Source organism: Nipponia nippon, unplaced genomic scaffold (assembly GCF_047370975.1).
Source record: "Nipponia nippon isolate SJK-2023a ecotype South Korea unplaced genomic scaffold, ASM4737097v1 scaffold_4, whole genome shotgun sequence".
Taxonomy (NCBI): domain Eukaryota; kingdom Metazoa; phylum Chordata; class Aves; order Pelecaniformes; family Threskiornithidae; genus Nipponia; species Nipponia nippon.
In genome coordinates, this window is record NW_028262358.1 from 27010910 (window position 1) to 27299267 (window position 288358).

General features: G+C 40.2%; 1 protein-coding gene across 6 annotated transcripts; it reads left to right on the plus strand.

Annotated features, from left to right (window-relative positions):
- Window positions 1–43483: 43483 nt before the first annotated feature.
- Window positions 43484–211178, plus strand: EML4 (EMAP like 4). 6 transcript variants are annotated; one of them, XM_087774918.1, is made up of 24 exons: window positions 43484–43774; window positions 136933–137115; window positions 148696–148825; window positions 154367–154540; window positions 156649–156777; window positions 159309–159334; window positions 159784–159816; window positions 171302–171425; window positions 176578–176727; window positions 178216–178285; window positions 179664–179774; window positions 182155–182250; window positions 184408–184542; window positions 184771–184906; window positions 186741–186892; window positions 188474–188599; window positions 188737–188868; window positions 189491–189558; window positions 195827–195915; window positions 197104–197201; window positions 201822–201909; window positions 203196–203294; window positions 207706–207836; window positions 208347–211178. In XM_087774918.1, exons 1-24 carry the CDS (start codon window positions 43750–43752, stop codon window positions 208809–208811), a joined length of 2970 nt encoding a protein of 989 aa, XP_087631044.1. In that variant the 5' UTR covers window positions 43484–43749; the 3' UTR covers window positions 208812–211178. The 6 variants fall into 6 exon arrangements, with proteins under 6 accessions (XP_087631044.1, XP_087631045.1, XP_087631046.1 ...); XM_087774919.1 differs by lacking the exon at window positions 43484–43774 and adding an exon at window positions 63357–63387; XM_087774915.1 differs by lacking the exon at window positions 43484–43774 and adding an exon at window positions 116088–116368.
- The last annotated feature ends 77180 nt before the right edge of the window (window positions 211179–288358 follow it).

Below are 288358 nucleotides of genomic sequence, written 5' to 3' on the forward strand. Positions count from 1 at the left end.
AATGGTTAGAAAACAGCAGGAAAATGGGGGTGGGAGGGAAGCAGGAGAAAAAGAGAATATTTACATGCTGCTTTAAATATTTTCCAGATTTGAGGTTTTAGGGCGGGGGGAGGGAAAGGAGGGGCCTGTTTTTCTAAAAAGCATGGGAATCTAAAAGTCGAAATCTTTAAATTTCCAAATGCCAAAATTCAATGGCATTAAGTCAAAACAGATGTTTCATTTTGGTTTTGCATTTTAAAAATGGATGTAGGTTTGAATGTTGTCATTTCATAACAAAACATTCTGTTTTTAAAAGTGCTATAAAGAACTCCATTTTCCTTTTACTTGACTTTTTTTGGAAGAGGTTTCCCCAGGGAAGTTTCAACAGGAAAAAAGAAGGGGCGTTCTGACCTCCTCTACTTCCAAGCTTGACTTTAATCTGCAATGAAAACAGCTCGCCTCATGGTCTTTATTACGCTGTGCTTAGAAAAAGATGACCAAAGAAGGTGTTAGAAAATTCCCTCTTGGACATTATATGATGATATAATGAATTATGGGCATTGCAGACACTACCTTTTACCACTTATAATTTATGGGGGAACAGTAGGATATAAAACTGAAAAAGAGGAGAGTACATTTTTCATTTTGCAATGTAGAAATGGTGTATTTCTTATAATTTTATAGCTCTGAGCTGTTTTTATTTTGTATTATTTTTCCTCACACGTTTGTTATAAAGTTTAATATACTTTTTATGATCAATACTTGACATCTTGCACTTTATTTGCAATTTTTTAAATCATGGTATTAAACTCACTTGTAAGAACCTTTGAGCAGTCCATGCAAATATACATATTTAGTATATGCAGATGTACATACCTCTATATTTTCATTTTTAATCTATTTTAATATAGCCTGCCTTCAATACAAAGGGTGAAAAAGAATTCTAAAGACTGATTTTCCTTGGCTTAACTGTTTGCTGTATTGAAAATGCTGCTTTGTGAATGATATAGTTGACATATTTGCAAGAAAATGCAAAATCTTTTATAAATTTGGAAACTAATCACCTGGCCTCTGCAATCCAATTCCCTTGTAGAGATTCCTGCACCACCGCAGTAACATTTATGCAAATATGCCCACTGAGATGAGACTGAAAGACTGGATAGCGGTTAAAGGGATTTTTTGGTACAACAGATAAGAATAATCTGAGAGGGAGAAAAATGCAGTTGCAAAACACAGAGTTAACGGTGTGGATCCTTTGCGGGGGGGAAGGAGCGGGGAAGGAGAGAAGGGAACGTGTGCCTGAAGATTCAAGCTAAGAAATACTAGAATTACTCTGCAAAAGGCAGAAATAACTCTTGTGTGCTATTTCTGTCTTTTGCAAAGCAAGTCTAAATAGCACACTACAGCCCAGGGTCAGATTTTTTAAAACACAAAGGATGTAGATAAAACACTTAGAGTGCAGAGAAAAAAAGTGTGTTATCTGGCATCTAACTCCCACTGCAAATGAGGAAGCAAGCAACCCATTTTAACTTTAAAAAGTCAGCCCCCACCTCCACATGCAGACAAACTGTGTATGAGCAAGTAGCATTTTCTCATTAAAATGTTTTTCCATAACCCTTCAAACAGTGATAGTGTGCGAGAGCTCTTTGGCAGAGAGCAGAGCACAGCCGGAGCACCGCAGTACAGCAGGATGACACTTCTTTTCACTATTAAATCTGCACCCTCAGCTCTCCCTTTATAATACAGTGCAAGAAAATACATCCCTTACATTGGGTTCCTTCATAGCTGGGCTGAGCCTGTGGTTTCACGGGAAAGCAAGAAAGCCCGTAGCTTTCTGAAAGAGTGATTTTTGCTCCCTTTGTCTGGACCTCAGCCACACACCGTCTGCAGACCTGGGGCAACCTTTTATTCTTCCGTGAATTACCAAGAATCAGACTTCAAAGTCTGGTGGGGTTCATTTACCCAGAACAGCATTTCCTGGGGGTGATGAGGTGGCTCTGGGAGCAGGTGAGCTGTAAAACCCAGCTCCTCCGCAGAGCCCACGCTTGCTCTTCGGTCCCAGAGAAGCAGCAATGTGTCACCCGTGGCGGAGAGGGGGATGCAGCATGTGTGGGAGCTCCCCACGCTCCAGGTCGGCTCCATCCCAGGCTGTCAGCATGGAGGCTCGTTGCAGAATGACGTTATGTTTACAATTAAATGTATTAGCATCGCTCTCCCTGTGCTGGCTCCTGATTTGGCTTGCTGCCTAGAGGACGAGTAAATCCTGTTTTATGATGGGAGTGTGCAGCTAATGTGTGCAAGGTTGCTTTTGGTCTGAGATGGGGCAAAGTACTTCTGTGCTTGGAAAAGAGTCAAAGCAGAACAGCAGCTGTGGCCCAAAAAGCTCTCTCCTTTTGTTTCCATTGGGATATTTTCTGTTATTATGCAACTTTAAGAGTAATCAAAACCAAATGATTCCAAGCAGCAGCTAAATAAAGTTAAGGAAGAGGTTAATAGAAACTACACAGAAAGATACAGATCACACAGAAGAGTTTTCAGTGTAAGCAGACAAGAAGGGTGAGACAGTGAGACATAAGGAGAGCACGTATCTCACTCAGCATCGCACAGGGAGCTGGTGAGAGCGGTACAGCTTTCTGAAGTCAAAGTTGAATCTCACTCCATTTCTCTGGCTATAAAACCATGTGTCACAGTCCCCTGCGCTGCTCTTCAGTGGCTCAGGAGTGAGTCTTGAGTTTGCAAATAGCAATTCTCCAACTTAGTTTTTACTGTTTGGGTCAAACTTCCCCCTCCATAAGTGTGTGGTAAGATAGGTATTTCTGATTCATTAAACACAATATGTTCATATGACTCCGTGTGTTTCAGCACCAGAGTCTCATTTCAGTGCTTACTAATATTTACAGAACACTATTTATGCTTCTTTTAACAATCACAAAATCATTTTTACTCAAAATGGTTGCTTTTCCCCTTAGATTCGGCACTTCAAGCTCTTTGTTTCCTTTCTCCTCGGCCTGTTCGCATTCCCTTTACTTTCCAAACCCATCCTATTTTCTCTTGGGCAATTTACAAAGAAAGTCACTGACCTACCACAGCTCAACTCTTGTACAAACTGGATTGACAGATTCATGGGGTTTAAGAACGGGGGTAGGTAGAGGAGTCTGACTGCTCGCCTGACGGTGCAGCTTTCCCAGAGCTTTGGCTCAGGGCATGCACTGTTCGCAGAGCTGGATGACATCATAACACACCATTAGCTGCCCAAGAATTAAGCATTAAGTTATATCACTACGTTCTCAAGAAATTATTACTTCTTGACAGCCCCTTTGTTTTGATGTTAGCCTCTATTTTACTGTAACTGGGTGATTGAAGTGTTTCTTGTAGCATTTCATCGTTACTTAGAGCTGAACAAGTGCAGCCAGTGATTAATAGCACATTCATTGTGGGTGTTGGATACCTGGTGATCTGCATCATGGTGCTCAGTCCCCAACATCTGCTACATTCAGAAAACATTGTGAAGAATGGGGCCTTTGTAATGTTTCTCTGAAGATTTTTAAGCATGTTTGCTTGCAGTGTGTTTACAGTAATCATGTCTATTGTTCCTGTGCTGGTGGAGCTTGTGAGCCCTGAGCTATGTCTTGGCACCTGCACGCAGACATTGTATAAATATATACGTAGCAGATTTTTAGGCTGCTCAGGACTGGAATAGCTATTGCTTCCTGGCAGTATCTTAGCAAGCAAGGTTATTGGCACAAATACTCATCAGTTAAAACAAGTCTGAAGTAGCTCTTATAGAAGTCTATTTTGAATTGGTATCGTGCAAAATCTCAGTAGGAGCCCAGTTCCCTGAGGTATGGACATCTGATCAAGGAATGTGCTGGAACACTCGCATCCAGCAAACACATGCTCAGCTTCATGCTTTTGTATGATATTAAATACTTGCAAGAACTGATATTTTGTAACGCCACTCCCCGTCCTAAAATTCCTTGTGCTCCCACTTCAACACTCTCCCTAGTGGCCTTTCCATCAGCCAAGTCCGCAACAGGAGAAAACCTCCCCCCTGAAACATCTCACAAGGAGAAGGGGTGCTGGTGTCTCTGCTGCTGGGGATGTCCAGGGTGGTCCTGATGGATCGTGGCCCCAATGAGCAGCTTCTCTCTGTCCCTGCTGGGGGAGCAGACAGGCTCAGCCGCAGTCTGCTCCACATCTGGTTGGCTGCTCTGGCTTTTGGCACTGCATCTGCATGGATATTTGCAGTCTGTCGAGTGGTTTGATGAACATGTCAGTATGATGGTCAAGCACGTCAGTTTTCATTTCACATAGCATTGCCAAAGTATGCTTTTATTTAAAGTAAGGCTATTTTGAAACTCCCTTTCATTCTTCCGTGATGTCTCACAGATTACTGAAACTCATTTTTGGAAGGCTAAAGTGGCCTTTAACACTTAATTTCTGTGCTTCCCGGGCTGCTCAGGGAATCCTCACACTTTCCCCCACCCTGAACTCTGCCACAAGCAGGTAGAATAGCTTTCAACATTTCACTTTGTGCGTACAAAAAAATCCCAGTAATGTTCACATTTTGCAATGTTTATACGTCACTGCGGAATGGGCTTTCTTCCTGCTGGAAGGGGCTAGGCAGGATCTGAACAGTGTAAGAGCTGTCCCACAACGGGGGAGTCTTCAAGTGAAGATAGTACACAACAAGGAAGGAAAAAATAAATGTTTGAATGAGCCTTTCTGTATACAAGGGTTAAAATCTGCTCCCTTTCTTCCTTGCTCCTGTCAAATTCCCCCCTGAAGCATGCTTCTGCAGCAGATCCTTCCCTAGGAATAACTCCTGTTCACTTTCTACTCCTGCACCATTACAATTGGCCTTATTTCCCCCCTATCAGTGGTTAGAACAAGGATTATCTGAAAGGACAAAAACCCTATGTATTACAGGAAGGCTAAAAAGCTTTCCAAAGGGGGGCTTCTAAAAAAAAGGAGGGAAACAGCTAAGCCATGGTACTGGGGGAAGGCTCTTCATAAAAAGGTAAAAGAGCTGTACACAGGGCCATCTCCTCATCCACTTCTTCATCTGTAAGGTCTCGAGGAGGAGATGCCCGCTCTGCCCTCCTTCTTTGAGGCAGCTGGTGAGGGTGCCCGGAGGGGCACTGCACTGACCGGCATCGTCTGCCAGCCGGTACGCTCTGCACTCCGATTAAACCTGGGTCAAACCTCTCCCTTCCTCCCTCTTTCTACAGTAGTCTTATTGAGGGGGAAAAAATATCACCAGCTTCAGAGAGAAGCAGAATATCAGCCCAATTAGCCCAACAGTCACTACAAGCGAAATGTCCCAACATTATTTAAGTTCAGGCTAACCTCTGAGAGGGCTGTGTGCTTCTACAAATGAGGACACCCAGGAAAGTTAATCCTTTTTAGTCTTTAAAATTGATTGGTTAGACTAAATTAAACTCCCATATAGATGCTTTTACTCTTCCAAAGGGAATACGCACTGGCAGCCACAGTGGTGTGCTTAACAGGGCAGTTTAATTCAATTTTATTAATTCATTTTGGAATTCACTCCTTTAATTAAATTCAAGTTCACTTTCTAAATATATGATTTGTTGACAAGCCCTAAATGAATAGCCCTTCAAACAAGGTTGTCTTTTTTGCTAACCAAAAAATGGGAGAAATAATTCTAGGACACTAATGTTGCTAAAGGGGAAGGAGAGCTGGTAGAAGAGAGTGCTTGGCTTTGTTTTAAGTTACAAGCCTTTCTATGACATTTTGTACCACTTTTCTATTCCTGCTTCATGTTTCTAAGGAAGAGTTCAAGATGCAATTAAATGATAAGAATGTCTCCTGGTTCAGTAAGGAATCATCCGGTTTCTGTAGATCAGTAATGACTTGAAACTTATCAAAAGCAAGACCAAGCACATTCCCTTAGAGAAACGTGTTACAAATGGAGCCTGCTCTTCCCGAGGCTCCATCCCAGATACCAAGAATGGATAGAAAGCTGCATTCATTTTTACACAAAGAAACACCAGCACTTCTGGTTTGGTGAGCTGTAAACTCGGAGAGATCCAAGACCTGTTCACTTTTGCAAGATGCTCCTTTTCCTGTAGGTGACTTGTCTGTGCATAACTGTCATGGTACTACCTCTGCTGCCCCACTGGACAACTACAGCTTTTAGAAAAAAGAAAAATAAACTGATAACAAAGAGTGACTAATGACTAGTGCATTTATGGTACGGTTGTCTATGGTCTGATCCCCCAGCCTGTGGTGTTTTCAGGATGCATGAATACATTGGTGCATAGCAACCTTCCAAAGTCTTGTTAAAAGGCAGATGCTGAGTGGAATTCCTCACTTTCTTGAATTGCTGTTTATTATCTGAGAAACTTTGGGCAGCGAAGGTATGATTCTCCAAGGGGTTATTAGGCATTATCTTAATCCAACGAAGCACTTAAGCACCAAGCTCAAGAGCTCTGCTGGATCTTTAAGGAGAGGGCTGTGCAGCACCTTGGTTATCAACTCCCATGTGAAAGCTATGCGGGGAGGAACAGGAAAATAAAGTGCTTCCAGCCCACTAACAGTTAAAAACGCAGCTGCAGCATTCCAGTAATAACATCCGGGAAACATCAGCTCCCATAAGATCACACTGACCACAAAAATCTCTCAAGCTTAAACACTCAGAAAATTGATTACTGCTACTTTTTAAAAAAAACCTGTCTAGTGACAGCAGGTTTATGAAGTAGATTTGTAGCCACAGTTATGGCCAGTATCAAGCGGATTTCCTCTCTGGAAAGAGAGAAGGATAGCAGCACACACTGTCCTCCAAAGGTCTAAGAAAATAAAACCTTGAGGGACTGTTCAAAGACTTTTCTCTCGAGTCCTCGGGAAGAGGGAAGGTGGGCATTAGCAGTCATCACCCTCCACAGTTATGCAAGCTCCAGTTCACAACCACCCCCCCCAACATTAAGCCAATTTTCAGACTGGTGTACCAACCTAGCAGCACTGTAACTATGTCTCATTCAACAGCCAAGTGTTTCATTCAGTCAGACAGCTGGGTCACCAGTTTCACTTAGTAGTTATACAGCACGGATGTGTACGTTTGCTGGAAACATAAGTACAGATCCATCGTGGTGCCAGATACATGAAGTACATGTGGGTAATCTGGAAATTATCCATAAAGAGGCTGCTCGGTTTTGGTGTACACACCCATGGTCATATGGGTGCAACTGATTTTTGCTAAAGGTATGGCTGCTGCCTCAGGTTTCCCCCGCTGAAAATATATCCCCTGGGGCTGATTTGTCCTGAATTTCCCTTTCAAAGAAAGGAAGAGTCTGAGCACACAACTTAGGCCAAATGTTTTGTTTTATCTACAGATTTTCTGTGGGTTGCCCTCATGGTCTTCAGGGGCTCCACAGAGGACCTTCCTACCTAGAGGGTGATAAAGTGCTGACTCTTATGAGGAGAGTTTTCCCTCATTGGTCGGGGTCTCTCCATGACTCTTTCACATCAGGACTTTCACATCTGGCTCCATATAGTCAGCTGTGTAATTTACCCCTTCACCGCTTCATGGGAAACAGCTTATGAGCCAACACCACCTCCTCCTCCTCCAGTTTCTACCTCAAGGAGTACATTGATCAAAACATTGTATGGCTGATCATTTCCCTGCCCAAACTCTTGAATACACCACTTCATCTTTTTTGCAGGCCTTTGTTTCAGCCATCTTACAGTTTTCCGTAGCTTCTTTTATTAAAAAATCTTTTTTAGAGGTTGTGTTCCTTGGTCGCTTTCTGCCACCACTGCCCCTCTGCAGTCCTGCCCAAGGCACTAGAGAGCTATTGCCCAGCTGCTGACCTCTCCAGAAACCTCCCCCCATGCTGCAGCACCAGTCAGTCTCTGGGTTCCCATCACAGCCCTTTTCCCTGGGGATTTTCTCCCCAGTGAAGCCCAGCATACGCTGGCCTCATCCCACCACTGTGCTCTGCATCCAGCCTACAAGCCTGAGCAAGGTGGAATGCCCCCTGCAGCCCAAGTTTGCATGAAACCTGCTTCTGATCCAGGTTAATAATGAAACATAAATGGGTAGATCTGAGCCCAACTTACTTTTAATCATCAGACCACCAAAACCCACGATCTTAGACAATGCTGTAGCACTTGTAGACTAATAAGAAATTAATTTTTCTCCGCCAGGACTATTACTTGGGTTGATTGTCCTCAGCAGGAGGTGACTTGTGCATCCATGCAGAGATGTGCAGGGTGGAGAACTCGCCGTGCCTCAGTAGATATCTGTAAGATGGGAAACTCTGTCTCTTCCTGGGTGGTATTGATTTCAGCATCTTGCCTTCCATGGCACCTTGACAAAATTCAGATTTATCTGCACGTCTGGCATTAAGTACTTCAGAAACACATGCATGTGCCAAGACTAGCCTGAAAAAAACTGTGTGTGATTTGACAACTGTATGTATTTTTCCTACTTTTGAGATAGCTTAGCTCCATTTTTAATGATTACAGCCTCAAATGGCCATGACGTTAACAGAGCACAGAATGTGGTATTTAGAGAGCAGCAATTATGCAGCAGTTGAAGCAAGGTCTGTAAGCAGAAGCAATATATTTTATTTGACTTGGTGCTGTTACAGGATGAAATAAATAAACTCTGGCCTTATGTGCACTGAATGTCTTCTGAATATCTTTACTTTTCCGTCTCTACAAACCATGTCTTTCTTACATCTTATGTAATAAAGGAAGGTTAAAGAAACAATAGGTATAAATAAGAAGACAAAGTTGGTTCCATCAGAAATAAAAAATTATATATACCATTTTTCAAATGTTAAGATGTTAAGTAAAATCCTGGGTTCAAGCAGTCAGTTTACTCCACTTCAGGTCTTACCATTTGAAATATGGCCCAGCCCTTATTTCTAATTTATTGCCATCATTTTTATCAAAATGAAGTAGCTCAGAAGCTTCTTGCCAAACTGTGTATTTGTGCTGCACATGCACAAAGCAGATCCTTTTTTGTTTGTTCTATTTTTTTCCAAGCACATCTGATGTCATAGTTTAAACCTTGGTAAAGATCTATTCTCCGAAGTATTATAACTGCAGAACATCAAAATTGCAATCACAAATGTGAAATATTTAGATTCTTGCTTGGGATCAATCTGCAAGTCTAGATGATTTCTCTAATTCTATTTCTGAAACATATGCAAGCACAGATGTAAAAGGCGAGGAATTATTTCAAGATACCAAAACTCAGTGGTAACTGAATCTCACATGATTTCTTTCAACTTTGGCCAAAACCTTTGCCTTTGCTAATACCAAAGAAACTTGAAGGATGCAGCAAAATAATAGACGGAAATTCTTGCCTGGCAATTGTTTATTTAAAAGCCAGTTCAGAACTGCATAATAATAATAATCTGGGGTAGGTGAAGAAAGCACAGCCTTACTCTCTTGAAAAGGCAGTTGAAGGCAGTACAGACAAATACAGTGATCACTGAACTGTAATTTACAGCTTGATCTAAAATGTTCCACAAACAAAACCACAGTGGGTGAATCAGAGCTTTCGCCAGGGTACCAGCATTGCCATCACTGCTCATGCAGGAAAATGTCTTAATCTGGCAGCGGGCCAGAGCCTCACCCCCTCGCTGGCACCACGGACGCGACGCAGACACGGAGAAGGGGGCCCACCAGCATCGGCGGTGACTCAGGTCCTGGTCCCCATGGTCAGAGGTGATCAGGCTTTGGGTCAGCACTGGTTGAGAGATGGGGCTCTCAGCAATCCCTCCAAACTTTCTGGAAGTGTGATTGAGGGCTGACTCAGAGGAAAACATGCCACCTACTGACTCTTGCAGCACCCGGGATTTTCCCTGAAAACTCCTATTCAAAAATTCACACGGGTAGTTCTTAATGGGTAAGGGATCAAGCAAGACAAGAGTCATCACACAGAACACAAATTGGATCTGCTTACTGGACTTTCTCTCTTTGCTTTGTACAGTTTAGACTTCAGTTTTTACTCAGCTAAGCTCCTGTAGATGTCAGAGAAAAAGTTGCCTGAGAGGAACTTGTATGGTGCTGCTTTGCAGTACTGTGCAAAACAAACTGTGATTTTCCAGTGAAATAATATTAGTTGCAAGTTTATGGGATCATTCTGCTAATGGCCATTCCCACAAATAGAGCCTCAGTGATTTGCGTACATTAGCCCTAGTGGACTTCTTCCCCAGATATGTAGTTGTCTAGAGTCAGCTTCCTTCTGTACTTTTTGTAGAAGTTTTACATCACTAAATAGCCCTTAATGATGAATAGTGAAAGAGTTCTAAAAACTGGGGTTTTTTTTATGATGCTGTTCTTTTACCTCTTTGTCTGCAGAGGGAAATTACTGTATGTCTTTTTTTTGTGCCAGATTCTGCTCTTGTTTACATTAGCGTTAATTTTTAACAACTGTTTATTTTGTTTATCTGTATTATTGTTTATATTGCTTACAGCAGAAGCTGTAAGCCTTTTTTGACAGCTGGGGAGCCAAATTGTACTTTGTTACATGACCATGCACCTAAAAGAAACCCTTTTCAAAATCCATTGCATTTAGCGGAGGTAGCATTCTCTCCCACAGTTTTCTTTAGTGATTCCAAAGTCTTATTTTCCTTTGCATGAGACAACCAATCTCATTTAGATCAACTTGAAAGAGTCTTTCCTTGAGAAGACAAAGTGTCAGAGCCATTGTACCCATTTACAAGGTAATTAAACTGCACAGCAGCACTACGCTTGCTGTTTATGCAGCTGTGTGAAAAAAAAGGTTCTTTTTTTGCTGAGTGTGGTCCCAAATATTTTCAGGATGCTTTTGTGGCTGTTTCATTACAAATTCAAATTTTATATTTCAGAGGATTTACACAAATAGATAGCTGGGTAAAAAGCTGTGCATATGTTGCCTGGCCTGGCCTGGCTTTCTGACAGGATACCGCCTATTTTTTTCCACGAACAGGCAGAAACACCCAGAAAAGAGCTCTGTGCAATCCCCTGCTGTGGAGAAGGTGAGTACACTGGATTTAGATTTAATCACATTCTGGTGCATGCTCACTCATGTAGCAATTTGTCTTTTTGCATCAGGAATAAAATATACAAGCTGTCAGTTTAAAACATGCGTTTTCCTTTCTGCTTCTGTTATTCTTTCAGTGGCAGGCCCCAAAGTCCATATTCTGAAATGAATTTCCAGAGTCAGGTATGTTTTCTTTTGGCAGATCAGATTTCAAGGCTTTTCTCCTACATGTGTGAGATCTGAGGTTAGCTGAGCCTCGTTGCCTTAAAAATGGAGCTACAAAGGGGGCATAAGAAAAAACAGAGTAGTCTGCTAGAAGAAAGGGGTCAAGTACCCAGAAAGAGCATGGTATCTATTAAAAAGAATTTTCGTGCTATCACATATTCAGAGCCTATTTTTAGTTACAAAAATGATCAGTGGTGAGAAGATTTTTTGTTGTCGCAAGCAAAATATCTTTCAACTTCCTTTCACTTTCAGGTATCTCTGACTATCTTCTGCCAAAACCAAGTGAAGTCAAGTGGCCAGAAAAATCGCTTGCTACTGATGTAGGGCTTGGTGGTGCCAGGTCCTTGGTATCAGTGGCAGGGTTCATGGCTACCCCTCCTCTGGAAGGGATGAGAGGACCAAAGGACAGGACAGCACAGAGGAACCACTGGCAGCTTGTCTTTCCCCAGCATCTGGGCAGATGTGCTCCTTCCTCAGCCTACTCGCTGCCCCTTCATTAGGCACGAAAAGGCTGAAAGTTTGTGAAGCTGAATTTAGAGAAATGTCAAACAGACAGAGGAGATAAGATGGAGGAGGAGAAGACCACCCTCTGAGTAATTCATTCACTCAGTCTCCTGATAACACCCAGTATCTTCCTTATGCAATGCAATCTCTCACCCTCTAATTCTTCATTTCTGCTCTTTGTGCTGTCTCCCATGAATGCTACATGCTCCTGCTCCAGTAATTTGGAGTCGCCTTACCCCACAGCCTGTTGAACAACTATGGCTCCCCTTTTAGAAAAATTAACACCACTTCTAGCTGCACTGAAAGCTGCTAAATGAATTCTTCAAGCGTCTGCCAGCGCATAGGGTTACTTCCCATTTTTGTCAGCATTCAGCCTTCTGGCCATATTCTCAGCCGCTCAGTCTCTATCCTTCTGCTCTCCAGCCTGCTTTTGATTTCCTGCCACTCAAATCCAGTCACCCCAGCCCCCTTACTGAGAAGCAAAAAGAGAAAATAAAACTACCCTAATATCCTTTCAGAAATTCACAAACAATAAACTTGTCTGCCAAATGTCACGCACCAAAACTACCCACATTTTTATTTGCACACCGAGCAGCAATGTGTCTTATCTCAGAGAAATTCAGAAAGAAGGGAGCTTTTTGCAACATCTGCATTTCCTGCTGTATATTCATCCTTTTTTTTTTCTGCAGAGAAATTTAGTGCAATCAATACATAAACCAGCATCATTCTTATTTGATCTACAACCATACACATATTTTAGGAAAAAAAAAAAAAAAAAACAAAACAAAACCAGAAGACAATTTCCTAATAGCCACAGGGAAAGAAAAAAAAAAAAGATTGCCTATTAAATAGCACCAGTGTTGATGAAAACATATTCCGGTGACTTGACATTCACACTGTCTGTTGCTCATTACAGCAGCACAGAGTTGTATCGATTACAGTTGAGACTGTCAAGATTTCCATCCTGCACCACTTGACCAGACGTATTTGCTCTGAGCTGAAATGTAGCATGCTGGACATGGGGCATCTTTTACCAAGCAAACAACAATTGAAATGGTAGCAAGGCCTTATCCAGCGTTGAGTTTCCCATGCAAACCCATGAGCCCATGCAAACTACTACTAAAAGTGAGAGAGAATTCTCCTGCAGCAACAAAGCACTCTTAGAGCAGACGCTCTCAAATAATACCACATTATTCATCACAATAGTATCTCTCAATAGCAGATGGCTATCGCTAGGGCTATAAGCAAGGCAAGGCAAGACTTCTAGGGAAAGACAATTTCTTTTATTAGATTACTTGGCATATTTGGAAGACACGAACAAGCTTTGAGGAACGCGATCTCTTCTTCAAAGCACCATCTGAAACCATTTTCAGCCTGTTCCCCAGCCACTCCTCAGTCCTCAGAGAGGATTTTTTGTTGTTCAGGAAAGTTTAGAAGACCATTGAACAAGTTACCCTCTCACTGAATTTTGTTCCAGCAGATTGAGTTTACGCCACAAACGTTATTTGTGTCATGTAGCCATGATGTCTGCCAGTGCAGGAATCGGAGGAAATTTATAAGAAGGCGTAAGTCCAGAGGAAACCAATGGTGAAAGTTTTGGTATAAAAAGACATCAACTTCCTAGTTTTAGTGATTTTTTAAAGATTATTATTGTATTAGCTATGCACATCAGGATGAACACTGTAGGTGAGATGATCAGCAGCTGGGAGGGAGGTCTCCAGCCCAGCCTCCTGCTCAGGGCAGGGTCCCAGCTGGGGGATTGCCACACACGTGTCCCCAGCCATGGGCTGCTGGGACCGTGGCCTTGCCATGGCAGTGAGCACCCCGGAGGCTGCAGCAGGAGGAGGGCACCCATGGGGACAGGAGACGGGTGATGCTGGCATGACAAGGGGGTCCTCTGGCCCAGGAGCCCACGGGAAAGCCACGTCCTGCGGCTTTCCCCTGCTGTTACCCCCAGGTCTTCCTCTGGGGCTCCTGGGGGACTGTCATCCACAGTGGTCCAGCACAGGTAAAAAGCGGCAGGGGCTTTGCTGGGGCACACATAATTCTCCTGAGGTTCAACTCCTTCAGGGCCCTGCAGGCAGCACTTCAAGTCCCCGTCACACATCTGAAGCAGGGAATTTTGCTAGACGGCTGTGGGGGGATCATGTATCGCAGGAAGGCCAGGTAGGCCGTGCTGGCTTACTGCTGTCAGCTCCATGACGGGAAAGAGTGCTTCCTTAAGGATAAAAAACCCAACCATTTGTAGCAGTGGAAGAGCTCCCATCATTGCAGCAATGCACATGCCTCGTTTTTGATGAGAGGAGTGGAGGACGCGTGTGACAACAGCAGTGGGTGACGGCGTGGGGCAGATGCCACAGTGCCAGAAGGACCCAGCCTCCCTCCCAGCCCGGCTCCCCAGTGAGGGGCACAGCTCATGGCGAACAAAGCCACTGCTTACCCAGCACGCCGGGGAAGAGGTCACTCCGGCAAGCTGTCACACCACAGCCTGCACGCGTTTTTCTCATTTGGGAGCTGGCAGCTGCCTCCAGCAGACTGTGCACCGCTCTACCTGTGCCTTTAACAGTCCTCACCTTCTTGGTTTAAATGCCAGGTTTGTGTCGCAACCACCTCCCAAAGCCTTTCAGGTGCTCTTTTTCCTGAGTGCTGAATCTTCACAAATTAAGCCTGTCACAGCTTGCATGTATCTTTCTCACTGTACTTCCCATCCCGAGGCCTGACCATACAGACAGATTAGCTTGCATAATGTTATCAGAAGCTCATGCAATTTGTAATTTTCCCAAGATCCCAGCTCTTGGCACACAGCAAGGTTTTGGCTTTCTGTTTTATTAAGTACAGTTCTAGCCGTTACGGAAGTAGGAGGTTTTGAAAATGAAATGCTGTCAGTCCAGAAAATAAAGGGCAACCAAAACCAGAACCCATAGTTATTATTTAAAAAAATATATGATGTCAGGCTGTCTCAAGATTTCTGAAGGCTTGAGGTTGGCAATACAAAACCTGCCTCTAATTCCTTGAGTCTGGAGAGAGATGTATCTGTATTGCAAAAGCACAGCAATAGAGATTTCATTCTCATCCTGTTATCATCCATCATCACTCTGCCAGGCACAGACACACACACACACCCCAATTCAAGCAGTCTGGGCCACATCCTTATTTAGAGAATAGTCTCAGCTTCCTTGTACTTTTGCTCGGTACCCGCTCATGCCATGCAGCACATTAGCATAACAGCTGACAGAATTAATCAGCAGTAATAAAAGCACTTGCATGACTTGACCCGTATAATCTATTTGAGGACATCTCTCTCCTGCCTGCTCTTTCACTCACCCCCTGCTTTTATGTCTAGCTCGCTTATTTTTACCCATCATCTGCAGAGCGATTTAAACACGCTCCAGCACTAGTGTGATTACTGAGCTACACAGCAGAAGTTACTTTTGGCAGTGGTTATTGTACAAAGCGGGTCAAATATAGCTGCAAAGAAGTTCTTGCGCAGACGCCTTTTTTTTTTTCTCTCTAAATGAAGATCTGTATTGGAGAAATGTCATTTGGTGTGAGACAAAAAACTGCCCAAGAAATAAATCCAATTAACTTTTGAAGAAATATTAAGAAGAGGCAAAGCAAAAAGTAAAAAAAAAAGGAAATAAAGGGAAGGAAAACCTATTTCTTGGAAATGACCGCAAGAGTTATTATGCATGACAGGAGATGTCGCTCTTTTGTCCTGCTGTGTTATTGTTCTTAATGAAGTATATTTAATCTAATCAAAGGACACAAAAGAGTAATGTTCAGACTAGGGCAATGAAATTTTTTACAGACCTGTGGGCCTTCCTTATGAAAAGAGATGAAAATGCCTGATTTTATTTCATGTGCAAAGAAATAAATGATGAGGACATGAGTAATTAAACAAAGCCAATAGAAGGACCATTCAAGAAGAAATAAGGGAGCAATTACAATTTCAGCTCTAATCCAGGTAGAAAGACGGCTTTCTGCCTGGACTGATGGTGGAGATGAGGCAAGTCAAGCAACAGCAAATTCCTTCTCATGAAGCTACACTTTTGCATGTTTTTCCCTGGGAATACTGGTTGGTGTTACTTCTCCTGGCTTATCCCAGGAGATTTGTATTGGTGGGATCATCTGAAGAGTGAGACTGCAGACTGACCACCCTGCATGGCATCTCAGCTGACAAGCTGTGAGAGCAAGTCTCCAGCACTGGGCTGGCTCTTTCTGCTCCCATGGCTGCGGTGACATCCAGAATGTGTTAGGAGAGTCTGATGTTGTGACTGACATGGAAAAGGATGCCTTTCTGCTCCTACCTTCTCATGCACAGGGTGCCACTGTCTAACCTTTATCGAGAAAGTTAAAGTACAGGCAGAAGCAATTCCCTATGCTACTTTTAAATTTGAAAGTATGCAATTACACATGCAAGCAAGGCATGGCCCAGGAGACCTGGTCTGCTGCCAGGGTACAGCTGCAGATTTGAGGGGGTTCCTCGATTAGGCAATTGCATGACTACTCCCCTGAAACAGGCAAATGATTATAAGGTACATTCTCCGTCTGATTCAGAAATGCATTTCCCTTCCTTCATTCCACACTGTTGTGATAGTCCCCACTTGCACAATTTTTGCCTATAAAGGTATCTCAGGGAGACAGGTGAAGATGAATAAATTAAATTGTACCTCATTAAATAGACTTTCTACTTGTTTAGCCTATACACTATCCATTTCCAGATGTCAGTTTTTCCAACTGTGTTTTATTGATAAATTTACTCAGTATCTCTCTGATTTCATATGTGGTGCAACGCCTGTGAAGCTGCCCGGATAGAGTTGTGTGAGGCAGCGCAGAAGGCATCATTTCTGTTTGCTGGCTCTAGGAGATGGTTAAGCTTCACAAGAAGATGAGCATGATTAGGTCAGGTTCTAGAAACAGGTTCATTTCTTTGAAATGTGCAAATCTTAGCACTGGCAAATCTTCACTGTTAGCATGTTGCAAAATGCAAGTCTGGAAACAGAATTTCTTGGTTGTTTATTTACTGAGCCCAAATGAAGGGAAAGGACTTTTGGTACAGATAAACAAATCTGGAGTGGATGGGAGAGGGTTGGTTTTGCTTTTGAATTTTTCCTGTGTACCTCCTCCTGACAGTCCTTAATGACAACTCTTCCCTGAGACTTACAGCTATTGATCCCAGTTAGATATGTTAGAAATATCAGCTATTTTGGACAGGCACTCTGGTGTCTCATTTAATGTTTGAACCAAACCATTCACCAACTGAAGAGGTTCTGCCGTAGCTGAGGCTCTGGACTATACTGCCCTGCACACCATGCAGATGTTTCCAACAACTCCTCTTCTTTTTCCATGCCTTGTCAAGGCATGAAATGCCATCCCAAGAAGGGTTCTTCAGCTCTTTGTAAAATATCATCAATTAATTAGCAAATGTTCGAGGCTTCAGGCATCTATATTTGCATGTGCTTCTCACTGGTTTAACTTGCAGATCCCTACACTCGAGATGACAGTGTTTCTCTATTTGTCTGTCTGCATTTTAGTGAAACAATAGAGCTCAGGAGGGAAGCCTCACATAAAACTAAATTGACTGGCAAAGTTTCATCCCTTCTCTATGTAAGTCTGGTTGAGCTATGGAACTCTTTGTCACAGGGCGCTGCGGTTCCTGAAGGATGACATGATTTCATAAAGTGGGTGGAGTAAGATATGTAAGTAAACATTTGGGGCTGTAAAAACCAAACCCATTACCTCTAGGACAGGAAGACTGCAAGCCAAACTTTTATGGAGTTGGAGGAGATACTCTATGGAAGTCCTTAAGCTTCTCCCCAGGATCTGCTATTGGCCACTGGCTGTGGGAGGACAGAGTGAGGCTATACAATTTTTGATTATCCCTTTTCTTATCAACAGACGCAACAAATAATACAATTCTACAGGTATTTTAATTCACTCTAAATTTCCCAAGTGGCCTCTCTAGGCAGTCATACAACGGCCAGTAACAGTGCTTTTGGCCTGTCACATTTTCTTCCCTGAAACCAGTTCCTGGCTGTTCTGCTGAGTCTGCCAAGCCTGGATCCACACAAAGCTCCAACACTACCTGAGACCAACGGAGAAATTGAGGGGGTCTTGAGCAAACGTTCAGAAAGCAACACTTGCTTCAGTTCAGTGTAGAAAGAACTGGCCAACAAGAAATCAGCTGGGAGGGTTGACCATTTACATCTAGGACATGGAAGAGGATGAGCCTACTCTTCATAGGGTGGAAGGCAGAAAATGGCCAGTGAGCCATGACCATGAAAGGGAAAAGAACTGGGTAAAATTCTGCATAGCTGGAAGACTCTAGCAGCATCAGTAGCACAGGGACTGTAGGAAGCAGCCTTGAAATTTTAAAAATAGCAAGTGGAAGAAAAAAGGAAGTTTATGATAAAAATACACATTGGAAATGCCTTTCACAAAGCATTGTAAAAACTTGAAAAGGGAAGCAAAAAAATTAAGGCCAGCACAGTTGAGAACTGTAAGAAGAGATCTTTAAAAGATTAGGAGTGAAAGGACTAAGTCATTCAGTGTATGTATTGGAACAAATGGTCAACTTTGAGAAAATGGCCAAATTTTCAACAGTAATAAACAAGCAAGAATGTCTGATATTAGTGGGAAGGCTTGGACAATTTCTATTGAAGAATTTTACAAGAACTGGCTGAGGACTTTTCTGAACTCCCTCCCTGAGTCATTTTTGGTTGTGGGTTTTTGTTTTTCTTCAGTGGCTGTTGGAATGTAGGGGAAAACCTGGGAAGAGAGATGAAAATCATTTAGGATTGTGCCAATATTTAAAACTTGTAGGTAAGATGAAAACTATTACATGGGTGCTTGTCTCTGAGTCTTGAAGGATATATCCATATATCTCTCATTAGTCTTAAAGAGTATATCTATATTGCGCAGTGCAGCTCTTTGCTCAGATAATATCTTGGTTTCAGGACAATATAGCTGTATCAGTGCAGCCTCTGCCCTATTTTAATTAGCCTGGGCATACCACTGTGCTGATGCAGCTAAACTGTTCCCAGTTCTGGAGCTGGTTCAGTTGGAGTTATGTCAGGTATTGTAGCATATTTTGGTATTGCACCATAAAGACAGAAGGGCTAGACTCCATATGTCTGGCCATGTAGTATACTGCTCAACGGAGGGGTCATACTTATACCAGTAAAGAGAACTTCCTATTGGAAGAACAGGCAACAATACAACATAAATCTCACCAGCTATCCTTCCAGCAGGGTAATTTGTACTTGTCTCCAGCAATCGTGCACTTGCAGTGTTACAAACAATGATATATGAGCATTCATGTAAAATATGGTTCAGATGTTGCCACCATATCATGAACTACTTTGCACGAGACTTCTTAGTGCAGATGAGGTCAACAAGAAGGTGCCAGCCATGATGATTTATGCACACAGAACCAAAAGGGAAAAAAAAACAGTTGAGAGAAAACTCTCGATTAGAAGGGGAAAGAAAAATACTGAAGACTTAAAAAATCATCACATATTCTAGAGCATGGTTTGTTGAAGAATACAAAATGGGATCTCTCATCTGTGTATCATTTTGTTTTTCTTTTCTGTAGTTGGATTTTTTTTTTTAATGATTTCTCTTGGAGTATTATGGGATTTCTTCCACAGTAACTGCCCTGGAAGCTATTATCCTAACTGCACAGATAATTTGTGCAACCCACAGGCTAGTACTTGGACTTGGCTTTCCCTGCTGCCAACTTTTCTTTTTCCCCATCAGATTTTCTTCCTTGTTTAGTGCCACACTCCTCATCTTTCTCTTTTCCTCCCTGCTGTGAAAATATGTTTCTTTTCTTCTCTCTCTCGCCTGAGGAGGAGGTCTGGGATCCTGTGGAGCCAGCCACAGGCTGCTCGTAAATGGGAAAAGAGGCGGCGGCAGCAGCCCTTTGCAGGGTCTGCCGGCTGCCCAGGGCAGTACCCTCCCAAGGTACCCAAGTCACCGCCAGCAAAGCTCTGCTAGCTGAGAAGCATCACCAGTTATTCCTGGAGGAGTGAATACATGGTTATCCTGCTCCTTGAAGCCAGCATTTCGTGCTCCCGCATACACTTACGATACCTGGTGAGCGATGCTTGGTGCCATCAGCTCGCTGTGGTGTGGCTCAGGCTCTGGCGTAGCTGGCGCAGGTACGGCTGGGCCCTGCAGAGGTGTCTGTTGGCACAGGGGAAACCCCCAGCTATATATATGTGTATAGTCCCTTTGCTTTGAAGAACATCAGCGCCCCAATTTGAACGTATTTAATTGCTTTCATCATTAAAATGACAAGCAGATAGGATTCATGGGAGCATGGACTACAGGTAAGCCCTGGGCACAACAACTGGCCCTCCCTCCTATCCTCCAAAACATAACAGAGATTACAGACTCCCACCAATATCTGCCCTGCTGTTGCTTGGCCTCTGTCCTCAACATTCATGAGTTTTCACCCCTAGTTACAAAACATACCTTCAACATCCCTGAATGTGCATGTAAAATCTTAAGAACAAAGCCGTAAGAAGAAAGAACGAGAAAGAAAAAATGTCTGTATCTATGACTCCTTCAATGAAAGGGGAAGAGTAGGGTAAAGGGAAGCCCAAGGCTATTTCATGGTGGCAGTCAGACTTTCCTTCCCAAGCTAACACCCAATCTGCTTCACCGTGAGATTAGGGAAGAAAGAAATACAGTCTTCATGATTAGTTCCAGAATTTGCAGAGAGATGCTTAGCTCTCCTCTCGTAGAAGGACTTTTGTGTGTATGAGTATGCTTTTTAAAGTCTTTGGCAACCTCCCATCACTACAATAGATTAACTGCAAACATATGCATTGTATTAGTAAGTTATATTGTCCTTTACCTTCCCTCATCATGTCAGCAGTGTCAAGTTCTGGAATTAATTTGATGTCCTCTTTCTTCATTCTAATTGTAATAAACCAGTCCTTCCCAGCTACTCATGTAATACTTTGAGTATAATATTTCTCTTACCATTTGAAGGTTTGTTGTTTTGTTTTTTTTTTAACTCTGGTTTCTAGAGTCCTGTAGGTTTCATTGAAAAATTAATTTGCCCCCAGGATTGCAGAGAAAAGTTGAAACGAAATTGAAAACTTCTAACTATCCAAAGCAAATTAAAAGAATTGCACAGCTAGCATTTTTCTATCATCTCATTTTTAGACCATTAGTGATTTTTGTGATCTGTCTTTTGACTTTTGAATGCACAGGGTTGGTGCATCTGCTTCAGTCCCTGTTGTGCTAAGGGGGCATGCTGTTCACATGCTGAAATTCTGGCACTTCTTAGGGAAGAAACCTTTTCTTGGGAAGTAACTCTGCCATGTAGTTCAGGATGCTGCCCGTGTCCCATAAAGAAAGGATCAAATACTGGGCCACAGCAGCTCCAGCTGAAGGAAGGGAGATGTTCTCTTTTCCATCAGTAATTAAAGGTGGATATTTGTTTATTAATTTTCTGCTGGTGCTTCTTGTGCTCACTCAAGCATTACCTCCCAGCAGAAACCCCACATGCCGAGGAGTACTGCCTTTGCTCTGCGAAAAGCTTGCACAGAGCAGATGGGAGTTTTCACCTATCAGACAAGGCTAGCCCATTTCTTCAATTTAGATCTTAACCTCACTGGATCAAAAAAAACATTACTCCTGATTTACATCTTTACAAAGTAGGAAAGAATCAGGCTTATGACATCCTATGTTTCTCCTGTTTTTTTTTTGATGTGAGGTCTTGTTACAATTCTGTAGGCGCAGACCAGGGTCTGTCAGCACAAACTGCTCATTTATCTGTCCTGTGGACACCCGCGTACTGCCAAGTCTCAGCTCTAAGCCAGTTCCCAATACACACGCTGTACTATGCAGCCCAGTACATATGCATACTTGAAGTAAAATAAGTCTTTTCCTGCATTCTCTGCACGTATTGTGTATCTCTAAGTTTCGTACAGCTACGGTAGAAGCTATTCCAAAAATGAAGGTGCTAAAAATATCTAGGCTTCAGAACTGAAATAGCATCCACATACTGCAGCTTTTTTTTCCTCTAGGTATATGTCCTTCTTATCAAGAAATGTTAATAAGACTCCTATACACAACCACATTACAAATGAAACAGAACCACACATCTTTTTTATAATATTATATTTTTTAACAGCATATACACAGACATCTGGCTAATAATCATTGGAAGACATGGCACAATACTACCCCAGTTCTTGCATTTATACAAAACGCTGAACCAAAAGGAATCTAGAAGACTCTTCCTCTCTTCTTTACTTTCATAAATTAAATACACAACGTGCCCCTTCTGGAAAATGCACACCACATTTCCAACGTTTAGTCATAATGAAAACCAGAAGGCCACAGTCTGTCTGCTCTGAAGCATGTGCGCGCTGCGGAGAGAAGGAATAAGGACCACTTCCTCTGTTCGCATGTCTCTTGTGAGGGAGCTGAAGTCTCTGAGAAATGGTGAGGCCGAGAGGCTGCAGGCTCCATGTCCTGAAGGTCCAGCCATGAGAGCCCTGTGACTGCGCTGGGTCTCAGCTGATGTTTCAGCCCTGACAGACATCAGGGGCAGGGGGAAGAAAAAACAGGGCAAAAACCAGCTTTGGAATATGAGCAAAATCTGATTATAAAAGCTTTGGGTTGGAGGGGTGGGAAGTGTCCTTCTCATCCCAGCTGCTTGTTGACACCAGGATCTTCAGGCACACATTTTGGCCCCAGAGCCTGAGGGCTCCAGTAGTGATGGGCATGATGGAGGAGGCACCAGTGGAGACCTGGGACAGCCTTGCCATAGCCCACTGGTTCCCTGAGGATGAGCAACGTGAGGGCACCTGGGGAAGCACGGGAGAGCCCCTGGCTCTCTGGGCCCTCCAGCAGAGGGGAGCCCTGGGGCTCCATGGGGCCCCCCACTGCCACCACCACCTCTGCCTCTGCAGGCAGCGATGGGAGGGAGCACCTCCTGCCTGCGGCACAACTCAGCCACCTGTGAAATGGTGAGGAAGTGGCAGCTATGGTCCACTGAGGGCCTTTGAAATAATTTTTTAAAATTGTATACGAATATACCATACTCAGCTAATATACCTAAGAGTCAGCTGAAGGCACTGGAGAGAGCCAAATCCTTTTCTCCCTCTGTAAATACATATGATTTCCCTCTGTCTGTGCACGGCACTGCTGGATAAGAACAGCCACAAACTGTACCGAAATGTACTTTCCAAACAGTAATCAAATTTACTTAATTTATATTCACATCCTTTTTGGATCCTCTTTCTGAAAACATCCTGCTAAAAACGTCTCTTTTCGAGACTGCTCGTCTTGAAAGAACAAATTTTGTGGAAATTAATAAAGAGACTATGTGGTCATTTGGAATCACGGATTTGCAGAGACTAGAGGGTAGGCTGAGACAAAACGGTGTCCTGGGTCAGGAGCCTGGTGTCGGGCTGGCAGTGCTGAAAAGGTACAACCAGGAGCCAGTACTCGGGTGTCCCTCTTTCACTGGGGGTCTGCCTGTGCAGAAGTCCACCTCCTGCACCTGCAGTGAACTGAAAACACGGGATGACTGCATGGAAAAGGAAGAGAGTCTGAGCCGAACATAAATAACTCTGTTGCCTCTCAGGGAGACTAACAGCCCTTTCAGGCTACAAGTAACACCATAAAGACCGTGACTGGCAAGAAAGGTATTCCGTGGTGAGGGAAGGATCTGTTACCTCCTCCACATAACAAGTGGAAAACTATAAAGAGGGGAGAGCACTAAATTATGTATGCAATCTGCTTGAGGAACAGTTTGGAGACATGGAAAGTCAAAGGTAATGTACTGTTGACAAGCAGAGCACAGGAAAAGGAAAACACTCTGTCGTGCTAAAGACATTACGCTGTTCTCCAAGGGCTTGCAGGAGAGAACACTGAATTCTCCAAAGGATGCCAGCATGGAAGCAAGCAGGACTGAAGTTTATTTTCTAGGAAGTTCACCACATCCAAACGTTAGACTTTAAAACTATAATAAAGGGACAATTTAAAAGACCATTGAAATAAAAAATAATTCCAAGAATTGTACCTAATGAATCATGAAACAGAAATCAATGGTGTGACTGGTGCATCCAGATGAAAACTCCAGATCACGTTGCTTAAATAATAACTGCAGTTATTTTGCTAGCTTAGAAATAGTTCTTGCAAAATATCTTCTTCAGAGATAATTAGAACAAACCGTACATTCACAGTCTATGGGGAAAATAAGAACTACATTGCAAGTACAAATAAACACATAGCTTTGGTTTGACACTATGTGCTGCTGAAATATGCCTAGATTTGCATGCACCAGAGGTGGATCCAGGTTCCAGTGATTTTTAATGCTACTTGATGTTAACTGGCGCAGCAGATCTGACAGTGTTCCCATCTATTTGCCCGTTCAGAGCAAGCCCAAGGAATCTATTGTTCAGCCACACTTTCTGCAGTGGATTAGGAATAAAGATCAGGTTGCTGTCAGGGTGGCTGTTGCAGGGAATCCATTGATGTGGTTAAGGCGTTACAATGGCAAAAGAGGAAGAGCGATTTTTATCTAACCGTTATCTTCCCAGCTTTTTCTGCCAGGTAACATTTTTATATGCCAGGTAACATTATCTGTTTGTCTCTCTGTAACTGTATAGCACTTTTTTCGTCATAGATATAGACCTGCCTTAATATGAGATTAAGGATAACAGTTATATTTAGGAGGATTTGGAAGACATCTATATTTAAAAGGAAATCTTGGGAATGGGAGCTTTAGGGAAATGTTAAATACATAAGATATGGCCAAGCAAAAAGCTCTTATATCTAGAAAGGGGATTTTGTCATGAAAAATGCTTATGGGGATTTCATAGTTACGGCTTCACTACAAAGGGAGGATATGGTGCAGTAACGGAGTGTGTGAATTTATAGAGCACCAATTATCCAGCACTAGCTTCCTGCCCAGACAACCCTTATGCATAATGGATGTGAGGTAACTTATTCCGTTTTTTAAAGTAAAAGTGGTAACTTTTCTATGAATACATAAATCCAAGACTTTGTCTTCCATGACAGAGTGATGGGCTGGGGGGGGAAGAGGCTACTTGCAGAGAAATGCCTGTTAATAAACTGTTCTCTCACCCTATGTCCTAGATGAGAACAAGGCATCTGGAGTGCTCACAACAGGTACTGAGGAGGGTTCAGTATGATACCATGTACCTGTGCTTACATTGTCCAGCAGCAGATGTAACAGTGCTGTAACTCCATTTTATTTTCAAAATGAGACATCTAATGTGCAATAAAAGAGACGAATGCTTCATCTCTAGTGTTAGAAAGGCATATTTTTACAGTGTGCTTGATTTCCCTTGCATAACATTTGTGGGGGCAAAGCACTGAAGATATACTGGAAGGTTGAGAGAGATAAGGTTAACCATTAGTAGATATTCTGCTGGCCTGTTCTTGTCTTAAAAAAAAAAGACAACAAAACCAATCAGTGCCTTTTCTTCACTAATATTTTACGGTGTTATAACAACCCCACACTATAGAAACCATCCTTGGGGCAGTGAAAAGAAAGGACCAGGTAATGTGAACTAGTAGGAACATAAAGCTCTAGAATATGAAACGGGACAGAGTTTTTCCAGAGAGTAGTAAAACTTCAAAACTTCTTAATTCAATGCAGAATTAGTCCAGCAGTAGCTTTCAGCAGAGTCATACATGTCTTCTTTATGCAACTTCTTGCCCTAGTTCAACACTATTCACGATAAAAAATTATCCCATTAAAACAAAACTCTATGGGGTTTAAAAATATATCATAGATTTTGACTGATAGTGCTTGGTGAGGAATAAATTACTCTTTTGAAAGAAGACAGGAAAAATTGATTTGACAGCCAACACAGAAAGAGGAGCACTCTTCCTCCCAAAATAATAGCACTAAAAGGACTGCAAGAATTACTGTGGATATTAATAAAAACAAACAGGCACTGGAAATTTATAACTGGTATTTATTTGTGAGTTCAGTCATGACCCCTTAAAAGGAAGGAAGGAAGAATAAGAAATGTTAAGGTTCCCATGGTATTGTTTCATCCCTGTACTACATATCCCTCCAACTACAGGTGGAGCTGTAATGGGAAACAGGAGTTTGGAAGTTTGAAGGCAGTGAAGGTATGTCTTCTACCAAGTCATTATGCAAACAGTGAAAGGGCATAGGCTAACTCATGGTGATTTTCCAGTACAGGTAAACACCTAGAGAAATAAATTAAGCTAACACAGATTAGGAGGTGGATGTTAGAATCTTTTCCTGGTTTTTTTGGGGTTTTTTGGGGGGGGTTTTTTACATATTCACAACACTCTGCCTGAAATGTGAAACTCCATCTGTGTTTACCAGCCTTAGATTCAGATCATCTTGACAACTGATGGCCATCTCAGCATTACCCTGGCAGATTCAGGAAGAAAAAAAAAAATGGCAGAAAAAAAGCTGGAGCTGATTTTAAACAGTGAAAGTAAAAAATACTTTCATTAAGACATACAGTGCTCTAGCAAGTTTTTCTTAAGTATTTCTGTCTTCTATAGGCAAGCAAATATGGCTGTACAGAGTTTGAAATCTCTTTTAAACAATAATGGGAAAACATTATTCATTACATACACAAGAATATAATTACATAAATTTAATTGAATTCCTGGTGAAAGGTTATCTTTGGAATTACCAGCATTAATGCTTAAATAAAATTGAAGTTTTGTCATTGACTTCAAAGAAACAGGGATTTCATCCTTAATTATATTTTTCAAGTGAAATTACAGGGCAAAACTTTCTGAAGGTAACAACAAAAGACTGCACTTGATGTCAGTGGATTTAGTGGAAGTAGGTGATAAATTAACAATGTATAAAGGAGCCACTGAAAATATGCAACAATATTTCCCAAATCTTCAAGAATGCCTGTTTCAAATTCTGTTATTCAGACATATATCAGTAAGTGTGGGTGAAACGAGTGTTGTATGTTTGAGCCTACCACTGTTGGATTCAATGAAGGTTTGTCTCTCATTTTTATTGGAAGCAGTCCTAGTCCTTTCCAGAGCAGCAAAGCAGAGCAGATCATGAAGTGAATCGGCAACACAGTACTGCTGAGGCAGGTCTTTTTAATGAAAATTATTCTTGTGTGCCTTAGTGTCTGCTAGACACAGCCCTTGCTTCTTTTTTATGCAGTTTATCGCAGAATCTCCTTATGTCTGAAATGGTTATTGATAAATAATATTAAGCCACATTTCATTAATTACTCAACTGTTAGTTTTAATTGGTCCAAGAAAGGTTGGAAAAGCACATTCACGAGTGGAGGGTGTTGTACCAGATTTGGTATCTTTTCTTTTCTTGCTTGTACTATGCAAATTTGTCCTTTTCAAAGAGATGATGAAGAGCCACACGTATTTATTCCAAATAAGATCCCAACTCAGCAGCCAGCCTGTAGTCCTTTCTCACACTGGATGTCCCTGACTTCCCTAGGAGTCCGTCAGGCAAGGCCATGCGCTGGGGATGGTGTCCGTATCAATCATGGCCGATTCTTCCTCATATGGCAATGCTGGTGTGGTGCAACTGATAAATAACAGGTGGCTAGTGCAAAGGAATGCAGGCACGTAACAAAGGCTGTGTAGGGTTAAAACATTGGGATTTTGCCTGCAGCTGTCCACAATAAATATGCATAAGTTCATTTTTTGCTTAGTTATGGATTCATCCACCTGTTTTCCTGAGAGTGCCAGACATTTTGCACTCTAATTATTACCAGGTCCTATCCAAAGTCCATTTAAGTTAACACAAAAGAAGTTGTCAGTGATCTCAGGGAACTGGGATCAAGTCATGGAGCAGTTTCACTAGCGTTTTTCTATTACAGGTTCTCAGTTTTGACCTTACAAGAGCAGGACCTAGATTAAAAACACATTCATTCTTTGTGCAAGGCACTTACAGATATTGTGCTGTTCTTATTTCCAGGTAGTTTTTAAAAATAAACCTGTGTTCCTGTTAAATTATTCCGATAGATATCTCTGCAAAACTGCAAAGTCAACAGAAGATTCAGAGCTGCAGCCCTGGTCAGCAGAGATTGATGCTGCTCAGCTGATGGCTTCCACCTCACTTCAGACTTCAGACCTTCCCAGGTCAGCTTTCACACTCTCTCCAGATACTGCCCATACAGCAGATGAAGCGTTGCTGCCACAGAAATGAGCACTCCTCCTTCAGACCACCACTTTGACACTTCTTCTCATGCTTGTTGCTTTCTACCTGCTTTTCTTTGACTCTCATCTTACCAGCTTACGTCTGATGATTTTATCTCTTAACGCCTTTGTACCCAAGTAAGGCCATAGGTTACTGGGTTACTACAGGCATAGTTAATCAGTAAATCCACAGGCAGGATAACAGGCCCTCAGAAATATAAACTTATCAGGAAAATACCTATAATCTGTGAAAGCTCCAGAAAACTTCACATACAGGGGTCGAGATTTGCAAAAGAAAAAAGGAATACCTAGAGGTAAGTTCCCATGGGCATCATTCAACAACTCTATAGATAACCAGATGTACAAAGTATCAAGCATTACCAGTTTCCAGTGAGTTTCAGGATCCATTTTATAAATCTGGAACTGCATCACACAATATACTATATATCACTTAATAATACATTTAATGATGCAAGCCATCATATCATGAAACTTGGCCATCTCTATACTTCATTTTCCCTCTTAGTGAAACAATCAGTGAAGCAATTTTTTGAACTTGACATTGCATGGCTACCCAAAATCGTTAAATCTCATGCCTTATTTTATAACAAAACCTCTAGTTAATCAACATCAGACTTATCTCTTTTTATTACTGTCTGGTATTTACATTGAAGATGTTGGCTAGTCTTGAAACTGAGGCAGTAGAAATGTGGTTTGCATTTAAAAAAAGAACCCATGTTCACTGACACCTCTCTGCACAATTATTTTCTGGTGTGAGTCCCTTGCGATGGAGACTGTTGTCAGCCAGGTTTTGGGAGGCTGATGGATATGATTAGGTGACAGTTTCCCAAGTGGCTAGTGTGCACAAAACAACATGAAATCAGTCTTCCCATCCTGGCAAGTAAATGGAAGAAGAGCTGACCTAGACTTTTTTCTTTAATATGTCTTCACTTGTTGTTTAATTTTTTCATTCCTACTTTATACTTACATTAGCAGACTAAGCTAACATTTTACAGGTAGTTTTCCTCTTTGTAATATTGTAATTTGCAGCAGCTGTTAGTGTAGACCTACTTATGTGACCCATCAGTAGCAATCAATGGTTTGGAGTTGGAAAAAAAAATAATCAGGAAGATTATTTCCCCAAATCTGTTTGCTTTTTAAAGGCTGGAACAGAAAGTTTGAAATATCTTCTCTGAATATCACATTGGTGAATCAAGCTGCATTTGCTTGCTGCTGACTACTTTTCACGCAGTACTCTCATGACTATTTGAGTAAGAGCAACAGAGCCCCTTTGATGCCACACGAGATGGGAATCCCTCCGTCGGATTCGGATGCGGAGAAGCAGAGCTGCTTGCACAGGGTCCCCCAGGAGAGGCTGAGGAGAACTTCGCTCTTCACAGTCCAGGTTAGTGCCTACCCAATTGATCCATGCCCTGTCTTGCTAAGTGCTATGCAAGCAAATCTAAGATCAGATCTATTCCCTTGCTAGATGTATTTTTTGAAAATATTAGGGCTGCACCGTCCCAACAATAGTAATTGTGCTATGATTATTTCAGCACAGAAACACTGTACGGCATTTTCTGCTTCTGAAAATTGTTGCAGCTCTGTGGATGTCTAATGATTTACTCACCATTTTTTTGAGACAGACATCAACATTTCATAAAAGACTACAAAGTCTAATTATAGCTTTTTATTGCAATATATTCTATTAAAATACAATATATATCATAGAATATATATGGCATTAAAATACAATAGACAACACATTATTATATATGTAACAACATTATTCTTGTCATAAACTTTTAATATTGTAAAATTGATGATGAAATTAGTCTTTTCTGAAGTCCTGAAAATATGAAATCAGATTACAAGTGAATTTCAGGTACCAGTTAAAAGCAATTTCCATATCCCCTGGTGTGAATAAAGTTCAAAAACCTAAGCTGACTGCAAACTGAACAGACCAAAAGAGAAGAAAAATACCCATATTTGTTAAAGCCTTCCATAAGCTGATTTCATTCTGCAAGTAGAAGCCTGGTAAAAGTTGATTAGACACCCGATCAAAACCAGTAAAAACTGCTAGCAAGCAAAACCTGAAATAATTCTTTGCACAAGTATCCAGGCTGTTAGTGAACTCGGGGCCTGAATGCTTTCCAGGCTTCTCTGGTATGGCTGAGAAATTTTAAGAGCCACATTTTCCTTTTAAACTAATATTCTAAAGAAAAAATAAAATAGGACTTCCAGAAGATAATCTCCTGGGAGCTGAATAATGCTTTTCACTGGTGTTTGCTGCAGCAAGTCAGTTTGCGCTCACTACTGCTGGGAATTAGAGGTAATTAGCAAAAAACCAGAGAGAGATGCCTAACCGGGTGAACCCATACAGATCCAATGCAATCCACAAAGACTGCCAAGACAAGATGAAGACAGAGTTAAGACTTTGCTTCGTATTTTCTTTTGATATACAAATACACCCACACAAGATCAAAGCTACATTTTTAGTAAAATCACATAGCTATAATACCTGATGCAAAATAGCACTCAGCTTTAGGGGCCTGGCCCACATCATAAACCTTATGTATGAGAAGTTAATAATTGATTTGGCTCTGTATTCAAGACAAAGCCTTATTTCTCAGAAGCATCAGCATATGCTGTAAAGGGACTTCAAGTTTATGGGAAAAACATGCATCGCAGAAGCATGCTGATTTTACCATAAGTGATCTGCTTCAGGAAAGAAGTTCTGCAAAGAAATATCCCCGGAACTTAATAAAAATATAAAGTGCTTATTCCTGGTAAGCTTGAACTTTTTCTGGTGAGATTATCCCATGCAATAAATTTGGCAAGAATCACCCCTTAAAAAATTAACTGGTCTTACTAAGCATCACTAGTAACGTATTTTAAATCTAAGACATATATGCAAAGAGAGATTAACTTAGCAAAAGAATTCTGAATTTTGCAGCAGGTGAGCATACGGAATCATTTCAGTATAAGTGGACATCAATAACAGAAGACTTTATGGATACTATGCGAGAATTTATCATTGGTTTTCATAATACATTATGGGTAATGAACCTAAGAACCTAGAATAGAATAAACTACATAATATTAATGCTAGGAAAACTAGTTCTGTTTTATCTAATTAATGGTAATAACATTGCTGCAAGTGTGGATGCTGATATTTTAAATATTAATAATAAGAAAAAGTATATTTGGAACACTTTTATAATTTAAGTGTTCTTTTATTAGTGACATTAAAGAGCTTTAAATGAATTTAATCAATTGTGGTAAATCTAGTTTAGCAGTGAAAATCTAGATGGTCTGTTTTAATACTGTTTGATACTCCTGTGTGTCCTGAGACATCATGAAAAGATTTTGATACTCTGAATCTGAAGAAGTAAATAATTAAGGACACTTCTGCTAGCAGATCAATCCACAATTCACTGGTGCTGACTGTTCATCATTTTGCATCTGTTCTAGTCATTTAGAGATGTGCAGAGTCAGTGCAAAACATTACAAAATTAGAATCACATTGTTCCAAATCCCTTTATGAAGGTGCACAAAATGCAAGGCAGGAAACTGGAAAGTCACTCCCCGTGTCTTGTGGATCTCCTACTGATACTGGGCTGGATTCTAGTTTTATTCAAGAAGATTCTTCAGATCTGATCCTTTTTACCCTTAATTCACAGTCAAAGATGAGATTTATGGACCTGAACTCATGAGTGCTCTCACGTACAGTGTGGTTTCTTCGAAGAAAATGTAACCAGCAGTAAACAGGGGCAGACTCTCAGTTAGTCTCTGTGGGGGTTTTTTAAGCATTTGCTAGAATTCATACAGCAAGAGTCTGCTCTGTGCATTTTGCTGGACAGAATATACACAAAAATATTTTCAAACTAAATGCAGCTGGTTCTAATCCTCTGATAATTCAATCTACATGCATCCCTAGCTTTAACATGAACCAAACCATCTGTAAAATGTTAGTTACATTAGAAGACACAAATCTAGTTTTTGACCAGACTCGAGCCAATCAATATGACTTTCTTTCTTTGATCTTTGTATTTTCTGGAATAATGGCAAGAAACCAAACAAAAGTGACCACAAAATCAATCCAAGCCATAATGCAGTCTTAAAACTACTAGGCGCTCTTTTTGATGAGGGGCTTCATTGCTGATAGAGTTTCTCTGCTCGCCACATGCATTCCAGTGGTGATTCGAATTCTTCTGCTGAAATGAACTTAGAGGATAAACTGTACTTGCAATCATATAGCAAGCAGTAGGAATACTGAAAAGGAAACATGAATTTTCTCTTAAAAGGCATATATGGCCCTCCTTGCCTTTTTCAGATGAAATCCAGACCAAATTGGTTTAAGTAACCAATATTGACAACACAGGAACTGAACACAGGAAGAATGCTGAGAAAAAATAAAATGCAGCCAATTCCAAGTACACCAAATGCATTTTATTCATATTGTACATTTACGTTACATTCAAACTGTGCTTATTGCATACTCTCACATTCCAGCTATGATGTGGTATCAGTAACATTTACAGATAACAGTTTGTATTTTTTAAAAAAGTTGCTTTATTGAAAGAAATTAGTTCTGATGAGAAATGACAGTTTTTAGCAAAAGTCCCTTTATGCATCACGTAGTTTTCCTCCATTTGTGAGACACAGATTCTTGAGTCAGGATTCTCACTAGCCTACATTTATTTGAGAGCTAGTTGAGTAGGAATGGGCATAAAGCACTGCTGCTGGAGTAGGGTAGTGTTTTGATTTTGCTTGGTGCAATTGCCCATGCAATGGACAGATGAGCAGAGTAAGAAACTGGTACCTGCCCACCAACTCCTCTCTGGACTTTGGGGAAAGACAGTAGCCCTTCAAATGCTCTTGAGTCATTGTTTTGGCTACATACAAGGGTGATTTAAATGTAGCCTTTCACTTGCTGCCTGTAGTACACAGCATGGTTTCAGCAGTATTCCTCCTATGAACCTAAACCCATAAGGCACAGAAAACAAGAAAAAGATGACTGACTTGACTCCAGGTCTGTTAAAGAAAGGCTGCTCCTTTCCTCCCATTATCGGGCATAATTAATAAGTTCCCTCCATGCTGCAGTCTTGTATTTTTCTTGCCATTTTGTTCATGTTTATTAGCTTTAATCCACATTTTTTGCAGTCCTCAAGATCAGGCACTCTTTTCTACTGATGTGGAACCAGCTAAAGTAATTTAAAAGCCCTTCCAAACGCCTGTCATTACAATCAAACTTTTACTTTTTCATTTACGTGAAACCCTTATAGTTTAAGTAGTGATACTTTCATTTGGACTACTAACTAAAGTCTACTAGTGCCTGATGGTGCTTTTTGTCTTTTCCTTAAAGGTTAAGCTGTTATTCTTACAGTCTCCTCATAAACCAGAGGACTGTTTGCTCATCCCCTTCGTCCATGTTGGTAAAAGATTTGGGCAGACTCCATCCTTTCATCTACTCTACTGGTGTGGTGTGCCACGGCAGAATGGGTGGAAATGGTCTTGTCCGGGTATATGGCCAGTACAGGTAACCCCTCTGGTACTCCCAGCTCTGAAGGATGCTGGAAGGCTGACATAGGCAGGGAGGGACGTGACAAGAAAACATTAAGTGCAGATCTCTTGGGCTTCAGGACATTACCTTAAGCACAAAATATAGCAGCAATCATACTGAAGTAAGAAAAATAAGAGAAATATATCAATTCCCCCTTTCCTATGCTGCCACCTGTCCTCTCCCAGCAAGATTCTGGTTTGACAGTCTGCAGAAAGAACATTTAAATCAGATTTTGATCTCCATAAATTGTAACAGCTGGAACAGCAAAATATAAAACAGCTCACAGTGGTTTTCCATATGAAGAAATGCTGGAGACATCTCTAAATCCTTTGATTTGGCAGAGAAAAATAGTATGTATAGCCAATATAGTCTGTCTGGTGCATCTTTTATTCGGAAAGAAAATGTCATTCATTTTCATGCATACTTCAACCAAAGCATGCAGAGATATAGAAAGAGAAGGAAACCTTTAAAAGGCTTACATAGGAACAGGAAGAGCACTGTAACTTTGAAGTCAGTAGGAGACCACAAGAAATTTTCTTGTTTAAATCTGAAACAAAGAACCTTCAGAAAATAACTATCAGTTGTGAACTGGGACTGGAACAAGCAGTCAACCTGGCAGGGCTGTCTGATCCAAAAAACCCTCTTATATCCCACAGTAGAAAAAAACATGGTGAAAGAATTATCAGAGTAAAGAGAAAAAACATTTAGAAATATATGGCTCTGAAGAGGACTGGGTTGCCTGATCCGAAATGTGGTAAAGGAACCTACAGAGCATGAGACATCTGTGTAGCAAGCATATAATGTGCAGGAAGAGTAAGACAAAACTTCACGTAACAATGTCTGTCAAAACAATGGAATTGGGAAAGTTGCTCAAAAAAAAAAAGAGAGAGAATATTCATAATGTCACAGGAATGGTTAATTTGAGACATTTTCACTAAATTTAACTCTGTAGTGTCCCAATGCACTTGCTTTCCTCAGCTATGAAGCCCTAAAGGAAACTTACGCTTCTCGGAGTTCAAGCTTTATTTCCTTAAAACATATTATACCTCTGCAGAGATGGAGCTGTGGAGATGATCTAATGTCGATGCCCTGCACTGCCTGTGGAAATTTCACCTCCACTGGCTGCTGTTTGAAGGATGAATTCATGAGTACCTGGATATTAAATGAAACTTTTGGCTTTAAGGTCTGTCTCACACCTTCAGCAATATTAGGTTTTGAATGACATTTTTCTTTCTCTTTTGAAAAGCATTGCCTCTGATTCCATTTAGTTATCACATGATGCTCAGGCAGAAATTTTCTCCTATCTTGTCTCCAGTCTAATACATTCTCTGCATCCAGCGGTAAACCCTGAGACTTGTGGCCCTGACACATGAAGGATTTTGTCCGAGAAGTATGTTTTAGAAGGAGAAATGTTCCTGTTCACCAATATTATATTTAAAACAAAAGAAAAAGATTGAGTTGCTCTGGGCACTCACCTTTGTCTTCAGCATGATTTCTCAACCACATAAAAGGACAAAGGATACTTCAGTGCCAGGCCAGAGAGACTCGAGCCAAGAACCACCTTCCCAGGATGAAGGTCACAGATATTGAGCTCACATGCCTAAAAGAAATGGGAATTTTCAGCCTTCTTGTATATTCATGACCAACTAGAAGAGATGTTAGCCAAGAAATGATTCAAAGCCTACCCACCAAAGTGAGGTAGGCAAACCCCAGGTTTGGATGCACACCGTCTCTCTTGCTGCCATCTGCTGTTTTCATGTGGAAGCATGGAAAATTTCAACTACTACACCATGATTTTTCCCTCTACCTACCGCACGAACCCTACCTACAATTTGGCAAAATTTCATGGACCACGTGGGGAGGTGAAAACAGCAAGCACAACTCTTTCATTTGCAGAGTTACTGACAGTAGCTGCTGTTATTGAAGATGCTGGACTCAGATCGGCTTTGCTCGTAAGCACTGGCAAGTAAACCAACCCGAGGAAAGGCTAATGCTAGCTGCACACCTGAACCACTCTGTTGCAAGTGATTTTTTATGTGTCTTTGTTTGGAAAGTGCCTGGTAAATTTTGCCCATTATCTTTAAAAGGAAAACCTGAAGTAGTTCATGATGCTATTATTGAATTACTTGCTTTCTCTGAGATGTGGGCCATCCTGTGAGAGAGGCAGCTAAAACCTGTGACATTTTTCTCTTGACATGAGGGGGAATTGGTATTTTGTGGGGTCAGACCTAAAAATTTTCAATTTTTAAATGCAAACATATAAGCAAAATTAAAGGGAGAACTTTCATTTTCCCAATTCTTTATTTAAGAACTATAATTTACTAATTTGATCTGGAAAATTTCCCTTTACTTTTGCTGCCTATTTCAGGTTTTTTTTTTTTTTACATGAATTCCCATTTGGGGCAAAGGGAAAGATTGGTCACTTCTGCTGAAAAGCAAAGAAAGCAGACTAATAGGGGAAATAATGTATTCATTCTGGTGTATTATATAATTTCTATGAGTAAATTTTAATTGGACGACTTGCATAAATGGAATGTAAATGTGTCTACTGCACAGCATGGGTCTGGTGCTTTAAAAGCCAAAGTTCAACTCCTGATGTCATTAATCAGGAACTATAATTTGTAAATGTAGGGTAGGTAATGGAAATTAAAACAAAAGTGCTTTATTAACTAATTCTTCAGGCACAGGTAAATCTATTTGAAAATGAGTTCATTCACCCCGGCTACACACTGCATGCCTAAGACAGCCTTATTATGAATAAGTCAATAATCTACTGCCTTTGGCTACAGAAAATCCAACTCCTCTGGCTACATCTGTGAGGGACCCATGGTCCCTAGGACTCATGGTGCAAGGCAGGTTTGAAGCTTCATCTTTGAGTCTTTACAGATTTGGTCCAAAGAAAGATCAACAATCACCCCCATCACACTATCTGTCTAAATGAATTTGAAGGCCCTCTGAAAGTGGGAGGTACTAAGCTGAGACATATGTTTTGATGAGCATTAAGAAATGAAGATTAGAGTTTTTATCTTCTTGATTGATAGTGATGGTCTTGATATTATTCATTCAGCAAAGATGCAATCAGGTATCTCATTAGACTTTGCAAGTGATACACCGTTTCTGTATGGCCCATCCTGCAAATGCAGTAACAGTGTAAGTGTGCCCGAGCCTGGCAGAAGCCTCCTTCCTAGATGTACATTTTCTCATGGAGTAGCAAAGTAAATGTCTGATACTGCAGACATGGAAGATACCAATGCCTAAAATCTCAGTTGTGCACTGCTGGTAGACAGAGAGCAGGCTTGCCCTTAATCCAAGTTATCTATATCTAGGTATTATTGCAGGATTAATATTTTTTAATGGGAATAGAGTTTCTTTCCACTTTATTTCAGTTTAGCCTATGCTGACCTGTTTTTGGACTTCATTCTCCAGCCTATGGTCTTACGTTAACATCCTTGTTGGTGTTCTCAGTCTGTAAAACGGAGGACGATCACTGTGCTGCTCACTGAATTTGGGTGCTAACATTGTCCTTTCTAAAAGAAAACATCGCACACCTGCCCTGCTAGCTAATAACCAGGCAATAGGATGGTTGTCACAGCTTAAAAATGTAGAAATGGAAATGGGAAAGAATCCCAAACTCCCAGAGGGGAAAAGGCCAAACATAAGAGAGAAATTTATTGCCGAGTATGGCATAGCTGAAAGACAATAAAAGATTCCTTAAACTGGGCATAACAACAGGACAAAAGGAAAACAAAACCTCCTAAACCATGTCTGTTCATTTTTATTATGGGGTCGGCTGCAGACTGCCAGCCTGTTTTAAAATCAACACTTCACAGCAAGAAAATATACAGTAATGTATCACTTCTCTGCAGGCACTTCCTTCCCGTGACAAATGGTTCAAGCGGAGTAATAGCTTAAACAGAATTGCACAGAGGGGTGAACGGCACTGATGAAGAAGGATCTATATGAGTGTATTTATTTACAGATACATACACATGCACACAGGCTATTGTGGGGATCAGCTTCTTATTGTGGATAATGATCTGTATAAAATGCAAAGCTGCAGGAGATGTTTTAACAGTCAGGGGAAAAAAATATAAATTCCACATGTAACGCTAATTTATTCTGTCCCCAAGGGGGATCTCCATAAGCTCGTCAGTCTAAAAATCAGCTCCTTCTCCACCAGTTTTAACACTTACTAGTTAGCACCCCTAGTTAACATTGCTAACCTGGACACTTTACCTTTTCCTAATTTTTCTAAGTAGGGAGAACAGAAAAGGGATCGCTCCAAAGCTCATCATAGTGCTCCCCAGTACAAGCTGAAGCACATTTTTTCCTGAGGCAGAGAATAAACTGCACCCTAATGTAAATGGCTTATACAAAGCCAATGCACCAATTTATGCTTCAGCTAAATCCTTAACTTAGCACTTATGTAAGACATTAGGCTTTTATAGGGCTTGGACCAAGGTATGAATTTCATGAGGAGTTCACTAATTTGAGAAAACAACTGAGTGTGCTCTTTGGTATGACAAACCAGACCACTTATCCATTGGGGAGAGATGAAGGAAGATAAGGTTCTATTTTTCCAGCTTTGTGAAATGTTTTTCAGATTTCCTCATTTAATATAAGCTCAATACCAACAAAGTTTCAGTATAAAATTTTTAACCTGCTCTCTAGTTAAAATGCTAAGCCTTTCCCCTCATGAGAAAAAAAAATATTGTGCACACAGAGTTTCAACTATCTCTGCTCGAATTCTGCCAATTTTCAAATGCTTAGAATCACACTGAATCTGCTCATTCCCCACCAGGGCTGGTGAATGAATTAGCACTAGAGCTCTGCTATTTTTCTCTTACTCGGTAGTCACATTTCTAGGAGACTGCCATTTTCTAAATACATTCATTCAGTGATGTGAAATTTCGCTTAAGCTAACAAGGTTTTGTAGGTTCTGTGCTTGAACCAAAATGTGCATTTAATGAGGACGCCAGGAAATTGTGCAATTCTTGCCAAAGTTTCATTAATGGCTTGGAATTGCAATTTTGGGATAATCAATAAAAAGCAGAAAACGTAAGCTTGATTTTTCAGGAACTGGGTGCTCAGCACATCCTCAAAATAAAACCATCTCTATTGAGTCTCCATCATGGAGCCCCTTGCGAATCATCAGTATCGTTAAAAAATATGCTCTTTTTTTCTGACTGCCAGTAACTTATATGTATCATATTAAATGAAGACATTTCTGAACATTTAGGAATGACTTTGCAAACTATGATCAAAATCTATTTGCAATAAACTGGAAAACTAAACATGCAGAAGTTCATTAAAGATCAGCTGTATATAGCTGCAAAAGTCAACCCTGACTCTTTATGAGATGTTTTCATGCTAATCAACAGTGAAGTAGTAGCATTATAGAAATAAGACTATGATCCATCCTACTACAAAAAAGTCCACCTAACCAGAGTTTAGCCACTTGAAGCCTTCCAGCAAACTTCGATATTTTTGTTTTGGAAGACAATTTCTGTTCCTGCTTTATAGGACAATGGAGGAAGACCAGGAGACGCCTAGGTATGCCTTAACCTCAGACCTCTAGCAATTATGTACAACAACGGAGCAAAGCAGGCACACAGCAACGTCAAGAAGACTGGCTTCTAACATGTATTATACAGTAGCAGCTAAGCATCTTTATCAAAATTAATGAGGATAGAGACAGCAGTTAAGAAATTCAGCCCCATTTTGAAAACCCTATGTCATATTTTAGTTAAACACATAATTAAAAGCTTTAATCGAAGCTATCTAGCTCTCCTCAAGTTCCTGGCACGACTCCTAGTGCCTTCCAGCCCATTCAGCATGACAGGTGCTGATTCATGCCCTTGGGTAATTTAGAGAGACTGAACCTTCGGCTGCTTCCGTGGGGAGGCAAAACCCCAGCCCAGAAAGAAAAACTTGGGAGACTCTGTGTTGGAGGCAAGAGGAGTACACTCTATAAATCAGGAAGGAGTAATTTAATCTACCTCTAGCTCAGGCATCAAATTTTTTCCCTTACATCAGTGACCCCTGGGAACTTCTTATAACTCGAGCCTCACTTGGGAGAATTAGCAACATCCCATGCCTTATGGCAAACCAATAAAGTTGTTCCTCTTCAAAACAAGGCACCATAAAGAACCCCACATATCTGCAAGGGGACAACATCTCAGACAAGCACCGCCACAGCACAGGGAGTGACCCTACACTGATTACACCACCAGCTGTGGGGCACAGCTGGTTACAAATAGCAGCACCTCTTCCCCCTGCTCCCAGGTCTGCAGGTGGGAGCAGACCTGCAGGGCTGGGGCTCCCTGGCTGCTCCTTGCCATGCATCCAGGCTCTTGCCACTGGCCCTGAAGAGGTGCACCAGAGAAACTGCAGGAGGGAGAAGATGTCCTTCAGATGTTTCCACTTTGGTCCAGGAAACTAGACACCAGGAGATGAGTACTGTGGGAAGCAGAATCCTCTTTCTACCGGGTAAGATGAAGTGACTCAAAGGTTTAGACTCCCAGCTTCACATACAAGAATCTCAGCAATTTCATTTTCAGTTGTTAATCATTTTTATGTTTCCTCAGTGGAAAAATGCTTAAATGTAATTTACATTCAAGCCACCAAAAAGTTATAAACAATTCCTAGGCTGAATGTTGCCAAACTATGTCCATTAAAAAAACCCAAACAAAACAAACAAAGGTATTCTTACAAGAAGTTACTGTTCAACAACCTGTAGTCCAAGGAAAATGTGCCAGAGAAACGAAACAATGGGGCAAAAATAGCCTATTTCCTTCAAGGGCTGTGTAAAAATCTCTGGCATGTGTGTAGCCTCTACTGTGTATTTCAGGGTGACCTCTTTCTGTGGTTCATATTTTCCATAACTTCCCTCTAGTAAGAGGGAGACTCCACATGTATGTCCAGGTCCTCAGCTGGGGTATGTCAGCCTTGTCCGGTGAAGTCAGCAACACCAAACTGATTTACAGGCTCACACTTGCACTGCAGGAGGAGGGAAGGCTGCAGACAAGAATTTGTATTTCCTAAACTGTGAATCTGTCAAACTGATGTAAAATTCCCGCCCTGGGGTATCGCAGTTGTCTTTCTCTATTTACCATCTATATGTGCAATAAAGCACTGGATGTTTAGCTGATTTGAAAGTTGAGGTGAGAGATTCTAAGTTTACTCCAACCCTGAATAATGTAATCTTTCCTTAGCATCAAAACATAAACTGAAAGGAGACAATCACTGAGCTTGTTAAAACTTTGTAACAGCTCTTTGGTTCATGTTTTTGAATCATTGTCAACTAAGAAACAGAAGTTAAAGCACTAGACAACTCCTCCCGCCTCCAACTTAAGTGCTAGGTACTATACCAGAGGTACGAAATCACCCTGTCCTTAGCGTTTGCACCTGGAACAATCATACTGTTTATCAGTCTACAGGCTATATTGAGTAATTTGCCAGTACCTGTCTGAAAGCTACATTAAAAAAAAAGTTATTTTTGCTTTAATTGTAAGTTCTTCTGCTCAACAGCCAAGTAAAATTGTTAAAGATGACAAACACACGCCCATATATGTATTTACTGCAGATTTTTTTTTACGAAAACTCGGACTGTGTATTGTCTATATCACAGGTGCATGTTGCCTACACCATAAACACAACTAATAAATAAACACCCCAAACAAACCCCACCTAAATTCAGGTAGCATTCAGAACTTGGCTTAGACTGAAGAAGGTAACATAATTTAACAGCTGGAGTTTGCCGTATTTTGTTAACTCCTCCATAGCATTTGCTCTTCAGAAATTCCTACTTAACAAGTCACACAGAGGTAAACTTCCTTGCTTTTTAATTTCCTTAGGTTTGTTTGGTTCCTTAACTCTGCAGCGATAGAACTTTATTTTTAAAACGTTAGTACCAAAGTTTGGGTTTTCAACAGTACTTCAGTAACAAACTCATCTTGGGTTTAAGCTAAGATGATGGAGAACTAGCTTTCTTTGCAGCTTTTAAACTTTTTATGTACTTTTCAGGACCCAGAAAATCAAACGTATTCATTCATGCCCTTAACCAATTTCAGTAGGAATTAAACAGCTAGATAAGGATCCATGCTGTCGTCTTCACCTCTGTGCTTCAGTTTCCAGTCTATAAAATACAGGCAATGCTTCTTTACTTACAAACCTAAGGGTGTTTGCAATAAGTCAGTGGTGTGTCTGAAGGATGGTCCTGCTGACAGCTCAAGAAGGCAGCTGGGCATGCTTTTTGGTTGGGTGGTTTGTTTTGTTTGTTTAACAAAACAGAAGCACACAAGTCCTGCCTGAAGGATTTACATAAGGCTCAGTCTCAGGGGGAAGCAGCCCTTTTCTGAAGGAAACTGGCCACAGGCTCTGAATTCCCAGAGCACTCTTCCTAGCTAGAGGAGACTTCTCTCTCTGTACTGCCAATGCTTTAAGCATCTTGAAAATCTGGCCCGAGGCAAGTAATAAATGGGGTGTGGGGAGATGGGACTGGAGCTGTAGCGCCTTGTTCTTGCTTTTGTTTGAAAAATGAAGCATTCAAAGGGAATTTTTACTGGACTGGACTGACTGCAGCACTCTTTTGCCATAGCTAAAGGACCATGGAAGAAATCTATATAGAGCCCTTCTGCAGCAACAGACCCCACGAGGAGGTAGGAAGTCTAACACCTGCTAGTAATTAAGGCCAGAACTTAGTGGCTAATGATGTCCCATTTATAGCAGATCAACTGAAAGACGTTTCTTTTGACAACACTACAGGTTGTATGAAGACGAATTATTTATGTAGTTTGCAGGCAGTCGCACTCAAATTCATTGCTTTGGCAGCTGTTCAGTAAAATTTGCTGGAAAATCTGGTGGAGATTAGGTTTTGATGAAAAATGTCAAGGTGTTTTCCTCTAATGTGAGCAAGCATAAGCCTCTCGGGTTTGTTTTATATTGCAGATCAGCAAGATAATGATGCTTTTGCCTGAGTGGATGGCAGGTGCTGGGGAAACGGGTGTTGCTACCATCAGGTCTGCGCTGCTCTCCAGCACCACAGTTCTCCCCCGTCCTGTTCAACAACATCCACAGGCTGCCGTTAGAGGACATGGCTGCAAACGCCAGGGGCGTGCTCACGAGGCAATTCTCCATTTCTCTGTCCGACCGCAGCACTAGCACTTGAGTGCATGACAGGAAAATACTTAGAGCAAAACAGCATGTTGCAATGGGTGGGTATGTAGCTTTTCCTGACCAAGGAGAAAGCAGTGCATCACACAACTTGATGACGTTGCTTAACATACGAAACACTCTTGCCTAAGAGATGAGATGGTACAGAGCATGGCTGACTTGAATTTCTGGTTCTACTTTCTATTTTCCCTTGTCATCAAGCACATGGCTGGAAGTTCCAGGAGGCAGCCGCGAGTGGGGGTGGCTGGAAGTGAGGGAGCGATTGCCTATACACAGATATAAGAAATGTAAGGTTACAGAAGTGACAGTTCCTCTGGCTTAATACCCAGCAAGGCAGAACTTCCCCAAACTGATTTGAACGAAAGTTTTTAGGTTAATCTAAGAAAATCTCTGTTTTGATTGCTGGGATCATTATAGTAAATCGTCCAATTAACCCTCCCACAAACTGCCCTATAGTAAGTATAAACTTCTGAACGTAAATCCAGATGTCACTCCTCGGTGGCTTATCCCGGAGGAGGTGCGCTGGCGAAGCCCGGGGCCTGGCACCGGCACCCCCCGCTGCCCCCGGCCGAAAGCTGCGGTCAGCAGCCCATCGCCCCCCGCTCCTGCTGGCAGCCCCCTCACAAGCCGCGCCGCCGCGCCAGCAGCAGCGGGCGGGACGGGCCGCGGGAGCCGCAGCCGGCGGCGGGTCGGGGCTGCCCGCCGGCGGGGGCCGGGGCCGGGGCCGGGGCCGGGGCCGTCCCGCCCGCAGGGGAAGCGGCGGCTGCCAGGGCGGGCGGAGTCGGAAGCACGACAGCACGGGGCGCTGGGGCGGTGCTGCCGGCGGCGGCGGGAGGAGCTCGGCACAAGGGGCCGTGCTGGGGTCGCGGCGCAGGGACGGAGCCGGGCAGCGCCGCCGCCGCCGGCCCCGCAGCAGCAGCAGCAGGAGGAGGAGGAGGAGCCGCCGGAGCCGCCTCCCGCCGCCGCCGAGCGCGGGGAGCCGCGGGAGCCGCTGCCCCAGGCGGCTCATGAGCGCCGGGCTGCGGCGCCGCCGCCGCCTGCCGCCGCTCCGCGGGTGAATGAACCTGTCCCGGCCGGCGACAGCGGCTTCGCCTCGGGCTGCGGCACCGGCCTCCCCCCGCGCAAAATGGACGGTTTCGCCGGGAGTTTGGGTGAGCGGCGGGAAGCGTGAGGGAGGGAGAGGGCGGGACGGGACGGGGCAAGCGTGCCGGCAGCCGCCCGCCCTGCCGCGGCGGCGCGGGGCCGGGGGTGCGCTCCTGCGGCCGGCGGGGGGGCGGCCCCGCCGCCTGGGGCCGGGGCCGGGCTGCGCGGGGCCGGGCGGGCGGCGAGGACCGGCCCGGCGGTGGGGGGTGCGGGGGCTGCCCTGCGCGGCGGCGGCCGGGGGCGCCGCGGTGCCGGGCGGGCCGGGCCGTGCCGTGCCGCGCCGCGGCGGGCGGGGAGGGAGGGGAGGGGAGGGGATGCCAGCGCGAAATCTGGTCAGCTTCAAACCATCTGTTGCGAGAGCTCCGGCTGCACTTGCCTCCTTTGTTCTTTCCTCGCCGCGGGCTTGCGCTTCCCCAGAGTTAGTTGCGTGGGTTTGGGCTGGTTTTTGGTGTTTGTTTGTTTTTTGCGTTTTTTTTTTTTTTAATATTTTGTTTTTCGTCCCTCCCTTTTGCTCCGGGGGTGGGAGGGACCCCGGCCGGCCGGGCGCAGCGGGCCCGGGTGTCGCGGCGGGAGCCCCGGGAGCGCCTCTGCCGCCGGGCGCCCCGCTGCCCCGGGGAGGCGGGGGCCAAGCGCCCCCCGGGGCCCGGCCGCGGTGCGGGCTCGCGCGCCTCGGGAGCTGGGAGCGGTGGCAGCCGCCGCGGGGACGTCGCAGGTGGCGGCGGCGGAGTCGGTGCCTTCCCGGTGGCCGCGCATCCCTCCCTGTGCCCGAGGAGTCCTGGCTCCCTCAGCGTCAGGTTCCTCTGCCCGCAGCTGTGCTGGGCTCGAAAATATTTACCGCTTGTTTATCCAGATATTCCCAGAAAACTGACAGGCTGCGTTCTCTCCAGTGTTGATAAGGCTGTGGCAAGTTGTCATCTCTTTCTTTAAGAAAAAATACTTCACCAGCCCACTTTCTGCATGATTTGGGGGACAGAGTGCATGTAGTATGAAGTCGTCCTGATTAAAAGTGTGGACTGAAAATGTATCCAAACGTAAGCATTATAAAGCGCGTATGTTCCTATGTATTTTCTGCAAATTATAAGGGTAAGGTAGGTCTGACGATTCACTTCGCGGTGAAATTACGTGTGGTGCCTACCTGCCGCTCTCTTCGTACGCCTCCTGTTCGCTTTCAGCGCTGCTGCATTTATTGCAGGCATTTCGAGATCGACCTCGCTCCATCTTTGGCAGAAGAATAAATCTGTGCCTCTAAAAATTAGATTAATTTATTTTTACAGCACTCCTGTGAAATCTGTAATAATAGTGAATAGTTCTCAATTTTCTGGAAAAATTGACTCATTTAAATACTTCTGAGTGTGATCCTAACCCTTCAGGTTTTTGAAATGTCAACTCCAGCATTTTGGGCACCCGTCCAAACCAAACTGGTGCACCATAATTAACAGTACACTTTGGTAGTTTGGCGCTCTGCCTGATGTACTCTCCTTGCTCAAGTAACTTCCGTGGTCATTTTATATCTGACAATCAAAAAGCGACACACGGAGGAATTGTACGGGTTCTGTTCCCAGTTTTCAGAGGGAAGATTGTGCCTGTGGGTGACATATGCAGATGTGTCGCGGTTAATATTTATGAACCTCTTTACCCAGTAGTGGAACTGATCACCATCTCAAAGGGCACCGATATTGCTTTTAACTCATGGAATACTGGCCCCGCTGAGGTGGATATTTAGAAATAACTGTTTTGTGGTGTAAGTGGAAAAAACCCAATTATTTTGAAATAATTTCCTGTGCGGAGGTTGCTCATGGAGCAATGGCACGGGCTGGTTGGGTGGCCCAGCACCTTGCGCTGGAGCAGGGGTCGGCTGCTCAGCGCATCCCGCTTGTCTTATTAAGGGAGGCTCCATCTGGACCTTTAATTTGTTTCACTGTTTGGTCAGGAAGGCACTGTGATTTTATTAGAATTTAATGAGGATTAAGCTCAGCTCAAGCTTTTAAACTGTATATTGTGATATTCACTGTTAGTTGGCCTTTGATTTTGCTTTTATGGCAAGCACTGATGCACAGTGGATTTCTGGACTTGGGCTGAGGAGAGGGCATTCCCAGAATCTCTAGCTTTGAAGCATGAAACTTCATGCGACTTTCTTGTTTTCTGGTTTAAATCATGCTTAGTCCTCTTCTGTATTTATAATCACTTGTTGGTTGCTCTAGCTGCTAATGAGCATGTAGTGTTCACAAAGATGTGTGAATTGTTCTGAGAGTTGTTTTTTTTAAAAACATCTCTAATGAAAATCTCATGGCTTGAATTTAATTACTTGTCTGCTAAACGTCTTTTAGGAAGGCCATAAATTAATGTAATTTAGAATAAAATGTAAAAATTAATTAAAATTATTGTTGGCGAAACTGCGCTATCTTTGTATGTGCGTGCTCAACCAGTCGAGCGAGCTTATTAGAGAGCAAGTTGTCCTTTTAATGTCTCCTGTCATTATCTGGAAGGCAAAATGTTATTACAGATTGTGCCCTCCAGCACAGGCAGAAATACCATCTTACATGTCTCTTGCAGTTGAAAATACTTTACGCAGCTGTTTTCTTTTGGCTTCCACATTGCAATTTTTATGAGAATAAACAGATGAAAGAAACCATTTTATATGTAATTTAGAAAATTGTTTTGGTTATTGGTTTAGTAAATGCTTGTGTAGCACTCTACTTAAGAGTATACAATTACTGTATAAAGTAAAAAAAAAAATCTATTATGAGTTAACTTGCACAGCTGAAATAGGTATTCATTTACTCTTTTGATAAAGCACTGAGTTATTTCACATTTACTGGGACTTCAGTACCTTTTGAATTTCACCAGTGGCAAAGTGGTTACTGAATCCCATTTATTTTCTCAAGTAGAGCGGTCACACCTTACCCTTCAGCATTTCCACCACGACGGTCCTCAGAGGGCTCAATGGATTTTGGCTATCTGCTTTTTTCAGATGCATCCCTTGAAGTGAAAGAATGTGCTTCTGAACGGGAACAAGAAGTCCGGGAGCTTGGACCGAGCGCCTGGGCTCCTGCCTTGCGCCCTTGCCGAGACGGGAGCACGGCATGGGTGTCTGGCTCTGGCTCTGGCAAGTTCTCTCGCATCTTAGGGTCCTGATCAAAACAACCCGAAGATGGCATCTTCTGGGAAAAGAAAGCGCTATTGATTCCACCAAAAGCATCGAGAGAGAAAATTCTGCCAAAAAAAAAAAAAAAAGCTCTTTGTGCTGCAGGCTACTGCCTTGCGTCTCATCCACCCTCGCACCGGTGCCTGTGAGCCCGTGGTGAACTGGTTCAGAGATGCCCATCAGAGGGCTGTAGGACTGTAGAAGGCCGACAGTTTAATTGACAATAATTTTGATTTTTACATGTCATCATGGATTATATTCATTTGCAGCCTTCCTGCTCGCCCCAGGAGTTTTGGTGGGTTTCTCCCTAAACTGGCTTGTGAGAGGAGGTGGGAGGGGAGCGGTAGGAGCCCTCAGCCGGGGGTGGGGGGACGTGGTGGCACTGTGTAGCTGACAGCTCTGAGGTTGGCTCTGCCGCATTGTGAACCTGCGGCAGCCTGGAGGGTGATGCCTTTTTTGGGCCTAAACCTTAACTTTCTGGAGCTGGTGTTTTCTCTGGTGCAGCTAATGCCCTCCTTCAGTGTCTCAGTGCTGTCTTAGTATGAAGCATTTGTCACTCTCGCTTCTCTGTGGCACCTCTTAAGCTGTTCATGTATCTTACTTTCTGTAGGGTTAACTGGCTAAGGTATGAGATCTACTACATTTAGGCTTATGAAGAGTAAGCCATGACCGGCTGCCTGGGGCTGGTGGGAGTTGTTCTTTGGTGGACAGTTTTCCATGGCTTTTAGCTGTTGCATTGTTTTCCCTTCTAAGAAAGCTTCTGCTGATTGAGCTCTGTAACAATAACTCATTGTACACAAAGATATGGAAGCATTCATCAGATTACGTTATAAAAAATGACTACAGCCGTTTCCATGTTTGTCACCAGCCTATTATAACATGGTATAAAGTATTTCAACAGGACTCTCTCCAGCGATGAGGTCTGTGGCAGAATAGTAACTCATAACAATAAATTAAGAAGTCTCAACTTCTGAATTCAAACCGTGGTTTTTGTGCAGCTGTGCAGGATGCCCTGAAGCTTAGAAGTAGTCTTTACTGAAAAATTCTCTATGATTGAAAATATTTTCACAGAGAAATTAAAATCGGTCTTCTCTTGAAGTCTCAGGCAAGCAGCATAATTTAGGATTTCTTTAAAAAAAAAAAAAAAGGAGTTGTTGAGCTTATGTGTTTTTTTTTTTTTTCAGAGAAATAGAAGGCAAAGGAGAGCTGTAATGACTAAGTAGAGACCAATGTTTTGCTCTGCTGTTGATGTTATTGGAGGGAGAGCTGGAGAAACAATATGAAAGATTCACTTTTTCATTTTATGTGGGATCTCCATATTTTTCTGTCACTGTGTATGTACTGCTACTAACTGCAGTATATGTACTAACTCCTTACTGGAGGGGTGGCATGTAGGTCAGTCCTAATTTTTTTCCCCCCATTTCTTAAACTGGGTATTGTATAGAAGTTGTTGGAAAGCGTTCCTGTTTCGTGGGTATGACGGGTCTGCATCGGGTAGCTACTGAGGCAGTGTTATGAGTATGTGCTGCTCCTCTGCATTTGAAGAGCCAACAGTGTCTGTTGAACCCGTGGCTTTGCTAAAACCCGGTACGTTGTCTTCTCTGAAGCCCCCCGTGATGCAGGTATGCTAGAGGGGTCGGCAGAGCTCGAGCAGAGAGGATCTTGTGGTCGCCGGTGCTCTGAGCCTGGGGAGCATGTGTGCATCGTGATTCATCTCTGGCTGGGTTCAGTACCGAGAAAAATGAGCGTGTGGAATGACTACAGCAAGCTGGGGTATTTGTCATTTATTTGGGCTAGAATGTGAAGTTTTACGGTTGCCTGTCTAGACTGCAAAAGTGGCTGTGGTGCTGCAACGCAATTGCTCACAGCGAGAGCGAGCTCAGCTTCACTCACGGGGCTCTCTCCGTGGGATTGCTGTGCGCTATTGTCAGCGTGCTAGTCGTCTTAAAAATAAAAACTTTGGCAGGACGTCAGTCTATCCTGCCTGAGAAGGATGGCCTTGGTTGTGCCAGGGGTGATTAAACTAAAGCAGCAAGGAAGACGGGCTGTTTGCTTTAGAAACTCAGCGGTGGCCCACCTTTTACTAAAAGGGGCTTTAGTTAATGGGCAGCGAGGAGGAACCCTTTGCTCTGTAGCCAGCTGAGAAGCAAAGGATCTTGTGTTTAAAAAACAATCCCTTTTTTGCACAGAGCAATTGGCAATATTTGGCCTGGTTGTGAGTAACACTCTCGCTTTTAAAAACAAAAAAAGAAACAGAATCCCAAACACAGGAGTCTCTATTGGAAAGACTCTCTTCTCTCTCCTTTAGAAAGGCTTTTAATGCCTGGGATGTGGAGAAGAATTTTTGGCCTCACAGTGTGTTTTCATACTCTTTAACTGAATATTTTTGGTATGGGAAGTACAGTTATCTGACAGTTTTCTCTTGTCTGAAGAGCCGACTCTGAAAGGATTTTTTTTTTTTTTTTTCCTGTGCTTTATATCATGAGGTATGTAAGAGGGGGAAAAAATGATCAAGAACAGTGCTCTTACAAGTCCTCTGAAGCATCAGTTTGTTTTGTAAGCAGCATTCTGTTGCTGATTGTGCTGTTAGTAATGTACAGGGAGATCTGTATGCCGCTCCTTTCTTCTCAGAGTAGCTCCTTCCCTTCTTGGTGTGGTTTCTATCAATTATTGAGGATTGTTTTTCCCTTCTCTCTTGAGGTCCTTGTTAAATCTAATTCTTAATGAATGCGATTTTAAGGCCAAGAATGTTGTTCGTGTTTTACCCACACATAATGTAATAGGAAGAGTGTTAGAGGGTAATTAATTTTATAGCACGTGGCATGTACGATGACAGTGCAAGTCTCTCTGCTCTTGCTGGTGTTGAGCGTTTCTAGTAGGGACGTTCTGTTCAGGAGATGAGAATCACCTAATAAACAACTTTTTGCAAGCTTCACTAACTTCCTTTTCAAGAAATCTTTCTACTCCTACTTGGGAGCTCAGGTGGAGCCACTGCTTGCCTCGTTTTTCCCCTCTGTAAATGAGTACAGGCACCAACAGTTTAAAGAGGAATTGTTAGCCTTTCTTCTTTCATCTGCTTGTTGAAATGGATGCAGAATTTTGGTTTTCTAGGGTTTTCTTTCATCGGGTGCTGAAGGATGGATACCTGGAGACACTACGCGGTGATGTGCAAGCTCTTCTGAGAGTTTTGAGTCATCTTTAGGAAACGCACGTCCGTGCACTCAGATTTGAAAAGGCTGTGTTCACGGGCAAGCTCGCAGTCTGAGCTGGTAACGCAGACAGCCAGTGGCAGTAAATGGGTGGTGCTGCTGGAGGGGTGGGCTGTGAAGCGAGACCCCAGAGACGGTAAAGGCCTGAGCTTATTGCTAAATCTTGGAACATATGAAATGTTTTTCTCTTCTGGTTTTGCTCTTTTTTTTTCTTAATGATTTTTGTTTTTCTTTTCTTCCTCCTTCCTGCTCCCCTTTACTTCTTACTTTTATTTAATATGTTTTTCTTTTTGCTCCGTGTTTTAAGTATTCATGCTACATACCATCAGTGAATATTACAATGTTATTCCTAAGCTTTCTGCCCTAAGACTTCTTACTGGGTTGGATGAACTAGTTGGTTTTTTTTTTTAATTAGTTTTTTTGATTGCTTTGCCTCTCAGTGGGTTGCCTCTTTTTCTCATCCTCAATAGTTTCAGCCTAACTTGTTTACTAAATATAGCTGTGTCTTGATGTTCTTTAACTGCTGGTTCCCCAACTACTCTGCTGACTTTTAAAAAGTGTCTGTACTGCTGTTCATTGTGAAGGACAATTTTTTTTTTTTTTTAGCAAGTGTTGGAGAATCCAGTTTCTTTGGTGATGGTCTACACTGCCTTTTTGCCCTGTCTAATGATGTGGATTGCATGGTCTTGCAGCTTTTAGGCAGGATACTCTCGAGTGCAAATCTGTCTTATTGTAGAAGTAGACTTACTCTTTGTTTTTATGTACATATTCATTAGCTTTCTGGAGCTGCTTGTACATGTGTATTGCTCTTACACATCATAAAAGTGCAATGCAAGGGGCGACAGAGGAAGCAACATGGATACGCTCTGTAAACAGTTAAGGTATATTTTGGAGAGGTACAACTACCATGGATTTCAGATACTGTATTAAATTAAAGAAAAAACAGTCACTGTTGTCTCTCGCCTGATTCTTTCTTGTTTCACTGAAATTCATCTTGTAGCTGTGAATGCAGTGCTCCAACCTGGAGCTGGTTCCCACTTCTCCTGCCAGTTTCTTTGGGCTTAAAAAAAGAAAAAGGGGAGGGGGAAGCTGAAACCAAACTGCTTTATGGTTGAATGTATTTTGGATTTGTGTAAACAGTTTTAATGCATCAAGCTAAATTGGCAGGCTTTTGTAATCCTCTGGGAAAATTGAGAGTTTGAAACCCAGTGGACAAATTAAAGTCACAAATGCTTCTAAGCCCCAGATTTGGCTCCCGAAAGGGACACTGTAAATTAGTTAGGCCTAGAAATGTGGTTTAGTTAAATTAAATGAAAATGCTTTTTCATGAGAACTTCATAATTTTGAAGACAAAAGAGTTGGATTTCTTTATTCTGAGTTGAGGACACAAAAGCAGGAAAATGACTATTAACAAGATAAATTTATATTTGCTGTCCAAACACAAGAGGTAATGATTTCACCACTTTTTATGGGTTTTAATGAAATTATGACGTAGAAATTGTTTTAAAATGTGTAATTTCAGTCAGCTGCTGAGGTAAGCAAGCACTCACAAGCGAACTGAATTAACAATCCCAAATATGCATAAAATGAATGGCAGAACTATTAGTTTGCTTACGGTTTACTGTATGGAACGTCTTTTTTCCTCTTTTGAGAACAAAAGATGAGCGTCGCTTTTATATCGGGGTTCTGACGAGCTTTGCGCCCGTCGCTGTACAAAACAGCAGCAGTAGGTGGGCTGTGGTTTGTTTCCTACTCCCTTATTCACGGTCACAAGCAGACCATGCCATTTTCTTAAGAGCTTTCCTGTTGCGTGCGTTATATGGATCTTTAGTTAATTAGACCACTAGATGTCATTGGCAAGTTCTGCTTAAGAATGGCAGAATGAAGGTGAAGGTTTTTCTTGCAGGTTCAGTTTTTGAGGATGGACGTTACCTCACCATGTTTTTTAAACTGTTATTATACATCTTGCAGTACCTCTGGCTTTTATAACTAATAGCCAAATTTTAGAGTGGCTTGGAATTGTAGACCTAATTGTTTAGGTAGGGCATGGTTGACCTAAGACCTTTCCAGGAGCAGTAGATGTTGGAAACCTGACCATGTGGAATGGAAGGAAAAGTGTTGCTGTTAAAGATTTTCTCACACATCTCTGGTTTGATGTAGCTGTGGTGAAATCATGCATTGAGTCGGAGCAGTTCCGAGATGACTGCTACACACGTACGTCTGGGCTTCTCTGGGAGAAAGGTCCGCTTCAGATGTGTTAACACGCATTACTACTGTTATGGTTTGGTGGGTTTTTTTTGGATGCAATTTGGTTGAATGGAATTTTGGGAGAGCATTCCTAAAAATGTGCTTCCCAGTGTTTTCGGAGAGAGGTGTGGAAAGGAGGAACCTTCAGCGGTAGGAACCATAAATTAAACTCTTTCAGCTGCAAGGTTCAGAGACATGGCAATACTCACATCTGCATAGTATCACTTAGCTTTTTTAAACAAGAACTATAACAAGGAGAAAATGACGACTTTGGCTATGAAATTCTGCATTGAGCTGCTATCGCCTCCTCTCCCAACATGTACTGTGCAAATGCCATCAGAAAGATCTAGCAGAAAATCAGTGGTTTGTGTGGCTGTAATGCTTGCTTTCTGGACTCTAAATGTGTCCGTTAAAGTCATGAGGCAAGGGGGACAACAATAACAAGCAGTCCAAACTTTTTGCCTTTTTGCATAGGATAAGCATAAAAGAAATTTGAGTCCCCATTGACAGGTTTGCAATAGCTGTAATAAGCACTGCTTTGAGATCCCTCTTGTTTTTACTCATGTGCGTTGGAATTGGGGTGATTGGGGGGGGGATTTCTGCATGTCTGTTCTCGAAACGCCTAACGTGGGCTGGCATTTTTCTGTGAGAATGAAATGACTTGTTGGCAGTGCTGTTCTCCAAATTTGGACTTTGTGTTGTATTTTCAATGATCTATGACCATAGTATTTTTTGAAAGGTGCTTAGAGGGGTGAAGGGTTGGTTAGCATGGAAAAGGTAGCAGTGCTTGGACTGAATCCTTGTTAGAGGAGTGAATGTATAATTAGTGTGAATATATAAGTTACTTTTGGAGGTAGATAAGGTGAAGTGCTTAGGAGCTTGATTCATTTGAGTTTATTCTTTGCACTGAAGAACCAGAGTAACAAGGCCGTTTATTTAGCCAGTGTGATATTCCTGATGGAAATGTGATTTTTTTTCTTTTTAATTTTATTTTTGAATGAAAAATGTGTTAGTCGGGGGAGATGCTGTTTCTGTCTGTTAACATTTTTATTTTAAATTGTTTTCTTTTAAATTGGCTTGATGTGCAGAAACTACTGTAACTTGGGCAAGTATTTAGCGTAAAGCTAAGAAATACCTGAAATCTTGTTCTGAGTTCGGTATGTGTATTTGTCTTCCAGGAAAAGCTTCCTGGAGGATATATGCCTTTTCTGCAGCATCCTCCCCCAGGTTGTTTTCCTTTTGTTTCTTGCCTTATACCAGAAATCTGTTGTAGCTGACGTGGCTGAGGACCCAATTCATGGCAGACTGGGTTACAGGGAATAGGAGCTGCCCAAAGATACCATGTTGTTGCAGGATTATGGTGAAATGTGGTAGGCTGAAGGTGCAGTGTGCCCAGTGGTGAATGAGGACAAATCCTGTAGGGCAGGCTAATATAGGTATTATAGGATTCCTCGTGACTTCAGGTTCTGGATAACAGCATAGTATTCTTTAGTACTACAATCAAACCTGTGTTTTCTGACTTTGGGAATCCAATGGAGCTGGGTTCTCCTGTGGGGTTTTTTTGTTGTGGTTTTTTTTTTTTTTTTTCCTCCCATAGAGAAGTATTTAGCCTTGATTTATACTTCTTGTTTCAGTTCTGTTTGATTCTAAAATGGGGAAAAAAACCCACCCAACCCTATGAACATGCATGTGTTATTGGTATTGTGAAGTTAATGGAAGCTATAGCTACGAAGTGTTTAGTGGCTCCAGAGAGAAAGAGGTGGGTGATTTGAGGGGAAAAAATACTTTAATTAAATATTTTTAGAATGGCTTTTTAAAAGTTGTTTGTTTTCCCGTTAAACATAGAGAAACTTAGAATTCAGCATAGTAATAGAAAACCGTGAACTATTCTGATTCTTGGAAAAAACTTCTTTTTTTTCTGAGCACTTGATCTGGCTTACTAGTGTTTCATTAGAAATGATGCTCCAGTATGGCGCTATTCCTGTGCTGTCTGCTGATACAGCTAACCCGAATGGTCAGGGGCAAGCATTAAATGGCTGTGTATCCATATCCACTACTGCTTGAGTGCCAGCGAGGGCACTGGAGGTCCCCTCTTCAGTTCTGGAGGTGAACATGCTCACCAAGTGGTACGGGTATGGCGGGGTGACTGGGATGCTCTGTGGATCGTAAGCCAGGGAGTGTCAGCGATGTGCCTTCTTCAGAGGCTACAGTGTCATGCAGGAACACAGGTGCAGAAATGAATCATCTCGGATGTCTTGTATGCATGGGCCAAGAGAGCTGGGAGCTGCTGTGTCAGGAGCAGTGTCCTCGTGCCGTGGTGGGTTTGGGAGGGCGCGATTGCTGACCCCCAAGTGCAGTAGGGCCTCAGGTGGTGCATCTCTGACGTCTACCCAGTGCATTAGTCAGTAATTGCATTACAAATTGATATACATTTTTATGATTTGATTTGAAAACTTTCAAAGTGCGGGGAATACAATTAATTTCTGTGCGAGATTAACATCTGGCCTCAAGCTTTTCCGTGCTAGCTCATTTAGAGGCAAAGAAAATAGATCTAAGTTTGCAATCTGCAAATTTATAATCTCTGATGTTTAGAACAACCGCAGCCAAGAACTGAAAAATAATCTAACCTTATTCATGATGTGGAAAAATATATACTAGAAGTTAGTGTTTAATGACAAATTTAATTCTAAAATAGACTTCCATTTTTCACTTTTAGATGCCAAACCTGTAGATGTTAATAGTTGTTAGTTATTTAAATTCTGTTGCAGGTGCAAGCTTTTGTTTTAAGATGCACTGTATGGAAAGTACCTATTTGCAGTTGATTAACAGTGCAAATATACCCAAGGAGTTGCTTAAAGATTTCAGTGTGATAAAAGTCTTGTTGATTATATGTGCTAGCATTGGAGAGAGGAGGTGGGAAAGATACTGATGCAGGTTAAGGGAGCTAAATAATCTGCATCAATTACTTCTTTAGAACTGTTAGGTACATACAGTGTACAGCACAGAAGGGAAAAACCCCTCCCGTCCTGGTCTTTTGAGCGTGACAATTTAATATGTTTAGGCTTAATATTTGCAGGAATCCTACCTGTAAGAGAAGGTAGCTCTTGTTATGCTGTCGCATGCCCTTCTGGGCTTGTAGGCCAAACAGCTTTGTCACTGTGGGTCTTGCGATTATTTGGGGTGTGTTGTGGACAATTAGTCTTGGAGATAACTTGACGTATGGTTCTCCTTTTCACTCTGTTGCTGTTGAAGTAGAGAAATAGGATCCTGTGCTTTGCTGCGTCAGTAAACATCCTACTAAAAGTTTTATTTTAAAAATATTTCCAACCTAAATCCTAACCTGTTTGGCTTTTTTGTTTCTTTTTCTGTGCCAGGCCAGCAATGCTTTCTATGATATCAACATGCTAGTTGTTGCTTACCTCATTTTGTGCGCCCTTTCGCAGTAAAACTGCTGACCCTTTCCTAAAATGAGAGCTCAGAGCTGTGGTCCAGGTGGCTGTGTGCCTTGGTGGGAACCTGAATTCCAGCCCTGAGAGAGGCAGGGCGCAGGCTGGCTCAAATTCGTAGAGGCTGCTGCGATCCCTCTTCTGCGCTGGAACCCACGAAAGGCACTTTGCGAACTTTTAAGGAGTGTTTTAATGCTGGCTGGAAGAATGAAAGGTACATGCAGGGTCTGTTCTGCGTAGATGTATTACCAAAGTAACTTTGGTGCAAAGGTATTCAAGCTGTGGGCATCAGGTTGGCAGTTGTCATCAATCTCTGATCTCGGTGTACTGCAGAATGGTTTCTTTTGGGTTAAATGTCCTGGTGTGCATTAGCAAACAGAAAATATGGTTCGCTTGGGGGAACCTTATGTTGCTTTTTCATTGGGATAATTTGTCAGTGAGTTTTATGGTATTGGGCGGGACTTAATCTGGCATCCTATTTTCTGAACCGGTATGAGACATGGTTTTTTTTTTTTTTTTTTATATCAAGTCATCTGAGTTCTGAACAGATTTTTCGATCATTCATTTTGTATGTGTGTGCAAAGCTTACGGTCCTGCTAACATAAAAGTGTTTGTATGTGTGTATTGTGCTCTGCTCTTAGAGGAATATGGGGTTGGGAGAGTATTTAGTTTGAATTTTAGTAGTCAAATGTTGAAGTGGTCACCCGTCTCAACAATGAAGAGTGTAAGCTGTTTACTACTGTGCTAAGGTATTTCAAAACACATGCATGTAAAGCTTGCCAGCTGTGCAAGCAGCGTCTCTTTCTCTGTACCTGCACAAAGCCTTGCAGCTTAATATGTGACTTGTTCCTGAAGATGGCTGGAGCTGTGGGAGGGCAGGGAGGCCCTGAGCTGCTGGGTGCGCGCTGCCGTGCCTGTGTGCTCTGAAACTGGGACCAGCCAGGAGTGGTTTTGTGAGAGCGAGCAAGTTGCTTAGTGCATGGAGCAAGAGAGCATCTCCAGATGAAGTGCAAAAGGGCAGCTTCCCCCCACACAGGGATTGCTCAGCATTTTTTCCTATTGCTTTTACAGGGGGGCTTGGACCTTTGATGCCCCTGTATTCGTTCCGTTTCCTCCCATTTATTTGTCAGGTCTTCCTGTTTTAAGTGGTACTGAAAGTGTGGGCCATCAATGAGTTAAACATCTCTCCTTTAGCTCAGATATTTATGGGTTGTAAGCTATGCATTTGAAATTCTGGCTATAATAATAACAAAATTCTGGCTATAATAATGATAAAAAAAGTCCTGTTGGTGTTGACAGAGCAGAGATTTTACCTTTTGTTTCCCTCCCCTGAAGGAGACCCCGTTCCTGTTCTTGTCCTGCTCTCCTTCTCTGACTTTTCTCATCTTGGTGCAGGGAGTCCCTGTTGCCCCCGTGCCGACAGAGCTGGACACAGCTCCCTCCCCCTGAGCCTTACAAATTCGGGGTAAGGGCTGGGGAAAGGTAAAGAAGGGAGGTGATGTCTGTACAGGTGAGATTTGAACCCCAGGTGGGACTTGACTTATTTGATCATCCTCCCCCTCTTCCCTCCTCAGCATATCTAAACATGGTGATTTGAAACCTTCAGAAATATAAAAATGAGACCTACTGTTTGTGCGCTGTCTGGATATCGGTTCAGTTCTTGCCTAGCTAAATAATACAGGTATGTGTGTAGGGGTTCTTGCTAACATGCTTTTAATTATCTGCATTTATGTAATTATTATTTGCAGTAGAAATTTCAGTTTCCTCTTCTATAGCTATAGCTATAGCAGCTTTACCAGCAAAAGGACTCTAACTTGGCCACTGTTTTTGTGAATTAATGGCAACGTTTGCTGTTTGCTTTTTATAGACGACAAAGGTACTTTTTTCAAAGCTATAGATAAAATGACAAAGGAAATTGTGAGAAAGCAAAAGGGAATTGACAAGAAAGCATGAGTAGAGTATTTGCAGCGTATAGCATGTATTTGTATTTATTGGTATGTGTGGATTTGTGTTTGATAGGGTCACTTACATCTGCCTTTCAGCCTTCAGTTGGAGTTAATTCAAACAGATAAAATTTGAATAGTCCTTATTTTTGTTTCCAGAACTAATTGGGGAGTTTCCATATTCTGGTGTGTGTGTATACTAACCACCACCACCTCCCGCCCAGGTTTTATTTAACGGGACTGAAGTCTGGCCTTTTTTGGTTTATAACTGAACATTTCAAAGAATGCCATTACAGTTTGTTCTGGACCTGGTAATATCTTACATTTTCAGCATCATCAACAACAGGTCTTTTTGTCTTCTACAAAACCAGCGTAAAATCATTACATAGTGCTCCTATAATATAATTAAAGTATATATGCATTCTTCAGTTGAAATATTTCTATTATATTACAATATATAATAGATATATATTATCAATATAATATAGACATATATATCTATTACAGATATATTATTTTCAGGTACTTTTTGTATGGATGATTAATACATATTTTAGTTTCTTTTCAATATTATTGGGCCTTGATTATCTTCTGCATTGCAGTATGTAGTTTGGTTTTGCGAAAGTCTAAGATAACTTTGAAGTAGCTTTTTTCCTCTTTGCCATATTGCTCTTTACAAGTCTTTTGCAACAATGTACAGATTAAAACTCAAATACCTTCAAAGTTAAACTAATTGACAGGTAAAAGAAGATAGAAATCTTTACTAGAAAGAAGTGACTTGCCTAAGATGAACAAGAAGCGACATTTTGGCAAACAACTCTTCTGTACTGTCATATGATCTTTGTGTATGTAATTTTAGAAGAAAAATGGGTAGGGTTGATGTCATCTAAGAGTTGCCTGTTCACTCTTAACTCTTCTTCATCAGCTTAATTACCCTGGGGTGTTACGAACCCTTGAGTTGCAGTACTGGCTGAACAGCCTTGGGTACCAGCTTCTGCTTTTGATCTGCATCATTCTCTATTGTGGAATAGGGGTGCAGAAATAACCATTTCATAGGGATTTTCATCATCTGTTTCATCGGCTTTGATGTGTATGTGTTAATGTCCCCTCTTCTGTGCAGTGCATAGTACATGTTGTATCCAATGTTCTCCTCTAAGCTCCATGAGGAATGGCTGGTCAGTGGCCTTAAGCCACGTGCTACCCATGGGCACTGTCGTGCTGGGAAGCAGAGCTGGGTCCCTACTGGGGTTGGGGTAACCCATCTCGGGGAAGACCCTCAAGGTGTTGCTCAAGATGAAAACCATCCTTATGGCTGTTTGCTAATCCCACCGCACATGTGGTCCTAAGTGGTGTCTAGGGAAGCTGGAGATGGGTCGTGCGACAGCAGACACTTCTGTGTGCTTGAATCAAATAGGGGTAATGTTAATCACCAGATACTAAATGCAGTTTTGGCTTGCTGTGAACAAGCAGTGTTGTAGTAGGGAAGGAAAGGGCAGACGTCTGCCCCTGGAAGAAAGGGCTCTAATCAGAGGCTGTGGGAGCCACCCTCGGCTACTCTCTGGGAAGTGTCTCTGGGATGCTGACAAGCTGCAGCTGGCTGGAGTGGTGCTCTGCAGAGCAACTCCTCTTTCTTCCTGTTCTGTTAGGCCGCCATAACATCTGCTCCTCACTATAAATACCTAGGTTTGTTTGTTTGTTTGTTTTTTAAATACCAACACTATAGAATTTTGTAGAACTTCCTCCTCCCCACCCCCCATAGTATCTGTGAAGATGTTCTGTTGTGCGGTGGAGACTTTTAAACTTTTGTTCCTTGGGGAATATTATTTTCTGTTTTTCACTGACTGCCATTTAACTTCAAGTTCTTGCTGAAAAATTCTTGAGGTGGGTCCTGACTATTCTTGCTGTTAGCTGCAAGGCTACACTCTGATCCTTGAAGAGGAGGCAGGGAAAGGTGATGATCATCCTGCCAGCATACTTGACAGCGGAGAAAGATGGTACTGCAGTCTTCCTTCACAGTGCTGCTGCACTAGGGAGAACGAAGGGAACTGGAGGTGACATGCACTTTATGTTTCTTTTTATACATTAAAAATAAATAAATTGTGAAATGGGGAGGCCCATGGATTCCTTAGCCTCAGCTGCTGGCTGCCCTCCTGTCGCTGCCCTGGCTTGGGCTCCCCGACAGCGTGTCCCCAGCCTTGTGGTGGTGACAGAATCAAGTCATCCCTCAAATCTGGGGGCCACTGTGGCATGCGCGCAGCAGCTAGCACAGTCCTGCTCTGCAAATGTTTCTGTTTGTCCAAATCTGGTAGTGCACAATGTGCCCCCCATGTTCTCCTGCTGCGCTCTTGATTGTCATCAGCTATTTTATGCCACGTCACTCTTTTTCTAACCTGTGCCCTGCTCGGATGCTGACTTTGAATGGTTTCAGCCTTATAGAAGCAATTTTCTGTCTCCTGGAAGCAGCTGTTAGAATAGGCTTTAGGATTTTAATTTTTGTGCTACGTTAATCATCAATATTCTCGAAACGGAAAACTAAATCATGTTGATGCTTGGAGAACTTGACGTGTTGCTGGGCCGTTTCCAGGGAGCTTAGAGCAGGCGGGTGCTGCTGCTGCTGCAGTCCTGCTGCTGCTGGCTGTTCAGTCCAACAAGGATCTTCTCTTCAGTTCTCCTCTAACAGGAACCATCCTTCTTTTTTAATAAGATGATGGCTGCCATATGGCTTTCTTCTTTCCCTTCTTCCCTTCTTTTAATTTTGCATGTGCGTTTATGTAATAAAAGCATCAGGAAAACCATTTTCTGCACTATTATAACACTCTTATAGGTAAGTTTCTACGTGTTTTTGGGACAGTTTACTCACAGTTTAATGAATTAAGAAAATACTTTGTTGATATATGTAAGCTATACTCCTAGAGTTTCTGAAAGTTATTGTATTTGTGGGGTTGTTTTGATGTTTAGATTTTTTTCTTTTTTTTTTTCTTTTTGCAGAATGGTTAATGCATTTTAAGATGACTTTTAACTATGGAAATATGACACAACTTGGTTTTGCAAAATAGCACTATGCTTTTTTAACATATGACATATAATCTTATTTTAAAAGAATTTATACTGGAGAAGCATTTTTTTATATTGTAAGGTAGGTTCCACTTCTTTGTTAATCATTATGGTTTGATTATTTTGTTTGACGTGACTCATTTTTCCAAGGACTTTTATTGCAGCAATTACACACATACAACAGGAAGTCTAGAAGGAAGTGCAACATCAGATCGCTGAAGATTCTCTGCTGCTTTTACATCTGATTTTTATGTTTTGTGGTGTTAAAGTTAATGATTTCTTGCTGTGCCTGTTCTGTTTCGCATGCATAGTGTATATTGTGTCTGCTTTATCTCTGAGAATATTTTTCTGAACCCGCATGTGTCAACATAATTAGCAGGAAGCTTATCTTTGGTTTCGTAATTGAACACATGGTTGTACTTAAGTGCTTTCTAGTGCTGCTTCTTTTGTTGATCTAGGAAGTGACCTGTAGTAGCCATATAGAATAGTTATAATTATCAAGAGGTAGTGCAGCTCTTCTGCTACGTATTGTGACCATTTTATTGCCCAGTTGATTGGAGGTTAGCAAATGTGATGGCCATCTACAAGAAGGGCTAGAAGGATGACCTGGGGAACTACAGGCTTATCACCCTGACCTTGGTGCTGGGGAAGGTTATGGAGCAGATCATCCCAAGTGCCATCACATGGCACGTATGGGACAACCAGGGAATCAGGCCCAGTGAGCATGGGTTTATGAAAGGCAGGTCCTGCTTGACCAACCTGATCTCCTTCTATGACAAGGTGACCCGCTTAGTGGATGAGGGGAAGGCTGTGGATGTTGTCTACCTGGACTTTAATAAGACCTTTGATAGCTTTTCCCACAGCATTCTGGAGAAACTGGCTGCTCGTGGCTTGGATGGGCATACTCTTCGCTGGGTAAAAAACTGTCTGGATGGCTGGGCCCAAAGAGTTGTGATGAATGGAGTTAAATCCAGTTGGTGGGTGGTCGTGAGTGGTATTCCCCAGGGCTCAGTATTGGGGCCAGTTCTGTTTAATGTCTTTATCAATCATCTGGATGAGGGGATCGAGTGCACCCTCAGTAAGTTTGCAGATAACACAGAGTTGGGTGGCAGTGTTGACCTGCTGCAGGGTAGGAAGGCTCTACAGAAGGGTCTGGACAGGCTGGATCGATGGGCCGAGGCCAGCTGTATGAGGTTCAACAAGGCAAAGTGCTGGGTCTAGCACTTGGGTCACAACAACCCTATGCAACACTACAAGCTTGGGGAGGAGTGGCTGGAGAGCTGCCTGGCAGAAAAGGACCTGGGGGTGCTGGTTGACAGCCACCTGAACGTGAGCCAGCAGTGTGCCCAGGTGGCCAAGAAGGCCAATAGCATCTTGGCTTGCACCAGGAATAGTGTGGCCAGCGGGACCAGGGAAGTGATCGTCCCCCTGTACTCAGCACTGGTGAGGCTGCACCTCAAGTACTGTGTTCAGTTTTGGGCCCCTCACTACAAGAAGGACATCGAGGTGCTGGAGTGTGTCCAAAGAAGGGCAACGAGGCTGATGAAGGGTCTAGAGCACAAGTCTTACGAGGAGCGGCTAAGGAAGCTGAGGTTGTTTAGTTTGGAGAAGAGGAGGCTGAGGGGAGACTTTGTTGCTCTCTACAGCTACCTGAAAGGAGGTTGCAGCGAGATGGGGGTCAGTATCTTCTCCCAAGTAACAAGTGATAGGACAAGAGGAAATGGCCTCAAGTTGTGCCAGGGCAGGTTTAGATTGGATATTAGGAAAAACTTCTTTGCTGAAAGGGTGGTCAGGCATTGGAACAGGCTGCCCAGGGAAGTGGTTGAGTCTCCATCCCTGGAGGTATTCAAAAGACGGGTAGATGTGGTGCTTAGGGATATGGTTTAGTGGTGGACTTGGCAGTGCTAGGTTAATGGTTGGACTTGATGATCTTAAGGGTCTTTTCCAACCTTAACGATTCTATGATTCTATACGTGTTCTTCTGCAGTCATTTTGCATTTCTCTTTCTGTTCCTTTTTGAGTAAGCCTTAGAGAGGAGCTGCGTGTTGAGCAGTTCAGCTACTTTCTACCTACCAGAAAAAGCTCAGTTTTAGTTTTGAGTCAGTATTTATAGTCCTTCAGTAGGTCGTCATTCCTGTTTGTATGAAAACATTACTAAGACTGTGGGCGAGGGCAAACCAGATAGACTTGAGTTCTGGTTGCGTTCTCACTACATTGCCTCCTTGGACCATGGATGATATGCTGCTGCCTTCAGGACCTTGCCTTGCTCTGTGTGTGTAAGCTGATCTGCATGGTACCGTGCCATGCTGGACGCAGTCTGGAGGTGTTCTCCAAAACTCGTGGCTCAGACCGTGTGGCATGTGAGGCTGTGTTGGAGGACCTTAGAGGGCTGGCGAGAGGCAGCTCTGGCAGCAGAGGACAATGGGCTGCCCAGTGCTGTTCAAGGAGAGGGCTCCTGAGCGTGGCTCTTCTGCCTTGGAAAACGAAGCAGTTTTTTTTTAACTAGTCAGCTCTTATAAACCCTCTTCAGATGAATACTGATCAATGACTGCATTTGAGGGATGAGAAAAACAAAAGGTGAGTGCTTGAAGCCCAAATGATATCTTGTATAAAATGTTTAGGATTAGCTGTGTGCCTGTCAGATTGATAATGGATACATTTCTGCAGAAAATTGGCTAATTAATGATTTGGCTTGCCAGGCTAGATGGTTTACCTTGTGGTAACTGCTTTCTTGCATGTCCAGGAGCAGCAGTGGTAACTCTTCTTCCCTTTCAGTCATGGTGGAGAAGCCCTCCAGCCTTTCTGAGGCATTTTGAGATTCTGAGCCTTGTAGGCTCAGCTTTACTCTCCACGAGGGGCCCAGGTGCAGGAGGGCAGCACTGGTGTTGTGTCAGCACTGCCTTTGACTTTGGTGGATCACTGTTAGTGGCTGCATAGGAGGTTACTGGGAGGGTAAATTTGTCATCTTATCTCTGGAGGACAGAAGATGTGGGTCTTGGAAGTGGGCGGGCAGATGGTGGTCTGAAACCTTGGTTTGGAAAGCATAGAGATAATGTTGTGCTGCTGCCCTTTTGAAGAGCTCTTGGGGGGAGATTAGAAGAAGGCACTGAGCTGTTGTGTGCTGCCCGGTATGGCCAGCCTGTGGTCTGGTCCCCCTTTGCAAAAACCCGTCTCTCGGTTGTGGAGCTCCTGTCTGCCAACGTGGTGAAGTAGGTTCACTTCTCACCTCAAAGGGGAAAATACCTCCTGGAGGCATGGCTGCAGGCCTGATGCTGTGAGGGAGGAAAAAGTACTTAGTACAGTAGCAGAGCAGTCTGGGAGCCAGTTGGGTGCTGTCGAATATCCCTGTTCCTCTCTCCAAAACCTAGCAGCTTGCCTCTCCCTCTCTTCCTTTTCCTCCACTTCTTCCCTTCCTCCTTCTTGTCACGCCATCCTCAAAAAAGGTGTGTGAAAAGAGAAACCAGGTGCTCCCATCTTGGGAATGGATTTTCCTTTCCAAAGCCTTCTGAAAAAGGTGGATATGTAGCATTAGGCTATGTCATTGTGTAATCTCAAAAATCATAAATAAACAAATCTATTACTATTTTTTGAACCAAACAAACCCCAACCTTGAATGCAGCTAATGAAATAATTATCCCACTTGATTATCATTATTTGTCTAGCTGTCCTTGTTAAGGCAGTTATGCATACGTTCCAGATGAGAAAATATGTGTTAATTTGGTTTTACCATTGCTGTGTGCTAAAAAAAAAAACCCAAACCAACCTAGTTCAGTCTCTTAGTGTGTGTACGTTTTATGGAAATAGCCTGAAAGTAAAGAATTAATAACTTTAACTTAATATTTCTTTTACAAGACCAGATTGCAAGCCCTGTATTCTAAAGCTGGTATGTTGTGGAGCAGCTAATCGTAAGAAAGGTGAATAAGTATCAGATTACAGAATTTTTCTACATTAAAAATAGGACCACGTGTGCCTTTTGAATAATTCCGGATGGAAGGCTGCTGGTTTATAAGTCGTTGTTTTGGATTTAATTTCTTCAGAATTCTTTATTTTTTTTGTAAACAAGCCAAATCCATAGGTGTATTACAAGCAGAAGAAAATAATGTATTCGATTTGCTAGGTGTATAAATCTAAACTTTTCACCCATTTATTCTCCTCTCCTGCTCCCCAACATTTTGGTTGCATAGCTGAGCTATCAGGGATGTGTCAGGTTTAGATTGGTTGTATAGACCTTTATGTATATATCATTATGTAGTCCCTAAGTGATCACGTTTTACAGTATGATTATTTTTTAATATGGATTTTCAAGAAGCATATTGAGATGCTTATCGAGTGTGTTCCCAGAGTAAATATGAAAGGTAAATATTTAAGAAAGTTACAAACCTCTGAAAACAACACTATAATGGAAATTGTTCTGCAGCCTTGGCTCTGGCTGCCAACACTAGTGCACCCTGCACTTGCTTTTTGAAAGAAACATACTCTGAGAGCTTGACAGCTTATTCTCTCTGGTGATTCCCTTCCTAAAAAAAAAGATTACCTTGTATTTATCAGGTAATTTTAAAGACTCTTGTTACAAAAGAAACCTTAGAAATAGGCATAAGCTTGGTTCATGTTGTCAAAGGCAGTGGTTAGATATCCCATCTCAGTAATTGCAGCTGCACTTTCCTGGTAAGGTGAGAAAAATGCAGTTTTAGGTTATAGTTAATGAAGTCTTGATTGTTCCTGTATCTGAGGTCGCTTGGGTCTCCCTTGCTTCAGGAGTGGTTTGTAGTAATCCTCCAGTGCTCTTACCCTCCTGCCCTGGGCAACTTGATCATTCTTGATCCCTACGGGGGATGCCTGAATCATGTTTCAGGTCCTTATTAGTCCTTGTTTGCTTATTCTTTACGATAAGGCACTAGGATATCCCAAGGTCATTCAGGATGATCATTGCAGTTCTTACTATGAGTGTCTGTTTGTGTTTATCTTGTGTTTTTGTTTTTTTTTTTTAATATACTACTTCCTCACACAGTTTTAACAGTATTTTATAAGTCAGTATTGTAGGAAAGAATAACTGTACCCGTGTCAATAGATTCTTTATTTTTCATTTCACTCGGAGCATCACATGGGGTCCATGCGTGACCTATTAATAACATAGATGATGGGTTAGCATCAAAAGTGCCTGTTCTAAGTTGCTTTTTCATCGTCATCCTCCTTTATTTTATTTCTGCTGCCACAGTTAAATTTTTGGAGTTTAAGAAAGGCTATGTACTGTATTTACTTCATAGCAGAGGAAGGTATAGGATTTAGTCTTGGCCATGACAATTACCAACTCAGAATATCTGGAAAACTCATTTTCATGGCTGAGAACTTTATCCTTCTTTTACTCCTTCTTGGGGCTAAAAATATTGTTTATTGATTATTCAGGAGTTACGTGAAGTATAAAATAGGACTTTCATCACCTTGTGGCTTTTAAGCCTTTATAAACTTGCCTTGATGATTTTCAACTGGTTGTTCTTTGTATGCTTTGGTGAGGTATTAGCTGTTTGTGTCTGCAAAATGTGGGTTTTCTTTATGTAATATAAGAAAATAGAATTCTGTCATGTCCTTTTTACAATAAATATAAATGTGAATAAAATGTGAGCATTTTTTTAAAATCAGATCAATTTCAACCAATGTTACAAGTATGTGCGATAGAGAGGAAGCATCATATTTTATAACATCTTTGTGGAAAAAGTGCAACTTGAGTAAAATAGTTTCTGGAGTACAGAACCTACTGTACAGTGCTATTTCTGAAATACCTCTAGGAAGGAGGCCAGGATTAGAAGGAGAGCAAAATTTAGCAGTATGGAGGACTGGGATTGCTAACGGTAAGCATTTTCTCATGCTTGTGACTGTACCGTTTTTATGCAGCAGTCTTCTAAAACGTTCAGAAGAGGCATAATGTGATATGCCTTTTTAGGCCTAAGTACTTTTGTGGTCATCTTTATCTGTGGCTTAGACATTTTTTGGTTCAAATTCTATATTTTAAAGGTTTTTGTCACGTTTCTATGAAACTTTTGCCCTGGCCCTTCGACATCTCAGATGAAAACAGTTCTGTGCAGCTAGGTATTCCTGTTGACTGGCTTGTATCTCACTGGGTGTGTAAGTTTAAACATGTTCACAAGCCCTTGGGTATAAGGAGGAGGGTATTTCCATGCAGTTGTTTTGAGAAAGCAAGGAATAAATGAGCTTTTGCAATATTAGGCTTGTTTGCGAGGTCGCTGTTATAGGAACTCCCTCAGAAATGCTGCTTTGCAAATGAAATCCTACTTACTGTTCAATTCATTTTAAAATTAAAGATGACTTACTTTGTGAGCAGTTAACCTGGAAAACTTGCCATGACATGTAACGCTGTTTAACGCGTATGGTGCGGTGTTCTTTGCATGCGTTTTTTAATTTTTAAACAGCTGATGTAGCAGCAGTGAAACACCGTCTGGCCTTTTTTTAAGCTCTTGTGATCATTCCTCTGCATCAGGGTTTCAGGAAGACACTGTCACCACACCCACCAGCAGCTCCCTCTTCTCTGGGGACTCCTTTTCCTTGTATTTCCTGCGGTGTCTGAGTGATTCAACCGTTCAGAAGCATTTGTTTGACTCATTCTACAAGGCGACAGGATTTTGCTTGAGCATCGTAAGCCCTTGAGCAAAACCGTTGCAAGCTGACAAAACCTGCCGGAGTGTGCCCTTGCAAGCGATGGGAGGCTGGCAGGGTGGGTGTGTGTGCACCTAAGATCTTGGAGTAACTTATGATAGAAACTGTGTTTTGGAGCAGAAATGTGTGGATTGCTCAGTTATGTCAGCACCAATTTTCTGTGCAGAGCATAAGGAAGATGCTGTGGGGTAGGTGCATAGACGGCTGAAACAAAAAATGGCTGAACCAGTTACGTTCAGTCTTTCTACAGGAATTGCCTTTGGGTAGAAATCGGGCATGAAGAGCACAGGCCCATGTGGAAGTAATTTGTTGGAGCGATGAGAAATTAAAATTTGGACAAAGGAAAGCGGATGCTATGACGGGAGGTGCGATTGCCTCCCCCAGCATACCCTTCCACACAAACAAGCGGTGTTCCTTCAGGGAAAATGTGAGCTAGCAGAAGACAAAAGACAGCGTTATATCTCTAAGTAAACACTTAAACATTTAATTAATATACTACATTAATCTACATAAAACTGGAGATGTGTGGAGGAGAGGGTGCATGAGGAGCTATTACAAAGCATTGTCAATGCATTCCTAAAGGGAGATGGCAGAGGTGACTTATATTTACTTTAAGCAGTAAAGATTAATTGAAGAAATACCAAATACTATTACAAATATGAGATCCATGCTGTCCTCTCCTGCAGAGCAAAATTTGTTATGTAAGTGTGGATTTTTTTAATATGTAGTAATTTTTATGCTATGCAAATAGTGTGTAGTCTTACTTCTTTATAGTCTGGGTTGCCACAGGCGATTGCAATAACCAAAATGTGTTGGAAGATAAGGTGATGCATTGCATAAATATCTAGAGATTTGTTGAATGACAAAACTTTGTGATACAGTTAATTTCTTCATAGAGAAGTTCCTCTGGGTTACTCAAAAAACATGCTATGGCTTTTGACAGAGATATATTTATAAATAGGTAATATTTGGTCTGAAAAGCACCTTTTGATTACTTTGCTCTTTCTATATGGGTGTGTTTGAAATTTTTAGTTTGAGACCTCTGAAGAGGAAAATAGTAGGCATGTTCTTGATTCTGCAAAAAGTTGATGCACCCGAGTAAAATTGCTAACAGGAGTTGTTGTAACTGTTTAAAAATTACCTGTAGGCGGGTGTTCTCAGGTTAAAATCCTTAAATATATAGAAACATACTGTGAAATGTTTCAGGTTTTTGTTTCCCTAACTGGATTGGACAATGGTTTCTCCAACTTTTTTTGGTGGTCTAATCTGATTACTTTAATTGTCCAAATAAGAAATCTTGAGTGACATAAGGAGACCACTGGGGGACAAAGGAGTGCAACTGTACAATTAAGTATTCTTGATATTTTTAGTAGACACATGTAAACCTTTAATCTGTATAACCTTCCTAGTTTAATGAACCGCGATATCAATATTAGATGTGACTACATTGCTCTCTTCAAATGTCTAAGTGGTTATTCAGTTTTTCTGTTTTCTACATGGATTAACCAGATGTATCTATTTAAATCCTGAATTTCTGATGCCATGCTATCTTGAGTCATGAAATGTGTCTCGTTCACTCAGACTGCATTTTTGTAAATGACACTTGACAAGCCAGCAGACAGGAATTTAGAAACTGATAAGTGTTGGCATCTTCAGTTGCTGATCGAACTCTGCCAAACTTGCTCTCTTGAAGGGTTTTAGTGTTCTGAGTTGGTTTTTTTTTCCTCTCCCCTTACATCTGTTCGTATAGAGCTTATTCTTTGCTTGTTAGCTGATGTGCAGACATATGTTATTTGGGTTATTTTTGTGTTTAGTTCTTTGCAACCAGGGAGCTAGCAAAAACTGTTGGAATTAATGTGTATTTGCACATCGCTTACGTTATAGGTGTAGGTGGTTTTGCTTTGCATCAGTGTAATGCATGCTCGAAGTGTTAATTTGCAACTCGGCAAGACTGGTGAGGAGTTTAGCATTGAACATCTTTCCCATGTTTTTGACAGCATTCCTGCAGTACCTGTTCAACACACTCAAATGTACTTCTTTCATCAGATGTCTCAGAAGACTTAGCATTTTGGCCAGCAAAACAGGAAATCTTAATACTGAAAGAATTTTTCCCCTTTTCCCTTCTTTTTGTTTTGTTTTGGGTTTTTTTTTCCTTTTCCTTTTCTTACATGTATGCTCATATAAATTGAACCCAGCTCAGTAACTTTTTCTACAGCTCATGCAGAAACTCTTACAATAGAGGCTATGTTTTCCAAATGTAAGAATTGACATTCTTACTAATGGTTGAGTACCCTCTCTGCAACATGTCTCAACCTCCGTTTTTTTTTACTACAGACCTTTCACTGCATAAAGTCTCCAGTATTTTAACTTTTAAAGTTACTTTCATCCAAGTCTGGTCACCTCAGTCTCCTTGATTTGCTTGTGAGCTTCTTGTTTGCAAACGCCCACAACTTTAAGAAACGTGGAGTCAGTGAATATTTTTGTTGTAGTGCTGGACAGGCCTGTTTTCTTTTATCTCCCTCCCTTCTCCCCCCCCAGGCTGTCAGCATTTCCTATTCCAGAGAAAGGATAAGATTTAGACTCTGCAGTTAACAGAGCCCTATTAACCCCCTGAAATTCACAGTCCCCAAGTGAAAACAAAATTCTTCGAAATAGTTTTAAAATGAAAGTAGCATTTTCAATAGCGTAGATGCAGTGTGTCCTTGTAATTACAGGAAGTGGGACGATCAGTTTGTGTGTGTGTTTATACATATAAAAATACATAAAAGCTTCTTACTGGCTCTAATCTTGTCTTTAGGTTCTACTGATACCTAGATTTTTCACCAGTGTGGGTTCCTCTTACTTGTTTCACCTTGGTAGGAAGCCCAAATTACGGCCAGATTCCAGTCTTCGTAGTAGATTTCAGTTTGTCTCCTAAAGCTAACGTGGACTTCAGACACACAATATCTTAATAATATTTATTAGCAAAAACCAATAATTACTTCTATAGTCTATGTGTAGACTGGTTTCACATTCTTCAAAAAGGTGGTATACCTCCATCCCCTCCAAACTTAAACTATCAGACACTGAAACAATCAATCTCTTACCCTGTTCTCCTTAGCAGACTTTGTGTCCTGAGGACTGTCGACCAACATAAATCAAAGTTATCACAACAGACTTCACCGAAGTTTTTTCAACACACGCAACAAACGCACAGCAGGCCAGATCCACTCTCCTTGATGGGGTTTGTTGATTAACATCAGCTGGCCCAGCATGTCCAGTGCTCTCAATTCCCAAACGTAGCTGTACGGGCTCTGTGAGACACCAGGAGGACATTTATATTGGAGGAAAGTTTGTTTTATCAGCTGTGTTACAGAAAATCTATTTTCCCTGGGCTGTTTGTTACAGACTTTTTATTGTGACTTTGCCTAGCTATCAGATGCTTCTATTTAAACAAACAAGTTTTCTTCCCCAAGTTTTTCTCAAAAAGTGCCTCTGACTGAGACAAAATGTGTGATATGTAGGTATTTAGTAAGTGACATCAGGATTTGTTCAAACAGATTGATAAATCAGTCATTGAGTTGTGACTTTAAGAGTAGGATCTAGTGGGAGTGAAACAGCGGAGGGCATCTTAAAAAAGAAAATTTCCATTTTGTAACACTTATCTTTCATCCCAGCTGTTTGTTCCCCTTCAAGTCAAGTCCATAGTACCAGCAGCTGTGCTACCTGTGTCTGTTGCTCGAGGCTGAGCCACAAAAAGGTATGATCTGCTGTGTATAAGGTAGAAGTCTTTATGTACAGATACGTCAGAAAAACCTGTGTGCTTGCATTTCTGGATTTTTTTTTTTATTGCCCCTGCCCTTTCCCGTGAGTTTTGACCCAGCATTTTGGAGCATCTGCTGACAAGGGTATGTCAAAAGACTGTAGAGTAGATCTTCTATTCTTGCATTTTGGCTGGCAGCACAGTTTGGCTTGCTGGTATATTACATTTGTAATCTTATACCATGCATGCCCTCCTAGAATAGATCATAGAATCACTGAAAAATGTAGGTTGGAACCTCTGGAGGTCATCTGGTTCAACACCCCCCAGCCCCAGCAGCGCTGGTTTCAAAGACAGATCATGTTACTTGGAGTCTTGCTCCAGCTGAGTTTTGAATATCTCCAAGGATGGAAAGGCTACAACGCTGGGTACAAAGGAAAAAAAATGCTCATTGAGAGTGGTTAAGAGCTAAACCAGTTTGCTGAGTTGGAGTTTCCTGTGTTGCAACTTGTGATGGTTGCCTCCTGCATGCCTCTTCCCTGTGCGCCTCTGAAAACTGTTTGGCGTGCTCTTCTCTATAGCCCCTGCCCCCCAGGGTAGTGAAGAGTAGAGCTGGATCCCAGTTCACAGTCTCTCTGCTCATACATGATGTGCTGCAGCCTCTTTACCATCTTAACGGCCCCCCACTGGGCGCTCTCCAGCTGGTCAATCTCCACTATATTAGGGGACCCCAAACTGGACATGTGTCTAGCTGCCACCCAGAAGGGAATAATCATTTCTGCCAACCTGTTGGCTGTGCTTTTGCTCATACAGCCCAGTGTGTGGTCAGCCTTGGTTGCTGCAAGGGTACCCTGCTGACCCCTGTTCAGTTTGTCCACCTGGATCCTCAGCTCCTTTCTGCTGGTCACCCCAGCCCGCACTGCTGCGTGGGGTTATCCTGGCACTGCTGCAAGACTCTGTATTTGTCTTTGCTGAATATTGTGAGACTTCTGTCAATCCAGTCTTCCAATTTTCCCTGATGTTGGGGAGTGGCAGCCCTATGCCCCACCATTTTGGTCCTTCCCCAGTTTGGTGTCATCCACAAATAGGATGAGAGTGTGTCCATCCCATGGACCAGATGAAGCAGTATTGACCTTGGTACTGAACGTGAGGAACGCCACTTGAAATCAACTGCCAGTCGGACCATTAGACCAGGACCATTGACATTTGGACCAGAACCGTTAGACCACAATGACTGCATTTGAAGCTTGATGACTCAGCTAGTCTTTCACCCAACTTCTAAAAATGATCATGTATCCTCTTCTCTCACCCAATCCTTACATTTCAGAAATGCAAATTTAATAAACAGATTAGTGGAAAGCTGAACAGTGGAACAAGAATTGTTTGTATTGTAGACTTCTAAAAATGCATCATTGCTTTTAAGAAAGAATTGGGACTTGTTTGTGAAAAGGACAGAGTCCAGCAGATGAATGTTTGGTTTATTTATTTTTTTTTTTAACCAGTCTATATTCATGTTGAAAGTGGCACATTCAAAGTGATTTGAACTAGAAAGAAATTAAAGGGAGAATTGCAATTGTTTTGAGTTAATTTTTTTGGTACCAATTTACATTGTTTGAGCTTTATTGCACTGGTTGTGCGTGGAGGAAAAGCAATTGAGGAAGAGTGGTTTAACGGAAATACATGACAGTAAAACCACAAAGTATCAGGAGGGTTCAGCATACTGGAACTATTTTTAAATCATTTTTGCTTTAAAATTACTGAAGCTTTAAAGTTACCTTTATGTATGACTTTTTTCTTTTTTTTTTTTTTTTTTCTTTAAGATTTGGGACATTCTTTTCCAGAGGTGGTGGCAAATTATTGTTAGTCAGAATTTGTTTTGCAAATCATTCTTCACCTGAAAACGAGCTTGGGTTTGGTCTGGGTAACCCCAAGGTCTATGAGCGTGGCTGTCCTGAAACACTTGGGCTCACCCGCACGGTGAAATGCGGGGAGAAGCAGGGTTTGACTGAGGCATGGTGCGGGGGAATTGTTTTCCCGCACAGTGCGACAACCGTAGTGGGCGTTAGGAAGTCACAGCTGAACACCATGGAGCTGTGAACTTGATAGGGAGAAAACAGGCATGGGAGGACACGTTTCCAGCTCAGGAACAGCTGATGTCCGTGAGCTTCGTGGAGCATTTTCCCACCATAGGAATGTGAGGAGTGGAGTTGCAAATCGGGTAAAATGCTCTCTGGGCAGAGGCAGGGTTTCCAACGTTGCACAGCAGCTTAATGCTGGAAGACTTCAGTCCAACAGTCCTGTTTTAAGGGAAGACTTGTATGAAAGTCCTGTGTTGTGCTGATTGCAGGTATTTTATACATGCTCCGTTCCTGCTCTTCCTCCTTCACACCTCCCTCTGCATCCCTGTCCCCTCCTCGACAGGCTAACCCGTGCCCAACACATTGACAGGCACGTGTATTCAAACGAGTACCTTGCATTTCAAATATATACACATAGTTGTGCATAATTCAGGTAAATCTTGCCATCGTGCCTTAGTACATTCATTTTGTTAACCTTATGAGATCCATTATTACTTACACATTTTTTCCTTTTTTTTTTTGTTTGATTTGGACTTGGAAAAGCTTGCACAACAACAAAGGTGTATCTGAATGCCTTTTAACTAGGCCAAGCAGCTCTGATTGTCAAAAGATACACAAGTATGTTGACTTTGCAAGAGGACAAACATTTGGTAGATGAATTAGATGGATCTATGGAAAAATCTCTCCTCTGAGGCATCTGGATGAATGAACATTCATTTTCATTATGCCACAACTGACTTGTATTATCAAATTTAATGGTCAGAACATCATCAGCAAAAAAAAAAAAAAAAAAAAAAAAGGTGGCAGAGGTCAGAACTAGTGTTCTGGAAATGAGCAACATTGTATCAATACAATTTGTTTGCGGGTCATAATAAAACTGTGTACCACTTTCTCTCCAAATAGCTCAAATAGCTGCTTTTTTTTTTTTTTTTAAAAACAAACAAAAAAAACCCCTAAGAATTCTTGCAATGAATTTGGAAAAAAATCCAGGTATGAATTTATACAGCTGTGCATGGTAGTAGAGATATTGACTTGACAAATATAAAGGAGGCTGGAGATGCATTGACCTTTTCTTAAATACTCAAGTTTGCTGGAAGCACAGAATAAAATCATGATCTATCGCTTCAGGTGCCGGAGGTATAGATTGATGCCAGCAGGAGTACTTATAATAAAGAGAATGCCTTCAGTGTTGAATAAAAGCCTGTTCACTATACCTTGAGGAGCAGTCATTCTCCTAAAAATAATCCACTGTCAAATACAGGGAAAAAGTGAGAGCTATCAACTTGCAGCCTAATGGAAGATGTGTTGGTTTTGTTTTTTTGTTTTTTTTTTTTTTTTAAATTATTTCTTTTCATTGTTGACAGTGGAAAGTGAGTGGGTTTTTTGGTGGCTGTTGTTGGTGTGTGGGTGTGCCGTCCCCCCCCGCATGTTGCCTGAAGCTCATCTTGCTGTGGTTGAACGTGGAATTGGGCAGCAAGCTGTATCTGCTGGAAGGAGCTGCAAGTTCACCTTTAACTGCTGTTGCAGCAAGAGCGGACTTTGATGTTGGGGAAAATGGGGCAGAGTTTTGAGAGGGAAAAGCACATGTACAGTTGGGAATTTCCCTTATGATGCTGCAGGCAGGAATGGTTTATTCTCTTTTCACTATGTATAATCACTGGAGATCTTGGTCTTTGTAGTGACTTAGTCAAGATCATGTGCACTCTCCAAGCGTCTGACGCAAGCCAGTAACTGTAGTTTGGGGAAGACCACTAACTTTAAAGCGGTTCTGTTGATCATTGGGTACACGTGCACCTGGGTATAACCCTTGATTTGCAGTTAGAAAGGTGTTTAAAATATCTTGGTCTGTCAGTCTGACTGAAGTGTAAAAATCAAGTTAAGTTTGGAGAATATAATTGCTATTCTAATAATTACTAGTAATCTCGTAATTACTTTGCAGCTGCATCAGTTTGGGGAACACTCGTGTTGAGCTTTTGGTTCATTTTTCTTTTGTGCTAGTTTTTCTTTTGTGCTCTTAGAAATAAGCATAAAAAACACTTCTGATAAAAATCTAACCCTAATCTGTAAGTTTGTTGGATGGAGCTAGTGGGGTTGAGTACAGGCAGAGCAGTTTGACTGCGTGAAGCAACAGTGGCAATGGCAGCCAAAACTTGCAATTTTTCAGCATGCAGCTTTGTAAGAAATTCCAGAGGAAGAAACTTTATCAGGTTGCTCGTGGGGTTTTATACTTTTTTTTTTTTTAAGACAGAAATATAGTTAAGAGGGCACTGTTAGCTTGAGAGCATAGTTTTTTACTGACAGCATCACATTCATGCTAAATAGATGTCTTTAATCAAAACCCAATTTAGATGTGAAAATACACCTGTAGCTTGTGCATGTGATACTATGTAGAGCACGTTATCAGATAATGATGTTGAAGTTTTGCTCTTTCACTAATCTCTTTGATATTTTTTTTCCCCTGATGCAGTAACAACATGGTATAAATATTGTACTTCTTTTGTCAGTTCCATAGGTTTAAATCTTAGTAGCAGTTTTGAGAAAGATAATTGCTAGAAGCTATTTTTGTGGTCCTCCAAAAACACCCTAGTATCTCACAGGATACTGAGCCTTAAATGCATGGTTCTGATTACATATGACTTCATTTTTTTTGAGGCTACGATGTAGCTTTCTGTTTGTTTTTTAGTAGCTGGTGTTCTTGTAGATAAGTTGGTTTTTGTTTTTGTTTTTTTTTTAAATTCAAAGCTTTGCATAATTTCAGTGGATTCTGTGGTTTCAGCAGGTATAAGGCAGTGAATTCTAACTAAATCACTTGAGCTCTGAAAACATCAGACTATAATACCTTGTCAGGAAGAAAGCTGGTGATGAATTTAATATGACTTTTGAGCTTGTCTTTGTTATGAGTTGCTGAAACAGAAAGGGAAAGTTTGTGTGTTGCTTTGGAACCGAGATTTGCTACTTTCCTGTTATGCAGTGGTCTTATCTGAGATTGCCTAAAGCCAATTCTGTAACGCAGGAGCTCTTGGGGTTTTCTGTTGTATGGATGCAGCAGATCTGGAGCTGGCATTCAGTCCATAACTGCATTACATTTTACATTCAGTGAGCATCACGGTAGAACAGGAGGAAGTAATTTTGTTTCTGCAGTGGGCAGAAAGCCTATAGTGGAAAAATATTATTTTCTTTGTTTCTGTGGATTACATCAAGGGATGCCCAGAAGTTGTCAGAAGAAATGGGAGCATAGCTAGGGTTAAAATGAAAGAATAAATGGAATTAAAACCAAGGTTGAAGCTGAAATTGAAGGCAATTTAAGAAACCTGTTCACTGATTTCTGTATGATCGGTCCCCAAGATCCATCTAATTAGACAGTTCAGTCGCTTTCACCATGAAGCAAAAGAAAAATGCATAAGTTCCCACTGCTTTCCTGAATGTTTTTGTTTGCCCTTGCAGATTTGAAGCGCTGACTGAAGTCTGATCTGCTCTCTGTGTGTCTATATGTCTGTCTACATATGAATAAAATTCAGACTGCAAATAATGCTTTGTAGCATTGGAACTGAAGAACTGGAAATCTCCCTTGATGGGACACTGGCCTTTTCTGCCCCACCATCTCTTGCTGTACTCCATCCCTCTGCTCCCCTGGCTCGGCTGCTGCATTTTCTTATTTCCCCCAGGTGCAGGCAGGTGCTTAAAACAACTTGCTGGCAGGGGCCGACAGCTTTTTCCTCTGTTGGCGGGATTTGGTGAGATCACATGGGCACTTGCTCCAGGAGCTGGGAAATTGCATTGCAATCTGTTCCAGTTAGGTTTTTGTGAGTAATCGCAAGCTTCCCATGTCTGTATTGTCTTAAGGTTTTCTACTGTTAATTGCTTCAGTTGCATGAAGCTGTGACAGCTACGATAAGCCTTACCATTTTTACTTCCAGTTAAATATTTATAAAATGTGAATTTCACTGTGTGTGGCTTGAAAGTCAGATGGTGAGTCTCTGAATGTATTTGGTTAACCATCTGTAGCCAAGTACAATTAGCATGTACTGTAAGGGCAGTGGTAATTATCCTGTCTAGTAAGCATGCAGAATTCTTCCTTACTGGAAGATAATTTTAATATTCCCTTGGTGTAGCTTGGGGCAGCAGGGAGGTGGATCCCCATGCTAAAAATAATAAAGGAAGATGCGCGTTTGTGTGTTGCATTAGTTTGCAGCAAGCTTAAAAGAACATATTGTGCAAGAACGTGTCTCCTTCAGCCAATTCTCTAAAGACGATTGACAAGCTTAACTTCTTTGAACAATGCCCCCCCCCCCCATGTATGTACACAAAAATAGTTCGTGTGCAGAAGGCTGTGTTCACCATTCAGGTTATAAAATAACTCATCCGTTTTTATGTATTGTTCTAAATTCAGGAGGATCTACACTTCAGGCGCAGATTAAATTGCACTAAGGAAAGGAAAGAACCTGCAAATATTATCAAATGGTGCAAGTAAGGGGTGACTTTAAGTGTCTCAGGGAAAAACAAGTTTGTTTGCAAGTTCTCACTGAATGAAAAGGCTAGTGGTTTGTTTACATGGAAAAGAAGACGCAGTGTTAGCTATAACTAAAATATAGTATTTTGAATTTGATTGATTTGGCATGAGCCCTGGTCTAATAAAATAAGGGCTTGCTGAACAGGCTGTTAGGTGTCCATGTACTTTCTTCAGTTTCTTTGTTCCTCAGGGAAGAGAATTGGAGAAGGGATGTGTAGTGCAAAAAGGTTGGGGGGGGGGGGTTGGGGGGGTTTTTTGTTTGTTTTTTTTACAAGCGAAATCATGTATGGGTGTTTTGGCAGTTTTGGAGTTCTGGGAAGTCAAGGCTTATTGTATTGCTTACTTTGGAAATGATGCAGTCTTATTGCCTGTTTACAGGGCAGGACAAAGAAAGTTGAGGAACTGGGTACAGGATGGGGAGATCACTCTTGACACTAAAGTACTTCTTAACCCTCAGTTTGCTGTTTACGGAAGAGAGAACTTGTGAAAAAGGTGTTACTGTAACTTTTCCAAGTTGAACGGATTGTTGCACTTGTTTGAGTCAATACTGAAATACAGCTTTTAACATCTTTTTATATTGGCAGTGGAGCAAAATGAACCCATTTCATGGAAGGACTCACCGTGAACTTTTTTATTTTAACTTACTGTAATAGGACTGATCTGAAATCGTATGCCTCTCTAATTCGGTGTGCTAGAGCCAGTAGCTCTTGATTGCAACTCTTGGAGATTCAGCAATAAATGCATCCTTCCTCAAATACCAATTATGCATTACTGCATATACTTGCTCACAAGTTGACTAAAGGAACTGTCGTATGAAATATCTTGTACAGCTTCCACAGAGGTGCTTAAAAATAACTACACATTCCTTTTTTCTGTTTTACTTTAGTTGTAGAATAATATTTTTGTTCTCTGCTTTGGTGAGTTTTGTGTTTTCCTTCAATATAGTTGATACTTTAAAAAAGAGCATAAATGGTTGTTCCAGTAGGCTAAGTAGCTATTGACCTAAACATTTAAAGCTTAGCTCGGAGATGTGAGAGTAAAGTATAACTTCCATAAATGAACTGTCAGCTCTAATGTTTGAGACTTTTATTTATTTTCTGCTCTATTTCTCACTGTGATTTTTTTTTTTTTAGGTGTAAAGTAAAAATAATGGCATCATTAAGAAGAAAAAGCAATGAAAATGTAATTCATACCTGTTAAGATAGTCACTTACATGCACAAGTTCATGTAAGCTGTTTCCAAGCAGGTATTTTCTTTCCGAGTCCTCCATCCCCTCAGCTGGACCTTGCTTAGTGTGGTACATCACTGCTCGCTCTGGTGCTTCTCACGTTGCTTCTAAAACTGACGGCAGCTGGCTGTAAACCTTATCTTTAAACTCCGCAGGTCCTTTTGTCTGTCCAGTGCTTATTGCTCTGATCTTCATCTGGTGTTTCTTGGGCCGACAGCAGTGGAAATAACGATGCGTACAAATACCTAAACCCATCTGACTTGAGTGACTGGTCGTTTGGAAATACACTGCAAATACATGTTGCAGTATAAGAATTATATTTAAAAAGCGTCAGTGGATAGTAGTGATAGTCTGTACTGTACGTTACTTTGTTGGAGAGATACTGAATTGTATAATATGTGTGCTTGAAAAAGCAGGGTTACATTTAACTTGGAAGAGAAAAATGAAGAAGAGAAAAATGAAGAAGCTGAATAAAATGTTTTTAGACATACTAAATACTACAGAGGAGGCATGGTGCAGAAAATTGCACTTTTACCCAGGTAGTTTATTCATGGTCTCAGAACCAGGGAAAATAGGTAGGCATGAAACAGGAGGTCTTTACCCTCTAAAATGTTAAAAAGAAACTCATCCTGAATAAGGTGATTTTTTTAAAGAAGGTATGTGTATGCTTTCAAAACTTGCATGAAGAGCTGACACTTCTGTTTGTGCTTTTGTAAAACACTCCGGCACATATAACAAAGTGAATTGAGACAATAAATCAAGGCTATTTTATGATAATTATTTTCTCTGCTTAAATTGAAATTTCAACTTGAGTGTAGTTCACAGACTAGACTTGAAAGTGCAAAATTGATTTTTCTCTCTAAATAATTAAAGGTTTCCAGATATTACCACATATGGGAGCCTGAAGTTACAGTTAGTACTCTGTTAAACTGTATTAAAATACTGCTGTATTAAAAAAAAACAAAACCAACAAATCCATATAAATGCATGGAGTAGAAAGGATACTGTACCTAGTTGTCTATTGATACTCTGATGAACTTTACTAGTCTACAGTTAAAATTAAATAAATATAAATCAACATTTAATTTTTTTTGTGGCTTCAATTTTTACATCAAATTATACAAGCCCATTGCTCTTTACCTCTATTTTTTTATGTAGAGTGCAAGGTCTTTTAAAAATAAATGAATAACCTCTATCTACACAATGAATGTTCCCAGCCTTAACTAATTGCTGATACGAAAAGTATCAGAGGTACAATTAGAGTTGTGTACCTTAGTGGTTTGGGGTTTTTTTGTTTTTTGTTTTTTCCCCCTCATGGTAAAAGGAACATTTTCTCATACTTCATTCTGGTTAGCCATAGGATTTTAAATCTCTTACTTTTGCATGACACCTTTCCTTTTTGTGTTTTGCTACTCTTTCTTATCACTCTCACTATGAAGGAGGAGGATTTTTTTGCCAGTATAAGAACTATTTTATTTTGCATTAAAAGGTATTTACTGGATTTCAGTAGTACTTACTGATCTGGAAACATGAGCTAAGCTGCGCAGCGTGCTTTAACAGGTTCCTGCAGTTTTGAATGCCTGTCTTTTATATGCAGTAAGCACAGTGGCAGCTGATTGGGGTTGGCCAAGTTCTGCTACATCAGTTGTAATTATTTAAACTTAGACATGCCAGCTGTGATTTAAAAAAAAAAAAATCAATTAACATTTTAGAAAGATCTTCCTCTTCTCTCTTCCCCCCCTCCTTAACTTAAAGTGAAAGCAGATTAGCTCAGAGTCAAAAATGGTTTGAAAATCTTTGTGATAGACAAAGAAACTAAGCCATGGTATTTGTCTTTTTTACATATGAAAGGTTTTTCTAAATATTTTCCTAAATGTAATGTGCAAGAGTACTGCAGAAGTGGTAACCGTGAACTGGTAACTCATGCCACGCACAAACGATCCCAGTGAATCTGTGGAGGAAGGATTCAATTCCTGCCCTCCTACCCCTTCAGACAGAAGTGGGCCATCAATAATTTGACTCGGGAAGCAAAGAAACTTGAACAATCAAATTTAGGTCATAAAAGTTTAAGTCGCATCCGGTCTCAGAAAGGATACATATGTCTGGAGGGAAAAAGGAAAAAAAGACAAAAGGGACAGAGTGGTACACCAAGGTTCAGTCAACAGAGGCCTTCCAGAAAAGGGGAATTCAACCCTAGCGAAACCAATACAAAAAGCCGTAAAATCATCTGACAAACGTATGGGAAGGAAATCAGAAGGGTGATAAGTCTATGAAGCAGATGGTTTACTTTGTAATGTGTCACCTTACAACAATAGGAAGTAAGTGAAATAGTTCCTTCTCCGACAGATAGTTAAAGGAAAAAATCAGGTGAGACTGTGGTGGTACGTACTCTAGTTCTGTGGGGGTATTGGTTTTGGGTTTTTTTGTCTTGTTAATAAGAACGAATTACTGTCAGGCTTTAGGATGTTAAACAAAAAGATGCGCACGCTGGTGCATTGAAGCACAGCAAGCTGTCGTGACCAGTTGGATATGCCAAAGAGTTCTCATAGAATTTAAGGGTGACGGGGTTGCTGTGTTCCAAACATGTATGTTTTACTGGCACTGTGAGCAACATGGTGAAATGACAAAAATTGTATAAGAATAGTCAGTTATTTAATTTGGTCAAGACTAGGCAGCTTTATGAGAAAATACAGAGTAACCTGATGAAGGAGCATGAGTGAGCAACAAGGAGACAAGGACAGCACGTTGGACTAAGGATTTACAGAGGCTTAATTACTGTCTTAATTTGTGAAGGAAGGGGGCAGGACAAACATGAGTTTACAGATAAAAGAGGACCTTGATGTAGATTCTAAATCCAGAATCGGGCAACCAAATTTTAAGTACATGGAAGAAAATAAATTGCTTTATCTTAGTGCTCATCTCCAAGGGATCAAAAAAAAAAGGGGGGGGGTGGGGGAAGCATATGAGACAATGGAAAGGTAGAACATCTCCTGTGAACAATGAACACTCAGCGAAACTAAATCCAAGGAAAAGGAAATACTCCCACCCACTCTTTTTTTCCCTTATCCTTGTTCTCACAGAATTAGTGTTTACATTGAAAACCACATCTCCTTTGGAGGCTATTGAAGCTGAGAACTCCCCCGAGAATTGAGATGATTTAGACATTCGTATGAGCAGCAAGTAGGAGGTATTAACAGTAAATAATCTGTTTTTAGGAAACTGTAGAATTATCATGTTTTTGGGCATAAGCACATTTCAGAGGTGAGGGTTTGGTTTGGTTTGTTTTTTTTTTTAACCCTCCAGAAGAAAGTATCTCTGAATGTGTTATTAACATAAGTGAAGAAGCAAATACTGTTCATTTTTAGAAACATGGTGTAGGTTAGATTGACCAGTAGTCTCACCTGATTGAAATTTTTTTTTTCCTGAAGTACAACCCTACCGCATGGGCAGCTATGACCTCAGTGTGCATCAGGCCCTCCTGAGATGGGAGAAGCATTCGTTTACTTCCTTTTTTTAAAAAGCAAACCAAAACCAAAAATAAAATGCTTTGATTTGTATGTTGCTCAGCTTTTCCTTGGGAAAATCACCAGGAACAACTTGTCTTTTGAACATACAAGTATCTTTTTCTCTCCCACTTATAGGAAGTTGGTACAAGGCTGTAGCGTTGATGGAGATGTCATGGGCTCTTAGCTCTGTGATTATAAACAGATTTATACAGGAATTGCTCTGGCTGGAAACTGAACTATCTTAGCAGTTCAAGTGCTTCCAAGCAGTAGTGACTCCTAGTGCCACACTGCCTTCGTCTGCCCAGTTCCAGCTACTTTGCAGCCACTGCTGTCAGCAAGGAAAAGACTTGTTGAGGAATTGAGAGCTGCCCTGTAGCACATGAATTTCCATCACAGATATGCAAATAAAAATCAGAGGGCTTAGCGAAGACGGGTGCAATAGAATTAATCTTGAAGTCGTCAAATACAATTCTTGACTGTTCTTCTTAAATAGAAATTAGTTGATGTCGGGTTGGGCATGTTGGATCTTCTTGTCACTCCTTGAGATTTCTGAGATCTGTTGTGAAGTTTCAAAGCATGATGTAGAAATTTATAAGCTGAATTCGTAGGACGTGGGCTGGCAGTGCCCCCCTGTTGTGGTACAGGGAGCTCCATAGTTTGTGATTATGAAATAACCTTTTCTTTTGATGGTCGGGTTAAATTCTAACCAATTGCCATTAGAGAGCATCAAATGGAATGAAATATTTTTCAGAGGGGCTTTAAACTTTATAATGCACTTAACAAGTATTCTTTCAGTAGCTGTGTGTTACAGAGCACATCTGCAAAGCAGTTTACGCGCCTGTTGCATTTATACTGTATTTGTTATGATTTTTTACCCAGGTATGTGTGTCTAGATCCTTGAGGTGTGAATTGCTTCACGCGTTGAAACAGAAACCCCACACTTCAAAGTCTGTATGTTACGGATGTGAAGTACTTTCTTGGGCATGAGGAGGCCTCATGTCAAAGTGTTATCTCGATACATGTTTCTGAGGCTTGCGAAAGGAAGGTGCTTAACTTTTCTGCTTGGGGAGGGGGGGGAACTCTTTTATTACTGTTTGGATTGAATTACGGGAGTTAATCATTGCTTGTGTGTGTATGCGTGTTGAGAGAGAATGTGTTCGTTGAAAGCAGTAAATCTACCAGTTCAAGTTGTTTTCTTCAGCTTTGTGTGCTCAGTGAGATCTACCAGTACGATTTTCCTGTGTTGGGTGCTTTGAAAGCATTTTTAAATCCAGTAACCACTGGCAAACAGTGTCTTACCGAAAACGCTCTTGTAATGTTTGGGTAGTGTTGTATATCCTGAAGGACAGTAAAACTGAAGTGTAGTTGTGCATCCTGAAGTATAGTTAAATGTACTGAAGCAGTAGGCATGACAACTCATACGTTTGTCAAAGGCAAAAAAAAAAAATATACAGCGATTGTGTTGTTTTCTTTGTTATTACTCAGTATTCAGTTGGCAATATTCAGTTCACAGTAACTGAAGGAGGAATACAGAGGTGAATTAAAAGAAACTGCTGTTCTTAAAAATTGTGTAGGAAAGCCCATAGTGATATTCTCCACATACCTGATGACCTTCAGTATGAGAACATGCTGTGGTCTGTCTAGTCCGATGTCATTTATTTAACTTCAGGCATCATCAGCTGATTTCAAGAAAGGTGCAACACCTCCCTGCCAGACAAATGTGGGATGATCTTCCTCCTTATTCTTAGTAGAAGTTGTTTTAAATCCTTAAGAAGTGTTTTTATGCCTGTTTGTGTCAATAGTAATCTGAATGTATTCAGTGCAGTCATGAAGACAGTGGCATTTGTAGGAATGGTTGCAACTTTTGACTTTGCATTTGTTAAATGGAAGTGTTTTTATTAATATAAATACAACAATACTTGTAATTACAGTGATATTCTATTTTTAGGGAGAATATTGATATAGGTTATATAGCCCTTTATTAATAAAGAAGAAAATGCTTCTTTTCCAAATATACATTTACATTAGAGTTCCCAATATAAAGGAGAACAAAGTCCTCAGTAAATACTTTTTTCCTGTTCTTAAAATTGTTTTGAAGGCAATATTTTCTTCTATAAACATCATTAAAATGGGGCATTTAATTTTGTTTTACTTTGCCAAAGTAATACAAAAATGAATTTGGTTGTAAAGAATGTTAAAAATGAGGTGTAACAGAGAAGAATACGGACCTCTAAAATACTTACTGCTCTTCTTATGGATCTTTGTGTTCATATTTATTTGTGGTCAGTTGGAAGGAAGTAAGCACTTTGCATCCTGCTAAGTGTGGAAGCCTTTAAATATGTATTGCTTGGTGTTAACTTTTTTAAAACATTAATTATGACTGACACATCCTGGTGTAGTTTACTCTTCCCGCTAGCGACCTTGAAAGCACGTCTGTGCAATAATTGCTTATTGCTGGAACAAAAGATAGTTCTGTCTAATATTTGTTTGAATTCAGGAAGCCGTGTTTGCCAAAGTAAAATCTTGGTGACGCAACTATGTCAGGTTTCAGCAGCCACACCTCTGCTAAGCAGTTTCAAGTTTTCAGTTTTAACCTTTGTTCATAGCTATATTCCTTTTCCAGCAAAACATCTGAGGCGGTTTTCTTTCTTCCTTTTGCAATGGAGCTGTGCTAAAGAAATGCAGAGTTTCAGAAGAAAAAGCAGCAGCAAGTACTGTTGAGGTTTGCAGTAGTTTTTTGTTAAGGTATCTGGACGGCAGAAGGATAAATGGATTCTCTTCCCAATCACTGTGGTAAGGACAACGCTCAATATTCATAAGTGTTGAATGGTGTAGATGGTGTGGGTTTTGTAGAATAGGATTTCATAATGAGCTATGCTTGATATCTGAAAAATGACGCAGAATGCCATCACTGGGCTCCGATTGCATTCCATTGCACAGGGATACTGGATCAAATTAAGTAGGTACGTCTTCACTGCCGTAATACAGTTTTCACCATGGCCCCGGGGTATTGCGTGAACATTTGTCTTTAGTATTGGTGTTTAATGCAAGAATACCTTTCTAATGAGCCATGCTGCTGAAAGTGCTCCCTTTAGGACTGTGTGAGTATAGTTTTCACTGCTTTATGGTGAGGATTTGCTTTTCTGTAATTATGGATTTGTAAGAATCCCTTCAAAATTAATAGTTTTTGGACAGCAATTACAGTTCTGAAGCATATTTCACTATTAATGTGCTGAGCTGCTGAGTTGGTCTCTTTGCTTGTGCTGTACCTGCGTATCATTGACCTCTGTTCCCGTGCTGTATGTGCTCTGGTGAGTGCAGGACTGGGTCTCTGATTTAGCGTAACTTCTCACCATTATCAAACTGAAAGTGAGCATGTAATTACAAATTAGCTGTTCTAATTGCTTTGGGGGAAAACCAGAGTTTTGAAATCGAGTCCTGAAGAATCAGCATTTCAAAAGCAGATCCATCCATTTCTGCCTGAAGCCATCCATATTTATGCGTGTGCATACACATGCGGCTTTTAATTATCAAATACCGAAATTTTGTACTGAGACTTCTGAAGTTTTCCCCTCAGATGCAAGCGCTAATTTGTCAAGCCCGTAAGTGCTTTAAGCATCTTTTTTGAATATTTGCTGAACGCAGAGAGCTGAAATCAAGAGCCGTGGTCATGGAAAGCATTCAGTGCATCGTTAATACTCCTCTCCAGCCAGATGCAATGCCAGGGGTCAAACACTTGTTTACAGCAGAAGTAAATAAAGCAAGCAGTCTTTGTAAAAAGACTTGTGAAGAAGCGATAGTAGTAGTGTGCAGGGCCTCTATAGTTTGTCGCTGCGTTCATCTTCGTACTGCCCTGATTTGCTGCCAAATTATGGGACAGCTGCCAAAGACCCTCATCGAACGCAGTTTATAATCTTCTTCTGTGGTGAGCTACCTTTGTACTCATCATGGTGCACATATTTAATGTGACATTCATTAGCACAGTCCACTGTCACTGAGTTAAAATGGGCATGCAAAATTCGTCATTTACAAAAATAGACTTTTTTTTTTCTCTAACTTGCCAAGAATGCCAAGGAAACAAGCATATTCTGTACCTTGAGGGACTAAACTGTAGTTTCTGCTAGGCATCAAATAGGAAGAGGAACTTATAAACCCAGGGTTTTTACATGTGCAGCACTGTCTGACTAACTCAATGATCACCAGATTCAGAAAGGTTTTTTTTTTTCTTTTTTTGAAAGATTTTAACATGGTTACCAAAGTGTATAGTGCAGTTTTCCATTAGGAAAAAAAAAAATTGTTTCCTCATTGAATGCCTTCCCAGTCATTGGTACATGTTGACTTGCCTGCTGTAATGCAAATAGGGATCTACAGTGCTCACTGTGGTCAGAGCTTGCATCTGTCTAGGAGACAGTGGGTATCTGCAGAGAGAATAGCTTCAGCTTCACTTGAAGTAAATCTGTTATGTGATAGATACAAGATACCTGGAACGAGATCCAGATGCTCAAGAGTGGTGTCTCCCAAATAGTAAGCAAACGAAAACTTCGCGTGCCTCAGTAGTAGTTCGGGGAATGTACTTTGACCAGGAATCAGGATAGCTGCTCAAGCGTTTGATGTTTATTTGAAGTTTCCTTGAAAAAATTGATCCCCCCCCCCCCCCCCCCGTCTCTATAATAGTCAGAAATCACAGGCCTCAAATTAAAATGAAATAAAAAATGCTTGCTGGAAAAGGCAGTGAAAAAGAGGAGGCCTACAGCAGCTGTTATAGATGAAAAACCTTTTTTAGCTTCCGGGAGATTGACTGACTATTGCCTTCCCCTTGGGCCACAAAGTGGTGAATGCTAAGGTGATGTGAAAATGGGATGGTAAAAGACTTGTAAAAAGCATGAAATAATCTAATTTAAGAATGTTTTACTTGAGCATTGGTTTTCTGCCTGCGTTTAGATATAAATGATACCCATTTACTTGGTGTGTGACAACTTCTGAGGAGGGATAGGGTATACTATGGGGTTTTTTGCTTAGTTAGGAAATATGTAAAATTAAGAGCATTGATAATTGAGTACTTAAATTTATTCTATGCAGAGATGATCCTTTTACTTGAAAACAGATTTACGTGATATTCACAGCCCATACATCATTCTTGCATTGCCTCCCTGCAAGACTATTGGCAGTAGCGTACGTTACTCAAAATATGTCTGTTTTCAATTAGCTCAAGGAAAATTCTCTAGTCATGGAAAGAACATCCATCTCTATTACCTGCCCCGAGAATTAAGCACCCAAATACATATGCATGAAGAGTACCAAAGTTTACTCTGCATAGGTAGTGGCAAGTGCTGATTTTTAAATAGGAGAAGATAGGAAGATTTAACACAACTGCCTTTAAATATCTCTAACCCAGAGAGTCAGAGTTGTGATCAGTTGTGGGATAGTTCCTAAGAAACAGAGCAGTGCAGCAAAAAGCGTTTTCGGCTTGGAAAGTGGGGAAGATTTCAGAGAGCCATCTGTAGCAAGTGTGATGTATGCTGGAGCCGGTCGGTCGCTGCTGCGGGATGCCAGGGTGCGTCAGGCTTAATGGCAGGGCAAGGTGCTGCCTCGCTCGTCCTAACTCACTTTTCTCTTCTGGATGGGAGAGCAGTGCTGGTATTTGTTGCTTTTTTGCTTTAGCGGCAGTTTTCTGTACACTCTTTATACAGTCTTTTGCCTTTTTATCTCAGGGGTGGGGGAATTGAGAGCTTTTTAATTTTGTTTTGTCTTGTCTTTTCTGTACAACTCTTAGACACCCTTACATTTTATTTGTGGCTTTGCCCATTTCATTGTGCTTTGGTTAAAAAAGGTTGTTTGGTCCTTGCAATTAAAGGTTACAGCACAGATCGTTCTGTGCTCTCACGGTTTTCTTGCATGGCTAGTTCCACCTCTCCTGCATCGATGTTGTTCTCTTAATTGGACAAAAGGCAAGGGACATTGCCAACTTTCATAAAAAGCTTCTTTTCTTCCAAGGGGAATCGAAATAGTTTTCATCTGTGACTTTTTCTATTGAAAACCAAGCTTGTGTGAATTGGCATACTTAGAAATGAACAATGTCCCATTAACGTGGTCAATCCTAAATCCCCTTTTGAAGGCAGAATGGGTGATCTTGATTTGTGTGAGGTTGCCAAAGTAAATGTCAGTTGAAGTCTTGTGGCTTGCACTTAGCTGGAACAATATACCTGGCCTTTAAATAAAGTTTTTTTTTTCATTGCCTGATCCAGGATGAAGAGCTAATTTTATTCTGTTTTGCTGTTAGTGAACAGATTGCTAAGGGTACTGAATTAATGAGCACAACTGTTTTCTGTTTTTCCAATGAAAGAGGCGTTTACTTCAGCACGTACATTTTGATGTGCAAAACTCATGACAAAGATACAACTTTTTTAGGAGCATCTTGTCAGCCTGTTCTGGTGGGGAGTACAGGGTGCTTGAGAGCACTTGCCTGTGCGTACAAATTTGGAGGAGTCTATTTTGTGAACGTATGTCTGCTGCTTCTAGAAAGTGAAAATTTCCATAAAGTAATATTGCTACATGTATTTAGATTAAAACATGGTGGTGTTTGTTTGGGCTGCTAGGGAAATGCTAAGCATCTAATAATTGAAGTAGTTACCTTTTTATTGTGGTCAAAAGACGTGGGTCATTTTGCGATGTGTGTAAAACGGAGAGAAATATACCCTGTGGCAGGATACGTTGAGGCTTGTTGCTCAGGCATGCAAAAGACAATGCTAAAGAAATACTTTATATACATATATATACTCTATACTGGCAATTATTGACATTTTTGTTAATAACACAAGTCTGCATTTATGAGACTTCAAAAATACTTCAGAGATCTTCACTCAGGTTATGGCTGTTCAAGAACTTGAGTGTGTAGCTGTGTTAGTAGGGGTGTCAGTAGAAAACTGGCCTTTTATTAAAGTTTTAGTAGGCAGTTCTGAAGGGCTGTATTTATCATGGCCTGAAGTGCCCGACAGAAAGATCTGTTGTAGCAGATACCTGTTGAGGGACCTTTGATGGCATTATACTTCTCAAGATGCAAAATATTCTTTACTAAACTTAAAAACCTGGCTGTGGGTTGAATGTAATATTTGGATGAACAGAATCATATTTTTAGCTGGAAGGTGAGGATGAGAGGAGGAAGGCCCTGACCACAATAAGCTGACCCGTGAGTCAAGGGGTAGCAAGTGCCATTTTATATCTCAATGTTTGGTTTTGTTTGGTTTGAGTAACTCTCTCCTGCAGGGCTTCTAGAAAATGTCATTTGTCCTTTACTTGCACAACAACAACAAACTTGTAGAGCTAGGAACACATTATTTGTTACTTAACTATAGGTTCTGTGCTTTAATCACAATCGTATGCTTCCCTTTTACAAATGCTTTTACTATTGCATCCCATGTAAACACGTTGCACTTGAGGAAAACCTTGAACTTCCAAAATTTTGTGGCAGGAATAGGAAGGAGATATTTTAAAGTGAGCCATAGATATATTATATACACACATAAAAAATATGCATAGATTATATACTTATACATACACATATATAATATATATTATATATATAAACATATATATGTATAAACATAAATTTTTTTGCCAGCTGGCTTCAGTAGCAGTTAATAAGGTGGCTGGTTACTGGAGTTAAACCATTTTTGTAAAACCTGAAGAGAAGGAGCATTAGGGTTGCCTCTGTACCTTTGAGGAAGCAGCCATAGGGAGCGCAGGTGCTCTGGCTGAGCACTGCACAGGGAAGAGGAAAATACTGCCCTCAAACACATACAGCTAGAATTAGGCGCATCTTGGGTGTCTTAATGTTTTGTTGCTGTCAGAAGTATTTTCTAGAAGAACTTTTCTGAGGGATACTGTGTTATCACCACAGCCCTAAATGCAAACTGCTTGGGATGTGTGCTATACTGAAATGCTACACTGGGCCATGAAAGGTAGGCAAAGCTAGCACAATGCTTTAAGCTGCTTTTCAGGAACAGACAACACTCTTTAAAAACCTCCTTTTTCATGCCTTCCAGAGTGTGATTTTTGAATTTAAACATCCTGTCTCTTCAGGTTGTTTGGATAGAGCTCATACGAGCGCGAGGAGGAGAGAATAGATGCTTTATGCGTGAGGAAGCGCTCTGTTTAGCATAGTCAAAGGCTGATATGTGCCAAATACGTAACAGCAAGAAAACGGCTCTTCATTACTGAGGGGTTGTGTATTTAAAGTGGGGGGGGGGGGGGAGACAAAGAAAAAGTATGATGGGTTTCTTCCAGCCCCGACTGATAGGATCTCTGTTGCTTACATATTTTGTGTAAAGGAAGTAGTCCTAATGGTTTTTCATGGATCATTGGTTTATGGGCTTGGCTCCAGAAAACCTTCTTGCAGAGAATAATTTAGTTAAAACGGTGACACTAATCAAGTGAGACCGAGAGGCTAGATGCTCAGCAAGTTTAATAACAGGATGTTGATTCTTTTGTTGAGACTGTCTCCCAAGTCCAGTAACGGTGGGCTTCCTGGCGTTATTTGACTTTCCTAGGTGGCACATGAGAGCTCCATCTGAGGACTGCATTTTGGTTGGTTTTTGGGTGGTGGGGGTTTTTGTGTTTGGTTGGTTTTTGGTTGTTTTTCTTCGAGGGTGGGGTCGGGGGTGTGGGAGGTTCTGGTGTGGTTGCCTTTAGTGGCACAAGCCAAGGACCTGTGCATCCACCAGTGTCCAGGCTGGAAGGCTGACGATCCTCAGTGAAGCTTCTGGATTTGAGGTGGTGCTTTTTGAAACTCATTTTCCTTAACTATGTGTCTGAGCCACCTTCGGCTCCAGCAGAGACAGTGTTTTCTAGAGGACTGGCACCAGGTCCTGCTGGCTTCCCTGGAGCTAGGAGCAGCCGGCAGTGCCCAGATTCAGTAGAGGAGTCTTGGCTCCCAACCGTATATGTTAATGGATCTTTCCACCATCCTTGGTAGTCTTCCCCTAGCTTCCCTAGCATCTCCCTTTTACTGCCTGGGAATGAATACAGTTCAGAAGTGGATCAAGCCAAGAACACCTGTGAGTTGTGCCTCTGAACTGTGGGATATCTGAGGTTCCCAGAATGATGAAATTCTTGTTGCCTAGAAGATCCGTCCTCCCATCCGTCCCCCCCTGTTCCCCCCCCCAACAGTGTCATAGTTTTCCAAATGAGTTCCTTTCTACTGGTAACTCCAGTACACTTCCACAGGCAGGCTTATTTTCACCAAGTTGCTAGCTTGAGCTAGAAAAGGAGATTTTGTTCCTTTCCCATGATGTCAAGCTCCCTACCAGGTGTCTGGTGCAGAAGTAAGGGGGTACCACTAGCTGGTATGAACCTGTGCACAGGAGATGTTGGGGCTAGCAATGCAGTGGGGTGGCAGTAGCTGCTGGAGCTAATATTGCTGCTAATCACAGCATTATGTGGAAAAGCTATTGGCAATAGCTGTTTCATAAATGTTTTAAAAGCGTGCTGTGCATGAGTTTAACGTGAGCAGTTAAATACCAGTGCCAGTTTGAAACCTCCTCTGACCTGTGCATCAACGATTTCTTCCAGCGGTGTGATGGTGTAACAGCTGTGGGGGAGTTCCCGTAGGGATGATGACAACTTGGTGCTCCAGGCTGTTACTGACGCACACCGCCGTGCTTCCTTTTGGTTCTCCCTGTAACCCGCAGGTTGTCCTTCAGCCTATTTCCAAAAGTTAAACCCAGATCCATGTAAAGTGTGGCAATGAAATTCCACTCTACCATCTCTCTGAACAGTAGTTTCCTGTATTATTAAAAGGCTAAAGGATATAGGTGGTTTCTTCTGAATGAAATGTATCTGCCATTCATACAGGTGCCAGCTGGTATCAGTTGAAGGATGCTCCATTCATTATGTTGGTGGAAGAAATTATGGGAATGCTTGCTTAGAGCGAGTTTCAGATGGCACCGATATTTAACCACTGGTGGTAATAAACCCCATATTTAGCCCCTTGTATTTGAACAAAGCAATTTATCAAGTATAAGTATATCAAGGTATCAAGTGAGTTTTCCTTCTCTTGCTACTGCTATGTGAAACCAACAGCTTTGTTCAGGAAGAGTTTTTTGCTTTTTGGGGCGGGCGTGTGTGTGTGTAGTTGTCACGTTTTCTTTTGCCTGCATATAATTGCCAAACAAAATTAACTTGCTGTAGTATATTTTCAAAGTCGATTTCCACCAGACAGAACATGTTAACGTGTTGTCAGAAATAACCACATGTTCCTATGGAGGAGGGAGGGGAAGGAAAGGACAGAGTTCTTGTAAGTGGGACTATCTACATTCTTATAAGGCAGAGAAAGCTGGTGAGAGAGAAATATTAAATACTCTAAGCAGTCCTGAATATGTTATATACTGTCTTTATTGATGCTTTTCTTTAATTAAAACCAGCAAAATAGCCACTGCTGCTCTGTAAAGAATGTTTTGTGAAACATTTCTAATGCTTCTACTTAAAAACAAAGAAATAAGAAAAAGTAATTCCCCCGTAGTTGGAAAGTCTTGACTTTTTTTTTTAACCTACTACCCAACTGCTTTTCTTGTATCCTTGCTTACTTTATCAGGTTTTGAATAGTAGAAACGTGACATACAAGTTGATGACCTGCAAATGGCAACACTTGAACATAAACTGAAATAAAACAGGGTGTTAACTCTAGGACTGTAGTTTCAGGTCCTTATATGCATGTGATACCTTTTCTTACATACCAGTCTTGCCAGAGCTTTTCAGTGAGGTTTGGACCTCATCATGTATACACAGAAAAGAATGAGTAAATAAAAAAATGCTGAAGTAGGCTTAATACAACTTTTGCCCTTTATTCTTCCTTTCAGTTATCGTTTTTTTTTTCTTTTTTCTTTCATTGACTGTAAAGTCACCATTGAGGAGTGATAAAATCAGAATCAGTTACGCAAATTAAGTGCGCTTCCCTCCTTTCGTAGTTCATCTTACTGTTTTGGACTTGACAGTAGCCTGCTGCTTTTGGGCAACTACAGACCATTTTCTACAGCTTATCGTTACATAATTTATTAAAAAACAAACCAAACATCAGTCCTAGTCACTCCTATCCCCCCTTCCCCCCCCCCCCCCCCCCCCAACCCCAAACATTTGAAATACCTTAAGGATGGAGAACTGAAGTTCATTTTTAAATAGGGTGCGGACACGTTTGCAAGTTGGAAAAGGGAACTGGTTTCAAAGCTAACTACTCCAAAGTAATATAGGGTACGGCAAGGTGAACTCATCTTTTAAAAAAAAAAAAAAAAAAGTAAACCAAAAGTAGCAGAAGGGAGGGGAAGATGGCTAGTTCGCTAGAGGAATGCTGTCATGCTTTCAAGTAGAGGGTAAGACTAGAGGTATAGTACATGCAAAGTAATACATAAATTTGCTGAAAAAAAATCATTTTGGGGTATGCATATGATTTCTATTGAAGTATCATACAGATACCCTTTTTAGGCCTTATGCCTTACTTACCAAGAATATGAAATCAAGTAACATGTATGTATATGTCTACAGTTTAAAATGATCAAAAATTAATTTTAGATGCTACTGTATTTTGTATATTATACCCAGTGCAGGTAGTCCTGTTTGCTGGATGCCATGCAAACTTGGGAAGAGAACAAAAGTTACCATTAGGCATTTCTAACCTGTTTTCCTGGGAACAAAAATCTAGGAGGATCCAAACACAGACCCACCATCAGTGATGAAGGAGTTAGTGTGTGAATTATTACAGGAGCTTGACCCCTAGAAATTGATGGGCCCTGATGCCATCCACCCGAGGGTGTTGAGAGAGCTGATGTCATTGCGGGGCCACTCTCTATAGTCTTTGAGAAGTCGTGGAGATCGGGGGATGTCCCAGAGGACTGGAGGAAGGCAAATGTTACCCCTATCTACAAGAAGGGCTCAAGGAAGGATCCGGGTAATTATAGGCCCATCAGTCTTACTTCAATCCCCGGGAAAGTCATGGAACGGATCCTCCTGGGGGCCATCATGAGTCAAATGAAGCACGTGATTGGGAAAAGCCAACGTGGCTTCACAAAAGGCAGATCGTGCCTGACAAATCTGGTGGCCTTTTATGATGAAGTGACCTGCTCGGTTGACATGGGGTGAGCGGTCGATGTTGTCTACTTGGACTTCTCCAAGGCCTTCGATACAGTTCCCCACGGCCTCCTCCTGGAGAAACTGATGCGTTATGGCCTGGACAAGTGGTCTGTGCAGTGGGTGAGGAATTGGCTGATGGGCAGCACCCAAAGGGTGGTGGTAAATGGCTCTTTTTCAAACTGGCAACCCGTCACAAGTGGGGGCCCCCAGGAATCGATATTGGGCCCAACGCTATTCAATATCTTCATAAGCGATCTGGATAACAGGATCAAGTGTAGCCTGATAAAGTTCGCAGATGACACCAAATTGAGTGGGGAAGTAGACGCTCTGGAAGGGTGAGCCACCCTGCAGGAAGATCTGGATAGGCTGGAAGAGTAGGCTAACAAGAACCTTATGAAGTTTAACAAAGACAGAAAAGTGTAAGGTCTTGCACCTGGGAAAACAATCCAGGAGTGCAGCTCAGACTGGGATCCACCTGACTAGAGAGCAGCTCCATGGAAAGGGACCTGGGGGTCCTGGTGGACAGGAAGGTCAACATAAGTGAACAGTGTGCTGCTGCAGCCAAGAAGGCCACAAGGAGGCTGGGTTGCATCAACAAGGGCATCACCAGCAGAGATAAAGAAGTCATTATCCCACTCTACTCAGTGCTTGTCAGGCCACACCTGGAATACTGTGTACAGTTCAGGTCCCCGTTATACAGAAAAAGATGTGGACAGGCTGGAGGGGGTCCAGAGAAGGGCCACCAAGATGATCAAGGGTCTGGGAAGCCTGCTGTATGAGGATAGGCTGAGAGAGCTGGGTATGTTCAGCCTTGAGAAAAGGAGGCTTAGAGGTGATCTTGTCACCATGTGCCAGTACTTAAAGGGGAGCTACAAAGAAGATGGAGAGTCCCTTTTTACAAGGAGTCACATGGTGAGTACAAGGGATAAGGGGTACAAGTTACTCCCAGAGAGATTCCAATTGGACACAAGAGGTAAATTTTTCACAATGAGAACAGTCAGTCATTGGAATAATCTCCCCAGGGAAGTGGTTGACTCTGCTACGCTGAACATGTTTAAGACTCAGCTGGACATGGTGCTGGGCTATCTCGTCTAGATTGTGCTAGAAAGGTCGGACCAGATGATCCTTGAGGTCCCTTCCAACCTGGTATTCTATGACTCTATGAATTAGGCAGAAGTGTAGGTTTCGTTGGTGGTCCAGGACAGTTAAACAAACCAAAGGTGTTCCCAGTAAAATGGGATTCAAATTCACTTTGCAACATCTAGAGTTCGTGTGTGAGAGCTGCTAGGCTGTGTGAGCCTGCTTTGCAGCGGAGTAAGTTGGGGGGAATTCCAGTTTAATTTTGAAAACTTATTTCTGTTTGAAACCAAAACCTAAATAAATATTTCCTTTTTCCTTTAGCACTGAGATTTTTAGCAGGGGGGAACTTCTTGTCAAAGTGCTTAGTGCGTACCTTGTAATGGAAATAGTAAAAGAATATGAATAGAACAGAAATAGACCCAGCGTTTATCTGATAGTTCAACAAAAAGTAAATATTAAGATTTGTTTCTCCTCTTGTAATGGACTATTAAAGTACAGCTGGCTTGGGAATGGAGGGCTGAAGGGGACAATTTCCCCAAACAGTCATGTAAAAAAAAAAAGTTTAAATCTAGGTGGGCCTGTTGCGCTCTCTCCCCACGTCTTCTAACAGATTTAAAGCCCTAATAAAAAGACTGAAAGACTGAATAAACCATAGTGTGCCCTAGGGAGACAGCAAAAAAGATCAGAGACATTTTTCCTACGTCCTTGTTAATAGCAGGGAATGTACTAAATGTAAATGTCTAGATGAGTGGGGGAATAGACCATACCTAAACTATAGAAGTCTGACCCAGGAAAGATTCACTCAAGCAGTATTAAAAATATGAATGAGGTGCCATGCAGACCCCACTGAAGTTTGTTTTCACGTTGAAGTACAGCTTGCCCTTCATCTTTTCAGCTGGAGTAACACCTCTCGCTTTGAGGCAGTGGGAGCCTTTCTACTCCAGACAGTGGGTTCTTGGAGAATTTTTTTTTTTCCTATCTCAGATAATCAGCAGAAGCTATCAGTACAGAATTTAAATTACTATAATACAGAATGTGGTGAATTAACGAACCTTCCTGGAAGTTGGTCAGATTGAACATCTGAAGCCTCAAACCGGGAGCGCTTGGGTTGCCTTTGTCTCTCACATATTTGAGATTCTGTCTTGAAAGTTTTTGCTCCTTATCTGCCCCATCCAGTTCGACAGGCACTCCCACCCCCTGTGCTGGGACCAGCCTCTGCTTTTCCCCCGTAAACATGCCTTCCTTTTTCTGTGAGGTCTACCCTGCTTTACACAAGACATACCTACAGAGCTGTGTTGCTTTCAGCACTTAATTGCTAGGCTAGAGCATCCCAAGTGCTTTAGCTTCCCTTATAAAATAGATTTTCTCTATGCTGTATCTTCTGAGTAGTCTTCTCTGCACCTGTTTCAGTTAAATTGGTCTTGGGGGAAGGCATGTGGTTTTGTTTTGCTTTGGCCTAGGTAGCCACAATGAGATACATATATATATATATATATATATAAAATTACAAGTAGTGGTTTACCAACACTTTACATAATTGGTTTTCTACTAAAAATACCTTTGTGTATGTGTGTGTGTGTAGAACTACTGCAAAGCATTGATATCAAACAGCTGTTAAACGGGCTAATAGGATCCTGTGATCTCTTGGTGCTCGGACAGCTCCCTTCTCCCCTTCATCTCCTGTTAATGCGTCCCAGATCATAGCAGAAGTCGTTACTTGTAATTGTCTTTTACTTTATACGCTTAAATTTCATTGCATTTGTGTTGCTCCAGCTAGCCCAAAAGACTATCTAAGTTCTGTGAGATGCTTTCAGGAACAGTGAATTCTCCAAACTTTGGTCTCCCAGAAGTCATTAGTGGATACCTGCTTTTTTGTATGGTTACTATGTAACTTATTTAATAGCCCTGATATCACAAAACCTAACACCACAGTATCTTTTCTTTGTCTGGATAGCTTGTCTTTTTATTGTCTGTGTTTAAGCCAGTGCTTTGTTCATCTTTAAAATGTTAAAGGTCTATACCTTAAATATTATTCCATGACATATCACATCAGTTCTTGCTTTAACTCTGGATTAAGTTCGCTGTATTATCCTTTTTTGAGGAATAAATTAGCCAGTTAAAATCAAATTTGCCTTGTCTTCATTTCATTGTTCAATTACATTTCCTTGATTTCTTTTGCTCAGATCTTGTATTATCAAGGTCCTGCTTGTGTGCTTGTAGCGCCAAGATTGCTTTCCCTTCTCTCCCAAACTGCTTCCTTTCCCCCTCCCTCTTGTAAAGATTTTTTGGCATATCTGTCATTGCTGTGCGTGCCAATTATTTCAGTGTTGTGGGATGGAGGTTATCCAGATCTCCTTATTTCTTTATTGCAAATGGTCTAATTTTGTTTCTGCGCTGTATGTGGTAATAACCATTATCCTGTCCTCATTTTCGGTGTGTCATTTTATTATCTTTCTTGAAACAGAAGGCAAAGTATTTGCTTCAGTGTTTGTTCCTGCTTATTTTTTCCTAAACACCCTCTTAAACCTCAGTGGGTAGGTAGCTGCCTTTCTCTCCCTCTTTTGAAGCTGCGATGCGTAGTAACAGCGATGCCCCCGTTATTTCCTTTGCATGGTTCAGCTCAAGCAGGCTCCCAGTTGGTTTTACTCTTCTGTTTGTACCCCGTAGTCTCTGAAACATGCTTTTCTTTCTTAAGCTTTTTTCCACTTTTTTCCACTTTGTGGAAAAAAAGATTTCCTGCTTGTTTTTAGCATTACAGGTCAGGTTTTTATTCTTCTGGGTAGTCTGGAGTCCTCCTCACTGAATCTGTTGTTTAGCTTGGAAAACAAACCCAACAAGTGGAAATGGCTTTCAGTTGGAGTGCAAATACCCTCTGAAACCTGTCTGCTTCATCAGCCCCATTAACAAATTCTAGTCATTTCTTGAGCTTTGCCCTTCCCAAATTCCAGACTGTTTGAGATGTTCCTGGGAAGTGATCGGAAATGGTCAAAATGGCTTGTGACTGCTTGAGCTGTCTCTCCTGTCCAACAGTGTGAACTGACTCTGAGACAGCATCCGTGTTGACCTGTGACTGATGATGACTGTTGACCAAAGGAATCCTTCAGCTATCATGTCCATGCCATTGCTAACATTCATGTTTTAAAAAAAAAAAAAAAAAAAAAAGTTGGTTTCCCAGGAGTTCACACTTTTCATTGACAGTGTATGAGGGTTAATCTGTGGACCGCAGTCTGTGTTCAGGTGTAAATCTCTGTAGAATCCCAGTTGCTCTCCAAAGTGATAATTGCCAAAAGTCTGTTAGGTTTCAACCGTTCTTTATTTCTTAATCATTTCATTGGTATGCAGTGCTTCCCCATTCCTTTATTTTTTTTTTCCTTATCCAGCTTGAATATCTTGCAGCCCTCAGTGCTTGTGTTGAGATTGCCATTGGTGTGTACAGGATAGATGTTGCCTGTGTGCTACACAGCAGCTGGCTCTGCCTTCTGCAGTCAGTCCGATCCTCCTTGGCAGTGAAACATAGCAAGTCGAGCTCCTGAACTCGCTGATACGGTCAATTGCTCATCTTTCTACACTAGTCGGTTTTGATGGATGGATGAATCCACTGATGAAGACTTGTGTGTGTTAGTACTTCTCTTCCTTTATTTTTTTCTCCTCCCCCATCGACTATCCTACCTGGCAATTTTAGCCTTTGTATAAGTATTGGCTACCTCTCAAATGTTATGTTTCTCTTAATCTACTTCTTGTATTTCATAATGTGGCAACAGCTCGTCTTTTGCAAGACTCTAATGCTTTTTCTTTTGAATCTCTTAATTGCCCGCTGTGGCAGGACACTCCAGTGCTAACGTTGTCATCTTAATGTGGAAAACGATTCATCATGCAAGAGAAATATGTGGCTGAATTATTTTTTGTGTGTGTTTAAAAAAAACTTTTCTGCAGGAGACTGTTAGTTTAGGACCAAAGGCTGCGTGGGAGAGCTGAAATTGCTGGAAACACATTTGAAGGGGAAATTCTGGCAGATTTTTAACTGCCGTACAAGAAGTGTGGCTGTCTAAAAGCAAAAAGTTGCACGATTCTTTTTCCAGCCATGATCCTTTTACCTTTAATTGCTATTTTAGGTTATGAGAAGGTTTAGGAATGGAAAGACTCATATAAAATGTCTAATCACACCAATAATTGACTCTTTTCTAATTCCATGTGCCCAGTAATGCATCTGCTTGAAGGTACGCATACTGTCTATGCAGTTGTCAGTGGCTCCTCTCTCTAAAACTGGGGCGATAGATGTTAATCGTGCTGCAAAATCATGTAAGCTTTGAATGATTAAAATTTACCTGTACGTCTGGATCTGCTATATATGTTTGTATACCATTTCTGAATGCTCCCTTCATTGAGGAGTTGCCCAGACCCTCTCTTGTGCTTGCTGGGTGTTCTGGGGTTTGTTCTGTGTGTTTGTGCTTTCTGTTTTTTCTTTTCTCTTACCCCCGCCCCCCCCCCTTTTTTTTTTTTTACATTTTGGAGTGGTTTGTTTGTTTGTTTTTCTTAGCTTTACTTAAGCTCCAGAAGGGGAAGAGATCATCAGGTCTGTTTGTGGGTCTGTAAGTCTGGGTGTGTAGAGGGTGTGGGAGTTCTTTTATTTGTTTGTTTTATTTTTCTGTGTTAATGGTGAGGAGAGGTGGGCAGAGGGACAGCATTAGCAAGTCTTGATGTCTGGCAGGGTTTGATTACATTTGAAATAACTAGTTGTGATTTATGTTATTTAGTTTCTGATTAGGAGGAAGTGGGACACATCCTGCCTAACAATTTCTCGTAACGCTCTGTGATCTATCTTTGCACCACGTGCAGTAATATTGTTCAGATTATTTTCTATGTGAAAAATGTTCAGTATTGCCAACTGTTGAGACTTCTGCCTAATATTGTCTGTGCTGGGGGACAATTCCAGCCTTGATTCTTCTCTGTAGACCTTTGTAGCTAAGTAGCCCTGGGCATATTGTTCTTGCCGCTCTCCTAACAGGTGAGCGTGTTTTTATTGTTAACGCCATCAGACACAGGGAAGGATGCTGAGCAATTCAGAAGGGACAAGGTGAGACAAGGTCTCTTACTCTTTCTAGAGATCTGTAGAGATGTTAGTGTAATCTTGCCTTGACCAGTGACTCATACCAGAAAAAGGGTTTCAAAACCTTTGAACCCAGAAACGCCTCATTTATAAATATCATTTTGTCTTCTCACTTAACACAGTACTTCCTTCCTCTCCTTTATGGTCACTGAACAGATGCAGCACCTGTTAAAACTCAGGTGCATTTTACACTAGGCACTCTCTACCTTGGTGCTAGGTTTGTCCTTTATGAACCCTAAGCGAGCTGCTCTGACGGGCCAGGTAGGTACCTGATTTTGTAGGTCACAGATGCATGCATGCATCCATATATATGCAAATTGGACTTGCAAGCTGTTTTAAACTAAATTTGGGGTTAAGTTGCTTCAGAGCTGTGGTGGTTTAAGGTGCTACTGAGCAGGCACGGTACGTTGCTCAGTATTGGTGTTGGTCATTGTCCGTGCGGCTGGTTTGCCCCGGTGAGAGCTCCCCTCGTCCGCCGTAGCGCGAGGTTGGCGGTGCAGCCGAATCCTCCCCGAGGAGCGTGGACGTAACCGCCCTGGCACCCACGAGGGATTCCTCCGTAGGTGGCCACTGCGTGTGAGGGTGTCTGTGTCTCTAACTGCAGCTCTATGCAGGTGGGATCTTGTTTGTTCCTATTACTAAGGAACCTGTTTAACCCATAAGCAGGTTATTTTTAAAATAACTTCATGGAGATCTAGGAACTATTATAGCCAAGTCCCACTTTATCAAGAAAGGGAGCCTTTCGTCTTTATTTGGGGAAGTGCAAATGTTATTGAGTGTTGAGTTCTGTTTTTTGCCACTTGAAAAAAGAAGGGTTAGTGCCAGGTCTTTCAGCTCTCTGTGTTGGATGTAGGGAGAAGGGCAAAAACCAAGAAATAGGCGTTCAAAATAAATCTTGTTAATGTTTGCTAATCCAGGTGTAAGTTTCATTTTTGTCAAAGTCCTTTGGGGAGTGGAATGAAGTGTAAATGTTAAGTCTCTTTTCTCTGTCTGTCCTTTTGATGCTCAGAGGGAGCTGGAATTGCGTATGTTATGAGAAACTCTGGACTAAAGGTATATGTTTCTAAGCCAGAAATACTAAGAGAAATTCACTAGATTGAGAAGTAAAAAAATCCTTTCAAAATATGTATAAGCACCTCTGTTAGCATAATAGGAGTTTCAGAGCAGTTCCCATCATCAATAATTTATGCTTTAAGTAGGCAAGAAAAGCAAAAAAAATAGGCTAAAAGGAAATATTTAAAGGAAATAAAGGTATTTTGTTGGCCCTCTGTTCTCCCCTCATTGCCACTGTCCCCCAGATGTTATTTCCTGCTTGGTGCTTAATGTTGAACGTGCCCATTTTACACCTTCTCTGTTCCCGGAGCTGCGGAATTACAACCTTTGTGCATGTTGAAAAAGAGGAGCAAAGTTTTAGTGGCACTATTTAAAGGCAATCCCCGGAGGAATCTGGAAACAGAGACAGATCCTTCGTGTGAGCGCTGCTAGGAGTTTGTGGCGTCTCCTTCCGTGGTGCTCCCAGGAGATCTTCGTTGCTGTGGCGAGGCTGTAGGGCTGGTGTGTGTCACATCTGTCACAGAGCTGGAAGCGGCCCTCGTCTTGTATTCGCTAGAAAAGCATTGCAGCCAAGGATTCACCTTAGGAAGGGCCTTGTTCAGTGCAAGGTTTGGGAAACAAAATACTGGCTGAAGTAGAGAAATCCATCCTATCACTGGGAGAGTATAGGAGGGTTTGTGCATGTTCACGTGGCTTGTGTTTGGATTTTTACTTTGTGTATCTGGAATACTGTTGTATACCTCTGAATTGTTGGGCATGCTAATAAATTACTGCTTTGCTAGATTTTACAGTGGATTGGAAATGTGACTGTTTCCTTAATATGGAAAAAATCATGAGTTTGTTTTCATTGATATACTTTACTGCTTTGTTTTCACAATCTACAAAGGAATTATAAAATTGTAATGGGCACAGAATTTTGGCATGCATCTAGAAGAATGAATAGAAGCAAAAGATATACAGTCTTGTCTGGCTTAAACTGAAACTTCAGGAATTTTGCACTGATAATTCAGATGTGTGGATTTGCTGTTAATACACAGCCCCTCCTAACTGTGCTGGGAATAATACAGCAATGTCAGCAATGCCTAGAGCAGGGTATGTGGTTATTTTTTAGGAACCTGAAATTGTGTTAATCTCTGGGAAGGTTAGAAAGGCAAACTCATAATTCTTCTTTATCAGTTATGTGTTTTGAAATTACTTTGGAAATATACCTGCCCGTATATACGACTATGGGTTATTTTGCAGAATGGCACACGCTTTGGTCCTTACTGATACAGCCGCTTGCAATTCAGCTAGGTTAAATAGAGAAGAGTTTTAAAGGGTGTCTGCTTAATGCTCCAGTGCAATTAAATCCTGGCTTTGTTTGTAGAAGATACGATCAGCATGCATCGGAACAATTGATATGACCCTTAAAAATAAGAGGCTTTGTTCATTTTTGTTGTGAATGTTCAAGTAAGCCAAACTGAAGTGAGCTTTACCAAGAGCTGTGTATTCAGGGACAGAACTCCAGCAATCCTCCTGGTAGAGGAGGCCTTGTATAGCTCCTGATGTGTTTTTGGTTTGGTGGGTTTTTTGTTTGTTTGTTTTTTGGTTTTTGTTTTTGTTTTTTTTTCAACATCATCAGCTCTATTGCTAATGGGTATGACTTTGTTGTGAATGTTTCAAAAGTTTGATTTTCTTTAAAGCCACTCTTGATGAAGCTGTGAAGTACGAGGAAGAGGATTTCTGTGTTTGTTTAATAAAACTGGGAAGTTAGCAGCCCTCAAAGTTCCAAAAGGAAAAAGCATGAAAAGCAGGCATCTCAAGGATGCAGCGTTAAGGAAAAAAAAATCCTGAATTAACAAACACAAGATGACCAAAAAACATTGCCCCCCCTCCCAGTAATTCAGCATTCTGAGATTGGCCTTGTATTTAAGATCTGCTTCATAAATTATAAAAACTTGGATTTGGCAGATACCTGTGATATAACATATAGTTTAAAAAAACATATTTAATTTAAACTGACACTGGTTTTGTAGCTGTTGTGTTCAAGCTGCTATCTTACTGAATAGATCCTGCTATCTAGTGGCTATGGCCCGCAGACAACCTCGCTCACCTCTGCGGGGCTTCATTCTGGTCTGGCTACCCCATATATTGAAAAATGTGTTTGCAATTGTAGAAGAAACTCCCCCACCCCGAGGCTGATATTCCTTCCCTCCCCATTCTCTGGAAACATGGGGTCATTTCAAAAGCAAATCCAGAGTACTCCATGGATCAGTGGTTTATGTCAGCTGTGTTCAGGCGAACTTGAAACACTGATTCTCCTGTACCTCTTTAATGTTTTGTGAAGCCAGCAGAACACTTTGAGTAAGTTAATGCTTTGTGTAGGACGGTGCACTGTCTTGCTTATGCTGCTTAGGTTAGATTGTAAAGAAACCCAAAGCAATGGAACATTTGGAAAAAAAAAAAAAAAAAAAAGAAAAACGGAATGCCTTGCCTGGGGAGTTAGTTTATATTATTCCATAACATGAAGGGTGGTATCTACAACAGTACTAGGGCTGCAACCTATAGGGGGGAAAAGATGACTTTATTATGAACTAAAAAGATATTTATGTTTCAGACTTCAATTTTACCATCTTACTTTTTCTAATTAAGATAGAGCTAAAACATAAATGACAAATCAGTGATGTTTTCTCTCTAAGGAAAATGTCTCTGGTAGTAACTAGTGTTTCAGATTTTAATAATTAACTAACTGATGTGGACTAATTTTCAGGTTCACTGTCTCCTAGGAGGCAAAACTGTCCTTAACATATTACTATATAATACAAAATAATTTCAGCACCTAGACTCACGTAGCATTTTAATACACATTAGTGGAATTCATCTGGTGAAGAAGCAAGTCAGTAAAACCTGTGCTGGCACTACTTCATGGGGTACTCTAAAGCAGTTTTTTCTATGGAATTCTATTAAGTCAGTATATTTTTGGTTTTGTCATCTTTATGAATTTATTAAACGTTTTTCTTTTCTAGCAAACCAAGTGTGAGAAATCAAAGTACTTGAATAACTTGCAAAAGCAATTTTTTTTTAACTGATGGAGTAATAATATTAATAGCCATTCTTTTTAGAAAGTAGCTCTGATATTCAATCATTGGGAACATGATGCTATAAAAGAAGGAATGACAGTATCATATAATATTTACTATAGCCCAAGTTGTCCAAATGCTATTTTGGTATAGTTTTACTCATATTTTTTTTTTTTTCAAGACTTTTGTATCTATGAGATTGCCTTGTTTTAATAACTTGTTGGAATTGCCATGTTATGTTAAATTGTATCAGAGTAAAGGGTATAATAGTCTTGAGGTGAGTCCCGGTTTCCTTTTCAGTCAGCTGGAGTTTCTCACTGATTTTTAGCAAGGCAAACTCCTTCCTAAAAAATTGTGCAGCAGGATCTAAAAATTTCTTATCACATCTTCCAACAGTGAATCTGGTTGAAACAGCTAATTTGCTAATGATCTAAATCAACCTCCTGACTCAAGAGGTTTGTGCCAAGTACGGGTTATTTCCACTCTGATCCTTTTACTGAAGAGCAGTACCTTGAAAGCAGTTATCTGCAAGCATTTTCTGGCGTGTTTCCAGGGATGGCTGGATTCATTCCCACAGCTGGTACCTGGCTCCATCCTGTCTGTAGGAGAGTGGACCCGTGCTGGAAAGCCACCGTGCTCTCCCCACCTGCATCAAGATGCTGCACACCATGCGTACGTGTGCGTGATGCAGACAGCCCAGGGTGTTGCTTTGCGTTTGAAAATCAATAATGTGTTCTTGTAGAGTGGAGGACTTCACTAGTTCACGTTTAAAAATTACTGCCACTACAGATTGAGGCAGCTTTTATTTTTAAAGAAAATAAACGTCCAAGTTTTCTGTGGACCAAATGCTCATCCCATGTTGACGTTGACACGTGATGCCCGTGCTCAGTGGTCTGAGATGCAGTCTGCCTCCGGACCGTTTTGTATGGCTCTGGGGTGGGCAATTAGGATCAGATTGCAAATTCAGTTTACTCTTTTGCTAGTTTGTTTCTTCCAATGTATATCCTGCTTAAGGATAGCAATTGATTTTTAAATGAGAAAAGGAAGGAGACAACGCAAATAAGCTGTGTCCTCTCACGTCGGTTTTAATGCCATAGAACTGATTTCATCAGTGGAGACAGAAAACAGCAAGATGCTTCCTCCAAATTGTTGTTTAATTTAATCCTCTTCTCTCCACTTCTCCCCACCTCCCTCCAATGCTCATATCCTCCGTGGGTTTGGAGGATGCTGCAAGAACAAACTGATTTCCTGATTGCAGGTATGCTTTAAAGCCTGTAATTTGCCTTAATGGAAGGTAAGGCCGACCACTTGATAGCAATGAAGCAGATAAAATCGGTTGCCTGATTACCCATCAAATGAGTTAATCATTAAATCAAATACTCCTCCTTTGGTGAAATAAAATGAGCGATTTGAATTCTGTTAAGAGACTAGCAAAGAAAAATACTGAGGTATAAATCATCTGTTAAGAAGATCTTGAAAGGTGTGAAGTATAGTCATTTGCAATCCACAGCTGCTCTCTCTTGACCCCCTTTTAAAGGGGCTGGGGGGGAGCTCCCTCGTTGTGGGCCACCTTGCAGGGTGATGGACACTTTTCAACAAGGAGGTGTATAGTGGCAGGAAAAAAAAATGCAAAGCAGTTATTTAAAGGATTACTTTTGAGATACAAATGTGTTTATGTTAAAATGTAAATGTCCTAGCTATTCAAGTGTAGGAAAGCTGCACAAGTGACTTGCAACAATTCATTAATTCCTGTAGTATAATTTTACACTTTATTTTCCTATGGGGTGGCAGAATATTGAGCAATTTGACAGAAGAGTGAAAAGCCGTATTTTTGGTTGGATGATGCCTCTAAGGTTGCTTCAAATCTGTTACCTTGCAAACTGAATGCATCCTCAAATGATGCCTAAAGAAACGCAATGTTTAGTGACAACTTCAGAAAAAGGGACTGGAATTTTCTTTTCCTTGGTATTTTAGCCGGTCTTCTCATTGGTACCTAATACCATTCCTTTAGTTCTGGTGTCCTGTGATATAATTTGTTAGTGTATGCTTTCCTGTAGAAGGATTTTCATTTACGTTGAAAATAGAAAAAGCATATTCATGCTGCAAATACAGCCAGAGGAGAAACATAATAAAATGTCCAGCATTACAGGTTTGTTATTTTCAAATAGATGTTGCTGCAGGCTCTGTTATGTTAGTAAGTCTCTCGCACTTGGTTAAAGGAAATAGCTGAGTCTTCCTGTTTATAGAGATAGCAGGCAAAACATTTCTACTAAATAAAACTTGATGCTGAAAACCTAATTTTGTCAGTTCCTCAGTCCTGTAAGCTCCTGTGTTGATTACAAACTTATTGATAAATAAATCACTGTTACAGTTTGTCTTCTGAAGCTTTGTTTTGACAAAAACTTTTTAAAAAACAATGACATTCTTTTGGCTTGGGGAGAGAAAAAGGAATAATTGGGGGGGAGGTGTTTGGGGCTTGTATCTGGACTGAGTATTTCAGTGGCCAGATGTGATCTGTGGTATACATGACTTAAAAAAAACAATAATCTTGTTAACTAATTTAGAGCACTTTACTAAGGTTTGAATGTCTTTTATGTCTCAAGACTGTCTTGAGACCAAGTCTCACTTACTTTAAAAATTTGGAATATGAAAGAAAAACATAGACTGTAAATATAATGATGCTTTATTATGTCCATAATTTAAAAGCTGTGTAGCCATGTGCAGTTACAATGCTGTGATGCTTCACCTGGCTTTGTGGAGTGCTTTAAACATCGTTCAAGCTGTTAGGAGGAAAAAATGTTTACAGTTCATTTAATAGGGAATACATAATTCAAATCAAAGTTGTATGTACAAAGTTGTCTGTAGGTTAGAACTTTGTGTTAAAAAAGAAACATGCACAAAAAAAAAATCCCCGAAACTTGGATTAAAAAAAGCTATGTGTAAAGGTATTTGTCAGGTTTCTATCTAAAAATCCTGTGGTGGAATTGTGCTCATATCATGTAACTTGCACGTAAGCAGCTAGTTACCTGAAACCGCCTGGCTTCATGGATTGGGGATGCCCTCTTGTATTAAGAAAAATACAAATGCTGCCATAGTTTGTATTTCAAAAAAAGGGGTGTGTGTGGAATGGTTTTTATTCTTTTAGTTTACTTCCTATGCGAATATATATAGATTATTCTTTAACCTAAGCCCTCGGGAGCTTGGAGCAGTCGGCAGGAGGAGTACTGTTGTCTCTTCTGCTGGTGAAGAAGTTGCTTTTAATTGTAGTTCCATCACCCCTGGTATTTTATTCACTCAGATCATGGACTTTCATCTTTCTCAAAGAACAGATGGGTAAACTCTTCATTTGAGGCTTGATTGAATTACTGTTAAAGTCGTGACTTCAGTATGCTTTGGATTGTTCTCTTGTTTTCCAGCTCTTATTACTTGAAGATGACTAGGTAGATCTGGAGTACAGAAGCTTCTTGTGGTCAAGTAAGGACATAGTGAGCTTGATCATATACTGCCGTAACCATCCCCACCTCTTAGGGCCGGTGGTTTTGCAGTGTACGAAAATGCCTCTTACGTAATATGATAGCATCAAATTCCTGCTGCTTCTGACCTTTAGTAGGACTCTGAAGCTTTGGTAAGCTGGATTCTTAAAACTACAACTGCATTTCTTAAAGCCACCAAGGACCTTCTCCATTTTCCTTGTGTGGTGTTTTTCCCCCATAGCATGGTGTGTCCTTGTCTACACCACAGCTGTTTAATCTGTCAATTCAGTTAGACCTCTACCGCTGCACATCCAAGTTTCTCTTCCCTCTTTCTCCCTCTCTCTAATCAGCCTTTTTGTTCTTTGCTTTGACCTTTAGCTGTCATAACAGGATTGATGATCCAGAGGAAGAAATTATTTTTCCTGACCTATAGAATATTTTTTTCTGGCAATATCAACACACATTTCTGTAGTCAAAAGTTGACCTTGGTCTTGACCTGTGAAAGAGCTACCAATTAAAATGGTGGGTTGCTTGTTGTCTCCTGCTGTCCTTTGGTTTTTCTCCAGAGAGGCTGGCAAAGGTATCAGTTGTGTCAGTTTCTTGTAACATTACTATTACTACAGGAAGAATAAATTGGAAATCAATACCTAATTTTGTGTCAATAATGTTATTCAGACTTTCAAGTAAGAGTGACCTCTAGTCTGACATATTTCATTTGTTGACTTAGTTGAAAGGTCTCTCTTGACCTCTGTGTGTGAACCAAGCTGGTTCCTTCTAATGACAATTTTTTATGAAACAATTCATGGAAATAGTGTGGCTTGTTCTTCCCATTTTATATTCACCAAGTTGTGAAGTGAAGCTGAAATATAATACTGAGAACACTACTGAAAAGCAAGAGAAGTAAACAGGAGTTTCCATATTTGTCTCTTTTAAAAAAAAAACACAAACGTATGTATATTTTTTTATGTTCTTCCAACAGCATAGGTCATAAGCCCTGCCTGAGGATTTCTCAACAGTCCAATCCTATATTTGTAAACAAACCATGATGTTTATTACCATGACCCGTTTTACTGAGAGTACAAAATCTGCTGTCAACTAAATTTTAAGGAATGACACAGATATAAAACTGTCTCTACAGATTCCCTTTAAACCACTTTGATTAGTAGTCTGTGCCATCGGAAGGGTAATTAATTTATGGACTGTACAGCTGTTATATATAATGTCAAAACTGTGTGGCTGTAAAAGATCTTTTGATAAGGTCAAACTCTGAAGTGTTGTAACAGTGTAAGGTCTGACACCTACATCACATTTGCATGTACTAGATAATATTTAAATAGGAGATATACTGTGTTTATGCTGTGTGGTCACAAATGGAGATGATCACCCCACCCCTCAGGTGGAAGATTTGCGTTCTGTGGGCGTATGCACAAGTCTGGAAGCCGAAAGGTGTTCCTACCCATCTAGATTAAGCCCAACTAGTGTCTGTGGGTTTTTGTCCTCATTTATGTGCCGTACCAAGACGCGTGGTTACGTCTGAGCCACCTCTGGGATGTGTTTCCCATCCCTGTCTGCTGCCCACAGAGTAGCTTTCTGCGCACAACAAGGATTGCGTCATCCCCATGCGCTGCTGAGCCGGTCACCCGCTGTGCGAGCCCTCCATGCATCCACAAGTCTCATGCTGGACATCCTCAACAAGAATTAGTTTTGTGTGAAGGATTGCCCTTTTTGTTGGTGATGGATTTTTTACTTCCTCAGCATCTCAAAGTGGATAGTAAATGAGAAACTCTCTGGTCTCTGTCATAAATAGTGGACTCTTTCAAATTCCGATGGGTTTTTTACACTTAGCTTATTTTTTACTACTTTTAAAAGTAGTAAAAATAGTCAACATTATAGCAATACATTAGTGGAAACAGCCAACATTTGGAGATGTTTTGATATGAAAGAATGACATTTAATCTTTTTTTGAAAGAATATGCAACCCTTAAGCAGTGTAATATTTCTAGAAGTAGATACTTTAGTTTGAAAGTGCTTTGTTAGAAAACGCTTTTGCAGTTGGTCTCTCCCCTGCTGTTTCCCCTCTTCTGCATGGCAAAAGCAACATTTTTCTTTCTGTTGGCCTGAGCTAAGTGATTAGACAGCAGTTATTTAACCATAGCTAGTCCATAACTATAGCTTTGGTATGACTAAGACTACCAGTTAGTTGTCTTTATTAAGAACCAAACTTTTGCTGATCGCTTTCAGAAAATGGAAATGTTTCATGTTTAACAACCTCGTATGATTTACCTGTAGTTTTAAAAATATCACTTAGGCAAAACTGTTGTGTTTGAAGCTGCATAGGTTCTTGTAGGTTACATGGTCTGGGCTGTGGTCTGGAACATACGCCCAAAGTAAAATTTGCAGGAGAAACCTTTTTATGGCCGTGTTTTAGATTTAATACATTTTCATCTTGTTTGCTGGCTGTTTCCATATTGCATTTGATGGGTAGGCAGGAAAGCAGCTGCAAGCAGTCTGCTGTGCATGCTCCCAGCAGGCAGCGGAAGGCATGCTACAGCTGTGGTTTGATGTTATGCTCGGTGAAATACCAGCCTTAAACATTGCCACCCTTCCTACTCTCCGCATCAGCCTGCTGCCACCTCGGTTGTGTTGGTGCAGCTGCCTCTGCGAACTAGAGTAAGCAGCTGATGCAGCAGAAAACCCACCTGACAAAAACATACATTCAGGTGGTTATTCTCAAAACATGCATCTGCATTTGGAGGGCTTTGGATTGTTTGTGGGTTTTCTTTTTCGAGTTAGACAACGTGGTTTTGGGAAAAAAAAGAATTCCCCATTCAGATGCCTTTCTGAAGTGGTTGGCTGCATGGGCACAGGTATGGTTTAGTTCTGGAGGACAGCCTCAGGATAGCCTTTAAGATCTGATGTACACCTATTGTTTCTCATGTTTTCTGCGTGCTAGCTGTTTGAGAAAAATGCCCGTAGGACGAAGGAGCTCTGTTTAGAGTCTGGGAGGGGTGATCAGGGAATGGCATCTGGCACCACTGTGTGCTGTCTGCCATGTCCTGACCTGGTACTGCTCGCTCGAGGAGGACTTCGCTCTCATCTGTATCAGTTCTTGTTTCACTCAGTTTTCTGGCAATGAAAGGTGATTTACAAGTGTAGCTGTTTCACAATCACCTTAAGTCATCCGTGGGCAGAGCCGCCGTTGGCGGGCACGGTTCCCACCGCTCTTTCCAGTGGGTGCTGCCACCTCCCTGCTGCTGCAGCATGGTTCACTGTGCCATATGCCATACAACTGGCCTGGTGAGTTTCCCTGGTTTGGTGTTGATGGGTTCGTTTTCAGCCTGTGCAGTTTCCCCGGTGTGCTTCCCTGCGCAGCCCCGCGAGCGATTGTGCCGGTGGCAGGAGCAGGATGAGGATGGCAAGGATATAGGAGAAGGGCGGGGATGCTTATTTTAGCAGTAGCGCTGCAATATGCCAACCGTAAGTGACCTTAATTGTAGCCAAAGGTCCTGCCTTCTGTCACTCTTGGTATTAATGCTTCAGAGAATGGGACTTTAATAGGTTTTATTACAGTGCCAGCACCTGGAGTGAAGAGGAGGAGCGAGCAGAGGCTGCTGCGTCCCCCAGGTGTTAATGGGATCACTGGGTCCTGCGAGGCTGCCCTTGTTCTTCATAGCTTACTAACCTCTCTACACCTCACAAGTCCTGCTGGAAACAGGCCTGATGCGATGAGCATCCTTAACCAAAGTGTGTGTTCTAAAACTGTGCTTAATTATTTTTGTCTCATCTGATGAGATGGTTTTGATCTGTTGTGCTAGTTAGGTGATTGCAGATAAAACATGGTTTTAAAAACAGTTTGTTGATTTCAGAAAGGATTTTTTTTTTTTGCCCTAAGGAAAAAGGAATAAAAATTTCAAGTCTTTAGGAATTGGGTAGTTACTGAAGAAATAATTGTTACTCTCTCTTTTCCATGGCATAAAGGTAATAGTGGAAGAGAGATGCATTCAGCTGTTGAAAGGTGATAACTGTTTGGCCATGAGGTTAATTGCCAACATTGCTGCAGTTTCTTTTCAGAAAGAAGACAGCAAAGTAATTGAAGGATTGTTTGCCAGTGGAAACACAATTAGTTTTATACATATGAAGAAAGAGAATTAACTAGTGCTGCCCTCTTGCAGTTCAACAGCAAGAGAGTCATTAAACTAGTCTCAATACAGTTACCACTTTATATTGTTTAGGTACAGTTATGGCTACAGGTTTTCTGAAGGAAAGGTCGGTAGGGAGAGTTTCCAGTCATCCTTTGAAGGGAAGATAAGGTGATTGCTGTATGTAGCAGCTCTTGGATCTGCACTCTCCTAAATTTGAAGGAGATGAAGAGACCCTTCTGTGAAAATAGGCTTAGACTTTTTCCAAATTCCACGTCACTGCAGTGTGATAACACTGCATGTTATTTTCTTGGTAGCAGGATCACTTGCCAAGGAAGCTCAATAAATGATCTTCCTCTTTGGTTTTTAACTACTAAAGGCATCCTGGGGACAAGGTGTCTGTTCTGCAGTCTGTGCAGCGGCTTTGGCAGGGGCACCCCCAGTTTCCTTGGCTGGGGCTGGGTCAATCAAAGGCAATGGTTGGGGTATGGGGCAGGGGACCCACTTCTTTCTCCTCTTCACGTGGAAGTGATGACTCCAAAGAGTTCATGCTTTCCTATGGCTCTCTTCAAAAGCTGGAGGAACTGTTTGCTCCCATCTCTGAAGAAAATGTGGGTTGGAGTGCTTTTTGGTGCGTGAAAACCTAAAATGTCTAAAATTACTCCTTTCGTAGGTTCATAATCTCGCTGCTGCTGCTGTCATCTGCGAGACATCTGCTGTTCTTACTATGTCGAGTGTTCCTAAGTATCTGTATGTTGGGGACAAACAAAATATTCTGTGCTTGTATAACATGTGTGGCTCTATTCCTGATCTTTAACTTTCTTTATTATGTTAGATGGAAGAAGGTTGTTTGGTTTTGGTTTGGTGGGGGGTTTTTTGTGTTTTGGGGGTTTTTTTTCTTTCCCCCCCCCCCCCCCCCATGGTGTGACATTGTACTTTGCACCACTAATATTCTGAGAGGTCTTTTCCTATGCCTACATATGTGTTTTATTTTGGTCTGTGCCATATTTTAAGTACTTGTTTCATCGTTTGTGCTTACCTAAAATACTCAAGAGGAGTCCCTCCTCATCCCCCACCATTCATCTTAAATAACAGCAGAGAAGAGGAGCCCGAGACGGTGTTCAAGCCTGGAAAGGTTAGAGGTAGAGAGCTGTTGAAGATAGCAAGATTGCTTAGAAGGACAGGTATGGGCCAGAGTTAAGGAGTGAAAAATCCTAATGAGGAGTTCAGGCTCTCATGAGAGATTTAAAGGCAAATCAAGGAATTTTGATCCCCAGCAGGGAACAGGTGATGGGTGGATTGAAACTGCTTCTGCTGTTTTCAGGGTGAGCTGTATACAGTGGGCCATCTGAAATCTTATTTCAAACATTAGTGTTCAGAGGATCATTCTGAAGGTGCTCTAACGTTTGCTTTGGTCCCTTCTGACTCACCCTGCATGCTTTTTGTTCAGCAGGTATTAAGCTTTGTTTAAAACACTGCCCTAATGCAACTTCTTATTTTTTTCCTATGCTGAGGAAATCCATTCTTTTTAGAGCTAAAAATCAGGGTCATAGATATCTGGAAATAATCAGTATTTCATAGCCTTTTAGTACAGTAGGAGATCCTAACTTTTTTTTTTATACAAAATGGTTTACTTACTCTAAAAATGAGACATTCTAAAAAATCTTATTAGTTTGAACTACATTGGATGCTCCCTGCCAGTTGTATGTAATCTGTCATTGTTCGGAGCACTAATGGCCACTTAAAACGGCAAATGAAGCCTCTTTCTGTTCTCTGTGCCAGCCTTTACCAGCACATACAGTGTCTCTTTGGCCTCGTGCAGGATTTTTGCCCGCAGTTTCTTTCAAGGCTTCATAGTTGCATTAGGAAGGATGCGGAGTTTTAAGGGATACTAGAATGTATGTCTGTGCGCATTAAATAGTTCTGTGTCCAGCCCACCCAAGATAAGACTCAGTATTTGCAATTAAGATTGTTTAATCTAACAACATGATGCAACATAGTGGTTGGAACAAGTGGGAAGCGTGAGTTCTTGGTCAGTCCTGGTGCCGTGGCCGTGTGTTGAGGCCCTTGACTTTAGTTAGGGTCCTTTCCTTAGTTGTGCGCCCCTGCCTTTTACCCTCTATCATCTTCTACCATACAGTTTCTTAGTCCCTTCCTTTTATTAATCATGGTAGTTGGCTGGCTGGCTTCATACTGCAGAGCTGTGTTCAGCTGACTGCCTTTCTCTTTTTTTAAATCACTGCAGAGGTCAATTCCTCCAGTGTGTCAGGAGCTGCCGGAAAAGCAAGATGCTGCTGAAATTATGTGGACTGATAGTTCTGGGGAAAACATACGAAACCCTTTGTGTGCTGTCTTAACTTATGCGTTGTTACGAACCTTCTTATCAACCGTTAGTTTGTGAGGGTGGAAAGTGCTGCACCTCCTTGTTTTTTTGAATGGAGACATGGACTTCCCCCATATATGTATATATATATATATTTTTTTTTTCCCCCTGTTGTCTGGAAATCAAAACTTTAATCCAGAGTTATTTAATATACTTGCAAAGCTTGAAAATACTAAACTATTTGAAGTATGATAGAGAGATGAGGCAAAATATATGCAGTACATATTCACAAATAGTTTTGTTTTGACATTTATCTTGCTGTAGTTATTCTGCCAGTTGGCTTCAGGCACGGCTACCAAAAGAATGAACACATGTTGCATTCATTAGTTCTCATCTGGCTGTGCTTCATCTTGCAAGACAGACGAAATCACGATCATGCTAAATAGTTTGTAATGCATTTGTAATACGAGTTCCCTTCTGCTGAATACAACGGTAGGTTTGCAAAGCTGCTGCTTTTAAGCCACGATATTTTGCTTTATTTTAATGTAATGGATACGAGTATATTGCCAGTGATGTCATTGCTTTTTCATCTCGAAAGACGTCATACGAAAAATATTCAAATATAATACTAGACAAACAACCACCCCCTTCCTCCCCCCCCCCCCCCCGTGTGAACTTTTCATGTCACATTGTGCTTTGAGTGACATTCGATCTGTGGCGTTTCTGACACACGGGCAAACGCGCTTTGGAACAATAATGGCTTATCTGAATTGACCGGGTATAAAAATCCTTTTCCTTAGTCAGCGGTGGTTCTCCCTTATGCTCAGACCGAGGGCAAACTGATTGCCGTTGGCTTTTTGTCGTTAATGTCACGATTTCAAAAGGGGGCCGTTAAGTACCTGGCGGTGCAGCGCGATGGCGGAGGGGGGCGGCGGGCTGCCCGTGCGACAGCCCCGCTCCCGCGATGTCCGGTGGGGAGGGCGCACGGCCCTGCCGGCGGGCAGCCAGCAGCCGGTTCCCCGCGGGGAAGCCGAGGGGAAGGCGGCTGAGCCGCGGGGCCCCGGCGGTTGCGGGGCGGCCGCCTCCCGGCGCTGCCCGCGCCCCGTGGGTGCCGTGCGAGCGCGTGGCTGACGTCTGAGGGCGGGCCACTCCCTGCGGCGGCCGCCGAGTTTTGTCCCCGTCCCAGCCCCTCCAGCCTCTCGCTCTCGCCGGGGCTGCGGGGAGAGGCAGCGGGGACCGGCCGCCTCCGGCGGGGCTTCGCGGCGGGCCGGCGGGCCCGGCAGGGTCTCCTCAGAGCCCGCGGCATGCCGGCCGGGCCGGGGCGCGGGGGCTCGCTCTGAGCCTCGCCGGGAGGGCGGCGGGGGCCCTGGGGGGGCCGGCTCGGCGTCGCTGGCGGCGTCGGTGAGAGGGATGGAAGACAGCTTGCCCTGCCTGGCCGCAGCCTGCGACCCCTCGGCGCTCGTCAGCTTCTGCACGGGTAAAGTACCGCCGCCCGCCCCGCGCCCCCCCGGCCCGCCGCGCAGCGCGCCTGCCAGGGCTCTCCCAAAATGACCGCCAGCTCCTTTCGTCCCGCAGCTCCCTTCCCCGCAGCGGGGAGAAGGGAAAGCTGTAAAGTAAACACCGGGGTAAATACTCGTCTGTGTGATTGAGTTAGCTCTGCGCCCTCGTCAGCAGCCGGCAAGGTGCGCTTACTCACAGACTGAGGTGGCTCGCCGCCGTGCAGCATCCTAACCTTGAAAAATTAAAAAGATAAATAAAATTTCACGTATGTGGATAGCAGAGAAAAATGACAGGGAGATAACGACGAAGTTACGACTTGCTGGACAGAAGGCTCCTGGCGTGGCGGGTGCTCGGCAGCGGGGGTCCCACCGGCCGCCCCAGCCCGGCCTTGGGACTGGTAGCGGGAGGCGTTTTGTGCGAGGGACCCTTTGCGGCCCTCGGGAGAGCGCTGCCGCCGTGGGTCCGGCCTTGCCTTCCCACCCCTCGGGTTTACGCCTTCCACGGGAGGCGTAGGGGAAGGCTGCGCGCGGGCCTCTCGGGCAGGAGGCAGTAAAGGCTCGTTCAAAGGAGGTGCTTCGTAACTGCATCTGCCGCAGCTTGGCTGTGCGCTGCCGTACTCTTTGCGTGTGTAAAACATGTATTGGCCTTGAAGAACTGATTTCCCCTCCCCCCTCAACTTTATTTTTCCTAGTGTCGTAGTAAAAATGAAATATTTCAACGCGTATTTCCTTTCTTTAAACAGCCGCTATCAAACCAGCCTCTCTTGAGGTTTTTAAGTCTTTAAAAAAGTCTTTTTTAAGTCTTAAAAAGACCAACCGAAACCCCTACCAACAAATCGGATCAGAGATAAAATGTATTGCTCTTGTATACGGCGGGGCAGTGCGTTATTGCGAACGAAACCAATGTCACTGAGCAGCTCTTCTTTGTTTGCTGATTCATGCCGTGCGATTTTGATACGAATACAGCATCTTGCATAGAAAAACACTTCTGGCCTAAAATATGATGGTCAGCAGGAAAGCTTGTTTAAAAAAAAAAAAAATTTAATGCATAGATTTCTGTGTGTATTTAGTAGGAGAAAGGAATGACCTTGTTACAGTGTACTTTCTTGAAGTGAGCAATGCACTGTACTTTATCTGCTTCAGAATTCAAAGCATTCGGTTTAGAATTCAGGATGTTGCAAGGCTCGGGAAAGAGGGAGGGTGAGTTGGAAATTTTAAAATGACAAGTGCTTCACACAGTCTTTTGGAGGTTTGCAAGGATTTTCACGGTAGAAGAAAGCTAATACTTAACTGTTTATTTTCAGAACAAAATTCAAAGGAACAGCATTTTTATGGCTATAACTTGCAACTTTTGTTACTGATGAGTAGAGGTTTATGTTCAGACGTTTCCATTGACTTTAATGGCTTTTAGGAAGAGTTTCTGTGATCGTCTGTAAAAAAAACACAGCAGTGCCTCAGACTTGAGCTTGAGGCAGGTCTTGAATTTCAGAAGTGAGTGTGGCATGATGGACTTACCTTTGAGATTTGTCTAGAAATCCAGCAGAATAAGGTGCAAGAAATAGATCCTTTTCTCAATGCATATGTTCTACTTTAATTTTTTTTCTGCATCTTAGAAAATAATGTTGACTAAAATCTTGATACAAAACTGAGGATTTTGCTGAATAAGAGTTAAAGAGCATTTGTAATTAAAAGAAAATGCCACTTTGGATACTCTTAGCAGTGTAATATATTCTGCTGATTTTAAAACTCGATTCCTACTTATATCATTAAACCTAATGTACCTTTATGTAAAGTTTTCTGAGGAATGTGTGTTGGCTGGCAAGTAAACTTACAGCGATAAGAAACTGGTACGATGGAGAATCAACAAGTGCTTGGTTCATATGAAATTTCTAACCACATCCTCTAGAGCTCCTTGCCTTGAGGGCTTTTAGCAACTTTGCAGTGGTAACAAGTAGGAAAAAGCCTGAGATTAAGCTGTAGAAAGAATTTTTTTTTTTTTTTTTGGGCCATACATGCTCATTCTTGCTTTATTTGAAGGAGATTAAGGCTTTGTACTAGCAGTAGGGTATTTCAGGTGAGGTTTTGAGGGATAACTTTTTTTTTTTTACTAAGTATCCTATAGTGATATGCTTTTCTATAGGAACTTCTTTACCTTACCTTTAACTGTGGTTTGTTTTGTGTACAGGTATCATTGTACATATGTCCAATTACTCATTTCTTGCCAAAGCTAAAAATAAATTCCTAATTCAGCAGTGAAGAACTAGCACTCTCTTTTAACATAAGGGATATCAGTGCTGATGGGCAGCTTAATCAGATTTTTATAAAAGCTTGTTTGATGTCAGTAGGGACAACTTCTTTTTCCTACTTGTATTTAATTAGCCTTTTGTAACTAATGTTAAGGCAAGGGCTTACGGCATAACATGGTTCCTTCAGGAAAATCTTAGCTATCGAATTAGATCTGGGCTAGAATTTAGCTTAGGTGATACAGATCAGGATAGAAATTTTCAGTTTGACTAAGGAAAATATTTACCTGCAAACAAAACTTTAGTTTTAGTTCTAGTCATGCTGCTTGGTTAAATATTTGCCTCTAATGACACTTGGCATTGTAAACAATATTTATAAATGGAAGGGGAAAAAAAAACAAAAACAAAAAAACCACCAATGTCCCCAAATTTATAAACTTTATTGCTTTCAGACTCTTAAATTGATTTGAATACATTTATCTTTGATGTTAAGACTAGTAGAGAGTTTGCTTAGGTGTTGTTTCACAGTGGGGATTTGCCGGTTGCCGGAGGTGCTGATGGTAAAGGTGGCAGTGATGTGGTGGCTCTGCAGAGTTTCCGCAGGGGTGACACCGAGTTCTCCCTGGGCTTGGTGCTGCTCACCCCGGGGGTGTCACTGTGCCTTGGAGGGCACCTTGGCCGGCAGAGGCTTTGCCCTCCGCCTCGCTGGCAGGGGGTGATGGTGGCCAGAACGTGGTGCTGCTCCTGCTGCCTTGCTTCCCTGCCCGGCCGCTTGTGGAGAAGTAGCGCGCGCTTTGAATTAGTACCTAACGTGTGGAAGTTTGCTGTAAGTATTTTGATATTACAAGGGCTTTTTTCTTTCTAGTCCCTGTTATGTAGGTAAAAATAGACAAATTTGACATGGAAGTCCTACTCTCAGCTTGATATTTTACCTAAAATGGTTAGCTACTGGATGGGGACCAGTTAAACCAAGTATCAGCCTATTTCAGGGGATTACATCTCCCTAAATAATGTTTTTCTTGTAGTCTTGGATTGTCACAACTACAATGTTTGTGCTGATGCAGTGAAGCCTTTTTAAACGAGACAACTTTTGCTGTAATTGCATTGAAAACTTTTCAGCTAGCCTTACTCTAGGCGCTGCCAGTAATAATAATGATAAATGTAAAACTCCATATCACTATCTTAATACTTCAAAAAAAAAGAAACTTAAAAAAACAGTCTGAAAACATCTGTATCCTCTTAGTTGATTCAGTGTTTGATTAAAAATTTAAGTTGCTGTAGGTTTCAGTGTGTTTGACACACGATTTGACTACGTGAGAGTCAGTGCTGTCATGGGTAGTTTTAAAACTACTTTAAATTATTTGTTCTGAGTGTTAAGCAATCAGTCCACATTATCATTTCCATCTCCCAAAAGTATTAGAGCAAGTGCTCCTCCCTTCAGTTGATATATTTTTACGAAGGAGGGGAGAATTCCCACTAGCCTGCCTTATAAACCTACGCTGGCTCACCTAGTACAAGAGTCCCAACTGGCAAGAGGGGGGAAGGCTTTTGACGTACTCTAAGTGCTGCTGCGGGTCCGAATCCAGCGTTCCGTGAGCAGCCGTTTGTGCTGGGGGCCAAGGTCAGGCTTGCTGAATGGCCCAGGACTCATTTAAACATTTTTGCTACAGGAAGCTATATTAAAGAATTAAAAGCTATATAAGAATAGTATTGGCCACAGTGCTGGTCTAGAAATGTATTAATAGTTTCTCTGAACTTGCTTTCCTGTTTTTCAGGAAAAAAAACTATTTGATAGTAGCACGCTTAAAGAACCGCAGTGAGTTTCCTGGGTGAAGGAGGCAGAGAAAATATTTCTGTTTTCTAGAAATAGTGAAATGTAATCCAGCTATTCCACAAGAGCTGGGGCTCCTTCTCCCCATGGTTATGGTAGTCCAAATGCTTTAGGCTGTATTTTAGGAAAATTATCTGCTTCCTATTGATTCCCCTGCAGACAGGCAAACTGGTCCCTACCAGGAGGAACAGTAGTCACCAAGAAATGAATGCAAAGGGTTGCATTTTTGTAGACATGGCCATTCCTGCTTGTAATTGAAGGGCTTAAATGCCTGGAAATGGGGCTTTCCAAATGTAGGGACAGATGGGATATTACTTTCCTTTTGTATGCTTCTTTGCTTATTATACCATACTTTAAAGAAGGAAAAGATGACAGCTGCCACTCTTTACTGGGATAATTTTCCCCATCAGTTTGACATCTTCAGCTAGGATCCTTGGCTTATGCCTAGAGGTGAAATCCCATCTCATAGTTTGTGAAAATACCATTGCTGCCTATTATGCAGCCATAAGTCTACCAGATTTTGCAGAATAAATGTGTGCTTGTTTTTAAGTTCTACTTTCTTATCAGGTTAGTATCGTTTTACTTACCACCTTCTGCTAATTTGGCAGAGTTAAATGAAGCTTTTAATGAGTGATTATATTGAGTAGTTATAAGCACGGTTGGACTAAGCAGTATTTACTTGCTTCGTGAGTTAGCTGAGGCTATGCTTAATGAAGTGAGCTGTGAGCTAGATGGGCAAGCTGTTTCCAGGCTTCATTACAGTAAATTTATTGTCATAGTACCATTTCCTCTTCAGATACTACCCCCTTTCCAGGTAACTGAGAGAAGGGACGTGCCTGGTCTGACCTGGCTGTGCGCAGGACGGGTTGGTGCGGTGGCATCGCGCGGAGTTGTGGGCATCCCTCTGTCAGGTCAAACATGGTGTTTGGCTCTGCACGTCGCCAACTGCAGATGTGCTGTAAATGTTTGCATGTACGTAGCTCATTAAAAAATCTTCCAATGTATGTCTCGACTGAGAACAAAATAGTATATTTGGTCCATACTTTGGTAAATATCTGCATTATTAGACATGTGACTAAATATCTGCAATATTGCACTGTAACAGCAGTGCTATGTAGATACGACATAAAATTACAAATATCGTAGAGGTCCGTAGGGGTTTTCATCTCGCACTGTTTAGAAGGTTACTACTTAACCTGACTCAGTGGAAAAGTCTCATTTCTTTAACTTGATAGTTAACTTTCAAAAACGTGGTTACACTTTTTGGTAATGTTTCTTCTGCTTTGCCTGTTCAGGTGTCTGTCTCACTTCTAACAGTTCTAGGAATATGTATTAGTCATCAAAAGGGGGTTGAGAAGATAATGATGTCTTGTGCAGGGTAACAGTTAGCGTTTTCTTAGCAGTTGCAGAAAGTAATTGCAAGGTGAAGTAATTGCAAGCCACACTCAAAGTTGCTGAAGTACCAAAATTGGTGAAATATCAAAGGTGCAGTTGATGTAGCAAACTTGTCATTAAAGGTCAGATAAAAAGGTTCAGACTGCACATGCTTTCTCAGCACTTGAGTCTTTGCTTTCAAATTTTGAGTCATGCTCAGATTAAGAAACCTAAGAAAGTATCTTTATGAACCCTACATCACACCCCTGCTTCACACAGGTAAGTAAATTAATCAGGAAAGCAGCAGCATTGGAAACCTCACTCTTGCAGCATGCAAAACTAAAGTGCTTCTTCAACCTGCTCAATCTTCAGTGAGACAGAGCGGCTCTGAGAGCAGAACTTGCAAAGAAACAGAAAAACTGCTGGACATGCAGAACCCGCCCTGTGAATGGGGAAGGAATGACCAGATGTGACAGTTGTTAGTCACAGTTGTTAATTGTGTGATGAGAAGATGCTCTGATGTATCATGAAAACAGATGGAATTTAGGTGCTGTATCTTCTTCCTTTGCTCTTCTCTCACAGCACCTTTTTCATTCTTCATATGCTCTAAAAATGCATGCATTTGTTGGGTTTTGCCCTTGTTTGCTTGTGAAGCTCTTCAGAAGCATTTAAAACCATGAGAATACCCACAGTCAGATTTCTGATACCTATGAAATGCATAGAAGAGGGAGCATTCCCTTCCACAAGAAGCTGATTGAGTTGGTCCTTCAGGTTTTAATTCTTTCCTGCGGATGCTAAAAATAAAACAAAATTTGTAAAATTACGTTATTGGAAAGGTTGGAAGATGCTGAAAATGTATAAAACAATTTTGTTCTTATTTGTTCTGTTGTGGTGGGGGGGTCCTCGTCATGCATGAAGGATCCTGTTATTTTGGCTGGCAGTATTACGCAGAAATTGCGTGCTCCTGGAAGGTTCTTTTATATGTATAAATAGCTGAATTAGTATAGATAATGCTTAGTAAGTGTATGTGGAATTAATCTTACAACATAAGCATTAAAGGAATAAACTGGATAATTCTGTGATTTAAGATGATAGCTGCTTTCAGAATAACTATTATTTTTTGGCTTTAGATTGTTCCCCCCACAGATATCAAACAAAGTTATAGAAATTTCCAGGATTTTAAAAGGAGAACTGAATTGCAAACACTGTAGGCCTACAATATATAGCTTTTTTCAGTATATTTTTCGCTCAATTAGTTTGAAGTGCATTAGCACGAAACTGTAGACTTTCTTTCTGTGGGTTGCAAGCAGGGTGTACCTAGCATTGCTGTTCCTGATGTGGTATAGAAAGCTGGACGTGATGCCCCGTGTACTGAGGAGAAGAGCTCCGAGGTAGGTCTGCGAGGGAGCGATGGCCGACGTGGCGGTGGCAGGTTGAGCAGCGACGGAGAGGCTGTCCGCTGGCATCAGTGCTGGTGTATGTTTGCTGCAAAGTGTTCCTGCCTTTTTTTAACTTGCGTACTTTAGCACATAAGGATTCCCATTTCTGACGAGACTTTGGTTGGTGTTGCTTCTTGATTAATTAATCCCGTGGTTTTGGGGGAGAAGGAAGAAAATGGGCAAAAATGCAGCTTGTTCCTGGTTCATGACGTTGCTGTTACTTAGTCACAACCCGATTTAGTTCTTTTTTCCCCGATCAAGTATTTGTAGTACTTGATCATTTCTGATACCAGAAGCATCCACGATCAGTCCCATATCCCATGCTATTTGTAGGGATGTTTTCCTTACCTAAAAACTGTTACTTTGTAGCAAACAGTGGGAAAAGAAACCTGAAGACTTTTTCCACTTCAGAGGCTCCATCCATGGAGAGAACAGATTATAAGTGATCTGTTTGTTTATGACACAAAATGTGATGTATTTAAGCAACTTTGATAGAAATATGGTATCTTTTATGTTTTTTATGTTTACAAAATTGAGCAAACGTTCCACGTGAGAAATATGTGTGTTTTCGTAAAGGATCCTTTGAGAAGGAAGGAAAAGATATCCTCGTGAAGAGGCGATGTTTTTCCCATGCAGGCAAATTCCATGCACGCGTTTATGATGGTTTCGTATGATTTATCAATAGGGATTATGACACTTCAGTTTTGTGTAGGACGTCTACATAAAATATGTTCAAGGTGAAATTTTAGAAGGTCTTAGCCTGCCTACATCATCCAAAATGTTCTGTTCAGTGACAGATTTTTCTCTGAGAAGTTGTAGCATCACAAAACACTGTTTCCATGTGTTTGTGTTTGCTTGCAGGTGAATCGATTCTGAAACCTGCTTTGTGGCTTACCCTAAATAAAGATGAGACTTAAGTCCTCCCTTTCCAGTGGAGTTTTCAGTTTTAGGCGTAATAGGGCCAGGATTAGCAACTGAAATTATCGTTGAAGCTGGCTTCATTTTTATGTATTCATTTCTGTGGAAGCAGCCTAAAATATAGCTTTTTAAAATACATATCTAGTCACACATATAGAAGTCTGTCATGCTGTTCAAGAGTTTTTCCTCTTCATGAATTAAATCAGTTTAATTTCACAGTTACCTCATTTGTTTGTAGAGTGTTTCTGGAAACTTACTGTTGGTAGTGTCCTTACTAAGGAAAACATGGCAACACTTGACGGTAGATCTGCAGTTTGAATTGTTTAAGAGAGTATTTTTCTTTGTAAAATAATAAATGTTTAATAATAAATATTTCTACAGCTGTTCAGCTAGGGCATGTTGCAGAATGGCAGGATCGATGACCACGCCGTCAGTCTCCTGTCGGGCAGCAGCAGCCACAGCGGCAGGAAAGGTGTGAGCAATGCTTTCCACCCACACCTTGTTTATAGGTGTTAACTTCAAAGCTTTGCTGGGACTGTTTAATTGCTAACATAATAAACCAAAAGGAGCTTAACTAAAGAACCTAGTTATTTTTTTTAATTGTATTTATGCTCGGTTCCCCTTCTTGACCTTTTTGTTGACTTACACCTATATAGATATTTCTGCTTGCTGTCTGGTCTGAAATGTTTTCCGTGACACACAATGTGCAAATATTCCCTTTATTTCTCAATACTTGCTCCTCTGTAGTAACTGAAATGGAGATTGTGACTAATGTGCAACGAGTAGTTGCAGATATCACCTTACAGGTTGGCTGTGTGGGAGTCATGCAGCTTGTCCTTTATCCTTCAAACTAAGCAGAGAGCTTAGCAGCATCTATACTATGACTAGTCTGTACAGAGAAGTTTTAGTTCTTTTCTATGAAAAAAAATCCAAACCCACTGTTGGTTTGGTTCCACGTGGAGTAAGCATTAGCTGTTGTAGAGGTGTTCCTCTAGTACCAAAGCTGCAAGCAGTTGCAGAAGTTGGGGAAGCATCTTGCTGGAAGTAAACAAAAAGTGGGATTTTGACTGCTGCTGTTGGAAGTGTCGTATTGGATCTAGCTTGTGATTAGAGAGATTTAGTCTCACACTCCCAAGAAACAATGGACTTTTAAAAATACCAAAAGCAAACCTTATGTCGGTTTTTGCCTACAAGGTACAGGAGAGGTTTTATGACTGCGAGATGATATCCCCTGCTGCAGCAGCGGGTGTAACGTTTTTTCAATGCAGAGCTGGGGCAAGGGGTGCCTTCTGTAGGAGATGCTGCCCGCTGGGACGGAGCGTGACAGGCACGCAAGCACAACCACACGCCCTGGCCCCGCTGTGGCAGCGCCTCAGCCATGGTGGGTGGTCACGGCAGAAGGCAACTCTGGAATTAATACTCCCTCCAGAAGGCTTGTCTCTTAATAGAGCCTGTTTTTTACAAGGGAGGGAGCGTTTTGCCATCCTTAGGTTTTGGATAAGAAAATGCAAAGAAGGACAATAACTTTTCAAGGTCACTTCAGCTTGTCAGAGAGAAAGTTGGCATTTTACTGAATGGGCTCTGGTATTGAGAGGTAGTAAAGCAGTGGCTGCATAGGGCTGTGAATAAGTGGAAGGAATTCGTATACCTGAAATACCAGAAAACTAAGATAACGCGGTCAGTGGCTAAGTCTCTTTCCAAACAGATTTTACCTTTGCTGAAATCACTGTGTCCTGTGACTTGGAGAGATAAGAGCCATCAAATAACCCTCTGTGTGCACCAGCCCTGGTGTCTCTCCTCTGGTGTAAGCGTTTCTGCTGAGCACAAAAACCCGCCAGGTCCCGCTCTGCCCAGCAGAGCCAAAAGGGAAGGCTTCCCCCACAGGGTAGAGGAGTGTTTTGGGAGAGGGAGCTCCGAGTGCCTGGGGGATCCCAGCACCACGAAACCAAACTGGGAGGGGGCGCAGGGCTCTGTCCTGTGGGAAGGGTGTGGCATCCTACCCTGCTGTCCAGGCACCCACAAGAGGTTTGCTGTGAATTTGGGGGGGGTGCTGATGAACAGGGTTGTCTGCACTTTAAGAATGAATTTTGGGCCTGAAATGGTGCTGTAAAAGACAGGCTTGAGCAGTCTTCCCTTAAGCATGAAGGAAGATGAAGATGAGTGAGAACAGCAGGCACTGTGCTCTGTGTTTGATATCGATATTAAGAAGTGCATCTCTTTAATGTGGCAGTACACTGGTATTTTTATAGGTGTGCCCATCATTTCAATAGGAGACTATTCTTGTTGCATAAACATGATACCAAATCTATAAGATAACATCCTATTGCCTGTGAAACACAAGCAACCACTGACAGCTGCACAACCTGTATAACCCAGATTCGTAAGTGACAATATGGACAAAAACGTATTTCTTTGGGAAAGGAAATTAATAAAATAGGCCAGGACTCTATTTTTCCTGACTTGATGGAGTTTTGCATAGTGGCATTTATGATAGAGTGGCTTAGAATAGCACAGAATGAGATCAAAGAAACTCAGTTTGTACAGTGGTATTTTTGATGTTACAAATTAGAAAGTTATTTATGAGTCCTCGGGGAAGGAAAAAAGAGCAGCACAATGAAGCAGCCAGTACAACAAATTTCAGAAATGTTCCAACACTTTTATTTACAGAGATAATGCCTGACTCGATTGCTAGATAACAGAAGCTGGAGATTATTCATTTGTGTTTCAGGATTTGAGATTAGTAAAATTTTGCAAATAAACATTGCATGGTACAAAATAAATCGTATCCATAAAAGAAGAGGGTATGTTGCTTTGCCTGATGTTATCTCACTTAATGATTTCAGTGCTTTTTTTTTTTTGCTTCTGAAATTATGCCCTAGAATTGATGAGAATATAGCAGGCTTGAAGGGTAGCTTTCCTCTGGGGCAAAAATGTACTTGTTAAAAGCACACCACAAACAACAACTCAGATTAGTTTGTTGCCCAAATAAGCAATAAATATTTAAGATGTTGGAAGGTTTCCGTAAGTTTCAGAATAAAAGTATGCTTGTGCTACTGAATTAAAATGTTTTGCAGCAGAGGAGATGCACTGTAGTGATGGGGAATGTTGGACTTTTCCTACGTTGTTGCAATCTAAAGACTGAATGTTTTGCAAACTTGGTTTTTATTTGTAAGTTACTGGAAAAAATATATTGGAAATATATTTTAGAAATATAGCTTGGAAAATCAGAAGTAACCTGTATGAATTCGGGCTTCAATTCTGAAAAAAAATACCCTAAATATACAAACGCTTCTCTGAGCAGAAATGAGCATCATCACTCTGACAAGAGCAGTTAAAAAAAAAAAAAGTGGCCCCGGGGGGGAGGGAGAGGTGGGGAATCTGAGATTACTGTGAGTTCTCTTTCTCTTTTCTTTCTTTCTTCCCTCCCCTCCTCTCCTTCTTTAGCCCCCTACCCCCACCCCCATTTTCCACTCGCAAGCCTTCACACCAACTTCCTTGCCCACCAGGTAACTGGTGGGTACCTGTCTGTGTAAATGAGTTTGCAAGATACTCCAGGAAAACGAGAGTGTTTCAGATGATCCCTTGTTTCTTGGTGAACTCTCTACGACGTTTTCTGGACTTTGTGATGTTTTGAATCCTGGTACTTTTGTCTGAGCCTGAATATGGTTATTATCATTAATTGTGTTGAGCAGACCAGTGACAATTAATGCTGCTGTCTTTTGTAGATTTATGCAGTAATGAAATATGGTTAAAGAAAAGTGATATGAGTGGGAAGTCAAAGACTGAACATAAAAGCCAGAATCAGGGCTTAAATATAGTCCTTCAAGCCTATATTTAATCTTCTGGATCATATAGGTATTAAGATGCAGCCTTTAATTACTTGATCATAGTCTCCCCCAAGTCACTACTCGGAAAAGGTGATTCTGCCTAAAAAGCAGTTGCTCAGTGTTCTGAGTTGCCTTCATTTTCTTTGCGTGGCTCCCTATGTTATTTTTATGTCAAGACTTTTAGTCTTCCTTTTCAAAGAAATGCATTAATTTCAACATTGACTTTGCTACAGCATTTATGGTGGTGCCTCAGTAGCCCACAAGTGTTAATTAACCTTTATGTGGTGTGGGATGATACTTACATTTAACAGATGAGGAGTGAAGTTAAAAAGAGATTAAGGTCAAAAGGATCTGCTAATTACCCAATTTTCTAATTAAGTAATTGCCCAATTTGAAACTCAGAAGACTTGATTGTCAAAGTGCATAGATAGGACAGCCCTGTACATGTCAAAAACCTGATTGCTATGGGTGCGAGGTGCCTATGAGAGCTCAGCACTTTTCCACGCCAATGCCTGGTGTTTCAGGTTAGGCAGAGCATGCAGGTTCTTCCACTGCCCCAGGCAGTGTCTGGCTTTGCCTCTGTCCCGCAAAGCTGGAGACCATTGAGTTTCTCCATGGGGTGGCTGGGGTGCCATCCGCTCGTGGTGCAGGGAGGCGAGCAGTGGCAGAGCCCTTGATGAAGAGGAAGACCTCAGAGATTTGGTCCCTCTTCAGTATGGGAAAAGTTGTTTTCTCAGGAAATTGTAACTGAATCAGTTTGGGCATGGGGGAGGACAGGGGAAAGGAACTCCAGGCGCTGAAATTTTTAGCCTACATAGTTTCATGCTTGGCAAAGTTATTAATTTGTACCTTTTAAATTAGCATTTTATCATGGAAATGATCATATATGTTAATAATGCTAACACTTGTAGCACAACGTGAAACATTTTCGACAAAGGAATACATATGTGCTAAAGTGTTATTTTTAATGCGCATGTAACTTACGGTAGAGCAGTTCACTGCAGCAGTCTCGTTGGTTGCTGTGTGAATTTCCAAGCACACGTGTTAGATAACAGGAAAAGACGTGCTCTGCCCCTCTCTTTCTCTTGCTGTCACATGAAAATAGGGTGGCATCTGATATAAAAAAGAGCTTGGGGTCACCGGGATTACTGCTGAACGAGTTATGCGGGGCATCCCAAGCAGGTGCCTGTAGCCACCGTGAATTCTGTCTATGGTGTGTAGAGCTCGCTCATCTGTTCAGCAGAAGCACCGTTTTGGAAAGTAAGGTCATGTCCTGCTGGTTGAAGGCCAGGCATTGAAGAGTCCTGAGCTTCAGAACAGTATCAGGAGCATCAAGAGCTAAGCGCAATGCTAGGGGAAGAAAAATACTTGAAAACCACAAGGCTTTTTAAGTAGTGGGTGGTGAAAAATCCCATGAATGGTCTTACTGTCGAGATGCATCTTAATGCAGGTGGAGCTGATACGAAGTGTGTGGTTGGGGAAGGATACATGAGAGAGCCAGCATAATTATCTGCCTCTTCGAGTAATTGTATGGATACCAATGTCAAATATGAGAAGTGTGTATAAGTGTTGGCTTTGTTTTGTTTTCTCAATCTACCTATCAATACTGGTTTTGGCAAGTATAAAGTCTGATCTATTTCTTCTTGAAACTTGCATGCCCAGTAAATCAGATGCTGGAAACTTAGGCAAGCTGAACACTCATGTTGGTCAAATACAGCATGGGTGGAGTTGTGCCCCGTGAATCTCATGCTGATATATTTCTAGATTATCTGTATTAAAAATAATACAAGTGTTTACAGCAGCAGATGCATGGGATTATTACAAAAATATTTTTGTCATAACAGCTGTAATTTGTGGTTATTACAAAGTTATTTTTTCAGGATGTTTTTCTATTGTCTTTTAATCTTTCTCCTCCCCTTGCTTTTTCATGTCAGAAAAAAAAAAAAAAAGATAGGAAAGCCCATGTGCACAAATCTGTTTAGCATACACAAGCAGACCTACTAATTATTAGGGATGAAGTGATAGGTCATCTTATGTATCAGACCAACCCTTTAAAATGAGGTTGCCTGAAAACATGGGTGATGTTCTCTATAATGTCCTGGTGCAGTAGTAGGCTCACAGACAAGAACTCGCTGCAAATAAACCAATCCACAAATAGCAGAGATCAGTAGCGATTATTGCATTGCAGAATATTCATGTGCCAGGGTAAAATCTTCTCATGGATCATTTACAGACAAAACACTGCAGTTGTGTAATGTATATATGCTCAATTGAAAAGTCCTAAGGAAACTTTGTCCAGTGTACTTATATATTTTCATTCTTCTTTTAAAATTTAATGAAATGCTTCAATAATTTAAATTTATAGTTTATGCCCCCCCCTTTTTTTTTTTAAATTGAGTTTTGGGGTGTATTACTATTTATACAGATACATACATATCTGTATAGGTCTATTCCAGATGGGCTAGTTTACATTTATTCAAGTCATGCATAAATTTTTAACAGCATAAATTATATTCCTTTCAGGGTTTTGACTGAGGTTTTTAGGCACGGTCTAGATTTTCACGCTTGAGAGAGGGTTGGGTTTTTTTGTTGTTGGTTTGTTGGGTTCTTTTATGGCCAAGTTTTGTATCCATCAGTTAACATGGTGGATTGCACTGCTATATTTTAAAGTGAATAATAAGCAATCTTTTTACATGGTTTATGATTAAAAATGCAGATTAGCCATTGGGATGATCACTCTTAATGTTTAAGGCACTATCCACTAGACATGGCACTCTGATTTTATGGTCGGATTCTGCAGTAGGATCTGTGCAAATAAACTTACTGTGTTTAAAGTGGCTTGTGAAAGGCTAGTGGAGAGTAATACATCTTTTTTTATTAACTAGCATGTAGGGGACTAAAATAAGATTGGACTATGGAACATTAAACAATCTAATGAGCTGCACAAGGAAGACAGTTTTCTCAACATGATGGTCCTCATGCAGCAGCAACCCTGAGCAAATGAGCAGTGTGTGACAACATGCGTTCTTCTTGAAAACCTGAAGAAATGTCTGTGGAAGAGAAGAATACAAGGCTTAGCTAGTGTTGGAAGTCCTAACAATGCTGTGTATTTGCGAGCCATGAGTTGGGGACCGCTGTCTGCAGTCAATGACTTATCTGTACCCATCTCAAAACATCTGCGTTATTGGTCTGCAAGAAAGTACAGAAAGAGATTTTACTTTTGTCTCCAATAATTAATGTAAGATAAAGCAGTGCATTGTTCTTTACTCTGAATGGAAAAATTGGGAAATTAGGGAAAGAGAATTAAAAAGTAGGAAAGGGAGTAAAAAATCTGTGGAGTAATCCAGAGTGTTAAAGGCCAGAGTCTTGTATTTGCAGGAGGGGAAAACTTGGGGACAGCTTCCCACTCCACTTCCATGCCACCAGATCTAGCTTCTAGGGACACATCAGAAGTTAATACAGTATCGTTTGGGAGGAGGGGGGAAGCTTTTTTAATCTTCCACGTTTGTGTTGTGTGTTTTAATTCCTGTTCTCATGTTCCCTCCATGACTCATGTCCTTTACAAAACCAAGACAATTTGTGTGTGTGCTGGCTTTTGGAGGAGGTGAAGGAGATACTGCGGGCAAAAGTGTAGAGTCTAATTCTACTTTTTTTTTTTTTAAAGAATTATGTATTAGAGATATGGAAAGGCATTCCTGATCTTTTATAAGCTAGTCTTAAGACGAGTGAGCTGCAGAAAACTGCAGAGAATTTTCTTTCACTTAACACAGTAGGACAAACAAATTTGTCAGTTATCTCTCTGGAAATGTAAGCCTCATCCAGAGTCAAATTATTCATTGCTCTTCTGAATAAAAATTGCAAGTTGTGCAAATACATGCCTTCCTGCACACATGGTCAGATCACAGTCCTAGTGAGAAAGGGTTCTTTTGGGCCAATTATCTCCTGAAATTGTCAGCCAGATCTTTATACCAGTCCAAGTAATTTCTATTGCATTTCTGTAATAAAAGACTCGTACCACTCTGGGGAAAACATAGAAAACTGTGTGGGTGCCTTGGCAGGCAGGGGTTTAAAAATATCTGTGGTTTGTGTGGCTTTATTGGATAAAATGTAGGATTTTCCACCCTGTGGTTTAAATTTCCATGTGCTGGAGTTTGTAGAATTTGTTTTTCTGAAATGTTACTTATGTCTAAAATGAAGCCCTTACTTATGTTTAGCCGGGGCTGGGAGGAATTGACTCAGAGAAGTGATAATGGATGCTCTGGAATTGTGGAGGGGCCCCAGAATAGATGGTTCAGTAGTAAGATACTTTTTTTTTTTTTTTTTTTTTTTTTTAAAATGCAGCCAGTTCACCTTTCTCCTAGGCAGTTGGTGATGAAGGGTGATACTTTTCAAATGCTGTTATCGTCATGTGCCTGGTTGGTGACATGTGAGGAGAGGAGTGATACGTGGGTGGGAGGTTTGTTAAATACCATCACTACGTACTGGATACCCCTTTCGAAGCTCCTGGCTAAAGTCTAAGGGCGGTTTGAGCTGCTGCTTTGTTCAGTCCGCTGGGAGTGGTTTGATGCATGTGACTGAGGAGTCCCACGCAGTGTATTGCATCTGTTTAATGCTGTACGTTGGCTATGAAAAACAATCCCTAATTTTTAGGAATATCCAGATGTCTCATGAGTACTGAATACAAGTATCCCATACATCCCTACTTACTCCAAAAGGAGGGGAAGAATTAATGTTTAATGGCTAAAATGAAATATCAAACTGGTGAACTATGATAAAATAACAAGACATATTCTTTTGGAAGTTACAGTACCGTATGTTTAGACCTAGCATGTTTTTGTTGTCATTTGAGTACCAATGCTCTCATCTTAAACCACTTTTTAAGGTTGAAGAACCTTAGATCTGCATCTGTGTGGATGTCTCCTCACTACTACCAGCGAGCGCTGCAGATGGTGCGTTTTTTGCAATGGATCTTGTTCCCAGTGGCTCTCTTGAAGGCATAGGTCATGGACAGCTTGGGAAATGTGACCAACACATCAGAAATGATGCTATTTGGTTATAATAAAAATAACCATATAACTGAAAAGGTCTTTTAAAAATAAATTAAGTGAATGAATCAATAGTCAATTGCACTTACAAATTTCTTGCTATATTCCCTAATCTGGTTTCCCTGTTTAAATAAATGCATAAATAATTCTGTCTCCCTCTGGTTTAGTAAATTAAGAGTGGTTCATGGAAGGCCTGGACAGATGTCTGAGACAGCACAAGGGGAAGGCCAGATGTTTAGGAGTGGGAGAAGATGAAGGGAGGAGATGGACTTCTGCTTCACAAGTGACTGACTTTGTACTTGGATAAGAGCTCCATCCCCTCTGAAGAGGAAAGAACATGCCCTTGAAAGAAGCTTTTTGTTTAAACTTCTTTTGAAGTAGTTATTTAGATTATAAGAATGTATTTTTAACGGAAGAAGAAATCTGGAAGAGATTTTGAAAACATCAATGAAGAAAAAAAGTATAGTTTTGCATTGTGCAGATTTGTCAAAATGATCTCAAGGATTGCAGTTGTGTTTACTTTCAAGGCATCTTCTTTTAAGCTAATCACTAGTTGACTTACTTTTCAAGACACTGCTAAGAAGGGCATGTTGGAGTTCAGTTCAATATTTGCTGTCATGGGTGAGGTATTTGGCTTGGGAATCATTTTAATTCTCTAATAGTTGCCAGGGTAATATATGATTGTCATCATTTGAAACAGATGCTGCTTCTGTAGAGCGATAAAGAACAATAAAACGTCTTCCCAGTGTGCTACTGTGTTCTTTGATCAACCAAAATATTCTTGACTTCCTAGTGATCTTGCTATCCAGCTTCTTTCAGTCGCTGTGTCTCAGGTGCCCTCTCAGCAATGCAAAGCAGCTGCTGCTGGTTTGAAACCTCTTTTCTCCCATTGTACCCACATAGCCTGTTGCTTTGCCTATTTTTGAATTGGCTAAATGGCTTAACCTTCTTGGTTTCCTACTCATGCCCCATTTATACAGCTACGACCTCTGACAGGCTGTTGAGATGAAGTTGAGTTTGAGGGTCCTTCTGCCTCTCCAAGCCATGTCTAGGGGTTCGGCCTCCATAGCGCAGATCACGGAGGTGAACATTGGCCAACTCCTCTACCATCTCATTTGATATGTTGAGGTAAAAGCATTGCAGCTCACCCTTACAGGGTAGAAAGATTTGCTCTCCTGTTCCCCTTTGAAGTTAGTGACATACCTGTGGCTTTGGGAGCTGTAGGAGCCATCTAATGTGTCCCTTTTTTGGGGGGTTCAGCAGAAGCAGTCTAGTCAACGTCAGTAGCCGGTGGGAAGAAAGATGCCTGTGTCAGTCAGCCAGCACCCTGGTAGAGTGCTTGCATCTGTGCTCATTGGAGAGACTGACCAACAGTGGAGCCTTTCCTCGTTTGGTAATTACTATTATTTGGACTCCACACAGGGAACACAGTAATGTCTGGCTTCTAAAATGATGATTTGACATACCTACTTACTCCTTTTACAAATGTTTTATAGTAATCCGTATATTTATATGGCCTGGGAATTTATCCATAATTTATCCATTATAAGACCTTTTAATAGTTCATTAATTGAAGGGTTTGGCAGACAAAAAAGGAAAAATTAAGCTTTCCTTTTTTTTTTTTTTTTCTTTTCTTTTTTAAGGAAATGTCAAACTTCTCTCTTCTGTGTTTGGACTGCTACTCCAGTGTAAGATGAGATATAAAGGTCATAATATTTTGAAAATAATTATCACTGTTTTCTGCAATGTTGATTTTGACTGGTCCACTGCATATATTGAAAGGCTAATATTGCAAGGATAGCAAAAGTATGAATTACGTGGTACTTCTTTCAGTCCATTTACTTCCCTAAAGTAAAAAATTTTCTTCATGAATTAATTTATGCAAATTTACCTTGGTTGCTTTTGATACGTGTGCTTGTAGGAACTTCTACTAGCTCCTTGAAACAGATGGAATTTTGTTTTGAAAATGGGGGTTTTAATAGAAGAATCTTACACAGTCCTTCCCAACCAGGAGCAGCTGTCACTGGTCTGGATTTGTAAAGTACTATTGAGAGAGCAGTGGATATGCTGGGCTGTAGAGTCGTTAAAATAACTTTTCTGCATATAGGAGGTAACAGTTATGGCTGGTGATATTAAAGGCGTTTTGTTCAGAGTTGTTCTGATCTGTTGTCTCTGGATCTCAGTCTGATTATCTGCCTTATTAATTCCCTTGCAGTTCTTTTCATCTATTAGCCTGCATGAGTACAGTATTAACCATGAAGTGACACACTTCTGCTTTTGGTTTAACCAAATAGTGAATTAAATCAGTATGCAAAACTCATCTTGTAGGATTTGTTTTATCAATGTAATTTTAACTGTTCCTTTCAGTTTAATAATAATTGTGAATACATTTCATTACTAATATTAGTTTGTTTTAGTAATTCCTTGTAGGAATTTTGTTACTGTTATGAAAGTATTATTGTGATTCTTTATTTCGGTTGGTTCAATTCTTGCTTCTTCAGTAGTTAGTATCATGTTTTAACTGAATGGAAGTTGGCATTAAACTCCTTAATTTCTTTCATATTTAATTCATTGGAGGGGTTTGGCCCAGTGTTTCTTTTGAGTACATTTATTTTAAAAGTGCCCTTATTGCAAGTATTTCAAAGATTAAGGCTTCTTTTTACTGAAAAATAGAGTTTTAGGGTTGTGGCTTATATGAACTTTTTTTTTTCCTTGGTACGTCTTCATAAGATTAGTGAACTGAAGTTTAGATTGTATATAATCACAGCAATAATATCCAGGTATTTACCCTTACATGTAAATTTGTTGTTTGTATATATTTCATAGAATATGGACTCATATTGTCTGTTTGTATAATACAGGTAAACTTTGTAAACCTGTATTAGAAGTTCCTTCCTGAGTTTTTGGTAAGCCCAAATCAGGATGGATAAGGAATTCAGTACCTTGTGATTGAGCAACATATTCTTTTATGGGTCTTTTTTAGTGGTTGGCCTGTGATTTGTTGGAACAGCCAAATACAAAAATCTGTTATGTGTTATTTTGGCTTGGCAGAAATAATGCAAAGAACTGTCAGAGGCAAAGAGTATGCAGAAGCTGTAATTTCCTTTTTACCACTGAAGAATAGGTTTGGCTGGATTATGCCTTCAATGCTAATCTATCTCTGTGTGGCCAAACAGATTTTTGGAACCTTTTTGTAGCGTATTTATTTTCTGTTCACTTCAGGCCAAGTGTTATAATGTCATATGTTTTTTTGGCACATGCAGGGTGGTAATGTGAAAAAAGTTAGAGAGAAGGAATTGGAGTTAAGAACTCTGATCTAGACCATTTAAATTGAGATTGCCACTTGATGCAATTAGGTCATGGCTAGCAATACTTGTATGTTCAACTGTGGGTTTATTTTTTTTTTTAACTTTACATGTTGCTTTAAAATTAAGGATCACATTTAAAATTCTTCAACAGTTCCAAAAGAATATATTGTGAAATTTGACCACAATTTTATACCTTTTTAGTTAATTCAATCGACTATTTAAATAAGCTTAATTTCATTCTTCCTTCTACTGGTAAGCATGTTTTTCTTTCTACACTATTTTAACAGAAAACACGTTTCCTCTTCTGATTGTAATAGGGTCACACTCCTTAAGCCTTCTGTCTTAGCTAATGATTAGTAACGTTTCTGTCTTGAAGCATTAATTTGATACATTTAACATAATATCTATTCCTTCTATGCCTGAATGTGTTTCAACGTCTTCCGTATTTCAAAATGATGGGACAGATATACTCAGGCTGTACATGCTTCTTTCTATGGCTTTTAGTTTAGAACGAAACAGTTAAATCCCTCTTTCTACTCTGGTTTCCCACTATACAGATGACAGCATCTCAGCTGCGAGCACGTCTGATGTCCAGGACCGTCTTTCAGCCCTGGAGCTGAGAGTACAGCAACAAGAAGATGAAATCACTGTGCTAAAAGCAGCATTGGCTGATGTGCTAAGGCGTCTTGCTATCTCTGAAGACCATGTCGCTTCTGTGAGAAAATCAGCACCAAGTAAAGGTAAGCCCATATTTGGTAAATTCTTTCTAGACTCAAAATGTTATCACTTAGAATGCTCTCCATTGATGATAACTTTTTTTCCTTTTCTGTCTCATTTGGAAAGGCAGGTATATTTTGAGCTGGAGGGGTTAGATTTTTAAGAGTGGCTTTATAGTATATGGCTAATAGGTATCTGAAATATGCTTCTTAATTTTGCTGTTTGCTAACATTTTTATGTACTTAACACCCCTGAAAATTTACCTTACTTCTTGTTAAAAGCTTCCTGTTTTAATTTAAATGGTGAAATGTTTTACAGCTGCGGTCTTTAACCTGCCACTGGGGGTTCTGGGGCTTATGAGCAGCTCTGAGTCTTGGCTTTGACTTCACCTAGAAGTTATTCAACTGAAGGGGTGTTTTAGAGGCTACATTTCCCCCTGCTCCTAAATTAAAAAAACAAAACAAAAAACCCAAAACACATTGCCACCAAATAAGGAAGTTTTCTGAATATAGTTAATTTTTGTTCATCTACAGAGATAACTCATCACCAGTAGGTTTCTTGTAAGAAGTGGCCATATAGCCACTCAGCAATATCTCTTTTGCCTAGTAGCTAGTAACTTTTACATCGTAACTTTGAAATAGATAAGATTGTTTAAAAGTAAAGAAACTAGGCGCTGTTTGCGCTACTTTTTACATACTTTTTTTTTCCCATGAATATTTCCTTTTCTATTCTGGAGAACTATTTGAATTGAGTTACTTGATTTTACTCCAACTTAAAATTGTGTACTCAGAGAGAACTATGGCTACATATGTTTGTGGTACGTATTAAACCTCTGATTAAATAAAAGTTTAGGTCATATTTCAGGTAATTCACAGTTCTAATTCACCATAAATACATGTATCCTCATCAAACCACGCTGTGTAGAGTTTTCTGGGCTCAATCCCTGTATTTCAGCCTTTGAAGTACACTCATTACAGCAACGCCGGTATAATACTGAACTGACACATCATAGCCTATGTTTGTTTGGGTGGCTGCATTATACAGGCTGAAAATGCAAAAGCTGAAAATGCTGAAAGTTTGAATTATTTTAGATGTGGCAGAGAGATCAAATTCCTTAATTATGTGTATTTGCAGTCTCTGCCAGATGGAAGTGATGATGCTTAATTGGCTCGGGCTCTGAATCCTGTCATTCTGTCTTGCTTGCTAAATGGTAGACTGTTGTCATCCCTGCTTACAAATGCAGCTTTTATCTATCTGGTACACATCTCTGGTCTCATCAAGATTGAGACTTCCTTCTGTAACTGTGTAAATAGAGCTCTAGCAAGTATTTTGACTAAATCAGTCTTTGCTGTCTGCTGTCCATTATGACAAAAAGAAAAAATGCCCAGTTGCAAAACTGCGGGCAGAATTTGTGCAACATAGGACCTTATTCTTCCCACTTAAATGCAGATGAGCTGGTATATGCACAAACATGGCTAAAGACCTTTGGCTTGGAGCTGGCTAATATCCAGCAAACTCCGTGCGCGGGCACGGCAAACTTGCTGTGTTTTGCAAAATGCCTTGGGGCCATCTCCATACTGGGGGTCCTGGGGCCATACTGAGTTCTCCAGGTGAATTTGTTAAGTGAAAAATAAATTAATTATTTCTTGGGGTGGGGACAGGACATGGTGGAATATCTAAATATCTTCAGCTTTGTGCTATTACATCTCTACCAATGAATGACAACAGCATGTAACTGTGAAGAAAGAGATGGGGGCAGGGGCAGAGATGTACACATATGAGCTAATACATTGAGCTTAAATGAGTTATGACTAATTGACACTGTATTTAATTTGTGGTGGATGTGTCCCCATTGTGTTCAGTTATGTAATACCACCGGGCAACACATTAACTTTACTCTTGTCGTGAAATCAGCTGCATATAGATAGTGTAAAGATGTCACAAAAGAGAATGTTCACATACAGTCATGGTAATTTTGTACAAGTATAAAATTAGACTTGAAGAACGAGTTTGAGATTAACATTGATTTAAACTTAAACATCAATATTTTAATAAATAATTCTGAACAAGTTCATACATAGCTTTTTGCAATACCTTAGGTTCTAGTTTTGATTTCTGTATTTTAAATTCACTCAATAGATAAAGAACTCTTGAAAGCTTTCAACAAAGAGAAATGTATTATTTTCGTGAATGAGGATTGGCAGAAGATCTGAATTGTCATACAAAAATAATACTCAAGGAAGTCATTGTTTATTTTTCTTTGAAATATTTTATGGGTACATAACAGGCTCTTACTAGTCAAGTCATGGTTGCTGCAAAGGTAATTGTATTCCTCCAAAACTCTTTTTGGTGTTTGCGATCCTGTCAAGAATCTGGATTTCTGCATTACAACAATTGTGTTTTCATGGTAAATATTATGGGTAGTATTTCTTTAAAAAAAATGCTGAGGCTTTGATTCACAGTATTTGTCCCTACAGCAGCCCTTAAATACATGCTGACATAAATAATGAGCAAAGAGAATAGCTGTGTATATATTTCTGAATACATCGAGAGAGATGAGAGATGTGTTTAATTTGAAGTATGACAACACAGTGAGATAAATACTTTTAAAATAAACTGAACTTACAAGAATCATAGTACTGGAAAAAAACAACTTGAATCTTTCCATCAAACAAAAGAGTTCTAATCTGAGTAAGAGACAATATCTAACCTAGTTCGAAGGAGTCTTTCCTACTTGTTGCTGAAATGAGTTTGCTAAAACCTCTTCATTTTTTTCATGTTGCCACCTCAGCAGTGTCTTTGAAGAGAGGTTTTTCATAGTCTAAAAATAAGTGTTGTGAACGGAGTATGAATCATGCTGAAAGGGACAAATCCCAATCATTTTTTCACTGATTTTTCTCATTCTGAAGTTGATGGCCCAACTTAGTGCAAAAAGAGATCTCTTCATCCTTTGTGTTAGTTTGTCTGCATTGCATATCTGGTGAGCTATTTATTTTCTTATTTTTCTTATCCCTTTATTTTAGATTGACAGATGGAATCAACAGTAGCTGAAGTTAAATTTTTTGCATTATCCTTGTAGTCTTTGGTTTTCTTTTTTCCTGCATTTCTGTTGCATGCTTATTTTGAACTTAGTCCAGTCTTCAGTGAAAAAATTCACATGGGCATGGGTAGATTTTTATTTCTAACCCGTGGGCTGTCAATGAGGAGGTTACTACCTATGATTTTGTCTGTCTAGCCCTGCCTCAGAATCAAGCTGCTCTTTATACAGGGTTAGGTGATTTGCAAACTGTACGAGGTAAGCTAAAGAGTGAGATTTTTTTTAGCCACCTTAGTGCCTCTTAGTAAAGCATGAAGCGGAGATACCACAGGAGGGAAATACCTCTAGTACAGATTGCAACAGAATTAGCACTTGTCTGTTTTTGCACAGTGAAGAGCAGACTGGGAGTGTTTGCATGTGGCTTGTGTTCCTCTTTAGTATTTCTCAGTGCAAAGTCATTCTAAATAGAGAAAATCTTTTCAAAATAAAAAGGCGACGACAGTAATTCTCCATCTCTGCACACAGCTAAGAATAACTACACAAAGGAGAAACTACCAGGTCCAAAGATAGTGTTGAGGATTTGAAATGTGAAAGGGCTTGATTAGGGAACAGGTCCCCAGCAGCTACGGGGTGGGGGGGGATTGTAGTGTGAGGGTGCATTTGTGTTTTGTTGGGTTTTTTTGGTTTGGTTCCCCCCCCCCTTCTTTCTTTCTTTTCTTTTTTAATAGATGGCTCGGTAATAAGAATTTCTTTGGTGAGAAGTTCTTTGCTTTTGGCATCTCTGTGCTCTTGTTGCCACATGTCTCTGCTGTTGATGCATGATTGATGCTGTTAACATTCACAAAAAGTTCCAAAAACAAAGATTACCTGGACACTGAAGAAAAGGAAAGTGTACAGCAGTCTGGTGCTTGCAGCTGCCAGCAAGATAGATTGTCTCACAGCTGGTGCCTGGTAAACCTATTAAAATCTTCCAGGGTGTCAAAATGTGTGTAACAGTAGAATTCATCCCTCAGGCTCTGGGTATGGAGACAAGTTTGTGGCACACAATGGCACCAGTAAAATATCTCAGACTAATCATATCACTGGGCTATGAGCTCTTGCCTGAAAAGGTGGCCATCTACCAGAAAGTACATCTGATGTCTGCCTGTAGAGAAACAAAGAGTTCATGTCCTTTTTCTGGACTCGGAAGTAATGAGGAGGCTTGTCACAGGTTAAACCTTTGGAGGAACATTTCCTATTGCTTGGACAAGAATTGATACCAAATAACTCATATGGAAATTCAGCTCACAAAGTGAAATTGAAGCAGTGGATGGCAGTTTGCAGAGAGGGTCTGCCATGGCAATGCAGGCTGGCAGACTGGGAGGCGTTTATTTTACTTAAAGTAGTGATCTTGGGGACCTGCAAAAGCAGCTATGTACTGGAAATGCAGGTGGGTTTTTTATTTTTTTATTATTTTTTTTCCTTTGTGCAGTGGATTTTTATAATAGGAACCCAGAGAGTTTTCCTTGCTTTTCCTGCTCCCTTCTCTCATGTGAAATAGTATATCTCTTCAATAGGAAAAATCCTAAGTAGTATCTTGCATCAAATTCCATCTCATTGCACTAATGTAAGCAAAGCGCTTCAGATGTAATTTTTACCTTATCTCAACAATGGTTTCATTTCAATAACATTAAGTTATTTTGTTTTATATTAACAAAAATTGACTTCAGTTGTTCGGCAAACCTCATTAATGAAAGCATAAGATAGACTTGCATTTGTGGTTTTAGTCTTAACACATTTTAATGTGCAGAATTGTTCTAATAACTGGGTGCATGTTTATGTCTAATCAGTAAATGTTAAAGGAACGGAAAATAGAAGTGTAGATAGGAAAATGCTTATGGTAGAGGTAGAATATAGGCTTTTATCCACAATATTAAAACTAACCTGGCAAGCTTGTACATGTGTCATTTTACTCATGGGAATAGTCCAATTGAAGTCTGCAGGCTGTATGCTCACATAACAAATAATGATACTCTTGAGGTCTTAATGGATTTTCCAGGTATTGGTTTTAGTGCCATCTGTTCTTTCTGCATTAAATTATTTTTTCTGCATTACTTCTCCATTTTTTCCTATCTTCTCCTCTGTCTTCTTTAATATTTTCTTTTTCTTCTGTTATACTTACTATTCCCGGTGTTCTTCATATAATTTCCTTTATTCAAAGAATTTGGGTCTAGAGGACATTAATGAAGTAAGGGTCACTAACCAGCTAAACCAAGTTTAAGGAAAGAGAACTGAAGAAAGTTTCGTTTCTTTTTTTTTTTTTTTTTTTTGACTTCTGTAACCTAATAATCTTCTTCATTGGAGAAGATGTTCTGAGCATTGTAGAGGAGTGTTTTTCAGTTGTGGTGATAAGTGTCCTTATTCTTTTTCCACATGCTTCTTACAGTTTTGGATATGTTTTGTGCATTTGTGTGCTTTTTTTAGAAGAGTGTGGGCAAATTCTCCTGGGCGGTACTCTGTTCTCCATGGTGCTTCTCAAACAGAATTGCAGTGTTGGAAGAGTTAAATGGTGCCACCAACTTTTTCAAATAAAACCTGCTTGTTGTTTCTAACACTTGAGTAGCTCTTTCATCACTGTTTGCTAGAATATATCAAATTGTTTCGGATTACTATAGTTAAAATTTTTATTTCCTCTGCTTGGATATAGCTCATTGGCAATTGATTGAGGAAGTAGATGGTGCCTCTGGGAAAGTACAGCAAAATAGTAAGATGGTAGGGAGGGAGGAGGAAAAGAGCTGTGTGGTTTGAATAAGCAATTGGCTGTCCCATGCCAAAGAAGTCTTCAGTTTCCCCGGGTAGTAGGTTTTAAAATGCCTGCCCAAAGAGCCAAGTGTCAGAGCAGGGGCACGGCTGCCCTAGACTCTTAAGAGCATAACACCTGAAAAACTAGTTTTATGTCTCTAGGAGGATCAGTTATAGTTAGAAATGTATGCATTGACAGGTTAAGTTGCCAGCTATAAAAATTTTGTAGGAAATCTCTAAATAAATATTTAATTATTCTTAACATTGTAATTAATTTATCTACCCATTAGGAGAGATTCACTTGCATCTCAAGATGTTTATGCATTAGCTATACATTCACAAACTGTTACGTATTAACATGCCTCTATTCAGATAGTTCTTTTCTTTTTAATAGGAGATGACAAATAATGTATGTTTAATAGCCAGTTGTCAGTTGAGATTTGTGAAATTGGGTTTCAATAAAAAAAGTATAAAAAGCATTGATTTTTTTCTTTTAGCTAGATATAACTGTTATAAGAATAATAAAGTTTGTCAAAACTTAGTTTTGTCTTAAAATTGGATTATTAAACAAGATGAAGTATAACCCGTAGGTAGTGAACTGAGTTAGTTTTCCTGATTAATGTTAGTTGTTATTTGAGAACTAGTATCTTGCCCTGATCTGTAACATTTGTTCATGTGATAAAAGAAGAGGACATTTTTTCTGCTTAAGAAGTCTCAATCAGAATTTTACTCTTACTATGTGAAGTAGTTGAATAAAACAAAACACTGAAGAAAATTTTCCGCTACCCTTCAGAATACGGTACTCTTTTTGAAAAGAGTTTTAGTGCTCCCAAGCTATTTCTTTGCCAGCATCTTCCATGAGCTGAGGGACTTGACATTCTTTGAAATGGCTTTGGTACAATTTATTGTAACATCTTGAAGTAAGTTTAGGATTTGTCATAATTTCTAGTTAAGTTTTGATGTCTTTATTTTAGGAAGGAAGTGCAGATAAAATCTTATGTTCTGCTACACTTAGAACTATTTCTGTCTGTTTTTCTGCGGCTCACCTGTGTGGGTTCTCTGGTGACTAATGGTGTGGTTGAACACACACTGTATGCTTCTTCAGTAAGAGTACTAAATTGGGTTTCTGTCCTTCAAGCCATCAGTTTTATTTGCACAAAACCCCTAGGCATGTAATAAATTTGAAATACAGAAATCTTTGTCAAGTTTTGCTAAGAATGAGGTATTTTAAGGTTATTGAAGGACTTGGATATTGTATGCCTTATTGTTAATAAAAAAAAAAAAAGGCAAGCTTAAAGAAAAACAGTATAAGTAAATCCTTTTTTTTGTGACATGTAATTTGTTGAGCTTTTTATTTTAAGTCTGCTTGAATGAACTGTCCCAAGAAGTTATTTTAATGTAGCTGTAGCTACTTACTTTAAATTGAAATTACCTGAAGAAGAGAAAGAAAGGTTTGGGTTTTGTTTGGAAGAAAGGCAGTTTACCTGTCAGGATATCAGCAAATACAAAGATATTAAGCAAAATGTTGTTCCAGTTGACACAAGTAATAACATAATAAACTATATTTTAACATAAAAAACTGTAACTTTGGGGTTTGGGAAAAAGAAGTGAATTACAAACTGATCCTCAGCTCTAGTACCTTATATGTACGTTTGGAAAGAAAAGCTATCATGTTATCACAGGACACACATTTTCAAAACTTACCACTGTCTCTTACAGTTTGGCTTCAATTTTTCCCCAGTTAGCTAATCAAGGCTGATAAAGAGTTGGATGTAGATTCTTGGTTTATTGTGGTCTGTTTTTTCTAATCCTACTTATCTTTCATTCACACACTTGTATACTTGACAGATATTAATGAAATGCTTCTTTTGAACTCAACAGATACTATTCTATGAAAATTAACAGAACAGAGATGAATCCATTATCCATAAAAGGCATTTTTTACCACTTTGATCTCTGACAATTTGGCTTTAATCCTGGTCACCACACACTGGCTTTCATTTTATGTTCAGTTTATGTCTGGCTTTTGTTCCAAACTAACAGATAAAGCTGAGTGCTATTCAGTCTGAAAAATTTCAGACTGTTTATACTAGCAGGTGACGTGTGACACGATATTGGCAGAGATGTGCAATCCAAGTGCTGGGAGAACTCAGCTGTTTTAGTCTATTGATCTGGAATTTGTGTTCTCCTGTGCTGCTTTGTTATTTCCCAGGTCTCTGAAGCAAAGTTGCTTGACTTCTATGAAGGGCTATCTCTGCAGTGAAGAACATTATAACGTTATTAATTTTTGACATCTCTTGACTATAGAGATGCCCTGGTTAGAAATCATGAAGAGAGCTGCGTGGTTTGGGACTGGTGTGTCAGCTTCCCTGGGCTTCTGACCCAGCTGGGAAGATCCTGGTTGTGTGTCTCTGACCCCGTGGGCAGCCAGGCTTCCCTGCTCTGCTGCCTGGGATGTGCACAGGGCTTAAACTTGCCCTTCCTTCTCATGGCTTAAAATTTAAATGCCTTTTTCTTAAAAAAAAAAAAAAAATAGTTGCAGATGAATTTAATTTTTAATTTTTTTTTCCCTTTAAAACTAAGTATTCTAAAGGTCACTTCTGAATATCTAGTTAAAATAGAATATATAGAGAGGTTGGAAGGGGGCTTGTTTCTTAGGGGTGTTGCGTTTGGGGGTTTTTGTTTGTTTGTTTTTCATTGTTTTTGTTGGTTTTTACGTTTTGCTGCACATTGAGTGTGGCACACTCAACTATGACTGACCAAGATTTTATTCTGGAGTGTAAGAAAGCCTGATATATTTTTGACACTTCAAAAAATCTGTCAATGCAGTTTTTCCTAGATCTTGATGTTTTGGTCACTTTTTCAAGAAATGAATGATTCAAGAGATCTGGGTATAATTGTTGGTCATTTTACAAAAATTATTTTTACTTTGATTCAAAAATCTTCATCTCAAGCTTACTTTTGCCTGCCACTTGTTGAAATTAGGAAGTGCTCTGCAGATCTACCATCAACATCCACTTTACTGAAAAACAAACCTAAAACCACTGACTTCTAAACACAAGGAAAAAATTTTTCACAATGAGAGTGGTGAAACACTGGAATGGGTTGCCCAGAGAGGTGGTAGGTGTCCCATCCTCGGAAACATTCAAGGCCAGGCTGGATGGGGCTCTGAGCAATCTGATCTAGTTGAAGATGTCCCTGCCGGTTGCAGGGGGGATGGACTAGATGACCTTTAAAGGTCCCTTCCATCCCAAAGCATTCTATGATTCTATGAAAAACTTCTGTACAGATCCTTTTTTTTTTTTTTTTTTATTATTGCATTCATCATTGCGTGGACTAGAGCACATTCCTATCATGAGTATACATTGATATATGGTTTTATTTGTTGTCAGTTTTGTCCTTGGGTGTAAGCAAGTACTAACGCTTTTCGTACTTAGTAGGGGGAATTCTTCTAGATACCATCAGTGAACAGAATAGCAATGTGCTCCTTGCTTGAGAAAACAGAGCAATTTTTTCCCCCCGTCTTAAGTTCCTGTACCCTGTCTGTAGTACTGCTGTTCTCTATGCCTTCTGCTGAACGCTTTTCCCACCGTACTGAGAATTATCGCTATTATGTCTCCTTATTCACGTTTCTGGGAAGCTGCGCTAGTGCTGCTTGGAGAGGCATAGATCTGTTACGATGAGCAGACGGAGATGTTAAGGTCACATGCAGTTCACGAGTGAATCATAGGCCTTGATATTATGCATCTCCACAAAGAAGATGATTTACTTTGTCACTGAAAATAAAAGAAGCTAATTTATAGGCTTCTAATGCTAAAAGTGCTTTTTAAGCTCATGCGCTTTTGTTCTTGCATCTGAGTTGCACAGGGGGGTAAAAATCTCTTGAGCTTTAGAGGTTTTGTACAGTATATTAACTTGTAAAATAAAATCTGTATTCCAAATGTGTATGTGGCAAATAAAATGGTCTCTAAGAAGTACCAGTTGGAAGGAATCATGCTAAGTTGATTTATGCAGAATTTAGGAAGAACAACAATGATCTCTGCAGTGTTTCTACATTTAAGTGTGTCTTTACTTTCTTCAGATTTCCTTTATTCTCATTTCTGCCTGGGATATTCTTCATGCTCCTTTTGGCTTTCTTGATCTGAATTTCAGATGTGGTCACATGCTGCTTGGTGCGTTTGAAGCAGTATATGGTTAGCGCAGGTCAGCCCATTTCTGCCTTCATCCAAATAGTTCTGAAATCTAATATCCCCTTGATGGGTATCTCTCGTACATAAAGTGCTTGTTTAAAATAAGTATTAATTTGCCTCGCGGCCTGCCTGATAGAACTGCGATGTGGCAAATGGACCATATGCTGGTATTGTTCAAATGACGCATTGATGTGAGTTTGCCTTCAGTGCACAGAGCAGTCGATTCTCCCCGACTGCTCTTTTACTCCTCACTTTTATCTTCAATGTATGGCCTCATGCCTTATCTATCTCACACTATTCCAAGCCTGCCACGAACACAGACCTGTTATTTTCCTGTCAACCGTGTCATTCGTGTTCTGTTGCTGAAGTCAGAGTGGCTGGACATCACGACCCTATGAGATGCAGTAACAACTTGCTGTTTGTGAAATGTGAATGTGGCATGGAGACGGGGTCAAAAGCGACACTGATTTTTGGATGCTTAATGTGAGAGTAGCCCGGGGATTTTTCCAGGGCATATAAGGCTTCAGAGGGGAAAAGCACAAGTTTAGCACCTGGGGGGAGGAGGGAGCAAAACGCTTTTCTGAATAAAACCTTAGAAATAAAACAGGCATGCAGAAGAGGAGAGACACACAATTAGTGGGAATGGGTGAAATGTCACATTTGAGTAAAATGCCTTGTATTTCACTGATGGTCTGTGGCAGAGGCAGGTCTGGGAGCCGATTGCCAGGCTAGCATTCAGCTCTTTAAATAGAAGAGCCTTTGCTCCCCCCGTCTTCCTTGCAGTCCCCTCCCACATTCACTGCATAGTTTCAAACTTCTGCAATGAGTGAAGTGGGCATCTGACAGACAGCAGCCTTCTTCACATATACAGTCATGATTCATCCCCGGAGGGAATCTGTAATGTTCACTGGATGTGGCAGATGTTCTATGGAGTAAACTATATCAGAAACTTAATAACTGTACCATAGTGCATATACTCAAAGGTCGATACCTTTTTAAGATGGAAGGGGCAGCTGAAAACAAGCTGAAAAACTTGGTTTTTGAATCCTTAGAATCACAACCCTTAAATAACTTAATAATTCTTTCAGTATAGAGAGGGCTTCTGTCTGCAACTTCTTTGATCTTTAGGAAAAAAAAAAAAAAAAACAAATTGAAAGCAAGAAACCTCATGTGGTATTATCTGAGCTGTGATGGTTTTGAACAACAGAGTTGAAATAATCAGATCTGCTGTCCCACAGCTGTTGGAGCTGCCAGCTTCCCAAGGCTAGCTGTAATCTGTGATTCTCCCTGTGGATCACAACTGGAAAGAGATGTGGCATGTCGCTGATTTAAAGTATTTGCTGGCAGCATGGCAATAGAGAAGCTGACCCCTATCAGAGCATATTCTTGCCGTAGCGTGCCAGGTCTCCCATCTCCAGCTGCCTAGGTTAAGGCTTTCATGAATGTATGCCACTGGATATAGGCTAGATGGTTGTCCTGAATGCCGGGGCTGCTGCACTGTGATACCAGGTCCACATGTGAGAGCTTTTGGTTTTTCAGGTGGATCTTTGGATACAGCTGTAAAACCTTGTGTTCTTCAATACTTTTTTTTCTAGGTCAGCCAAGCCTCCGAGAAGCTATCTCGATGTCCTGTATAACTAACGGGAGTACAGGAAGCAGGAAAACAAGCCACAGTTCCTCTGTTTCTGTTGCCAGAAAAGAAACTCTTTCATCTGCTGCAAAAAGGTACTGACTTGTTATTAAAATTGAAATTATATTAAAAAAAAAAAAATGAGCAAGAGTTTGATTTTTGCCTCTGCATGACCCTCAGCAAAGCTTCCTGAAGTATAGTAAGGCACAAATAAACTTTGGAGATGTACCATGTTGTTGGGCTGCTTACAGCAGGGTTCTAAAAAGACTTCATAAATAGAGAATATTTCTATAGTGTATAGTCCAAAATACATTCTCACTAAGGAAATTAAAGGACAAAACTGACTCCATTGTCTGGAGTGTAAATAGTAGGCAATAGCAAAATAGCTATGAAACAATAATGAATTGTATAAGATAAAAGTTTACATTTTTGTGTAGAAGATTTTAACCCAAAATATGGCTACTTAGTCTTTATGAAGAGTATCTGTATCAGATCTCAAATGTGTAGAAATAACACTGAGTATTTGTAAGTTAAATGAGCTATGCACCAAACAATAGCTTTTTTTTTTTTTCCTCCATGTAATGGCTTCAGCTGCATACGGTAAATAAAGTGTTTGTATAACTACTTTGTTCTGTGGGTCTGTTAGATAAGTGATTACATGGCTTCTTCAATCAATAGGTTTTGCACCTATTCCTATTTGTTGGGAAGAACAGGCTGCCAGATACAGCCACAGGACAGAGAATAATATATAACTGTGGTAAATTATGTGAACAAATTCTTGGCCTCTGTAGAGTACTCTGGTAACACCAGTGGCTGGTTTATCTTCTAGCATGGATGTAAATACTGTGCTATACAACAAGACAGGGAAATGATCTACTTCAGGGAATAAAAATGCTGTATGCAAATATAAACTGTATGAGAACAAACCAGAAAAAGCTTTAGTGCCTTTTGGAATTTAGAAAGCAAGGGTAATGCACTGCTCTTCTCCATTGTGTAGCATGGCATATCTTTCTTTTTATTGAATCCTTAAGTTTGCTTTTCAACAATAAGTCAGAAAGTGATCACTGTAAGTCTCTATCTGCTAGTGTGACAGGCACTGGGACAAAAGACATTCCTGCAAGAAGGTATTTCTTAGTTAGCACTTTTCCATTAATCTTACCCGTGTGGCTCTTGGCACTTTGATGAGAGCCAGTCCAGTTCCCGTGGTGTTCAGCTTGCATTTGCGCTGAATCACCTTCTTGATTCGTTGGCTGCTCAACACTTGACTACAGAAGAAGAGCAGAGTGGAGTGACCGGCATCCCTTTCATCTGAGTTAAGGTCTTTAAAAGGAGACCTGGATAGGCCAGAAGAGGAAAGCCTTAATATGCAGAGGGCAGCTCTCCCCACGCACCCAAATAACTGTCCAGGGGAGCTTTTGCTGCTTCCAATGCATCTGAAGGTACGTGACTCCCTTCTTCAAGGCTTGTTTTTAGGAAGGCTTAAGACCCCTCTTTAGTTACCTTTTCAGCAGTTCCTTTCACTCTCCTGTCTTTCTACACTCTTTCATGGAATTTGTTTGGTATTTAGAATAAAATAGACTTGCCCTTTTGTAAAATTACCAGCTCAAGAAAGGTGAAAGAAAATGTCAAATCTCAGGCTTTGTGGTTGTGTTTTTTTAACAACAGCAAAACTGTTCAGTACCAAATAGTGTTCCTAGTAGGAGACATAAGTGAATGTCAATAGTAGTCCCATTTCCTTAAAGCTAGGGTAAACGTGTCTGTTTCTAGCATTCATGTTGCAGTTGAAAAGAAGGGAGGCCAAGGAGAGTATCAGCTGGTCATGGGATGCTTCAACCCCAACTTGCCCAGGCTTTTCTTCAGGCTGGGGGTTGAACTGGTGCAGCAGGTGGACATGGTCATCTGTTGATGTGGAATTACACTTTAGTTACCAAGCAGCCCCCATAACCTGCCTATAGCTTTTCATGTTCTAAATATATGTAGCCATACATCCAGTCACAAATAACAGAAGGCCTACTTGTGTCCAATCTGTTATTGTTGAAGTTTACTGTCTGTATTTTGTGCAGTCTTAATATTATACATTTCTGGGGCTCTGGCCTCTGTAGACCTGCCATCTCTGAGAATTTCTTCTGTTTCATTTCCTGGGCTGTTCAATCCTTGTTCTACCAACTTGAACACTGAGATCATGGAGATGAGCTGATGTCTCAGTAGCTGCACAGCAGCAGTACATCTCATTTCAACAAAGGTTTGCTAAAATATCAGCTGTCGCTAAAACCAGAGACCAGGAATGTACCATGAACAACAGGTAGATGATGTCCCACTGACAGACATGAAGTCACGTACATGTTGGGAAAATTTCAGCCCTGTAGTCTGGAACTATCTTGTGATAGAGGTGTTGAAACGCTTTGGAACAACAAACATGCCATGTACCTTGTATTATTACTAGAGTTGGAAACAGGTTTGTACTTTGTACTGCAGATGACTGTCACAAAGACCTGCTTAATCATTTTCCTTAGGACTAAACATTCTTTTGAAAACTGTTTCTGGTAAGAATAGTCTTCATGTCTCAGAATTACCACCCTCCCCAGTAGCTGCCAATGTGTTCTGGTCCAAAGGATGAAACGTTGTGTTAAGTGAAATTAGAGAATCTGCAAAATTAGCAGATAGCAATAGATCTCAACTACTCACATATAGACTGAAGAAATGCCTCATCAAGTTGGGGTTTGGAAAGAAGTTTTGGACACATTAAATAACTGCTTCCAAGAACAACTAGTCTTTAGAAACCCACAAGAAAAGGTGCTGTTCTTGATTTGGTTTCAGTTGTTGCACAAGACCTAGTTCAAATGGTATTAGTGGGAACACTGCTCTGTAATAGCAGTCATAATACAATTAATCTGAAGATTTTAGCAGGAGAGCGCAAAACAAATAAATTCTGCACAAAGATATTCGATACCAAGACTGCCACATATCTACATAATTTACTTTTACATTAAAATGGCAGTCAAAAAAAGCAGCCCACTCGCAACATGATGGCAGATAAAAGCACTGTGTTGGAACCTTGTGCTGCAACTCAGAGAAACCAGAGTGGTTCATTGACTCTCATGGCCCAACAGAGAAGTTAAGGAATGAACCTAATGGCAAAGGTGTGAAACATGTCGTCCACAGCTGACAAGCTTGGTGAAGCCATTGACTAGATTTCCATGCTGAACCTGTTGTTTCTAGGAGATGGATCAGATGAGCTAAATGAGTTTGGGTAAGCACACAGAAAATATGAGACCGAATTGGTAAATTAGATAATACGCTGTTGTCAGCAGCTGGCATTCACCTGAGCATGCTGGAGGAATGCAGAGGTGAACTGGAGGATTGCTGGTGTGTCATTGTAAACAGGATATTATAAAAAGTATGGGGAAAGGGACCTCACTGATGAGCTGTTTTATGCCACCATCAGAGACAGAACATGGTGCCAAGTGAGCCATTGTTCTGACCAAGTAGGACCATTCTTTGTAGACTTGCAAGCTGGAGTTATGGAAGCCATTACGTTTGTGTATTCTTTCTCCTCCTGCATCCCTCATCGCTTTTACTATTATGAGGCTGTATTTTGAAATCCCCAAGTAGAGGGAAAGGGAGAATTGGAAGCATGTCTTCCTGAAAGATGATTTCTTTAAAAAAAAAAAAAAAAAAAGTCTTTAAGTCTGTCCTGGTAGATGGACTTCGTTATGAGAAATCCTGCGTTTATGGGAGAATGAATGCAGAGGTCTGTGAGTGTACCTGTTGGAGTAGGAACAGAGAGACTCTTGTTTTCTTTAGTGACAAGAGATTCTGAGAATTTATTTCACTATACTGCATTTCTTGCCACAGACTGCAAAAAGATTAAGATTGCATAGTGTGCTTTTGCATCCAGCAATCTAAGTCTTCTGATTAAAAAAAAAAAAATTTTTTTTATGCTTCTAGTTAATTAAGGACTTCTGGCTATAAATTATTAAACAAAACTCCACAGCTCTTCAAGCTTTGTTCTCTATGATCACATATATGCCCCTCAAGAAATATGAAAGCTCTTTCTTTTGTTTTCATCTGTTTTTCTGAAAAGAAAATATAACTTTGATGGATTATATTGACAGTTTTAACAAGTTAATATGGTTTACAGAAGAAATCCCGAGTGATCCTTACAAATGTATTTTGGGTTTTATATTATTTTTCATGTTTTGACCTGTTCTTCAATGCTTCTTTGGAAGCATTTAGAAAAGTTGAACTCATACAAACATTGAGGGCTTTGTCATGGTGGTAAATGATAGACTTCAATCGAAATAACAAATGAAACAAAAAGAGGGTCCTATGAATTTTATATTAAAATTGGGGGCCCATTTTTATTCATTTATTTTGAATATTGTTTTACTGTTTTTCATTCTTTTGTGGGGAAAGGTAAATGGAAACACAAATAATTAAGACTATACAAGGGTTTGGGGAATTGGTGTGAGGGAATAGAAATCTGGATTCTCCCCTTCAGAAAGATACTATTTCCTTTTTACATTGCAGGTTACTTTGAACCTAAGAGAAAAATCTTTCTTTTTCCTTCTTAGCCAGTGTTTATATCTTGCTTTGTTTGTTCACTGAGAAATTTATCTTGGAAGATGTTTTTTTCTAATCTTAAAAAAAAAAAAATTGGCCATGTACTACAGAATAATCTTCTCTTTCAGGTCCTGCTATTGTTTGTGTGATTCAATATATTGCAAACCCTGCTATTTTATAAAAAGCCTTTTAATTAATCTTTCTGTTTACTTAGTGGACCTTTGGTTAGGTTCTTAATGAATTTAAGGGTGTTAATGACATGTATTTAAAGCTGTTTCAAATGTTAACCTAATAAATACACAACCATGAAAATAAAGATGTATTCTTAGCTGTCGTTTACTGAAGTCATTGAAGAAGTGTCAAGGAAGTCTGATGTTAGTCAACTACAGATCAAAACAGCGATGAGTTTTCAGGGATGTTTTCCTTTGAATTCTGGTGCAGCCAGGGAGAGCCAAGGGACCAGCAACAGCATTTCACTCTCTTGGTGACAGCGCAAAGATAAGCGGTACCATGCACGTCCAGAAATACAGAGAGAGAGGTATAGTTTCATGGTGGGCTTAAGCTATCGGAGATAGTGCAAGTCACACTCCTGCCTTTCATTTGCACTGAGCCTTGGCTGGCAGCACGGTAAGGTAGTCAGTGAGCTGAACAAGAGGGTGATTTTTTTTCTTTTTTTTTTTGAATGACGGCAGACTTGTGGTGCATCAACTTGTGTTAGCTTTAAATACTGTAGAAGGACCCACAAACGAAGGACATACTCAAATCAAAGTTGTATTAATTTTAAAATCAGAGCAAACTTAGTACAACTACACAGTAAAAATAAGTAAATAATCTTCTGTGCCTCCCTCATCTTTTTTATTTTTGGAGCTTGTGAATAAATCTTATTTTAGCAAAATGCTAACCTGAAGACAGTGAGTAAATAATCAAAGTGTTCTTTTGGTGATTATGTATGGTAGAGTTGTTACGTGCTTCTCCCATCTTTTCACAGAGGGCATTTTCTCCCACCTTTTTAATTTATTTGCTTGTTCTCTTTTTTTTTTTTTTTCCCCCCTATGTTATACTTTATTTTACAGCGGTACAGAAAAAAAGAAGGAAAAACCTCCAGGACAGAAAGAAAAAAAAGAGGAATCTCATTCTAATGATCAAAGTCCACAAACTCAAGCATCACCTTCTCCCCAGCCCTCCTCACAGACTCTCCAAACACACAGGCAAACTCAAGAAAGCAAGAGTTCTGCTCCAGCTAAAAGGTTTTCACAGTACCACAGTACAGAACTAGAAAATGATTGTAATGATACTGAGTTCATATTTGACAACAAGTCATGTGAAATAGTTCCAATCTCATGATCAAGTTAATAAATGTTTGGTATTTTTTTGTGCTAGAGAAGATGCATTCAACATGCATTGCAACAGAGCAAGTATGTAAAAATGCGATTTTTCTTTGAGTAAATTTTTAAGATGACAAAGATTTTTTTCTTCTCTGTGATTGAAAACCTAATATGGTAAATTACCTCTAATCAGTCATTATTCTAAAATACTTAACGATGACTCTGACTTGATCCTGCTCAAAGTACACTCTATAGGTTTTGTCTGGCATAGCTGAATTGTGGAGTGTATTTTGCACGTGGCCATTTACTACATCTCGTAACAGCATTTGCTAAATACTAGTATCATTGCAACTTTTCCTTTGGGAGTTTTTCTTCTCAGATTATTCTATAAAGTGACTGCAGTTTGGATTTTTTTTGCAGCCCTTCCCTTTTCAATTCCTGCTATGTTGCAGGATGGTTCACTTCACTGTTTATTCTGATTCTTTACATGAGTGAAGTTCTGGTTTTACACCCAAATCATACAACTGCTTGACTTGAGTGAACACAGAAGTTTATTTAGAATTGCCTCTAAGTTCCCATTCATTTTAGTGGGAATTAAGCACAGAAAAAATGGTAGTCTTTTTTTTTTAAGTCAAGGAAATGGATTTTAAGATTTGGGTGATTATTTCTGAGTTTCAAAACTATGCAGATCACTCAGTGTGGTTTCTTTTTCCTTTTTTTTGATTCATTGTCACCTTATTGTTTTGCAAGGTATGAAATTTTCTTTTACTGTTTGGCATTTAGGAGACTGAAACAAGCTCTTAAATAAATGAAATTTAGTCTTCTGAAATTTACTGTAGTTCACAAGATTATGTTGTCTTGCATTGCTCAAATTCACAGCTCTAATAAATATTTAAACTTTCACTTGACTGATGCATGTTATAACACTCCATAAAGGCTCTGTCTCCGTGTCTTGCACAAACTCTAAGTTGTCTGAAGCTGAACTTGCGGCCTGTTGTTCTCCTGCCTGGTATCTCACTGTAAAGATGTTTGCCTGAAGTCTCGCTTACTAATCTTTTGCAGTGTGGGGAAAAAAATAAATGCCTTTTTTAGTCGCCTAAAGGTTTAACTTGATTTGATTAACTTGTTTGTCGCAGGACCTTTCAGCCTCTTGAGGTGCTGTGGGAGGAGCTTGCCATTTCTAAGGTTGCAGTTCAAGACTTACTCCTGCAAAAAGCATTTCTGACGGGATGAAGTATAATACTGTTAGCAGGACATGTGCAGACTGTAAATCAGCTGGTTGAAGAATAATTTGAGCTAGATCACTTTTGAACGTTTTCCGTGATTAAGATGTGTGTGAAACTAATGAACTAGTGACTGCAAAACTTGCAGGTTCCCATTAGTGTAAATTGGCTACCGTAAGATTGCTGAAATGTTATATCTCAATTCATGGATTTAATCGTCTGTAGAATTGGGTCAAACCTAATTTGCCTTATTCATGCAAGAAGTTTGCAGACAGTTGTTTCAAAAAGATTAAAGCCATTAATGTGGTTTAGAATGTGCTATCTGCAAAACAGACATATGAAACTATAATCTGACAGAGCTGTTCTGCCTCAGAAATCAGTATGTTAAAACTGGTGAACAGTTAATCAGGGAAAAAAATTCTGCTTTTCTTTGTTACAGTCTTAAGTAACTTTTTAAATAATTTATTCTTTAAGGCTAATATACTGTAGCCTCATTTTTTCCCACTTTTGTAATTCATTAGCAATATAGTAATGAAGTATAGAGTGATTTTGATTAAGTCTTTGTGTAAGAGCATTTGGAGATGGAAAGGAATGGATAAAACATTTGGCAACTGTCTTGCTCAATTGTTTTCATTCATCCAGTTAGAACTTTTTGACTAATCTTTTTTTCCTGTTTCATGCTTCAGCTTGAAGGAAGACCTAGCTCTGCTTTTGTCTCCTGCTGCTTGATCTGTCCATTGCATACCAGTTCCAGTTATTATTGTCTTATTATCTTGTCATTTTAAAATATATTTTTGTTTCTTCTAGCATAAAGAAATCCTTGACTGCTGAAAAACCTCACAGTGCTTGGGAGAGTTCGGATGACAGTCGTAACAAGCTGCTGAGAGTAGCATCAACATCTAAATTAATATCAAAAGTGGCAAAGAATGCAGACAAGTATGTATCAGTTTGGTACATAAAAGCAAGTGAACTTTAGAGTCAAAATATTATGAAATTGCATAACTTTAGTGAACTTGTTTGTGTATATGCTAAGACCATTTGATTCTTTGTAGGAGTAATTACTTGCCAGCTTCCCACTTTGTTTTCACACACTTAGTTTCTTTTTTTGACTTTGTTGAAATTTTGCTGAGTTTGTTGAAATTGTTTTGTTGACTTTCTGACTGACCCCTCTCCCATTTGCCAAGATCCCCCAGCGTGCTGGTAGCTTTTCCCAGCTTGATGTCATCTGCAGATTTCATACATCTGCTCATTAATCTTCATTCAAATAGCCATTCAAATAGCTATTAACTGGTCCAAGGCAGAACTACCTGAAAACCCCTCCCACTCTGACAAAGAAAGGCTCTTCAGACCTTTCAGAGTAATTTCCAGTCTTTTTATGATCGTGTCTGTAGTGCTCTCCTTAGCTTGCATATAAGACTGTCAAATACATACTTAAGAGTCGAGAGCGGTACAAGTGCATTCCTTCTTTCCTAGGAATGGGAGGAACAAAAACATCTTAAATTAATCTTAGGTGTGGATATCGGCACGTTTACTAAAAACTTTATGGTTAGCCTGAAGAGTTCTGCAGAGCAGTGAAGTGCTGTGTGTCAGGGATTAGGGGTTATATATTTCGCAAGTATTTCTTTTCCTTTTATAATTGGTTTTCAGTGTTGGAATTTAAAAGCCCTTTGGCAATTTAGATAATAGCAGGGTACTGCTAGGTAATATTTTGGAATGAAAAAAACCTCTGTCTTGATTTCTACTTATCAAGTTTCTTTTCTTGGTTTTTGTTATGCTACTGAAGTATCTGTCACAATGTGGTATATATTTCAAATTTGCTAATAAAATAAATTTTATTGACATTTTGTATATTGGTTCAGGCATGGTCAAAATAGAGGTATCTTGTTTCATTTTCCTGTGATTCTGCTTATTTTCTAAAAGACTTTTAAATGCTGCCCTTCTACAGTCTCTAATCTAGAAAAAAAAAACAGGTGTCTAACAGAAGAGCGGACAAGGAAAGATTAGGTTTAATTATTGTTAGAGAAAGTTGTCTGTTCATAACCTGAAGCTGTTGTATCTTAAAGTATTTGGCAAAAAATAAAGCTTCCACCATTATCAAATGTAGACCATCATATGATTGAAGACTGGGTGTTGTATTGTTTGTGTACCTTGTTCTTATGCTCAGATATATAATAAAAGCACTATTTGCATTCAAGAGCAATACACACTAATGCTCATTTCTTACTCACATCCTGTGTGCCCAGTTTCTAAAAGAATTGGTTGGTATCGTGCAAAGACATATTGTTATATTGCATTTATCGTTCACAGTTAAGAAATGTTGGCCTAATCTGCCTGAAGTTACCCGAGTCTTGTGCAAGGGAGTAGAATTCAGCCCCTAATGTGGGCCCCAGGACAGAAATGTTTTACATATGCTTTACGCTACCAGCCCAGGATATGAACTTCGTTTAGTAAGCTCAGTCTTTAAGCCAGCACTGAGCTGTAAATCAGTCTGATAAAGCCATAAGAAGTAAGAGGGTTCCCATGGCAGCCCATCATTTAGTGTTTTTCAGGCAAGACTGGGAATCCAGTTTTAATTTTTCCTTTGGCAGTGTGGTGAAGGGTGATTCTACCAATAGCCAGAGATGACTCTCCTTATGCATATGCTTGACCCTTTGTCACTGTTACAAAAACTTGACCTCCATCCAGCTAAAAATACTGGATGCCACTCATACCTTCCTGCTGAATTTCAAATGAATTCAAGAGGTTATTTTATGCAATACATTCTCCTGTCAAGGAGTGTTATTCTGGTAAGAAGTAGCTCTGATGCTGGAAATTACTATTTCTTCCCTCTTCACAAAAGACGATTGAGGTTTTTTGTGAGTAGTTCATTCCCGGTTCTGGCGAGGAGAGACATCTCAACTGTGCTACTTTGAAGACTTTGTGTTGTGCATCCAGTAATGCTGTGTGGATCCAGTTTAAATGAAACTGCAACTTGCTTACATTTAATCCATGTGGCCAACAGGGTTAATTCCTAGAAAAAATTGTGTTGTTGTGTGCTGACAGCTTATTTTGACAGGTGTTAAATGCTTTGCATGCAGGCCTGAGGGTGTTTGGCAGCTTAAAACATTTGGTTATTACAGGTTTGCTCTCTCAAAATGGAATTTTCCATGCACAAGGAATAAGCCCTTCATAATTTATTTTTAAAAGCTTTTTGTATTTTGTTGTTGTCACAGTAATTCTTAGGAACCCTTGCCATGGGGCCAAAGACTTCAAGTTACTTGAAAGGTACAGTGAACTGCATAAAATAATATATGGGTAAAAATGCACTATGATGACCAGGATTAGTTATTTAGCATCCTGTACGACAGTTACACTGTACACAGAATCTGATGAGATAGCCAAATGCAATAATATGTAAGAACTAGGTGGTATTGGCTTGATAAGCATTTCACGTATTATTAATGATATTATTTTGAATTTTTCCCCAGGCACAAAGATGTCATCATCAGCCAAGGTAAATAAAATCACTTATTTTTAAATACTGGAGGAAGCTGGAAAGATTTTCTTTTGACTGAATAGTATTTCCTGTAAATAAATACATTGGGATGTATGCTTATGAAACAGGGATATAGAGCTAAAATAGCATTAATAATTACTCCAAGAACTCTCCTGGCCAAACGTTACTCAAGACCTGTATAAGGATCTTGGAAATTACGGAGAAATGCCTCTTCAAATTGGATCTTTAGGAAAGACTGAAATTTTGGGTGGTTGGTGGGAGGATTCATTTTACTTTTGTGAAACAAAAAACGTTTTTTTATTATTTTCTCTGTGTGTATGTGCATAAAGAGAGAGGTTATGAAAACAAGTCTAAAGTTTTGACGTATGTGCCAGTCTTCATCCAAGCAGGTGTGAGTGAGACTTTAGAAGTAGTTTTAAGATATTTTATTTCTGTCCCATAACCAGCAAAAATGTCAACTCGTGAAAAAAACAGCCAAGGTAAGAATTAAGCTATGCCCGTTGGTCGCTTTCTAATTTAGTGCTCTCACGAATCTTTTATTTGGCTTTTCACCATCAAAGAGCATCAGTGCATGATCTCTTAAAAACTTTGATCATTTAAATAAATATTTCAGCTTTCTTATGGAAATATATATGCATATGCACGTTGCAATCTATGTGGGGATTATTTGGGGGTAGTCTAAAATAAATTACTACATGCGTAATTTCCTCAGAGAGGAATGTGTGTTCAAATACGGTTCTAGAATTCTTGCATTGTTGCCTAAGATATCAGAATATTAAGAACTGCCAACTAAAAGATTTGTTTTATCTCAGCTTTCTGTCTTTCCAATATTACAACATATACACACTGATTAGACAAGAACAGAGACTGAAGGTTTTAATGTAGTCTCCTAAAATGAAAACTGAGTCTCTTGTAAAGTGTATGTCTTTGCACCGATGAATCTCGCATTCTGTGGCTACCTGCTGCTGCTGGCTTGTTCAGACAGGAAAAGGAGCTGCCTATCTGAACATGGTGGGACGTGACAACAAAAGAAATCCACTTGTGTCGCAAAACTACTCTGCTTTGGTGTCCTGCAAACTGTACTGAAGCATGCATTTTCAAAACTAAAGCATGTAACCCAAGTGCATGCTGTGCACAACATATATCTATGTACAGAGGCTCTGTCTCATGCTTTCTTGCTGCTAATTAACAAATCTGTAGTCTCCAGATTCGGTGCTGTAGGCAAGATTACATTATACACAGTTCGATTGCTTTTGGTCTCCTCTGGATTTTCTTTGAAAAAGAAAAAAAAACCCACTCACATTTTTTGGAATGTAATATATAAATTGTTGTAATGAAAGCAAAATCAACTTGAATCCAATTGCTTTATCTTTTTCTAATTCATAGAGAAATTACAGATCTAAAAATATTCTAAATTGATGCTTACCAAGAGCATCCTTCAAAGACAAGAGGGGTGAAAGAGGGTGCATAAGCATCAGGAACAAAGAAGAAATGTTTCTTTATGGCAGGTTGCTTAACACCGGCTGTGGAATGGTATATATGTGCAGCGACGGTTACTGTAAAAAGAAAACTAATCAGTAGTGCCCAGACCAGCTGCAATTTAGCTTTGCAAGAATTAAACAAAACTGTTATATTAAAAATACCCTTTCTACCAAACACAACTTTTCACAAAGCCAAGTTGCATACAGCTAAAATAGCTTCAATACTAATTCTTTCCTTACAATGTGCTTCTACAATTCTACGTGTTCTGCCAAGAATGGGCCGTCCTTCGGTTCTCTCATCCTGGTAGCTATAACTTATGTGGCCTCAATGTGTACCCTGCTACCTGTTGTGTTACTCTGCAGATGATGTGAGCTTTCACTGCATGACGAACGGGTACCTTCCATGTGTGTCATGCCATAGTCTGTTCAGAGCCCAACTGGAACGAAAGAGAAATATGATGCAGATGACAGTGGCCCCACATATGTGGAAGATGGAGAGAGTGTCTTGTCATAGAAAATGCATTTACTAGCATTTTAACCGTGTAGTGGCAAAACATCATTCTGCCTTTAACATGGATGAAGTTGCAATTAGCAGGATTCAGCCTCCAAAGATTTTTTTTTTTTTTTTAATATGGACCAATGAGTGTATTTTTTGACAGCTTTTAGCATATGTGTCTCTGTGTGTGCAAGGCTGTGTTAGGTTTTGTGTTGTGTTTGCTGCCACAGAAGTAGCCACCCGTTAGTTACTGTAGTTGCAGAGGGTCCCCCCATCCTTTCTGGTATAAACTTAGCAATAGTCAGCCAATTCTCCGTAGTGCAACATCCTGTTCAGGGCAGGTCACTTTAGCCCGTTTTGTACTTGATGGTTGCTGCATAAATAAACCAATTTGCAGTTGGAACCTTGACCCAACCAGTCAGAAAGTTGAAGAGTTGCAGAGACAATTAATGTGGTTTCTGGAGGTAAATCCCGTGTGGCTGGACAGAGTTGTCTTGGGCAGGGTGGGATGAAGGGTAGCCTTTGCTCGTGCTGTTTGTGCAGAACCTTCCTGTTCTGCAACCCAAAGGCATGAAAAGTTATAGTTGCTTTAACGCTCCTTTGTGGCTTGCCAGCCTTTGCCTCTAGAGGCTAGCAGTCTTTAACATGGTGTTAATTAAGTTACAGCAGCTCCCCTAGCTGCTCATTTCATTAGGCTGTATGTGAAGCACTGCGTACGCCACCGGCACACACCTCCCATGCTAACGATTGTGTCAATGCACTTCCTAGAAATTGTGTGAAGGAGACTCTTGGGAAGACTGCTGGTGTGCAAACTGTCAAGCTTCAAAGCAAATCTATGTAAAAATACTTTGGTGTCTTTATACATCGTTAAAATAAGCTTGGAAACACAGTGAAATTGCAGGTTATCATAGCAGAAGGTGTTTGCATGAGATAATAGGATGGAAGATGACAATTCTGCATAGCTTTGAACATCCTGGAATCACTTGGTTTCCTTTTTTTGATTCAGCTATTAAAGAAACTGCTTTGAAACATGTCAGTGTAGTAGTGTATCACAAAATGTAGAGAAATATGGTTTTGCACATTTAGTTCTTGGAATCTTATTTTTCTAGCAGCAGAAGTTACTGCAATATTATCTGTGTTGTGACCATCTGTGCACGTTCATTGTGATTTCTGTTGATAGTATGTATTGGCTATAAAAGTGAAAGACTTGAGGAGGAAGTGACGCTCATAGATGAGCTTCAGTAGTGAAAGGCATTAGCTTCAATGTCTGAATTGACTTTGGTACGGAGTCCCCCAGAGAGCGTGCTGCCGGTGTTGCGTGTAAATGTCAGCAAGACCTAGGCAGTTCTCTCCTCCTGCCAGCAGCAGCAGCATGGGGAGCTGCAGCCTGCAGCCGCCTTGCGGGCAGTCGCTTGCGTTTCCTCTGTTTAACACCACGCCGAGGCCATGGATGTTACCAGTGTTTGTCACGTATCTTCTATCTCAGTACACAGTTTTGTTCCCTCCGTGCCATTACCTCTCCCGCTTGGGTAGGGTTGCATCTACTCCACCATTAAGGTTAGTCCTGAGCTTTATGCATCTGGGTATATGCTGAAGCAGAGGTAATACAGACAGGAACACTTTGGTGATGCCAGCCCAGTGAGGGAAGTATTATACACACTTCGATATATTTGTTGAAGAGATTTTTGGGTTTAGGTTTTTTGGCTTATTTTTGAACATTTGTTTGTTTATTCTTGAAAATCAGGACAACCTTTTCACAATGAAATCCAGTACTAAGGAGGTATTAAAATTCTGTGAAAATCCAATAAAGCTATGGGTGAACAGGTGCTTACTGTAGCCTTAAAAGGACACTAGCTAAAGTTATTCTTTTAAATTCTTTCCAGCAGGTGTTTATAATTGCCTATAAAAGCCATCTTGCTTTTCACTTCAGCAGAGACATTTTTAAAGTATTAATCATAAAGCATTCATATTTTTATACCCAGAAGTTAAAGACCTGGCTTATTTTAAGATAAAAGGTAATTTTTTTCACTGAGATTCTATGTTTGAGTTTGGTTTTCACTGATAGCAACTCCATATATGAATCACTTGTTCACTTATTATAAAGTAATAAGAGACACTTAGACGTTTTTGGATGGCAATAAAAACCATATGTGAAAGAATTAATGAAAAACATTCACTGCATTCCTAAGTTTGTTTCTTTTTAGATTGTGCTTTATTAGTTTCCAGTACTTTTTCTTCTGTTAGTTTAACTGTGCTATAGTTCTAACTTCACAGAACGGGGCAATCATGAAGCACACAATGGAAAAATTTACCCTGCTGACAGTGTGTCCTGTCCACTGAGAGTGCAAAATTCCATCACTACCTTGGATCTGTTTTTTCATCAGATACAGATTTTCTGTCAGATGCTTATTGAAGGTGCTTATGTACCTGAGGGCAAATGGAGACCCAGTCTATCTCGTTATGATTGGGCTGCTTGCTCTCATTCAGGCACAGTGCATATTATTAAAAACCATAGATACTGTCAGAAAAACAAATTAGTATTTGGGAGATATTTATCATTGATTCTTGGTGAAGCCAGGATTTTATTATTTAAGTAGGAAGCATTTAGATACAGTCTTATTGAACTTGTTTGTGTCCAGTACTCCTTTTTGAGTCTTTTGAATAAAAAGCTAGAGTTTTAATATTAAACTTGAATTATTTCAATGCAAATGGTAACTGTTGTTAATACCTAGATTCTTAATGTCACCTGGTATGTGCAGAAACAGGGTTTTAACTATGATTTATTTAGGAAGTTATATAAAATTAATAACCAAAGCTCTATGAAGAAATCACAAGGCAAAGCTGTAAAATCATTCCAAACCGAGGCAAATCTCTCATCTCATCGGCTTTTTTCAGCTGTTTGGTTTGCATTGCACCAGCACTCAATAGCGACGGTGCATGTCTGCTTGTCAGGCTCAGCAAGCATTGACACATAGCTCAGGGTGAGAAATGGCAGACCTGCAGCTGCATTTTAATTCCACTGTAACTTAAAATGTAATGGTCTGGGCATGGTGGCTGAATTTGGTTGTATTCATCTCTGTGCTGTTAGCACTGGTTTAAATTGGAAGCAGGCTTCTAAGCTTTTGTCCCTCAGGTTAGTGGTCCTACAGAGTTCTTGGACACAGGCCTGAAAGCAGAAAGCTTGTGGGAAAGAAGCTATTTGTAGTATTAAAAAGCATAACTTCACTGGTCAAGCAACTAGAAGGTGAAGACAGATTAATAAATGTACTCTGGATGTGGTAGTTTATTGTATATTATTACAGAGTTCTGCTTGGCCAAGCTAGTTGGAGTCTTTTGGGGTTTTTCATTTGCTTCTACTTCACTTTAAGGGTAAGATTCAGATGCTAAACACAAGTAGAACTGAACTGAGGGTTTTGATGCATCAGTCCATGTCGCTCTTTCAAACTAGATGGGCTGGGACCTATTGAAAAATAGTCACTAATAATTTGCAAGATAAGGTTATTGTAGTGATTCCTTAAGAATTAAACTTCTATCCATGTAGAAAACCAGATAATTTTGTTATTTATTGACTATTATCTACTCTGTGTGTGTGTGTATTTAATCTATTGCATGCTCATTAGACTTCCCATTATGCATACACTTGCCAGCTGAAGAGCAGTTAATTACAGCACAGATTTGTGGGGCTACCTCAGGGTCTGTCTAAATAATGAGGAGTAGCATGATATAAAATACATTCTTCTAATATTTTGTCCGGTTTTGTTGAAGAAATCAGTAACTGAGGATGAGGGCTTGTCATATGCTTCTAGGAGACTACTGTGTATTCCTTGACAATTTCATTTTGAGGCATATTTTTTGGAAACAAGGAGGATTTTGATTTTGTCATGTCACTGTCTTCAAATTTCTGAAGGCTCTAAACAGTAGCTTTCGTGTCTTCTGAATCGCTCTTCTCTGTAGATACTTCTGAGTTAATCTACAAAGACTTCTTTGATCTTTTTTTTCTGCTCATTTCAGTTCTTATTATTTTTATTGTTTTCCTCTGAAAACCTTCCATATTCCCCTAAGAATATGATTCACGGAAAGTAATAAATTGCTTAAGTGGCATTGCATGAGTCTTTCTGTGCTGACTTCTTGGAAGCACTAATATCAGCCTTTCAGATGGTTTGTATTGTATCTTTGCTATCTGTTATCACCTGCAGTGTTCTTCATTGGTCTTCCAGCTTGCTTTTCCTCAATTGCTGGGTTTTACACTTTCTTCCAAGAGTGGATTAATAGGCATTGTTTGAAGCTGAATTTTACTGTTACTTTTGTGATGCTTTTTCTTTTTTGTGGTTTCGATGTTGTGCATCCGTCAGGCTGGGCTGGACTGGGCTAGGCTGGGCTCAGCTGTGATGTTCCTCCAGCTCATGACATGGGTTTGCAGAGCCTCGTGGCTGATCGGTGCTCAAATCCACTTTTAGGTGGGCCCTTGCCAAGTTGCTAGGTTCTGTCTTTGTGTCACTCTTCCTGAGCGATGTTTTGTGTCCCTTCAGCTGACTGGAGCCATGGTGTAGTCAGATCAAGTGTTTCTGCATCTTTGGGGCTGAGTTAGTACTTTCCCCAGACCTCTGGGGATCCCACAGAGAACTGAGACCTGCATGGAGTTTGCTTGGGTCCAGCACACCCAGAGGGTTCCCATGTGAGGCTAATAAGCCTGAGCCGATCCTGGGAGCAAAAATTGGGCGTGCTGGCCCTGTGTCCCCTGGCACTTGTGCAAAGTGATCATTGAGACTCCAGAGGTGAATTATTGCGGAGCCAAGCAGAGTTTGGCAAGGGCTGCGAATTTGAGCTCAAAGCTGCAGAAAAGCAGCTACAGCTGTTCCCGGTAAAGAGCTGGCCCCTGAAGCCAGAGCGCTGCATCCACTTGATGCTGCCTTTTGTAGCAACCCTGGGCCTGAGCTATTCCTTTTTGTGTGACGTGGATAATCCATGGCACCTGGGTATGCTATCTACAGAGCTTCAACTGTACTCTGAAGTTTGTTTGATCCATATTTGAAAGGATTTATAGGACATCTGCAGTTGCAGATTAATTAACTTTACAAGCAACAAGATCCTTTCAGGTATGCCGTCCTGCCCCTTCCCCCCTCAAATGCTTCTGCACAGTGGGTAGTGGGGTCTGAACATCTCTTTATATGGGGTAGAGAATTTTTACTTTCATACCTACTTTTCAGGCTGGAAGATACCAGAATTGTTGAGGATTTTTTGTTTGCTGTTTTTTTTTCCCCCCTCACTCTCTTTAAAACTTCTGACTTTATCTCCCCTATACCCCCTTACCTCTGTATTTGTTATGAGATGACCAAGACTCTCTTTTCTTCCAAAAGATCAAGTGAGGGGGAAAAAAAGTCTTAGACATACTACTTGTACCTGGGAATAGTGAGAATGCAAGAACGAAACAGATAGTCTAATGCTCTTGAGCATTCAGTTGAGCCAGTATGCTATGAAAGAGTTAAATCACTGGTTTTCTTAACTTGCAAATACAAGAATTTGGCCTCAGGGAATTAGTTGCTGTTTGAGAATGGTTTTGTTGATATGCTGCCATCCTCTCTAGTATTTAAAAAGATTTTTGCATTAATATTATATCTGCCCTACAGGTTATTCTGACGAAAGGAAATTTACAGTCTTAGGCAAAAATCTTTCAGTGGGTTGTCTCTTTTTTTTTTTTAATCCTTCCTCTTCTGTAGGGCGAGGCTTAATCAAGTTATACCTAGCCTATGTCTCTCTAACAAGTGTGTTAAATATGTATTTTCAACAGTAATCTTGAATAACATGCAGCTAGCTAATAAAAGCAAAAAATGTTCGTTCTTTAATGGGGAGGTTCAGAGCGCTAATTTGTATCTGAATGCCCTGCAGACAGTGTTTTCCCTGAGCTCCAGGAGAGCCTCTTCTCTTCTGGCCAAAGACCTGACTGAATTCCTCTTGGACTCTTCATCTCTCTCATCTGCAGAGTCCGACAGGTGCAACTGGCTCCATCCATATGAATTTCAGTTGCAGCTTGTCTCCGCTGTTCTAAGAAGCAATGAGAAATTTGATGCTAAATTTGTGGTGTCATTTTGCACTGATCTTTTGGAACCAGAAGTGCCAAGCACAATGTTAAATCAAGAATTTGACTTGCACAAACGAATGGTCTTTTCTAAATACACTCAGGTTACGCTGTGCTTTAATTTATAGGAGTGTGAGCGCCAGATTTTAATAAAAGGTCATTATTAATACGTTACTCTTGGTTTTGGCCAGTGTTATTTTACCTCTGTAAAATACATAGTAGAAAAAAATATTTTGGTGGAAAAATGAGACATGTTACTAGTTGGGAGTAATTATCTAAACATTTGTGTCAAACTAGTGACAACACTGATCTTTAGCTTTTCTCAGCAATGCAACTAAGCAATGCACATTTGGTAAAATAACTGTTGTTTCTAATTTAGCTACTGGGAAGTGATTTTCTTCTTTGATATTTGATCTGAGGCAAGTTTTCTGCTGTTGTCAGTGGATGGACTCACAGAGTTCTCGTTCAAAGGAGCTGTATTTGTTCTTAGAAAGAAGCGGGACAACTGTTTTTCATCTTCTCGCTATTTGTTCTTTTGATACTGGACTTAAATGGCTCAACTTTCATTGTATTAATGTTCTAAATAAGGAAAAGCCTTTATGCATGTGTTAGTTTTACATTGCTTAATTATTACAGTTTCTGTTCAGGAATTATTTTTTGAGCCTGTGTCTTTTTTTGCACTAGCTTTCAGTTATATTTGGACTGTTGTAGGAAAATTCCCTTCTCTTGCCTCCAGTGCAGAGTAAATGTACTATCAGGGTCAAAAGCCACACAAAATTCAAGTAAAATGAATTCTTGGTCTCAGAAGGTTGACTTGAGCACACTAGAAGTGGAAAAGGAGTCAGAGTGATTGTATCTTTTAAGTCTGGGAACTTGGTAAATTTGCTAAAGTGTGATCTGTTTCACCAAACAATTAAAAAAAAAAAAAGTTAAAACTATTAAGCATCAAGAAATCAAACTACAGCGTGTTAAGGGGAAAAAGAAGTTTTTGACAAATTAAGCCATATGTGGCGTGAAATCTTCAGAGTGAGTGTCACGCATGTAGTAGAATACTTTTAGCTAGCTTATGTTCGGGTACATGGATTCATCGACCTAGTTAAGTTTGAGCAATGCTGTGACAAGTGATGTTAAAACCATGCAAGCTCGTGGGTAGTTCTTTCTCTGGCTAGGAGTTACTGAACATATTATATGATTTGGTCACCGTAGATTTTTCCTGTATGTGTCAATGTTGTCCAAGTCATTGCTGTGTGCTAGGATCATCACTGCTGTATTCAAAGCTAGGGCTTTCCGATGTTTTCAGAGCTGGGGTGGTATTCCACAGAATTTCATACAACTCTGATAAAATTCTCTATGATCAAAAATACTTCTTTTAAATAACCTAGAATATTTACCATGTTTTTTTATTAGACTGATGATTGTCGGTCTTCTGTCTTGTCTAGCTGTGGAAGAAAGATCTTGAGTGTCAAGAATTCATTTCCAAACTTTGTGCAAGACTGCTTTATATCTTTGGTGGATGAACATAGTTGCAGGTTTTTCTTCTCTCATTCTCTTCTGACTGCAGTGAGACAGAATATGTTTCTGCAGTCTGTATAGTAGGGGTATTTCAAATTCAGGAAAACGTAGAGACCCTGGCTTGAGGTTGGTCTTGCTTACAACTTTGATTATTTCTCAATCTTTGCATCTTTTAAAATGTTTCTGTAAGGAAGAGACTATTTTGGAGTCTACATTGCTTCTGCTGTCACTGAAATTATCTGCTTTCTCTTGCGTTTTTGGATCTCCAACTTTCACTTGAGCTGTTAAGCTGTAATTCTGTGGGAATAAGTTTGAGTTTCTCATAATTTCAATTTTAGATGTTTTAGGGAATGCAAAACATAGATTGCACATTGATGCAGTCTGAGTAATAATCTTATGCTTAATTGGAGACATACTTACAAGCAATCCGTGGGCATTTGTGGGAAGTCTTGCCTCATGCTTATCTTTTGAAAGAAATACAAGTAATTGTTTAAAGATCTTAATTTTAGAGCTCAATATTGGTTGCATCAAATGTGACTAGAGACTTCTTAATACTGTATCGCTAATTCACAGCTATTCTTCTGCTCCAGTCCTCCTCAACTATTTAGATTTTGGTTTGAAACTCTGAGTTCCCTTTGTCTGCTGTGATTTTCAAATCCCTACTCATAAAAAATATCGGAGTTCCGGATTCACAGCAGAATACTATATTACTTTGGAATTATGATATTAGTTACATTAACAATGGATATTAATTGAAGAGTGATAGAAAGTTACCATTTCATTGATGCAAGAATCGGTGAAATACTTGAGTCTTTGTCATCAGTGCTTTACGAAATGAAACTCCTGTGTCAGCAGCGTTGGAGGCTGGCATTAATTCTTGTGGATTTGAGGCCTGATTTAATCATAGTTAAACAGCAGTACAGTGCTGGTCTTGCTGTGTGGGTAGGGTGTAAAGGCTTTTAAAAGTCTCCAAGGGCTTTTCTGATCGTCTGAAGTTCAAAAATGATTATTATCATACTGTGAAGGGAAGACTCCTGTAGGGCACCTAATATTCTAGTTGCAATTGTGTATTCCTTAAATCCAAATGACTTACCTTCCAACGCCTAGCTAATGTGTTTGACCAAGCCACTCAGCTACTCTGTAATTAGTTTTCTCTGGTGGAAAATAATCTCATGTTCCTTGAAAAGGAACTCCTAAAGGCTTGTGAAGTGCTCAGATGCCCCAACAGAGACACACATGTATTTTGTCACTACTATAGACAGTGTTACAGCTGGAGTCAGAAGCTGTTGCTTCTTTCCGTTCTTCAGGATATGATGCAATACGCAATAGCATGCAATTGGAATGATTTCAATAAATTAATAATTCAGGTTAGTGTATTAGTTTGTGATGATACATAATTTCAGATTATATTCCTCAGCAAAGCTTTTGACACTTTTTCCTGCAGTATCCTTGTGTCTTAGCTTGGCCGTTATGGTTTGGATAGGTGGGCAGTGAGGTGGGTAAAAGAACCAGTTGGATGGTTGGCCTCAGAGGATTGTGGTTAATGGGTCATACTCTACCTGGTGGCCAGTAAGTGGAGTCTGCAGGGGTCTGTCCCGGACCTGTCCTGTTAAACATCTTTAGCAATGACCTGGAGCAGGCAACACAGTACACTGTCAAGTTTGCAGATGACAGCAGACCAGGGGGCCCAGCTGATATGCTGGCGGGTAGAGCTGCCAACCAGGGGTACCTGGGCAGGCTGGCGGGATGGGCCTGCAGGAACCTCACAAAACTAAGCAAGGACAAATGCCTGTCCTGCACCTGGGGGAAGGAAGAGCCCCTGGCAGGGATACAGGCTGGGGACAGAGGGGCTGCAGGGAGCAGCTCTGTGGGAAAGGCCCTAGGGGTGCTGGCAGACAGCCAGGTGCCAAGCGAGGTTGTGCCATCTCCATCCTTGGAGGTTTTCAAGACCGGAATAGGCAAAACCCTGAGCAACCTAGTCTGACCTCATTGCTGAGCCTGCTTTGAGCCAGAGGTTGGACTTAAAGACTTCCCGAGGTCCCCTTCAACCTGAAATACCTTATCCTGTGATTCTATGACTACTTATTTATTCAATTTCAGATTTTAATTTGAATTTAAAATGTGCCTTTGTAATTTAATTTGCATGTGTAAAACGTTACATGCTCAGTCTGTTCTATCACAAATTCAACTAACGCTTACTATGTGCGTGCGCACGCGTGTGTGTTTTAGTGTTCCATTTTAAAAAAAAAAAATCTGGGCTTTTACCAAGCTCTCATTTCAAAAGTAATTGTTATATCACAAGTGTTATTTGCATCTCTGTGCTTATTACTGGTTTCTTTTGTGCTTGTTTCTTGTGTAAACTTGCCACATGATTAATATGCTTTTTTTTGTTTCAACAGAGGGAGAATATATCAAGATGTTCATGCGAGGTCGACCAATCACAATGTTCATTCCTTCTGATGTAGAAAACTATGATGATATTAGGACAGAGCTGCCTCCTGAAAAGTTAAAACTGGAGTGGGTGTATCCTTGATATCAGTAACTACTTGCTGTTCCCTTTTTGTCTTGTCTTGCCTTTTTTTTTTCCTTTAGAATCTGGTCTTGTGTATTCTCTGTTCAGAGGTAAAAATTACTTGAAAGTGGAGAAAAAAATTCGATTTAATATAACAATTGAAATGGTTTGTAGCTACTGTATAGTATGACTTTAAGCTGCAAAACATGCAGGCACAGAAAAGTGGTACTTTTTGTTTGTTTGTTTTTCAGTTGAAACTAATTGCGATTTATTTTTAGTGTGAAAGAAAGTGTCTTTGGAGAGTTAGTTTCAGAAATGTCCCCCTCTGCCTCCCACTATATTTATGTAGGCTTTGCGTTCAGAAACATTGTTAGTTTTCAATCTCTGTTCACCTTTAGGAGGTTTTAGAGCTATGAGAGATCTTGAATTTCTTGTTGTCCTTATCTATGGAACGAGGGTTGCAGAAGCAGACGTCATTTGCACTGCTTCTGTGTTTCAGCTCCAAAGTGAAGGGGTTAATTTCTTGGAGACTAGTTTGCATGAAATGCACTAAATAAATTTATCATTTGAAGAATGGAGATGGTCTGTGGCTGACAACAATTCTTCAGGCTTAGTAGATGAGACATTAAGTTCATTATAAGAGATGTGCTTTTGCACACGTTTGGGTCTTGCTGTCACCCCCCCCATCTCTGCAGATTCTTCCAGTATGCTGTGATTGTATAAGTAAGTTTCTTAGTACTTCAGTAAAATAACGTGTCTAGGCAGCACTTGAGTTGGTGTAATAATCTCAAGTTTGATCCTTCTGATGTTGCTGAAAGCAGGAGGATTTTTAGGAATGTTGATGATACACTGTCATATGTCAGGATATGTACAGACAGAGGTTGCCCTTACCTCTCTCAGCATATCTGTTAGTGACTAAGACATACACATATTTTAAGCCACCCCTTGTTACTCACTTTAGGAAAGAAGGTTCTGTATTATTTTTCTTGCCTTTATTAACTAGTAGATGTTTGAAACAGATAATGCTGGGTACTTGGTTATGAAGAGCAGCTGTGGAGCTCATGTCCTCTGAACTATTCAGTGAGACTGTGGAAGCTTAGACCATAAAGGAGGAAAGTTTTGGATTAAAAGTCTGACTGAAAGGAAAATGGAGCTCTTATTTGTGCTTTGCAAAGCTGTGGTGCCCAGCTTTCCCACTGTCACAGCTCTTGGGTGCTGATGCTGGCACTCATATGACTGTGGAGTGAGTTGGGTCAGTCACTGATCTGGCTGAATTTTTTTTTTTTTTTTTTTTTTTTGTGGAGTTAACTTTCAGCAGGATCAACTCATTAATTTGATTTGCCCCACAAACATGCAAGGTGTAGAACTGGCATACTGGAGGAAGATCAGATCTGCCTTTTCAGCAGCAGTGAGCAGTTTGGACTGATGAAAACTGATCATGAAATCACACCCTTAGTTAAGTAGGTGCAAATCCCAGTGTGGACACACTTATTTAATGTCCAAGAACCTTAAGTTCAGGTTAAACCAGTTTCCTGCTGAGGACTAATTAAAGTGAAATAAATCTAGTCTAAACAGACTGTCCATATGTTTTTAGAATCTGTTTGAGGAAATGTCATCCTAAATCAGACCAGTATATTTATGACTGTAGGGTATCTTTTGGATACGATGGTGAAGAAAACAATGAGGAAAAGGCAGTAAAATTTGAGTTGCACAAAATTGCTCTTCAGTTTTGGAGACAGGAAGATAGAGCAGCAGAAGATCTTGTACTTCATACTTCACGCAGGGGTTTAGCAAGGGGAAGAAATCTGCAAGCCAGCCATAACTTCCAAATATGATGGCAAACTGAAGCCTGTACACCTTATTAAAAAGGCATGGGGACAGTGATTCACAGAATATTTTAGTAATGTCAGTGTTTTGCAACTGAAAGGTCAATTGAGTGTTGAATTGTTCAGTCTTTAAGTTTTGTTTTGAACGCCTTTAATTCTCCTGCCTTCTGGATGATTGTTTATAATTGGGCTTTCCTTCAATAATACTGTTTTGGAAGATGCTGATCAACTATGAACAACTTCAAGGCAAGAACAGAAGGGTTCTTGGGGTGGGGTTTTTGTTTTGGGTTTTTTTGGTTTGGTTGGTTGGTCGGTCTGGGAGAGGGATATCCTTTTTAGATGAACTGTGTCCATGTCCTGCAGGTATATTCAACTGCCGATATGCAGTACGGTAGACTCAGTGGAACGCACTTAGCTTTTGTCTGCCCTGCAGATTACTGTCAATTGCAGAAATGCCTAAGCTGCTTGGCAAGATAAAGTAGCTTGTGGGGAAGTCTGAGCTCTTCACTGTGTCTGGTTCCTGAGTGATTTCATTTAAATTTAATCATTTTGTTTGGGTATCCCTGCTTTGTACTGCAGTCTTTCCTACTTACTTCAGAACTGGTTAAAGCATATCTGGCATTCCTAGTAATAGCGAAATGGGCTTATTTAGCAGCTACAGAGGTCACAGTCACTGCTGCTGTTGTATAGACTCTTTCTCCCAAGGTATAGTAGCTCAGTTTCTGGAGGGTATTTCTGACTCCATTTTATAAGATTATTTTTAGCACTGGTGCTCTTCTTTCTAAGAATAATTTAAGTCAGTGGTAAATATACTCTTGAATTCTGGTGTACAGTGGATCACTTTTCATGAGGGCCATGGCTATTCTTAGCCAATTAGAAACAAAAAAACCCCAAACCTAAAAGCTGTTAAGCATATCAAATGTGACAAAACAGTCCTTGTAATTGGTGAGAAAGAGTCACGATATGAAGACAACTATCTCTGAAATTTCCCTGGTTGAAACATCAGTCTCATTGAAAGATTAACATTGAAATTTAGTGGAAACTAAGCACCAAAGTTGTGGCAGCCCTTTTTCTATATAGAGAGACAGTCAATTGTATTAATGTATTTGCTGCTTCGTTCTGAGCATGTGGAGAAGGGAAGAACTGCTGTGGAGCAACAACCCCTCTCGTTTTCTCTCAAGATAGTCTGGGATGCAGAATGAAGAAAGCAAAAAAATTTCTCCCACAAAACAGGTTGTTCCTTTAAATGCTCCTAAAATACACACTCCTAGCAAATGCAGCCACTCTTTGGTACTTTATTATGTAGGAGGGGTAAAGGAAAGGAATGGACTGAGAAAACGTAACCATTTTTTGTGGCCTCATGAATGCCAGAGCTCAGTGGTGGGTGCCAAAATATTTAGCCTTAGCTTTGCATGGTAGAATTCTGCTGTGGAAAGGCATGTTTGCGTAAATCGTTAATACTTTTCTAGGATGAATGTTCAAAGATGTCAATCTTAATAAATCCTTATCAATACACTCTGTATTGTATACGGCAGATTAACAAGATCTGCCTTTCTCCTCTGAGAAGGTATTTAGAATAGCGTTCTTCATGCTTCAGGATAAAAAAAATATTTTCATTGGTTTGTAGCCCATCGTTTTTGAAAGCTAAGTGGTCTGGTTGTTTTGGTTCGGTTTGTTTTTTTTTTTTTTTTTTTTTTTTTATAAAAGGCCATTCTGGAGTTTCTTTTTGTTCCATCAGTGTTTAAAAGAAGAAGAAAGAGGAAAAATTACAAAGTAAATAGTGATGGAGGAGAAACAGAGGCATCCTTTTTTTTTTTCTGCCCTCAGCATAGTGTTGTATCAGCATTTCTTTCGATACCATTTGCTAAGCAAGCCAGTGAATAATCTCTGCTTCAGAGGAGCCATTGTGTTCTTCTGTAATAAACAGAAGACAGCAAGATATAAATCTGTTTTGTTTTCCGTACTCTTAAGAGATTTAATTGACAACTGAATGCAGTGTCTCTCTTTGAACCATTATTTAGTTACCGCATGTGTTTAATTTTGCAAGTGTTCCTGTGGTGTAGCAGTCCTGTGGTTTGCTGGGACTGCAAAAGAGGAAAGGTAGTGTGGTGGGGGATTTTGGGGGGTGAGAGGTGGCCCTGTGGTGGTATTTTTGGTAGCCATTTTCCAGGAAGAATAGAGGCCAGGCTGTCAGCTTAGGAGATGTCAGTTTAGATACTCCCAGACTTGGACTACTGCACCTGCTTTCATTTGTGAGAAAGAGCCAGCTTCATCCATCCAGCTTTCTCCTTGTGGGTCTTTGACTTCCTTTTATTTACCTGATTAACCAGGGCCTAAGGCTAGAATCCTTTAGCTAAAGTTACTTAATGTATTTCCCATATTTTCCTTGCTGCTGCAGGTGTATTAGTTGGCACTGTAGTGGGGAGCTCTCTGAAATGCAAGACATAACAGGAAAAATTGTATTTTTTGAGGCTACAGGGCTACTGTTAAAGTCTGAATTTTGATGTTAATTGTACATAGTGACCCTGGGAACTGAAATACAGGCAGCCAGCCATATTAAAAGTCCACGTGAAGAAAATTGCACCTGTTCAAAAAAAATAACGAGTTGTAATAACATTTGATCAGTGCTAACCAAAGCTGGTTCACAGTGTGTAAAACTTCTGAATGTCATTAGGAGTCATGCAAGTTTCCTAGAAAAATCATCCTTTTTATATATTTTGGGTAGATTTGGATAGAATATTTTTCACTGTGTCAGTTCCTTTTGAGTTTTGTTTTTTTAAAAAATACTCTAAAACAGTCTGAAGAAATATTTCCTGAACTTGGCAGCTGCTGTGCAGAAGCTTGCCTTTTTCTGAAGGGCATTAGGAATTTTCACACGCTTGTTTTAAAAGGCCAAATAGAAGTAATACTCTGGTGCCTGGGGTGCAGATGCACAGCTCTGTTGCTGTAAAAAATGTTAAGCCAGTACAGTGAGTCCTGCTGTTACCTAATGAAACTTCACATGGAGGTTTTTATAAAATGATAACGCTGTATTTCTTTTACTTCAGTGTGTCTTATATATTTTATTTTCAGCTTCAATGAGCATCGCTATTTAAGGGATTTGGTTTCTTGAAGTCCAATTTTTATGGGGTTTGTTTTGTTTTGTTTTTTTCTAAACTGTGTTACTGAAATTGTGCTATAGTTCCAGAGGAAAAACATAAAGGGCATTTGCTGACGTGAGAGCTCCCCAGGAATCCTTGAAGGAGAAAAAAAAAAAAAAAAAAAAGATTGGTATTTTTTTTCTGGTAAACAGTGATTGTGACAACCTTGACTTAAAAAAAAAAAAATATATGTATAGATATGGGTATCGTGGAAGAGACTGTCGAGCCAATGTTTACCTCCTTCCTACCGGAGAAATTGTATATTTCATAGCGTCAGTGGTGGTACTATTTAACTATGAGGAGAGAACTCAGCGACACTACTTGGGTCATACAGACTGCGTTAAATGGTTAGTATATAACATTTGCATGTAAGTATGTGTGTAATAATGCAGAAATTATTTTTTTATTCTTTCCTACTGTATGTCTGAGCTCATTAATGTCATCATAATTGTAGTTATTTTCTGTTTCATCAGTCCCAGTAGATTTCACTGTAGTAAACACTACGCAAATGAATGGTGCTAGAGCAGTTCATGCTTAGGGTTTCTGGCTTAAATGCAAAACAACAGGACATGTAGACAATCTAAGAGTGCCAGATTAGAGAAAGGATCTTAGTGTAAATTATTCGAAATGGATGTCCCAGAAATTAAAAATTGTTGTCAGCCTAATTCTAAATCAGTGATGTACAGGCAGTATGGCAAATGTGTAGTCATAAAGGAGAATTAGAAAACCAAATGGAAAACTGAGCAATAATTTTCTCATTTTTTAATACATGTAAGTACCCATCCAAGTATTAAGACTGTCCGGGAAATTAGAAAGATGTTTGCAAAACAAAACAAGAGAAGCAGGGAAATTGAAGCCAACATCACTGTGGGCGCAAAGGCAGTTGCTGACTTTACGATGTTAGTCTGAAGAGTAGTACACACAATGTAGTGGTGAACATAAGCTCCCTACTCTATCTGAATGGAGAAGAGTTGCCATCTAAACCTCTTTTCTCCTGGCTGTGCTTTGATAACTGTAATTGCTTCCTGGGGGAGGAATGCTGTCAGTCTTGTGTTCTTCACTTTCATTAAAAAACCAGACTGGATTGTAAATGTTTTTGGTGTCCATCACTCTGACCTCTTCAGGCTCCCCCCTGCTCCCCCTTTTCTGTTTCAATGGCTTTCTTCACCTTTGTAATTTTACAGAGAAAGCAAATAAAATGATCAGTCAAAAAATCACTAGGACTAAGAGGATGTGTACTCTGAAGTCTGTTTCTTCACATCAGCTCTAAAGCAAAATGTGATAATCAACAGCAGATTTTTACTCACACTAGTAGTGCACCGTACTGGAGAATTTCATTAGTACAGTTATGTCAGTAACTCATTTCAAGTGGCAGTAATCCCTGACTCCTGGGTGCACAAGCCCTCAGCCAGCTTTTCAGCTGTTTTTTCCACAGGCTCATGCTATCTGTAGGTTTAGGTATAAAATACGCTCTAGTGTTTATAAATACGGCATATAACTACGTCTAGGAAGCTCATCGTGAGACAATATTTTGTTACAGTGGACTCCCAATGTAGTGGAAACCTTAGATTTGTCAGAGCACATGTGGAGGTAGCTCTTCTGGCACTCCTGGTTTTGTGCCAGCAGCCATCGCAAGAGCCGGATTGACCCATTAGTACCATGTATAATGACATAGTCTGATGAAAACCATTCAAGCTGTCTCATTGAAAGTGGGATTTAGGATCATAAGTGTCTTCATGGGCTTCTGTTGAGAAAGGAAAAAAAAATTTACAAAAAACCTCTCAGTTTTGAAGACCTATGACAGCAAAAGCAAGTCATATTTCTGTCTGTCTTAGTCTTGCAGTTCATCCAGACAAAATTAGAATTGCAACAGGACAGTTAGCTGGAGTGGATAAAGATGGAAGGGTAAGTAATAGAGCTGTTGAGCAGTAGTATCTTGTTTTGAAAATCAGGAAAAAGTGTTTTGGTTTTTCTTAATCTCATCATCACCTTCTGTTTGCAGTTTATTTTATGCACTGCATTTACTGAGATATTTTGCTGTTTCTAAGGTAACAGCCTATATCTCTAGCAAAACCCAGTAACAGCTAAGCACTCAGCCATACATCAAAAAGAGCAGAAGCTCATAAAGTCCTTTATCTGTGACATAGGAAACTCAATTTTAATTCTGCGAGTAAATGTGAAGCTTGTAATTGATTTATAAGGCCACTTCATTTCTGTCACATTTCTTGCAATAAGCCTTCTCCCAGAGGAGAACAAGTCCCCAGTTCTGTGGGTCAGTGTACTCTTAAGGCTTCATGAGAGGAACCCAACTTTGAGAATTCATGGAAGGTGTGTCAAGCTTTCCTACAAACTGCCTCATTTGAGAGCAAGTGTGTTTAAATGCTCTTGTCCCTGGCTGTTGGCGAACTCTGTCAGAATTTGAATAATTGGATTGTCTTAATGAAATTATAGACAGAATAAAAAAAAAAAAAAGAGGCGGGGGCGGGAAAGACAGATACCATGAGGTGTAGAAGCCCATTAAATATAACCCTTATTCAGATGTTCAACTCAATTTCTTAGATTTTGTAAGAAATTGGTGTGGGTGTTTTTGTATAGATATTGTTATGATTTCCACTGAACATTTGTTGAATCTCTTGTTAGGGCTGGTTGATTTGTTTTTCCGTCAGTGGGATGATTTATTGTCACTTTCTATGGTGAATGCTGTCCTTAAACCAACTTAATTCCCACTTTATTTGTGATTGTTTCACATTTATGAAGCTAAGCTGGTTTGGGATAGGACTTGTATGAAATATAACTATGGAGATTTTCATTGAGTGGTTGGTGATGGTTAGGGGACTTGGTGCACTAGGGTTGTGGGTTTTGGTTGTTTTTTTTTTTTTCCTACTTTGTATATTAAAAAAAACAAGATTTGATCATTATTTTCAGCTGCTGCATAAGATTACTAGGTCTGGGGTCTGAAATGCAAGATGACTCTTCCGTTATTTGTTCAATGACTTAAATTGGGCAAAGATTTATTTTCACAACTACAAAACGCTACCATACTTAATTTCTCACCTCAACAGCACTGCTGCCATGTTTGTAGCCCAGACATAGGGAGCGAGATTGTCTTGACTCTCACCTTTTGAGCTTCAAGATACTATCCAGCGGCACTGTTAGCACAGGTCATCCTGCATTTCGGTCTGCAGTTTGTAATTCAGATAGCATCTGCTTAACAAAACTTGACACCTGCATATGATGCTTTCACTGTTGATGACGCTGTTTGTCCCATTGCTTTTTCACGCAGCCTCTGCAGCCCCATGTTAGAGTATGGGACTCGGTGAGCCTGGTGACACTGCAGGTTATCGGCCTTGGGACTTTTGAACGTGGAGTGGGGTGTTTGGATTTTTCAAAAGCGGTAAGATGGGTGCAATTACTTGGTGTGTTAAATAATTTATCCGATCCTATGTAAACGAGAAGGAAATTTCTGAAGATTTTTGTATGTGGTTGTCTAGCTGATCTGTTTTGGTATTAAAAGTGTGTCAGTAGAGCTTATGTATGCTTTATAAAACCAGCTGACAGTGAGCTGGCTGGAAAAACAGGAAATGGCACATGTAAAATTGCGGTAACAAACTAGCACAGTGAATAAATAGCAGGCAAGAAAAGCCTTAGCTAGAAATGGAAATCTGTGCTGGGTTTAATGGTTTGGTTTTGTTTGTGAGGGGCTTGGTTTTTTTTGTTTGGATGTTAAAAACAAGCTTGTTAGTGAGATTCGTGAAGACAAATATTAGTGAGTCCTGATAGAAAGGGTAACTTTTCTGCTTGCACAGCTGGAGCAGGTTTTTATCCAGCAACAGGAAATAAAAAAAAAAAATTATTTTGTGCTATTTTTTCCTGGGGAATAATTTGTTCAATTTGTGCCTCTGCTTTTACATAGGAAAAAAAAAAGTGTAAGTCTTGTTACTGGCCCCACAGAATTTATTAGAAAAATCAGTAGCAAATGGAGATGTGCTACTTGGCATTGATAAAGTTCTCATTTCAAAATTGGCAATGAGTTTATTTTTTGTAAAATATGTGTATATTTTAATCTTTAAGCTGCCTTTATATTTTTGCCAAAGCACTAAGACATATCAGACCTCCTGAAAACCCAGGCTGTCGTTCTTGCACCCCAGCAAGAAGAACTAATAGGTGTAAAAAATAAAAAATGCAGAAAAAGAATGTCTGCTGTATTTTGCTAATAGAGGAAGAGATTCACAGGACAGCTGAGGTGGGAAGGGATGGCTGGAGATCACCCCATCCACTGTCCTGCTCACAGCAGGCTCTGCCAGAGAAGGCTGCTCAGGGCTGTGGTCCAGCTGCGTTCTGGCTATCTCCAAGGATGGACACTCAGCAGTCTCGTTGGGTGACCTGTTGAAAAGAAATACGTACACATTGAAATGTTGCTTAGTTAGTTATAGCTAGGTTTTGTCTTTCAGTAAATAAAAGATTTTTTTTTTTTTTTTTTTTTTTACAAATAAGGGAGTAGCATAAATAAAATAGAATAATGTGAGAGGAATGCTGTCATTCCTGTCATTTTAACAAATCAATAAAACTTTTACACTCAGATACATTTTTTTTTTTTTCCAAAGTGAATAAATACATGTTCCATCCTTTTAGAAACAAAACAAAACACTAAGGTATTTTTGAGGACTAGATTTTAGTTTTTATTAGTTTGTTCTGCAGCTGAAACTGATTTTAATACCTTATTACAGTCTCATATGATTCCTCAGTGGACTGAAACAGTGAATGTGCAGTATCTAGAACTGTGTTTTTACCACATAATTCCATTAACCCACGCAAGAGCTGTGTGTATCGCCAATGCTGTCTTCAGGGTGTCTTTCCACTTAATAATTGACATGTATATTTGCATATTACTGCTCATAATAGTATTAGTATTTGGGAATAAAAATTTCAGCCACCTCTATTTTCATAATTTGTTAGAGAATGCGGTTGAACTGCAAGAATCAACTTTAAAATAAATAAGGCCTCCTCCAAATCTTTCTACACATGTCCTTGAAACAACTGGTTTGTGCAAGTATGTGTTGCTGTGAATAAGTATGTTTTTGTTCTAAGATTTTCTGTTTGCTCTTTTGATTCTGTGTAACCATATTTACTATTTTGTTGTAAAATTGTTCAAAATAAGCTGTTTCAGTTATTTAATACCGTAGATGCCAGTCTTTCTGCTCTGTAAGCATCACTTTATTCAGAAAGTGTTGCCTTTGCTGCAGTTTTACCAACTATATGATGAAACTGCTAGTACTTAATGCTTCATGAGGAAAAAATGAAATGTGATTACAAAATTTGATAAAGTTGTGTATATGTGGTGGTGACATTTAAGAAAAAAACACAAGTGGAGCTGTGTGTCTGGCCTCTGAGACCTGAGGAAAAACAAAATATTTGCAGAATAGAAAAAGGGAGAAACCTCTTTGCTCCTAGCATAATATTGCAAACAAGAAAGCAAAAAAAAGACAACGACACAAAAACACACTAAAAGGGAAAGACTTGGTAAGATACCTTTTAAAGCTTTCCTAGAATATTATTTGAAGCATGGTCATTTTTTGTGAAATTATGCAAAAATCTATGTCTGTCTTTAAGAGAAAAGGAAAATACCAACTATATCGGGCTTATAATTACTTTAAAAGGACTTGCTTAATTTATATTTGTACCTTAGTGGTTTTGAAAATACTGCTGCCCTGCCCTGTTTCTAAATGGGGTATGATAGTACTTTGTCAGCACTTCTTTTTTTCTTTTTCCTTTAGGATTCCGGTACTCATTTGTGTGTAATTGATGACTCTAATGAGCATATGCTCACTGTGTGGGATTGGCAGAGGAAATCAAAAATAGCAGAAATAAAGGTAATTATTGCACAAATTAATATTCTGAAATACAAGTGGTTTTATTCCTGTAAATACAACAGTTTGTGAGATACACATTTGATCTTACTTGGAAACTGCAACTGTAATACTGCTGGCTTGTGTAAGGGCACAAAAGAAATGTATTCTTAACTTGTATATTGGAACGGTTTTGAGTATTGGAGCACTTGTAATTACATTTTATTCATCCCTAAGAGCCAATCCAAATAAAGCAATTCTCTAATATTTTCCTAATTTAAAAAAAATAAATCCTGGGAATTTTAAGAAACTTTAAGATTCACTCTGTAGTTGTTTATTTAAAAAAAAAAATACTTTTAGACATTTCTTATTTTCATTGCTGTCTGAATTGAGTTCCAGACATTGATTCTCGGTACATGTGTCTCTTCTCATTTGAAGTCCATTAGTACTTTTGTAGATTGCAGTCTTGTTTGCTTTCCTGTTTCCTTCATAACCTTCTAAATTTCTGATCGATGAGAAGCATTCAGAGGTGTTGCGCTCAATGTTCATGTAAAGTTGATTCCACTGGAAGCACCCAATCCAATAATAACTTCCTATTGAAGTCCATATTTTGAGACATCTTGCTTTGCATTATACAATATCAGGCAAGGAGATATTACGTGGGTGTGGAACTGAGTATTTTTTAATTTTTTTTAATCATGAGTCAGAAAATGGAATACTTTACAAGTATATATGTCTATATGATTCCAAACTTGCAATTTCAGATAACAAAATCAGGTTGGTTTGACCCATTTTCTTTAAATTATGTTGACCAATACTAATTATATTCTATTCTGTAAGTCTGAATGTAATTCTATGTCAGTATTTTCATTTCCTTGCTGATATTTAATGTGAAACTATTCAGCATGTGGCTTCTATTTCCCATTTTATTGACATTGTTTTGACTATTTTCACTCTCCAGGGAGTTCCTTGGTGTTTCAGAGTTGGCTAAAAACAATTTGTCAGGGACAGCTTGCCCTTCAGTACTAACTCAAGTTTAGGACTTGATCTTACAGCATCTTAAGCACCTTCCGCGATAGGTGTTGTGAGCAGAGTTTCATCCCTTGAGCTAGGGTGCAAAACGAAAGCTTTCTCTCAGCTGAACTCCATAAAATTTTTCAGTCCGTAGTTTCCGTGTGATTTGTGGATATAGGAGATCTGCTCATGTGGAGGAAACTGTGTGTGAGAAGCATAATTCAATAAATATGGCCATCAACAAAAAATGAAACTTAGGAAGATTGTTTTCCTAAAGCGAGCCAAAAATGGTTAGGTGGGAAAGGGTACTCCCACGGGTGCTGATTCAGCAGCACTTTTATGTATACTCCTTTAAAGCATGGGCTTAAATCCCATAGAAGTAAATGCACTGATGCATTTACTTAAGTGTTTTGCAGAGTCATTGCCTCCAGGAGATTGTCTTCAAAGAATTGGTTGAATGTACATTAGAAGTTAGATAAATGACCAATCACTTTATTATGTTTGTAAAATCTATTGGTAAAGGATGAAATACTCACTGAGATGTTAGTAATTCAGTAACAGTATATGCAGCTAGTAAAAATACAAAGGTGGGACTCCACATTTCAGAGCTTTGAGTTATGCAGGTTTCTTCTTTTCTTCTTTGTGAGGAGGAAAGGAGAGGAAGAAAGAACCCAAAAGAATTTTTACAGAATTTTAGAAAGAGAATGATGAATATAATCCTACTATGTTACCATTGCCTGTTGCCTCTGTCACAGCTTTGTTATCCAGAATAGCAAACTAGTCTGTGTAGAAACTAAGCAGGGTTTTCAACTCAAAAGAAGTATCTTTTGTACATCATTCGCTTTCCATGGCAGAAGTCTTAGTTGTTCCAGAGGGCAGAAGCTTTTGTGATTTTAAAAAGCGAATATAGAACCCTGACTTTTCTACTGAAGTTTTATAAAGATCTCTTATGAATGTAAAAAAAAAAAAAAATATATATATATATATATAAAATGATACGTGCGGTCATTCAGACAGTTGATTTAGCATGGAACAGTTATGGATTCTTTCAAGCATACAATGAGCTGTCTAGTTCCTCATATCTCTGTTTGGAAACTTGGGATTTTACATGTGTTTCTAGTTGTTCATGTCCCATCTGAATAAATATTATTTCTGTTATTATTTCAGACTACAAATGAAGTTGTTCTTGCTGTAGAATTCCATCCAACTGATGCAAATACCATAATAACATGTGGCAAATCTCATATATTTTTCTGGACCTGGAGTGGCAATTCATTATCAAGGAAGCAAGGGATATTTGGGGTAAGAATGTCTTGATATCAGGTCGGTTTTAAATCAATGGAATGATCTGCTCACGCTTTCTATAAATTTCCTCTGTTGGCACCATGTACTGTTTGAGCAGAGAGGTAAACAAACAAAAAAGGTTACATTTTGCTTACATGTATGCAGGGTGTATGGGTGTGGATACATTATACTAATTACATAAAGAGTACAAGCAATTATCCCTTTCTTTTGCTTATTGTGTTTCAGAAATATGAAAAACCCAAATTTGTTCAGTGTTTGGCTTTTTTGGGAAATGGTGATGTGCTCACTGGAGACTCAGGTGGGATAATACTTATATGGGGCAAAACTACTGTAGAATCTACTCCAGGAAAAGGACCTAAAGGTAGGATACATTCACAGTTATTTGCAGATTTTAGGTAGTTTGTAGAAGACAATCATGAAGGATTGCATGAGAACAGGAATAGGGAAACAGGCCTGACAAAGGGTGTACACTTCCTGTTATTAACAGCTGGTACTAAACTCTTCAAGTCTTGTGAATTAGCTGACTTAAGAGCAATGCAGAGTTTCTCAACAGTTAATGAGACTGTGCCTGAAATGAATGAAAACTACGTTATCGAAATGTTTTGCATTTAAAAAAAATGTGCAGTTAATCAGCTTTCCTTTCACCCTCAGATTTGAAAAAGGCTGTAGGATCAGTTTGAGGATTCTGCAGGCTACCTTTGTCTCTGAAGGCTTATGTTGTACCACGCTTAGTCTCAGAGGAATACCATTAAGTGTTGAAGCTGATGTTAATAGGACTTGTATGCGAAGGAAAAAATATAATGCGTAGTTGTAGCAGTTACACAAATAATAGTATCTGGCTTAGCAGATACTGAAGTCTTGGCTGTAAAATATACTTTAAAACCCATCTTATTTGAAATTTGGGTTAAACTTACTCTTTAGGGCAAAGCTTTTATAAAAAAGAAAGGAAAATGATTCCTTACCCAACACATGCAGACCTGGCACAGTTGAGCCCTAAGGTAACTTATAAATTCAAGGATAATTTATTTTACTTGGCAGCTATTTCAAACACTCTGGTTTAAACTGGTATGCCAGGAAAACATTCATGTAAAAAGTAAATTTTTAATGGTAAGTCTGTTTTTGTAGGTAAATCTTTTTCTTGTCTTTCAAGCTAACTGAAATGGAAAAGTAATTTAACAAATTATCTGATGCTTAATTTTGAAGTTCTTATGCAAAAATAACCTTTTCCTAGTATAATCTTAAAAGATATCGAATAGAACATTTATTTACATTGGCTTAATTAAATGTGGGATCTTTTACTTCATTTATGACATTAGATTGGTCACAAGACTTCATCTCAAACTCTTTTTCACAGTGCGAGAGCATGCTGACTTGAACTGACTTGAGCCATAGGCAGAGTCAGCGAAGTTAAGCTGGTATTTATTTGGGTAGTGTTTTAGGCTTTTTCTGTGATTGCTATTTGAAAATATTTTAAGTCTCAAAGCACCAGAATCTTGTTTTTTTAAAAATATACTTTCCTACAGTGATTCTTTTGACACGAAGACCACATTGGGATGCAAAAGGCTTCCTTTGCTACCTTTGTTGTTTAATTTTCCCATCTCTCTCTCTTTCTCCCTAGTGTTCTCCTTTGGGTAGACTGCTATATTGACAGATGCTAAATGCTGGTTATACTATTTTTAAGTGAGGCAACATCCAGCATTAGATATTGGGTTCACGCATCCTGGAAACTTTGCTATAAATAATTTGCTTTTTATTCCCATAAGACTATAGACGAGTCTTTGAGTTTCTTTTAATAAAATAACTTTAATTATTTTCTAATAATGACTTGCTAAATATTTATTGACTTTAAAGGACAGTTTCTCTTGCATCTGGAAAAAACTGTGTTCCCTTGGATAGCAGAGAAATGAAAGCATTTTGCAAATAGTTGTTCTTGCCTTCACAAGTTGCAGGACGATCTATCTCAAAAAAGTTTCTGTTCAGAAAGGCAGGTCCTTTGTTTTATCTTTTTATCCTGTAAGAAAACACTACCACCTTGTGTTTGCAATACTAATGCAATACTAATAGCCTGACAGTCCAAATGTAATTATTTATTATACGCTGTTACTTTATTCTTCTGCCAAAAGGCACAGCTTCTTATAAACCCCAGGTGAATAAATGAGTTAGTGTTCTTTATTATTTTCTTTTTGTGCATGTAGGAGTATATCAGATAAGCAGACAAATCAAAGCTCATGATGGCAGCGTGTTCACACTCTGTCAAATGAGGAATGGGATGCTGCTAACTGGAGGTGGGAAAGACCGGAAGATCATCCTGTGGGATCATGATCTGAATCCCGAAAGGGAAATTGAGGTAAGAAGGCAAGAGTGACAAAGAAATTGCCTTGAGCAAGGTATTGACTAGCAAGATGGAGCCTTCCCACCCTTTGGATGACCGGTAGTTAGGATGATAGAATATCTTCTGGTTGCTGTCTTTTTAAGTGGATGACAATGTTTTATTATAAAAGTGTTTAAATTTTCAGCCTATAAATGAGAGCCTATATGTGCTTTCAGTTCTCCTCTGTTTAAGTTGAACAGAAATTTTAAGGTTTTTCTTTCCTCCAAGACCCTGCTTAGTTTCTTTTATTCATTCATCCCTTCTTTGAGGATACTCTTTAGTATTGCCTGTGTTTTTGTAAGTTTGCCTGTCTGGAGAAAGACAATGTTACCAGGTTTTGCATGTTTTAATAGAATTTTTGACATAAGGCAAACAATTGGTGGGGTACCTATGGGCATTCTGTAAGAATTAATGATTAATAAGCTATGTTGAGGAGCTTCTTTGAACTTTATCCTAAAACAGGCGTTAAGTGAATATGTATGTCTTTGTGCTTTGGCTATATGGCAATGCTGGGTAAACGGGGATGAACTGGGAAAAAAATTGCACATTATGGATTTTAAAATACTTTTTTTTTTTTTTCCTGACAATAAGATGACCTCTTGAAATAACGTGTTCTTCTTAAACAGTTGTTCTAATAATGGTTTATTCCACTTACCTAGCGTCCATTTATAGCAGCATTTTTTCCTTAACACGTATGTTTAGTTCCATCTAGAGTTTGTTATTACTTTGAATCTAATAGTGACCTTTAGAAAACATAGCTGAGAGTAAGTGAGCATTGACTATCATATACAACTCTTAGGCTTAAGTAACACATTCTTTTCATATCAGTGTCTCTGTTTACCTTTTGTTAATAATATTATGTTAAAGCTAATTTTTTATGTTGAGAAATATTACCAGAACCCTGACAGACAACTTTCTGAATGATTGCATTGATTTTCTGTCTTCTGTGGCTAATATTAAAGTTAGTGTATTTTCTAACCGTAAATCATTTAGAAAACCAAACAAATGCACACTGTAAAATAAAAGTGTATTAGCATTCAAGTATGCAATAAACAAACTCAATAAAATTTGGAGTCGTTGCTGATGTAAGGCATATGAACATTTACTTAAGGCTAATCAGGAAGCATTAAGAAGATCAGGAAGCGTTTACTGTGTGCTACAAGGTTTTTCTTATTTTTCACAACATGTTTTGAAAAGTAAACAGTAACTATGTGTTCTTCCTGTTCTTATGAGTTGTAAGGTTGTGGAGTGCATTTGTTTAGTGTATTTGACACTTAAAAATCCGTGTAATTTAATTTGTAATTTTTTCTACTGAGACTTATTAAAATGGCATAACTGTGATCGTTTTGGAGTGAGATCGTCTTGTATGCCTGTACTGAACAAATAAATGAGGTAGGTTTTGGGTCAAGTCCTGATCTAGTGTATACATGATTAGATTGTTGCTTTCCACTTGGAGAACTCCAGTTCTGGTACTGTCATTGTGCACTATTTGTGGCCTTCAGAAATAAGTGTCTATCAAGGTGGGCGATGTGGTTTTACAGATCTTTCTTTTCCTAGGTTCCTGACCAGTATGGAACAATCAGAGCAGTAGCGGAAGGAAAAGCAGATCAATTTTTAGTGGGTACTTCACGAAACTTTGTTTTGCGGGGAACATTTAACGATGGTTTCCTAGTAGAGGTACAGGTGAGCACAACTTTTTTCTTTTTTTTTTTTTTTTTTAAAACTATAACCTAAAAATGTAAAGGCTTTCCCTGCTGCTGTGTTATTTTGAGAGAGTCTTTATTTTATTCATTATGAAATCGTATGTGTTTTCTTTCCAGGGACATACAGATGAACTCTGGGGACTGGCATCCCATCCTTTCAAAGACTTATTTTTAACATGTGCCCAAGATAGGCAAGTTTGTATGTGGAACTCTGTGGACCACACACTGGAATGGACCAGGCTGCTAGATGTATGTCAACCCTTTAATGTTAAATATAAGGCTGGAAAATAGGAAAAAGCTTTAGTTGCCTGCAACACCCTTGTCCCATCTGATTGCAAGAGAAGCAAAAATCCTGTAGTTGTGGATTTAAAAACAGCTATTTGGAAGCTTTGATAAACTTAACCAGGCTCATCAGACATTGTATAGACTGTAATGTGGTTACCATTGTCTGATGCCATTCTGACAATCCAAGTTAAATAAAACTTAGTCCTTTGTTCTTGTTGCACTTCAACTTTTTTCCCAATTATTCAAACAATCTGAAGAGGATATCATACTGTTGTGAAAGGTTTGGATTTAGATGTCCTTCCTTACTGTCATTGTTTGTTTCATATTTTGGCTAGTTCTGTCCTAATACACAAGCAAAAGTATCTTTTTATACAGAAATTTACATGTTTTACTTTCAAGAAGCTCATATAGTGCATGTCACTGATACATTAAAAGAAAATATGTCTGAGGATTATAAGCATGCTGCTGATTGGTTTTTCCCTGTGTCAGTTCACCTTAGACTTTTAGGGTAGCTTTGGTATAAGGAGAGGTGTTTGACTGTAAGGTAGCGGGTGGGTGAATGACGTCTCTGTGCCTCTCTTTTCAGGAACCGGGGCACTGTGCTGACTTCCATCCCAGTGGAGCAGTGGTTGCAATAGGAACGCACTCGGGCAGGTAAACGCCTTTCAACTGAGTTGTGATGATTGAAAGTTTAAGGCAGACAGTTTGATACTACGCATCTTATATATTGGAATTCCTTTGCTTTTTATTCTCGTTGCTTGAGGTTAAGTAGCTTAAAAAGCTTGGGGGAAGAGGGCAGATCTTTCTTACATGGGTTAGATGAAGACAGAAAGATTATTTGACTGTTGTTAGGCTGTTTTGTTTTTTTAACTACTCTTTCATGAAAACTCAGATCTTGAATTTTTTTTTAAACTATTTTTTTGCAAGGGTTTCCATGAGCACTCCATATTGGCTTTACCAAGTATCATGTATTTCAATATTGTGTGTGTACATGACATTAATTTATAAGACAGATACAGTACAGATCTTTCTTTTTCCCAAATCAAACACGCTTGCAACCTTTTAAATTGACATAGAGAGGCAAGTGAACAGGCTAGGATTTTGATTTTTGCGTAAGACAAAGTTCAGCATGGCACATTGCTGCAATGAAGTGCTACCGAGCTGGTCATATTCTTCCTGAAATTGTTGTGTATTTCAAAGCCATCAAAACACAAGCTGAATCTTTTAACTCAGGCTTCTTTCAGTGATGGAAAAAATTTGTTTTAATTCGTAGTCAAACTCTGGCATGCTATCATCTCCCAAGAAAGGAGTCTTATGCAATAGATTTTTAGCAAGTACCAATTCAAAGAAAAAATAAGATATTCATAGCATTAGAAAGGTGAGAGGAGTGGATATTAAATCTACTAGCATTTTTATTCTGTTTTTCAGTTATACCTCATGGTCAACAACTCGATGATAAAATAATGCATAGTGCATGTAAGGAAATTGGGATTTTTTTTTTTTTGTGTTTAATTCACCCCCTAGATTTTTTTTTAATACCTAACCTCATGCCTAAAAACCATTTAAAGTTTGGTTTTTAGAACTGCTGAGCATGTGCAACACCCTTAACCTTTCCTGGAAAAATGAAATGTTAAATACTTTTTAAGGAGTTTCCTTCTCCAAGATGAAGATGCAGTCTGCACTAAATTCATTAGGTACAGCATCAGGCTAGAAAACCTAGCTTACCTTCCTAAGAAGACTCTTGCTGAGCTCTAATATTTGGTTTCCACATTGTACCTTTCCTTTTTTTCATCTCTTTCTGATTATAGCATTAAATTGAACAAGTGTTTCTACCTTAATTAAACAGAGCAGAAGATACTGGCCTATTAGTACTTGAAACAGGGAAAAGGGAAAAGAAGGTCAGGCTACATTTCTTGAGAGTTATTAGATGTTTTTGAAATTACATCAAAGCACAATGAAGGCATATTGAGTGGCTGCAGCATTCAGTCTTGTGTTTGCTTTTGACTTTTTTTTTTCCTCTCGCAGAGCGTTTTACTTTTTCAGTTAGCACTTTTCAGTTTAAATTTGTATTTTTTAATTACTTGAGGCAACCGGTTTATACTGTGTGGGATAAATTTATGATGATGGCCTTGGGTTCTGGGGAGTTTCTGTGGGGTTTTTTTTGGTTTTGTTCTGTTTTGGTTTTTGTTTGGTTTTTTTTTTGCCTGTTCTTGGAACTGAGCAGTTACATTTTCACCATTATATTTGAAATTGGCTGATTCAACAATAGGTTTGAGATATACAAATGAAACTGAATTGAAATGAGGCCTGGTAAGTGTACAGGTGTATCAGAAATAAATGAAGTTGTGAATCAAGATAAACAACACAGTGTTCAATTTACTGCCTAACCAGCGGCATCACGCGGTGCTTTCTGTGCCAGATAATCCGGTCCAAGGGAGTTATTTCCCAAGGCATGAGGGCTGCATGATCTGTCTCGATTAATGTATGAGAGAAAATAGTCTTAGGCCCTTAACAAGTTACCTGATTCATAGGCCAAAATGCATAAAGCCAATATTAAATGAGTCTAATTTGTTTAGAGTTCAATAAACCTTGGATGTGTCTGTCTATTGTCATTCTAGTGCTGCTCTGCTTCCAGTACAGAGGTCTGTAAGACAGGGGTAGGGAACAGAGCATTAAGAAAGTTGGGTTTGGTAGTTAAAAATTGTGACGTCTGAAGAAAACTGCATTTTCTACCTCTCTTCCCATTCTTGTCTGTTGTTTCGCAGCGGTGTGTTTTTATCAGGCAAATAGGTCATGTTTTTGGTGTGCTTTTCACGTACCACTTGCCATAATGAGTATTTCAGTATCATTTCCCTTTTTGGGCTGTCTGCAAATAGTCTGCTGCAGGTTTTGTTAACCACTTCTTTACATACCTTCTGTGTGCCTGATCATCAATTGCCTGGGATTAAGCTTGGTTTGGAAAGAACTAATACTTTTTGTGGATCCTGGAAATGCACAGCTGAAAAGCTAAAAGGGCTGGCAGTCAGAAATCCTACCAGAAAAGTGGCTTTTTCAAGGCACTATACAGATCCTTTTGCCATGCTGCCAGTGGTATTGTTTGCCGGAAAGTAGACCTTTCTGTGACTAATCATGTAGAATATCTTGAGTGCTGTGCGCTGCAGAAAAAAGACTAACAAGATTCTTACAAAAATACTAACATTATTAAGAATACTGAGGACTGGAGGACAAGACCAGCGTAAGCCAGAGCCACAAGGAGGTAAATCAGTCAATAGAGCTATTGAGATTTATACCAGTTCAGCATCTGTTGTGGTATTAAGATGAAGAAGCCTAAATATCCTAGGGAACCGATCTTGTAAGATGGGTTGGTTTGTTCACTCTGATTAATGCCTTGCAGCTTCAACATCCAGTATTATCTAAACGTGGGAATTGCCAGTGTAAGTGCAAAAATACATTACTACTTTGAATACTGTTTCCCCTGGTGATTTCATCAGAAAAATTCTGCTTTCACAGATATGAATTATCAGTAATAAATATGTGTCATGGGTCAGAATTTTATTTTCCAAAAGAGAGTAGTTTAAGGGGTTTTGTTTCTAAAAGCATGTATTTTTTATATAAGTTGTTAGTATTTTTGTTTAAAGCAATGAAATGGGAAGACAAGAAATGGATGAAAATGGCAAAAGTTCTGTCTTGTTTACGTGAACTCACAAACAAGTTAAGCATGTTAAGTTTGGTAACAATTGCGAGAAAATCAATAAAAACCAGAAAAAGCAAAAGAGCTACTACCTTACAGCTGGGATACCATTCATCCATTTCTTTCATCTGGTTTACGGATCAGAAGTTCACTTGGCAGCCAAGCTTTGCATTTCACAGCCCAGTAGGACTTTTTCAGGGTCAGCTGCCATTTGCGTGTTGCATACCTTCGTGTTGGAAGGAAGATCCTCTCCCGAAGCACGGTCTCAAGGTGGACCCCAGCTGTTTGTGAGCAGGGCCTCTGTGGGGCATGCCGGTGACCTGCTGTAGCCGCTTAGACTGGAGACACATTTCATGAAGACAGGCTTTCTTGCTGGCGGTTGCGATGTTTGCCACGGCACTGGGAGAGTTTGGAAGACTGAAGAGAGCATGTCTGATTACAGCATGTGGAGGCACCAAGAAACAGCTGAACTAGATGTGACGAATGCTTCCTTTCTTAAATTCATATCAAAATTGTCACGGTGCACTGACTGTTTCCTCGGTCAGCTAAGATTGCTGCTCATATCTCTTGTTCAGAAAAGTTTCTGGAGAAGGACTGGTGTCACAAAATGCTGTCTCCTAATGCCAAATGAAGGTCACTGTGCACTCTTAAGAGCAGCAGCAGTTTTGCATTGTGTTTGATACCACACAATACCACCTCTGTGCTTTCAGTAAAATGGGTGGTTCTTGCATGTTTTTCTGGTTGCATTTTAGACTTCGGGTATTGTCCATTTTACATAATATTAACTGGAGGATTACCTGGTTCAGTAACAGCCTCAAAGGACCAACCTAAAGAGCTGGTCTCAGAGCCAGCATCAAGAAGCATGTCTCTGCTGCAGCAGCCTCCCTACCTTGCCCTGGCTTTGTATTTTGGGACACAGAAGGCTCAGCCCTCCCCTTGGCTGCCTGGCAGAAGTGCTGTGCAGCACAGTCACCCGCGGGAGAGCATGGGAAGGGGATACCCATCCACTTTGTGGAGGAAGGCTGCTTTTGGTTGTTACTGTGCTGATAATCAGTTTTTATATCCAGGCACTGCAATTATGCTGCTTGAAATAAACAGGCATCATGGTGTGTCATCTTGCTAGATAAATAGATTTTACAGTATAGTGCCTAAGTTTTCTAGTAAAGCAAAAGGTCTTCCTATCTCCTGTTCTGCTGCCTGTGCACAAGAGGTGTGTTGCTGACCTGGGCTGAAGCAGTGAGGAGCCTCCACCCTGTGCTGGATTCAGGAAAACACAAATACGAATGAGACAGTGGGGCACTGGCTTTCACACCAGCTTCTCGTGTTGCTTGAAAACCAGGTGACTTCAGCTCAGCGATGCCTCCGTGTGTGTTCTTCACACTTCTGTTCTTGTCCCATCAGGATGTACTTTTAGAGCAGTTTTGCTGTCATGATGGAGTGATTGTTTTTCTTTCTATGGTGGCAAAATGGCATAGGTACTCTCTTTCTTTCCCCCTGCCAAACCCTTTTGTAGTTTTGGGTCTTTTGTTTGTTTGGGGTTTTTTTGTTTGGTTGGTTGGGTTTTTTTTAAACATTTATTTTGGTTTCTTCTTTAATATTCACACCACATCAGGGTTATCAGCCAGGTAACATTTTAGTGAAGCGTTTGGCAGGGCCAAAGGGGCATGTTGTTTGAACTAAATAGCAGAATAGCAACTTGTAACTCCTAATGCATGCAGCAAACCTTCAAAGCTTCGGTGGGTAGATTGGAAGAAATCAAAAGTCCACTTTCAGCAGAGGATTGCAGCAGAGAAACTCTGAGCGTGGTTTCTACTGCTGTCCAACACAAACACATTAGCTGTTTTCCACTGGTTCCATTTGTCTTACACACAGATTATTCAGCAGTCCGTGTCATGTGGGGGTGATGGTTTTTTATGCGTATGTCGTTTAATTTCTTTCATGTGGTTCTCTAACCACAAGCTGGTATTAAGCCATTGGGACCAGGCCACTTTCCAGATACCTAGCGGCCGGACACTGAATCAGCGCGAGCTGGAATCTCCTCTCCGTCCATAGAAAGCAGCGATGTGCACTGTTGTTCCTGAAGTTTATTTTAGCTTATATACGTTTGTTTTGGAATAGAGGGTCCTAGCTTTTGCAGTGCGTTTGTTCCACTGAATTCACTATTAGGTATCTGTGCGAGACGGAATTGCCTTACTCATTTCCACAGTGTGTGAACTTGCCGTTTGCCGCTAGGGATGGAAACCTGGCCATAGCGTACGCACGTGGTTGTGAGATCAGAAGTTCGGAGCAAAGAAATTAAATTCTGAGTACAGCTTTAATGTGTTTAGCCATGTTGAGATCTTATGTTTTCATGATAAGCATGTTTGTATATATGTTTTTATTACATTTTCACTGTTTTTGTTTTGCTGATGTTTGCTGTATTTAGGAGTTAGATGGGCATCAGAACCATTGCAAAATGCTCAGGTTCTGCTGATCTTGCCCGCCCTGCTGTCAGTGGCCATCTCGGTGTACAGGCCACTGAGTTTTTGTAAGCTTCTCTGAGCTTTTTACATGTGCCTCATAACTAATGCTGCAGGTTAAAAGTTATTGTTAAATAATAAAAAATGCAATTAATTACGTTAGTTATAAATCATCCAAGCAGGGAATTAAAAAAAATGCTAGGTTATGAACCATCGAATTTCCATAAATGGTTATTGCTTCTTACTTCAGTAAAATTATTCATAGAAATTGAAAGGACTGAGAAATTAGAATATACTTTGCGTTTAAAATGAGTATGGAAATGTTTTCAACTCCCTCCTCCTACTACTTTTTTTTTTTAAATTTTGTTTCATACAATTTGAAAGATGCATTTTTATATCAAAGCTGTTCTTTAAAATGGGGAAGAAGTAGTAGATGAAAATTCAGCTGTAGCCTTAAGGCTTCAGGAGGATAAGGTGCAGTCATATTAGCTATCTGGTGGCATGTTTATCATCCAGCAGACATTTTGGTGATTACTACAGTCTTCAAGGGAGGGGGGAAAAAACTGGGCTGTATTTAGAATCTTTTATATATTCTTCACTGAAACTTGTATCGCTTTGTGAACCAGAAAAGCGTTCCATTAAAAACAGATGTTTGCCGTGCTGCCCTTGAGGGGCTAGCATGAGAAGATGAAGGCAAGCAGTGATTATTGTTCTTTTACTTGCTTTTTTTGTTTAGTGGAAGTGATACTTATTGGAATTCTCCTCTCTCTAGGTGGTTTGTTTTGGATGCGGAAACGAGGGATCTGGTTTCAATACACACTGATGGCAACGAACAGCTCTCAGTGATGCGCTACTCAGTAGGTAGGCAGACTTGTACGTTCAGAATAATCACTGATAAATGAGATGTCTGTTCTGTTAAACGCTGTTAAACTACTCCCCAGTCGCTAGAAAAGGCAGAGCTTTGAAAAAAATCGTTTAAGATGCTTAATGTGTAACTGAATACTTGGTTACAGATTTGTTTGGGTATGCTAAATCTTGGAGTTTTGTAACTGCAGTCATTACAGTCACCTTTCCCAGCCTTTCCTTTATGTTGAACTGTGCTATTATAATAAATGTTAGCTTTGGTCCCGGCAAAATTAAAAGTTCTCAACTAAATAGTTGACAGGTTAACAGAAAAGTCTGTAGAAAGCCTAGTATTCCAGTGATATTTTAATATACTTCATAGTTAATTTTCAAGTTTATGAATACAAAACCATAAAACTAAGCTCAGGTCTGTCTGAAACTCAGAGCTGTTTGATAAGTATTTGCTACGGGATTACATGGAGTCCAAGCCAATATTGAGTCTCCTCTTCAGACGTGACATGACAGATCATCAGAGGCTGACTTCTCTCTTAAAACTGAATGGGAGAACACTCCTGTAAATCTGTTTCTTGTTTGCTTTTGGATAACATGCCATGTCAGTGGGCAAAATGTTCCTCTGCTGCTGCCACATCTGCCAAGCGCCACAATTTATTTTAAAGCACATCAGTTCATTGACAGTGGAGGTGTTTGTTCGTGATTCAGGGCAACTCTTGTCCACATACTTTTTTTTTAAATGGAGACAACACAGGTTAGAAAACTGCTTACAATGTTTGAATGCTCCACTTCTTCTTTAGACATTATTTGGTGCTGATTTATATGTAATCCCCCTCCCCCCAAAGCTAAGCAAACTATAGAGTAAATACTGTTCTGCATTTTTTGTGATGTGGAAAACTCAAGCCTGCCTGCTGTTGACAATTTCCAGAAATCCAGTGCAGTCTGAGGATTTATACCTTGTCCATTGGACACTTACTTAAAAAAAGCAGAAGTGAAAAAACTTGCCCAAAACCATACCCACAAAGTTAATGGATACTGCCTGAAAAACAACATAATGTAAACAGTTATGTATCCTTAAATATAACTTATAAGCAGTAGTTTAATTGAGCCTATTGTCTTAGTGACAAATCTGAAATCATTAAAATTTGGAAAACAAACATTCTGTTAATTTATATCAAATATTTTGTGTTGTAGATGGCACCTTACTTGCAGTTGGATCCCATGACAACTTTATTTACCTCTACGTAGTAACAGAAAATGGAAGAAAGTATAGCAGATATGGAAAATGCACTGTAAGTTTTGGAGCAAATATAATCAGCAGTTCTTGCATTTTGATATTATACATACACTAAGATGTTAAGCAATGGAACTCTTTCCAAGTTGGTGCTTTTCCGTTTTTAGTTTTGGTTATAGGCTTTATGGGATTTTTTTTCAGCATTTGATTGATTTTAAACTTCAATCTGATGGGTACTGCAACCATTAGTGTTAGGTGAACACTTTTGCATCAAATATGACTAATTTCTCAGACTATTTACTTTTTCTTTGAAATGGGAAATTAGCAGTAAGATGGAGAAATGGCTTGTACCTATATGCTGAAACTATTTCAGGGAAAATATTACACTTGTTTGGGGGTGTTTTCCCCCTGTTAGTTAAGTACTCCTTGGACCAACATAAAATTAGATGTTGGAATTTCGTTAGAATATATAATTTTGGAGATAGCAAATACACAGTTTTCAGCTGTAATTGTTACTCCAAAATTTGGAACTGGGAGATATGTTAACAATAAATTTTTGGCACAGGGTAAATAAATGTAAGTGTAGCACAAATAGTGGAGTTTGTATTAGTCCTTACGCCTACATGAGGTTTTCCCAGTTCTAAAAGGACATACTTTTTTTTCTTAAGTGGTTAGTTATCTAACATCCTGGCCTTAAGTTCAGCTGTCTCTTTAGGTCAGTGGGAATATTTAGATGAAGAACATCTGAATCTTAATGGGATTTGCAAATGATATTGTAAGAACAGGTTTACATTTGACATGTGAATTTTGTTTTTTAATGAATGCATCCCCTACTCAAAACACTTTTCATATGTTTGTCACCAATTGCATTTCTTTAGTTCTAAAAATAAGAGAACTTCTCAAGCTGCTTAGTTAATTTGAAAATGGGATGTAAGGGGACCATAAGGCTAAATTGTGGGGGGGTTAAGGTTTTTTTTTATTTCTAAGATTTTTTTTTTTAATCATTAGTATTATTATTATACATTATATACAACCTTTGCTGCAAGACTTGCAGTGCAAACTGTTAGGGGGAAACAAACAGGCATTAGCCAGTCCTTTAGTGCCATGTATGGTATCTTTGAGAGATTTCTACCCATCATTTGGCTGAGGACCCCCTGCGCTGCTAGAGCATGGGGGTCCAGAGCAGCCTGGGTGCAGCTGCTGCTGGGGGCATGGGGCTGCCAGGGCGGTCAGCAGCGGTGGGTTTGCTCCGTCCCTGTGGTGTGCAGGCTGGCAGGGAGGGCTTGACGCTGGCATGGGATGTGGGTGGGAGGGAAGGCTGTTGGGTGTGCTGGAGACTCCTTGATGGCAGGGTTGTGGTGCAGGGTGAGCCAGGGCATCCTGCAGCCCCCGAGCAGGGTGGCAACAGGGTTAGCTGATAGCACAATGGTCGTGAGACGAGAAATCGGGTCTGCAGCCTTCCCAGGGAGCTCAGGCAGTGGGGAAAGGACTGAGCCTACGGGGAGGTCAGACTGGGGGCCCAGTGGGGCTGGTGGGGACAGCAGCAGACAGCTGCGCCTCAGTACAGCATTTCACCCCGTCACTTTATTTTTTTAAACCATAAAAGATAAAATCACTCAGAGATGGCTAATCTTAACATACGTAATATTTAGCTTGCTGTGTACTTCAAGGTCTCTGTGAGCTCTTTGAAGATGTATGAGATCATTCATTTCTGCATATCGTATGTATTATGTATCAGGAGAGAGCATATTGTAATTTAAACCAGCATCTGTATATCTGCCTGTCCCTCTGCCTTGGCAGGAAAGAGGTTTGTAAAAATTGGGATGGGAGAAATGAGCATTGTTATACTCAGGCAGAAGCTTTAAGGCTTCAAAGCAGATTTCTGTTAACCATTGTTTTCCAGTCTGAGTGACTGCATGTAGCAGCCAAAATTAGCAACCTGGTTTCTGTCGGGGCTGATCTCCCCTGACCCTTCCAGCTTGTGCAGAAGGCAGCAGTGTTGTTAGCTGACCAGAGCTAACGCTGCCGATCGGGTTTCACGTGCCCTGTGCCTCCCCTCTGCTGCCTGCCAGCAGGCTGGCGGGTCCATACCAGCTTGATGCTAAGCAGGGAGGCACCCCGGCATGCTCAGGACCCAGAGTGCTCTCCTGGCTGGTGCCTGGGTGCTGGCACCGCGTCCTTCTGTGTTCTTCTGTTATTCAGTAGCCTTGCGGGTGACTTCCAAGCGGTATGACTCAGTCCTCCTGGTAGTCAACTTCTGGTTGTTTCTTCCAACTTGAATACATTATTTGAATACTTTCAGAAGGATTTGATCTACTGAACCAGCATCAGCTTGTGCATAAGGGCTGTATGCCCACTGTTACACTTAAATCCCCTTTCAGTCACGACCAGGCTTTCTGCTGCTGCCGGAGAGGCGAGCCTCTGACCTGTGAGCGTGTTTCCACAGTGAGGGATGGTGTTGGTTGTGATCAGAAGGAATTTCAGATGAGCCGAAACAACCGTTTCGACTTGTGCAGCTGTTTTTTGAGGGCTCCAGCTATGCAGACAGCAATGTGAAGGTATGGGCTGGGTTATGAACTTCCAGCGTGTCAGCAACTCCAAGGTAGCTGGCGCTGTCTCTGTCTTACATCAAAGATATCTGTTAGCAAAGGAGAAGCAAGCGCCGTGCATTTACCGAGAGGGCTGTGGGGTGAAAGCCACACAGGCAGCCATGCTGAAGTGTTTGATACACTGGACTTAACCTGAAATAGTTAGTGTGCCTGTCCTATAGGCTGTGGGTATTTTGGCCCTTGCACCACTTAAGTCTGAAACAGATAAACATTGCCAATGAAGGAGAGGGTTTCCATTTAGTCAGACAATTTTACTAGTCAGTGATAAAGTGAGTAATTATGTTCATTGTATATAAAGGTACAGAAAAGGAAAGAGTAAAATGTTGCCTTATCAGTGAGCAGCTACCAAAGAAAGATTTTAATAGAAAATGGGATCGTTCTATTGAAAATATTAGGACAATGTTATATTCCAGTTCATCATTTGGTGATCGCCTGCCTGAAGGGATTTTGCAGCATGGAGCCCCCAGGCCAATTGCTTTGTTCCCTCCCCCGCCGCCCCCAGGAATTTTAGCAGCTGCCAAATGTCTGGCAGGATTTAGTAAATGACTGACCAATTCTTTTCCATGTTGGAGTTCGCTTGCAAATTTGAAGACTTGGAAAATAAGGGGGGGGAGAAAAAATCCTAGCCAATTACGCAATTTTTTTTTTTTTAAATACCAGGTTTGCATGTCGGTATCATATATCCCACCCATGACTGCAAAGTAGTTATGTCAATACACAGTTCCTCTGCTTGAGGCAGATACTAGGTCATAAGTAAATAAATCTTAAAGGCTAGCTTTTCTCCTAAATGTTTTTGCAGTCTCTCACAGAGGACTGGGGGACGGGGAGACAGACACGGGTGTATTTCTACAAGTAATTCTGGAAGCAATCAGCATCTCGTAGAGCTCTCTGTAGAGGAAGTTGGCGTGGTGGGTGGCGCGGCAGCCAGCGCAGAGCTCCAGCGTGGCCCTGGCACAGCGGGTGCAGGCTGGGCCAAGAGACCTTGCGGGGGGGCCGAGAGACGCCAGCTTCATAATGTCTACCGAGAGAGGGCGATGAATTGGCATCTGTCAGTCAGGAAAGTGGTGTTTTGTTGGCTGGCAGAATGACTAGGAAGGGGAGAAAATGGATGGTCTTACAAGGGGAAGAAGAACAGTAAGAAGAAATGGAAGGGTAGAAGAAGAAAAGAGTGAAAAGGACATAACTTTTATTACTATCCTACCCTTTCCTCTACAGAGAAATAATTTATTCCTACCTTATACATATTTGTGGCTTCTCTGGAGCCTCTCATATATTTATTGTTACTATTATTATTATTAATACCAACAAAAAAGTTCATGCACAGGAAATAAATTCTGACAGCTGCATTTAGCTTCTCCCTCAAAACCAAAAGATGGGTGTTTAGCCCTCAGTGTGCTCTTGATGGTGATAACTAAGAAATTAGGCCAAAGTGTTCTGATTCTTATATATATATGACCCTGTGCCTATAGGGAAGACTCCTTTTGAAGCTGGCAGTAACATGCATGCAGTGTAAGGACGACAGCAGAAACTTTCAAAAAGCTTACGGGGGTATTCTTGTAACACCAGTCCTTGATCTTGTAGTTTTACATGGTGGCTGTTAACCAAGGTATCCTAAGTTTTTAGGATGAGCAAAGTTTATTTGAATGTGTGTGCACATGTGTTATGTTTCTGATGGGATCTAAAAATCAAGTAGGTTACTTGCCTTCCTCAATTGGTAGCAATGTATACTTTCTTAATTCAAGTACAAATGTGAGTTCATCTGTATTTTAGCAATGTACCTTCTAGGAGTAAATCATTCTGGGGTCCAAGAGGGCTGACACCGTTTACAAGTGAAGAATCCACCATGCAGTGGGAGAGGCACGATGCCCAGCCCGTGTTTGTTTAGCTGTTAGCGAGTGTGGCACTGGTGAATAAGGAGCCTTTAAAGGAGCACAAGTGAATTGTGGCAGACCTGGGGTGGGTGGGGAGGTGCCTTTTTGCTGTTAGCTGTCGCATCCAGGGGTGCAACTTCTGCTTCTGTTTGAATTAAAATACGTGTTTCACGTTGGTGTTACTGCATTCTTCTCCAGGGACATTCCAGCTATATTACACACCTTGACTGGTCCCCGGACAACAAGTATATAATGTCAAACTCAGGAGACTATGAAATACTATACTGTAAGTATGAAATTAAATACACTGGAAACAGAAGTATGTATTAGCTGTCAGAATATTTAGAAGAGGGTGTTTGATCAGGACTGTACAAAATGCTTACTGACAAAGGAACCAGTTTGAACTTGTGTAACCTGATATCTTGATGTTATTCAGAGCTGTGTATTACCTAATGGCAATGCCAAATATAGCTTACTTCTTTACAAGGTCATAAATCAGTTTAACAGCGTAGAATTTACAGAACAAGTGGCACCATGTTTTGATGTTGGCCCAAAGTTCTGTAGATTGAAAATAATATACACAGTTGTCTAATTAGTGTCAACAGTGTCAGTTATTCTGGGGGAATAAAATCAGTGGGTCTGTGCCACTGTTCTGTTCTGGGGTTTCCTTTTTTTAAACTTTATCTTGGCTGGTGGTATTGAAAACTAAGCAAAGCAATAATACTACTTTAAAGTGTTATGGTAATAATGTTTTTTGTGTTTGTCTTTTTTTAATACGTGAAAATATGTATTTAATATATAGTGGTTGTGTCAAAAGTTCAACTTGCATAGTGCATATCAGTCTGTTTTTAAATTGGTTTTTATACTCATGTCTTCCTGTGGCTTTAACAGGATCCAAGAGGATTGTAGTTCTGTCCCTGTATAGGCAAGAAGAGCCATCAGTTTAAATATCTGTCACCTTAACATGTTCTTTCTGTCTGTCACAACTTAGGTGTTAAATCTGGATAATGCAGTATCTCAAGCTACCAAAAGGATGTGTTGGTGTTTATAATTGCCTGTATAGGGAGGCAAAGAGCTGTGACCCATTAGTGCTGGGCTGGTGTATTGAAAGATGGACGTTCTTTTCGGAAACATTATTTCCTTTCCTAGTTAGAAGTTGAAAAGCAGTCTAAGGCTCCTCTGGCAGTAGTTTCTTACTGTTAAAAGCAGAGCTTCCTGAATGATTGATTGAATTTTAGCACATCAATGGAGCCTGGTAGGAAGGAGAAATTATGCTATTACAGACTCTATTAAAGCATTTTGTAGAGTAGGTAGCAGGGGACCCAAGCTGCAGGGAAGTGTTTTCGAGGTATGCTGATCTGAAGAGGGAAATGAGAAGTAAACGTGACTCTTAAATATCGAGTGAAGCTTTGAGTATCTGAAATTTGGTAAAGGTACTGGTCTGTCTTTGCGTCTACAGTATCATTCCAGATTGGTTTTAAGATGTGTTTATTTACTGACTTAGCACCTTCAAAGAGCACATATGTAAATATAAAATTCTATGGCATAACTCATCATTCACTTTTTTTACAGGGGACATTCCAAGTGGCTGTAAGCTGATCAGGAATCGTTCTGACTGTAAGGATATAGATTGGACGACATACACTTGTGTGCTAGGCTTCCAGGTGTTTGGTAAGCACCACTTAACTTACTTTTAAGCTATTCACACTGTGCTTTTGTGTTTTCTTTTGCTTCAATTTGTCATTAGAAATATGCTGCTAATGATTATTGAGGATGGTGCCGAGATGACAGACCAAATGACTGGCCACAATAGTTGTCTGTGATACAGAGTGCTGGATGCTCTATAGACAATGTATAATTGATTTCTATTTAGTCTTGAAGTTTGGGATTTGATTTTTCTGCTGTCATTTTAGGGTACCAGTTTTGGAGGCACTGAAGCAAAAAGCTGGTATTTTAAAGTGCTCTTATCACACATGTGCATTCTCCTTTGCTTACCTTGTTTTGGGATAGGAACAAGACTATGTGAGTGTAGGTTATAGTTCATGACTTAAAATCATGACAGCACTTTGATACCTGTAGTCAAAGGTGAGTAATATACACTGCTTCTAAAGAGTAAAAATGCTTTAAAGATTAAACAGATTCTTTACCTAGTAGTTTATTTTTTAAAGGTACAAAAAAATTTACAAAGCTGACAGATCCGATTTTAATAGTGCAGTTTGAGACTGTGGCCAAACAATTCAAACTGCTTTTGTTGAAGGGCAGCTCTGTTGGCCATAAATGAGGACCCCCGCTGTGAGGGGCTGAAAAGTGTGGTTCAGCCTGTCAGTGTTGTAAAACCAAGTTGTGTGAGCAGGATGCCGAATGTCTCGCTTCCATCACTGAGATCAGATACGTGTCTCTGTTCTTCATGTTGTTGGAAACATCAAAAGCGGGTAAATCAGCAAATTCTTTAGAGGTGAGGGTTAGGTCTACAAATCTTTTCTTCACAGCTACTAGGAGTTCAACTTTGAATATCAGTTTATATGCAGGGTAGAAGAAAATCAGTTAAGTCTAAGTGCTTTCTGTAGCTTCTGACACCTGTCGTGCATATTTTAGGACTGTCGTGCTTAATGAGCAAGTAGTCTTAAAGGATTGCAGTTGATTTGTGGGCTAACACTGACACTCTTGTGTGGCATATTGGTTGGGTGGAGGGCATTTGGTGCTTTATAACCAGGCTTGGTTTCCTTTCTGGGTACCAAAGATCTGAGGCAGAGCAGGGAAAATAAAGTGGTCAGAGAAGGAAGCTGACTGGTTGATAAAATCCATAAATATTTTTGAGTTGTTTGGAGCTTGAGGTAGGTAGCAGAAATAAACAGGAGCATGCTGTTTCTGGATCTGAATACTGTTGCTTATTGCTAGTTTGATGAAAATATTGGGTCCCGTTAGTCTGAGAACTATGAACCGGGTTGTGTACGTGTTTGTTTTTACTGAGTCTGGCTGAAGTAGGGAATGGATGGCTGTTTCCTCCTGATACCCTGTGCATGTAAGCCTAGGCTGACAAGGAATTGGTCCACAGCAGTCGTTTCCTCACTGTCTTTGCTACTGCAACTGAAATAATAGTGCAACACAAATGTCTTTTTTAAATGGAGTATCAGAAGATTCTGGAGACTCTAGAGAAAGTGAAAAGCAAAACTCTGTCTGACACTAATATGTCTTTCTCCAGGAGCAGTGAAAACACTTTGTAAGGACTAAATATTCCTTCTGGAATAGCCTTGGAGCTGAAGCCATTTTACGTTTTATGCAGAGTACTTAAATCTACCAGAAACGTGGAGGTAGCAGTCAGTGGCTCTGTTGCTCCTGAACCTTTACCACTACATCTGGTGGTAGAGCAGATAGAATAAGGGGAGCAGCTCTCTGAATCCCAGCACTTTCACAGAAGTGTTCTTTATTCCTGACCGAAGGAGATGAGGTGTAGGTGTGCAGAAAGAGTTTGGTTTCACATCTAGACCATTGGCTTTGCCTCTTTTACAGCTGTTGGATAGAAGCTACTGATGAATCGGGCCAGGCTGGAGATGAGCAGCTCCCATAACTGCTGTTTTGAGAAGCCTTTTTACTTTTAGATTTTAAAAAGTGGATAAGTCTGCTAATCCTGTCTGCATTCCTTTTTGGATTAATACAAACTTTAACTACTCTGGATTAAGTTTAATTAGTCTCAACTGCTCTCAAAATCTTCAGTGTTCCAGAGGACCTGGGAGTGAAGCAGATAAAGCAGATAATGTGATGTTATTCTGGGGCAGAACAGAATCTATTTAAACTTCCTAGCCAAGATTCATTATGCTTTAATTTTATATTGTCTGGTAGTCTGACACCCTTTGCACAATCTTAAAATTGGTCTTGGTCTCAGACAATGTCAAGTATTTTCCCATTAAATCAGACAGTGCAGCTAAGCCAAACTAGCAGGTATTTGCTGCCCAACGGAGAAGTCTGGCTTTGACCCGAGGGTCAGCTGGCTCAGGGGTCCAAACAAGCTGGGGGCTGCTCACTTCGATGTTCAGGAAAGAGGGTTAAGTTTATGGGATTTTGGCTTTGGGGGGTATGTGTTTTACTAATTTAGCTCTGTGGTTAGTGTGTCTGTAGGCTCAGGCATTGCACTGTTGTCAGCAGAAGAAAGAGGATGGAAATGCATGGTTTGGATGAGAATAGCATCGCTCTTTTTTGGCAGTTGATATTACTATATTGGCTCAGCAGTATCATCAGTCTGCACCCCGAGCACTTGAAGTCACACTCTCGTTTTCTGCACATTTCCCACACTTTTGTCTGACCAGATTCTTTTGAGAGGCTTACTGCTGGCTAACAGAATTTATCAAAATTGAAGTGCTGCTGTCATACCTAATAACCAAGTCCTATTATTTTGTATTTTTTGTTATTTTTACAGTTATTAAGAACTAAGAACTTGGTCATATTAATGTCTTGTTTTTCCCATGTTTGCCTGATGCATTGAAAGTGAATCCTGCTGTCTTATGACAAAAGGTTGTCTTACCTTTAGAGCTGCTAAAGGAATTTGTGAACATAAAAGATGTTTAATAAGAGATGCAATCTTGAATATTAGTCTTTTTAATCTTAAATTAAAAAGAAGAGGAAATAGCATAGCTCTTTGGCACAGTCTGCCTAAGGTGGTAGCTGAAACTTCAGGAAACTGATTTGAAGTGCATTTATTACTCCCACCTGATGACAGTATTTTATAGATAGAATGCAGGAGAAAGTTAAAATTCATTCATTTTGAGCTACTTGAAAATTTTTAAATAGTATATATTTTTCAGGTTGGTTTCATTGATGCGAGAGCACTAAAATGTTTCTGAATACTTTCTTTAGCATTTCATGTCTTTATTTAGTAAATTACCTACAATGTAGCTTATTGGCATTGTAACAAGCTTAACAAGCTGCCTTTGTTATTCTTCAGAGAAAATAAAGTTCTTACTCCACCCACTGAAGAATGGAAAAAACCAACTTTAAAGTTAAACACTATTTGTCATTTTGCTTAAAAAGAAGATGAGGTAGTGTGGGAGTTTGAAAAAGATATGGCAATTCTAAGTTGGCGTTTTGTGCTGTATAAAATAGTAGATAGCACAAGTTTTTTATTTTACCAAAGTCAGTGATTGTAAGGGAGGAAGAAGATATTTTCATATCTGATAATGGACATCCCTCTCAGTCAGTCAAACACACAGTTTTTCGGGGTGGGGGCTGAAATTTCAGGGGGTTAAATTCTTCCTAACTCCTGAACTAATCAGAAACCCAAGTCTGAGCTTTAAAAATATGGTATCTTTGGCATAAATTAGTGTCTTATAACCCCTTGTTTTCCTTTTGTTCAGCTTTTCTTGCAGATGTGAATCATCAGTTTAGTTATGGAAATCTCTAGGGTCTTTATTTTTTGTTAAAACTTAGAGCCTCCCCCCTCCCCAATTTGTTCAGTGCTTTTCATCCAGGCAATCTTGTTATTCTTTTGTCTAGACATATCTGTGTCATTCTTTTCACTTAAAAGCATATTGAATTGTACTTAAGCACTTGACAGCACTTACATCTATGAAACTCATACAGGCTGGGTTTCTGTGCAAAGTATCATCAATCAGTGGTCTCCTTTGAGTCGTGCAAATATTAAAAATTGCTCCAGATTTAAAATAAAACCAAAAGAAATCTCTGCATAACGGACAGAACCGGGGCTTGTTCCATGCTTCAGCATCAGTCTTGCTTTTAAAATGTTTGTGCATGAATGAAAATGTCAAGAGTTGTCAGTTTTAGCAGCAAACTTCAGATAAACTTTCAACAAAACTGAGGTTTTGAACAGGAAACATATCAAGCCCAAGAGGTTATCCTGGCCAAGGCTGAGGGTTTTGGGGGCCAGAGGGTGGGGGAGCAGCATTAGACTAGCAAAATATTAATGACATTTAATGCAAGGCATATGCCATTTTCCAGTTGAATGTCTTATTTACCTTTTGTTAAGCTTGCCTTTTCTCACAGCTTTATAGATTTTGTTTTCATTTATGGATTGTCTTTTAGTTTGTTTCTAAAACTACCATCACTAAATATCTACTCGAATCTCTCCTAGGAGTTTGGCCCGAAGGATCAGATGGGACAGACATAAATGCCCTTGTCAGATCCCATAACAGAAAAGTGATAGCAGTTGCTGATGATTTTTGTAAGGTCCACCTCTTTCAGTATCCCTGTTCCAAGCCAAAGGTAAGTCTAGACCAGTCTAGTCTATGTGCTTGTTTGCATTGCATGAAGCTTCCTTGCCAGACACCTGCTTCCAGCTCGGTCGTTTTGGAACCTGGCAGCCAAATAACTCATTTATATCTGAGAGCAGTGCTAGAGACAAAAGCATGGTTTTCCCCATTAAGTTTAGGTATAAAATAGAAAACATAAAATAATATAAAATACAAAATAATATACCTAAAAGTGAAGTTGCAATAGTTATCCTGAAGTTCTGGAGCTTGATGCTTTCTGTTGGTGGCCTTGGTGTTAAGTCCATTGCTTTTTGCATAAAGATCTAAATCTGTCCCGAGTTACAAGCCTTAAGAAGAGAGCATGTATTTTGGGGGGAAACCTAATATAAATATAATTCTTTACTCTTACATGAATAAATAGCTCTCTAGAAGGGCTAAGCAGAAGTAGTAGTAGTTTTAGATTTCAGTACCATGTGCTCTTCTAGTCAAGCATGTGATTTATCTTTCTGCTTGTTTTTGATAGGCTCCAAGTCACAAATACAGCGCTCACAGTAGTCATGTGACAAATGTCAGCTTCACCCATAGCGATGGTCACTTGATTTCAACTGGAGGGAAAGACATGAGTATTATTCAATGGAAACTTGTGGAGAAGGTAACTCTACCACAAAATGACATTGTCGTAGACATAGGTGCAACCAAAGTGCCCATCCCTGCCAGTGAAAACGCTGTACAGTCTCCTGCGCCTCTCCCACAGCCTTTTAACGAAATGAACCAAAATGAAAGTGTAACTGGCAGCTCTCCGGCTTCTTTGGAGAGCAACTTGGAGCAGTCCGCGGAGGCCAGCGAAGAGCAAAGCGAGGAGCAAAGCGAGGGGAGCAGCCTGGATCCCGCTGAGCCGGGCTACGAGGAGCCCTCCAACGAGACGAGCGAGGAGCACAGTGAATCCACGGTCACTGAAGAGCAGCAAGATAACTCACCGGTGTCTTAACGCTCCCAGCTCAGGCGGTTGTTATTTTCCCTTGGTGTGCGTGCTTTCATTACAGGGTGAGGGTTCAAATAGGGAAAAGTAGCTGAGATTCACGACCACTCCAGCTTTTGAGTTTCAGTGAGATTTTTTTAGTCTGAGCTTCAGTTCAATGTGTGGAACCATCCCAAGGGCCTGGCTTGATGGTCTGTGTCAAGATCTGGTCACAGTTAGTAGTGGACGTTACTATAGATCCATTTCAGTTCTGAAATTGGTGTCAGGATGTGGCATGAAATACATACTGGAAAAAAGGTTAGCTCTGAGAATTAGCTGAAGTAGACCACCTTAACTATGTGAAAGTGCTTTCTGAAAGAACGAGGCTAATGGGAAGCGCTGAGCTGTTTCAGCTGGGGAGTAGTAGTACTGTGCTGCTTTTTCCAGGTGCGAAGACAAACAAAACAAAAAAACAACCGAAAAGGTCTTTGTAGGGCTGTTTTCCTTTGTTTTTTCTTACTGAGAAAAAGAGAGGAAAAACAATGTAACAATGCCACATGTATGGCAATGCCTTCTTGATCTAACACATATGCAATTTTCTAACACTACTAATTCCTAGTGGAGTCGGGATGTGCTTGCAGTTGGTCTGCCCTGGGTGCTGCTAGTTCTAAGGCAAATCCTGTCGAGGAACGGTGCCGGCTGTTCCATTTTCGCAGACAATAACAGACTAACCAAATACTGGCGTGTTTCACTTTTCATGACCTGAAAGTTGATTTAAACTGTAGGATGTAATTGTCTCTTCAAAGAATTGCTTGCCTAGAGAGTTTGAAACTTGAGAGTCTTTACAGTGACTTTGATGTGAAGAACAGAGGAAGCGTAGCAAGAACACAGAAGTCAGATGGGCTCCAGAGTTCAACTTTAAGCCTTCAAACAGAACTTGCTCCTTCCCTAGTAGGAGAAATATAAATACAGTTAACTTAAATTATTAAATTGGTGCTTAGGATTAGTTGTTAAGTTGATAATTTTTTTCTTCTGAGTTTTTAGAGGTAACTCTAAGAATCATTGAACTGCAATCTTTTTTTTTTCCCCTGGCTCCTTTAGCAGTTGTGATATAAGCATACAGTAATTTAGATGATGATGTGATTTCCCCCCCCCCCCCCACTAGACTTGCTGATCTGTTATTTTTGTGATTTTTGTTTCTACCCCACCCCTCCCCAGCTTGCTCTAAGCCATGCAGCTCTCATGTGGCTATACCTGGCCAGTTACGGGATATCTTGGCATTTGTTATGCATTTGGAAAGTACTTTTTTTTACGGAGTTTGTCAGATAGCTACATTTTTTTCTTAAGTGCATACGTTTCCTACTTTAAAAAGATACAGATTTACTGACAGATAGCCATTTCCTATGTACTTGTTTATATTTTGATTACATAGAATCTTCTTTTTTTAACTTGCTGCATTGTGCTGGTATTTTAGTTCTTAGTTAGAATATCATGTTTAGAAACTTTGGATGAGTTCATAAGTCTTAATTGTGCAAGCGTTTACGTGATTGTGCCATTCCAAAGTGCATCAAAACTGTCATTCCCTTACTAGTATCTTCTCAGGAGAAATGCTACAGATCAGGTATTTAGTCATCATTTGGAAAGATAAAAACAAATGGACTCCCAAAGGACATTTAGAACATTTATATATAAAATATATAAATATATATATACACACATATATATATATAAAAAAAAATATCCTCTTGTTTACAACAGTTCCAGAAAACCTCAAAGTAATTCCCTTCAGATGGAGGGAGATATGGATTCCAAGCAACCCATCTGTTTAAACTGTGCTCTGTACATAGAGTTTTACTGGAGAGCTCTAGTATGCCTGACTTGCAAATTTGCCAAATAGCAGCAATGGAAGATAAAGGTCAACTCATCAAAGTACTTGGTTCCAAATGAGGAATATGCTGTAGGTTTAGAAAATAATCTTAGTAAAGGAGAAAGGATTTTAGAGCTAACAAGGCACAGAGCTCTCTCTGTCATTTTTTATGAACTCCACGTAAGCAACACATTTCTTTTTGGAACATCTGCCACCTGGGGTTGCCATGTAAAGTGAGAGTTATAGTTGTGATATTCTTGTGTTTGTAGTTCAGAAGACTCTACTAATATGCAAAAAGCCTTACAGCTTTCAATTGCTGGCAACTACTGTTTAACAAATAATTAAATCTGTGATAATGGATGGAAATGGGTGGGATTATGTAACTGTAGATGTTTTAGAAAAATAATTGTGAATGAATTATGATTAAGAGTGTTTCATGTGAAGATGTTTGAGCCATTTCTATCTATCATGCATTCCTGTCTCAAGGCAGAAAATTTTGAAGATTAAAAAAAATAAAATAATCAAAATAATATAGTGCAGTGTCTTTCTCCACATCTGTTCTGGGTCCTTCTGTACATAAAGCGGTTGCTGTGATTGCAGTTGCAACGTCTGGGTCTATGATTCTGGAATAAACTTTCTAACTTGTGCTTTTTCAATAACCTCCCAGACTGCCTAAAAATAAGCTAATTCAGCATCATGAATAATGCTGGCACTCCTAAATATGGATCTAGTTTACTTTTTGAAAGTTTTATGACATTTCCCTTTTCTATTTTTGATCAATAGCCTACTAGCATTATCCTGCTGTAGCTAATTGATGGGCAGCAGGGGATTACAAATAAATGTTTGTCCTGATGCGAAGTTCTGCCAGAAGCCTTCTTCTGGAAGTCATGTGAAAAGTACAAGCTTATTTTGGATGTAACATGTTAAATACCTTGCTTCCACATTCCTGATAGTCTCTGTCCAATTGCAGATGCAGAAGGTCACAATATGCTTAATATATTCCTTGTGGAAGATTCTCAGTCGTCTTTTAAAAGGCTTTGAATCATCTCCATTTCTTGCAGCTGGTTTCTGTCCTTCACAAAAGGGGAGGGTTGGGTGGAGAAGAAAGAAACCTCCAAGAGAGACAAATACCTCATGTTTATCCTTGCTTAAAGGAAAAACAAACAAACAAACATCACTGCCGGCCCCTGAGGCTGACTGGGAACCTCAACGACTCTTCTTTTCCACCAGATTGTCAGGAGAATGCTGCTGTTCTAACTTGAGGAACAAGCAGATGTCCTGGTTGGTCGTGCTGTGCTGTTCCCAGCACAGCCGCAACATCGTATACCACTTTGCATTGGGGGCAGCTGTGCAGCGGTGTGCTTTTCTAAGCTCTGCTCCCTTTCTCCCTAAATTCAGCACAAGGCTTTTGCTACACCTTCTCCTGGGATGCTCTGTAAGGCAGGAGTCTTCCTTAAGAGTAGGTAATCGTGTCCTCCTGAAGAGGAGGTAAGCTGGTCTTCTGTGAGCCTCCCTCCTGGTGGAGGCAGGATAGGGCTCCAAGTACCCCCTCTTATTTGGGACAGCAGCATCTGCTGCCAGCTTAAGTAGCTGCCGTGATGGTATTTGTCATATGGAGCTGAAGTTCAGGGTGGAAGCTCCACTGAAGGCATAAAACTATAAAACAAAACCCCATTTTACATGATTGAAACTTTAAGTTCAAATGCTTCATTAAAATGGGTGTTTAGGTTGCATAGTAAAATACTTGAATGTTAGGAAATACCAAGCTTGTGGATTCTTGCACTATGCGTCCATATTGGGTGCATGTCGTGCAAGTGATAGTAATTGGATTTTGCATTTAAAGGGCACTTTTCAGGATATGACCAAAAACTTTGGGTTTTTTTTCCTCCCATAGAAGTTGCAGGATAGGTGAGGAAGAGACTGGACGTGTGGATGGTGTAATGATGAACCAAGCATTTCTTAGCTTTGATCTTACTGTAATTCGCATTATAACTAACAAGTACGAGTTTTTGCATATGATGCATGTCAAGTTCCAGCCTTTTTTTTTTTTTTTTTTCTTTCTTTAAATCTTCCCTGGAATGTGTGGATTCTGGCTTTGTTTCTGAAAATAAGGCAAAAATTAAATTTTGATTGTTGTATTGATTACAGTCTACGCTGAACAGTATGTTGTATTTTCTACTTTGTGCTTCACCCCATAAGATGTGTTACACCCCCTTATATTTCGTACCATTCAGCGCAGGATTTCAACTGAATCAGGATAAAAATAAGTAGAATGTCCTTGTGAAATTTAAGCTTGGCCAGAGCCAAACAAACAACAAATTCTCTTTTCCGCTGCCTCACGCCCATAAAATGTTGGTTCATGGCAATGAAAGGATTAATATTGCATGAGGTGGATTTTATTTGCGCGATGTTTGTGCTGCTTGTTTGCTTTCCTTCTGGGCAAGTCCGAGCCCATTGCCTAATCTTTATTCTGACAGATGGTTTATGTACTAATACTTTAATCAACTGAGAATGAAAAACTGCTTACAGTAGGATTATACAATTTAGATGACTGGGCAGTGTACACATTTGAATGCATTTAATATATATGGTGGTGTCTTTGTGTGCATGCACGTATAAAAGCATCAAACAGATATGGCTGCTTAAGGCCACTTCTTTTTTTTTTTGCTTGCTTGAAAGAGAAACGTGGATGACTTCACGGCGCAGTGAATTAAGAAGGTTTAGGAGCACAGGGAAAAAAGGCATTCCCAGCAGGACATCAAGGCAAGAGGACTGGTTTCAGGCGAGAGGACCGGGAGAGGAGGCACGGTAGTTGTACCAGAGCTGCGTTTCCTAGGCTGGGTCCCTGGTACCCTCCTGTGCGGGTCTGGCTGTCCCGCTCTGTTGGGATGGGCTAAGCAGAAGCTCCTGACACATCCTCTAAAAGTTAGTTAGTTTCCTAAGCGGTATCTCACAAATGCAAGTCATTTTCAGGTAAATGAAAAGCCCTTTCAGAGGTCTGCTAACCTCATTACCTTAAACTTGCTCAGTTACCTTAAACTGAGCATAGGCTTCAGATTCCTCTTTATAAAGAGAGAAAAACTTAAAATGGGGAAGCTCGGCTGCCTCCTGGCATGGCTAAGCATGTTACAGGAGCGCTGCGGGGGCAGGAGGGATGAAATGCCCCGTTGAGGAGAGGCTCCAGAGGGTGGATTCTTGTTGCCATTGAAAAAGGAGGGAAGAAATCAAACCAGAACAAAAACCTCCTGATACTGTACATAAGGCACTGTGTCAAAATAACTAAACTGATTTTAAGGAAAGAGGGGACGTTATCACTGGATAATTGAAAAAAAGAAGAATTAACTCTTTTCCCTGCCTCCCACCTGAAATTGTTCTCTGTTGAGTTTTGTCTGTATGCTAAAACCTACAAGAGCTTTCACTTCTTCTGTTGGAAGTACTGGGTGGTTACAGGGTGCTTTTGAGAAACAGCAAGTTTGTGGAGATTTTGGCTGGGTTTTATTTTTAATAAGCAATTCTAGAAAACTCGTTTTCTTCCAAAAAGTTCTACTAACAAACCAAAATCTGGAAAGAGTACCTCTTCAAGGGATATGTGTGTCCTTGTGATTTAAGTGGTGGGGTTTACAGCCCAGTATCCCCTTCAGCAGGGGACCTCTGGGCACTTCCCCGCTCTCACCAGACAAGTGATCTCCTGCGTAGCCAGCAAGGTCCGTGCCTTGTTAGCAGCCTCTGCTGCATACCTCTGGGTACGTCACCTTATTTTGCTCTCCAACAACCACCACGCTTTGTTGGTTCTTTGGGACTGCTGTAAAAACCACTTTCCATAAATTCTTAAACACTGTCTGAATTATAGTCAGTTACATTGTCCCAGCTTTATTTTTTGATAAAGTGCCTTCAAGTTGCTATTTCTAGAACATGCTTTTGTATGGTGAGCCAAGTAAGTGCTCCAGATAGCTCTTGAGATACTGTATTCCCTATTGCAGGATGTTTCAGCAATTTGGTGTTTCTGTCATGCATCACTTGTTTCGCAAGTTGACCTTGCTCTGAATCCTCCCTGTCGCGCAGGGTACATCACTGTGTACATCACTGCCCTCCCAGGCGAAAAGCAAGAGGTGCCATTTGCTTTTAATGCTGCTTCAGAATTTATTTCAGCTTCCTTTAAATACGCTGTCTTGTCATTCCAGTTAGTGTCTCTGTGTGTGTCCATCCCCTTTTTTCCCTCCCACAGCTCTCAAATCAGTGATCAGTCCTTGCACTGGCAATAATTTTTCTTTGTAGTCTCTCTTAAGTCCATTCACACTGTCCTGTGCATCTGTAACTGCACAGAGGAAAACCATAGAGAAGGAAAATCATAAGCTCTCTGCATCAGACAAGCGATACAGCTTCAAAAGCTATCTAGTATGCAAATACAAAAATCCCTAGTATTTTGTAGTCTATAAATGAGTGTCTCTGGTGTTGTGTGAACACTGACAGTAGAATTGGGAACTTAAAAAACTCTTTATGTCCTAGGTAAAAGGAACTTGGAATGAATTTGGTGTTATTGCTACATCAGAGAGGCCTTGGAGGCTTGCCTCATAGCTCAGGACAACAAAAAAACACCCCCAAAAAACAAGAGCTAAAGCCTTTGGCCTTAGCAAGGCAGACAAAAAAAAAGTTTTCAATTTGACAGCAGAAGAGGGAGCAAGCAGAGCTACACAGCGTTGTGTGTGCAGGGGAGGTAACTGTATGCCAGACTTGCTCTCACTACGTTTCTTCTGGCCCAGAGGTGGGTATGAGCTGCACCCCTGCTGTGGGTGGGCACTCTCTTTTCTAGCAACGCTGCAGATTCTACCATAGGCAGAATTTCAGTTGAAAACCTTGTTTTCAGCATTGCGTTGGTTAGAATTTTTCCTTGAAGAACTGGACAACGCAGAATTAAGACTGGAGAGAGCAGTCGAGATCTTGCCCGTGCATAGGTATCCAACATTACTAACGCTAAACAGAGATTTGTCGTGCACGTTTAACGTGAAATGGCTGTAGTATACACAGGGCACTTGAAAGGATCCCATTTGCCCCAAGTTTGGCAAATGGAAAATTAAATGTCAATTGAGCCTGTGAAGCTGGGTTTCTTATATCAGAAGTTGCAATCCATTTTTTAGATTGATTCACAAATCGGGACATATGCAATCCTGTGGATTTTCTGCCAGCTGGGAGGAAAACAGATGTGAAGCGTTTGAAACTTTCAAAAAAGCATACCTAGGAAGGATTTTTCAGGACAGATGTCTGTTCCACCCTTTGCCAGGACCATACGGATCTGCTTACGTTATATTTTGTGCGTGTGTATGCACACATTAAGTTCTGCTTATATTGGAGTATTTTGAATCAGACTCCATAATTCTCTAGGGAAAAAAAAACAAGTCCAAGAAAAATTGTCTTCCAGATGACTCTATCAGAGGCCTTCCTAGAGTTGTGCCTCTGAAACATCTTTCCCTGCGTAGGCCTCTTGCTCTGATAGATTTCCCCCCCCGCCCCAATTATACAGAATATTTCAAACTGTTTTTTCTCTCTTAAGAATATGATGACCTTCCAGGTTATTTCCAGGAATTAAATCAGAGTCTGTCTCCCTAACCATCAAAGAGGGGAACGGCTGCAACTCTTGGCTAAGGCTTCAGCTGTCAAGACAAAGTCATCTTGTGCTGACGTCGCAGTTACAGACTAAATAGGGTTGGCTGCGTATGTTCGTAAATGCATACTTAAGGGGTCAGCCGGAGGCTCACGGAGCACCACCAAGGCCACCCTGTTGTGGTGAGCACCATGCTATGGCATTGGAACAGGCTGCCCAGGGAAGTGGTTGAGTCTCCATCCCTGGAGGTATTTAAAAGACGGGTAGACGTGGTGCTCGAGGACATGGTTTAGTGGTGGACTTGGCAGTGATAGGTTAATGGTTGGACTCGATGATCTTAAGGGTCTTTTCCAACCTTAATGATTCTATGATCACCAACCCATGTGATGCTCCTGGAGCAGTTTCTCTTCCTCGGATTACTTTCTCCTGGAGTGTTTCCAGTTTAGCAGCAGCACGCAGGCTAATCGCAATCCACAGATTTCTCAGAGTGGAGGGGAAGAGGTTTTTATATGCAGCATTCTCATTTACTGCTTTGATTTTTACTTTTTTTTCTTCATTCTTCCACAGATTTAAATTTGCTTGTCTGGAAATCAGCAAAGGAATGCATTGTCAAGAAGTCTGCCACAGGCTTGACTGGAAAGCTTATTCCGGTTTTCTCCCCATCACTTTGGAGCCTGACCAATGTCACAGACTTTAATGTCACAGATAGCACGAAAGACATTCTGGTTTAGCTCTGCTATAAGGGAAGAACTAGGGAAACCATGGGCTGTATCCCATTTTTGGGTCCTGAATTAGTGCCAACTACAATATCTCCCCAGAATCACCCTGTGGGAATAAATCATAACCCTACAGCAAAGAGCAGAAAGGATTTTTGTGCGTGGGGGGAGGGCTGCAGATGAGAAAAGCTGCCATAAATGGCTTACTTGACAGACCAGCTTTTTGCTGAATTGAAAATGTTTCTAGAGTCTTGTCTTGCTGTAAATCATGGGAATTGGCTCCCGAGTTTTAGGCTAGGTACATCTGCATGAAGTTGTATGTGCAGAGAGCTTGGCCTGGGGGTAGTGTACTCTGTGCATATGTTCTTTCTGCACATCTGTCGTGCCGCATCTCTGTGAAATAATGTATTTAATGAAATGCGGATGAAACGGGGGGAATGAAGATCGTGTGCGTAAAGGAACAGGCAAGTTTTTGATGAGCCCAACATGTAACTCGTTTGTAATCCTTAACCTGATTTGTTTGTTTTCTGTTGTTCCTTCAAATGTTCAAAGGCCCTCCATGAAGTTTAATCCTGGTAGTTCTTAAGGAGTTCCAGTTCAGAGTCATTTTCAGGGCAGAGCTGCATTTAAACAGCAATAAAATGCACCATTGTTTCCTCCTGTGATCCAGAATTGATCAAGCTACTGCTGATGGTTTGACAAAACATTACAGGAGTGAGGCTGCACAGTTACTGAATATAGTAATGAGGAAAAGCCAATTCTGCGTAGTAATGGCAAATAAAAACCAAGTGCAGTAAAGGCATACCATTTTTCATATAGGTATGTGGACATGATAATTAGACTTGTTTGCCTCTAGTAGTTGCTTTGGCTGAGTAACGCTGATACTTGTTTTTCATTGACTCTCATGCACCAACCAGTGACCATGTATGAAGATAATGGCGATTCTTGCCTCCTGACGTGTTGTGCTGCATGGGAACTCGTGACTTTTTGGTGATGTTCATTTGGAAAAAAATCCTTCCCTTCTTATCATGAAGATGCCAAATATTTTGTTTGGTCAGAATTATTTGGAGCCTCTAAAATTTTCCTGGTCCTGCTGCCACAGTTTTGAAAACTAAAAATGAAAAAGTCTGTCTTGACTGAGGTTGCACACCTGAACAACGTCTAATGAATAGTCACTTGGAATAGTCACGCTGCTGTGAATGCTGCATCCACCTTGCATTTCGTCACAGGCTGTCCTGGCAAGCTTCTTTATGGGAAGGAAATTTTACACCAGGCAAATTTTAAGCTAGCATTAACAAATATTCACATAAGAAATTTCATAGATACAAATTTAAGCTTTGAAGTGGAAAGGTGACTCTGAGAGTTGATTATGAGAAGGAAATATGTGGTCTAATATGACTGATACAACAAAAGAAGGGGATTGCACCACTGAATTTACTTAAACATAACAGACAAATGGTCTCCAAAGACTGCTATAGGTAGCTGAGTTAGTTCAGTAGTGAACGTATTCTAGGAAATAAAGATATGTTTCCTGCGTAATTTGAAAATTGAAAGGAAGGAGAGAGCTGCAAAAGGGGATTTGCATGGATGGGTCATCCTACTTTTCTTAGCAAAGGAGTGTGCTCACCACTACAGCGCATTGCAGGCTAGATGGTGGTTTTGTGATTCTCAGTGTCTAAGCTACAAGAATTTGACCTTTTAAAAGGGTCTTTTATATTCTAGTAGAGAAAAGGCAATAGGAAGTATGTTGTGCAATGCTTTGTCAAAATTTGTTGCAAAGCAGACTTTCCTAAAGGATTTTCCTTGCTGATTATTTTTAACTATTTTTTTTCAGTGCTCTTTTTTCCTAGGGCCACTAGAATCATCTCTGACCACCACCTCAGTATAAATTAGAGCTGGATTGATATCCAGCTGTGTTGCAACCTTTCTTACCAGCAGGTGAAAAATCTGCCTGGGTGGAAAGTTTCTTGTACCTCCCACCTTAGAACTGTAAAACTCCTATACCCAATGAAGACAGGAGGATGTGCAATGAGACTGTTTTATTCCTCATGTTGAAGATAGTGTGTAGCTTGGGAAACCCTACAGCTTTGCAGAAATTTCTACAAAGACATTTCAGGTAATTTTTTTAGATTTTTCCCCTGTTTTGATGAAATACTTTGATTAATTTACAGTATCTTTGTTGTAGCTGCAATTATCTAAGTTGGCTCTGTGTAGCCTTATGCTAAGACTGAAATTAAACAGCATTGCACAGTTGCTTTTTAACTTTGGGAATGTTTCCCAAAAATATACTCTGTTCTGAATATATTTTTCATGTTGTTTATTTTTACTTTCTCAGTCACTTGCAGAACATCTGGTATTTCTCTTTGTTGCAGGTACAAACTAATTATTTAATCTCTCTTTGACCCCATGGTGAGTGGTATTGGTCATCAGGATCCCTAGTCTGGGCAGTGGCCAAAAAGGTGTTTCTTTCTCTTTTTCACCAGAGTAGACTGTGTGCATGCAGAAATAGGAGTTTGCCTCTCAAGAATATTGAGATTGTTTTTTGTTGGTGGGTTTTTTTTGTTGTGGGTTTGTTTTTTTTTTTTAATTAGCAATTTGTATTTTGATGTAGCTGGTCTATAAGGCTCAGATTTAACCTGCTTATTTTCTGGAAAGGATTTCCACAGGTAGCCTCCTAGCACTGACAATGTTTTATTGCCATGTTGGCTTGTGAGCCAACACTTTTCTTCAGCTCAAACTCTGTGTTGCAAACAGCTTCACCAAGAAAGTGTGAAGGGCAAGTGAAATTCCACAAAATACCTTCAGCAACATATTAAATCAAAGTTATTGATCTCTTCTTTGCACACCATGAAAACCCATTACACCGGCAAAATGCAGGTGTCAGCTCCTCGCATCGCACTTCTTGCTGCTGCAGTCTGCTTCTGTGTGTGCAGTGTGGGTGCAAGCCCCGCCACGGTGAGCAGCTGCACCCGGCCGCCATCAGGGGGGCTGAACTCCGCCTTGTAAATTAAATTCAGCTGCTCCATCTGATAATCCACATTATGGAACCAAATGTTTGTATTAGTTTGACATTTTCTTTGTATGTCGTGCTTCTAATGCACAAGCTGCTTGCTTTCAGCTTTTTCACTGAAGGAGGACGTAGACCTTCTAAATCAAGTGAGATATCCGTATGTCCATGCACCTCCATGAAGCTGTGATGGTTTGCACCAGCTCTGGATGAGGCTGGAATGCGACGGTGGTGCTGCGGGCTGTCCAGGGGAGCCCGAGCAGGGAGGACCATGCTGGTGCGAGGCTGCATAGCAGAGGAAAGGGTACGTACAGGCTCTGCTCTGCTTGGTGACATCTCATTTCCTATCAAATCCAAAATCCAGACACAGACCTTCCAAAGGCATGCTTGCCATGGCAGGCTTTAGGTAGCCTTTGAACAGTAGTTTTGTTTTCTTCTTAGCATGCTGCACCTTTAAAATTTTCAGCTGAGGCCCTTGGAGGGATGCATGTGTTGATTTGTTTGCTGAACTCTCTTGGTGGGGAAAAAAGCCGTTTTAATGGGCAACTCTCACTCTGCCTCTCCTAAGCTGGGAAAGACAGACTTGGTAGTGAATTATTGGGTTTGTTTTCCTGAAGGGACCATGATTATGTGAGGTAGTGATGACCGAGTACTAATAAGCTTCTTGTCAGACAGAACAGCACTGAAAAGGTCACATTTTATGGAGAGGTCTGTCTGCATACACATGTGAAGTCTGACCTGCCATCCTAAAACTGCTGTGCGGTGGGTGAAGAGTCTTGCACAAAGCGGGGTCAGGGACCGTCCTACCCCTGCTCTGACACCAGTCAGCTCCAGTTGCCATCTGGGCTGGCGGGGCTTTTCCTTCCCCTGCTCTCAGAGGTGGCCCTCCTGTGATGCTGGGTTTTGCAGCGTTAGCTACATGGGCTTACCCTGAGCTCCGCGATATTGCAATGAATGTTGAAACATTTAGACACTAGGGATATGACTCAGATGCCTGTGCCAGATACTTTTTGGTCTTATTTTCTTTTCACGTAAACCCTCCAGAAGGATGGGAGGGCCTGCATGCATGTTTAATGGAAGAAGAATCAGGCATTTTAAAGTCTTTCTGAGAAAAACAAGCCTAAACCTTAAGCTAAAATGCTCTACGGCTATTTTGAAAGCCATTCCCTCCCCTCCAGCTGATATAACCACTGGAACCAGTTTCCACCCCTGTCCCTCTTTTATCTGTTTCCCTTCAGTAAAGTCTGAAGAAAGTATTTCCGCTCCCTCGCCCTCCTTAATCCGGGAGGCTGCCTGGTATCCCCTCGGTCCAGGGGAAACAGAATGAGAACTGCGATGGGATGGCTTGTTGCATTAGAGACACGCACAGCTCCTTATCCCCAGGAGACAGGGTGCTGAAAAGGCAACAGTTCCATACATGTCTGCGACTGCCTCAAAAACCCGGTCTGAAATATATATACATGCTGTGGGAGAGAAGCATGAGGGTTTTAAGCACACATCTTTGAAAATATGAGAGCTTAAGAAGAATTGGGTCACATCTGACTGCTACCATCTGGCCCACTTCACTCCAAGATTACCCAGGAATGTATTTCACATGTGCATTTGGAACAAGATTGTGAGCTGCCAGAAAGAAAATATTTTACAGCTGAGCATTGCGTTTCGCTCTGAGCAGTTCAAATGCAATAACCCAAGGAGGAGGATTCCACCGGAGGGTATCACACAGGCCGTTCGGGCTCAGCTCCCTTGTTTTGTCTGCGCAGTTTTGTAAGACGGGACTCCACATTGATTGCTGGATTGGGTTTAAAGGTCCTTGGTTGGGATAGCAGCTTCCCAATGGAGAGCAGTGTTTTAAACCGGAGTTCTGGGTAGGCAGCTGACCTTGGGTTAAACTGGAGTCCTGGCTTAAACAGAACAGCTGACCTTGTGCAAATGGCACCTTAGGAGCGCCAGCGGGGAGAGCTGTGGCTGGGTGGAGACACCTCGGATGGAGGCTGGAGACATCAGAGTGCTGCTCCCAACTCAGTGGGGAGGCTTTCGTCAAAGGGCTTCACCCTTGTGTCTGGTTCCCTGTGTGTAGAATGAGGGCATCTCGGTTCTGTAAAACTGAGGTGTGCTGCCCTGCCAGAAATATATATATATATATATATAGAAGATAAATATTATTTAATGATATGTTTTAAAGCATACAAAAATAGGTGTTGTGGTGATGATGGTATTTACTTGCAAAGATGCACAAATTTCTTCATGACAAACTGGCACGTGGGCCAGGAACTTACATGATGAAAGAGCACGTTGCGCCTGTTGTACTTGGGCTGAAGTAGTTTCATTCCACGCAGCGTGAGAAACCCTTCTCAGTAAAATGGGAAATGTGAGGCACAGCAGCACTTCCCTTTGCCTCCGTCTGAGCATCCCGTAAGAGGAAAGGGAGCTTTTTGCGAATTACTCTAACCAGGATGGAGTTAATCCTCTCTCTGCCTCAAGCAAGAAGGTTTGCAGGACCAGAGAGCTGAGCCAGCTGTGGAGATTTCATTTCTTGCAGCACACTGGAGACTGTGGGATGCTGAGGTTAATGGAAGATACAGGATCTCTGGGGAACGCTGGGATAAGCCTGAGAAGGGGGTGGGAGGGCATCCTTCCCTTTTTTTTTTTTTTTTTAATAATTGGAATCAACCACAGTTCAAGTTCAATTTTGTCTTAATTATTATGTTTTGAGTGAGGGGAGTTCTGCTTTTTAAGACTTAAAAAACGGGGCACCTTCATCTACCTGTAGGTTCTGAGCTCTGTCACACAGAGTGCAGTATGAAACTGTATGCAAGTATGCAACACTTTTGCTAGCTGGAGCCACCTGTCCCAAGTTTGGCGGGGTGGGAAGGTGTGTAGTGGGACCAGCTTGATGCTTCAAAGGGGTGGTCATGAGCAAGTCTTCCCAAGGCCACTAGCCTACAGAGGCATCTCCACACCTTGCCTGCTAATGTGCTACTGGACTTGCATCAAATTCTTCCGCCATGGTAACAATGGCTACAAATAGGCATAGTCTCAGCAGGGTGGCACCTCTCTCCTCTTTCAAGATAAGACTTTGGGGTCAGAGCAGACGGCTTTTGGTTGCAACGTGAGGAAAGTCGTTCAGGTTGCGTTTGTTAATACAGTAGTTGCACAGCAGACAAAGGGTTCAAATTGCTACACTTTTGTGTTTCATCCCTCTCAAACTTGACTGGTTTTAACCAAAAAAGAAATGAAAAAGCAACTCATGAATCATGCTAATTTCTCCCACTGCAAGGGTGTATTTGCCATATTTGGAAGCATTTACTAAGCAGCTCTGAAATCTTGTTTGTCCTCTAAAATGGAAGAATTTGATAACTTTTATGCTGCAGTCCGTGCTTGTAAATTATAACAGACTCCAAATACCAACAGTGAAAGTGTTGTTTTATGGCTTTGTTTGAGCCTGAAAGCACTGAACAGGATAAGCAAGAATCAGAATAATAATTCAGAATAATTCATTGAATTATTTCTTGATCCACTCTGCCCAGTTCTACTAGCCTAAAGATAGGCTGTGTTTTTCATAATAAATGTCAGTTAATCTCAGCTTTCTCTCAAACACACCCAAGGAAGAAGACAGCACTGAGCAGCAAATAGACTTTACCTCAGACTGTGTTTTCCTGGGAATATCTGTGCTCCACCCTGACAGTCTGTGTGAGCCGGTTGTTCATAACCACGTGTAGCACTCACCAACAGAAGGGACTGAGGTTTCTGTAGTCTGGGTATCATTTTCTGGGAAATCTTGTTTTACAAAACACCTGTTGTTGGGTGTGTTGAAGGTTTAAGAAATTTAAAAAAAAAATTAGACACTTCTCAATTTTTCCTTTATTGGTTCAGAGAAGAATGTCTACAGGATGGGAACATCATCCTAGCCAGGGAAATGCTTTCACTAGCTTAGTACTAGGAAATGCTTAATCTCTGTTTGAGCTATCAGGGAACTCCTTCCTGCCCCCACCCTCTCTCAGCCTAAAATCTCCCTTGGTACATCAGTAAAAGCATTTAGGGAGTGAAAACTTTTGTGTCTCTCATCTCTGTTCATGTCTAAGGCCATTTTTATTGCTCACAAGCAGAGTTTTCACCTCATATCTCTTCAGGGAGCTGTGGGGCATATAAAGATTTCAGTGGATATTTGCTGCGGTCAGTATGTGCCTTTCATCCGAAATACAGAAGATGTCCCTGGCCCTGTGTGACGTGTTCATTTCAGCAGGGGATTTAGATTTTTCTCTTGGTGGGAAAAAAATTAAATCCTATAAAGCAAAGTTTGAAATAAACATGATTTTTTTTTTTCTTTACCCCCCCCCCCCCCGCCATTCATGGGCATTTCTAGAGTACTTTGAGCATATCTTTGTCACATTTTCTTCTTCCATTCGCATACATCATGTTATATGCTAGAATCTAGAGCATATGTAACAGTCTAAATGCACTCACCTAGAAGTACAGGGCTTCGTTAATGGCAGAGCCTTGTCAACTTTATGAAGAATGTAATTAGTTCAGGCTCTTTTATAATTTTCCCCTCTGTTATTTCATATTCTTTCCTTGCACCCTCTCGGAGAGGATGTGTTATACTGCCAGTACAACTGAAGAATGAATTTTTGGTCCATAACTTCTTACAGATAAGAGCACGCCTTTTGAATTCGAACCTGCTTAGCACTAGGTGGCACTCTGCTATAATCTAAATTAGTTTGCCTTAGTTTTGAAGTTTGGTAAACATTTTAGCAACGGGAACAACATGAAAAGATTGGATTCATCAGTAAGTTACCAGGATAGGCACCCATCTTGTGATATGAGGGGAGTTTTAACTAGATCGTAAAGCTGTCTGAGCCTCTCTAATGTCCACTGGATGAGGGAGGAAATTAGATCCATGCACTTATTCTAATAGTGCCATTCATTCTACTTACTGCTGAGAAATCAGTATGGTGTTTTGTGGGGTGAATAATGTGGTGCCCTTTGGGGAATTGTTACAATCTGAAATAATTCAAGGCCACGTCAGTAGAGAATAGCATGGGGATTGTGGGACACCTACTAAAAGAGTGGTCATTCTGGCCTATTTGTTCTTAGTACATTTTGTGTCATGGAGGCTAGGAGAGGGGAAGCTGCGCTATTAATAATTTTCACAGTTTTGCGTTGCCATGTTTTTCTTTTACTTTAATGGATTGAATGTATGGTGTGTGTGAAGATTTTTATAGAGAAGTAGATTTGTGGGACAAATACTGCCTGGGTGGGTGCAAGACCAACTATTGGTCTGAGAGGAGGATAGGGTCCTGGTAGTGGGTAACGATGTGGGCATGTTTGCAGAGTGAATCGTTAGAGGAGGAAATGAAACGGGTGGATGTAGGGCTTGAGCGCTGGAACTCAGTTTCTAGTGATAAATAATGACCTGGAAACTCTGGAGTGAGGCATTGTGATCCATCCAAGCTCTAATTCCAGGAAGAGGTGTTGTCTGGGAATGCTACTCGAGTTCTCCTCTAATGACATCAATAGCATGTCAAATGGAAGAGGAGTGTCTCATGCACTGCACACCTGAGAATGAGCTCTGAAATTCTGTCTCATGGGGCTAACTATGGGCAATAAGACAATTTCCTGGAATATGACTGAGTGAAAATCCTTTGCAACCAATTATTTCAGGGACAGAATCAGCTGCTCTAATTTCAATTAACCTAAGTTGTGCCTATGTTAAAAAGTAATGCAGCCCAGCAGGAGGAAACCTGTGGATCTAAACACTTGGAGCAGAACTCCTAGCATCCATTGTTTACAGACTTTAAGTGCATATACTTTGGGCTAGCTCTAGCCTGGCCCCACCATGTGCCCCCTACCAGCTGGAGGAAGTTAGGTGCTCTCTTGATGCTCATCTTCTAAGCAGTTCACATGAAAGGAACCTGGTTTGCAACCTGTGAGACTGCTTGGGGATGTGCACTGAAGCACACTCAGGTGATGACAATCCTGAGATTTGTTTTAGAAGTTCTCTCCTGATCCACGTTAAAAAAAAAAAAAAAACAACAACCTGTCTCCTAGGGCAGCCAATATCTAGAAATGGAGCCCTCCTGCCTCCCTTGGAGGTGATCAAAGTGCTGGAAGGCATTACCGTTCTTGGTAGCTCCTACCCCCTCCCTCCTTGCGCAGCTGAGTTGCATGTCATAGGCCGTCAACCCTGAGCAGAGTAGCACAAATGCCATGTATGCTTTCTGCATATGTTCAAACCCTTTTTATTTATGGATGGGACAGAATTTTTATATGTGCTACTCATCAGGAAGAAATAGATAGTATTAGAAAAACTCAGCTCATGAATGCTGTTAGGAAAAATATGTGACTTGGAAAATAACTGTCAACCATTGATCTTAAATCAATGTTACTTCTGGGTGGCTTCAGAGGAAGGGTGACCTATTGTTCAGGACAGAAACCCAGCCCTGGGATTACTGCTTTGATGTTTGAAGTCTGATGATACAGACTTCCTATGTGACCATGAACACTGATGTCTGGATTCAGTCAAAGGCTCAGCTGCTTTAGCCTAACTCATCCCCTGACTCACAGAGTTTAGCACCTGAGACTCTACAGCCAATATGTGATCAGAGTTAGGATGTGAGATGGGCAAACGAAGCACCTCTGCTGCTGACCAGAGAAGAGAGAGTTCTTGATAAGTGGCAGCATGTGGGGAAATTTCTTGTGTTCAACAGAGCTTAAAAGCATGTCTGAGGCTGCTGGAGGTACTTGTCCCCTTGGGAGCCAGAGACTGGGGTCCTCCCAGCGGGGAGGCAGCTGAAGGTGTTTTCGGAGAAAGCGGAGCAGAACTCACTGTTCATCCTTGAAAACAGGACTGGCAGAGGAGGAGAACACCACCATTTTTAATGAACTAGGTGTTAGATATCTTAGTCAGATATCTTGGGGACCCTGGGGTCAGTTTCTTCCTTGGCATGTGGAGGTGTGTGTCCAGATTTACTGTTTGTCAGGAGAGAGCTCCAGGGCACCCGCAGCACCTGGCTGGAGGAGCTGCAGGGCTTCCACTCCCTGCCTGAAGCAATGCCAGTGGGCAGGAGGATGGAGGGAAAGGGGAGAGAGCCTGGCCCAGCCCAGCGCTTAGGGTATTTGCTCGGGAGGGAGGACTGGGCTCTAGGCACCTCTAAATGCCAGACTTTGCCAAAACAGAGCATATGTGTTTCATATAAAGTGGGTGTGTGTCTGTGTGTTTGCTGCTGATGAACGTTGACTTTTTAATGCTAGTCTACGACCTTTGTGGTTTGGGTGCTATCCCTAACATTAAAGGCTCCTTCCTGAAATATCTTTTCTTGTGCTCCATGTGGACCAGCTCTTATCACCCCATGTGACTGGTGACATTTTCATGGGTGTATCATTTGTTAAGCAGTTTTCTTCCAATAGCCAATTTATTGGGTTGTTTTCTTTTGCCCTGAATTTTAGCCCAGGGTTTGTTTTGTGCTGTAAGACCTCTCTAATATTTTGGATTGCCTCTATTATTTGCTTTCCTTCAAATACTTGCAAATAATTAACTTAAATTTCTATTCCATAGCAGATCTTTGGTTGTTCTTTTTTTAATGGCAAAAAGGGGTGTATTTTGTACATTTCTTCTTTTCTAAGGGGAAAGAAAGCTTGAAACTTCTGTGTTTCCATCTAGAGGCATGCATGCAAAGAAAGATAAAGCCAAATGAGAGTAAATGGCTATCTGCACACATTTGTGTAAAGGTTATTTTTTTCTTTAATCTTTCTGTGAGCTATTGCTTCCCTCCCTGTAAAGATTACATTACAAAAATTTCCGTATAAATTCAAATCCTTCTGAGGTGGTTCATACTGAAATGTGCCCGATTTAACTGTTCTTTGTAGTGGAATACAACTGCAATTGGAGGTTTCAAATCAGTCCAGTATGTGGTGGAGTACTGGTAAAACACACTGAGGCAGTCTGTCTTCCAGTGTATATTTCTGCTGGCAGAGACCCTAGATCTCCTTGGCCAAGCATTCAGCGCTGGGATATAATCTAGATTCCCAGCAAATTCTCAGTTAAGTGCAAGATGTTTCTTGAGCACAGAGCCAGAGATCAAACTGAAATAAGGCTCACTCTCAGAAATATCTTGAAAACTGTTTGAATAACCTAGTGTATACAAACATTTTAGGTCAACTATCATATTCTCTCAAGACTTGTAGGCGTTTCTGTATGGACGCCAGCAGCACTGCATCTCTAAAGAATGGAACCAATGCTGATTTTGTACTTCCACTACTGTGTCAGTGAATCCACCCACGGCTTGATAATGTCAGTACAATGTGATGGAAAGTTTTCATTATCGTTTGGCTCTTGTGTTGTTTTAGTGATTTTTTTTTTTTTTTTTTTTTTCTGCGTCAGCATTGCAAGAAAAAGGAGAGGGTAGTATCCAGGGATATGAATCAGAAAGGAAATCATCCAACTGTTTGAAGACAAACTCACCTGGTGTCAGTTTGCAAAGCAGTGCTGGGAGCCAGTCTTTCATTTCTTCACCTTTAAAAGCCTGGCTTTAAATTAGAGGATAAACAACCCTCAGCAATTTCTTCTGTTGCATTCCTGAAGGTCTATAGCATCACATCTGTGAATAGCACACACCCACTCACATGCCTTCCTAGAGCCACAGACACATTCGGATGCTCTGTTGATGGGAGCAAATATGACTTAGGATGTATTACACTGAGAGATGAGCCCAGATCAACAGATTATACTGCTAACCAGCTACCAGCGTGGTTAAATTTGTGGTGCAGACAGAGCTTAAGCTGGTGTCTCACTTCATCACAGTAACCACTGTGCAGTCTGCTGATCAGCTATATTTAAGTATTTTGGCAGAATCCTGTTTAAAATTGGAAGGAATGCTTTTAATAGTCTGTGCATTTCTCTTGGAGGCCTGCATGAAGGATATAGTTGCATCCCACACATACATAAGTCTGATTGGAAAGCACGATATGGCATGGATGTACGTTGTGGCTACAGGATGTCAGCAAGACAGATTTGAAGTGCCATTGGCTGAATGACAAAAGAAAGATTCAGAGGTTTTAAGGTTAGAGGCCAGATTCAGACCTTTCATATATGAAAGCAGGAGCAACTTTGTTGAAGTCAGTGGTGTTACTGTGCTGTAATGAACGTGAAAAGATTCTGCATGCTTAATTATTTGAACCAAAGCACATCCATGCTTTTATGTCACTTTGAGATTTTGTACGTGGAGCTGTGAACCTCCTAAGAAGCCACTACGCTTGCCAGCTGCTGTTAGTATTCACACAGGAGAATTTAGCTCATCCAGAATTCATGCAGCAGTTGAGAAGATGAGAAATCCGTTGCTATTCTGCAGTCTGTGGTATCTGAAAAGGGATGAGGTTTCCATATGCCTCCAGCCAGGTTTTTGGGGTTGTTGAAAAGATACCTGGTCGGCTTCTGAGTTTTGTGCAATTAGAGAGAGCTCTGTGGTTTGCACATACAATGTACAGGTCTCACTTTGCATAAAATGTTTCAAATACTGTAACGGGGCTGTGTCAGCATATGGATTGGATGAAAGAGTTGTCAATCTCAAGAATTCACAGCTTAAGCATTAGTCCCTTCTCTCCCTGCCTCCCCTCCCCAGTTAAATTACAATAAGGAGAATTTATTTTCATATTAAATATTTTGGCTTCTTTTTTTAGGTTTTTTTTTTCTGGCTCACAAAATGAAATGACGCTCTTGGATTACACTATAAAGCGTTCCTTTACAGCTACCAGGACTAGAAATTTATTTTAAAACACAAGTGAAAATGTAACCAAGAGATGAAAGCGAGGATCTTTCCAAAAGTTGCTGATTCCCAAAAGAGGCTTGAGGGAAAACACCAACAAAGAGAACACCGATATCCAGAGCCTATTGATAGGATCCCAAGAAGAGGCAACAGTGAAATAAAGGATTTCCTTATTTCTTTTTTAATTATTAGTATTGTATAGAAGCTAAAGCATGAGCAAAATGAGCAGAGTGTCAATTATGCCCTGAGCAGGAATAACAATTTCCTGGAAAACAGTGATAAGCAAAGGCACCTGGAAAAGGGAACATGTAAACTGTCATCCTGCCCATCAGAATTTTGCCGAGCAGAGGTAAGACATATTCTACCTGGCATGTAAGTGGGTGCATCACTTCATGATACCCTCTTCTTCTTTGAAGGATCAGAGAATGTTCTACAGAGTAAGTCTATTCAAATTAGGTGATGTGGATCCAAGCTTACTCTTCAAATGGGAACTTTGATAGCAACTTAATGTTTTGTGGTACTTAAAAATTTTTCTAACACTTCCATGCAGAATTATGGAATCAGACGCTGGTCTGTATTGTGGATATGGCTTCTCTTTTTTATATACAATTTCTCTGTTAGTTGCAGTGAGGAACTCGAATTGTGGTCATCTCAACAAACCTGAGTGTTTTCAAAGACTGCTGACAAGCCTTTGAGTAATCTGTATTGGGTATACACTGACTGCATGTTGGCAAAACAGTTTCTAAGTATAAAAAGATGTGTGAATCTGTAGATAGGTGATCTCATCCTTAGAAGCCTTGGTAGTGAATTCTGCAGTGCACCCATGCCTTTGACAGCATCTTTATGAGGACACGTGGTAGAAAGTATTACATGAGATGTTTAAGTTTGTACACCTACTGAGACTGACAGACCCACCTCTTCTAAAAGTAATCATGGGACTCACTGTGACAACGACACACATTGAGAGGTATAAAAGAGGTATATTTGAGAGGGGTGTATTTGTAGGTGAGATGTTGCAGGTGGAAAAACAGTCAAAAGAAGGTGAATTAGGAATATAAAATGTCTAGGAATAGGCAACACAAGGCATAATAAATCTTTTCAGGTCTCACTTGATTCCTTTTCAGATTGGTTTAGATGAGCTAATTATTCCTCTAAGGTTATGCTGACATTAACAAAAAATGTTCTGCAGTAGGAGATGATACGTAAGGTAAAACAGTTAGTTCTGGGGAGCTTGATGTCTGCAGCATATGCCTTGGGGGGATTTATTTTTGAACAGCTCTAGTCTGATCCTGTGGACTTGCTGCCTATTAGCACAGTATGTGCACTCCTGGAGCGCATCATCCTGTTGAATTTAATGCATAAGGAATTAATTGTGTGCTCTAAGATATTCTTGGGATACAAACCAAAATGCAGTGAGTGGGATCAACCAGGAGATTTGCTTCAAAATTGTGCTCCTGACCCAAAGGAACACAGAGGCGCTCCAGGCCACACAATTTATCCTTTCTCCCCCTTTTGGGAGAACCGTACATGGGAATCTTAACCCTCTCATGTCTGTGCCTCCGTTAGTCTGTCCTGCTGGAGGCTTTGGGAAGCATGGCCAAGCACCCCTGCTGTCAGCAGCTTGACTGTGCAGAAATGGGGGATTTAACCAACAGGAATTCCATTCCAGGGAATCCAAACCAGGATCTTCTCGATCTTGGCTGCACGGTTTTAAATATCAAATTAACACAAAGGAAGTCAGAAAGGAAGATCGGAACAAATCTGCCTGATTTTTGCTATTTACTACACAAGCGATTCTCTCAAAGCTAGGAAAATGGAGAGAGAGGGCTCACCTGCTAGCAGCATGTTTTTCCCTATATTTTAACACTGTATACTCACAGGATGGGTCTTAAAATCTATTCTTTGCACATCAGTAAAAAAGGTGCGTGTTCACTTCATTATGGCACAGTTCCTTGCATTAATAAGTCCTAAAGCTTCCTTCCCTATTGTCTGACTTTCCATTTTTAGCTTACATTTTTATATTCCTATGGGAGGTTCCCCACTTTCATTTCCATGCAGTCTTGAAGCTGGGAATCCCATTACTGCTGTTCATGTGACCTCCGGAATGTGAGTAAATGTTTCATAGTAGTATATCTTCTTGGCTGTTCTCCAGTGCCTGTAATTAACTCCACATATATTCCTCTATCTGTTGTGCTGGCTTAAGATCTGACCTAATAGAAGCAGTGGAAATTGGAATAAAAAGTAAAGCAAATCAAATTGGTATAAAAGGGTGCCTGTGTAAAGAAAGTGCTTTGCTTTCTGATAAGTCTTTACGTGTTTACTTTGCACGCTCTCTCCTTTTAACAAGATTGCACTTCTAGGAAAGCACTGCAATTATAAAGCAGCCCTTCTGAACGATCACTCCTACTTGCAGTGTGCAAGAGCGCGCAAAATGGTTGAGCATCCTTAATTTTTTAAGGCATGATGGTGAGATGTTAGATAACAATCTTTTTTCATTTAACAAGTCATTTAAATATCTTGTCACCCTGACTAGCTATCACATTTTTCAAAAGTAGCTGCTTTTCAAATAATATACTTACGTCCTTTTTCCTTTTACTTACTATGGTATTTGTTTCTGGAGAATACTCATTCACATTCAAATATAATTCTGTCACGATTTACACCAAGTTCTTGACAGGACTGAAATAATTCTAGATGTGGTGGGAAAAAAGGTAGGATTTGTAAAAGATTACAGGTACAACAACACACATCCTTTGCTGGGTTATCAGTTAATTCTTGACCAACACTTAGATCAGACCAGGTTCAGATCTTAGCTATGCTGCTGTAAATCTGGAATGATAACACTGAAATCAGTGCACCAGCAGAGCTGAAAGTAGCACTTGGCCTTTATTTTGTTAAGTACCTCATTAGAATTTCCTGTCTTTGATCCGTTTGGTTTTCTGCGCACTCAGTTTATCTTCCATATCCGATTATGTATATTTAACCTTGATTAGCATAACTATTCAGAAACAAAGGCTTTCTTGTGGTTTTTGGGCTTAGGTTATTGAGATGCATTAGACGCTGCTTGTAGAGAAATGTTAGTGGCTCAGCCAGCCTTTGTATCATATTCCTGTTGATGGCTTTTATGTATGTCATTCACCTGGAACAGATGTTTTCCCTCCTGCTTTCACCGTTCACCAAAAATATCTGAAAGAAAAATTAAAATACAATCAATATGCGTGTCTATCCAATTAATTTAAATAAATTTGCATTAAAATTGATTCTGGATTTATTTAGACACTTTCTGCAGTAGCCAAAAATAATCTTGATGCAAGATTTAATTTTATCAGATGCCTCAGTAAACAGCAGAGACATTTTCTTCAAAACATGAATCTTTATTACAAGATGGTAATTCAGTCCTAGAACCAGCCTCTGCTTTCTGTGAGCAGCATGAACCCTTGGATTTTTGGTCTGCTGGGAAAATGGTAGAGAAAAGCACTAACTTGAAATAGAGAGGCTGACAGTCAGCTGAATCTACTGAGGTTTTGGGAGAGGACAACGCAGATCAACTGGATATAATTATGCTTGGCAGTATGGACTATAAAATTCTGCACTGAGTGCTAGTTAGCACAGCAGTTCCTAGACTAGAGATATTTCTAATACACTGGAAATATGTATTACAGGGTCTTGGAGGCTCAGGTAAGGAGAATTGTCCATCCACAGTCAGAGGATTTGACATGTCAAATTTGCCACCTTCTCTAGACACCATGGGCTAACTGTGATGACAATGTATTGGCATGTTTAGAGAGAATCTCCTAGGAAATAAGTCTGATACTAGCCCCAATCATTCTCCAACCCATGCCACACAAATATATTTTCAAGATTGGCCATGATCCCATAGCTAAATAGCTAGCTGTTTTGGACTTTCCTGACTGTAGTCTTAATTGAGATAGGACATAACTTTTCTCTGGCTTTTAGGATTGACAGAGTTGGAAACGTCCTGTCAGTGTGGAAACCAAGTAAAATACAGGTACAAGGGCTTTTATCAAGGACATTTCAAACTCAGTCTCAAGATGATAATGGGGTGTGAACACTAAAATATTGCCTACTCATAGTGTAAAAACATCAGGAAAAGCTGAAGGGGTTGGGATTAGAATTGGCTAGACTTTCTTGCACAGTGTTTTCCTCCTCTCCAGATTGCTTTCTACAACTCAAGATCTGCCCTCCAAATCATGGCGCTGCAGTCTTAGGAGTGGGCTAGTGAGGTGAGGGTTGTGGTGCCCCTTTGGCTCCTGGAGATATCAGCATCTCGGAGAAGCAACCATTCCTGGCCATGCAGCAGGTCAGTCAGGAGCTTTGTCACCAAGGAAGGGGTGACTTCCAGTGCTCTGCTAGGACAGCTCTCCCCCTCTTCCTCTTTCTTTTGGGTTTGATTTTGTGCATAAAACCACTAAACTATCAAGCACAAGTTGATGGAAGTTCCCTGGTTGTATGTTCTAATGAAACCTATAAAAATAGCAAATAATAACAAGGCATTTTTAAAAAAAGGTACAAAATGAATCATGATCATTTTCCCTTTCCTCCCCCAGAATATCAGCTGTTAATCTTGTTCCTCCCACAGGCTAATGATATAAGATCCTTCAAACAACAGGTGAAAGCTAGAGTTGAAGCAGAATACTAAAGAAAATTTACTCTGAGATAGTCAGAAAGATTTACTAAGTAAGCTTGAGTCAGCTGTATTTTTTTTCTTTTAATCTAAAGCCTGAACTTTCTGAAAACTGATAACTTGGAATTTGTACCTCACTGCAAGAAAAACAACGTGAACATACCAAATACTTGTTGTTTTCTTTTAATGAAATGATGCAGTGAAAGATTTTGCTGGCTTAATAAAGGTTTTGTCAGCATACCAGTGAAAATGATGAATTATATTGTGGCTTGTGAATACCTTTTGTGTGCAGTTTAGTATACTCCTATATGCAGCAAACTCTTGGTAGGATTTAAGGAGTCTGCAAAAACAAATACATAAACAAGCATGAGTCATGATGTGCTTCCTGGTCTGTCTGTCTTTCCTGAATGATTTAGTGTTAATTTTTTTATGTGATTTGGCAGTTTATTGCTTTAATTTATAAGACCTTCTGAGCTGAGTAGGTGTGAGGGCAGGTGTGGGTTGAGCACTTGGGATGTCAGTGCTGCTGCCTTCCCCACCCACGGAGGTGCTCTGGTCAGGGTATGATATGGCAGTGTGTCCTCATTCTGGCAAGGAATCAACGTTAATCTTGTAGATTATGAATTTACTGCAGCGATCTTGCAAAAAAGGAGACTGATTGTGTGATGCAGGTGGCCAAGACAGCAGTCAAAATTACCTCTTTTCATTCAGGCAGAATCTTTCCCTTCTGAGGTTAAAATGTTGCTTGGGAAAGGCAACCCTTTTTCATCATTCAAGAAATATCGATGAGATGCTTGTAAATGCAAAAAGAAAACAATTAATATTTTTGCCCTTTATGAAAACATTTAAAAATTAATATTTGAACAGCTCTGCAACTACAAGTTGAGAACTGACATTTGGCAGGGATTATAGCTTTCATTGGGAAGGACTTTGGAGAGTTTCAGTGGAAATTGGGTTTGATTTGGCCAACTTTCGGAGCCTTTGAAAAGTATAAAATGGATAATGCCCAGTATGTTTTTTCCACTAAGCTCGTATGGATGTATTCATCACGCATTCCAGTGCGGATAACTAGAGGTATTATGAAATAGGAAATGAAAGTCCACAGGCACCCACGGCTCTCAGTTTCTGGTAAATGACCCATGCCATGAGCTGCGCAGCACAGACCTCTGCGGTGAGGCACGTGGGAGCTACGCTGTTGGTGGACAGACCTTCCCGGGCCCTGGAGATGTGTGGGATTGCAGGGAAAGGAAGGTTTCACCATATCTAACTTATGTCTCTCTGGCAAGTTTTTGTTTTTATAGAGTAAAAAGTATTTACATCCTCTTTCATAAGTCTTCTAAATATTTAAACTGTCATTGTGGCCTCTTTGCCTCACCTTTTCTCAGCTAGACACACTTCTCGCCTTTTTTTTTCTTGTGTTTTACACACAATTCTTCTTTGCTGTCTTTGCAATCAGCTCAGATGGTCAGTTCAGTGGGAAAAATATGTCCAAAGAAGTTTGGTAAGTAGTAGCCAAGTAGGTAGTGTTCTCACATACAAAGCAGGAAAGCTGGAATGAATCCACAGATCTCTTTTTTCATATTTTTTCATCATTTCTCAGAAAATCCTACTGATCTGGGTAAGGTAGATGGAAGACAGATCCTCTGTGTCTCCTTTTCAAGCACAGCAGTGCCTGGTGAAGAACTTGAGATTTCAAGAGTAAGTGTGAACCTGGCTCTGCAACGCAGTGACTTTTGCTTAGGAAACAGTGGATTCCTGGCCATGTATGCTGTGTCTGTGCCTTTTTCCGTAAAAAATAGAGAAGTTTCAGGAGCAGAAATCAAAGCTGGACACCCCCCACCCCCCCACCCCCCATATGTAACCTCATCAGCTGGCTAGTGGGTGGACACTTTTCTGCAAACAGGGACTTAGCCTCAGAAAGCTTACCGCTGAAATAATCTGCTGATGCACCCAACTGACGCATATTCTGGGGCTGCGAGTGAGGAACTGGAGAGTGAGTAAACTGGAGAGGGAAATTCCTTACCAATTCCTCTCTAGTCTGACATTTCTTGAGTGGTTGCAAGGTCAAAAGCTAGCAGGAAGCAGGAGGACTCAAATGGAAGAGATTGTGTAGGAGAACCCATGCTAAAGATATGCTTCGTAATGGGTTGTGGTCTTTACTGGAAACACCATTAATACCCCCTGGGAGTCAACATGCTCTTTCAATAAATGCCTCTCCCCTCTTTATAAGGAGCCAGAACTTCACAAAATAGAATCTATTTTTATTTAAAATCATTCAGTAAATTATGAATATAAAAGTATTTATTCATATTTTCAAGTGTATCCTAAGAGAACGTTCTCTAAAACACTTGGCAGACTTTCCATGTTTCTTTCCACGAAAAAATTCTATTGTTCTCCATTAACCATCCCCAAAGATTTCAGTGGCTCTCACATAACAGTATAGAGCTTTTCACATGTCAGGGGATAATTTATTTCTTGAATTAATGAATGTAATTTCATTGAGTTTAATATTTTAGCCAGATTTATTATAGTGCAGTCTCTAATTTACGTTCAGCTCAGGTGAACAGAACCTTACATTTGTCACCATAATGATGATTGATTGGAGGTCTCATTACAAAGTAGTGGTGTGATGGCTCCCATTTTATTCTGAATAGGAACGACTACAAGAAACACTGCTGTATGTGACACTTTCTTGTCATTTTTCTGCAGTCTCGGCTGAGGCCAAATGAATTGGAAGGAATCTTTTTCTTTATTTCTGAGGTCCTCTTTCAGGCCCAATTTGAGGAAAGTGCCTCAAATCCAGGACAATGGCCATTCCCCACCCAAACCTAGCATTTCTGGTGTCTGCTATGTACCTACAGTCTTTGGCTTTTAAGCTCTCATTTTTCTTGAGCCTAAAACTCACTCCTAGGTAGAAATGATCAAGGAAATAAAAACTATCTTATCTGTATCATTGTCTTTATGTCTGTAACACGACAGCAATTATATGTATCTAACTTTTCAAAAGAAGCGCTGAGTACCTAGAATATTCCCCAGTTATATTCTCTGTCTTTCTTTAGAGGTATGGATTTTGGGTTTTTAAGTGTTTGTTCAGTATTATTTGTGCCAGCTGTAGGAGTTAAAGTAACTACAAGTGGGATGTTTGGTATTTGCAGTGTGGAAAAATAACAATTTACTGACTAAAGCTGCTTTGTTTATTGCTTGTGTAATAGTATAAAAGGACTGCTTGGCTCTGAAGAGACAGTGCGTAAACACCAGAGACACAGATGAAGAATAAAAACTGTCCCACTGAAGAACAAAATGACATTGAACTCTAAGTGTGCACACCACTCTGGACATGCACACCAAAGACTGATCAAATTTTTTAACTGTACAGACCATAAAAGGTAAAACCCTGTATCTTTTCTGGACCAAACCTGAAACAGTATCAAATCAGGCATGGCTTCTACTGAGATCTAAAGACTTCTGCTGACCTAGTCTAAGAGCATAGGGTGCCTTTAGGCCAAACTGGACCTGAAAATCAAAACTCTCAAGGTCCTTGGATTCGTTGCTCTCTTGCAATTTATCTTGGATTAAAGCACTGTTATATAAGCAAGGATTAAAAGCGTTAAACCATCCTAAAGAAACAGAAGCATGTAATTTTGTCTGAGTTACCAGATGAGAGGTCTGAAAGCATTTTTTGATTGTTTAATTAGAACATATTCCTTGTTTGGTTTGGACGGACTAGCCAAGCAATTTAAAAATAAATTATTAAAATCTGAGGGCTTCTCCTCCTTTGCATATTTGGCATTTAAGAATATGTCACAGGCTGACCATCTTCCTGATCTACTTAAGCTTCAATCAATCAGGTTTAAGGGTAGGCAGTTCACTAAACTGCAGCGACATGTATGCCTTACTTGACCATGTGAGAATTACAGCTAGGGCTTAGTCCAGCCGGATATAATCCTAGTGACCAAATTTAAAATACAAACTTAGGTGATAGCTTGTACGGTATTGGTAAGCTGTGGGTATTTATTTGAATCATTCCAAACTCTCTTAGAGTTCAAAAATAATAATTTCAAATATTTAAATTTAATATTTATTTTACATTTAAAATTAAACTTTACATTAAAATTGTATTTAACAATTATTACTATTGGTATTAAAATAAAATAAAAATAATATTCACAAAAATTCACAAAACAGACTTTTTCAAATAGCCTACATAATGTGCTGTAAATGTTAGACTGAAATACAGAATTCATTTAGTGGGAGGTATTTCGTAGCATGCACTAAGAATGACTAGGTTAACTAAGTTACAAATTTATCAGAAGGTGCCTTATATGAGCTGAAATAGCTAATAGTGGTTTGTGAGAGACGTACGCAGGATACATTCAGCCAGAAAAGACCTGCTCTCCCTTTCCACAGTAGAAATGAAATCATCCCAGATCTTAAAGCACAAGCTGTTAGAAAAAGTGCACGCTGTAAGCAGGTGCATGGCACTGACAGGGGAATACAAATCTCTGGTGGCATTCAGGGAAATCTGGAGAAGGGCATTCAGATATTAAATCCAGGGCCAAATGTTCTGCACTTAGCCTCCCGCAGATACGTGCTGGAAAACACAGGCCGTGTGTTTTATATCCTAATTTCTCATCTGATTCAAAGCTGGAAGAGTTCCTAGACTAATTTAGGCAGCTCATGGAGTCCTAAATTTTAGTATCTCCCCAGGTTTGCCATTGGCCTTCATTTTCATCATTGGGTGCACCGCTGCCTTCACTTGCGCTTTGGGCTAGCAAGGTAAGGGCAGGGTGCACCTAACATCCGTGGGGATCTGGGCTCACCAGCCTTGGACGAGGACTACCAGGGCAAGCTGAAGCCTTTGAGCTGACAACTGTTGTTTTCAACTGTTATTCAAGAATGGATTAAAAATTCGATCATTTCTGAAGTGTAATGTGATTGTAGGAAGGCAATTTCTCCCCTGCTCTCCTAGTAATTAGATTTTACTATTTTGTGGCTGTATTTTCCAGGCTTCTAAATAATAGTGAATACTTTCTTACGTTAACACTCTCAAAGCCAATTTTGATGGCAACTAGCTTGCCTGTGCTGATTGCTACAACCACAGAGAGGAGGTACTGTCCCTAACATAAAAAGCTGAGAATCAAAAGACTCAACATAAAATGCGTTATTCTCAGTAAACACTGTGATGTTCTCTTGTGTAAACATACTTACTAGGTCTTTATTCCTGTGTATTTTCTGTTCTTTTCTCTAGGAATGGTACGCTTAAACAAGGACCTATCTTCCAGAGACACACGACTTGTTTCACCAGGAGCTCTGAAGGAACATAGTTATTTTTCCACAGGTTCTCTGCAAACATTGATTGAGTTGCAGGTAGAAAAGATTTAATCTATTAAGGATTAGCTATTTAAACTTGCCTTCTAAGCATATAACTCAAAGTCATTGATTGGACAAACCAAATTTTCTAGGGAACTGCAGATAAAACAGCTGAGTATTAAACTGGTAGCAATTAGAAATTAAATTTGTTAGCTACTGGTCACCAAATCACATGAGATTTGCAAAGAAGGACACTTGCAAAGGATCAGAAAGATTTTTAACATTTTTTTATTGTGGATTTTCTGAAAGAAATTTTATGGGTGGGGGAAACCCCAAACAAACCACCCACTGTTCTATTCTATTTGGTTGCATTACACTGATAACTGGAGTCTAACTGATGTTCTGCTGGTAAAACCAATTTCCAACCCTGCAGCTTGACTGTGCCAGTACTTTTTTGTTCCTCTTCTCCTGCCTCCATAAAGGACCTAGATTTCCTAACCGCCTTCCTATTCCTCACCAGCTTTTCTGTCAGCCATCACACACTGGTGCCTCTTGATCTACTCTTCTCTTGGATGACCTTATCTTTTCGCCTGTCTTCTCTGATGTATGGCTTTGGTCAGCTCTTTTCAACTTGCTCTCTATTCACAGCTGTTCTTAGTAAACAGTCTTTTCTTTTTCCTTGCAAGCTGAAGAATAAATATTTTATCAAAAGATATGTATCATATAAATGCTTATCTCATCATTTTTGATGGTGAATAATCCTGGTATTCCCTATTTTTTCCTAGTTTGCCATCTGGTCCTTGAAGTCATGGCGCTGAAGTCCTTTACTGATGATGCCTTACAAACATGACCCTGCAAGTTGAAATCATCTTGTCTAATCTTCCCAGAAAACATTATATTCAGGAGTAAGTGTTCTGATTTAGCGTCCTGGGGTAGATATTCAGCATGGGAGTGTTTTCTAACTTGACTTTCCTCAGCAGCCCTGCCAATAATCCCATAGGACAAGAGGTTATTCTGCCATCAGCCCAGCTGTCAGCCTTTGCTCTCAAGTTTACTGGTAAAAGGCCATTTCCACCATAAATAAATATTTAAATCAGCTTATCTTGCATAGTCAAATAGTTTCAAATTCATCATGATCTAGCGAGAGATACTTATGATGGTTATTTTCTAAGAAAACACAGAAAACAGCTTGTATTTGTTAACTGTTTATTTCAGTGAATATCAAGTGCAAAAGAGTGGGCTGTGTTAGTACTGTGCATTAACAAAGAAAGGGAGAGGAAAACGCAGTGACTGATACCATTGTTCAGTCCTGTAGTTTTAAGTAATGTCGCGTTTGTGGTAAAGAGATAAGAAGTGACTAGTCTGAGGTGCCCTCAGGGAGCTGATAAGTGAACTACTGGAACAAATGGAACGAGGATTATGAGACTGGGAGGGAATAAAATTAAGACTGATAACATATGGAGTCTTGCAGCTATTTCTTCTGCCTCCCAAAGATTAATTTTAGCTGATGATATTTTTTAGAATGATTTAATAATGAACAAAGGGTTATGGCTTAAAATGCTGGCAAAGGGAGGAATTTAGCAAATGACTGCAACATGGAGGTCACAAGAGGTGAGGACTGTGTTGGCAAATTGCTACCAAAGTAATTTTATTGCAGACTGAGGAGTGGTAAATTTATTTCTGACTCAAAAAATAAAAAATCGGTGAACAAGAGGAGGCACACACCTCCTCATATGTTTTGATTATGGTCAAGCACTTACATTGATTTTAAAATTGTGGATGCAAGCCCTTGTGCTACTGCTCCGTGAGGTGCTTACAAGACAATTTGCAAAGAGTGTGACTTCTGTCTAGCAGTGGATGCAGAATAAAGGAGGCCCTGAAAGACATTGGTGTTGCTCAGAAGGGCAGATGATGACAGAAACTTTATGATATTGCCATATGATATTGAACGGAACTGAGCTCAAAGAGGACTCAGAGTTACTCACCAGAGATATTAATCTCTAAAAAGAAGTAAGATAGCCGCTCTTTTTATTTAGCTTTATCAGACATACGGCAGTGAGATGTGTCTCTCCATCACCAGAGATTCAACAGAACTTAAAATAAAAAAAAAAAAAAAGTAGCGGGGTGTATAAGCCAAATAGACAGGATTTTGGTGGGAGTTGAATGAGATGAGATGCTCCTGTTCCTAATGCAGAACACAAATATCTGACCAGAGGAAAGGAGTGAGAAGGCTGCTGTCTCTATCATGTCTCCTATATTTCAGTCCCCTTTTTTCTTTCTTTTACAAATTATAGTCTTGTCCATTGTCTCTTTTTCCTACTCAAATACTTGCTGACATTTTCTGTCTCTTCAACTGTTCTCCTTCCTGCTGCCCTCTCGACACTATTTAATCCTCTGCTTATCTATCTTAAACCCTGCCAAACCAATTCTGTTTCACATCCTCCCCCCCACCTCAAACTACTTGTTTCCCCTCTCCTATTCAGAAAAATCCACCCAAATGATGATGATCAGCCCGAAGTCCTTCCTCAATCATTTTCTCAATGTAGCCATTCACCTTCCAGGAGTCACAGGTTTTCTCTATGGAATAGCTCCTAACTCTCATCCCTGCTCTTAGTGCAGCAAAGTCTTTCCCTCCTATCCAGAAACTATCCGGTGTGTCTTGTTACATGTTATCAAGCCTGCAGAAGCTAGAGCAAAGAAAAGAGAAGGCCTGAGCATATCCTGAGTTAATGAGGCTAGTCTGAATTATCTACTGACTTGCCTGTTTCCCTGGAGGGAACCAGTGTCTGGCTGTGTGCCTCCGAGGGACAGCTTAAAGCCCTGGTACCCTGTGCACAGCAAAGTATTTGCACAACCCGGGCCAGTCCAGGGTACCTCTCAGAGGGTGTAATGCAGTTCTCTTGAAAGGTTTTTTTAGGTTGAGGAAAGGTTGTCAGGATAGCATCCTGAAGATGAAATGAATCAGTTATATGAACGTGCAGAACAATTAAAGGCGGATGTACTCAATTTGTTGCTTTTGCTGGACTGCCACTGCCAGAATGTGTCACTTCAAGAAACCTATTGTAATCCTATTCCTCTGTTTTTGTAAAGCATGTTTACATAAAGCTCCAGTCACAGCAGTTACTCAGTCAAATGCCTTTGTGGACAGATAAATAAAGCAGCAGCAGCAGGAATATGTTAAAAGCAGTCATTAGAATGTACCTTACATCAAATAAAAAAGTACTGCAATTAATCATAAGGACATCATTTTTCTTAACCCCATTTTAGATTGCTGTTTTAAGTGCAATTTATGCCACACACCCACCATGTCTATTTTAATCAAACATTTTGTACTGATGGGTAAATTAAAGTCATGTAAGAATAGAGAGGTGAGATATGTAATAGAACAAATGAAAGGTTGTTAGGCCCCTCTTTCCAGCACTACAAGGCACCAGATAAAAAAGCAAAACTGAAATAGGCAACTTTTTATCAAGTAGAAAGATGCATGAATGTTCCAAACCAGTCTGACAAAAAGTCAAGGTAACATAATGTCTTCTCCATTAACCATTCAGTGTCACCAGAGCATCTACAAAAAAATGTGGAGAAATTTCACAATTCCCATGCAGACAGAAGTTGATCTGATCACTGCTCATCTCTTGCAAACATCGTAGATGTGGAAGAAATAATTTCATTTAAATATAAATAGTTTTGTTTCACTGACAGACTCTTCCTGTACAACCATGTGACAGGGTCATTTGTGTCCCAGTAATCACTTATAAATGGCGTTGATCTGTTGATGTTCTTGATGCAGACCTATTGTATGTTTCCGGAAATTGGCTGCTACTCTTCATTTTGAACTGATTTTGTTTTTCAAAGAGGAAATTATCCGTATGAGCAACAGTAAAATTGGAGAGAGTGTGTCTTGGCAGCAAAAATTTAAAAAGCATTGATGTAAGCTGTCACACTATGTCACTAGCTCTCCTACTGTTCCTTGTGCTTGAATTTCCTCTCTCTGAATATACCATCCATCTGGATGTATGTGCTGAAACTTCAGTCCAAACTGTGTATCAGCTGAACTTCTGTTAATGAGCAAATATCAGTGTCAATTATTCTTGCTTTTACCACCAGTCTAGCAAAACCTCTCTGTCTAAATCAACAGGAACCATTCCCAAAATAGTCCTGCCAATGACATTTCCCCCCATAACGGAACATACTGGGAAATTGTTGCCAATATTGGTATTTTTGACACCACAATATAGTGCTGTAGCTCTATTTCCCCCCCACTTTTTTTTTGTTTTGGAAAATGTAGTTGATGATACACCCCTCTATGATGTTCTTTTCTGGCTCATTTCATTCTATCTCAGACATCTGATTATTAAGATTACTGTTTTTAATATATTAATAAATAGTCTAAACTAAGTTATTCAGTAGTCTCAATTCAAAATGTTACAAGAATCCATGCTGAAATGTTCAAAATACTTGTTCTAGTGAAAATGTCAAGGTAAGTAATCTTCTGAATAAAAGAGAAGGACAAAAAAATATGTCAGCTTTCCACTTGAACATAAATTATGTCTAAAACTACATGCTTCTGAACGAATAACAAATCTGTTTCAGAAATTCACTTTCCTTCAATTACTCAAACACTAGAATAGATGTATCATGCCAAGGTCCATCTAACCCTGTACCGTATCTTTGATGCAAATGATAACTAAGACTTAAGGAAAGGTATAAGAACAAGGGAGTCACAGAGTGGTAGGCATATCAAGCCTTCAGCCTTGAAAACCTGGCTGGTAACTTCCTGAAATTGTAGCAAACAAGGATTTCACATTCATGTTAGTGGCCAGTAGATAAACTAAAACAGGTAGTTTGCAGAATTTGGTTCAATTTTTTATGAGAAACAGCATTTCCAGCATTACCAAAAGAAAACAGTAAGCGGTTTGCATGTCATTTTCCAAACAGCTCTGATGTTCACATGCAAGCAGGATTTGCCTTTATCAACAGTAGGAAAAACCACTGCAGCCCCTGCAAGGTTAATGTCAATTATTATTAATATGCACTGAATCTATTTTGGATGCAAACTCTTTGTAAATCAGAAGACCTGAGACTGTGATCAAAATTTACTAAAAGTAGAACATCCTCTATAGGCATGTCTGATTTAGGGTGTTAAAAATGTTATTTGACCGGTTTCTCACTCCTGCTGCATCGATTTGTTCCCTTGTGGTGTTAACTTTGTGAGAAGTGTTCCGAAGAAGCAGGAATTACTATAGTGCAGCTATTATCTGTTCAGTCTTGAGAGAAATGGTCACAGTGAACAATTCTACTTTTTAAGCCCCAGGATGCGGTGTGGATATTTGCACTGGCATGTCCCTCCCATGCATTTTTTTCTCTCATAAAATATCTAGTGTAACTGGACTTAAAGCTTCCACTTGACATGCATGACAGTTACCTTCCTTGAGCTGTCTGTGATGGGATGCTACCCTTATTAATCAGTGGCTATGTGTAGAGAGGGGATTTGATAAGGCTATCTGGCTTGAGCTCTCTACACTGTAGTTTGCTGCAGGCACTGAGTTTGTGTTTCATTGGGCTCTAGCGATGCAGGTAATTCACTTTGCCTGGCAGTCGACTACACCCAGGCTTGGTTATGGAGCAGATGCCAGCCACTTGATCTTGGCAGGTTAACGTCATGTTACTGGGTTGTAGAAAATACTACATAATTGTCATGGAAAAGATTCATCCCTTAACTGTTTTTAGAGAACTCTACACTTCCTTGAAGCTTGTAACTTTGTTCGTCTCTAAAGAAAGCTGAACCACCGCCATATGTACATAGATATATGTACATCCATATTGTGCTATTACAATCCCTGTATGTCTGTACATCTATATTGTGGCATTAAAATCCCTCTGGCAAAGTTTCTGCCTGAAAACCCTGCTAATCAAGTCTTGCCCTCTTCAAAAGACATGTTACAGTTCCTAAATCTTCTCCGTTGATGAACTATTTCCTTGGTCACCTCCAGGTTTTTTCCTCTTTTCCCCTTGCAGCTTGTGTGCTGTCAGGGCACCGCAACGGGATAGGAGCCAAGGGTGACCCTCACCGATGGGGTGCAGTCCCACGGCATCCAGGCACCACAGGCAGAGCTAGGTGCCACTCCAACAGGGTCCATTGACAGCCCCTGATCCTATGAGGGTATGAACCAGCTCTGGTGTCCACCCAGGGAACCCAGCCAGGAGCAAGAAGAGACAAGGCTGGAGACACAGCTATAGGGTACATCTAAGGAGTCTATCCTGGAGACAGGCTACCCACAGTGTATGGTCTAGGTCCATCCAGGAGGCAGGGCCAGAGGTGGGGCTGGAGACCAACACTGCTGTGGTGTCATCAGGGCAGGGACTGACAGCCCAAGCTGAGCCGAAATGGGGCTCCTTGGCTTTGGGCAGGGTGGGAGGAGGCTCAGGGGATGCTGGACAAAGACAGTGAGGGCTGTTAATGCTCTCAGGGTCCTGACATCAGTGCCCAAATCCTCAGTTTGGGTTTTAGCATTTGGTATACGTGTATTTGTTTAAAAATGATCTCAAAATGTTAGTTATAAAAAATCATTGTCAAAACCCAAGGAGGAAAACTGACCTTTTTGAGCCCCAAGATTGTATTGTAATTCTGAGCTGCTGACTGAAACTCCTGAGCAGGAGTCAATGACCTGGGAAAGTGACTCTGAAACATGACTGGGGTGATGGCATGGCCCTGCACCAAAGAGCCGTCACGCTGTGTGCTCTGTGGTGAGAGCGCAGCTAGCCAGTAAGAGCTGGGGAGCAGGGGCTGCGGAGGGGAGGTTTTGTCTCCTTACTGGGTTGCAGAAAGCAGCGGATTGCATTCGCAAAGAGATTCAGAGCAGTGAAATGAATGACAGAGTAAATAAAATGGAGCTGTAGTCAATAGCCATTGGCCAACAGTTCATTGCCTCAAAGGACTAGGAAAATCTGGAAAAAGACAATTGATAAGAGAAACTAAAATAAAAACCATGTAACCATTTAGCTACCAGAAAGCTTCCTGACTTGTAAGGAAAGCAAAAGAAATGAAGGGTGAGGTCTAAAGCTGGGGCTGCTGGTAGCTCTGCTATCTCCTCTTTTTTAAACCAGGAGCTGGGCAGAACTCTCCTCAGGGTGCAGGAGATTTGTGCTCACTCCTCAACCTGTCTCAAGAGGACCTGAACCCACACACACGCATACAGGCACATCCTGGCTCCCAGAAATCAAAATTCATACAGAACTCTCATTTCCCTTGTGCCCTGGCAGCCACTCCAGCTTTACTTGTTTCTTATAGAATTTTCTGCTCTCAATGTTTTGGTTTAAGCTCTAGCAAATTACAGTTGCAGAAGTATTAGTTATGTTTTTGCAAAGCTCTGTTGCCTCCCCTGTATGACAGATGTTAGAAGGAATAGAAATGAAAACTTGTAGCAATTACTCCAAGACATCTTGATTAGCAGAACATTTTTCCATAAACAGGCTTATATTTTACAACATTTGAAACCCATCTAATTACCACAGAACAGCAGAATGAGTTCAGGATGTTGAGAGGATCTGGAATGCTGTTATTTTACAGTAAATGGCTTTAATCATCCTGATAACAGAACTGTGCTTTGTGTGTAAAAAGTCTTGTTTCCCTTTTTTTTTCTCCCCCCCACCAAAATGTTCCGTATCGGCTTTCTCTCTGAGCTCAAGCCACAGAGGATGCGGACAGTCATGTTATATCCCATTTGCTCTGTCTGCTGATTAAACAGGAAAGATTAGGCTTATGTCATGTTACCCTTTTAAAAATCATTGCTTTTACAAGTATGTGCTCTGTATTTTAAAGACATTTACCCTTTGAGAGAGGTTACAAGAGCATAAAATCAATGTAAAGAGCGGTTACAATTGCGCCTAGTCTACATTTTTGCCTTTAAATCAAAATTGCCTTCATATTGTATTGTATCTTGCAGTTCTTCCACAGCCTTAGCTGGCTGCTTTGGAATGGATCATCTTTCATCTTCTCAGATGTGTATCTGGCAAGGAGCTTCCGTGCTGAGGCTGAATTCTGGGAAGTCTGAGCTGTGCATACTTTGCTTCTGTCAGAAGGGAGAGGGTCACAGATAAACTTAATTGTGATGTTACCGCACAATTAAGGTTATGAGACAACGTCTGGAAATAATTTAATCTGCAATTAAAGTCCAAAAGGGAGCAGAAAGGAATTAGTATATTTATAAAAACAACAAAAGGCATACAACATCCTAGGTATTGAAAGTCAGTTGGACAGATGCTGAATGTTTTTGGCTTGCTTGATAGTAATGGTTCACGGAAGTGGCTCACAAAAATGATGTAAATTTCAGAAACTGGATTTGAATATTGTCATTATTTTGCATTTATGCAAAACCAAAAAATACTTTCTCTACAAAGTTATGCTTTGCTGTGCAAAAGTACATCTTCCCTGGGCTATCAAACCCCTTCACACTGTCTCACGCACCGCAGGGTCCTCCCCCTCCTGCCTCCCATCATCAGTGGGCAGCTGGGGACACTGGGCTCTCTGTCAGAGCGCCGAGCCTCTGCTTTGTTGCAGGTCCTGCTTCTCAAGACATGCTGAGTTCAAGGGAGGCTGAAAGGGATGGGAGAGGATGAAGTACAGCACGAAGGACTCATGTGCCAAGCGCTGGATAGACTATGACTTCACCTGTGTGCTTCCTTCAAAAGAACGTACCTGTGACACCGTTTTCAATTGTCGTTTCCTTGCTATTTTCATGACCACAGCTGGCAAGGTTTTAAAATGGACACAGGTAAGTCTGAAGGCAAATCCCAACAGAAAGTCAGAAAGCAAAGCCTAACAGATTGCTTTGCTTTTATAATCAACTATTGTAAATAAATGTGCATACTGGGATTGATTAATTGCTTCCTTTCCAGTGCAAGCATGATTACTCATTGATTCGTTTTTGTCAGGCAAGTTCCAAGTCCCTTTATGTTTCACAGCTTCTCATAATGGAAAAGGGAGGTTTACCAATCATGTGAATCACTTCACTAGGTATTTAAGAGCAAACATGTTGTGGGAGACACAACATAGCAGGAGGATCCAGGAGCAATGAGTTGTGTCCCTCAGGGGTCTGTACTGGGACCAGTGCTGTTCAATATCTTCGTCAATGACATAGACAGTGGGATTGAGTGCACCCTCAGCATGCTTGTGGACGACATCAAGTTGAATGGTGGGGTCAACACGCTGGAGGGAAGGGATACCATCCAGGGGGACCTGGACAAGCTTGACAAGTGGGCCCGGGTGAACCTCATGAGGTTCAACAAGGCCAAGTGCAAGGTCCTGTACCTGGGTCAGGGCAACCCCGCTATCAATACAGGCTGTGGGATGAAGGGATTGAAAACAGCCCTGAGGAGAAGGACTTGGGGGTACTGGTGGATGAAAAGCTGGACAGGAGCTGGCAATGTGCTCTCACAGCCCAGAAAGCCAACTGTATCCTGGGCTGCATCAGAAGAAGCGTGGCCAGCAGGTCGAGTGAGGTGATTCTGCCCCTCAACTCTGCTGTGTTGAGACCCCAGCTGGAGTACTGTGTTGAGCTATGGATACCTCAGCAGAGGAAGGACATGGACCTGTTGGAGAGGGTCCAGAGGAGGGCCACAAAAATTATCAGAGAGGTGGAACACCTTGCCTATGAGGAAAGGCTGAGAGAGCTGAGGTTGTTTAGCCTGGAGAAGAGAAGGCTCTGGGGAGATCTGATTGCGGCCTTTCAGTACTTAAAGGGGGCTTATAAGAAAGATGGGGACAGACTTTTTAGTAGGGCCTGTTGCGATAGGACAAGGGGTATTGGCTTTAAACTAAAAGAGAATAAATTTAGACTAGTTATAAGGAAGAAATGTTTTACAATGAGGGTGGTGAAACACTGACACAGGTTGCCCAGAGAGGTGGTAGATGCCCCATCCCTGGAAACATTCAAGGTGAGGCTGGACGGGGCTCTGAGCAACCTGATCTAGCTGAAGATGTCCCTGCTCATTGCAGGGGGATTGGACTAGATGACCTTTAAAGGTCCCTTCCAAGCCAAACTATTCTATGATTCTATGATCTTCTCTCCACTGATAACGCTGATATCTGTAAGTAGCTAATGACTGTTAAAAAAGCTCACCCAAGAAGGGATTTTAAACTCCCATGGGAGTCTGACTAAGGTTTCTAAGAGGACTGCCATGTAGCGGCTTTGGTACGCATGTTCCTCTAGAGATTTGTTCCTGTTCTTGGCTACCTGCCTGAAATCCGAACAAATTTGTCCTCAGTTTGGTATGATGTGTTCTATAGCTCTGCTGCTTGTGGTACCTCTATGTGCATGTGGTTCTGGTTCATTATGCAGTTTATTTCTTGTAGTATTTCTACTAGTAAAACCCAGGAAAAAGTCATACAGCCCAAGGTAATGAAATGCATAAATTGCTAGCCTAGTATATGGTCATGCTTAGGTACTCTACCTGATCTCAGAATCTGATGGTTCAGGTGGATTCTAGCAGAGGTTATGAATTAATTGCTTTATAAAACAGTACAAAATGCTACATAGTTTTTGTCATAGGAGTCTCCCAATGAGTGTATAGAACATCCCCCGATGTTTTGGTATTGATCACATGCAATCTTCTAAAATTAGCAAGTAGAGAGATCTATTAGTAGATTAATTTACTGTTAGACCTTATACAGTTATGTTCAGTTATTTTTCTTTTTCCGAAATATTTCTGAGGATGTCTGGAGGCCAACAGCCAAGGGTCATAGGGACACAAGGAAACTGCTGTTGCGGATTGTGCTGCACAATACAGCCTGAGCACAGGAGCTGGGCTGTGTTTCTGAGGCTGTCAGATAGGGACACACTTGGTATTTCTGGGATTTTGAGAACTAAAGATGCTTTAACTGGAGCATATTTCATGTATCCTATATAGGTCTAAGGGAAAAATAACACATGAACAAAGAGAAGAGGAGAATTTCCTCTTGTGATAAATGTTTCTGAGTACAGAAGTGCTGGGATGAGGGAGGGTTGGGTCTATCGCAATGGCTGCCCATGTCTCCTGATGAAAGTTGTGGCGTTACTGCACAGCCTCCCACCCACATTGCAGCCACAGGCAGCTACATCCAACCCTGTCTATAGCAGTCCTAAAATGTGTGTCCAAACACAGCTGTGAATAATATTTTTAGATGTGCACAGGAAGACTGACTATTCTGCGTTGTATGATTGGAAGACTATGAAAGGTTCTGGGACGCCTCAGTAAATCCAGAAGGGATGCTTTCGACACAGTGGAACATTAAAAGTTCCCAATATTTTTAAAGTTTTATAATGCAGTGACAAAAAATATCACTCAGACTAGGCAATCTTCATGGAAATATTTAGTCTTCTATCATGTGAGAAACAGACTGCAGCTCTTAAATTCTGTTCCGCAAATTCAGTGTCAAAGGGTAATGATTCCCCACATGGGATAAAATTGATATATTATATGCAGTTGCTGAGAGCAATGATTAGGGATTAGGAGAAGTCCTTGCAAGACTCCTGAACTCTAACTTTTTATTATGTCAATGATATTGCTTTAACAGAAATAATTTAATAAGTAAAACAATACTGTCCCTAAAATGGACATTCTTCATTTTTTCCAATGCTTTGGACTTTCTCTTGCATTAGACATATTACCCTAAATTCATCCTTGCCGTAATTTCACTGGTGTGACTGGAACAATGTGAAGGGTGTACATATATGCCAGTCTGCAGCCATAGCACGTTGTGAAACTCTTCATAATAATTGGGACAGTCTGGATTGCGCAATCTCTGGTGGTTTTCCAATGTAATCTCATCCTGTTTAAACTGACTGCAGACAGGGATGGGCAAGAAACCTCCTGTTTGGATGCTTGTGCAGTTTGGAGGGTCATTGCAACACCAGAACTTGTTAATTACCCTGTGATGCTCAAATTTTACTTTGGTTATGTGCTCTATTGGATTTACGCAAAGATATCATATTTCAAGAATGCTCATGATTTACTTTCATAACCACAGCTTAATTGAGCTGTATTAACTTAAAACAAAAAACCCACAACACTCTTGAACAATATACTGGTGGTATTTTTGCTTTGCATGAAACATTAATATTTTGTACCAGTATCCTACATTTTAGCAGTTTAAAGAGCTTAAAAACAATGATTACTGATATACGTTTGCATATACACCCACTTAGATGACACTGTGTATGTAACATCTGGTAAACACAATTAATCTTGCCAGACGGTCCAGCACAGAAGTCAAATGGCACCAATTATCCCTCTCCTGATCATATGCCATGTTATATATATCTATCTAGAGGTAATGACGTGATTTCCACCTTTATTGAACTACGGTCTATGTGTTTTTGTCTCTCGCTCCATTTCTTGCCTTGAGTTCACAGAACGAAAACAAGAAAACCCCCACAACTCTTAGGTTGAATTAGATATTCTTAAAATATGTCCCAAGTACATTTCATTTCAGATTACTAGTATTACAGCAGGTATATGATAATTTCCCTGTTAAATATAAAGAAATGGAAACTGATCCTGTAAGACACTCATAAACTGGAAAAGGTGCTGCCACGTGTAAAGCTTATTTCTCTCCTACTCCCTAGAACCTGGCTTTGCTGCGCTGTAGCTCAGGGCTTTGAAAGGTGGGTTTTTCCATGCCTGGGAGCAAAGCAGCCCAATTTTAGCCATAAATCTGCCCTGTATGCAGCAGGAACTCTTCTTTTCAAAACACATGAAACACAGACCTTGGGGAGGAAGGAATGACTAAATGACACAGAAAATCTGCTCTTTACCCAAGGTGGCGGGGAAACGTGTGCCTTATGTCTGTTACAAGGAGTCCTGGGAGAGGATTGTGTGCAAATGAGTTTGGGGATGTCAGGTCTCCAGGTGGTGACTGCCAGAGGTAAGAGGTGTTAATTAGGCAGCCCTGCCTTGCAGTGAGCCCCAGCTCTTTCTCACTCTGCTGATTCACACAGAATAATTCATTACCCAGCACTGCTCTTTGACTGTCACAAACAAATCATGGGCTGGATTTTTTTGCATACTTCTCTCCACCTAGGAGACTGTATTTTGAGTATAATGAAATTTTTGCGTTACAAATATTTTTTTTTTGAGGGCAACAGGTCAAGAAATAAGATTTTAATATGGTTTTGTTTATTCATATAGCATCTAGTGCACCTAAATATCATATCCACTTGAAGGAAAATCCATATGTGACTACGTGGAAGCATTTGTATCCTAAGGTTTGATTTGGTCGCTGAAATATTTTAAGCTAAGTTTTATTTTCTGTTTCTGCACTTACTTGTCTTACCAGAGCCAGAATGTGTCAAGACAGTGCAGGAGATGATGTTGTCTCTTTAGAAATAAGATACTACAGAAATTTCACAAGAAACTCTCTACAAAGATGCCTTTTATTAATGATTAAAAATGTAGATTAGCATGTGGATATGATGAAGATTATGCAAACAGAAAATGAATGTCTACACCTCTGCTCACTTTCATTTCATGACATAGAGTGCATTTTGCTGCAATGATAGAGTCAACTGGGTCACATATTTTTGAATGCCAGAATTGTGGATGTAAGTCCCTTATAATTAGAGGAGCAGTTTTTCACAGATAAAGCAGAGATACATAGGGAGATATAATTCTGTGATATACTGGGGCAGTGATAAATAGTATTGAGAATTGTCGTGTTGTGGTGCCACTGTGGTGCCAATATGGGATATTTCTAAGTTTGTAAACTACAAGCACCTGGGGAGGTACTTTAACGGTATGCTGACGTTTAGCGCATCAGAGACTGTGATTTTTTGACCTTTTTTTCCATCCCCTGCAGTGCTGAGACATGAGTATTGGAAAGTATGGAAAACTAAGACTAGGATATTTGGACTTAACTGTATGATGAATTCTTATTCCAACATACCTCAATGATTACCATGAGATAGAAAGAAATTGTCCCACCTGCAGACAGCCCAGGCAAGACCTCAGAAGATCAGTGCTGCAGAAGCAGCTTAGGCAGAACAGCCATTCAAAGGTCCTTTTCTCTTTACACACTTCCCAGGAACCTGGCTGACAGTTCTAAGGTGAAGAGCAATATTCTCATACTGTGGCAAGATCAAGCTATGCTGTTTTCAGGGGGCTAAGGTACAGCCCTGAGCATTGTTCACTGGAAAGGGGAGATTTTTCCCTCCCCACTAACTGCAGAGTTCTCAGCCACAAACAGAAATTTCTCGAATCACACAGAAAATGAAAACATATTTATTTCATCCTAAAAATTTTTGTCCTAAAACTTCTCCTGAAACTTTTTTTGTTGTTGTTGTTTCAGGGTAAGAAGAGTTAAGGTCTTGATTTTCAAAGGGAACTCAGTTTGGCTATTAAAATTTTATTCTTGATCTTTCACCTGCACACAATTATGTCTAGAAATGCATATCATTTCTTTCAGTGGTTGAAGGCTAAGCGTGCATTTGTTGGCACCAGCAGATAATTATCTATCCAAGTAATATAAAACAATTGTAAAGGTATTTGCAGCCCACACCACTTTATTCACAATTACCATAAAACTAAGGGAATGCAAGGAATGAAGTCTGGCTTCATCTCTGAACAAAAGCAGAGACTTCTAGAAAATACACTTTAATTACATTCCTCCTCCTGTTGGAAAGGTTGTACATCAGGAAAAGTCTTCTGAGTCTTTTCTGTGGCAGAAATGTAGCCACCATATAAAACCTGTAATAAGAATTGTCAAATATAACAATTTTATGATGTCTGTTCATCATCTGGGTAGTAAAAGGAAGATTTCCTTAATGAATGCATTGATCTAACAGACGAAGGCCAAGGAAGAAACAGCACAAAAGCAATACCACAGCTTCACAGAAGAACACAGAAGTGAATATTTGAAAGGCAGAGGCACAAAGAGGTTTTTCTAATGTGCAGTTGTTTTGCCACTGCTGGGACGAGAGTTTGAAGGTGGAAGATAGGTGTGAATTCAGGCAGGAGGATGGGGCAGGACTGAGATCCCAGCACGTATTGCCCAGAGAGACTAAGCGGTCAGAAGTGCAGGTTATTGGATACCTTGGAAGGTAAGTAAATCAGGAGGTATGCTATTGAAATTTGGGTTCTTGGATTTATTTAAAAACAGAGTGAGATTACAACTGACTCCTGTAGATTATCTGTTTATAGTAGGCTGAATAAAACAGCAAGGTTTTTGGAAAAGGACATTATTTTCGCTCTCTCCATGCTGACATATACCTTTAGCCTCTGTGGGTGCCTAAGAGAACATCACAGTGTCAATAAATGATAGGCACTTTTTTTTTTTTTTTTTTTTTTTTTTTAAGCAAACTTTCAAGGGACTTAGAGACATTATTATTAAAACTGTCAGGACCTGAATGCTGCATGCTCCCACTGACATCAGTACAAACCTGCCAAAGTGGTTACACTCCAGTAGGATCAGATCCTGCTGGCCATGTCTCCAGTTGTTGACATGGGTGTAAATTAAGTGTGAATCTACTGTGGCCAGCGCAGGTATTAATCATCACGTCAGTGGAATAGAGAGTTGCCTTCGACCATCCATGAACTTGTTGAGGTTCCTATCCTGTGATAAATGTACCATAGCAAAAGTGGCGTGGAAATCCTCATCATGCACCACGATGCTCCTTCTCGTGCATGCAGGTGTTTGGGAGCTGGTACCTCCATCACCAGAGGTGCTTTAGGAAACTGCTCCATGGTTTGTGCTCGGTGACCGTGAGGTGCAGCGTGCTGGTCATCACTCATTTGGTCGGGCTCAAAATCTGTTTACCAAAGCTCTTTGCTACTACATGAGACCTTTCTTCTTCTCCCACAGCCTTATTATGTCAGATTTGGTAATGCCAGCTCATGAGGAGCGGTGGTTCAGCTCATACCACGGAGAGGCATCTCCAGAGGACAAATTAAGTCAGCAACAGCTCTGAGCCAGTAGCAGCCCTGGAAGACAACTATGCATCAGCTGCTTGGAAAGGAGCTCTAATGCGGGTGGAAGGCAAGGTTTATATAGTAAAATGGACTACATCTCTACTACAGTAAAGTAGCTGTAGGAAAATGTTATGGATCCACAGGAAGATATTAGGGGTTATAAGAAGAATTTATTATTGCGGTGGTCTAGTTTTTTCTTTCTCACTGAATTGCAAAACTGAGTTTCATGTTGAGATAGATTCAGGTACTTGAGACTGTTTTTAACAATTTGTTATTGACATTAGTAATGCAGATTATAAAATATGGCTGGAAGTTTTTCTTCATCTTTAAACTACAACAGACAAAACTGTTGTTCTGAAGTCCATACTGAAAAGTTGGCTCTCACTGTTTGTAAACACACACACAAAAGGAATTTGATTGCACTAAATGGGCCCTGAGAGTCGGCCTATCTAGGGAATAACTGTTTTCCACATGCTTTTTCTTTTTTATGCTGAGTTCTGCAAGGCTGGTTAAAACAAAGTAACAGAAAGATTTTTTTTATTTTTTTTTAAAGAAATTTCACTCTTTGTAACTGATGACTTACTTATGGTTTTGGAATGTTCAAGGTGAGTGGGTTTTTATTATTGTTGTTGTTGTTATTAGGAAAGTAAGGAAGGGCAAGGACACAAGCCATAGGCTTCACCTAGATTGGACCACCACTTGTTCTGTGTGTGTTGGAGCAGGTTGCAGCTGTGCTATGGGGAGGAGGAGTGTGTGTCTGTTCCACACAACTGGTATGCAGGAATCTTTTCAGGATGCTGTGAGTGAGCCTGAGACATGGACACTGTGATCATGCACTGCTCAGGTCATGTCTGAAACTTCCCAGCAGGTCACAGGTATGGGCCCTGTCTATTACTGTTTCCCATTTTCCTATAAACCTTGAAGAAGTAACACTGAATAAACAAAGGTGCGTATTTTGTTCTGTGGTCTCCAGAAATATGGCATTGCCTAGTTTTAGTCATGGAGTACGCTGTTCTGGAGAAATTTTATTTTGTACTAACAGAACTTTCTCAAATCAAAAGTTCTGGATGAAAGAAAAGTGTTTGGGAATTGAAGCTGAATCTTGCCAGTGCCCTTATGAATAGGATTTTTAGTACATTCAGATTTTTAGGCTCTTCACACATTCTCTTTGGAAAGCTCAAGTTTCCGATTTGGGGACTGAGTTTGTATTTTAATGAATCAGAAAGTGTGAAAGCAATATGAAAATAAGTTGTTAAATCTTGGGAGGAACAGTCATTCAGAACTGGCTATCAATAGAAATCTGCCTTCAATAGGCTACAGCATTGCAAAAGTTGAAGGGAGAAACGACTACCTATATAGATAGTAATCTACATAAATATAGCTATTTTAAGACTGTACAGCACCTGCCTTTGTCCTCAGAAAAGATGGTATGAATGAAGGCTTAGTATTTTCTGTTAGATAAGCTTCTATCTATCTATTTCACAATTAACATAAAAATATAGAACGTATATAAAGATATAGCTAATATGAAATTCTTAGTAAAATTTAGAAAAAAATATTTAAGTCACCAAAAGCCTGCTCAAATAAATTGGGATGAAAACCTGACCTTGATTTCTAACTATCCAGGCAGTGGTCCTATGGCTGCCCTGGAGATCCCTGGCATGCATCTGTTCTGAAGACTGGGGTGCTAAAGATTGCATAGGCGATGCAACGCTGCAAAAATTTTTATTTAGAAAGTTGTTTGTTTGGTTGTTTTCCATCATGGATATGCTGAAGGGAGGTTACCCAAATGGTTTTGCTCACTGATACTGTAATGAGGCTGAGAAATGAAGAAGGTGGGTATCAGTATCCCCAAACATTAATTTGGCCCAAAAGTTAAAAAGGCTTAAATGCAACAAGAATAAAGTCAACATTTGAACAGGATAAGCAAGTTGTATAGTTTGGCCAGGGAGCCACACAGAAGAAAGCACAAGTGCAACTCATAGATGCAACTTCTATGAGAGACAGTAGTGGCACTGCAGCATTCATGTTTTCACTTTTAGGGCCAATCAAATTACAGGGTTTTTTTGTCCAATTTTTAAAATAATATTCTTTCAGGCCCAGAATACACTATCAAAGAAAAGACAAGACTTGGGTTCAGATGTCATTGGGTTACTCAATGCCATCTGAACAACAGAGGGCTTACAAGCAATCTGGTTTTAAAATAGGTTTGCCAAATGTTACATAAAGCAATCAGATATGCACAAATCAAAGCTGTTGAAAGCTATTTGCATGCTGGATTATAGGGAGATAAACCTCAATGAACATTACTGCCAACAAATAATCTGACTTGTTTCTGCAATGAGTATGGAGTAGTTGAGATAACTGGTGGCACATTTTAGGTGACAGTGTTGATTTAAAATAAAAAATAGCCCTACCCTTCCTGCGACTTGAAATCAGGAAAGATCACTAATATCACCTGCAATTTTTCAAAGGCAGACAAAGGTTGTTTCATGCCAACAATTTTATTTGTGTTCATAATTTTGAGCTATAACAGCACCTCAGCTCTTACCAGACTCTAAACAAAACAGGAAAAGTGCCCATTTAAAAAATTCTTGCTTAACTCTTTAGCCAGCTCTACCAATTACTGTCCTCTTATGGCAGAAAAAGAATTAGGAATCCATTTTGCTGGAAATCCTGGTGCACTTTTTAAAGATTTGCTTTGATTTACCAACATGCCTGCCTTTTGGATCTTTATGCTTCTCTAGATGGCAAAATGCAATATTAGTTCAATCGGCTCATATGCAAAACAGTCGCACACCTAATATTTTGGATCAAGCAGCACTCTCTTGGCTTTATATCTGAAATAAATTTGCATAAATCAGAGGAGAATCGGGGCCTGTAATGATTTATGGTCAAACGTTCCATCTTGTGATGATAGCTCTTCTTTGTTTTCCTCAGGACTGTCAGAGTTTAGACCAACCTGCGTGTTGGTTTAGACCAACTTGAAACAGATGAATTGTACTTGACAACTCGGGGAGAGCTTGGCAAAATATTGCCGGTGAAATCTTGGCTGTCACTGGAAGGTAACAGGAATTTTGCCATTAATTTCATCTGGGACAGTTTTCTTCCTTTTGCTTCTCTTCCCTGGTGGGGTCTGCTTAATCTCTCGGGCCAGTGAGATGGACCAGCAATGAAGATGGCATGGTGATGGAAAGCATAGGGAAAAAGGGATAAAAAGTTGAGTCCAGAGGACTAGATAAATATTAATCTGTCCTACACCCAACCACAGAAGGGCAAGGGACTGATACATGTAGCTCTTCTTTCTAGAACAGACAGAAATTCTTCTTAGATCCTTATAATCCCAGAGCAAAATTTCTCAAAAATCCCCTTTATATTGTGAAAAGATTTTAAAGTAAAGTAGAAAGTTTTGTTTCTTAGGAAAAAAAAATAAATAAAAGAAAGAAAAAGAAAAAAGCTCAAATGCTTAGCATAAGAAATCACCTGTTCATCATATAAATCAATGAAAAATCTTCTATTTGTTAATTTAAATGAGTAAAGTTTTATGTACAGCAGAATAAAGTACTTTCAGCATATATAAAATATCCCAGAATTATACGTATATATGTTACAAATTGCTACGTCTGACTAAATTGTCCTTCCTGGACTTATGTTACAAAGGAGAGTTTCAGCAATATTACAAATCTGTCATAAATAATCCTTAACAAAGGTGATATTTCAGTAAGGAAGCTTGGCAAATGTGTTTCATATGCCAATGTCATTTCCAGGTTCATGTGCGGTCAGCATTTCCTACAACTCCAGTCTTTCATTCCCTATTTAGGACCTGATCTTCAATTTCCATTGCTTTCAACTGAAATTAGCTGAATCTGCCAGATAAACAAACCTTCTTAAAAATAAATCCAGAATTATTGGTAATAGGATATTTATAAAAGATGCCAATTTCAGTCCCTTAGAATTCTATAAATGATAGCTAAGATAGAGATGGGTCTTTTGATAAAAGAGTAAATCAGGAGGAGAAAATGGTGTGTTTGACAGAAGAATGCATTCTGTATTGAGTGCAAAAAACCTTAAAAAGACAATAGTTTTGCTAAATTGCCAAGGTGAATGTTATACTACATCCAAATTGAAAAATTTTGTAAATATGTTTTAAATGGACATCTAAATAAAGGTCGCATTTTCATTCCCTAGGTATGCTCAAATATTTGAGTATATTTGCAGACTACACTGGGTTTAGTTCAAATGTCCTTTCCTACAAAGCAGTATCTAAGTTTACTTTCAGACATGGGTTTTCATGGCTGTATTTGTTCATTCTTGTCCCTTGTAAGTGATAGTGTCCTCTGTGCTGATGTTTTAGGTGTGAATAATTGCTGCTAATTTTTTTCTAGTTATGGTAAAATTCGATATGTGATCAGTGAGAATATATGCCCCCAAATACACAATGATTGCAGATACCCTTCCCCTGCGCTGCTCCTTGTGGATGCTTTATTTGTAGCTCTCGCTGTGCAGTCTTTATATGAAGTCTTGGTCCCCAGGGCTGTGGGGAATGTCAGCCTACGTCCCAAATGATATGAATAATTTTAGGAATGTTATATAATGAAACAAATTATCACTCCATGTGTATGAGATACCATTGTAGCAGCTCAGAACCTCAGCTAAGGAATGATGTTCTATTGCATTTGGTATTGGAAAAAACACTTAAACTACATGATTACTTTCTAACATTGAATCAACAGGTTCTTTTCTAGCACTTTCATTCTCTGAAATATGAATTAGTTGGTTTATATAAAGCATTAACTACTGAAATAAATTTAAAAAAAATAACAGAGTAGAATCCATGTGATCAAAGATTCTTTGGTGATAAAACAGTTGTTTTTTGTGTATGAGTTGGCAAAGTTTAATTGACCTAAGTAGGAGAGTTCATATAAATCCCTTGGAACTGATATGAGATCCACTAGATCTCATTCTCAAACAAACCAGGTGTCAGGAGCATAAAATAATTGATATCTATGTAAATTAATCATTCTCTGTACCCTTTAGTACAATTAAGTAATATTTACTAAGAAGAAAGAGACAGAAGAACTTGAAACACCAAAGACAAGAATTTCTCATTCGTTTCAGATGCACATATTTGAAAGAAATTTGACCAGATTGTTTCAGAGTTTGGATCTTCTGATATCTTTTTCAAGTGATCAGTTTTAAACCACACATGCTTACAGTCCCAGTGGGGCAGAACACAAAGTGTGACAGCGACATTTACATCCCATTAGAGATGATGAGTTATAAATCACCACAAAGCGTCACTCGGATAAAAGAAAGTAGCCAAGTTTAACCTCAGTCTTTTAGTGCTGCCACAAACAAGTGAAAAAACATTGTAATCAGTTTTTCTTCTTTGTAAGTAAAATCTAGTTTTTGCTACTAGTAATCTCGCAAAAGCAAAAGATGACATTTTACTGAAGAAATCTGAAATTCATGGTGGTTTAAAATTACATTACTGCAATGTAAATAGACTCACCAGGTCCAGAAATGTTGACTATGCTGGTTTTAGAGTACCCAGCACAATAAAATGTATTTTTACTTGCCGTAACTATCCTAGTAAACATAATTTATATAAATAATAAAGCAAATATTCCTATAACATCCAGAGTCTTTACATGAGCTAAAATTTCTCTGCATAAAACAGCACCCCTGTCTCCCTCTCTCTCAGAATTCAGGCCAGTTTTACTGATTTCAAAGGGTCACAATGAAAACCAACAGAGGCTGAATTCATTCTAAAGCTTTGCCTAACTGCGTACTGTGGAAGTTGGTCACTAGTGACTTCCTAACTGAACTTCTGCCTGAGTGGATTCATATCCCCAGTTCCTGTCAGACTGAAGTAACTACTAGGCTATTCGTATTTTTGAGATGGCACTCATTAAGCTCCACTTACTTACATGATTCCCCTTGCATGGACTGACTTCCTAGCAGCTTAAGGGGGAGTAAATACAGACTGGTAACTGGAGGGCCTGTGGAGGGGAAGGGCTGGAGTTCAGTTCCTTTTCCCATGTATTCCTAACAAAATACCTAAATAGATGCTGGAGCAGTGACAGGGAGACCGGTTCTCCATGGAAGGAAAATTTCCTCAACATTTAATCATGCTCAAGATTATTCTCTGTCCAAAAGCATACTTAAATAGTCAGTTGAAGTTGAACCGTTTCCAAAGAAGAGACTAATAAATGTAGTAAACCAGTTACAGGTGTGGCTCAGCACAGGCATGCTGCAGCTGATATTTGAGGTGATAAATCAAGAGGGAGAAAAAGGAGATGACAAGAATGAAGGGACAGAAATGGAGAGGTAAGGACATGTAGGAGATATTGGCAATGAAGCCAGCCTGTAAAAGCAGACTGTTCTGCTCCTCTTCCTTGCAGGGCTCAACCCAGCAGATGTACTTTGAGCATGTCCATCAGATTACGCTTCACAGACAAGCCAGAGCAATAACGCATTCATAGCTCCCAGCAGAGCTTAAGAGCAAGCTGGAAGTATTGTTGCTCTGGCTTGTCATGTTGTAGGTAACTTGTGCACGCCCAGAAGCAAACCCTATCCCCTCTCTCTCTCCAGAGCATTACTCTTCAAGTGCCACAGGACTCAAAACAGGTGAACATGGGGCCTGAGGAATGAAATTTTACTCTTAGATGCCTGGCTTAGCAGTTAGCCTAATTATTATTGTAGATTTGGCAGGCAAGTTGTCTTTCTAACGTGTTCCTACTCTTTTGAACTATCCATATAGATTGTGAAGTTTTTTTCTATACTGCTTTAAGATGCCAAAGTTCAGTTTTAAAATTAAAGACCCCAGAAGCCAGAAAGACATTGCTTTGCTGTCAAGCATAACCTCACCTCTCAAGCATTTGAAAGCCTGAAGGGCTTGGAGAGAAAATGAAGAAGGATGCCTAACTTTCATGGAAACATGTATTTCCTCCCTGCTCTCTTTATTTATTTTGGTAAGAAGTACACAGAAAGAGAACAAATATGTTGAAATTAATCATGTGGAACTGATTTCTGCAGGAGAGGCTGCGAGATAGCTGCAGAAACCCAAGCAAAGCCCAGTTCCTGCCGCTGTGATGTGCTGATGGACGGGAACCTGCGTGACAAGCAATGAAACGCACTGCAACACACACAGAATAGAGCTACTGTCAAGGCCACAGTCTGGTTACATGGGGCACATCAAACACCAACTGGAAGACAAAATCGAAGCCTTGTGCAATGAATAACACAAGTAGAGAGAAGATGAGGTGGAGCTATCAGGTGGTGTTCCAGTGCCAGTGTCACCGAGGAAAGCGTGGGTGACAAATCATGACCTGCGTTCTGTGGCTGGTAGACATCAACTTCACCCCCTTGCAGGAAAGAAGCTGGCAGCTTCTGGGTAAGGAGACTTCTCATATTTAAATGTTTCTACTGTAGTTTTGTGCTAGGGCTATCACCAGTGGGACAAATTCCAAGAGAATTAGTGTTTGGTCAATGCTCAGGGTAAAGGAAAAGTATGGGGGCCATGTATGCAGCAAGCCAAACACTGAAGCTTTGGGAAGATTTCCTCCCAGACAATGGATGCCCTTGTGAAAAGCACATAGCAATGTAATCCATGATTTATGAGATTGAACTTTAAGAGTGAGATCTTCCAAAATAAATTGCTAGCGGCAAGGTCTGTGCAATCCTAGAACATTTAGCTATTAAGTACTGTCTTCTTTTCTCACTAGTTGTATAATTTGCATTTTGATTAAACTAGCCAAATATTTTGTTGAACAAAAGAGTATCTTAGTAAACATAATTATGCTTTTGGTCTAGGTGACCTTTTTCCTGAAAAAAAAAATCCTGGTTATCTTTTCTATTAATAAAAGTTGATTAATGTAGTTGGATAAATTAATAAAGAAGAGATAACTGAATTAATCATACTTAATGTAATAGCAGATTGCTAGGAGCTTATAGATTAGTCTAAGAATTTCCCTTCATGTTATAGGCTAATATAAATAGACTTAATTCAAAAGGACTATGTCCATTCTTTTCCTGGCCTTACACATAAATTAACAGTGCACTAGTAAAACCTCCTGGCATATAGCAGACACAGGGTAACACTTGAGATAAAAGGACTACAGAGGTTCATGGGTTTTGCTACTTGTTTTTAACAGGAACAGGAAATCTGTTCTGTTTGAAAATATAGGTTTTAATTGTCACACAGAATAAAAGTCTGGTATTGATTCAAGACGGATTTGGAGACATTCAGACCTTGTGGCTGATGAATCAGTTTTGAGCTGCTCTTTAGCTGCCCAGTTGCTTTGTTAATTACTGTCTTGTAGGTGTGTTTCCTGAGATCTGAGATAGATAGTGCAGCAGTTGACAGATGCACTTTCTCATGTTCATATTTTAAGAGAAACGAAAGTCAATTCTATTCTTCCTTTTCTTTTGTAGACCTTGCCATCACACAATCTGTAATTATATTGACAGCTGGGACACATGCAAAGGATGAACAAAGTGAGCAGGAGCCAGATGATAACGTTTTTCCACTCTCTGTGAGTATGTGATTCTTCTTGAGGAAGAGACTGTCTGAAACCATTGGATTCCAGCGTAGCTCAGCCTATGATAGACCCAAATGTATAATCACAGCCCTTAAAATGTAATGAGTCCCTAATGTACAGTGAAACAACTCCAGACATACGTATGTGACATGGTTAAGAACCAGGTGCCAAAAATTTCTCTTTTGTCTGGCCATAAAGTGCAAAAATATTCTCTCTAAAAGGTAAAAATCCAATGAGCTCTCTAACATAAAACTTTGTTTATATATGTTCTCCACCATACTTCTCTTCAGAATTTTTTAAACACCCTCAGAAAAAGTTGTTTTTTTTTTTTAAAAAAAGAAGACTTGAATCCTCCTCTTCTGTTCAAGAAGCTGTTGGAAAAAAATGTATAGTTTTTATGCACGTGAATGTATAAGCATGTATGTAAATCCAGAGTTGTACTGGACCTTTAATGGCATCCAGCTCAGCAGAAAAGACCTAGCCAGCTTGTCTGCCGCATTGTTGGCAGCTCCCACATTCACCATGAGCTTGCGGAAGAGATGAGAGGGAGGATAAGGCAACACCTGTCAATCAGAGACCGAGAGGCGATGGCTCTGGACAGAGAGGACAGTAGCACAAAAAAGCAGGTGATATTCAAAAGAAGTTGTGCAATCAGCAGTTCAGGAGGTGACCACAATTTCAACAGGTGGTTCATCAACGGGGCTGTATCCCATCCAACAGGCTACATGCATATGAGAGACAGACAGGGCCCTCTTTTCTATCTTTTTGTCTCCTGAGACCACCTAAGGTAATAAAATGTCTGCTGCTAAGGTAATAAAATAGTTGAGCTGTTGGAGGCAAGGTGTAGGTTTGCAGGGGAGAAGCCTGTTGGAGGGCTGGGCAGACTGGCTCAGGCCAGTGGTTTGGCTGGTTTAACATCTTGCATGTCATTGGAGCCAGATTTCAGCATGTGAGGAAGGTGCAACAAACAGCATAAAATTGAAGCAGGGCAAACTAGTCAGCAATCCTTAGTGGTTGTAATGGACCCCATCACACCAGACAGCCCCTGTGTGGACTCCTGTTAATCCCTGATATTTTTCATATCAGTTTAATGTCCAGTTCTCTTTGAACTTACTGATAAATTCTGAGGCAATGAGGTCTGTAATTTAATCATTTGCAAAGGATGCACGTGTGTGTGGGGAAGGAGGGGAGACACCTCTTTTATTGGTGTTGATATTTGCAAATTCTCATTTTCATGGAAATTCACTTCTTTGTTAGATCTGAAGCTCTGCCTGGTGCTCTTCCTGCTTTAATTTGGGTCTACTGGTTATAAATACAAATAGCAAAAGCAGAGCAAACAAATGGAGAAACACGCTGTATTTGCTCACAATATTTATGATATGACCAGTTAAAACATTCCTGAAATAAATGTTTATTTATTAAAGACATTTTGCAAACTGTATTAGAAAGGTTAAAAAATTCCCTATATTATCTCCCAAAAGCTTCTTTATAATTAGCTCCATATAGTCTGATACTTTCTGGCTGTAGAATATGAGAGCTCCCATTAGCAAACCCGAATGCTTCTAAAAAGACTGTTATGCATTTTTTTTTTTAAAAAAGTAGTTAATCTCAAGCTTAAAATTGCCTACAATCTGCTAAACAGCTTTCAAGACTGATATAGAAGTAGAAGAAAGGATGGTCTCTAGAGAGCTAATCTTGCAGCAAGTAATCCTTCTGGTTTTCAGCCAAATAGGATTGGAGACCAGGTTTTCTATGAAGAATGATTAAGATGTTTATATAAAGCTTAGATTAGGAATTTAAAAAAAAAAAAAAAAAAAAGAGGCTGAGAAAAGATTTAATGGAAAACTAAAATCTCACAAATCTCCTGTTTTCCTGTTTCATTAAAATCGGTATTCCTCATTTTGATGGAAGAAATTTTTGTTTTATTTTGTTTTCACTGCATGCAATTTCCATGGTTGTACTTCAAATTGCAAGAAACTGGGTTCATACAGGAGAGATTATGCATCTGATATTGTATTCATTATACCCAAACCAGTATACCAGCACAGCCTCCTGGAGCATGCGTTGGGCTGCGTTTCCTTATTTCCATGTTCAATTCAAAACACTAAAGTGAAGCAAAAATGTCCATATATTCTTTAGCAATACCATGGAAATGTGGAAAATGTTATACATGAGTCAAACAGAAGAAAAACTGATTTTTTAAATCTTGAGTGAGCCCAGATTAGGGCACTAATGACCCAGTGGAAAATTATGAGAATATTCTGATCCAAGAGGAGAAGAAATTTCCCAAGAGTAACTATACATTGATTTCACGCATAGACTGGAGAAGTCAGAGTGGGAAGCAGGGCAAAGGCTTGAGAAAGGCAAAGCTGACACCAGTATTAAACCACATGCTGAAGTTGTTCATTTTTGTGTGAAACAGTAGCTCATATTGTAGATGAATAAAATATAAGCATTTTTCACAAGAAACAAAGTGGACGTGAGGTTGCAAAGTGTTAACGAGGTCAGATCTTCCTAAAGACAGCCAGCCTTTGATAGTCTAAGAAGAGAGGAAAAAATATAACTGTTAGCTGCCAAGTCTTTAAATGACTATGATTTTGGCATAGTCTTCCTGATCATATGATGCACATTCTACTAGGGAAATCAGAGTTGTGTAAATTCTTGCAAAGTATTTTTAGAAAGCTATGAAGAATTGTCTGGAAGCAAATCAGAGGAGGAGGGAATTGCTCTAAATTAGAGAAATGTTTTAATTTCATTGTTAAATATCTGAGGAAACTTACAGGAAAAATAACAAGCATCTCTAAAAAGGCTATAATAAATCACTGTATAAATTTTCCATTCTGTGTATTGTTCTTGCCTAGGTTTGTCATTTAATTTCTACAAGTACTGTGAGAAATCACTTTGCCCAGAAGGTTTTCAGGGCTTCTATTACTTTTTGGAAACTTAAAATCCCTACGTGACTCCATATCCTGAACTGCCGTTCTGCTGTTAGAGCTGTGAGTTTGATAAACTCGCCATGTTACATTAACAACTCCAAAAGAGTAGTTGCCTATAAAGGTATTTATAGGTATTCTTCTAAAAGTGGCAGAATTTTTCTTACAGATCATTTAAATGACTGTACTGCAGCTTTTGCATCTACGGGCAAAGAACTTCTGACCCGACCAGTTTGATTCAAGCAAATGCACCTGAGGCCGTTTATTTGTATTTCCTCTATTTCTGATGCAATGGGTTCCTTTGAAAATGAACATTTCCAAACAAAACCTTGTTTTTATCTGTAACAGTCATTTGCATCCCTCCCAGCATTTAATTGTTATAAACAGTACCAGAACATTCTTTTATTGTGTTTTGGTAGTGTTTTGTTGCTGTCACAAGGATTTCAAGACTAAAGGAGGCACTCTGACCATCAGAGCCAAATGCAAGACCTTGGCAGTAGAGGGTGATACTGCTCTCTTGCTGGAGACCACCCCATCTCTGTTCTCAAAGAGGTTAAGCACATCTCAAAACCTGCATATGACATCACTGCTGAATGAAGAAGGAAAAGGTCATCCAGGTGAAGATGACAGCTCTGAATTAGCTTGCATCTTGATGTTCAGTGCTTTTTTTTTTTTTTTTTTTTTTTTCCACAGCACTCATTAGGGTAAATTTTGTGAGGTGATGCATTTTTCCTAAGTGATGATGCGATAGCTTCAGCTGAAGGTCTGTAGCCTTGTCTGTGAGATATTCAGCACTTTTATACTATTAAGCCCTAAACTGGTCCTATAGATGGTGGTGAAATAACATTAAATCCCCCTTTTTTTCCAGACCTGAAAGGTGAATGTTTAACATTCACTTAAGTCAGCATTCAGTCATACTCAGCAGCTTGAAATCCAACCTCTATTCCACTAGAAAGAATGGAAAAACTATTAAGAGATTGGGACAGTAGGCAGGGCGCGCAACAATAACTACAACAAGGGCAGAAAGAATGGAGATAGACTGAAAGTTTTTGAAAGTCTAATTTTGGGAAAGGTCTGAATCAGAACTAAGAAAGTACAGAGAAGTGTAATTAAATCAATGTTCATTCCCATAATCTTTATATAATCTGTGAACAACAAATTCTACAAAATTGCGTTGTATAAAACATAGTTCTCCCACCAAGATTAAAGCAGTACGTTCCTTCCTCTCACTGTATCACTAAAATAGGGATGTTCTAGTCTTTACGGTTTCACCCTATTGCTAATGGGAAGGATGGCCAATATAAAAAAGTGGAGAAACTATCAGAAATGTGATCACAGTTCCAGGAACTGAGTAAAATCTCTTTAGTAAACTCAACAAAACAAAGACAGTTTGTTCTCCTTATATCAAACAATAACATTTGTCTGTGGTACAACATATAATTACGAGACTCTCAGGGAATGAGCTGCTATATATTTCTCTATTACTGTCAGTGCAAAAATCCATCACCTACAAAAAGTTTCCTTTAAGAATCAACCAAAACAACTTTGTAGACTCCACTTATAAAATAAATGTAATCAAAAATAGTGAGGAAAAATATGTGAAGTAAATTAAGCAAAAATCATAGTGTGTCTCATCCAACTTCAGAGTAGGAGCTATCTTCATTTTATACCCTTAATGAATGTATTTGTAAAGCTTAATAAAATATCAATCAGTGTTTTTGCTCAGTGTTCCTTCCCATGGTGAGCTTGTCATATCTTTTGCATTAAACAAGGAAATGTATAACTGTGCAAATATATTGGTGGAAGCGAGGATGCAAGTGAAGCTGACTTGGATGAATGGGAATCGGAGAGGGTCTCCCTGGTAAGCAAAAGTGGTAGGAGGAAAAGAGACACTAACTCAGTTCAGGGTGAGGGATGCCTGATAGGGGTATGGGGAGAGTAAAGATGGGGAATAGTCCAGGGTACTAGCTAGAAAGGTAAGCCCAGAGAAATAAATACAGCTGAACTGGAAGGTGTTATGTATTCTAGGATGTTGGCTAATAATACTGGAGGACTCCATGTATATGAAGCCAAAATAGCTATTCTTTTAAGTCAAATGTTTACATACTACAGACTTGTCCTATTATTCCTAACCATTTCCAGTACACAGACTCTCTGGCTTTCCTCTAATCCCATCATACAGCAGTGGGAGATTGCTTCTCCAAGCTTCAAAAAGGTGGCAAATAATGAAAGAAAGGCCTGGCTGAGCTGAATAGGTAGCAAGCCCAAAATTTTCAGATGCAGCAGCCTTAGAAATTATGCATTAATATTTTCTCTACTAACAGAGAGTTTTGACTGAAAGAGGCATCTTTACAAGAAACTGTTCTGGCTTATTTTGTATTCAATATATTTTTTAATCAAAGCCCTCCAGATGCTACTGTGTTCTCCTCATTCAAAACCATCAACAGCCATATGCTACTGAACCAAAGGCTTAATTGCAAGGATGTATCTGGAATTCAACAGAGTCAGGGGAGATGAGGTGGAATTTCGTTAGTAATCAGGCAAGCAGACACAGGCAAGACGAATAAGTAGCAAAGAAATATGCTCAGCATTCTTGCTATTGAGCAAGTTTTCAGTTCCTTCCAGGTCCTACAAAAAAGGGAATGAAATTAGTCTCTCACATACATGTATACATTCACCCCTTATTTCTTAAAGTACCAACAAGTAATTGTTACAGGAGAGGTGAAATTAGGGAACACATGGTGAAGAAAACAAAATGCGAAGAAAACATGTAAGGCTACATTTTGGTGATGTCTCAACACTGATCTTGTAAGGAACCAACATCTGTCCAAGAATGGAGTTGAAATGGAGCCAGTGGGAAGGTGGCATCTGTGATGGATGAAACCGATGCACAAAGATGAAAATGTATGAGGTTGTTGAGCTAGAGTTCGTGTTTATTTATAATGACTAAGTGTTTTTGACCAACACAGAGTAAGTACCTGGGTCTGTGCCCTGTTACAGAGCATCATTAGCTTGGGTCTGTGTTATTGGCATGTTTCACACGCTGCCATTTTAGATTCACTTAGTTTGAATAAAACTTATGAGCTGACTTTTGAACATGCAGCATAATAGTCATTGTGAGCAATCACTGTTATTCTGGGGTCTGGTTTCATCCTGCCATTCCAATAATGTATTTGGATATACTTTGAATAGAAAAGTCTCATGTACTCAGATTTGTTTTGTATTTTTATACAGTCAAGCATATAATGCAAATTAAATAATTTTTTTTAGCACCGCAAAATTCCATAGTCCTCATAAGACGCAACACCAATTAAAACATTATTCCAAAATTTACCTTATTTCCACTAGAGGTCAGTCAATAGATTGTAAATTTTCACGTTGTGGAAATGTATATTGTTAGCTTCTTTACCTGCATAACTTGCGCAAACGTGCTGAAGAAGAATATTATTCTATATGAAAAACTTATGCAAGAAAAATTCTTTTAACCATATGCCGAATTTTTAGAAGTTTATCCATCATTATTGCAAGGTGAAGTGTCACTAAATGCTTAACTATTGAACAGAAAATGTGCATGAAGAATTGCTGTTCCATAGTTGCAGCACAATCTGGATAGAAAGACTGTTTATTGTGGTGTGTTTTGTAAATTATAGAAACTGATTGGAAATCTACAGAAGCCTTTTACTAAGCTGAAAACTTAGTAAAACTACTGTTTTGTTTTTTTTTTTAAAGGCAATCTGTTTTAACATAAAACTTGAAATTACCAAAGTGCTTTAGCACAGCTCTGTGGAGTTAAAGCTATTTGTCAGGTGAATGGGAATTCAAAAAAGGTTGCACCGGCCGCATCTACCACTGCCCTTATTTGCAGCCTCCAGATCTGAGGTGTTCCCCAGGTGTCTTGATGTTGAAAAGGTGTGGCTGTTAAGTTGCTTTATTTATCATGGTTTTACTTGTTACCTTTTCTGAAAGCAGCATATTCAGAATTTCACTCCTTATCGTTGTTTCTGGTTATTGAGTTTAGCTCATTTTTAACGTAATTACATTGTTTATTGATTTGTCTCATCTCAGATGAAGTCCTGCTCAATAATGTGGTCCTCGGCCTCAGATTCTCTCCTTTGCCTCCAGACATGAAGGTAGTAGGTCTTCAATCTAGAAAGCAATTTTGTTGTCCAAGATGGTCTCTTGGGAACCATTAAAACTGTTCAGTATCTATGCCAGCTGCTATGTTTTGTTCTCAGTGAGTATTTACCTAATGTTTCAATTCAAATGCTTCCACTATACTTGCAAACATCTCCCGTTTTCCACTAAGTGTCACCAATGATGATGACTTCAATCACACTCAAATGCACTTTTTTTGTTGCCACACCTCTGCTGCGACTGTATCAAGGCTGAGACACAAGCAATTTCTCCTAAGGATTCACTACAACATTGTTCACACGTGGACCGAGGACATCATAAATGTGAGCACCAGTACTGAATCTATCAAGATATTACATACATACGAAGGCTATATGCTTTCATATCTCTGCTTGTTACTCAGATATAGATATGAGACGAACTTGGTCTTACTCAGGTATAACTCTCAGATGTTTAGCCATCCACCTTCAGGAAAACTGAAGTGGCAAATTTTCTCATTCAGGAATCATTAGCTGGCTTCTGCTGCAAATCACGTGATGCACGATTACAAAAAACTTTGAAATACTTACAATATTTTAAAATTGTTTTATAGAAGATAATTTTTAGATCCTGGTAGCCCCAAATTGCAAGTCACTAACACCTTAACCATGATTCATGGAGTAGGAGTACCATTAGCACTGAAATTGTTTCACTGTAATTGAACTTGACAGTTAACTATGAGACAAAACAGCTTGTCTCCGTGAAGCCCCTGGAGGAGCAGAACTAGCATTTTCAAAAATTCCTATTTTCCTAAAACTATCTGTTGGACTGGACCTCTCAGTATTAAGCTAAAGTGGCATGCACAGTTTTGAGCATAGGTCAGAGGATTTTAGAATTCAGTGGCAGTATTTTCAAAGGGAGTTATATCTTTCGCCCTGTTAACCATGATTTTTCTGACACATGACATTTGAAAATCTATTTCTAGGTGTTTTATCAAGAGAAGAATGAACTTGTTGAGCTCTTGAATCTAGTTTAAAATACATTCCTTTCAGTGTTTCACAGTCATGAATGTTATAAAATAGAAATGTGCTTTGAGATAAACTTGAGTTGGTATCTGATATCTCAAAATGTTTGGGGTTTTTTGTTCTTTGACTTTCAGTCCTTAAAATCCTCTGCTTCAATCTCAATCAGCTGAAGATTCAAGCTTGTGGCATCTATGTGAAAATGATGAAGCAAATATATCCATAGTCTTGTTCATTTACAGCAGCCAAGGATTTGGCAGTTACATCCCATTGTTCCTTTTGGTATAACCTGCAGGTGGTGAGAAGACCACCTTCAGAATCCTGGGAAATTTTGGTTTTGTCACATCCCTTTTGTGTTTTTACTGTGACAGATAGCTTTTCTCGAGAGAGAGCAGGAGGTGCGGTGGGAGGACAGCAGAACTGCACTAAGTGATGAACACACATGGAGAGATGATAGAAGAAACTCATTTTGCTTGCGTGTCAGAAGAGAAGTGGGACGTGCCCAAGGGAAGCAAGTTTTGGATGACAGCTGCTGTACTTTCCATCTGATGCCCAGAATTGAGCACTTTGCCTGATGGCTACTCTGGGAAATTTACCCTGGAGCTCTATAAACAGATGCTGACTACAACAAATGGATAGGGATTTTTTTTTTCCCTTACCATGTAAGGCAAGGCTAAATGAATTTGAGTTTTCACTAAATCAAGCTTTTCTGAAGATGCCCTTCACACTTTGTTCTTCTCTTGGGTGGATTTACTGGGGAGACATAGAGCTCTGTGAACCATGGCCTCCCTCACATCACTGCTTGGTGTAGTTATGGTCTCCTTGCAGCAGTGGGGAACACCAACCTGCCTTGGAGCTGCTAAATAGCATAGTGCCACAGCTGAGGTGTCTTGACTCATTATCCCATCTACATTAATACCTGGGATGTTCTCAGCCCTCCTCCTCCTCCTCACTGCCTTAGGCCCTTCCTACCAGGCTGAACAGACAAAATAAACTGCAAAAACCTTGTATTAAGGGCTTTGTTTCCTACGAGCTAGCTAGGCTGCTTTCATGCTGGTATGAGTAAACCTGTATCAGTGATTCCAGATCTGCATCAGGGCTACAGATCTACTGTAGCTTTGCCCATTTAACCAAACTGTGAATGCATGATCTCCAACTGCATGTCCTGAAAGCAGGTAAGCTGCAGAAGTGTTAAGTGTTTCTAAGGATAGTGCCTTGCTATGAATATCCCAAATGAGCAAGCCCACTTTGGCTCGGTTTATAATTCCTGGTAAATTATGACCCCCTCCCTCAGCATGAAGAACTCTTGAGGGCTCTTTAGATACACTTGAAAAAATGTTATGCATCCTTCAGATTTAAATTCACACAGCTCCTATGACCTAAGTGCAATTTTATCATTTTATACCAGTCCTGCTTCAGTCTCTGCCATCTGAAGTTCTGGTCCAGCAAAAGTTATTAAAGAAAATGCTATGAAAAGCCTTGTTCATTTACATCAACTGGTGTTCAGAACCAGAATGGCCATTTACGCACTTTTATTTGAGGACATATTAAAAATCATCTTGGGTCCATAGAGGACTAATATATAGAGAGATGTATAAATATGTGTGTGTATGTAACAAGATATTATAGCCTTATCTATTCAGTTACGTAGGTTTTGGATTGAATTCAGTGGAAAGATGAGTATGGAAGGGTAAAAAATAATTGAAACGAGTTGAGGATTCATAAGAAAAAAAATATTTTTGAATGGATTTTAAGACTGCGTAGTGCATGCTTTTTGCATGTTAGTTTTACTCTAAGTTCAGCACTCTTTACTGTGCCATGAAGGATGACTGTAGACAACCCTGAGTAAGTCCAGCTGTTAGAGTGCCAGGTAAAGCAAGACTCTGGGAAGCATTTCTCATCGTATATCACAGAATAAATTGATATTAAGAAAATACTTTGGCTTTTTTGAACTCACAGTGGCTGATGCATCTTCTGAGGGGAAAAAAGTTCATTTTGAATGCCATTCCCTTTGCCAGTATGTACAAGAGTGCAATGTGAAGAACAGAATACTTTAAAAGCTGATACAATAAGACAGCTGCAAAATCCCATAAGAAAAAAAATCCACAGAGAAGCAGAGAGATGAAAACAGACTGGACATATGATACCCTGTTCAGGGCTGGGAATCCAAACCTTGCCTGCTCAGCCATAATCAACATCAGTCTGCTACCTGATCTTCTTGATTCCTCACATATCCGTGAGAGAGTAATTAAGAAGTATTGAGAGTTTGGATAGCTAGAGCTGCTCAGATGTGATTGGGGAAAAAAAGAAGAGATAATATGGTGCTGTGAAAGGTTGATTGTTTTATGACAAGTGTACCACGTTTCCTCCTGCCAAATCCATGACAATGTTACGACGCTAAAAAAAACCCGAAACAAACAAAGGGTTTTGTCTCTCTTAGTCCTCCTACGTAACCCAGGAGCCGAAGAATATTGTATGATTAACAGCTCACTCTCACAATCAAGTTACCACAACTCAGCAAGTTAAGTTGTCAACTTGTGTCAGCTGAGCTGTGGCAATTTTTCATGTGTGCGGTTGACACATAAAATGCCAAGCAATGTTATCTAACTGTCTTTCATTGCATCAAGTTACCATGGGTTAGGAGTGCACATTGGGAGGGATTCACTGCTCTAAATTCAGAACTCTGTGTTAGAGAGGTCTACGTCTGAGCTAGTTGTCTAAGTTCATGCTGAAGTCAATGGAAAGAAACAGGTGCTTCTGAAGTGCACTTTGTCTTATCTTGAGATAGCTGTTCAAAACAGAACATTTCAGTCCTGCTCCACTGAATCTAAAAGGCGTCTACATGATTAGCTCAGATATAATTGTCTAAGGTTAAGTGAGATTAAAGTTTGGAGAGCTACCATATCTCAGCTGATGACTTGATCGCAAATCTGAGCATGAAGATACAGTGGTTGGTTTGGTATAATCTTTCACTGATCATAGCAAAGAGAAATCAAGATTTTACTGAATATCAGCAAGAAAAATCTTAATCTATATATTTTCAGACTTTAGATGGGATTCTTCTGGTTTCTTAAACTCTCTAAGTAAACAGGCAGGTCATATAGAGAAATCAGTCAAACCGCAGCTGGCAGATTTACTAGCATTCCTCACTTTCAGGTACACAGTGATTCCTCCCAGCCATTTTCTTTTTTTTATCTTGTTGCTTCTAATCCTGCAGATACTGGATGAATTGTCATTTTGCAGTACAAATGGACCTGCCACAGCAATTGAGTGAGACTGTGAACTCAAGAAGCACTAAAGGAAAAGTACAGCTCCTCATCTGGTATGATGACTCAATATTTTCAACAATTTACTGTCAGAGAATCATTTACTGTGGTTTTACTTCATACAGTGTTTCTGAAAACATACAAGCCCTGATCCTCCCATGTGGTTTGGCAGTTTTGTTCTTGCAGTAAACTTGCAAAATATCTGGAGATCTGGTTTTACTGTCCTATCATAATCACCTTTTCCCAAGAGTGATTCCTACAGGATACGAAGAACCCCTTCTCCAGCACCCTATCTTCTCTGTTTTGGGGTGGGAGTGGGGGGAACTTTGGGCAAAAGAGCTTCTCAGAGCTCCTCTTCATGGGTATTTGAAAATGTATCTGAGAGTATTAACAATAAAATCTAGGGCAGCCCTCAGGTTGCTCTACATTATATGTGGTGAGCTGAATGCTATTAGATGGACTAGGTAAAGCTGCCTTTAATAATTGCATTCCGCTTACCTAATCTAGCTCAGTGTCTACCTCATCCTCTTTTTAATGAGTCATGTGAGCATTACAAATAACTTTTACTGTAATGTTGGTTAAGCAGTTGCCACTTCATTCCTGTCTCCCATTGGGCTTTCCAGTCCAGTCGTACATCCTACCTTGTGCTGGCATGAGATTGATTATAAAAGGAAAAAAATACACTTGGGGAATCATTTTTTCCACATGAATCTGTCTCGCAGAGTAGCTGCCCAAGCACTTGCTCCAGCACAGCAAAAAGAGGGAGAAGGGGGACAGCTGCTGAACACTTGAGTACAGCCTCAGGACTAAGGAGAGAAAATTGTCTTGTTTTCCCCTCTAGCAATCTACAAACACTGGTGGAGGGTGGGAAAATCATCCTCATTCCTAATAAAAATGAAGTATAAATTCAGGATTATGATGCTGACAGGTGACAAAAGCTTTAACGAAAAGAAACTGCATGAGAGCAATATTTGTCTTTCTTCCTCAAATTCTTCATTTTCTGTCAGTGCAGCACTTTTATGGCTTATTTGTCTTTTACAACCTTTGCACCATTTCCTTCATTTATGGTATCTCCTAGCTAATGAGTCATAAGAAACCTAAATCTAAGCTCAGTCTCCTATGAGACTAAGATTCAATCAGGAAAACCCTGATGACTGGCTTGCAGCACGTTTCCCTCTGTGTTCACAGATAACCCTCATGCCTCCGGAGAGGTTGGTTGCACTCCACCCTTCATGCATAAATAAAATGATCACATTTTAGTTCCCTCTTCTTGGGATGTGCTGCAGCTTTTCTAGCAGCCTCCTGGGTGTACAGCTGGATAAAATAATGCCTATACTGAAGTCAATAGGATTTCAGTCTTTGATTTCAGCAGTGTCAGAACCTGGCTCCAGATTACTCCCAATTACTGGTAGTCTTGTGAAATAATATGATATATCCTGTGTATTTTAACTGTGTTTTGTAAATTACATGTAAATGTAGTTCAGGCCTTTGTGAAGAGTTCATCAAATTCTGGAACATCAGTAATACTCAATTTACTCAAGTTCACAGAGGATACATCAGGTCTGTTCAAAAACAGTGGCACTCAAGATTTCACTTGTACTTCTATAGGCACAGGGGGAAAACTACACCAGTTCCGCTAGATTTTAGAGTGAGTTGTTTAGAGCCTTAGTCTCTGTTCCTTCACTTTGTCTGGATGTCTGCAGTGAGGCCAGGTAAGCAAGCAGGGATTTGCCATTCCTTTTTTGCAATGTTTCCCGTCTTCTCTGCGCTATGGCAGACAACGGGGTGATGGAGGATATGACGCTCGGTGGGTACCAATTGATTTACAAGTATTGATGCGTCGTGATTAGCACTGGCTTGTTCCAAATGTTATTCTAACTCATTTTATACATATCATTATGCTGCTTTTAATTGCAAAATAGTACAATTTCTTTTGCGGAATATAGTATAAAAGATGAAGGGTTTGATATCCTGGCTGACTTCTTCCTCTGAACCGATAGTTTGAGGAGCAAGGTGCTATAGATTATAATGGCTTTTCAAAGCTGCCTTCTTCTGAGAGCTGGGTTTTTTCTGCTTTGAGTAAAAAGAAATCATAATTTCTTAATTAGTTTCATCATGTAACATGAGATGTTCGCTGATCATAAATGTAAATGAGGTCATTTGCATTTCTGTGACACATACCAGAAATATATTGCCATTGAGTATTCATCTGCCATGTTGTTTTTTACAGACTCATGATAGAAATACAGACCTTCTTATATAGGGCATTTTCACAGTTAAAAAAAAATTGAAGGCAAGGAGAAGGTACTCAATATGAGAATACTTCCTGTTCTTACAGTTGTTGCTTTTCTACACGAATAATTCTTCCAGTATTGGGATCTAACCTAATTGATTTTTAGAGAGACTTGTTAGCATTACACTCTGGCTCTACTGATAAGACTTTTAGAAAGTATAAGTTGTTAGTGTAAGAAATGGCTAAAATGACTGTGATAAGCCCGTTTTCATGCTGTCTGAGAGGGTGTTATGTGAGACGCTGGCCTCAAATGTTTGTGCTTGCGCAGATGATTGACTTAAAATCCCAGCACCTGTCATCTCTATAACGTTCAATCTATTTGTGCAGCTGTTCCTCTGAGACCGTTACATGCAGTAATTGATTAGTTCAGCAGTCCCTCAACATCATTGCAGTGTTATGAAAGCTGGTGAATTAATAATCTACATTTCAGCAGCATACAGCCTCTTCCTCTCAGTTTGCGTGATACTTCTCAGGTACCAATATTTTGCTGTAGGAGCCCTCCTTTTCCAAAATGGCTAGAACACTTAAAAATATTGATTTTAAAGATAAGAAGGAAAAGAATCTGTCCTCATAATTTCCTTTCCCAACTCAAATATTCTTTCTATTTATTTTCAATTGGTGAAGATAATAGTCTTAAAAAGGGAATCAGGATGTGGAGAGCATGAAGGATGCTCAGTGGAGTACAAGCAACCAAGATACCTTGTCCTTATTTGTTGTCTGAAGGGAAAATGACATGTTTGAAATAAACTGATGATGATAGAGTTTAATTGTACTCACAGAATTAATATGTTACTGTTTCTGAGGGACTGGTATGGTGCAAAGCAAAAATGCTCTTAATCTTCTCCCATGTTGTCTAGTTGTCAGAGAACATTTCATTAATTCACCCATACATAGTATGAAAATATTCTCCCCTGCAAAACAATGTTTAAAACAATGCTATCACATAGCCTGTTGAAATTAAAAAGGAAAAGAATGCAGTCTATGGTCACTTCCCAGCCTGATTTGCACAATTAAATCTATTTTTCAGACTAACATTTTTCTCGGAGTATCACAGCAAGCGATAATCAAGCTGCCTAAAAAGCACTGCACGAGTTATAGATTTTACATACATAAAAAATTATATTACTGTGCTTGTATGACCCCAATATTCTGTCTTAGATGCATGTCACATTGGTTCCTGCTTGACAGTTCTTCAGCTTCTCCAGAGTAAGAGTTGACTTAGGACTAGAACAGTTTTACATCTGACAAAGCATATGGGGTCTGACAAGGGACACTTTATAAATATATGAAGAACCAAGCTTCATTCTTTCAAGATGTTTCTGCCCGTCTTCCTTCAGCTCACAGATCTACTTTGGGTTGTTAAATGCATGCCTGCTTTTTTTTTTTTTTTGGTGGCAACAGTTAATTGCAGATACAAATCTCATAATTTATATTACTCATCAGGTCATAGTCCTGCAAAATGCTGGACATCAGGCATGCAGCGGTATTCTCATGCTGAAGATGATCATGCACCCAAAATGTGTTGTTACATCAATTATTTATGAATTCAGATTCTGCATCATTTGTGTACCTGTTCGCGATGCATATCTAGATAAGGGATTAACCAAGTGATGTTTAGGAGAATATCTTGATTTAGATCAGATTAATAAAATTGCACATGTAGGTACAGATGCAAAACAAGGTCAGTGGAGTGAGAGGCTGTTTCTTTGTAAATCTGGACTTAGGTATTGAAAGATTGAAACTTAAATACTTGCAATTTAAATGGCAAATAAAAAATTGGAAAAAACCCATGAAAATACATCCATGTGATGTAATAAGTAAAAAACAGTGTAAGAAAAATACAGAGAGGGTGGAATCACTTCAGATTTTTACAGCTTTTGTATCACTTTAATGAACGCAGAAAAAACATGTATGTTGAGTGGTCGATAGTCGATAGCATGTAGTAATATAACTATAGTAACAGCATGGGGACACATTATACTCCTGTCCTGTATGAGATATGAAATGATGCCCGTCAGGGTGGGAGGAACATGTAAATCTTATCCGAGCACTATGTCAAGAGCATCATAACCATGGATCACACTCTTTTTGCAGTCATGCTCTTGTAAATCAACAGAATACATTCTGGCATAATTTACAGCTATTCTGGGTTTATACATGGATAATGCTTTTTAAAATAGTGATGACTTGTGTTAGGAATAAATTTGTGTAATGCTACATGTTCTCATGTAAGTCTGTTCAAAGTGACAAAGGGTAGTCCAGGGAGACCTGGAAGAGGAGGTCTAATTAAAAGTTTTTCTATTTTTCTTTTTTCTTTCAGTATTGCAAAAGTAGCTCATTAGGAGCCTAAGACTTGAATTGCATGCCTAATAAATCCTTGTTACTTTGTTGCATCTATTCCTGCTGACAAAAAGCGTACTAAATTCCGTAAACAATGCAAGATAAGAATAGGATGTATTAAAACCCAACAAGGAGAAGTAAATTTAAATTTATTTTTATTTTAATTGATTTTTTTCATATTAGAAGAAAATATCTATTGCTTTGTCTCATGACCAGTCCTGAACATTTAAAAAATAATTCATCAACTTTTGAAAACCAATGTTACAAAAAGTGAACCTCATTCTCTTTGATTTTTGAGTCTTCGATTACACTTTGGCCACATTGCCAAGTTTTTCTCTATAGCTGCAAGGACTATAAAGTTTGAGGGGAGCTGTAACCCCCTCCCCCCCCCTTTTTCTTTGGAAGTGAAAACTAGTATTCTCATAAAATCTTATGAATGATGAGCTGAGGTCTTGAAGTCATTCACTATCTTGAAGGTCCCCATAAAGTTCTGAGCTGCCAAGAGTTATGATAGACATCTGGGACTGCCTTTGAAATCAATATGTGAAAATCTGTAAGAAAAATACAGATGTATTGGAAACTGTGAGGAAAATATCCTCCTAAAATATATGAAACACAGAATCTGAGAAATAAAGAGCTGGAAGGTATCTCATGCTTTGCTATTTCATCTTCTTGCTCTGAGGTAGGAGAGGTCACATTGAAATGCTCTTTAGCAGATATTTACCTGACATGCTACTGAAAACCTCCAGCTTAATTTTCATAACCTTTGAAGGCACTCTTGTATAATTTTTCTGTCCTTGTTATTAAGTAAAAAGTTGTTCTAATCTCCAGTCTAGCCTCTAACCTTTCCCTGCTGTGAAACAAACCACTTATTCTTTGTTTCACCCTCAATAACCTTGGAGAATAATTAACCACGATACTCTTTTTAACCATTTTCGATATACATGAAAACTGCTGTGTCCACTGTGTTACCTTACTATCCCCTACATACTCACAAATTGATCATTTAACACTTGCTCTGGCATCTTTCAGGGTATGAAATAACCTGATATATAATTCCCTGGACACTCTATGTTAAGGGAAGTACAGTGCTTGCCTTTCACCAGCTTTCCGTGACTTCTCAAGGATAATGATTCAGAAGAGATTCCTTTGGCTTTAGGGTACATTTCAGCATGCCCTACTGGCTTTAATACAATCCATTTATCCATTCTCTTTCATGCTCTTTAACTGTTTTGCCCTGCTTTCTACCCACCTGCTAATATTAATTACGTTAAGTGGCTGTCACAAATTTTGTAAATGCTAATGCAAAAGGGCAACTTGGCCTTCTCCTTGTCATCTGTTATGTGCTCACCACCTGCTCCTTCAGTGAAGGAGCCAGTCAGACTGCCTAAGTGGTCTTGCTCCCTCCGCAGCAGCCCGTAGCTTTTGCTCTCCTTTCCTCCACCTCTGCAAGAGTGCCACTGCCTCACTTCCTCACCCCACCATTATTTCCTTCCCGGGTGTTGTGTGCTATTGCTCACAACGTATTTCATACAAAGTGCATTCTGCCTTTAGGATCTCAGGCGTTTCCTCCCTGTTTGTCATGCTGGAATAAAAAAATGGCTGCCCACCTAGTTGTTTCTTCTAACTTAAAATATGTAAATAAATAAGTAAATCTGGGGACCTGGGGCATCTCTGTCCTGCTATATTACCTTTCCTGCATCTCTCAAGTTAGTTAAAGCCTTTCCTTATTAAGGTTGTTAAGTAAACCTGCCTTTCAGTGCTTTTGTTATCTGTTAGAAAAGTGACAACATACATAACAAATTTTGAAAATACAAACATTAGATTTATGTCCTCTCAGATACAACATTTCGAATAGACTATCTTGAAGCTAATGTAAAGGCTAATACAGGATTATCCTAGAATACAAATGAAAGTGTTACACAGGTTTCCTTCAAAAAGTAGATCTTCCAGAAAGATATTGCGAAACCTTGATGACTTGCACATTACAGAAACCAACATCCTGCTAAGAAAATATAAGTAAATTCCTTGATTTCAGGCTAATAAAGCAAAAGCAACTATCTTGCTTGCATAGTGGTCATAATAAATCTTCATGCATTATAATAAAATGGGGTTTTTTTACTTCTATGGAGAAGAGATAAAATGGGTCTTTAAATTCTTAAGCTGATAGTCTGAAAGTAACATCTTTATGGAGAGGATATGCAATCAGAGCAAGTCCTGTGTTTAAGAAGATCTCCTAGTACTGCTTGGAATACATTTCAGTCACTGAAGCCCAAAGAAGTTTTCTTGTGCCTTTGCCAGGCAGGTTTTCTTCTTTCCTGCCAGAAACAATCCAAGCCTAAATGTTACACTACTGGTTTAGCTTAGGTCAAATGCATGAACTCTCTAAGACACAGTAGATTCTTGTTCACTCTCAGTGAGATTTATGTCAGGTCTTTTTTTTTTTTATTATTTTTTGACTGGTGTGTGGTAGAGAGATCAACTGAAGAAAAGAGTGGACGTGCTATGGAGACACCAAGTCAGAACATAAATCACATATTTAGAACAGTGGAGGGAGAGTAGAATTTTAGAAAAATAACCAAATGATAGTGCAGAAATGCAAATCATAAACCTAGGTGAAGGTGCATGGCAAATTAATGGATTTTTGCCTTTTTTACTGCTAAAGTATGACTGTGAGCCAGAAGGGAATATAGTAACAGAATGGAAGAGAAGATAGGAAAAAACCAGCCATTCATCTTCTTGTGTCCTTTGAGAGAACGGTGAATCCCTGTGCACTTCTCAGGTGTCCCTGTGTGGTGAGTCTCTCCCCTCTTGCACTTAACCTAAGCCTATACCTGAGCAGTTGTGCTTCGTAGGCTCTTTCCTCATCTCCGAGACACTTGCACATAGAGGATCCCCTCCTGATTCTCTCATTCAGTGTCTTTCAAGCATTCAAGTAAATTAATATGACTTAAAATTAATACCTTGCCAAAATAAAATGTTTTATAAATGCTCATTGCCTTTGTGGGACTTATCTGAAATGTTAGTCTAATGACTACATTTTATTATCTTTCCATAACATTATACTGCTCGTGAAATAAAAATCAGTTTAAATGTAGTTCACTGTTGTCTGCCCAGAGATAATGAATATCTCTGAAATAAATTCAAATACATTAGCAGCCAGTTCAATAGACGTCATACTCCCATCTAGAAATCTTATTAATTTCTATGTGTTGGAATATTTCACATTGTCCTTTGTTGATCGAGCTATTATTTTGTACATTAATGCAGATAGAAGTGTCAGCACTATAATATTTACCAAGAAAATTCCAGATATGCTGATTAAGCCAAAGCAAATTATATGTCCTTTATGACCCGCTAGATTGTCACGATTTTTTAACTGAATTTAGCACATCATGCTTGTGGGCATGCTGTCTGTGAATGAATAGCTAATCGCCTTATTATTATTATTAAACTGCAAAGCTGCAAATTAAGAGCAACAGTTAAAACCTCCCCACTTGAAAGCTTGCTGCACATGCTTACTTCCTATTCCTCCACCTCTTTCCTGGCAAATGTGCTCGTGAAGCTCTGAAAACTCTACTGGAGTTTGAAGCCTGGCAGATGAAGTGGTATCCATGTCAGGTATGAGTAAATCTTTTTGATGCTTAGAGCATCTTTAGACACTAGGAGAGCTTTACTGGTGGGAATCTGTTACAGGATTTTAGGCAACTTAAGCTTCAGGCTAGCAATGAATAGGAGGCATGAGCTCCAAGTCATAGATTTAGAAGAAGAAAGCATATTCCTGTATATACAAAAAAGTTTAGCTTGAAGTGCTTGGTGTGATCCATTCACTGGGGAGGTGGCCAGGTCCGAGGACAAAGAGCTGCGCGGGCAGGCGGTGTGTGCTCTTTCCAAGTGTAGCTCTGTGGTCAACTCACCTCACTGTCATGGATCTTTGTTTCATCTTCCTTCTTAGGTTGCATGCTTCCTGAGGCAGGGTTCTTATTTTATTCCTACAGCATCTAGCAGGGATCTCAGGGTAGAACCATGACAGAGATCATTATGAACAAAACTCTTTAATAGAATCCTGCTCTTCCTTCAAAGTAGCTTTATTTGTAACGAAGTTATTAACTGCATGACTTGCCCTCACTTTCATCAACAGGTTATTTTCAAATGGATTTGCCTATTTACTATTCATTATTAACAATAATGGTGTTGCACGGGCATAAAATGGGTTTAATGGAGTAGAGAGCAGGATTTGAAACGTTCATCAGCCCTTTTGAAATTTACTTATGTACAAGAGCCCTATGTGCCATTTCTACATCACGATGGTAAGCGTACTTTAAATAGTGATGTTTGTCAGTTCTTAACAAGTTTTTGCTACCTTTAGATTTTTGCTTCTGTTTACTAGGGGTTTAATTTCTGAATGTGTAAAACCCAGTGCTGTCATACGCTAACACACACTCACATTAGCCTTGTTTATGCACATTTAGAAACCAAGCTTTCCAGTTGTCAAACAAGCTGTGTGGTCTCTTTGTAGTGGTATGTAGATTTCTCCTGTAATTAATATATACTTCTTCAGCATACATTTTCCTGATTTGAAGGATAATTTAAAGGCATAACTATCCACAGCCAGGCAGAAAGAGTTTTTTACACAGTATTCAATTGTTTATAAACCAACAGCACACTAGTACCTTGATATGAAAAGCTTACTCATGGGTATTTTACATTTAAAAAATGCATCATAAACAGGTACACCAAAAATCGATACAGCAAACCACCTGGTCAAATTTGAATAATTAAGTTTCCCATGTCATTCTGGTCAGCTGGTGGTCAGCAGCACCCAGGAGGCAGCTACTCAGGGCATTCTTTATCCCCCTTGCCTGCCTTGGGTCTGTGCCTGGGCTGATGGGCTCGCTTTCAGGTTGTCAGATCAAGTTTAGGAAACCACCATGATACTTCCATCCATTGAGAAAAGCTGCCCACTGCGTCACTGACAGTGCCCAGTGGGCTCCCAACTTTTGAACGGCATGGGGACATGTTGGCACCCAGGTGGTGGAGTAAGTGCCATTTTACCTCTCCAAGGTGCATCCGACACTATGGTAACTGAAAAAGGTATTTCTCAGGCCTGCCTTACACATTTTGGGTATGTTTTGGTGGCAGCAAAGAAAAAGAAGTACTGATGTACCATTGATAACAATGTCCTTAGGACATATTTTCCATATTTCTTTAACAGAATACTTCTTTAAAAACAACAGAATAACCTTCTTATCTGCTAAATTCAGCAACCTTTCACATTTCAGGAAGACCTGAAAAAGCTGTCACGGTCTCAGAAAACACCCACTCTATGGGTTCAAGCCATGTAGTTGAGCACTCAGGAGCACTTGATTTAACTTATTTGCAGCTCAGAAGCAGAGAGAGATGTTTTTAGAGTAGTAGGCTGGAAAAACCTTCCTTAACTGTGCTTCTCCTCTTAAAATAGCATCCACTTTTCGAATGGGGGGAGGACAAAGGGATGTCAAGTAGTCCCAAAATGCAAACCTGTTCCTAGAAATGTTTCAGTGCAGATGGTGCTGTGAAAGCTGAACTATTCCAGAGATTCAGAGTGGCAGACAGAAGTACCTGAGCATGTGTGAGCAGAGGCAGCTACCCCCTCTCTGCGCTGCCTGGGCACAAACCACACATCCCAGATGATTACAACAGGGAAGCTTTGTCCAGTTAACCAGATTCTTGAATTTAGTCCATCCTGCTGTGTTACCCTATTCATGCAAGTGAATTCCGTTTGAAGAGCACTATGGGAACTTGGAGTCAGTAACCGGCTGTGTGAAAAATGATGCTAAGCCATTACCTCCGAGTTTTACTAAACAAGAAAAATGTATTTCCCTAATGTGTTTACATTATCCATACTATGGCAGTTAAAGACCCCATCAGCTTTCTCAAATCAGTAAAACAGGGACTGTGGACCAATCTATCTTTTTCCTTTTTCTTTTAACTGTAGTCTGGTGTCATTTCTTGGTCAGTAATTTTTGTGCCCTCTCAGCTCCTGCAGAGACAATCTCTTAAAGATTTAAGAGCGCCCTCAGAATTGTGCTGACACTGTATGCATTTCTCTTATATTATCTAGTGGTGTTTTTAGTATACAGAATATTCAGTCTTCAGGTGAAAGTGCCAATAGCACTTTATAAATGAGGTTCTAAGCCAGTTTGGATACAGTATGGGAGTTGGCTCTGATTGTATCACAATCAGTTCAGAGGTTTATTTTTCTCTTTGCTGTCAGTTCAAAGAAAATGTGGCTCCTAAGAGAGAAAAAAATTTCTGCTTTTCAAAACTGTCCCAGTGGTCCATATGCAAGAAGTTTGCCATTGCTGGTTTTACAAAGAAACACCTCCAATTGCTGAGTTACACATCTTAAACAAAACTAAAGTCTTCCCAGAAGTAAACCAGCCTGACAAAGCTAATTTATTTTCACTCAGTTGGCCTATTCCTGCAAAATTTGGGCTCTTTTTAGGAAGCCACACTTTCAAAAATAGTTTTAACTTTGTTGGTCTAAAATGATACTACTGCATTTTTATGCACTTGTTTTTCAGCTTCAGAATATTTTGACTACATCTGAGGCTCCAATCTCATGAATGGATATGCTAAAATAATTTTGTGAATTATTCAAAGGGTCCTTAAATGTTGCCTAGCACTCACAATACTGTATCCCATCTCTGTGCTCTTTTCTTGGAATACTATTGTTAGGTGATTTCTGCTCTTTTCTCCTCTCACTGCTGGCTTTGAGCTGTCATCTCCTGAATATTTTACTTTCAAATAAATAGTCAGGTAACTTTTACGAATGTATTGAGAAGCAGGGTGTTCTTTGTTTCTTGGTAGGTATCCTGTTAAAGCTGGAAATGAGTGTATTGTATCTGGTTAAATTTCTAGACAGCCTCATAGACAGCATTTCCTTGTCAGTTCGTTTTCATCTGTGCTTACAAGACTTGCATATAATTCATAGGTACAGAATGACAGACACTAAAAATCACTTGCACCCATCTATAAGGCACTGAAAAACAGAAAATATTTTTAAATAAAATAAATTTACAGGAAACACTGAAGTATAAGCAGAGCATACAGACGTAATTTTGGAGTATGGAGGCAATTGTAGGAGAGCACCTAGAGACCACAGCCTTCAGTCCTCTGGCTCTTTCTCAAGGAAGACATTCCTATAAGACCTAAGGTCTGTTTATGTTTCCATCATTGACTTATGAAATTGTGGACAAAACACTTCATCTTCTCTTGCTTTGCAACTCTGAAATAGTACTTGTCTCTCTTTATGAAGTGCTTAGAGCTCCTGGGGAGAAGGGCTTGTGGATAAATCACCTCTTTATGTCCTCTCACCCATGCTTGTCGCATAACTTACATGCAAGTTTTATGAGGAGCTTATCTTTTTGTTCTTGAGGTATGCTAGAGAAAGTTATTGGGCAATACAAATGCTTGCCTAAAATATTATTTGTTCTGCAAGATGCATTAGCCGTTGAAAACAGCTTCCCAAGAATTCGGTTTTGGTGATAAGAATATCAAGTGTCAAACAGGGCAGGACTGCAGCTACAGTCTTGAAGAATAGCAAGAAAGCCACATGACTGGATCCCTATCAGCTCACATTTGATAGTTATGTCCTGCAGTCTACTGTCCTTCCATGGCACTAAAAGTCAGGCAAATTTTGTATTTTGTACCAAAAAAAAAAAAAAAAAGTAACTATGTTTATCGTAAGAGTCACACATTTAGAAATTATCTGCTGGCATTTCATAGCACCGAAAGGAGAATATCTTTTGGCTTGTTTTTAGAGCCTGTAATTCCACTGGCTTGAGAAAGACAATGTGAACTCTAAGGTGACTTTATAAATATCTGAGTTTTGTGATGTCTTCAAACAACTCAGTAAAGAGTTCAGAGGAAGCAATCATATACAGAAAAGAAATGCCTGATTGAAGAAAAAGACTGTGCTTGCAGGGAAGACAGTCATGAGAAACAAAGAGGCGCTGTCATTAATCTCATGTGCAGCTCGAAGGAAACTATAAAGGGAAGGAAGGCTATCTTGGAGAATCCTTTTTCCTATATAAGTAAAATTTCTGTCTCGCTATGGTAAAGAAATGCATACCTGGGAAAGCAATGAAATGTATTCTGTAGCAAGAAATGTTCAGACCTTTTTCAGCACTGACTCAGTGGTGTCTGGAGGAAGGGGCTGGTGGAAAACCATCACCC

Bases quoted from the DNA above. Each gene is read 5' to 3' on its own strand.
- EML4 (XM_087774915.1), top strand. From the start codon at position 116,302: ATGGAAGACAGCTTGCCCTGCCTGGCCGCAGCCTGCGACCCCTCGGCG. The intron at 159,335-159,783 runs GTAAATAAAATC...TCCCATAACCAG, and splicing joins AGATGTCATCATCAGCCAAG to CAAAAATGTCAACTCGTGAA. The intron at 184,907-186,740 runs GTAGGATACATT...TTGTGCATGTAG, and splicing joins TCCAGGAAAAGGACCTAAAG to GAGTATATCAGATAAGCAGA.